Below are 243,793 nucleotides of genomic sequence, written 5' to 3' on the forward strand. Positions count from 1 at the left end.
ATTGGGCTGAAAGACAATGAGAAAAAATATGACTTATACAAAATACAAATACTATGAATGAACAGAACCGAAAGGGAAGAAAAGATCAATTACAATATGTTTAACAATTAAAACATTTATGAAAATTAAATCTTTGCAGCCACGCCAATTATCACATCCTCGAGGCAGTGTTGACAAACGAAGTTTAGCTGGATCTTCAGAAGTGTTAGAAGATTCTTTATAAGTTATTTTGAAGAAACATGAGTGAACAATACCGTATCTAATGTTCATGGCTTTTAATTGTGGATGAAGATCCAAGAGGTGTTTTCTTCTTGCAACCGTTGCATTAGAGACATCCTGCGAGAAATACACCTTATTACCAGACCAATAGAGTGGGCCCGCTCATTTGTCAGCAGACAGAATATGCATCAAGTCAGTGTAATGTAGAAAACGAATACTGATGCCCCTTCTGTGGTGTAGTTCCCACTACTCTGTAAGACCTGCGCGATTGTTGGACAACCTAAACTTTGGGTGAGGTGCCTAGACGGATTCCGGGCACCACCGTAGTATATGTTGGTCTAGAGGCCAGCTAGTGCACAGTGCCACCATAAGTCCCCCTAACATTACCAGGGAGTGCATGGTTTCTGGAAACCACTGAACATGACAACCCTTACCTGTCATTGATCGTGGAAACAGATCAGAACCTTTCGCTCAGTCACTCATGCTTACTTGTGCTCAGATAAATACACATAATACACAGTGGGATGTTTTCAATATATTTATTGAGCCAATGTTATTCTTGTATAGAATACATGTCCTGCAATGATCAGTAGACAGAAGCAGATGAAAGTGATTACAAGCACCTAAAGAGTGAATAGTAGATATAGATCTACCATGATACTAAAACAGTGTCTCTATGTATGCATATAAACAAGGCAGTAATCAGGCTTACGCCTACTATGCAACCCTACTCTTAATATACTTAGAGTGTGTGTAGGTGTGAAGCCAAGAATCTTCCAAAGGGACGATCCAACCCCGTTACCTGGCTGGAGAGAATGTAGCAGTCAGCCTTGGTCATGAACTGGACACCCCCTCATGGAGATGTCAGACCGCTGCGTGGTGAAGTCTTAGCATCTAGGGACCCTCGGTGTCAGCCGAAGTGCCTCCTCTGCTAATCTCTTAGGATGCTCAGTATTTGTAATAGAAAGCATCCTTGTGATGTACGTATAGATTAGCGAAGTTATGGATATGTAGATAGCGCTGTTGCCCTGTGGATAAAGATAGAACGACATTTGTACATAGTGCGTCAAGAGGCCTTGTATATGGTGTCCGAGCCATCATGATAATGTTATGTGAAGCTAGCTGTGCAAATAAAGTAGTTTCAGAGGGACAAATCCAACATTGTTACGCATGCAATATGTGCAAATGGTCACCGCAGAAATGTTATGGGGCAAAATTTGGACAATGTAAGAAAAAAGTGTCGCTCCGTTACTTGGGCCTAACCCGGGCACAGAACACTAGGTATGTACTGAGAAGAACTTGCAGATGGTTTAGGACCAAGACGGTGGGCTCTTTGAATATTGATCAGGTAAATGCACAATAGTAGGAATGATTTTTTGCCAAAAGGTAATCATGTTAGGATCATTCTGAATATTCCAGAATTCCATAAAGCCATACGTTGTTTCTTTTATTTCTATTTTCCAAATCTTCAATTGATCATTTGAGCAGCACTATTTCCTTTGTTAACTGGGTGATCACCGGAACGGAGTCCCCCACATCACTGATCCTTTGTTCAATAGCCGTAATGCACTGGTCGTGTGTGGACCATTTCTCCTCAATGTGGATAAGGGAGTCATTATAGTATCAAGGAAAAAGGGCTTCAGAGCCCCTATTTTCTCCATGACATCATTAAGGGTGAATTGAGGAAGTGTTTTAGAAGGCGATTCTGGATCCTTCTTTGGTATTTTCACTGAAGAGGAGGGCTTCTTAGACAGAGATCTAGATGAAGAAGAGGAGCACCCAAACCGAGGTCAGTAGAATTCTATATAATTGCTGTGAAAGACCCAGGGGCTAAATACCGTTGTCGAGATTTAAGACAAGTGATGAGTTTAGTATAAGATAGAATGGATGGCAATTTATCCCTCTGTTTCTGACCCCTACCAATAAAACAGAATTAATAGCACGGAGACCTCCTATATGGCGAGGAAGTGAGGCAGTGCATTGTCACTATTTAAAATTTGTACAATTAGACTCCCTTTGCACAATATGATGCAGGTAATAGGAGGGAGTGTGCAGATAACCCTTTTCAGGCAAACATAGCCCCCCAGTGGTCCAAAACATCCCCCCACCCAGGCCGGCCCCACCAAAGACCCATATGTCGAAGTTTGTTCTAGACTTTTGTGCTATCCAAAGAACTTTGTGTCACAGTATTACACATGTGTTTGACCCCATAGATCCATGTGCTGCAGACTGTTTACCATATGTGTGAGCCCCTAAAGGCCCATAGTAGCCTACTCTGTTTTCCCACCATGCACCTGATAACAGTGAAATCTGCCAAACGTGCAATAATGGGAGCAAGCGTCTTAAATGTGTCTCTTTTTTCAGATCACCGCTCTGGAATTACAAGAGCCATAACTCCTAGGAAGAAAATTTAAATATTTCGAATTCCAAATTCTTTTCAAAACTTTGCCTAGATAAAATGTTTTTCAAACCTGCGAAATTCGTTAAATTCACACATTTTGTCTTACAGGTGTGAAATTTCGCACAATTGTCCTCTGAAGAGTGGTTTGCACAGAAAATGTCTCAAGGAGACATTTCATTTTTGACCCAGCCTCCTGTCAACATTTTGCATCACTTTTGAACATGAGGTATACCTTCGCATTCATTATTCATGCGAGATGAAAGTGACTTATGTGAAATTTCATGTAATTTCGCATGCCCCTACTAAAAATCTTTTTTGCCTTTCGGCGCTACCACAAAACTGAGCAGAGAGACCGAGACCGTTGATTCACTGCAAATATCGGCGATTAGATCTATGAAGTGAGTTACAGATCCTCGAGTCAATTAATATATATCCGTTTAAATCCACTCTGTCTCAAAAGCCGCAACCAGTTGAGAGCCGTCATTTTGAACTTCTAAGGGCTCACAAACAAGACAGTCATCTTTTAAATACTTGAGGTGCACATAGAGCTTGCCGTCTTACACCTGAAATACCACTGTAAGCGACAGGTGTGGTCATTACCACAACTCAGTGGTACAAGTTTTCTTAACATCAACCTGAATCAATGTGACATACTAGGTTTTGGATATATAGCTGAGTGGGTTACGGTATCTGATGCAGAGATTCATTTGCTAACCACTTATGACATATCAGTATTGAATCTGCGCATGGGGCAACTCTGCCTCATATATTAATGTTCCCAATATAGAGATACTTGAGGACCCTGTAAGTCATGAGTACTCACAAACTTTCTCTTGGGGGCCGAATTTACAGTGTGGTTTGTGGCCAAAGGCAGCACCTCTGAAGGGCTGAGTCAGCGGAAAGGGGCAAGAGAAAAAAAAACCTTTAACCATGAGGTTGAACACATGCCCCTGCAGTGGATGCCTTTGTCCACTGAGCCAACAAACCCGGCATACACACATCTCTCCCTCTCTCTCTCTCTTACACACACCTCTCTCTCTCTCTCTCTCTCTCTCTCTCTCTCTCTCTCTCTCTCTCTCTCTCTCTCTCTCTCTCTCTCTCTCTCCCTCTCTCTTTCTCTCCCTCTCTCCCTCTCTCTGTCTCTCCTTCCCACTCTCTGGGTCCCTCCTTCTCTGTACCCTTCCCTCTCTCTCTGCCTCTCTCTGTCTCCCTCTGTCTCACTCAGTCTGTCTCCCTCTCTCTCTCTCTGTCGCCCTTCCTCTCTTTCCTTCCCTCTCTGTCTCCCTCTGTCCGTCTCCCTCTGTCCGTCTCCCTCTGTCTGTCTCCCTCCCTCTGTGTCCCTCCCTCTGTCTGTCTCCCTCCCGCTGTCTGTCTCCCTCTGTCTGTCTCCTTCTGTATGCCTCCCTCCCTCTGTCTGTCTCCCTCTGTCTGTCACCCTCTGTCTCCCTCTCTCCCCCTCCCTCTGTATCCCTCCCTCTGTCTCCCTCTCTCGCTCCCTCTGTCTGTCTCCCTCTCTGTCTCCCTCTGTCTGTCTCCCACTATCTGTCACCCTCTGTCTGTCACCCTCTGTCTGTCACCCTCTCTGTCTCCCTCTGTCTGTCTCCCTCTGTCTGTCTCCCTCTGTCTGTCTCCCTCTGTCTCCCTCTCTCTGTCTCCCTCTCTCTCTGTCTCCCTCTCTCTATCTCCCTTTCTCTCTCTATCTCCCTCCCACCTTCTATCTCCCTCCCTATGTCTCCCTCCCTCCCTCTGTCTGTCTCCCTCCCCCTGTCTGTCTCCCTCCCTCTGTCTGTCTCCCTCTGTCTCTCTCTCCCTCCCCCTGTCTCTCCCTAACTCACTCCCTCTGCCTCCCTGCCTCCGAATCCCCCTCTCTCTGTCTCCCTCGGCCTCCCTCCTTCGGGCTCCCTCCCTCTGTCTCCCTCCCTCTGACTCCCTCTCTCTCTGTCTCCCTTTCTATCTCTGTCTCTCTCTGTCTCTGACCTTATCTAGCTCTGTCTGCCCCTGTCTCTGCCTCTATTTGTCTCGGTCTCTATATGTCTCTATCTCTATCTGTCTCACATCACCCGGCTCTCACTCCCTGCTGCCCTCTGTCACCTCACCCGTCTCTCACTCCCTGCTGCCCTCCGTCACCTCACCGGGCTCTCACTCCCTGCTGACCTCCCATCTCACCCGAGCTCTCCCTCCCTGCTGCCCTCCCATCTCACTGAGGTCTCAGTCCCTGCTGTCCTCTGTCACCATACCTGTTGTGTGCCCGGGCTGACACAGTTTCCCGGGCACACACACAGCCGCACCCCAGTACTTCACAGGTCTTTAAAAGACCATTTCAATGTTAATGAGGCTTTGTTCACCTCTTCTTAGTGCCTCTGCAGCTCCACTTTGACTGTGGCTGGAATCGCCCGGCCCCCACAGAGAAGTACCTGCGGTGTATGCTGACACTGAAAACAAAACAAAAAAAAACACAGCTATGATGTCTGTAAGGCCCGCGGGGCGCCAAGGAAGGCTTGTCGGGCCCCTGGCGGTCCACGGGCCGTACTTTGAGTACCCGTGCTGTAAGTCGTTAATTTAAATAACAGAGCAACCAAATGATCTTTTCGCCCACTAATGTCGATATAAGCAGGACTTGCATTTCAGCTTTGATGTGTCCCTGCGTGTACACCACCCCTGCTGGGGATCCAATGCTGCAAACTCATCTAGGCTGAAACATCCCATGATGGCGACTATGACAGCCCCGGGGAGAAAAGCTGAGACCTAGCTACTTTTGTATGATGCCCGGTGGAGCTACCTCGCTAGCTATGGGGGAGATTGACTTAGGGCTCCCTCCTTTGACTATTAACCTACCCAGCGGGACTTCGGGCTAACGCTCCCGCATCTCTCCTGACCTTACCTTCCCCCTCTTCCTTCCCCCAAAACTCCCCCCTCTCCGCTCCTACTCTTTCCAGCTTTTGTCCTCTGCCCTCACATGCCCTTGCCCTTTGTCCCCACCCAGTTTTTCTGTGAACCTCTTCCCTCGCCACCTGAGACTGAACTATTGTGTCTGATGCCCGATGGAGCTACTTGTTTTAGCTATAGGGGAGATGGGCCATGGATTCCCTCCTTGGTCGTCACCTACCCAGTCGGTCTTTAGACAGACTTCCTTTCGTCTCTACGGTTGTCTCTTCCCTTATCCTCACTTTCCCTCCTCCCCTACACCCCACTACTTTCTTGCTCCTCTTTCTCCTCCCCTAATGTATTGCTGATTGTTTGATATAATGTTTACTTGTTCGATCTTTTCCTGATATATTGTTGAAGCACATTGTTGCACTTCCTTTCGTCTCTCCTGCCGTCTCCTACTGCATCCGCCCTCTATGTATGTCTCTCCTTCCCTCCTCTCTCAATGTATTGAGACTGAACTATTTTGTCTGAGGCCCAATGGAGCTACTTGGTTTAGCTATAGGGGAGATGGGCCGTGGATTCCCTCCTTGGTTGTCACCTACCCAGTCGGTCTTTAGACAGACTTCTTTTTGTCTCTCCTTATTGTCTCGTCCCTAGCTCCTATTCCCTCTTCCCCAAATCTCTCCCCTTGCCTGCTACTTTGCCTAACCCCCTGTCGTTTGTGCCCTTTGACTAAGCACTCCTTCTCCCCTTGTTGGGGAAAGATCCAATATTTATACTCTGGAGTCTCAGCGAACACGCTGAGTGAGTCCTCTGCGCCAAGGGAGCCACTCACACTTGAGGTTTGGTGTGGCACCCCTTGCCAAAGCACTCCCTCTCCCCTTTCTGGTGAAGGATCCAGTATGTAGGCCTTGGAGTCTCAGAGACCCCTCTGAGAGAGTCCACTGCGCAAAGGGAGCCTCTCGCAACAGAGATAGGGAAGTGATACCACTTCCCCTGGGATCACAGCTTACTGGACTTTGGACGTTTGCCTTGACTCGTCTACCGGTTTGTGTCCCCGTCACCCTTCCCCTCCTCTTCCCATGCTGTGTCTCTCACCCTATCCTCCTCTTTCCCACCTTGATTATCTGTCTACTTCCCCTGCTCCAACCACCCCTCCCCTGAATCTCTCAGCTTGCCTGCTTTTCCCCTTACTTATTTGTGCTTATTGTTTATCTTGACCTTACAAGTAACTATGTGGCCATACTCTACGAACTATGTAACCTTTGTAACGATGTAACCTGTAACTATGATCTGATGCTCATGTAAAACGCTCTGATACCTCCGGGTCTAGCTAGCGCTATATAAAACGTTTGAAATTTTTTTTTTTTATTCTCTTTGTTGTTTGCAAAAAAAATAAATACAAAGATCATTGGCAGAATGTGCTTCATAAAAACACAAGTTATTGCTGTTGAAAAAAACATCAAGAGACTATTTTTGTTCATGATTTGGTCAAGAGCAATCAAAATAGTAGCATCATACACCTAGCCCCGCGCTTTACAAAGGCATTGGTGATAGAGCGCACAGGTCACCCGGCTATAATTTTTACCATATGCACATTTGGGCCCATAAAATCAATTTATCATTTATTAGTCGGGTAACCTACACTCAATTCAATTCAATTCAAATAACTTTATTTCGATTCCACAAAGAAATCATAAAAGTATACATCACGTTAAAAGCACTTAGACTACCATACAATCACAGTAGATATTTACATGATTCTATAATAAAACCACAATACATAATTACATAAATCTGATTTTTGAAAACATTCAATATCGGCTTCTGATCACAAGAGCTGATCTAATAAAATTCAATACAGCATTACAGATATTTGCAGTTGACAGAGATAACAAGAATTCATAACCTTCTTTATAATAACACGTTCCAAGAGATAATAATAATGGTCTAATAAAGGTATTTCTTGGGACCTTATACAAAGTACAAAAAAGAATAAGGTGCAGAGTATTTTGCGAACCCTTATTATTACAGGGGCAACAAGGTAACTTCTCCCACCAACCCCCCTGCTTTGGAAAAGCAAAGAGGAAGTGTAAAGTGCCAAGGTGAAACCTTGTGAGATAAAAGCGCCATTGCGTGTTCATAATATATGATAAATAGAAGGGTCGTACTAGCCTTCCCTGAACATGTGATACATACTCATTCTCCTTTAAGGAACCCAGATTAACACTATAGGCATTTTTGATGATTTCCTTAGTATCCTTACTAAACATGTCAGGATTTGTAAACATGTTGCCTAACCCTATCTTATAGAAGGTATCCCTGACATATCGGAGCCATGGGATTTCCTTGTAATGCTCGAGTTTAAGGCAATCTTGAAGGATATCTTTTGTCAATTTCAATTCATCAGATTGCCAAACTTTAGACCATAATACTAAAGGTGCAACATGAATAATATCACTTACAAACTCAATTCCAACCTCTCCGTGGCAGAATATATTTGATGTGCCCGAAGGGACAGATAGTAAACGTTTTAAAAACTTGTTCTCCATAATCTGTATATTTTCACAGTTTTGTGACCCCCAAACACCAGCACCATAGGTCAAAGCAGAAACACATTTAGCTTTGTAGAGAGATGTTATTTCAGCTATACGTCGTTGTCCTAATTTACTTGCAAAGCGAAAGAGAGCTTCAATTGACTGTGTAACCTTTTGAACCCGGGCTGACATCAAAGGTTCCCAGTTCAATTTTTTATTAAAAAGGTTTCCCAGATAATTGAAGTTATCAATTTTCTCTATATTAGAATCCCTTACCCTGTATTTGCGGGTTTTAACACTTTTTGAACCGCAGGTCATGGCAAAGGATTTGGTAAAGTTGACCCCGAGATCTAATTTTCCCATAAACATGTCAAAAGCATTCAAGCAAATCTGCATGCTATTGGGAGTAAGGGCCATTAGGACAGTGTCATCTGCATATGACAACATTGGAATTCTTTTACCATTAATCTTCGGAAAATCAGCACCAGTTTCTAAAAGAAAACCCTCTAAACCATTTGTGTAAACCAAAAATAAAAAAGGGGCTAAAATACATCCCTGACGGACGCCTTCAGTGGATAATATAGGTCTAGTTTTCTCTCCTCCAGGGCCATATCTAATTCTGACCATTGTGCCAGTGTGCAACCTGCGGAGCAGAGTGACCAAAGGCTCCTCGAACCCCATAGACTCCATCATACGCCACAATTTATCCCTACATACCGTATCAAAGGCACTGGACAAGTCCATGAATGCCAAGTGAATAGAACTATTCTTGGCATTCATGTACTAGCCCATGATCAGTGCTAGATTCAAGCACTGCTCAGTAGTTCCTTTCCCTCTTCTGAAACCATATTGGGATTCTACAATAACCCCAGCTGACTCTGCCCATGTTTCAAGACGAGCCAATATTACCCTCCCCATTAATTTGCATGACGCGTCTATTAATGATATTGGCCTATAGCAACGTGGGTCAGACTTGTCCCCCTTTTTAAAAATAGGCACCACAACTGCCTCTTTCCAGCAGGTCGGAATGGACCCCAGCACTAGTGCCTTAAAAACTTTCAAAAGTAATGGGGACCAGACCTCCAGATTATGTTTAAAAAGGTCTAATGGCACTGCATCCGGGCCAGGGGCCTTTAGAGCAGCCCCCTTAGTTAAAGCTAACTCCATTTCCGAAAGAGTTAATGAATCACTAAGTATTTTTGATGATTCCATGTTAACGTTACTATATTCATCCTCTCCCATGGTAGCAGAGTGGAGTTTCTCATTGGGATTGAAGATTTTACTGTAATGGGCTACCCAGGAGTCTTCAGGTATATGCACTCGGATGGTATTATCTTCACCTGTTTTTAGAAAAGGCCTATTTATTATTTCCCAAAAAAGTCTATTATCCCTTAAATCAACCGCTTTATCCAGGTCTTCCCATGCTTTGGTCCTCAAATAATTTTTCCTCTTTCTAACTGCCTCACTATATCTTTTCCTGGCCAATCTAACCATTTCTCTATCTCGTGGGTCTTGGCGTAATGCCTTTGTTAAGTGTGTGTGGGCAGAAGAACATTCAGCATCAAACCATTTAGGCCCTCGATGTTGATTCCTTCCCCCTATCTTTACAAGATGTGTAGCAACATTTCCCAGTAATTTTTCGAAACTCTTAATTAAATAATCTGGATCGGATATAGGTGTCAAACAAGTTTCTATCTGATCCGCATTTTCCTTAAAAATATCCCTTTCCAGTTGCCTCACATGTACTTTATTCCACCTTAAGGTAACACCCTGATTATGACTATATACTATAGGTTGTTCCGGACACAGTTTTCTTTCAAGAGCCATGTTAAAACTCAGGATTAGTGGATTATGGTCGCTAGCTGGGTTCACCTCAATTTTAAAATCTTTCAAGAAATGAAAGAAACCCTTAGATACCATGGCAAAATCAATTGTGCTCATTCTGCCCCCTGAACCTTGAAAGGTAGGTATATTCGCTGCACCTGAAAAACTGGACATATCCAAGATACATAAATCATTATTCATGACGATACTATTTAGAGCCTCCCCTTGTTTAGTATGGATAAAATGGGCCATCGGTTGGTCAGTTAGATCCATCAGACCACACACCCTAGACCCATTAAATTTACATAGCTCGCAATTAAAATCGCCTAACCATAAGAAGGAAAGAGGGAAGACCCTATTTGTCACCTTAACAATCTCTTCCTTTAGGTTATCAATAATTACGGTTTCATGGGGGTCAAATACATTATAGTACCAATTTATGAGGAGAAGAGTTTCTGGAAATAAATCCTTAATCATGAGTAGTTGGTACCAAGGTGATTCCACCACTCTGCTCACATGACTTAAGTTATGCTTTACAGAGATCGCAGTCATAAGCCCACCCTTAGCTCTCCCTGATTGCGATGGTATTGCAGGAACATTAAACATTTGAAAACCATCCAAGCTCTGATCCACAGTGCTCCATGTCTCCTGTAAGCAGGCTATTTCAAAAGAGTCAACATAGTCTAACCAAACTGGATCCTCTAATCTTTGCCCAAGGCCCGCTATATTCCAAGAAATTAAACGGAAAGAGCTAGCCTCCCCTCGGTTACCTTCTTTTACCAGTTGTGTTTTCTTTATAGGTTGGGCTGGGTCACACCCCTCTACCGTATTTCTTATACCATTAATTCCCACATCAACATTATCATGAGTGTTTATGTCACTATTTCCCACATCAACATCATCGTAAATATTTATATCTCTAAAAGTACACATGTTATCCCCACACCATTGGTCTGAATGAGAATTGAGATTTGATTTATGCAAAGATCCCATATTCCCTTGAACAATGATATTTCCATCACAACCATAGTTTACAAGATGATTTTTTACATCAAAATGGGTATGGAAACTTTCACTGGCCCAAAAATTCTCTACATGATTTATATTATCATTAGTTATTGCTTTCATATCACTACAGAGGATAAAATGGTGGTGGGACACCGACATAGGCATAACATCCTCAGACAGAGTAGAAAAGGTAGACTTATTGACCCAGGCTGATATTTTTTGTTGTAAAGTTGGATTCAGTCAGTCATTTAAATTCATAGGAGTCAGCGGATGGAACATGTTTGATAAAGGGATATTCCAAAAGTCCTTTGGGTTTGTAGGAATGTAATTATTTGGCCTAGGGTACATCATAGGGTGATTTAGCGAAGGGAAGAAGTTAACATTTCTGTTGGGGTAGGTAGAAATAGATTGGTTCCTAAGTTGTTTCCGTTGGTAAGGGGAATCCAACCCATATCTATTCCGAGGTTTATTCGAAGGGAGCATCATGTTTTCCGGATAAAAATATGTCAGATTCCGAGTTGACACTCCTCCATCATTACTACCCAAAAACCAATCACTTATATAAGATGCCACCCTATGGTCCCAGAAATTGACTATGATCAAGTCACCCTCTATATCCTTAGGTCGTATACCCACCCATTGACACCTTCTAACTGAGACAATGTCTCCATTCAGGTGTACAGGTAGTGGTCTATTCAAACGTAACCAGTGAATCACTTTATTTTTTAAACTAATATTCGATTCCACAGTTTCCTCTGGGACAACAGGAACACCTGTTAAAATAATGACAAAATTAAAGGACTCCGGCGGTAAATCAACTATATCTTTGTAATTTAATTTACCTCTATTAGAGTAATTTGTTTGGGAAGAAGATATTTTATTGGTATGACCAGACTTCGAACCCACTGAAAGAATCTTTTCTTTACTTGTGGTTTTCGAAGCTGTAGTCACAGATAAGCCTGCTGCGGTAGTGGGGTTTTTATTAACAGGTACATTATTAAATTTCTTAGAGGGATTGTGTTGTCTGATTTGATTATTTTCAGATTGTTTAGTTGTGGTTTTATTTTCAATTGAGGTGGCTGGGGTGGTTAAAGTTGGGTTCTCTGGGGACGTAGGCTCTGGTAGAAGGGAATCCAATTTTTTATCCAGCCTTTTAAGCCTTTCGACAAGAGGAAGAATAAGAGCCTTTAAGAGTTTTTCAACAGCCTCCAGAAGCCCATCATTGGGAATGGTTTTATGTCCCATGTCTACGTTCGTTTGTTTTACTTCTGTCACCTCTGTAAGTTTTTCCCCCACACCCTCTGGCAAAATTTCTTTAGGGGCTGCTACCTGTGGCGGCTTCCACGGGTTGCCAGACCCACTTTTATTTTTCCCTCCCTTCCTCCGTCTCTTCCTAACTGGAGAGGATACACTACCTTTAATCTTTTGGTTATCATGTGCTCTAGTTGTTTTAGAAATAGGCTGAGAAGCAAGCAACGTGACGACCTCAGTTTGTATCTTCAGGGGGGGAGGTAAGATGGTACTATTAGAATGGGGAGCAGTCTCCAGGGGGAGAGGGGTATTAAGATCTATAAGGTTATTGGACATTACCGTGGGCAAGTCACTTGGACCTTCCACAGCTATATCCGAAACCTCCAGTGATAACGGGCTTTCCTGGAAGATTAAGGGTATACTATCTGTGTTAAATAACTCCACATCCGTCTCAACATGTTCTGAGGTGCATACAGGAGATTTCACATTACTAGAAGGAGGAACCTGCCTCTTAAGGAGCTCGATTGAGAGACGTAGTTCGGCTCTCCTTTCTGCTAGAGCTAACTCTCGGTCAATATCTTTAGTTGCTTTAGCAAAAAATTTATCAAGGGGGCCGAGTATGGATATACTCACACAATCAGGAAGGGGGTTAGGAGTAGAGCTAGACATTCTTAAAACAATATATATTAAAATTATAATAATTGTTAGTGCCTAAGCAACAGTAACCAGTAGGGTGACAAGCAAACTACCTCATGAAGTATTATCGAATAAGCTTGAGGTTAAGTGAGGGTATCAACCCAATATTAAGTCAAAACAACAAGACCACACCAGATGTCAATCAGAGGGGGGGCCCAGCCCGGCCTCCTTCGGCCCCTGATGGCCCCTGACGGTCCCGCCCTTGTCCCGGGCTTCTCCCGGGACGCTCCCGCGCGCTCCCGCGCCACGGGAGGAGACCTTCTCTTAAATACGTGGACCAATAGAGTGCTGGCGGGGCGTGGTGGACAGGGAGAGCGGCCAGGTAATGGGAGGCGCGGGTTGCCGAGGCTTCAGGTCCTTGAAGTCCGGCCCCACTCGCTCGCAGCCCTGGCCAACACACGCTTTACCAAAGTACACAGTCCAGGCTTTCCAGGTGGCGGTCTAACGCAGCGGGACCCGCAAAGCGGGTACCGCAAGTTGTAAATGAAGATAAGGGTCTATGAGCGCCCTCGGCAGCAGCAATTCCGATTAGCAAAATGTCCCAAGGCGTTTCCTCCTTACACGCCTTTTAAATGTGCTGGCGGGGCGTGGTGGACAGGGAGAGCGGCCAGGTAGCGGGAGGCGCGGGTTGCCGAGGCTTCTGGTCCTTGAAGTCCGGCCCCACTCGCTCGCAGCCCTGGCCAACACACGCTTTACCAAAGTATACAGTCCAGGCTTTCCAGGTGGCGGTCTAACGCAGCGGGACCCGCGAAGCGGGTACCGCAAGTTGTAAATGAAGATAAGGGACAATGAGCGCCCTCGGCAGCAGCAATTCCGATTAGCAAAATGTCCCAAGGCGTTTCCTCCTTACACGCCTTTTAAATGTGCTGGCGGGGCGTGGTGGACAGGGAGAGCAGCCAGGTAACGGGAGGCGTGGGTTGCCTAGGCTTCTGGTCCTTGAAGTCCGGCCCCACTCGCTCGCAGCCCTGGCCAACACACGCTTTACCAAAGTACACAGTCCAGGCTTTCCAGGTGGCGGTCTAACGCAGCGGGACCCACGAAGCGGGTACCGCAAGTTGTAAATGAAGATAAGGGTCTATGAGCGCCCTCGGCAGCAGCTATTCTGATTAGCAAAATGTCCCAAGGTGTTTCCTCCTTACACGCCTTTTAAATGTGCTGGCGGGGCGTGGTGGACAGGGAGAGCGGCCAGGTAACGGGAGGCGCGGGTTGCCGAGGCTTCTGGTCCTTGAAGTCCGGCCCCACTCGCTCGCAGCCCTGGCCAACACACGCTTTACCAAAGTACACAGTCCAGGCTTTCCAGGTGGCAGTCTAACGCAGCGGGACCCGCGAAGCGGGTACCGCAAGTTGTAAATGAAGATAAGGGAGAGCGGCCAGGTAATGGGAGGCGCGGGTTGCCGAGGCTTCAGGTCCTTGAAGTCCGGCCCTACTCGCTCGCAGCCCTGGCCAACACACGCTTTACCAAAGTATACAGTCCAGGCTTTCCAGGTGGCGGTCTAACGCAGCGGGACCCGCGAAGCGGGTACCGCAAGTTGTAAATGAAGATAAGGGACAATGAGCGCCCTCGGCAGCAGCAATTCCGATTAGCAAAATGTCCCAAGGCGTTTCCTCCTTACACGCCTTTTAAATGTGCTGGCGGGGCGTGGTGGACAGGGAGAGCAGCCAGGTAACGGGAGGCGTGGGTTGCCTAGGCTTCTGGTCCTTGAAGTCCGGCCCCACTCGCTCGCAGCCCTGGCCAACACACGCTTTACCAAAGTACACAGTCCAGGCTTTCCAGGTGGCGGTCTAACGCAGCGGGACCCACGAAGCGGGTACCGCAAGTTGTAAATGAAGATAAGGGTCTATGAGCGCCCTCGGCAGCAGCTATTCTGATTAGCAAAATGTCCCAAGGTGTTTCCTCCTTACACGCCTTTTAAATGTGCTGGCGGGGCGTGGTGGACAGGGAGAGCGGCCAGGTAACGGGAGGCGCGGGTTGCCGAGGCTTCTGGTCCTTGAAGTCCGGCCCCACTCGCTCGCAGCCCTGGCCAACACACGCTTTACCAAAGTACACAGTCCAGGCTTTCCAGGTGGCAGTCTAACGCAGCGGGACCCGCGAAGCGGGTACCGCAAGTTGTAAATGAAGATAAGGGTCTATGAGCGCCCTCGGCAGCAGCAATTCCAATTAGCAAAATGTCACCTACACTCTACTACCAGTAACCCAGTTCATTTCTATTTATTTCCAATGTACCTGACTTACCAATCCTTGTCACAGGTACCTAAGATCAAAATGGATCAGGGAGCTAGCTGAAAAGATAAGCAGTCATCACAATACAACAATCATTTATAATATTTGCACTCGTTATAATAATCACAGTCTCAGGAAGTTTTGAAAACCTTTATCTGATCATCATCATCATCATATGTCATGAGCATAAGATTGACACAAATAAGACTATCTATAACTAGAATTAGAAATCGCGTATAGCTATGAATAAGACAGAGAGTGACAATCATTTAGAAACATAAGTAATAAGGGAAGGTAAAATAAGGAACATGCTAATTCAGATCATAGACTTTCCCAACCTTGATTAAAGGCGGGTAAAGAAAGGGAACATGCTATATCAAAGTAGACTTTCGCAATTCACTAGCAGTTTGAAAGGAAATGAAACTTATGCAATACAATTCTTCCGATTTAGCTTAATCATTATGGGAAGGTAAGATTGGAACATACTATAAAATTCAGCTTATCTCCTAGAAGGAAGGTAAGATAAGGAACATCTACTAAAATAAAAAATGATTTAGCATTAACTAAAGGTAGGTCAAAAGCGGAACATGCTAATAGACGAGAGATGCATGAAAATCTCATTTATCAAGGTGCAGGGGAGAAAAAAGAACATATGCAATTTAAGCAGCTTTGCAAAATTAGGGTAGGCAAAGAGAACGGAAAATACACAATAATATATCAACACCCACACAGATTTATATTTATCTAGGAAAGTGTGAAGACCAACCCTGGCCACAGGTCAGTTGGAAAGACGGGAAGGAACCCTGAAGGACTTAGGTGCCAGTAGGCGAGCAGGTACAGCTCATGGATAGTCAGGACAGGATAACCCCAGAATTTGGATCCGGACCGGGTTCAACAAAGGGTACGACCAACACCTGCAGCTTCGGTTGCAACGCCTGCGCTACTCCCTCTCTGCAAGGAATCTGCCAATAAACCCGATTGGGTTCTCGAATTTCCCAGCAAAGTGCTTCGCCAGCACTTTCAAGTCTGCAAAACCCTGAATGGGTTTCTCGAACCTCCCAACAGAGTGCTTTGCAGCTCTCTGAGTTCAGTCACCTATAGAGTGAGCTGGGCCAGTGACAGATCAGCTATTCGGATAAGTTGGACAATTTTTCCAGCTAAACCTACGCTAGTTATACTGTTTTTCGGGTCAATGTACCACCCCCCAATGTTGCAAGTGTAAGGATCCCCCAATTTTGATTGGACAAGGGAGGAGGACAGGTCATCATACCACCTAAAATGTAACTTTCTCAGGCTTCTAATTTGAATTTTCTACCCGCCCCTCGAATTTTAATTTCCCATGACATATGCTTTACACATAACAATGGTAAATATAACTTTGTATACAATTGTTACAAATGCAGTACAGTTCAGCTTCTTCGACTAGGTTAGAGTTGTCTTCCCAGGCACATCTTGGCTGGTGTTGCCATCTGGCAACTTTTCAAAGGTCATCTGCTGTGGGGACTCGCAGATCTCACGCAGACTCAGTTTCAAGCAAGATGGAGTATATCACGTTAGAACAGGCCAAGTTTCGTAGTGTTACATGAAATGGAAAAGAAACAGTTTTAGAACACAGAATAAATGATTTCACTGTATACCATGAAGTTCTACACTACACCCCTTATTTTATAATAACTATAGCATTATTGGTTATGCAGTACAGACAGCTTTGCGAAAGCGGCAATGCAAGCTTAAAGCATGTGAGAACATAGAGCAGCCATATTTATCTGTATTGCGCATGAGCAAACACTTTCCCACCAGAACTGCGAGTACGTCACGTCACATGGGTATGACCGTCGCATGCGCAGTCTAATTTCCCACGTAGCAGCGGCCATTTTAAGTGGCAAGCGTATTACTGTTAATTGACACATAAGCACGCTTCACTAGGACACCCCGTGTAATGTAAAATGTGCAATATTAGTAACACGAACATGTTGGTTATTTTTATTAACTTTTATTTGAGGTTCATGATACAAGCAAGTCGCTTAGCGTGTGAATCCTTGCTCCATCAATCCCCTCTTTGATGATATTTACTATAATCACTATTAATTGAACCAGATGCCAACTTTTCACATCTCACCCAATTAGATTTCTTCAAACTTTTTATTCAGCCTTTTTTCTGCATCTTTATTCGGATGAGAATTTTTCACTCTTTTATAAATCTGGTTATTCAGCTCTTCTTATTCGAGTTCAACAACATTCAGTTTCATTCATCTCCTATTGACAGTATATTTCTTCTTGTGTTTTTGACATTTACAACAAATTATTATAGTGAACACTAATAAACCTATTCCTGCTATTGGCATCAATATTTTACTCACAAGACTTTTACCTAGATTAGAAAACCAACTACCTACATAGGAGAGACCATCAGTTAGTCTCTTCCAGGCACTATCAACCTCCAGTGGTTTGAGCTATTTTTCCAAATTAGTGATGTTTTTCACATATTTCTTAATTTCAACACTTTTGTCTGGAATGTAAGTGCAACAATGTTGCGCTTTCAGCATTCTACAGACTCCACCCTCTTTTGCCAATAAAGTTTCAAGAGCAAGACGATTTTGTAAAACCATAGATCTGATCGCAACCAATTTGGTATTGACCATCAGGAAACCTCCAGCAGTGTCAGTTGATAACCGATCTACTACTGTTGACAATTTGCATATTCTGTGTGTATTCAGAGTCACTCCCACTGTTGGTATCAATGCACTAAATATATCACCTATTATTTCTCCAACACTTTCTCTTTTACTACGTATTAATCCATTAGTGTTTTCATTGCTTTCAGCAATTTCATGTACATGGTATATCTTTGGAAAGACAATACCAAAATAACAGCTTCCGTACCAATGGTCCGGCAATTTGAAATAAGCCTTGTTTCCACATATATAATAAATTCCGGGAAACACAGGTTCTGACCCATTTTTGAAACCCCAACCTCCAATTACCTTGTAATTGTGTTCGCATTCACTGAACCAATGAATATGTTATTATAGTAACTAGTCTTTTCTCTGTGAAGACAAAGTTTCCCCTTCTTTTCGAAATCCAGTAACAAAGCAGCATTAGCTCCACCATTTGAGGTGCTCCCTATACTTTCAGCCCACTTAGGAGTTTTCTGCCTTTTATCATTCGCTTTTCTTTGGAAACTTTCTCTTCTTTTCTCTGCCATATTTAGAAACATTTGTTCTTGTTCGTGTAAGGAACATGTCAAGTTATCTCTATGTGCTTCACCTAAATCTATTGTACCTACGGTTAGAAAATATTCTCCCATATAACGTGTTACATCACTCTTAGTATGTACAGGATTCAGATTTCCACGTATAGGAAGTTCAGAAAATATCACGTCTGAATTAGAGTAATAATACTGTAAAGGTCCTCTCTTATAGAATAAACTAGCTAAAATACTACAGGAAATTCCATATGTTAGTGGTAAGTGATGGTAGGTCACACCCTCAGCTACTGAAGTAGGTAGGCTCTTTTATTCTCACTCAGTTGTGGCACATCTGCTTCTGTGTCTTCTTCTTCCCTTCCTGTCTGACTAGTTCCAGGTCTTATTTCAGTTTCTTCTGCCTGGTTACTAAACTGGCCTTGTTCAGGTGTATGCTGATTTTGACTTTGATTGGTTTCAGTTTCTTCTTCCTGAACACCTTTGTCTAGTTCTATCTGATCCTGTTCAAGCACTTTGAACTTTTGATCTTCTTCCGCTTGAACTTCCGCCCTAATTTCTACCTGTCCCTTTTCAGGCTCAGGAGTTCTTGGAGGTGTGTTGATAACTTGTTCTGTCCCTATCTGGCCTTCTTCATCATCAGATTTGATTTGGATTACGATGATCTGATTATCTTCTTCTATTCCTGTCTTGTCCTCACTATCCCACTCTCTAAAGTAGGTTTGTCTTCTTGTTCTTATTGGATCTAGAGTGAGGTCGATTATTGGGACCCAATCATCTTGAATAGTGCTCGGTTGTTCTTCTTCAGCTACTTCAGGACCAATTTCAAGTGACCCCTCAGCTGGACAACCTTCAGCCTCAGTTTCTTCTGGTTCTGTCACTTTCTTCGTATGGCTGGCATGGATCCACCGTGGCACACCTGCATGCTTCACAGCTGTGGTGGTAACCAGAATCACCTGTCTTCGTTTTCCCCACTTCGGTGAAAGGCAACTCTTCCGAGTATGTTTCTTAATTACAACCCAATCACCTGGGTTCAAGTCATGGGCTGGAGTTGCTGGTCTGGGGACGGCGTCTTCCCCAATCTGGTGAGAGATAGAACTCTCTTGGTCACCCAGTTGCTTGCAGTACTCTAGCACCAAAACATCAGATATGTTTATCAGTTTGTGTCCTGGCACCCATGCTTGCCGCATTGCTCTTCCTATCAGAATCTCATGGGGACTCAGGCCTGTCTTCCGATCTGGAATACTTCTAAGTCCCAGCAAGACAAGGGGCAAAGCATCAGGCCATTCCATTTGAGTAGATTCACACATTTTTCCCAATCTTGAATTGATAGTGCCATTCAGTTGTTCTACCACACCAGAAGCCTCTGGGCGATATGCACAGTTTTTGCGTAATTTTGAATGCTTCACAGATTTGTCTTATTATTATTATTTCGCTATGGAAATGCCCACCTCTGTCTGATTCAATTGTGACTGGAAAACTGTACCTAGGTATCAGTTCCCTAAGTAATAGTTTGGCTACAGTGATGCTATCTTTCCTGCGAGCAGGGTAAGCTTCCACCCATTTTGAAAACAGACAGACAATGACAAGGACGTACTTCATTCCTCGACAAGGGGGTAACTGAATACAATCAAGTTGTAATCTTATGAAAGGGCCTTCTACCTTTCCAATTGAACCTGGTAAAACTACTGTTTTCTTTCCGGGATTAAATTGTTGGCAGACCAGGCACCTTTGGCAAAGTGCTTCTGCAATGTTTCTGTATTTCGAATTGAACCATGTCTGCCTAAAGATGCGGATCATGGCATCTCTTCCCAAATGTGTGTCTCCATGTATCAATATAGCCATAGGAGCAAGCAGACAGTCTGGCAACACAGGCATATCATCAAGGTAAACAATGACGCCATCCTCATTCCTTCTCTTACAACCAAATTTTCTCCATCTTTCCTTTTCCTTTGGTTCTGCTGCATTCTGTAGATTTCTCACTTCTTCCCATGTTTTTATTTCCTCAATAACCATAAGTTGGCAGCTGTTTCCGCCTACCCCAATCTTTTTAATAATAGCCATTTTGTACTTTGCACAATGTTGGGCCAATTGGTCAGCATATCTATTACCTGCTGTCACTTTGTCATTGCCAGATTTATGAGCAGCACACTTGACCACTGCCAATTCTTTTGGTAACTGGATTGCTTCCAGTAATTCTTGCACAAAATTTCCATTTCTGATAGGAGTACCTGAAGACGTCAGAAACTCCCTTTGCAGCCACAATTGGCCGAAGTCATGCACAACCCCATAACCATACTGGCTATCAGTGTATATGGTTATTTTCATGTTCCTCCCAAATTTACAGGCTCTTGCCAATGCAACCAATTCAGCTATTTGTGCAGACTTGACTCCATGTAAATAAGATGCTTCAACTGGACCTCCCAACATACACACTGCATAGGCAGCGCTTAGGCCTCCGTCCTCATGTCTCATGCATGAGCGGTCTACAAACAGCTCGTAATCTTCATCAGTTAGGGGTACTTCTTTTATGTCTGGGCATGGTTTTGTACTAAATTCAGTAATACACAATGAGACCCAATCCAAATGGCAAGCAAATGTAACAGTGACACAAGGGGGGTCATCTACATCCTACTCCCCACTACTCTCTTATCCACATTATAATGAGATACTGCACTGTGCTATGCCTTGTTTAAAATATCTGTTCTCCAAGACAACACAACAGAGCGAAACGCTCAAAGTGACTCAGATCTTAATGGTTCACAACAGTCCACACCACACATTGGACCTTACTCTAAATAGAGGAAAAATGTGCGAGAAGCAAGTGACCCCTCACGGAAACACCACCAAGCGGGGTAACTGGTATGCAATTTCCAGACAGGCCCCTGTCTCATCATCGGTGGTCACTCGCTCCTCGGGAAAATAAAGATGAAAGGAAAGAAGACGTGTCCAAAACAAACAACGTATAAAGTGCTGAAGTGAAGTGCAGAAAACTCTGCTAGTGACAAACACACACAAACATAATGGTAGAGTGCCTAAAAACACACACAACACACCAATCCCTTATCCACTTTTATTCGTAGGGTGGTGATCGCGTGCTCTTTGTTATTAAAAAGGCTGGTAGCTAGTCATGCATACCAATACCTACAGTGCCGACATGTTTCACTGCTGTATAGCGTAGAGCAGTTTCATCAGGGCTGCACTCAAGTGCTGCCACTTCACTCTTTTTGGACACTCAGCTCTGTAACGTGCTGTCAAAGGAGAACAGGTACGTAATTAAAAACATGTAGACTCCGGCTGGCTAAAGGTTTACTATGAGGGTATGTACAAAGTGGTAGTGTGAGGAATATTTACCCAGGAGCAGCAAAGCTTTGCATACCAGCCACTCCGGTATCAAATGGGGAACCTAGACACTTCAAACGTAAGTGTGACCCCCTTGATTTGTAATCAAAAATGTTTTATCTGCAGATGGAGAAAACAAATACATAATTGTAGTTTCTCATGTGCTGTTGTACATACCCTCAGCAGTGAAACATGTCGGCACTGTAGGTATTGGTATGCATGACTAGCTACCAGCCTTTTTAATAACAAAGAGCACGCGATCACCACCCTACGAATAAAAGTGGATAAGGGATTGGTGTGTTGTGTGTGTTTTTAGGCACTCTACCATTATGTTTGTGTGTGTTTGTCACTAGCAGAGTTTTCTGCACTTCACTTCAGCACTTTATACTTTCTTTGTTTTGGACACGTCTTCTTTCCTTTCATCTTTATTTTCCCGAGGAGCGAGTGACCACCGATGATGAGACAGGGGCCTGTCTGGAAATTGCATACCAGTTACCCCGCTTGGTGGTGTTTCCGTGAGGGGTCACTTGCTTCTCGCACATTTTTCCTCTATTTAGAGTAAGGTCCAATGTGTGGTGTGGACTGTTGTGAACCATTAAGATCTGGGTCACTTTGAGCGTTTCGCTCTGTTGTGTTGTCTTGGAAAACAGATATTTTAAACAAGGCATAGCACAGTGCAGTATCTCATTATAATGTGGATAAGAGAGTAGTGGGGAGTAGGATGTAGATGACCCCCCTTGTGTCACTGTTACATTTGCTTGCCATTTGGATTGGGTCTCATTGTGTATTACTGATTGTGAGTGGAGGGCGACCCTTTCCGTATTCCCTCTTAGCTCCTTTATTGTTTTTGTACTAAATTCAGTCAGATCAAGGCAGTCATGCTCAACTTCTCCCTTCACTTCTGCTGTGAGCGAATTTGGCAATAGGGTGGCTGGATTCAAAATATTACATCGGGCAATGGTTACACTTCCTGCACCTACAAGGATTCTCTCATACTTAGTCAGCCGACTAGGTGTGAGATACTGTGTTTTCGTTCTGGTCAGCAAAATTACAACTGCATGTGGAACATACACAGTTACAGGATGTCTCATAATAATGGATTCACTTTGCTCCAGACTCATGCATGTTGCAGCTACTGCTTTCAGGAATCCAGGTAATCCAGCAGCCACTGGAACCAAAGTAGAGGAAAAATATGCTACAGGACGTCTAGTTAAACCATGAATTTGGGTCAGAACTGAAAGTGCACAATTGTCTCGTGTGTCACAAAACAGTGCAAACTCTTTCGAGTAATCAGGCATTCCTAATGCAGGAGCTGTACACAGACATTCCCGTAATTTTGTAAAAGCTGGCATGCTCTCATCATCCCACTCCACTGGGTCCTTTGCTCCTTTCTTTGTCATTTTTATCAATAGTTTTGCTAGGACTGCAAATCCCACAATCCGCTGCCTGCAATATCCTACAATTCCAAGAAACATTCTTAGTTCTTTCTGGGTATTGGGTAGTTCCATGTTTCGAATTATTCTAATTCTGTCTGTGGTAACCTTCCTGATACCTCTCTCTATCTGGTGCCCCAGATATTTCACTGAGGAGGTACAGAACTGTAATTTGTCTGGCGACACTTTATGTCCTCCTTCACCTAAATGGTTCAGTAAGGCAATGGTGTCAACAACACAGTCTTTCCGACTTTTAGATGCCACCAAGAGGTCGTCTATGTATTGCACCAGGACTGATTCTCTAGGTAAAACCAGAGATTCAAGGCACTTTTTCAGAATCTGATTAAAGATCGAAGGACTCTCTGTGTACCCCTGAGGGACACAATTCCAGACATAAACATGACTGTCAAATTCAAATGAGAAAAGAAATTTGCTGTCTGGATGCAATGGAATTAAAAAGAATGCATGACATAGATCAATGACGGTAAACCATGCAGCATTCCATGGTATTTGGTACGAAATCACTGCAGGGTTTGGCACAACAGGACAGCAAGGAATAACAATTTTATTAACCTTGCGCAGGTCTTCTTGATTCCAATTATGGGTGAATTACAAGGACTGCTCAACACCTCTTGTATGATATTTGCTTCTAACAATCTTTTTATTTTAATAGCAACTCCTGCTTTTACTTCTGCACTCATTTTATACTGTTGAGTTTCTGGGTAAATTGCATCTTCTTTTATGGATATTTTAATTGGGTCAACATTTGCCATTAATCCTACATCTTTTCTAGTAAAATCCCATACCTCTGGTTTCATTGTCTGTTGTAATTCTTCAGGTAAGTCTTGTATTGTTAGTCTTTTAATTTCTGAGTCAGGTCTTATTAACATTAATTTGTATGTTCCGTCTTCATCTAGGGTCTGAATTTCGACTCCATTTCGAGTGCAAAAGATAGTGCAGTTCATTTTGCACAGCAAATCTTGTCCTAATAAGTTCACAGGACTTGAATCACAGACAACAAATCTATGCATCTCTTTGACATTCCCTATTTTAATATCCATTGGTTCTGTAACTGGGGTACTAATTAATTTATTAGAAACGCCCACTACTTGGACTGCTTCTCCCGGGAGGAGTAGGTTTGGAACGTCTGCTGTTCTCACAGTAGAGCGGGTAGCACTGGTGTCCAACAGAAAGGTGACATCATTTCCTTCAACATTTCCTTCAATGTATGGCCCTGACTGGTCTACCGGCAAGGAGGCGCCAAGCATGCACTCCTCGTCCTACCCCCTCAGGCACCGTCAGTAAGGTTCGTCACAGAGGAATGTATCATTTAACAGATATTGCGAAGTTGCTGCATTTCTATCCTCTCTTCCTTCCCAAACTTCGGTGTCTTCGCCCTGTTGTGCTTTGCTCCTATAATTTGGCCTAGGTGCACGAGGCAACTGATTCTGTTTTACCTGCTGCTGTGTCTTCCGTGGTCCCTCATTCTGCGCCTGTGGATTTAAATAATTAATTTGCACATTATCATTCTGCACAGCCTTACACTCGTCCCTCCAGTGCCCCATTTTTCCGCACCCGTGACAGGGGAATTTCTTTCTGGCCTCTTCTCGACTCATTTTTACTCTTGGTTTTCCTCAACCCCCAGGGCTCTGATTCTGAGTGTTTGTCATTTTGCTTAACTGCTGTTCCTGGTGCTCCGCTAATTTTACCTGTGCCCACATGACTTTTTCTTTTAACTCTTTTTTCTTATTTTCTAGCTCATCCTCACAGTACTTTGCATATTTCAGGACCTCATCTTTGGGCTTAGCTTGCCAACAGATTTTATTGTCTTTGATCCACTGTGAAATTTCAGGCCTTAACCCTAACACAAATCGATAAAAGAAATGAGTCATATCCTTCATTTCAATATTATCCAGCCCACTGTACGTTTTGAACACTTGTAACAGCCGCTCATAATATGAATGTACAGTTTCATCATGATTCTGAGTAGTTCTATCTATGTGGGTCCAGTCTGTTTCTTTTGCAGGCACCTTTCCTTTCAGGTACAACATTACCTGATTGTACTTCCGCATAACATCTTCGGAAGGAGCACCTGTCTTCGGGTCTCTACGGTATTCCTCATTTGGCCAATCAACAGCAATTTTACATTCTGTCCACAGATCTACGGGGACTACAATGTCAAAGAAACCATCTAGATCTTTCAGGAGGCATTTGAGACTTTTACAAATCTCTCAACCTGTCTGTACCACTCTACAGGTTTCTCTCGTAATTTTGGGAAGTCATTTGTAAATGATACAATATCTTGTCTGGACCATGGCACATGTACATATCCTCCACCTGGTACTTCTCGCATGGGACATAATTTCTCTTCCTTGTCTGCTTCTTTTAGGACAAATTCTGCAGCCAATTGCCTTGACCGCACCTCTTCCTTTTTCTTCGCCCACCTTGCTTTCCATTTTTCTAGTTCTCCCCATTTTTGCATTAAATTCATCAACTCTCTGATCTGGACCTTTTTCCCTGACACATTCATGTTTTCTAAATCTTTGTCAGAAAACTCTACTCGATAGGGTTTTTGCAACACTTTTGATTTGCCAATGTCAATTCCCATGCTAGCTGCCATATCCATTAATTTTTCATGAAACTCCCTTGTATTTCTAGTGATGCTTTTGCAGACAAACTGCAATTCGTCTTCACTGAGGGTATTCAATCTTTCCAGTCCAACATTCCCATTCATCAATTCTTCTATTTCAATTCTTAATTTAAATATGTCTAATGGCTTGGGCTGCGATTTCGGTCTCTCTATTTCTTGGGTCCATCTATCTATTTCTTCTGGAGTCACTACAGTGGCACTTCTCGTACCTGATGAAGTCTCTATCTGTACTTCCCTTGCGGTTACAGGTGTAGGTTTTCTCATGGGCCCACCTTCAGGCTCTTGTATGGGTAAATCCATCAAGGAAATTACAGATTCACATTCGCTTGCCTGATCATCTACTATCAGGGTTTCTTTCCTTGGCTGCACTACTGATGTTGTTATAACTGGAGTTTTCGAACTAGCTTGTTTGTCTCCATACAAAGGAACAACTGGGCCAATGGTTACTGGAATTGTCAAAGCCTCAGGACTTGTATTTAACTGGGATATTTTCTGAATTAATTTGCTTCTCTGTTTATTTAAAGCTTCCTTTTCTCTTTCTTGTAATACCCTCTCAAGGGAGGTTCTCGTGAATCACTTGTGGAACTAAAGGTGGATTAAAGCACAGACCAGACGGATTTGAAATGCTTGACCCCTCATTACAGGAAGGCCTATAGAACGGACCGGTCCCCTCAGATGTACCTGACCCCTCATTACAGGAAGGCTTAAAGAACGGATTTTTCGGGTTTACTATTCTTGTTTCTTCACTATATGGTGGAGAATTTTTCAATAATAAATCCTCCAGGTATTCATCATCATAATCACCAGAAGTCATTAAATGTCTAGTTTTCTCAGTCATTTTACCTCCCATAGGCTCATCTACGGTTAGTACTGGGTAAAGTCCTTCTACCATCATGTTCTGTCTCCATTCTTTCATTCTCTTCTCTCGGGTCTCTTTCTGTACTTTCGGATAAAATTTGGCTAACCCTTTGTCAATTCTGGGTCTGTCTTGCTCAAAAGCCTCTATTTCCCATTCTTCTAAGGCCTCATATTGTGTTAGTCTGGGTCTGGGATGTAAATCATTCATTCGAGTCCTCAAATTAAACAAAATCCTACCATTAAAGGTACCTTCTAAGGGAAATGCTAAAATTCCGTCATCTTTAGTGTATTCCACCCAATTTTCCAACCATACGCAAGCATGGTAGCCTCTATCAAACTACACAAAAATGTCAGAGGGTCTAAAAAGAAACTGGTGTGTACGCAAAGTGTAAATTAACAAGAACACCTAAACATCCCTACCACATGTATCTCTATCAAGGGTCATCCCTTCGACAGACCAAAGTAATGGTCAGGCAAGGATGGCCATCAGTCACCACACGGAACCGCCCTTCATCATTTGGGATTCCTTCAAGACCACCACTAGGAGAGCCCCTAGCTTTCACGGAGGAGGGCCCAGATGGTTTGAAAAGCCTTCATCCGGTCAGACAGGTCTCACTATGGTCTTGCTGCTCGGTTGTGAGGGTGTTAATACAACTGAGTGACTGATGTCGCAGTGCAGAAAAAGTGTGTGTAAAACAAGAAAAAAAGTGTCATAAAATTGGATGAGGGGGTACTGAAAGTGATATTTATTCTGGTGCTACCCACTCTTCCAACATTAAAATGTAGTCAGTGACAGTTTAAAAAATTAACTGCCCAGATGTACTATGAGGTCAACATGTTTCAGCAATTGTCGACATATTATGTCTTTGCTTTCTTCAGGACCCAATCAACTGATAGCTACTGCAACATGGTGATATTGAACATAAGTAAAGTGATCAGAATAACAATAAAGAAGCGAATACAGAGATCACCTGAATCCACTAGGTGTCCATATCGTTTCTCGTCTCTTGAGTCGTGTGTATCCACAGACTCGTAAGAGGTACAGACCTCACCCTACCCGGCCACGGCTCAGGAAAAGAGGGAAGCACCGCTCTGTCCGTCGGTACTCCAAAACCGTCATCCGAGCCCCAAGATCCGGCCTGCAGTGATTTATGGAATAGGTCTCCAGCGGCGAGTCGGTGTGCACAAAATGGAGCGCATTGTGAAGATAGTGCCCCACTGACAGCCCATGTGGCACATGTGATTTTCATGTGATATTCTGGCTCCTGGTGATTTCTGGGAGTAAACATTACGGGTAACACCGTGAGTTAAAAGGAATATGTTTTTTACCTTTTTTACATTTGTGTTCTCACGGAGTGGGCGCGCCTTAGCGCGCGCGGACCCCCCGGGGGATCTCATGCACTGGTCCTGATGAAAGCTGAGCACAATATTGCATAGAACGGCAGAAACATGTTGACCTCTTTGACCTGGAAACTGTGGTTCTAATACAAACCACTACGTTGTCCGCACTTGTTTTTAACGTGAACAGGTGGCCCATTAATAAAGCTTTTTTTAGGCTCAGCTGGGATCTTTTAATCTTGCACTCAAATCACTGAGCACACACAAAAAAACTTTCAAAAAAACCCAGCTCTGCTGCAATTGCAGGCGTCGCAGCACACAGGGGGGACATTCGGTCTCCCCTGTGGGAACCCCATGATGAAGCATGTCACCACTAGGGTGAGTGAGGGTTCTTTTAAGAAATAAGGTTTCTTTTTCAGTTCCTTTTCCTTATGATATTTTTTTTCTTCCTCATTTTGAACACTGTGTAGACCGCTGGGTAGGGATAAATTGTCACGTATGGTTTCACAGGTATAGTCACTCTTTTGTTGTTGTATTATTGTTCTACACTACACCCCTTATTTTATAATAACTATAGCATTATTGGTTATGCAGTACAGACAGCTTTGCGAAAGCGGCAATGGAAGCTTAAAGCATGTGATAACACAGAGCAGCCATCTTTAGCTGTATTGCGCATGAGCAAACACTTTCCCACCAGAACTGCGAGTACGTCACGTCACATGGGTATGACCGACGCATGCGCAGTCTAATTTCCCGCGTAGCAGCGACCATTTTAAGTGGCAAGCGTATTACTGTTAATAGACACATAAGCAAGCTTCACTAGGACACCCCGTGTAATGTAAAATGTGCAATATTAGTAACACGAACATGTTGGTTATTTTTATTAACTTTATTTGAGGTTCATGATACAAACAAGTCGCTTAACGTGCGAATCCTTGCTCCATCATTGACACCTCCTGCAAAAAATATACACTTTAAAGAAAGCTTATTTGTTTAATAATAAAGAGCCAGCTATACGTGGCATCCCCACTAGATGGCAATCTATTCTAGCGCTGCCTTTTTTTTCTTTCTTTGAGAATAGTTTTATTCTGTACTTAAAAGCAAGTCCCTCTTGGTAAGATCTACCCTAAGGGCAGAATCTGTATTCTTTCATGCAATGCAACAAGACAACTTCCTGCGCTGCTTTGCATGAAAGGGAGAAAGCAGAAATGCACCAAACATATGCCACATCTTCAGTCTCCTAGTGAAAGCCCACTTGTGGCTCCTGGAGTAGCATCATTTTAGCCCACCCCTTTATAGGTCACAGAAGTGCAAGAGTTAATGCACATATGATAGACCCATATATTCGATGTGCTTAACGTTATTAATAACAAGTGAAGTATTTAAAAGTACTACCGAAGTTCATTCACTGTAGTACCTATGAATTCATAAACGTGTGCACATTTTTAGCTTAACCATGATGAAGAAATGTAGTTCTCAGATATGTTTACGCTTGTCTCAAGTAATGTTGCATATATTTGGAAGTGCTTTACTCAATGTAAGCATGAACTTTAGTTGTCTTCACACTGTTGCATTTATTTTGAAGTTATATCTGCAGATGTAATCATTTCATCGAAGTGCACATTTTAGTGTTCAACCATGCTAATTTAACTAGGTCTGAATTTGAAACGCATTTGGTTAGCTTGTATGTTCTTTTCATTTAAAAGTTTTAAATAGAGCTGGCAAGACCCGAGGGTATCAGAGCACTTTACATCAATACATATTCATAACAGATCACTCATATTATCAGGACAGCAGAATTAAATCTAAGCATAGTGTAGAAGCACGAGTTAGGAAGAACATTAACAGTGGAGGGTAATAGGTCTTGTGGTGGATGTCCTGCTAGTTGTGATGTTGGTTGAGAATGTGATCATTTAGCTTCTGCTTGAGGCTCAAGAAGGAGGGGGTTGTCATGATATGTACTGGAATGGAGTTCCAGATTTTAGGGGCATTGTTCAAAAGGATCTTCAGGGTTTTTGGTTTGTGGGTTTTAGGCAAAATGAGGAGTAGGGTATTTGAGCTTCTTAATTTTCTTGTCTGGCCTGCCTTTTTGAGTTTAGGGACATGGTAGGCTGGTTTCCCATTGTGAAGAGCTTTATGAGTTATACCAGCAGTTCTGACGCTACAGCAAGCTTCAGTTGGGAGCCAATTCAGTTATTTTAGGGCAGGGGAGATGTGGTCATATTTTTTGATTCATGTGACCATTCTGGCTGCTGCTTTGAGAGTGGATCTCAGGGGTGACAGATGGACGTTCTCCGTACCTGTGAGGGTGGTGTTACAATAGTCTGGACAGCACCAGTGCTTGTATTGTAGTTTTAAGATCATTCGGCTGCAGGTAGGGTTTAATTTTGTTCAGACATTTCAGGTTGTAGAGCGGCTTTCTTCGCCATGTTCTTTATACCATCTTTCATGATCAGTTTGGGGTACAGTGTGATTCCCAAAGATTTGATGGAAGCAGCTAGGATTGAATTGCAGTTAAGAGTGTCTATGGAATTTATCCATTTTTGCATCTGGGGTACAGCTCTGTCTTTGATATGAGAAGAATTTCTGTCTTATCTTGGTTGAGTTTAAGTAGCTGTGGGATGGCCATTATTGTACTTCTTTAAGGGTGGCATTTAGCCGGTGTGCATACTCTAGTGAGGAGATTTCCATGTCATCTGTGTATAGATGGAAAGGGATGTTTGCTTGGTTAAGAAAGACGGTGAGGAGCTACTTTTAGATATTGAGCAGTGTATGTGAGAGGACGGAGCTTTGGGGGGACACTCCAGGTAACTGCTGTTGTGTCAGAAGTTAGATTGCTTATTTTTATTTGTTGAGAGTGGTTCTGATGAAATGATGTGAACTAATGAAGGACCACCCTTTCCGCGCCAATCCTTTTTTGGAGATAATCCAGGAGCAGCTTGTGGTTTATCATATTGAAGGCTTCCAATAGGGCTAGTAGTATGAGCAGGAACCATCAGTTTATATCTAGGGATTTGTGAAGGTCATCTACTATGTTCAGAATAGCTGTTTCATGCTGCATCCTTCTCTAAAGCTCTATTGATGAGAGTACAGGAGATTGTTGTTGTCTATGTGTTGGTTTAGTTTTGGAGATGCCTTCATGCACCAAGGTATCATACGGAAGTGGTAGAGGGACCTTTTTCACGTTGGAAGCGTGCACCAGTTCTTCTGTCCTTCTAGCTTGACGGCTGTATGGGTAACAAGCAACAGCTTGCCAGGTCCCTTCCACCTCAGCTCCAAACTGTTATGTCGAGGAAAATTCTTTATCATCAACCAGCATCGGGGCTGCTGCTGGTGCCAGGGCCTCTCTGGTACTGGGTGCGGTGTGGCTTGAATCTGTTGGGGAACAGAACGGAGATCTTTAGTCAACTCATACAAGTAATCGATCAACAGGGGGTATTCTATCTCGGAGAAGCGCTTGGGTCTTGGGATACCCCAGACATTAGCAGGGCACCCAAAGACCACCTCGTAGGGGGATAATCCTGTTCTAGGATGTGCTGTCACTCTCGTAGAAAACAAAGCCAAAGGCAACGCATCTGGCCATCACAACCCTGTGCTCTTTTGGATTTTCACTAATTTTAGCTTGAAAGTACCATTGTACTTCTCAACCAGGCCTGCTGACTGGGTTTAGTTTGCAGCATTAAACTTTTGCTTAATTTGTAAGCCCTTGCAGACCATGACTTTTGCATTAAAGTGACTTCCATTGTCACTTCAGATCACATGTGGCAATCCATAGCAGGGGAAGTACTCCTTCTTGAGTGCCTTTGCTGGTCCGGGCCGGCGTTGGGTGGGTAGGTGCTAACCAGTACCTCTGCTACTACAGAACCGCCGGGAAATGACAGTGAGACCAATGCCGCCACCCATGGGGTACTACTCCATGACTATTTAGGGTGCACTGGAGAGAAGACTAATTGTCTGATCACTGCGGCGCTCTATTAGGGCGCTCAGCACCGCATGTACCTCCAGTATCACACAGGGGTCTACAATAACCCCTTAAACCTTCACTTACACAAATTTGTATTATCACCACTTTCTTTGCATTTGTCCTGATGAAGCGCAATGGATCGGTTTGACCATAATAGCGCGAAACATGTCGACCTGACCACACCTTACCCGGGCTACATTAATACCCACATTGTAACATATAACCTTCCGTTTTTTTAATATGACAGGGGTACCCCTATTTAACCAATAAAACTACTGCTCTTTGGTATCCCCTAGCCATTTTTACTTACCCCACACTCTACACTGCCACTACACAGTAGGACCCTCTCCACATACCCGCACTCATCAAACGGCATTTCTCTTAAAAAGATCTCCGGGGGGACCCGTAGGGCATTGCAGTGCCAGCCCGACGTGGAGCACCGCTCAATGATGAAGCATGACATCCTTCGGGGTGTGTGAGGGCAACAAGATACAAGGAATGTCTCCCACCGTCCCTTCTTGCTTCACTTTAGAGGGTCCTAGATCTTACCTAGCTTTCCTCTCCTTCTTTAGGATTCTTAACCTTTTCCTCTCTCTTTATCTGATGTGGGCGTGAAAAGTGCACAGCACACACTCAGATGGAACAGTGACCCCTTACTTAGTTGTAATACTAGTATCTGGAGCACGGGCACTGGACCTTAACCAGCTTCTGCCCCCCCCCCCCCCCTCCTTTTTGATTTTGCCTTTGCTGTCGCCATGGGCGTATTCTTTTTAGTGGGGAAAGCCTCAATCCATTTACTGGATGCACAAACTACCACTAGTACAAATTTCATGTTATTTACTCGTTCCATTTTGATCAAATCCATCTGGAGATCTTCAAAGGTAAAGAAGTCAGTGTGAAGTTACCTGCCTCTGTAGGGGTGCCCTTTCCAGGATTATATTTCAAACAGAAAATAGTGTTTTACTGAATGTGTGGCTACCTTAGAGATATTGTCATTCTGCCATACTGGATCCAGTGGCTTACATATCCCTTTAGCACTAATGTGAGCCGGGTTGTGAGCCACAGTAACAACAGGGAGAACATAGGCATTAGGCAGCAGCCATTTCTATTTCACTGACAAGTCAGTCCAACACCCATCTTCGTCCTGACGTCCCGTCCTTTCCTCCCATATTGCCAGTTCATCTATAGTTGCCTCTCTCTGAATCACCCTAACGTTTCCAATGTGTTCTCAAACATCCCATTGTCTGGAAACCAACTAACGGGATCTACCACAAACATCTTTTTCATCTTTGATTGAGCTGTCTCCTTAGCCGTCTGGTCTGCAAAAGCATTTCCTCTCCCAACATCATCTGTTATGACTTTATGAGCACTACCTTTCACTATTGCTAACTTATCAGGAAGTGTTAATGCAGACAGCGATCTATGTATCAATGGGCAGTTCTGTATTCGCAGTCCGTGCTAAGTTAAAAACCCTCACTCTGCCCAGAGGCACCAAAAATTGTGGGCCACCCCAAAAGCGTACTGGTTGTCAGTGTAGACATTAACAGCCAGTCCCTCACTCAACTCACAGGCCCTAAGGAGGGCAACTAACTCTGCAGCTTGGGCCGAATGATATGGAGTAGCAGATGTCTCACCTACAGTGTATAATGCGGTGATTGCATAGGCTGAAGTAGTGGTGCCATCCGGCAGTTTGAAACAAGAGCCACCGACATAAAAATCCCTTTGGGGTCAGATAAGGGAACATCAGTCAGGTATACCCGTCCCTTCATTTCTTCCTCAGCCTGAAATAAACAATCATGGTCATTGTTAGACTTGGCATCATTGGCGTGAGTCTCTCTTCCATTTTTGATGGATTGCCTCCTCTGTTTTGATATGTTTTCGCTGGATTTATGCTTTGGGCACTGTGCCACTGCTAATCAGTGCCACAGTGCAAGTGCTCCCCATGTTAAATTGATGTACTAATTTGTTATTCCATGATTGGGTTATTTGATTTATCTGTCAGCCCCTAGAACAGTATACCATATGTGCCCAGGGCTTGTAAATCAAATGCTGCTGGTGGGCTTACTGCACTGCTTGTGCCACCCACAGAAGCAGCTTATAAAGTGTGTCTCAGGCCTGCCATTACAAGGCCTGTGTGCAGTCTAGCACTGCCATGTCGACTTGGCCAAGTGCACCCACATGCCAGTCCCTAAACCTTCCCTTTGCTTCATATTAGACACCCCTATGCTAGGCCCAAGGGCAGGGTGCATGGTAAGTATAAGGTAGGACATGCTCTAATGTGTGTAGCATGTTCTAATAGTGAATTACAGCCATTTTCATTTTTCACTATTGAAGGCTACCTGTTCTCATAGGCCAGAATGGGCAGTTAGATTATTACATTCCTATAATCCTAACTGACTCAGGGAACACATTAGAAATTCGAATTTAGTATGCCTGAACTCAGAATAATAAAATACCTCTTTTAGTGAAGGTTATTTTAATATTCTGTGTTTGCAAATACCACTTTTAGAAAGTAGGTATTTGCTTGACTTACCATTTGAGCCTGCCTCTGCTAGGTTGTGTATTCCTTGTCTGGGTTTGTGAGTGACAGTGCTGGGGGATTCCAGGAGACAGGCTGGGGCAGCCCGGTGGTGAATAGAGAGATCTGCATCTGGATGGGAGGGAGGAGTTACATCTTGGGACCTGAATAGGGCAGGTCCTTCCCTCTACAATGCTGGCTCCACCTCCTGTGGCTTGTCTGATGTCTCTGCCCTGCACTGTGAAAGGAGAGGAGGAATCATCTCAACAGAGTGCTCCAGAACTGTATCTTCCCTCACCTGTGCTGGCTCCACCTCCTGTGGGGCGTCTGGTGTCTCTGCCCTGCACAGTGAAAGGAAGAAGAGAGTCATGTAAACAAAGTGCTCAGGAACTGGTTTGGACTAGGCAGAGGCCTCTCTGCCTTCAGAGAACAAAGGATTTGGGGTATAAGTACTCGGACCCTGATCCCAAGAAATTAGATCACTTCTGGGCAAGAAAACTTTCTGCAAAGGAGAAGAACCAAGGAAGTTGCAGGAGTTGTACTGCACCTCTGCCAGTGTGTTGTTGCTGGGTTGGCCTGCAGTGGTTGCTTCATTGCCAAGGGAAAGGAGAAGGAACTTTGTAAGGACTTTCATCTACAGAATATTCTCCAAGGGCTTCAACTGTGCTTGCCTCCTGCTGAAGTCTCAGGGACAAAAGACTTCACCTCCAGCTCCCTTCCAAATTTCCTTGCTGGGAATTCTGACTCCAGTCACTTTCATGCCGCTGGGAGCTGGAAGCACAACGCATCGAGAAGAAGCGTTTCGCAGCCACAGCTAAAATCATTGCAACACCGGAGAAGCGAGCCTTCGTCGCATCTCCCTAGAAGCGTGAGTTCATCAAAGCTGCCTGCCGTCGCATCACCGGAGAAGCGTGGCGCCATCGTGAGAGTCGCCATCGCATCACCGGAGAAGCGTGTCGCAGGGCCTGTCGGGCTCCAAAATACAGAGTTGTCGCAAGGCTGCGAGGGCGTCATCGCATCATCATCGCATCGCCACATCAAGTGCGCCATCTTCTCGCATCGCAACCGGATCATCGCATCAAGGCGCCATCTTGCGCAATGCAATGGGCCCGCAAGCCGAGAATCTACGCATCACCTCCACACCGGTATGGCTCACGATGAGTCCCATACTCTGCGCAAGCATTGAGGCAGGACGCAACCGTACCCCTGGATCACCGAACCGACGCATCTTCCCTTTTGCTAGCCTTTTGTTTACTTTGCGTTACGCATCCAGGTACTTTCTTGAGAACTTTGTCGCATTTACCAACAACTTGAACTAAGCAACTTGAATCATCTTTTAAGTAATCTTAAGTGTGGTATTGTGGATTTTTGTCGTTTGTGGTCTTGTGTTTAAGTCTATATAAAGAATACTTATTTTTATAAAACCTGTGTTGTGTCCATCTGTAGTGTTTTCACTGTATTACTGTGTATATTCACAAATGCTTAACACACTACCTCTGAGATAAGCCCTTCTGCTCGTGCCAAGCTACCAAGGGGGTGAGCAGGGGTTATTAAGGAGTGTAATCCTCTTATCCTGACTTAGAAGTAAGGGTCCCTATTTGGACAAAGGTGAATACCATTGCCAACTAGAGACCCCCAGATCTAACAGACATAACTGTCCTTTTCCTTCAAAGGGAGGGGTAGTAACATGGCTGGGTTCAAAGTAGTACATCATTTAATGGTAATGTGCGGAGCGAATAAGGTTAGCTCATATCCAGTGAGACGTGCACTGGTAAGGTGCTTTGTCTTGTTCAAAAGCGTATCCACAGCGTGAGGTACCATCACTGTGAGATCAGTATCAAGGAAGAGCCCTGCCGATTGTCAGATAGGAACCGCCACCACCGCAGCAGCTCTCAGGCAGCTCAGAAGGGATCTGGCGACATTGTCCAGAATAGCAGAGATGTAAGTGCAGGGACTCTGCTAACCACTCAAAACCTGTGTTAGAACAGAAAGCGTGCAACCGTCCGCCTCATGCACGTAGAGCACAAAAGGCTTCTGGTAATAAGGAGTACCTAGCACAGGAACAGAGCAAAGCGCAACATTTAATTTCTCAAAAGCTTGCTGGCATGCAGGTGTCGAAGGCCGAGGTTCATGCACATCTTTGGTGGTCAGGTAAAGAAGGGGTTTTGTTAGTAGGGAGTAATTAGGTATCCAATGCCTACAATATGAAGTTATCCCAATAAACGCGCGTACCTCACATTGGGTCTTAGGAACAGGCACATTGGTAATAGCAGCTATGTGTTCAGGTGTTAGGCTACGACCCTCCTTCGACAGTAGGTGACCTAAGTAGGTGACCTCCTGTCGACAATATTGACATTTTGAAAGTGACAGCTTGTGTCCATGATGAGCCCAATGCAACAATATTTTAACTGTGGCATCTTTGCAGTCATCCTCAGTGTCCGAAGCCACATGGAGGTTGTCAACATACTGCAACAGCACATTACCAGTGGGAAGCTCCAAGGAATCCAAATGAGCTTTCAAAGCTCAGCTATAAATACTAGGGATTTCTGTATATCCTTGTGGAGCATCGCAGAATCTAAAGCTCTGACTGGCTATTGCAAAACCGAACAGATATCAGCTAATTGTGGGGATCGGTATGCTGAAGAAAGCATTTTTCAAGTCAATCATGGAAAAGAATTTGTCTGATGGGGGAATCATTGTCAAGATCGTGGTAATGTCTGGGACCACAGAGTACTGGGGAACCACTATTTTATTGACCTCTCTGAGGTCGAATACAAAACGGAAAACGTCAGGGTGAGCATCAGATGAATCTAAGGGCGTCTTTTTAAGAATAGGAATTACAGGGCTATTTCACACATTTGCCGCTGTCTCTTCAACTACACCAGACTTAATCAAATCCTAAATTATTTGTAATAAAGCCTTTTCTCCTGCCTGCGACCTCTCATATTGGGGAATGTGTGGCAATTTGGCATTGTCCTTTATCTGGATGGAGACCGGTGGGAACTGAAGCAACCCCACATCCGTGTCCGCTGTAGCCTACAATGTGACTGGCACATCTGTAAACTCTGTAGGGAAGGGAGCATATTTTGCAAAGCATTGTTTTGCATGAGCCACTTGCGGGTCAACAGTCATGTAAACATTGTCTGGGGAGCAATGAATTGTCGCATGCAGCCTTTTTAACAGATCCAGTCCTAGTAAGTTTTCCCCACAATTTGATGTCAGTAAAAATGGTGAGTCAACCGTAAAGGGGCCAATAGTCAAAGCAAGCGGCTTGGAAATGGGGCTAACAACCGGCACACCTGCGAAACCCACAGAGACATTATTTTGGCCAGACAGAGCAGCCCCCGGGACCAATGAACGGGAAACAGAGCTATTCATAGCCCCTGTATCAACTAGAAATGTATTTGTGGTGCCCTGTAAATCAGCAGTGACGTAGGGTCCGCCCTGATCTAGAGGCACTGGAACTGGTCCCTTGCCCTGTCCCTGGCTGTCCTAGCTGTGAGACAGCCCCATCACTTTGTCCATGTTATAGTCGTCATGATAGTACTGTCTTCCTCGAGGGTCATCAAAATAGTTCAAGCTCTGCCTATTGTACGATGAGTTCTCTGACTGCATCCCCCCTCGGCCTCCTCCTCGTCCCCATTCTCCAAAACCCCCACCTCTCTGGGACCCTCCTTTCTGCAACAATTTCGGACACACATTCCGCCAATGTCCCTCTTTCTTACAGTACACACATTGATTGGGTCCCACAGGTGCACTTGAAGCACCACCCTGTTAGATCGAGATGGCCATTGGCCCGAACCCGATCCTCATCCTCTTCCACCTCCCTTCGCAACTTGCTGCATCAACACCCTTGTCTTCAAATCTTTGGACTTCTTCTCTACCTTTTCCTTGTCCTCATTCTCTCTATGCTCATGTTACTGTGCCATACTCAAAATCACAGACGGGGATGATGTCGTCCAAGTACTTTCTGAAGCCTGCAACCTGGTCGCAATATCAGGATGCAAATTAGTGACAAATCTGTTAACAAACAAACAAACACCACCTTCCAGCGACAGGCCCTGACCACAAAAGTCGAGAAACACCCCTTCAAATATAGTAAAGAAAGCTGACACACTTTAATCCATCTTCTGATGACACGCAGTTAACTTATCCCAATCCACTCTTTTTGGCAGGATAAGGAGTGCATGTAAGTGAAAATACGCCCCGGTAAAGTTAGGAGCTTACGATCCTTATGCCTTGATCTCATCCCAAGTGCCACCCAACTCAGTGGCATAACAAAATTTGAAGGGGCCCCCCTGCAAGGTACGTGGACTCAATCAAGAGCTCTGAGTGCTGTGCTGAGGGGGCCCCCTGGAGCTTGGGGGCTCCCCATCACCATAGGGGCTGCAGGGGCCTATGTTACACCCATGCAATGAGGTGCAAAATACCATTTGATACAACATAAACAGGAGTAGTGTGGCAATAGTGTAAAATGAAATGAAGTTGTCAAATAGCTCAAAAAAGCTAGAAACTGCCGTAGAAAGTTGTCACATGAGTGTTCATGAACGTGATAGGATGGCAGCTCATTTATGTGAAAAATCACCATTGGTGCAACAATAACATAGGTTTGCAAAACGTTTATAAACACAAACGTGCAGTATCACATTTATGAGTAAATTCACTCTGTAAATGATGCAGGGTGCACTATCACCTTTTGGATCTAAATCTTATGGGTGCAAAAATACACGGAGTGCAAATTTAGCAGGCGTGTGGAAACACATTTAGGAGTAAAAATCTCTTTTAGGAGGAAAAACCACATGTCAACAAAATTTAATTTAGTTGCAAAATCAGAGTTAAATAAAAAAGAGCTTGGTCTGAGGGGACGCTTTCAGGTGGAAAAATAAAATTAAGACAAAAAGTTGTTTTGGGGGTAGAAACCATTTAGGTGCAATATCACTTTAGGCACAAAGTCAGCAGGAGGGTGGTACCATTTTGAGGTGAATACACAGAGAAAATACGGTTATAAGATGTTACATTAACTGTACATATGAGATGGTGGAGATGGACTATTTTCCAATCACCACTCCAAAATGTAAAGCAACGCGATACACATATGGCTTTATAGAAATTGGAAATACTCTTCAAGTAAGCAATGCTGAAGGGGACCGACCCAAACAATTCAGTGGCTGGAGGCGGCTGACCCAAAGCTCATTCTGTGGATTTTTTTTTTCATCGGTGACGCGAACCTTAACAATCAGCAACGACTCTCTCTAGCAAGGCCTAAAATTAATGGAATGGCATGTGCCACAACTGAATGCACCCAGTGTGCTTCTTGCCCGAGCTAGTGACGACTCTGAATAGGTCATTGTTTGCCAGTGGGACTGGGAGAAGGAAGGATGAGGTGAAAGTGAAGAGAGGCATCACAGAGGCTGGAAATTAAAGTGCAAAACTTGTTTCCACAATGTGTGCTACAGACGCTTTGTAGGATACCCCCTCCCTTCTACGCAGCCCACCTCCAGAAAGACTAAAAAAATGATCCACCTCATGGGCAGTGCTTATGTCTCACTGTGTGACTGACCTCTCGGTTACAGAGGTATCAGATGAGTGTCCTCTACATCTAAATATCGCTGCTACCCATCTACCTCAGTCACCATAGCCCCCAATGGCACCACCCCACACTCAACCACAGCTCCACCCTGCACTTTCATCTTCCTAAAGCTGCCTCTTCTGCATTGACCCCTACTTTCCTCGATGTTATGTGTTCCGTTGATGTGTTGGTCGATATAAGTCAGAATGCATACACACAATGAAAACATGCCCCTGAGCCCACGTGTGCAACGCCCATTGGGCTGAAAGGGATTCAGCCCCCCGTCGTGTGTGTCAGCCCGGGCTGAGACAGCTTCCCTGGGCACACACACAGCCACATCCGAGTACTTCAGAGGTCTTTAAAAGACCATTTACTTATTAACGAGGCTTTGTTGTTCTTTCACCCCTTCTTAGAGCCCCTGCATCTCCACTCTGGCTATAACTGGAAGAATTAGCCCCCCAAAAAATGTTTGTGCCCCCCCCCCCCGAAATGTGGCTCTAGTTACGCCTTTGCCTGAGCCTATAATGGGTTCTCTCATCTGTGTGGCACCTGCCGCCATGTTAATGAGCTTGTACTATTCCAGAAATCGGCAGATGCCCGCGCATTCCATTTTACAAGAGCGAGATAGCGGCCCCTTCCATAATAGGAAATACAACGGAAGTACAAGAAACGCAAGATCCTTTGTCTATGCTACCAGTGCACTCATCAATATGGCCCAGTCCATCCACACGCAATTCCCTAGAACAGTAATTGGGTACGTTTACTTACCATTGTGGAGCAGGGTTCCTCTTGCAGAGAAGATGGGGTAGTTGACTTCACATCGGCAAGGCAGCATATTCAAGTGCCGGGCTTTCCTTTTACTATTGAAGGTTTTCAGGTGCGTTAGTCCAATTGTTTAGGTTGAAATGAACCAGTGCTACAGTTCTACAATGCATGATGGCCTGCAGCTTCAGTGGCAGGCGCGAGCGGGCGGCAGAAGGCCGAGGAAAGTTAGCATTGGCAATAATTAAATTAATGCTGCACCAGTCGGTCCTGGACCGCACAGTCCCTCTCAGCCGCCTCACCTCACGCGCACTTTTAATTGTGCAAAATGGCATGAGAATGACCAGCTGTGTAACATTTAATTTATGATGATGCGGCCACATGTGCAGAGCGAGCGTAACATGTTACGTAACTCCCAGCATCCAGGATGGATCAGATGTGGGGTTGCAAATGAGAGCCATGACAACCCTTTCACTCACTTTAGAATGCCGTTCAGCAGCATTTGTAGAATAATTGGAACAAACAAAAGGCTCTGCCAAACTATTTCAGGTGAATGAGGTACGCTGTTTGTATTTGTGGGCTTTGGGGGCCCTTCACTGTTGAGGGGAGGGGAGCCATCATTTTACGTTAGGCCGCCGCCTTGCTGGCGACACCCTCCTTCCAAATGCACCAGGTTGCATGAGCTTGTGATTCTGCGCACTGGGTCGCGTGAGGTGAGTATTCTTTGAAGTTTTTCTGCATTGAGAGCTGCGCACAGCGAAGTTGGTTTTCGGTGATGTTGTGAAATCTCAAGCTCCCCATACTCAGCCTGGTAGCCGAGTGCAAATATGAACAGCGCGGCTGAGTGCAGAGCCGGCTGGTACTTACAGATTAAAGGGAGGGGAGTTTTGCATGTACTGAGAGAGGAGTGCAGCGGTGAAGGCGTATAAAGCCCAACAAAGAGCCCCACAGGCTCACGAGCACCACATATGTGGAGGGTGCTCTGCTGGAGACTGCAGTCTGCAGCCGGGTGGATATGTGCGTCCTGGAAAAAATGAGATGACCGAGCGCCCTACTTATCGGCAATATAGTTTTTGCTTGTTTCGTAAAGGTGAGCCACGCTAAAGGTAGGGGGCCATGGCAAAAATAAGTATTGGAGCAAAAAAGGATGGCAACCCGTACACAGTTCCCGATTTAAGGGACAGGAACGTAAACCTGATTTCCTTTCAGAAGCCTCAAGTTTTGGACAAGGTAAAGTGGTTGCTGGCTGCACGGCCATGGAGGGGGCCCCTGGAGCGTGTGGGCCCCCCCCGCACCACGGGGGCTGCGGGGGCCTGTGTTACGCCCCTGACCCAACTCCAATGCATGATCCTGCGTATGCACTTGCCTCCATATATCCACTGGTACCAGCAGACCAAAGAACAATTCCATATAAGCTAACGTCATCACTGTGGAGGAGGCTGCCTCTGTCAATTCCTTATAATATGCAGTTGGGTTTTTCAGGGGTCTGGCAGCTGACTCTTTAGGGATAGGATCTCACTCCTCTTTCAAGGAGTATAAATCCACTGCTCCTGGAACCGAGCATCAACCTGTGGTCTAATTACAGTGTCTGCTGAGTTCTGCTATTTCAGGAAGGTAAATGGGATGAACCCCCCTCATAGGGTGCTGTGCCCCTATTGTCGGAACCTTTTTGAACAGTCTGCCACCAGTGTCGTTACTTTGGCAAAAACCTCATTAGGAGCCCTACCTGCAGCATATACCCTATCCTGTATGTCGTAGATGATCTGCGGTGCAACACCCTGAAAACACTGTTCCCACAGTCCTATTAACATGGCCGACATGTGCTTAAGAGCATACTGCTGTACGAAAGGCTCATAATCTTTCATCACACTCCACAGGTCTTCCACACTACAGATCGGGTTTCGAGCCCACTGAGCTGCTTGATTCACTACCATTCTCTTTTCTTCATCACCCACTGCAGAATGCACCAACACTCTCTCCATGCAGTCTCGCGCTGCTGTCCAGTTCGTTTCATGCATCCCACACACAGGGGTCTCAGCATTTGAGATTATTTGAGGGGTCACACCCAAAGGGGAAAGAGCGGATGCAGAGACAGGTACCATCCTGTAGGGGAACAAGGTTATAGGGGTGAAAGGGGGTGTAGCAGTAGAAACGGAACTAATAGAAGGGACTAGAGAGCTAATGGCTCCCGCCTCTGTGGCTGGCGTGGGTGGAGGAGAAGTGAGTGGGGCAGGGGCTGCAGCAGTAGTGTCAGAAACGGAAACACTAGAAAGAGCGGCACTAGTGGGTGAAGACTGAGACGTTGGGACTGTCAGGTGGCGGTCTAACGCTAATCGAAGCATTCCCACACCTGCTGGTTTAATTCTGCACTATACAATCTCCTGTATTGGCACCCACACCGTGGGCACTGAAAAGCTCCAGCTTCCTAAACCCCTGTGCCGCCGACGTCTATCGCACTCACGGAACAGCAACACAGAGGTGGTCAGTCCTGACCCTGTGTCTCCCCCAAGGACTTTGGATATCCGTCTGAGCCTCCACAAAATCAACCACTCAATACCTCCTTTCCCTTCGGATTGATCCTTCCTGCCAGACTGTGGACACGGATCCGTGCCCCTTCCAGGTTTTCCAGCCTCTGGCTCCACCATACGCAGACCTTGCTCACTGCACCTCCCTTGTACCTTCGAATTGATCTTTCCTGCCAGACTGTGGACACAGGACCGTGCCCCGTCCAGTCTCTGGCTCCGCAAGACGCAGGCCTTGCTCGCTGCGTGACCCTACACACATCACCTGACCAGAGCCCCAGCACTGCTCATCCTGCAACCCAGTTCTGAAGATGATCCTGATTTAGTAGGATCGAAATGTCTTCAACTTCTCAGTGCAACTGACGACGCATAACCTTGTGTGGTTCAATCAAATTACTCAGTCATTTCCGATCTAATCATTGTAAATCATTGCTTTGAGCCACTGATTTCACTGTACATATTCCCCCTATTTTTCACTGTGTGCCTTTTGCGGATCTCAGATTGTCACTTGCGTCTCCACTTTTTTGTGTCACAAGCACAATTGTGCACCAAGTCTAATTTGGGATACCTATGCATTCCTTGCCTACAGTGCTGTTACAACTGTACTTTTTTATTTTGTGCCTTTAATTATATGATGCCATGTGCACATTTCAAAAACTAATCCTGAGCCTCCCTTCGTCCTTCCCTGTAATGTATTGTACATTCTTGTCTAATTGACTCCCTTAATGATACCAGTTGAGATATTGTAGCTTCTTCTTCCGCACCTACCCAGATCTCAACCTGGTTTATGGGATACACTCCTGTTGTTTTCACATGATATAAGTCAGACCACAGGCAATCAGTTGGCGTAGCATTCCAACCCATTGTTCTTTTGCTCTCCATGTCACCTCAGTTTGGACCCAGCCACACAAATCAGTCTCGACCCTTCTCCAATAGAAACAGTCCAGCCCGAACTGCCAAACAGATACTCCTTGCGAACCCAGACCTTTATCACTCTGGCTGTGAGTCTTCAGTCAGATGTAGCTTAGCTCCAATGGCACAATGAGCATAGGACCCACATCTGGGTATAGGTTAGGCCACATACAGCAAGGGACAGGTCTATGAAATCCACGGGAAAGACCTAACCCAAAGACATGCACTGAAGCGGAACGCAGCAAAACTGTCTCACAATATCCCTACTCGACTTAGGTCACGAGGGCTCACATACAATGAATCACTCCCCACTTACCCCTGAAAACCCGATTGTCTTTGTTTTGGCCACAAGGAAGATAGTGGAATGGAGAAGGGGGTTTGGGTAAAGCCCAACCCAGTTTACACAGGCAACACGTACTCCCCTTGTCCAAACAACTCAGATTCATCATGGTTATTTAACAAGATTTTGGAGACGATGTAAACTGATGTAAACTGCACATTGTGATGTGGACATCAACGTCGGACCAGTAGTTTCAAATGGGCCACCGAAGTTTCCATATAAGGTAGAGACCCAGATTTACCAATGAATGGATGATGTTCAAAATGGCGACCATGAGATGAAAACAGTTTTCTTTAGCATCATTCTCTTGTAATCAACTATCGTGCTCAATTTTTTTTGCCACATTTTCAAGCCCTTTGGCGTATTTCGAGCATCAGGTCCATTCCATCACTACTTCATCCTTCAATGTGGCCAGTGCTTCAGTTGCCATAGTGATGTGTTCCTTTGCGATGGTCTCGCGCTCCTTGAGGCCTTTACACACCTCAATGGATCCAACCTCTTCACATTGTAAACACGCCCCACCCCCACATAAACGTGGGTGGCCTCACCGCCCTGTCTAAACCATATACTATAGGTATCTTGACACATCTGTTCGACTCTTTCTCCAACCTCTCAAGCGCCTGGGCTCCAAGCTGGACAGGGTGTGTCAGTCTTCAAAAGTCGACATGAAATGTATCTTTTTTTCAAACAGTTGTCTCGATAACCCTATTTATTAGAGAAGAGCTATTTATTAATGGCACGGTATGCATTCCTTGTCTCACCGCGGCGCTCGCTCGCTTGAATGTATTACTTGCACCAGAAGACGTCATTACACCGATAGGTTTCTGTATGACGCATTCCTCGCGGTGGGATAGCTGTCAGGGACTGGCGTTCTTTGCGGAAGGTTTGTTGTGACCTCTTTTCAGTCTTTTCCCTTTAAGCTAACATCCCCTTCCTGTGTAGCCCCCGTCCCTCGGGACCAGGCCGGCGATAAGGCCGGGTTCCTGTTCTCAGACAAGTTTAAGAGGCTGCCAGGGCCCTGGGCTTCCTTGAATAAACCACCCCTGCCCTTTTGCGGCAGGGTCTTTCCCTGCAGGAACAGGCTTCATATTGTTTGTTGACCTTTCACATTTCCACACTGCCTGGGAGGGGACTGACGTTTTTTTTCCGCCCTTTGTTGCTGAAAGCGGGTTTCCTCCGTGTTAATTAATATTACGTTTTCGGCAGGGGAGAAAAGTCCCTCAGTGAGTGAAGGGCCTTTGAAGGACAAACATCGACGAGGGTCTGTGCGGCTGGACCACCGCAATGTTGGGTTATTTCATCCTTCTTTGCTGCTCAGTTGGGCCGGTGGAGCTGGTTGGGCCTTCACGACAAGGGTACAAAGCTGGGGGGTCGCCGCTCCGCGCCAGCCTCGAGGTGCATGGCATATCCAGGCACCCCAACGGCTACCCGTCGCAGGAAGCAGAAACGGTCCAAGAAGAGCTGCAGGCACGCGGGCCGAGCCCCATCGCTTCGAGTCCGGAGGCGAGGGAGGACCCAGACACGGACAAACCCAACCAAAGGAGAGGGTAAGTCATAGCCTCCTAGATAAGGGCACACAGATGCCTTCTGCTGGGCCTTACAGGACCCCTGCTATTATGCGGCAAGGGAGGACAAAATTATGAGGTCGAGTTTCCGAAATTATGTGGCAAAGACATGCAAATTATGAGGCATAATGCGCCACATTTTGTGATAGTATCCGTTTATTATTTTGTTATTTTTACACCTATTAACAGTCTGGAAAAAAAGGTTTCATCTTCTTAGTACACGTTTTACACACAAACACAGCAATATGCATCTGAAAGGTGAACAGTCAACCTTTATGAAGTGCCTTCTGTTGCACACCAATACACATCCCTGCTCTTTTAGCATTTTTTGACCCGTTTGAGCCGGAAACAATCTATTTTTTGTTAAAATCTTTACGTTATGCAACAGATAACGGATTATGTTGCAAATGTTGTAAATCCATAACTATGCGAAGAACGCTACAGCAACAAAATCACAAAATTCCAGTGGCCCTGGTCAGAGCAATCTGACTGCTCGCCCCCGAGAAAAATGAGAGTGTGGGAATATAAATTTACACGAGAACGAGTAGTCTTTTTGGCTCCAGAAAAAACCCCCAAAATCATCTTTTTGTGGCAAGGAGGTGTATTTAAAGGTAACATTATGGGACTTGAGACCGGCATCTCTCAGAGATGTTCAACAATCACAATGTTAATTCATACACCCAGGGCTTTAAGTGGGCCGGGTCTCAACGGGTCTGAGCACCGGCAGTTTTTTAAAGGGGGCCTCGAAACGGGTCTCTATCGGGCTCTGTTTTGAGCCCTGGCACACTGCAGTCCTGAAAAAAGTGCCAGGGCGCCCAACAGCCCGATAGAGACCCGTTTCGAGACAGCAAGCACATCGATGTGCACTGCTCACTTCTCACTAGTGGAGAAGTTAGGGCTTGATATCATGCCAGGTGAGCATTGTGGGAGAAGGGAAATCCTTTAAAGAGTCATTTTCTTTCTGGATTTCCTTTCTCTTTCTGAAATATTAATATAATATATAATATATAATATAATTCACGTCTTAATATCTAAAGCCACTAAACAACTTTCGCTATGGAGTGAATTATGAGATTCTGCGGCAGTAGTGTTTTCCTTATAATTGTGAATTAACAGCATTTGCCACATAATCCATAATTAGTTGTATAATTTACAAATTTCAACAAAAAATGTGTCTGGCTTAAACGGATCAAAATCAACTAAAAAAGACAAGTGCCTCGAGGCAGGCCCTTGCAAAGGGTAACTGGTCATTTACCAGTGATGATTTCTGTACTCAGATATGAAATGGGTACAAGTGAGGTGCAACTTTTGTCCAGGCTGTATGCTATAATGAAAAAATGCCAAAATACTGCCAATGAGTGCGCTTCATTGTGCTGCATAACTAGCCTTTTCATGCCAAATAATTTAGTCAACGTTGTTGCATAATTGCGTCCTCCATTTCCATAAACCTTCAGAGGTTCAGCTTATAAAGAATCTTAAACAGAGTGAGGTTGGTCACCGTCCATCTATGTCCCTAAAATGCATATCTAAATATGCTGCATGGGAACCCCTAAAAAGATCTCTGGTTTATATATGCAGCCGTTTCTGGTCTTGCAGAAAGGGAGGCAGGGAGAAGGCCTTTCTCCAATCTTTTAAACACTGATGCCTTGGCTTAAATGTGTTAATTCCTGGGAGCGATCCCTACCAGTCACTGTTATGGATTACCTGAAGGGATCAAATTCTTTACCCTCCTTCAGTCTGCTGAAAAGCTCTGACATCACCTTCCTCTTACCGGTGGCCCTCAGGTTTCGCAAGATCATTGCCTCTCCTTAACATCACAGCTGACTGCTCAGAGCTCCCGAACTGCTATTCATCCTGTCCAACATCAACAGTCGCTCTAGCCAGTCATCTTTTTAGCAGCCTGAATGACCCAGTTCAATCACAGTTGATGGTCAATAAACAGCCCTTGTGTACCAATTCAATTTACACTCCGAGTTACCTCACAATTTTCACCCAATCATCAATACATTTCATTCTTTCACAGCACAACTCATTGTTGTTTAAATAACCTCAGCACTTGCTTGTAGTGCATTTTTAGGTCGAGCTCTCGACCTATTGTTACCGAGTTCCTTGTGAAGCGACCTAGATCTGGCCACGAGCGCCGATTACACCTCGTGGACGCGCCCCCTGGCCCCGCCCCCCAGCCGTGCACATCTCTTGCTCCAACTGTGCACAGCAAGGCAGCCTCTCGCCTCTCAATCACGCGCACACACACACAGAGGAGCGCACAGAACCCCCCCCCCCCCACACACAACTAAGCGGCTCACTCAGACACATGCACACACACATTCCCCCACCAATACCACACACCCCCACTCACCTGGCTCTTTCCGCGTGTCAGTCTCGGCATCAGGCTTCATGTCTTCTCCGGCGATCCTCCCCTGCTTACGTGCACCGTCACTCAAGATCAACGTGAGTGCCTGCTGTACAGTAGTACTTACTGTTGTGAACTTCTTCTGTACTGGCCGTGTCCGATTTAGGCAATTCATAATGAATAATGTATTAAATAAATGCAGCTGCTGCTGCAGATCCATGACGCACGCAGCGCGTAGATGTCTCCTCTGCCCGGCCCCTGCGTCTGCGCGCGGCCGACAATCCGAGGTGTAGTTCACCTCTTAGGGTAGGGTCTGGGTGTTGATCATGCGCATTGGGGCTGGGCTCGCGCAAAATGCGCGTGATGGTGAGGCGAGGTCAAGGAGGCAGGCATCTCGTGATGTCAAAGGCCAGAGAGAGACGAGTCGACGATGGAGAAAGAGAGCGAGGCACAACATTTAATTATTTCCAGCCCCCCGGCCCCCTGTCTGCAGGTGAGTGTAGTCAGGACCGTCATCTCTGTTCAGTTTTGCACGGCTCTGTCTGGGGCGTGGCACCGTCACAACTGGGCCGGATTCGAAATTAAAAGTGAAAGGCCTGGTGACACACAAACACGCGGAGATTGCATGCAGGACACAGCGCAGATTCAAGTGTAATTTGGAGGTGGTGGGGTGAAGGTCACACACATACCAGCGGGAGTGCGCAGGAAGGCTTGGGTGCAGAGGGATAAAAATGGCTTTGAGAGGTTGTGTGATCGCATTTAAGCCCAATTTTAAGTTAAAAACATTCCCCAGGGCCTGGCACAGCGCGCAGGAGAGTTATTTCTCCACAGCGACAAACTCACAAAGATGCTCGTTAGAAATGAGCTTGCTGCCCCGGGGTCTTTTTCTCAACCCCTGCTATGGGAATTTGTCATCCTAGCAACCCTGAAGCTAGGCCCTAGTCCCAGCCCGCTGGTCTACCGGTGTCCAGTAACTTCCCCCACCTCCGTAATAAACATGACCTATGCCAGAGGCGCAACTAGAGCCAAATTTCGGGGGGGGGAGGGGGGCTAAGAAAAAATTTAGGGGGGGGCTGAACCTTTAATCAGTAGGCAGAGTGGAGCTGCAGGGGCTCTACTCCACGCTCTCCCTGGGCCTGGCGCTGCTAGGAGGGGAGATGTTCAGAGCGCGCTGCCCAGGTTCAGCACCACCCCCCCTCCCCCCCCCCCCCAGTCACTCGAGGGGTCCCTGAAGGGATTCTGGACCTGGGACTAGCCTGAGCTCTGGAGAAGTTCACTTTGGATGTGGTGTGAAAAGATGGGGTTGGTTCTATTAACATGAGTCCCAGGCGCATCGATGTCTCTCCAAACGGCCCGTAGGCCCGGGCCTTCCATTTCTGAAGGTTTCCTGCGGGCCGGAGCAGCCAGGGGTCCACAGGAATCACCCAGACCCCTGGAACCCTTCAGGAGGCCCCATTTGCGCCCGAGGCCCTTGAAGTTTAGTGAGGACACATTCTGGTGAGGGTGGGGCATATGTTTGTTTTACAGCGCTTAAATAACCTGGCCGTCTACTCTGGCTGCACCCTGAACAGGGGAGTGGGGCGATCAGCAGACCCACGTGGACTCTGTCTGTGACCCTCTGCCCCCTAGCCCTGTCTCTGCGAAAGTTTCAGGGGATGGAAGCGGTCTGAGCTGTGGAGAAGGCATAGAGCGGATATGCTTTGAGAGGGGAGGGACGGGCCCCAGTTGGAATCACCAGTTCATGGGTGGCGTTCCCAGTGACAGGCAGACCTCCAGCCCTCCTATGGGGGCTTTCTGTGGGCTGGAGGTGGGAGCAGACGGGCTGTGTGAGTCTGCCCTGAATTGGGTCTATTGTCATGTCTGGTTGGTGCTATTGTGACCAGCGCCACCCCGAGCGCACCGTGCCATTTCCCTCTGCCGAGCAATGGTCCTCCTGCCCAGCTCATGTGGTTTCTAGTTCTGAGGCTCCAGAGCAACCATCCTGTGAATCTAACTGCTCCGAGGGTCTTTGGGGGCTCCGTCTGTGCCCTGTTATCTAAAAGTCTTTGGGGAGAGTGGTTGCACTCTGTATGTTCGCTCTTCATTGTAAATTTGTATTTTTTTCTGTGCATTTCTCACCCCTGCGTTCTGTGTTGCAATTTGTGCTTGTGTACCCTTCATTCTCAGGCCCCTCTTGGAAGTTCGCTCTTCATTGTAAATTTGTATTTTTTCCTGTGCATTCCTCACCCCTGCGTGCTGTGGTGGATTTTGTGTTTGTATACCCTTAATTTTTAGTCTTTGTAATCTTCTATTTTGTACCACTTTTCTCTTGTAACATAACTAGCTCTACTGTACAGCGCTCTGACACCTTCGGGTAATGTCCACGCTTTATAAAAATGCACTAAATAAAATTAAAATGAAAGCGGGGGCTAAGGGGGAGAGGAAGAAAGCGGACCGGCGGTAGGCCCCCTGCCCAGTTCCGCAGCGCAGAGTGTTTACATTATGGTAGTAAAGTATGCAGTGGTGTGTTTTACACACTGAGGGGGCAAAGAGAGGGGAGCAGGAGAGGAGCTGTTATGTTTCCAGATGCCAAAGGAGCAGTCAGTCATATGTTTTTGCCCCTTGGTTTGATAGTCGTGTGTTTTAACTTACCGAGAGAACAGCCGTGCATTAAATTCATCTTCAGCTTAGAATGATGACACTGACACATGATGGTTGAGGGATGAGGGAGGACGGATGGCTAATGAGGGTGATCGAAGAGGAGTGATGATTCAGGAAATAATAAATGAGGAATAGCGGATAATTGATGAGGATATCTTAAAAATTATGCTGTACAATTCTGTCTTTTTTTTGTTGCTGACGGGCAGTCCTTTGCAACCTTTAGATGTGCAGTCATAGGTTTAAACCTGCAGGGGATGCAGTCACATGGTTGCCCCCTGCCTGGCATTTGTATGTTATATGTACTCGCAGTATGGATACATGTGTACATGGTTTGTAGGCAGTTGTATGTTTCCACGCATCACAGCTGCCAGACTGATATTTGGCATGCAGAGATTTGATAGTGCCTATGTGCAACTGGTAATGTTGGCTCCCAGTTAAGAAAAGATGTTGGTTGAAGGCTCTCTGCATCTGCCACAAAGCAATTTATCCAGCACCTCGAACCAATTCCATCTCTGGCATGCTTAAAAGGCACCCCTCGTCTAGACGGCTGTGCTCGGCCTCCGCCAGAAGATGACAACACACAACTGCCCACAAGAGTGAAGAAAACACACAACTTTCTCAGCAAACGAAAATAATTCTTCCTTTTGTGGAAAAAAACATAAATATCTCCTGAGCAGGTAAAAGCAAGACTGCCTGCTCAGCAGGTGAGAGTACATAAATGCGCTCTCATCAGGTTAAAAACACAAAGGCCTACTCAGCAGCAGAAAACACCCAACAGTCCCAGTAACAAGTAAAAGAATATGATTACCTCCTCAAAAGGAGAGAACATATATCTGCCTTGCCAGCATGACAAACCCACCGACATGCCCACCAGTACCAGCATGTGGATAGCCATAAACAGACTATAGAGGAGACTTCTGTCTTAGCAAGTAAAAACATCGCTAAGCCTTCACTAAAAGAGAAATAACCTCCAGCTCAGGAAGTGAAATGGCATTAATTTCTTCTCAGCAGGTGATACATGCTGCTAGTCTACAGCAAGTAAAACTCAAAACTGCCTCCCCAGTCTCCGCATAAGATAGGCAGGGAGACCAACATACAATGCATTGCAATAGTCCAACCTGCTGAGAATCAAGGCTTGTATTAACAGCTGCTGGAGTATTGAGGAATGAATGGATGAATCTATAATTTTTTTATGATTAAAAAAACAAGTGGCCATTAGCTTTTTATATGGTATACATATTAAAGTTTCCAGGTAGTAGTTGCCAATTTAGGGCACTCCCCTTATGCCTGGGGCCACCGCACAGGGCACCAATTTTAAGGATTACCGAAAATCAGCACCTCTGTCTTGTCTGAGATCTGCGTGCCATCAGCATAGCCATAAAATTAGAACCCAGAATAGGTGATCCGATACGCTTATGGAGCAACATATATATTAAAGAGAGTTGGACTGAGAACAGATCCCTGAGAGATTCCACAGGGCGTACCTTTAAAATATGCACGGAATAAAGCCCTCTGAACAGCCTGTGTTCAATTTTACAATAAAGGATTCAAACCATCTTAGAGCGTTGTCCCCCCAAACCAATAACGTTTAATCGTTCTAGCAGGTCAGCATGTGAGATCTTGTCAAAGGCTGATGACAGATCAAGGACACGTAGAGACTCAGGGCTCCCTGCTTCAAGATCATACAGATGTCATTGACTGCAGCCACTAGCACTGTTTCTGGGCTAAATGAGGGTCTGAAACTGGACTGAAATGCATTAAGGACACTGTTTTCCTCAATATAAGAAATGATCTGTGTATTCATCCAAATATTTAAAATATTAGTACAAAAATGAAGAATGGAAATAGGATAGTTGGAAGAGATATTAGGTTCTTAAGTATCCTTTTTGAAGAGAGGGTGACTAAAGTTGTTTTACAAAAGGAGGGAACAATACCATTCGCCAGGGAGTTATTACAGATTGTGATCTCACATGGCAGTTATTATAGAGTGTGACCCATTTCACCTTTTCAGAAGTCAGTCGTGTTTTGTCTGAAAAGGAAATTGAAAGCCTTTTAGCCTGTTGAGGAGGTGATTTGGTATTTTCACTTACTGATGAGGAAGTTGTGTGTTCCTTTCGAAGGCAGCGGTTATATTGTTATCCCTCAACATCTAAGTCGTCCTGTGTTTTTCTTGCTAAGGTGGCAGTCATGTTCAACCTGCTTCATGGCAGCTAGGACTTCACTCTTGCAGAGGAAGCATTCTGGGGTTTTTCATGCTAAAGAAAATGGGATTACAGGGCAATTACTTTTCACCTAGTAAAAATCAGGCCTGTATTGATCACCTGTGTAGGTGGCAGTGTTTTCACCTAATGTGGGAGGAAGAGTTATAATTTGCCAAATAATTGGCATTTGTGTGTTTTTTGTATTGAGGGGGTAATATTGTATTTGGCAATACTGTGGAGGCAGACGTCAATTTTCAGCTGTTGAGGGAGCAGATGTTGTTTTTAGGTCTCGCCCTCGAGACCTATTGTTGCCGAGATGCCTCTCAAGGGAGACAAACCGGGGCACGCGCAGCGATTCGGGTTTGTGGACGCGCAAGTCCAGCCCGGCGCCGTGCACATCTCCTGTCCCACATTCACACAGCGCCTCTCGCCTCTCTCAAACACGCGCGCAGCCACACTCACGCATGCACATACTCCCCTCCTTACCTCACCTCACTTCTAAAGTTCCCTTCTATACCCCCTTCCGTTGAATTAAGACAACTTTTCATCTCTTCCAAAGAGCTCTACTGTGAACTTAATAGTGCCCTCCCATCTGCCCTTGCAAAGTGCCCTGCCTGCTCAAGTCCCAAGCGTTGGTTGTCTTCCTCAGGGTGAAGCAGTGCAATAGTTTAATTGGTCCTGAAAATGAGCCAAGAAATAGGATTTTTCCTATGTCCTACCTCAGCGCTGGGCACCGCGTGTGTGCGTGCGCTCCGCACCTCCTGGTGTTGGGTTCCTTTCTGTGCGTGCGCCGCCCACGCGGTGGGGGCTGCCTCCGAGTGTGCGCGCCGCTGCTCTCTCGCTCAGTGTCTCGCGGTGGTTCGGTCCACTCTGTACCCTCTATTCTCCACTCCCCTGAAGGAATAGAAGTGCAGGAGGTAGAGCTTCCTAGATGCCTGCTCAGCAGCTATATAAGACCATCGATATGGCGCCCCAAAGCATCCCCAAAAGGCACTCCGATAGCTTCCATCTTCCCTACAAGAATTCCCCTGTTCACACGCACACACACCGGTGCTGGTGGCGCTTACCTGAGCATGGCCTCTTCTTTCTCCTCCTCCTACTTCTGCCGGTCCATGACTGCCATGATGCTGCTGCGCTCCTCCTTGGTCAGGTGGCTCAGGTCAGGGATCTCGGGGGCCGGGCGTGGGCCCTAAACCAGGGGGCCCCCAGCGACGAAGACATACTGAGCGCGGCTGCCTCCGCCCTCCCCCGGTGGGAGCTCTGCTCAGGAGGCTGGGCTCCCGCTGTGTGGCATCTCTGCCGGGCTGCCTGTCGCCCCTATGCTCCTACAGGCCCTCCGAGCACAGCCTCTAGGAACGGTAGCCCCTGAAAGTGGGGCACTGGTATAGCCCAGTTCGAGGCCGCGGTGACTATCCCTTGGCATTTAGGGTGCGAGCGGCGGGTTGTGATACTGTGCGGGGATACTGGGCTATGCCGCTTTTCGCTTGGGCACCGCCTCCAGCCGCTGCCTCTCAATGGCATCCACCAGCAGCAGCAGTCCATCCATCCGCCCGCTCTGACTCAAGCCCGAGCACGCGGCTTTACCGCGCGTGCCAGTTGAACGTTGTCACCCTCACAGAGACCTCGCGCCGTGTAAGGCAGCCACGGAACGCGAGTTCACGCGCCTTGAATTACAACTGTTCCCGGGCGTAGCAGTGACGTTGCTGCTTTTGTTTATTATTATCACCAAGCATTATGGGGAACCCTGTGTACTTTGTTGAACCCTGTGTAGTACAAGGAGTGTGAGGCTGTGTTTCTGCAGGCCACCATCCACTTCAAACCTTCTCTTAAACTCTGCAAACCCAGGGGAGCGCTTCTCCACTTCACAAACATCAAGTCACCAACCAAAACAAGAGACATAGCTTCCAATTCCAGGTATGGACAGTCATGCAAAAAAGTCCAGAAATCACCATTGCCTGACCCACTAAGCATCTCACCATCAAATCACACCTGCTCAATTCCCATGCGCCCATGGCATATTCTCGCTGCAGCCACGCGCACCTCCCTTCCCCCATACGCTCATACGTCTCACTCTTTACCAGTAGATAGCACAAGAAAACCTGACAAGTGCCTAATCAAAAGGGTTGTGACCTATTTACCATGAGGGAAATTGCGCTCCTATTTCCACAAGTGGTCACAAAGCTTGGAGTAGGCACAACAATCCCAGCAGAAGCCTCATTTGTTCGACCCACAGTCTCGCATGCTTCTGCTCAATGTTTGCTGAATCTACCATTGACAGCGCTTATCACATGCAATTCGGGGCTTTTCATCAGAGGTGGACTCTTCACTGTATGGGTATTGCCAACATGTCACAAGGATTCACAACCTTAACTATGATAGCAGCTTTAGCTATTTACTCCTCAGTGACTCCTGGTTAACCACATCTGGTTCTATACTCTCAGCGCTACCACTTTTTAACTAGAATATCCTAAAAAATATAGAAAAAAAGCTTAATCTTACGCAGTTCGGCTGAAAGATGATGCACAGTTTACATGACGCCTTCTGGTAAAATCTGTCACCTGTAAGTCAGTCTATAAACCTTCAACGAAAACGCATTAACCTTTTACCTCTAACCCTAGCAGCCTAGGAGATGATCTCATTCTGCTGTCCCTGCTCAGCAAACTCGTCACCTGACCTGACACACAAGAGGCAAACAAAGATATGACAGCACCTTTAGATTTACTCAAGTGGTCAATACGTTCACCAGTGAAGTGGAAGGGCTCTGACATCTCAGAATTCAAGATACCCAATCTACGCCTCTGGGACTGGCAGCTCTTCGCATGGTCTGTCCATGTCCTCGTTTTCAACATTCATGGTGCACGTGGCAATGAGGCCAACCCTAACTCTGTGAGGCCCGCCTCACTGTGGGCCAAGAGGAAAATACCATCAGTGCTGATGCTCTCGTGCAAAACATCTCCAGCCTTAAATTTCACCACATCCCAAGTGCACACCTTTGCATCTCCTAGACCAAATATAAAATGGTACACACGCAGCGTTGCCCACATTGTTCATTTAATGATACAGAAGGTCAAATTGTCCAATACTCTCAAAAATAGGTCATTAAAAATTGCAACTTACAGAACGATCTCAGTGGCAATACTGGAATTAAAGCAGTTTGGATGGTGTAAAAAACACAAATTACCTCACCCACTGCAGTAGCTGTATGCTTACACTCAGTCCTTCATCTCTGACACTAGCGATCCCTCCCAAAATATGCAGAAAAATAATTTTATTTCTCACAACAATTATCCTCTTCAGTACCCCAACAGTACCAATAAATTCCGCTTGAGCCATTCTTCAGCCTCATGTTTGTCATATTCTTAACCAGTCTTGGGTCAATCTGCCTCGGGCTCTGAAGCTTTTAGGGAGGGTTCCAGAAACAAAGCCCTGGTACGGGAGGCAACTAGTAGATTGCACAAGACCACACCTAAGCTATAAGATGGATACTGCTTCATTAGCCCTGGTTCAGTGGTCCAAAGAAAGAGGTCCTATTCCTAGGCCCTGCTTCTAATTGAGATCCTTCTCCTGGGTCCTGATGACTCTTCCTTCCAATTTTATCCATTGACTTTGGATTGGCTTCATCCCACTCCATCAAAAAAACAACTCAATCTCTGAGTCTTGTTCTAACCGTAGGATTTACAAAAGCGCCAGTTCATTGCTAGTGACTCTATTTCATTGCCGACTTTGTGTTTACTCTTTTCGGGATTTTCGACTCCGGTTCCTCTTTAAACCTGCATACTAATAAAGCAAAATATTTCCTTTTTTTACCTTTTGATGAGATTGGTTTTACAAAAGCGACTGTTCATTGCTGGTGACTCAGGTAAGGGCCATTTTCGGTGATAACAAAGATGTCAAATTTTACACTATAGTATGTTTAAAAAATACTTGTAAGCGCGATTTAAAATTTCTTGGTGTACGCCGCTGCTCGTCGCTCACAGACATGTGCTGCAGTACCTCCTGCTTACTCTGCTTATTAATCTACTAGGTCTGTACTTTTCACTGTAAATAGCTAGTATTTTTCTTGTCTCTCTCACTACCTTATAATTGTTGCTCCGTACAAACATTGTCACTCAGCACCACCACATTATCACTCAGCGCTACCCCAGCATCACTAAGAACCACTACATTTTCACTCAGCACCACCACAGCATCACTCAGCACCACCACAGCATCACTCAGCACCACCACAGCATCACTCAGCACCACCACAGCATCACTCAGCACCACCACATTATCACTCAGCACCACCACAGCACCACCACATCATCACTCAGCACGACCACAGCATCACTCAGCACCACCACAGCACCACCACAACATCACTCAGCACCATCACAACATCCCTCAGCACCATCACAGCACCACTCAGCACCACCACAGCATCACTCAGGGGCCCACAACATCACTATGCTCTACCACAGCATCACTGAACGCCACAGCATCACTCGTCGCCACCACAACATCACTACACCATCACAGCATCAATCTGTGCAACCATTCAACAACAACTGGTACAAATATGTTCTCTCAATGTTTCAAGCTTTATTACAAATGTCACAGAAAGATGTTAAAATTTCACTTCTGTCCTTGGATTTTCGTCACAATAAAATACACTGAACACAATCTTCACAAACGTTATTTACAAAAGTTTAAGCTATTGCTATTATAAATTACAATAACTTATATTTAAGTATTAATTATTTAAAAAAATTAAAAGCCATTGTTATTTGTAATAGCAATACATCTAAGTCACGTAAATACAACACATATTGCATCACAAATGCTATAGGTGTCACATTTGCGAAAGTTAAAATTATTGGCATTGTAAATGACAAAGCTATTAATTTAGTTATTTTCAAAACCAACACATAAATAAAAAAAATTGCCATTTACAATACCAATAGCTCAAAATTTCCTAATGCGAGACCTATTGCATTGCAAATGCTTGTTTCTGATTGGTCCTGTTGGAGAGCTCTGTTGCTCCACACATGATACGCCCCCACATTCTGTTTGACCCTATAGGAGCTTAGTGCCTTTCTCAATACCAGAATGCACACAATTCCCACAAGCCCAGTAGGTGGTGACTCGGAGGCCAATTTATCGATATATGACCATGTCTTCCCCAAGTCTGATGTCCAAAATGAGTCATACATTGCTAGTCTCTTGTTATGCCCTGTGCACAGTTGATATGTTCTATGCGCAGGGAGTAATAGAAGACTCAGAGGCCAATATGTGGGCTAAATTAATTCTTTATTTCGACTTCCCGCAGTACCATATTTGTTGCTCCATTTCTGCGGTAACTTGTCTCCACCCATGCTGTCCCTGTTCTGTCCTGGTCTGGAATGCTGTGCTCCTCCCCATATTTCTGTCTACTTCCAGGGGCAGGAAGAGATGCCCACTGTCCCTGTTCTGTCCTGGTCTGGAATGCTGTGCTCCTCCCCATATTTCTGTCTACTTCCAGGGGCAGGAAGAGATGCCCACTGTCCCTGTTCTGTCCTGGTCTGGAATGCTCTGCTCCTCCCCATATTTCTGTCGACTTCCAGGGGCAGGAAGAGATGCCCACTGTCCCTGTTCTGTCCTGGTCTGGAATGCTGTGCTCCTCCCCATATTTCTGTCGACTTCCAGGGGCAGGAAGAGGTGCCCAGTGTCCTGGCTTTGCACCTCTGAGTTCTAGTGTGCATACAACATGACATCTACCCCTCTGTAGCGGAAACTGACACATCTTGGGCATGGCATCTCCCTACTCTTAGAGAAGGATGTCACAGTGTTCCCCGCACCCCCGCTTGAGTAGTCACCAGTGTCTGTCTGTGCATCTGGTCTTGCTAACTCAGAGTTTGTTGAGCCAGTCAGGCTGTTCTGTTGCTGGTACTGGTGTGTTCATATTTCTGTGTGGCTCCAGCTGGTGCTAGTTGCAGCTATTGATTCTGATGATCTGATGGAATGTGATGCCATGCTGTCTGAATGGGTCAGGGTTTCAAGTGTTTTCCTGTGTCTTCTGGCAGTTTCATGTGAGAACGTTCTCTTGACTGTGGTGAAATTGTTGATTTCATTGACTTGCCTGACTGTGATGAGATGCTACTAGAGTTTTTAGGTGTTTTTTCTAACTGTCACCCATCGATTATTCTCAGATGATTCCCCGCCTTGGGTAGTACTTGGAACTAGGGGATCATGCTCAGCTCTGACAGATTCACGTTATTTCCTATCCATGGTTTACTAATTCGGTTGAAGTAATTAATGGCAGTTTTCTACTTTGTGCCCTTAGGTCATTTAGGTCTTGTCTTCATTCCTCCCTTGTGAGACTGACCGCTGTCTCTCAGTTTTCCACACCTTGTTGTTGTCTTTCTCCTGTGTATTTGTATTATTTCTGGGTATGGTTGCATAGACTAATTTACAGCGGTTTGTGTACTGCACTCTCCTCTTGGGACCTCTATTGTCTGTGCCACTTTTATGGGCTGTAACACTGCAAGACAGCTTCGCAGAGGTGTCTATGAGGCTTTGCAAACCATGTGCCACACGGGGAACGTCGTTTACAACGCGGTGTTTACACCGCACAACCTTTTCCCCGCAGCATTTACAACGCAAGTCGTTACTACGACTTGCGCTGGATGGCGCTGTGGGATAAGGAATGTTTTAATTTTATAGTCCAACACCTTCCCTACTGTTACGGGGACTGGTGTTGGAATATAAAATTTAAAAATTCCGAAATCCGCGCCCTCCAACGCAAGTCGTTGTAACGACTTGCGTTGTAAAACCTGCGATGTCAAGTACCGCGATCTAAAAGATCGCGTTGTACTGACATACATCCGTGTCACACAGCTCATTTGTGTTTCTGTGACTGGATTGGCCTGGTCTCTGGACAACCAGCTTGGGGGGGAGGGGTGTAATTTCATATCTCCCAGCTGTGAATTCCACGTGTGAACCACAGTACACAAATTCCAGAGAGAGCCTATTTCCTTTCTGCAGGTTCTTTAATAATTCCATCTTCTACCAAAGATGTTCTTCCCACCAGGGTTCCCACTGTTGAGTCAATCTCCTTGGGACATTAGGGACATTGCATACATGTAGACAAATTAATTTTGTCTGGGTCTTCCCATACTAAAGAGGATGACCGAAATGTGGATGAATTGATACACCTGATTGCCGGGAACATTGAAACTGGTGCAGCAGTGTGTCTAAAAATACCAGGAAGCAAATCTCACCAATTACTTTTTCTTTTTGCTCCCCAGGAGCAGCATTTAGATCATCACTCTCCTCTTCTGAAGCCTCTAAATCCATGCTGTTAACATTTTATTCTCCTTCTTGAATAGAATGAAATGAATGAGGTGGTATGCACACCATGTTTTTCACTTTTTTTCCTCAATCAGTCTTTCACAAACTTAACTTGTCGCGTGCTGAATGAGCTGTGCTATGCCCTGAATGCACCAAGTAAATACAAACATATGGGGAGAGCCTCATCGACTCTCCACACCCAGACGCACTGCGTTATATGGATGCCAGATCCAGTCGTTTTTTTCTCCGTTTTACCATTGTTCAAATTTAATCCGATTTAAATCCAAATTTTTATCAAATTTTTATCAAACTTTAGTCAGTTCTTCTCCTCCACGTTATGCCATATTATGTTTTAGGAAAACTTCTCATATTTTCGTATGTCCATCCGGACCTTTTCGGAAATACGATCCCAAACCAAACAAGTGTTCAAAGCAGCATTTCTTTATTTTGAAAAACCCAATGCATTTCGGGCTTATTACGAGCCCTTCGTCAGGGGTAACTGTAAGGCAACAATTTCAAAAGAATACATTATTACTGGGTTTGTTGGGTGCGTGGTTAAATCAATAATTCATTATGCGCATGCAACATTATTAAAAAACACATATATATTAGGAATAACATTTTATAACAATTAGGTTGGACGTGATTTGAAATCCCTATAACCCGTAGAAAATTATTTGTCACCACCCTTTTTTTTAAAATATAAACAGCGGCAGATAATATCGAATATTTATCAGACTTTCTTTCCTTTCCCGCCCGTTTACTTCATCCTATTAAATTGTGCAATCGTGCTGTGTTGACAAACCTTTAAAGCAAAGTGCATGTTCTTTAAATTTTTCAAAATATAAAATGCTTCAACGCTTTCTGTTTCATACTTGCATAAAATTCAAGTATATTTAACATGCCCACATTAAACATCAAGTATATTTAACATGCCCTAATCAAAGGAACACCCCACTGCACGCGTACCTGCTCGATACTTTATCTCCTAGCAGTCAAAAAACGCTTTCATCTCCAGTAAACCGGAGCCTTTTTTGTGGCGCGCATTTAAACTACCGGAGCTCCACCCTCTACCCATTACAAGGTAATTCATTACCTAGTCACCTGTGTAAACTAAAAAACTTCAATCCCCATAATCCATTGTGTCAAATTTAGAATAAAACATGTATTCCATTAACTCTAAAACGTTGCAAGCTCATATTTATAACGCAACCAAAGTCCTGTTGCCATCGTCCTTGAATGTTGCTGAGAACCGAAGTACGTGGAGTTTTCAAACGTGTATCTATTTTGCTTAAATCTTCTTCTACTTAACGGGTGCAAAAACCAACGGGGGGCATGAAAGTTACAAAATGAATGAGGTGGTATGCACACCATGTTTTTCACTTTTTTTCTCAGCAACATTCAAGGACGATGGCAACAGGACTTTGGTTGCGTTATAATAAGCCCGAAATGCATTGGGTTTTTCAAAATAAAGAAATGCTGCTTTGAACACTTGTTTGGTTTGGGATCGTATTTCCGAAAAGGTCCGGATGGACATACGAAAATATGAGAAGTTTTCCTAAAACATAATATGGCATAACGTGGAGGAGAAGAACTGACTAAAGTTTGATAAAAATTTGATAAAAATTTGGATTTAAATCGGATTAAATTTGAACAATGGTAAAATGGAGAAAAAACGACTGGATCTGGCATCCATATAACGCAGTGTGTCTGGGTGTGGAGAGTCGATGAGGCTCTCCCCATATGTTTGTACCTTCTTGAATAGAGCCATGATGATTGAGGTTTTTTCTTCAAAGCAACTATTGTTTTCACCATGGTATGCTATAGGCTTTCATCATCATGGTCTCTTGTATTGGTTTACGTCTTACTCTTAGCAAGTGAAGGATTCTTTGATCTAGCACTGGAAAATGAGGAGAGGAAATTATGATGCAACTCTTCCTCTCATGCTTTTCCAGACTGGTGTTTCAGTAGAAATAGCTCTTTAAATGCAAGTACTAACAAGAATTGAAATCAGAGGCACAACTTCCCCTTCCTTTGAGCCCTTAAGTAAGGAAAGGCTTTCTTCTGCTTCGTATTTTCTGGCCTCAAATGAAAATGCCCACATGCGTAGACCTCAGGACCCACTCTATATGTGGGATGGGGTGACATTACCATTCCCTAGGCTTTTTTTTTCTCTAGCGGCTTTTAACATAACAGTGATTAGAAAGAATGCCACCTCCAACCGTGTTGATTTCACGGTGGAAGAAACAATGAACAAACTGAAAAATTGTCCGCAATCCTTCCTAAGGATAAGTTTTTGGAACCAGCAGTGTCTGGTTGGCTCTACGGATGCCCCCAGCCAGCCAGAACCACCGCTCCTGTCAAGGACAGGTGATTACACTTGCTGTATAACCCGTGCTCATTCTTGGGTAGCTTAGCACTGAGCAATCAGGCTCACCACAGAGGTAATGTGTAAACCAAAGGCACAGCAGCCACTCATGATAATTGCACTGAATGTCACAAAAGAGAATTCACACAGGATGTATGCAACAATGTTTATATTCAGCACACATATTCAATCATTATAACATGAACATCATATACTTTTGGGCATAAAACACAATCAGCAATATTACTATCAGTACAAGGCCCGCTCGAATTGTTATGATTTCACAAGTATGCACACTGTGGGCAATTGAGAGAGAGCACCCTTATGGGGTGCACCATATCAAAATTATGTACATATACAAAAATAAAACACTTTTTAGCAGCACCGCTGGCCAAAGCAATGAGGGAGAAATCCAATGGAAAACAGTACTGTGCTTTTGGCATCAATCAACATATAAGGTGGTACTGCCAGCCAGTGTAATGAATCACTGGCGGTCTGCACACACTCACTTCGCACCACTATGTGGTGCGACAGGTATCAGCCAGTCAATGCCGCATACTCTTATACATATATATATATGCACTCTGTACCCTAATGCGGTGCCACTGGAACCCAGCAGGTAAATGGTTCACCCTCTGCAGACTCCGTTGCCCGAGCCTCCGTCCACCCTCTAGTTTACCCTGGTTTTAATATACCCCTGGATGGAAGATAACCAGCCCCGCCTCCCGGACACTGGGCTGCACATGTCCAAAGTCGCCCTTAGTCTTGGGCCTCGGGAAGCAGGTGGGAATATGTAACAGTTTTACGTAAACAAGGGAGAGGTTAGCAGCAACTTAGGAAGTTCACCCACAGGTCTCAAAACTCAAAGGAGTATTGCAGTCTCTAGACCCACTTCAGAACTGTCTCTGAAGCGTTTCTTCAACCCTGTCAATGTCTCTCGCTACTTCCTCTTGCCAAGATGTCTTCGGGAGGGGCCAGGTGTGGACAGGGCAGTTGGTCCGCCTTGATGAGGGTCAACAAGGGAACAACCGATGAATGGGGGGTAATACAGTGAGCCTCTCGATAGGATGAGAAACCCCAATCAGTACACAATGATCCAGGTCATACCCTGGTGATCCGGGCACAGCGATTGGTGTCTGTAGGGATGAATTGCACAAGGCACTTCAGATTTCAAACAAGATGAGTAGCAAATTCTGCACCTCACTGGTAAGGCGGCACAAGGACTGATGCACGTTGAGTTGGGTTGCACCAGGCAATTCCGGTCACACTCACACAGTGAAGAGTTGCAATTTCGTACCTCTCTGGAAATGAGACACAATGACTGCTACACGATGATATAGGTTGCACCAGATCATTCTGGTTACACACAAACAGACTCAAGTTCAGGAGAGCCACATGAGGCAGAATGAGGCATTACTCCGGGTACACCCCCACCTCTGAGGGTCGCACTCAGTCGGAGTGTTGCACAAGAGAAATGCAGCACTATCGATGAAACTGGCAACATGGGTTCCCGCAACCGGTGAATCCGCTCACCATCACTAGCTGCTTACGAGTGTCACGGTCCCCACCATTTGGTAGCCACATGCCTTAGATGCCAGCAAGATTTCTGGGGCTCCACACAAGGCAATCCGGTCTCTAGAAACAAGTCTTAGGTCCACGCTCACACTATGCCACCAGTTTGGATTTAGTAGCTGAGATGGGCACTGCTCTCCAGATGTCACATGTAGATGGTGTAGATCCCTTGGGGGAAATGTTAGAAGTCCTTGAGATCTCCTGGACAACAGGAGGCCCCGGGTCCGGCCCTTAGATAGCACAGTTCAGGGCCCCACGCTTCAGGAGGCCCTCGACCCAGGCCAGTCTCGATTCGGACATTTATCCTCCATGTGCACAACGGAGCCTCTGAGAATGTGCACCACGCAGTCCGGCTTCTCCGGCCCCACGTCCACACAAGCGTATCTCACTTTTGCTGAAGGATGGCACCCATAGTTATACTGTTGTGTCTTAGAACTTGAGGTGGTTTAGGGGATTTTACCTTTGAACCACAGATGAACCTAAACTGTAGGCCTGTCTGCCATGGGGCCTTGGAATGCTGATCTTAAACTTTAATGGGGCCATAATCAGGCCTTTAGAGGCATGGGGTCATACACAGATGACACCCAAATAGTGGTGTCTCTGCTACCAGGTCAGAAGGTGGGATTGGACAAATGTTTCCAAGACTGTATGGAGTCAGTCGGGAGAAGGCTGTCTAAAAATTGCCTAAAACTTAATTCAGGCAAAATGGAATTCATGCTGTTTGGTAATGATACCAACTTTTGGACCCCAAATTGGTGGCCGGACACTATGGGCGCTCTCCCTATGCCTTAAAAAAAAATTGAAACCCAGGAGTAATAGTGGATGAGAGACTTACCTTTGGTGACCAAGTAAATGCAGTGGCTTCGACGACAGCATATATTCTTAGAACAGTGAAGAAAATATTGCAGTTTCTCCCAACTATTAGCATGCAAACAGTGGTCACAGCACTGGTTATGTCAAGGCTGGATTATTGTGACAGTCTTAAACATCCAAGAAAGATTGATGAATAAACTCCAGCTGCTGCAAAATGGAGCCGTCCGACTACTCACTGGTACTCCAAGTTCTCCTCAATTTCTAAAGAAATAAAAAAATTGCATTGGCTCCCGGTGAGGAATCAAGTGCGTTTCAAATCTCTCTGCACGGTTTTTAAGGCTCTACAAGGCATAGGACCCGAACATCTAAAACACCAGTTTCAATGGTATACACCGAAAAGAACGCTTTGCTCGATGGGAGCCAAGTTGGTCACATTGCCATGCAAAAAAAAAGTATTGTGGGGTGGGGGAGCTTTGCTTTCTGTGCGGCAAAAGCCTGGAATTACCTTCCATTTCATCTGAGAAATGCCACTGATCAGTTGACATTCAGAAAGGGGCTAAAAACCTGGCTTTTTGATAAGTAAAACTCCTCTTATCCATTTTTTTCATCTTTGCTTAAAGGATTAGTGACTTGTGCCAGTACACCCTCGGGTAACCGTTGCACTTTAAAAATATCCATAACATACGACCATTCAATTTTGCGAGTTGCAAATTGCGTAGAATTGCGTTTCGCAATTTGCGACTTGCAAAATGAATGTACAACAGTGTCTGAGACACTGTTTACTATTCCTATGGGTCGTAAATTTCATGCCTCATTTATATTCATGAGGCTGTTGCAATTTGCGTCCCCATTGGGAATGGCTTGCACTCAAAGGGATGGTGGCCTGCTGGGGTCAGCAGACCACCATGTCTGTGACTGCTTTATTAAATAAAGCAGTTTTTTTTAATGCAGTCCAATTTTCTTAAAGAAAAATGAGATGCATGTGTCTCTGGGGACCCCTTCCCGTTTGCGAGTGGCTTACCACCCTTTTGAGAAGGGGGATAAACTGTGCGTCTTTTGCGACTGCAGTTGCGATAGCAAGACAATCATACATAGGTGATGGACTCGCTATTAGGAAGGGATGCCCTTGGTACGCCCCTTCCTAATAGCGATTATAAGAGACAGCGGTCCCTTTAATTTTGATAATCAGAACATTGGTGGCCAATTTATCACAATAGAGAATGGCTCTGTTTCTGTCTTAATAGACAATGTCAAGATATTTATTTACTTATAATTAAACACACAACAAAATATACAATGTGAGTGAGCTTAACGTGACAGAGTTATTGGAAATCAGCTGATTTCCGTACCACAGGCAAGTGACAAAGTCACATTTAAAGTCACTTGCCTGTGGTATGGAAATCGGCTGATTTCCAATTACCCTGCCACGTGAAGCTCACTCACCTTGTACATTTTGTTGTGTGTTTAATTATATATAAAGAAATAGCTTGATATTGTCTATTGAGACAAAAACAGAGCCATTCTGTATTGTGATAAATTGGCCACTAATGTTATGATTGTCAAAATTAAAGGTGCCGCTGTCTCATACTTGCTAATACCCTTGGTCCCTTTTCGACCCTAAGGGTTTTCCTTATTTCTACATCTCTGCCTTCCTAATAGCGAGTCACAAACCATATTTTGCAAGTCGCTAATAGGTTGGCGACTCGCAAAATATGGTTTGTACATGGGGCTGACCTATTTTGCGGTTGCAAACGGGCCAAATTCCCATTTGCGACTGTCACAAACGGTATCTTCAATTTATCCCATTTGACCCTCAAATGGAAGAGCACTGGCCTTCCCGTGGGATGCCCATGTTTTATGGTTTTCGATTGGGGAATGCACAGATCTGCTCCTCTAACCCCTAGTGTCCACTGGAGCCAGACACCATGGTCCCCAAGACTCTTGAAGCATAGAAATGTCCATATTCTATGAGTGGCATTTCTAAGCGAGTTATGCCAAAACCCCCTTTACCAATTAAAAACATTTGCCACTGCAAATCCATTGATATGAAAAATCATGAGGATGCTCCTTCGCAATCCACCATTGCAGTGTGAAGTATTGCCAATCACTTCCCCATATTAACTTATGGACAGAGCAGGCCTCATAGGTAGTGAAAACACATAGACAATCCTCACTACCTGGGCGCACGTGCACTATTGCGCACTCCGACCTGCGATGGCAGGAGGGACACTTACGTCCCAGCACCAGTGGTGCCAGTGCACCTGCCCTAGTCTGTACAACAGACTGGACATGGGTTTAACCAATACATGCTTCTGTGCACACGCACTAACCTGCATTGGCAGGTGGCACAAGCAATCATGAAGACCATAGGTGTGGGTATGCACTCACAGTTGCCTTCACTGTTAAACTGCTCATGAGTTTACTCACGATCGATGTCAGTGCGCACCCACCTTTTTGCAATGACAGATCGGCTGTGTTTCAGAACATGGAATCAGCACCATTCCCCAACACAGATGTGAAGGGCGCACACACTTTCACGTGGCAAGAACAGGCCGGGCAACATATTGAGGTAAGCCCTGAACTTGTTATCACGGGAAGAGCAGATTTACAAGGTAGGGGCTTGGAAGATAAAGTAAAGTTGGTGTTCTATGCTATATTGTTGGCCCGAAGGGAAATTTGCAAGTTGTGGGTCTCTGCTGATCCTCCGACAAGTTTGGCTTGGATAAGAGTTATGAGTGCTGTAGCAAAGCTGGATATGGTCGGCCAGCATGAGAAGAGATACAGATTTTGGACTCCTTTCTTAAACTGTTATGGGTGAAGGGTCTGGGTGAAACGTTGAAGGCAAGGGTGGAAGAAAGTCCTATGATTAAGTCACTCTGAAATCTCGGTGGAAATATGCTTTACGTAGGCCGGTTAAGGGAGAGTACTCCCTCCTAAGAGAGTAAAAATGTCCTATTATATGAGATGAAAACACCCTGGGGCGCTATCGTAAGAGAAAAGGGTGAAGAGGTGCAAACGAGGACAAAAAAAAAAGAACAGGCCGGGCATATGGTTTACCAAGGCCCTAGAATCTTTGGTGCCAGTGCGCACACACCTCCTTGCTTGGCCCAGCTGGACATGAGTTGGCCCCCTCACCGGTATGGTTGCACACTCCCAACCAGCAAATGCGGACCAGGCACCTTGCCGCTAGCACCAAGGATGCAAGCGCACGAACACAGGACTGCACCGGCAGGCCTGACCTGGAGGTTAGAGCACCGGGGTTGCAGGTATACACTCATCAGCCCGCAGTGGCAGGGCAGGCATCTATCCAATGTGCCATAGGTGCAGGGGTGCATCCTCCTGCCTGCCACAGCTTGCGGCACACATATCCAAAGCAGCTTCAGGGCCAGTGGGCTCACCACGGTCTACATTGGCAGACCAGCCCATGTTCCAGAACAGGGCGTCAGTGCCTTGCACTAACCTGTGTAGGAAGGCGCATGCACTTCCCCACGACTTTGACAGAGAGAGCAGGTGAAGCCTCAATGGGAGTTTTATCACGACCCGGCAAGGAACATACATCCTGATGTGCCTGCCCCGCCTTCAACCTACCACCCCCCAGTGCTCTCGGGGGTTGGTAAGCAGGGTGCCCTCATGATATGGGACAGCCAACTATAGGTTGGCCGAGGCGCAAGTGATGCCAATCTAGGCAGGGGTGCAACAGCATCCCACAGGCTTGCCATGCCAGACCCAATATAGGGTGTTGGCTATTCAGTGGGTGGCAGACGCAGTGTTAGGTCCCACTTCTTAGCCTCTTGCGGTATCCGCCCCAGGTATGTGGTTTACCTGTTTAGAGGGCGCAGGGAAGTGCGGAACCGAAACCCTATCATATTCGCACCCCAGCCCAATATGGGAGAGAAAGGAATGCGCACCTTCCTTCTGCCTTACAGGGGGAAGGTGCCCAATTTCCTAAGGTAATGCAAAGAGAGTCAGCAAAGAGTAGGAGGATACAACAAAACGTTTTGAGGTAATTTCCCCCAAGGAGGCCATGTCCAAAAGAAAGTAACAGAATATAATAGAAAATAATTGTACCATAGTCAGCATGTGCGTGTAGGGGTCAATGGTAAGTATAACCCTAGCAAAATCCCATGATGCCCTCTAGTGATGGAAGCTATTATGGAGGTCGAAACCCAGCTAGGCCTCTCCATAACTTCCCTGAAGTCCTCATCTGAGTCCAAGACAGGGAAAAGCAGTATGATGCTGGGATTGCCAGATTCTCTATGGAATCCACTAGGGATGGTTGCAGCTTTCATTCTTAATAATTACTGGAGTTTCTTCTCATTAAGAGGTGGAACTTTCCTCACATGGGCCAGGCTTCAGCATGGTAAAGCCAAGAAGATGGGAAGACTCGTGGCAATATGCAGATTTGGGCTAATGCATGCCTAATGTACAATTGTTATTACTGCCTTACTCCATGGTGACAATTTGACAAATTCTCTGAATATGATGGTGGTGCGCCACAACAATTTTTATTGAACTATTAACTTTGAAGAGAAACATTAGTCTCTCAGTATTCTCATTATCGCCACCATTTTGGAAGAAGCGGTGAGTTGGTGTTCTATTCCCTAGTCTGGCGGTCCATGAAATGGAAGCAGATATGGAAGCGTCTTGCATCCCTTTATCAGTGTACCGTGACTAGAGGTAGTCATCTTACCCACTCAGGATCTTACACCACTCAGGGAGCACTCCAAGACTCCTAATTGCTGCTTCGACTCTCTCCCTTATCAGCTACAGCTGTTGGAGTATTTTTCTGCAGTTCCATTTTCTTCTTTTACCTGACCACATAGCCTACAGACAGTTGTCTACACCGTCATGGAATCTATAAGACTCAGCATTTGGTTACCTTCATCTCAAGTATATTCTTTGCAATATTTTGTTACTTGGTTCAGGTAACCTCTAGTTCAAAGGAATAGGTTAGCCTTTGAGTTGTGTGGATTTTAAACTCTGTCTCGGAAGGAAGACCTCCTGCTACATTTGTTTGAGGAACTTTTCTCAAGTTCTAGAGACAAAGTTATTTCCTGTGAATTCCTTTCAAGTACTTTTATCTTATGGATTTTAACTGTCACCAACTATGAAGTAATAGCAAGGAACAGCGTTCTCTTTTCTTATTTGAGCACTGCTATTGAACCCATAGTAGGTATTTATGAATGTCTATTTCTATTGCAATTTTTTATACAGGAAGTGGTTGTTTTGGACCAACCTACTTTATTTCTTTCTATAGTTGTATTTAGATAAAATAATTAGTTGGTAGAGCATCACCAGTTCTAAGGAAATATATGCCTTTGGGTGGGTGCTTTTATAGCTCATCAGTCATACTTACATTATGCTCAAGCATCTATAGTCCCTTTTGGTGTAGGTCAAGAAATAATCCAGACATTCATCAAATTGGTACCAGCTGCTGTCACTTTCACCTTTCCCCTTTTCCTCCATTGTATACTTTCCTAAAAATTACTATTGGTCCCAGGTTTAGAGTCAAGGAGTACAAGTGTAAGTTATCATCAGCTAGTATCCTTCATGGCATAGAGAGTAAGCTGACACATTTGAAGGTTTGGCTCGGTACTATTTGAGTATCACTGATTTAAAAGTGATCAGTGGCTCGGGTTGTATATGAGCAACTTGGAGGAAGGAGTGAGGAAGTGCTCTGGTTGTTTAGATGGGAAAAAGGAAGCTTGGAGTCTGAGAGATTATGTTGACAGAGGATTATTTGAAGATAAGGACAGTCTGCGTTATTCAGGAGAAGGCAAACTCATTTGTCTGGAAAATATTTCCAGATCTAGATTAAGAGGGCAATTTAGCAAATTAACTTAAAAATTATGGGAGACTCCTGAATGGTCCAAATTAAAGAAATTGCCTATTAGATTAGAATTGGATTGAATTATAATGATAAGTTGTTGAAATATGATGGTGATGAACGATATGTGGAATGGGTGTATCAATTTAGTTATGGGTGTTTTTTGACACATCTGTGCCACACTTGTAGGGAAGCGATACCAGGTTATATATCTATCAGCCTGATGAAGGTGACATAAATAATCCAAAACTATGACATCATAGTCGATTGTTAGATAAGGAGTGGGATTTTAGGAAACATCGAAGAATACATAGTGAAGTCCCACAGATGGCAGAATAGATGTTACTGGGCTCTAATTTTGATTCCCTAGTTCACCCATTCTCATTCATATTTTCTTATTAATTTGTGTTCGATGTTGAAAGAATAATGAATTTGTCAACACAGGTTTTTAATGTGGGGAAGTATTGTAGGAGTGTTCAGATGTGTCACAACTATATATACATGTGATAAAAATAAGCTTGGTATTTTAGGCTATAGTCCCAAGCCAGTTGTTTATTACATAATAATAGATTCCATACCACCACTGTAATTAAAATTATCATCAGCTACAGACACCATTGTGGAAACAGATTAGTGAGATTAGTATACATTCTGATACAAGAAATTACTTTGAAGAGGATGAGTACTGTGGAGGTAATGCACAAGATCTGTGCTCATCTTTTTGTAGCAAGGTGCAGGGTCATCAGCATGGTTTAGAGGTTCAGTTTTAGAAATGGAGCAGAGAAGTTCTGACTGGGAGAACTCTGTGAAGTGAGACCAATTATTTGGTGTTTTTCGGTACAATATGTTACTGAGAGAGCTGGGATGGCATAAAAGGATGTTTACAATACTATTCATGAGGGTGGGCCTGCACACCTGAATTTTTTAATTCTAATCAAATCTTAAAATCTAATGTATTCTATTTATAACACTGTTTGGCCTGCTATTCACGATGTGGGGTTAGCCAAAATCCCCATTTAGGTAAAATTGCATGTGAACAAGGCCGAGGGAAACCCAGGGCTTGCGTGAAGCACAGCTAAAGACCTGACAGTCTCTCCTAATTCTCGATATTTTCAATACAAGCTTAAATCAAAACCATTTCGAACCATTTCGAAAAAACAAACTCAAAAACATTTGAATTAGAGTTATTACCATTCTCTTGTATTCAACAAGCTGTCATTGGTAAACTTTCTCAATACATTATAAATGTTTATGATCATGTGTGTAAAATGAAAAGAAGAAACATATTTTCAATCTTGACAAACAATATTACAGTAGGACCCAATGCATTTCGGGTTTTCAAAAAACCCTTCTTCAGGGGTAATCTGATCCAAGAATTTACAACTTATTTCACGATCTGTCCTCCGTTCAGAGCTACAACAGAAATCAAATGAGTATACAATGAGCCACTGTCATATCACGATGTTAGCAAATGACTAAGGGTGCAAAGTGACTGAAATATAGTGTACTAGAAAACACTGTGATGTTTGCAATAGATGAAAAAAGTTATTAAAGTTGCTCGTGAATGAGAGAAACTGACTGCTCTCCATCAACAATGCCCCACGTTAACTATTGTGCTGGATTAAAATATCAAGAGGCAAATTGCAGCTTACCCGCCAATTCAACTTTGTGCTCTGATAACTGAGGATCTGAGCACGGCGGAACACTGTGAAAACAACACCACCACAATGTATATTGAGCGTATGCACAGCGAACAAGTTATATCAAGAGGTTACGGTATGGCAGACTCCGCCGCCTAAGTGTGAGAGCGCTTACCGATACAGATGACAGGACCTCAAGTATTGCTCCGTAGTGCACTTGAAGAAATGGAATTTATATTCTAAAACAAACAAAAAAGGAAACATGTGGTCAGGTTTCCCCACAAACCCTAATACTCGTCACAAAACTTTGCATGGCAGAAAACTCACCAGAAGAAGCGCCGTGAAATAGACCACAGTGCTCGAATGTCGACGCCTGCAGCGTGCGCGATGACGTGTATAACGTAACAACCATTTTTTAAAGAGCCAGACCGGGAAAAAAAGGTTCACTTGCTTGAAAACTTTATAGTGCCACGTCTCCACGGACAGAGAAACACCATATGGTGAATGCAACATGTATACCACATACTCAAAGCCTTGAATCCCGGAGAGTATTTCATTACTTATATGAGACTACTCAACAAAACAGTTTCACGAACGTGATCTCCAAAAAGCCTCCTGTGAATCCCATACCTAGTACCACTGCCGATTATACAAGCGCGATCTCTGCAAAACTTCTTGTGCGACCCAAGCCCAGTAACATGTGTACCAAATGCTCAACACCATGAATCCCGGAAAGTATGAACATTTCTTATGTAAGACTTCTCAACAAACCAATTTCACGAACACGATCTCCATAAAGCCTCATATGAGTCCCATACCTAGTCACCACTGCCATTTATGCCAACATAATCTCCACAAAGCTTCTTGAGAGTCCCATAAACACTGCTGAAACTCATGCTGTTACGCCTATGCATCATGTGATCCCTAACTGCTGTGTGACACTAAACAGTCTAAATAATATGTCAGAGAGGAAAAGGAACGTAAATGAGTACAAATCCTGTACAATGTAGGTGTCTACTAACACATTTTCATCTGAATAAGACATGTATGTATTTGATTAGACTAATTTCTTCAGTGAAAACATAATAATTCATAGTGATCATTAAGACCCCGAGGGATGATGGTGCCTAAATGCTTAATCCAGTAGGTCTCCCTACGTGCTAAAACTGTATTTATTTCAATTACAGGGATCATATGAATTTTTTCAAGAATAGTATATATACCTCAACTGGGGGATTGTGTGTGGGGTGTTCACCCAATGTGCTGCCAGAGATGAGTTTAAGTTCTTATTCCGGATTCTACTTTTATGTTGATTCATTCCTGTGGGCCTAAGGCCCAAAGGTATGAATGGTTTTGCATTACCTAATTTGCGGTTTCCTAATAGGTAGTTACAAATTTGGGAATGCAAAAGCATTCCTACCTATGGTTTTAAGTCCCCACTAAATCAAAGGGGAAAAAAGAAAGGTGCTTTTGTAGATCACTCAGTTGCCCTCTGAGCAAGTGGGCGCTCTATGGCACAGGAAAAATTGCATTTTAGGTGCATTTTCAAAATTGCACCTGGTTACTATTGACTTGGAGTTGATGGTAATAGCATTTCCTAAATGCCCATTTTGCATATAGGAAATGCTTTGTACTTGTGCTTAAGAAAATGCATTTAGGTAGTCCCTATTTGCGATTTCCTATGTAGGGAATCGCAAAATGCGATTTCTACTGGGTAGGCGTGGCATTTTGTGACTGCCTTTAGGCCTTTGTACAGGCCAAAAGGCTACTTAGCATTTCTTAACTGCCCCAAATAGCAATTTGGTCTGTTAAGAAATGCTAAATAGCTTTGTACATCTGGTCCCAAATAGGTATTAAGCTTGCCCCTGGCAAGAATTAGCACAGTGTGAAAAGGACCACAGTTTTGGAACTTTACTGGAAACGTTGACATAAAGTCTTCCTAATGAGGCACAATATCAAGAATGCAAACACATTTTAAAAAGAGGGAAGACAAGACAACCAAAATGTCAAATACAATCAAATTTTACATCAGGGACACTGAGTTACAGAATCACTGAATTAAAGAAACTTACATCAGCTAGCATAGAGAGTTCAGAACAGCACATGGATGCACAATGAGAGCAAAAGACCAGGCCACTCAACATCCAATGTTAGAGATAACCACACAGATGCACCACAGCAGCAGACCATGGGAAATTCTGAGACGTACGAAAAATAGAAATCTCGTCACCTTCCATTTACAACGTTAATGTAGGAGACAACAGGTCAATATTAAAGGGAACAGGTAAACAGCAGGAGGACAAAACAAAAAGGTACAGACACTACAGGACATACTGAGGACAGACGGACAAGACATTGACGGCTACCAATTTGAACAAGCATTGGAATATTCAATAGGTCTTGCCTTTGGGGCCTATAAGTGTTTAGCCATGCAGCATATTATCCTGGGTGGTTCAATTTTAGCTTAGTTTCTGAATACGTGTTAGGTGATATCAAGCCAAAATCGGAATGTGTGGAAGCTTGCGGCATTGAGAACAGCGTTGGGTAGCTTGCAGTGGTGTAGGAACAGCTATGGGAAGCATGCAGAAATAAGGAACATGTGGAAGCTCACGGCATTGGCAGCATTGTCGGGTGGCTTGCAAAGGTGTAGGTACAGCTGAGGAAAGCATGCAGAAGTGAGGAAAGTGTGGAAGCTTGCGGCATTGGGAGCAGTGTCAGGTGGTTTGCAGTGGTGTATGAACAGCTAAGGAAAGTTTGCAGAAGTGAGTCCCCATAAACAAAAATAGAAAATCATTCCCGAAAAGAAAACGAAAAATACAGAATACGGCAGCACAGTCCCCTTGTGTTCCTCTGATTAAGTGTTCTCCTTCTCTCATGTTTCCAAGACAGAGGTCGGCACAAAGGAGTTGCCTTCTCCTGCAAGGGAGCTATATTGACACCCCATTGATCGGAGAGCAGCCCCCAAGAGCTATGCCGAAGAAGCATTTTTAGGTCTTGCCTACGTAGAGCGCAAGCGCTGCTTTGAAGTGACCTCTTGAAATCATTCCAGGCTTTTGTGGAAACTTGTGCATGTTCTGCACTGTTTCCAATGGGCACTCGTGCATGTATGATGTTTACCTTGCAGGAGCGAGCAGCGGCGCCATCTGTTTGCAATTATCGCACCCGCCGCTGCTCGCTCCCGTAAGGTAAACGCTGCACATGCATGAGTATACGCAGATGGCTCCCCAACAACTCTACTTTTGAATATTAAGATGCAAACTGCTCTGAGATTAGGCTGCGGAAGGAGACAACGAGACAAAGGCGAATCTTCCCCCTTCTTCCTGCACTGTCAGCTCATTCCCGATCTTGTTTTGCCTTTTTGTTTTCTAATTTATTGTTTTGTTCTGAACTCTTGTTTTTTTTTTTTTAACAATGGCAGGCCCTCATCCCAATAGCTCATTAAAATCATTTGGCGCTTGAAATATTTAGCTTCCCCTCTTTTCTTCTTTGGTGTCGATTTGCCACAGAGGCGCCGTTATCCAACCTCCCCGGGCCAAAAAGTCCCTGTGTTATTTTGAATTGCTTTATTAGAGTGAGACTCAAGGTTCCTGGGCGCTCCTCGAATCACACATATGCATACACAAAGGCGATCAATTATGCATCAAATGACTTTTTGATTCTTTACTTTTTGTGAGGCATTTTCATGCTGTTGCACCTTAAAAGGCCGTGCCTGCCGGCGGAGGATGACTCCGTACCGAATAACCTACTTTAATTGGCAACTAGAAAACAAGCGTGGCGGCCCCTGTGAATAGCCATAAACCGCTCAGATGGATGGGGGGGCTTAGCGCTGTGAGGAATGGGGGAGGGCGCTTCAGAGCAGGCTTACCTGCCAACTGGCCTCATGTCATGAAGGGGACATTCGTTTATGCACGTTTGACGAGCCCATGACTGCAACAGGAAACAGACTTCGGGGCAATTCACACCTATGTCAAGTGCTCAATTTGTAAAATAAGAAGTGCGGGTGCACAAAGCTTCCTCAAAGCCCCCGAATACCAAGGCTGCATAGCAGTGGTTTATTTGTAAAAAAAGAAAAAAAGAAAAATAAGTGACTGGGCTCTCCTCCGGAGATGGCTTGCACCAGCCCATTTCTCCTGTTCGCTCCACCTAAAACAGAACTAACTGCTATAACCATGAAAGTGGGTAGAGGATGTGGTGTAATGCAGCTGGAGGAGAAGGTTCAAGGCTCGACATTGGCTCAACAGCCTGTGATTTTTGGCAAATCACTTAATCTCTCTGGGGCATACCATAAATGAATGTGCAGTCCTTAACTGGCGCTCCCTCACTGAAACAAGCATTAGCATAGCCAATATGTCTCACCTTTGGTACCTTATAAGTGTTTAGCCATGCAACAGTTGATGTTTTTTCACCAAGGATATTGCGCTGGATAACTAAACATTTATAAGGTCCCAAAGGCGAGACCTATTGGCTATGTCAATGCTTGTTTTTTTTGGAAGCTGTTCGGATCCTCAGCTTGGGAATGTTGTAATCAGCAGGGCAGTATAAGAAGATCACCCCCAGTCGCCCAACTTGAATTTCATTATACGGATGCTGAGGACAAAGGGGGTGTTGAGTGAATATTCTTTTTTTAGTTCTATTTCCCCAAAACAACCACACGAAAACTTGCATGTGTAACAGTTGTCCTTCCATCACTTCCTTTAGCGAACGAAAGCAGTTCACCATTTTTTTTTGCTTTCAATTGCGCTACATTGAGAACGTGGTTGGGGAGCTCAGGGAAACAAAAGGGGAAAAGGGGCTATGGTTGGACGCATGGAGGCAGGGTAACTAAATGAGAGAAATTAATACAACAATTCACAAAAAATCTGAGTGTTTGTGAGAAATGGTGTGGTATAATAGCATGACCTGAGGACTTTGGAACTGAGGAAGCAGGTTTGACTCTTGCGTTATTCATTTCATGTACAATAACTCCTCGGGTGCCTCCTGCAAAGTAACGCAGACTTGCATGCAGCAGCATCAACATGTGAAATCTATTTGTATTTGATTGCATATCATAACATTGGGAAGTATTTGTTCACGCCTGCCCGTACATCTTAACCGCACAGGAAACCATGTACAAAAAGGCAAACTGTGTAATTCAAGAAAAATGGGTCACACATACAAAAGACATAAACATTGAAAGAACCAGCTCTCACAGTTATAAAGTCTTCTTATGGGAAGACTACAACAGTAACTCGAACGGCGAATTGCATTAGCCAAAAACGGGGCACAAGGACCAAACGATCTTCCAGTCGCCATATTTAAATCTGATATAGACTTTTGAATTAGCACCTACTTGCGTTGTTCCAAGCTTTCTTTATGTACACACAGGTCCCACAATCATGGCGTGGATCCATACTACAGTTAATACACAAAAAAAGGGAACACACAGTATCCGTCAAATTACCAGCTGATAGCCTTATTAGACATGGGGGCCAAAGCATACGCAAATATTCTCTTAAAAGACTTAGAAAAGTGGATGGAAAAGAACCATTTAATTAATACCTCATTATCAGACTGTATTCCGACAAAAGGCATCAACCATAGACAACATTGTTGCACTTTCATACCTGGCCCACTGAGTGAGTTGTCCTATCCAGCCGCTGATCTTTGCCTGCTTCGTAGAACACCCCACGGCTTTCAATGTCATGGACTGGCACATACTTTGCCAGAAATTAGCCAATTGGGATATGAGGCAAACACTACTGAAAGCAATAGTGGCACTCTATTCAGATTCACAAGTGCAAGTCATACTGGGACATGGTGAAAGGGTGTCCGAAAATATATACACAAATAGGGGCATTAAACAAGGCTTTGCACTGCCCCCGATGTTTTTTAATCTGTACACTGCCGATTCGTGGACGGCAATAAGAAAGGCAAAATCATTCCCGCCAAAAATAGGGCACCATAAACTTCCAACGACCTGGTCATATTGGATCCAATAAATAGGATACATAAGCTGTTGAATGAGCTCCACAAATACAACCTGAACGACAAACTGGTGGACAATTCTAAAAAAACAAATGTAATGGTATTCTGGGCGAAGACAAGATTGATTGCTCAACAACATATAATTATCTGGAGATTTGGCTATCGTACACAAGTAAAGCACTAACTCAGTTGAAGATCAATGGAGAGAAAAAAGCACAGCACTGAATATTTGTATTGTGCAGACTAAATGGCAAGTAAAATAGCCTATCTTCAGAACCCATTATAAAAGTATTAAAGTTCAAACTAATTCCCGCAATATGGTAGGGACAACAACCCTTCCCGGCCCAAAATGGATCCTATGTCGGACAAATTACAATGTATCACCTACAGACGCATATTCCATCTTCCAGGGTATACCAGACGTACTCAGATCCAACTGGAATTTAGATTATCAAAACAAGATCTAGTTCTTAAGTCCCAATTTCTGAAATACCACTATCAGATAGTATTGCTGCTGCTATTATTTTTAAAATATTACTGGTATTTGGGAAGCTGATTGTTTCACATTGTTTTTTTTTTAAACGGACCGCTTACCTGCACTCTGCTCCACGCACACATTAGAATCTTGGAGGGACACTTCCTGCTTGGGCGCCCTCTTGGGAAGGGCTTGCTCTAGCAGCTGGGGGGAACTCAATATAAAGCATGCGTGCTGTGCGGACGCACCGCTGGCGTGAAGAAGGCGTGCCTAAGGCAAGCCCGTCTGCGCCATCAGCATCCCGGAAGCGGCCAGCGCCAGCTACGCTGCCCATTTCCCATCCAATGTGCATTCTGAACGCGGGTCATGGAGCAGGGAGAAACTGGGATCAATTGGTGAGTCCCTGAGCAGGTGCGCTCGCGTTTGGACCGCGCTCGAAAATATAAATATCATTTGTCCGAACTGTAATTTTAATTTTTTTCACTCGGGGGCTCTACTCCCTTACCCAACCATATTCCTCCTTCCCCTTTGGCCGGGCAAAATATTAAAGCAGCCCTGATTAATGCGCTGTCTATGGCAAAGCATGTGTCAGATATTTTTGAGCTTCTGGTTGATAACCAGCTCGATCTTTTATTTATAACCGAGACCTGGTTAAAGGATTGCTCCACCACGGGTTTTACATTGGCCATCCCTATAGGGTTTAAAATTGCCAGGGTTGACCGTGAAACAGGGAGAGGTGGAGGAGTTGCAGTAGTTTATAGGGAAAGTTGGATCTTTACACAGGGGAATTCCCATGATTTTATGGAGGGCGAAGCATTGGATTTCTTCCTCACTATTTCTACTCATTTTTTGATGCGAGGTACACTTTTATATCGGCCCCCTGGGTCCCCTAGTTCTTTTCTCAAAGCGCTGGATGAAGCCCATTGTGCATAGAGCTTTAAAATACTCCAATTATTTATTGCTTGGCCTTTTTAATATTCATTTTGATTGTAGAGAAGCTCCTGATACACATACTCTTAATGAGTCTCTGGATCTTGCCCAACTGACACAGATCAACTCCCCCACCCATAGAGGCGGTCATACTATTGATGGGGTCTGCTCTAATTTTCCGCTAACTGTACTTGACCCTGTCCCGGTCACTTGGTCGGATCATTTTTTAATTCAATTTTCATGGCCCATTCAGCCATCCGCCTCTGCTACGAATATTCCAGTGGTTAGCCCTCCCCCTCACATTGAGCTGGCTGCTTTTGGTATGGTCGTGGCCGACTCTCGTCTAGGCACGTCAGAGGATTTGCTGGAAGCAGTTGGCAGACTTAAGACATGGTTGGCCGATGCGTTGGAGAATTTCTCTGTTCCACTAGGTCACAAAAGAGCAAGAAAATCCCCGTCCCAACCTTGGTTCTAAGGAGTTAAAAGAACAAAAATCTGCATGTAAGAAGTTAGAATGGGACTGGAGACAGGCTTACTGTCCTCTAGCCAAAACAGCCCTTAGGAAAGCTCAGAATAACTATTACTCTAAGGTGAAGGTGGCCAAAGGCCACTTTTTCGCAGAGCGCATTGCCCAATCCAAAAATAATTCAAAAGACATATACTCAATCGTTCAACGCTTCCTAGATCCCTGGGCTGAACAGAGGACTTCTCCTGGTTCTAATGATTGGTGTGAACAGCTTTAACGTTTTTTATTGATAAAATTAAAGCCATACAGGAAAGCTTTGGGTCCGTCAAACAGTCTCAGGAGATTCAGCTCCATCTTAAAACTGCAATGCCTGGTTTAGTGTGCCCTTGTTTGGCTACATTTTCTTCTATCCCCCTGTCCGACACCCTGACTATTCTTAAATCACTTAAATCAGGCTCTCATACTGACCCCTGTCGACAAGGTTATTGGCGGCAGTTGCAGATATAGTTAACCTGGAAGTTAACAAAATTGTTAATATGTCCCTTCTGACCCCCACTATTCCACCTGAGTGGAAACAGGCAAAACTTCTCCCTTTGCTGAAAAACACCCTCACTTAATCCCGCCATCCTAGCTACTGCCCAATCTCACTTCTCCCAGCTGTGGCGAAGGTGTGTGAGAAGGCTGTCCATAAGCAGCTCTCTGAGTTTGTCGAGACCTCGGGCACCCTCTACACCACCCAGTCGGGCTTCAGGGCCTCCCACAGTAACGAGACAGCCTTGGTTGAGATGGCCGAGGCTATTAGAGAATGCCTGGATGCAGGCGGCAGAGCAGCGTTAGTGCTCTTAGATCTCTCTGCCGCGTTTGACACCGTGCCTCACCAACAACTTCTGGCACGGTTGTCTCACATCGGTATTGTGGGGCAGGTTTGGAAGTGGATCGAATCCTTCTTAGCCAACAGATCACAGCATGTATGGCTGCCTCCTTTTTCTTTTACTCCTAGAAGTCTGAATACGAGCATCCCCCAGGGCTCTACATTGAGCCCTCTTCTGTTTAATGTTTATATGACGCCCCTGGTTTACTTGGCAGAGGAGCTGGGTGCTAAGATCATAGTTTATGCTGACGATACCCAGCTCCTCTTCACATGGAACAAAACCAACTCCTCTCCGACCATTGCTAAAAATTGTCCCGCTGAGGTCTTTAAGCGGCTAGCAAAGACCCAACTAAAGTGCAATGAGGAGAAATCAGAAATGCTCCTCTAAGGTTCCTTCCCCCCGCATTTCAAAGAGGACATTTGGCCTTGGGCTACCCCATGCCCATCTCCTCCGGGTGTCCAGCGAATAATCTGGGGGCCTGGTTTCGTGAGGATTTGAAATTTCTGCTCCAGATTAATAAGCTGCGGGTGCGTGCTTTGGCACACTGAAACGCCCAAAAAGAAGTTTTAGCCTCTTTTACCAAAAAGGGCTAAGGAAATGGTGACCCGCGCACTCATCCTGTCAAGGTTTGATTATGCCAACGCCCTATACATTGGTCTCCAGGCATATCAGCTAAAAAAGCTACAGATTATTCAGAATGTGAAGGCTAGAGCCTTGTTGGGTATGCCAGGTAGATCCAGTGCTAGTCAGAACCTTCGAGATCTGCATTTTCTCCCGGTTATACAGCGGGGTACGGTACAAGGCTCTTACATTAGCTCATGGTGCCCTCTACAAGGTAGGGCCTCAATACCTTAGGAGACATTTTTCGTTGTATGAGCAGCCTCGACATCTTCGCTCTAAAAGCCAATGCCTTGCTGTTGTTCCTAGGTACGGCCTGACTAGGTTAGGCGGTAGCTCCCTTTCCGTTAAAGCGGCCATGTCTTGGAATGCCCTGCCCTTTGAATTACGAAACATTGAGAGCCTCAGGGTGTTTAAAAAACAATTAAAACCCTACTATTTAAGTAATCTCATGTTAGGCCATCCCTTTTCATTCTCTACCATTTGCCTTTCGCGCCGGTACACTTCCGAGTAGCCCTGCGCGTTATAAATGGAGGCTAACATAACATAAGATAACAGATAATCCATGCCGAGATGGGGTAATTGAAAACAGTACAGCAAGTCATTGTTCTCGGACCTGACAACGCATGGACCAGATATCTAAACATGACAAGTTCTGACTTGGATATGAATCTCAATACCTTAAGATCAAACACCCTCTTTCTCAACCCTGAAACAGATCATGAAAAAACAGGTAATGGGGAAATCAATAGAAACAGATTTAGAAACCTTGCAGTCACAGACATCACCATTCCAAAATGCAGATTCTCTAATTACAGCTTCATCCATCTGCTTCTTGCTGTCCCGAATTCAGGACTGCTTGCTGGACCCTGTTCAACCAAATATTTTTACTGCTAGGAATAGGTTCCTGCAAGGAAGCTCTGCTACTGTGTTTTAACTCAGCTGACATTACAGTCCTGGCTCGATAATTATTTCAGAACTATGTTGAACAGATTTAACCATGGAACTAACCCGACATTGGAGGCTTTAGGGCTTGCTGTAACACTATTTTTCACTGGACAAACTCTGGAAGGCTATACATTTCACAAACCAAAGATCAGTCAAAGACTGAGCCATGGAAGGACGGTCCCAGTGGCGTCACAAAGGCCCCTGCAGCCCCCGCAGTGTGGGCAGGGCCAGACTGGCCGTTGCGGGTACCGGGCAATCCCCCGGTGCGCCGGACGGGTGGGGGACGGTTTTTGGCCCTTGGGGGCCATTTTTGTTACAGGACGGTTAATGCAGATTAGCTGCAAAATCGGCCCTGTAATTAAATCGGCCAAAAACCGGCCCTGGCAAAGAGCTCAGTCGCACCCCCAACCTCCCCCCCCGGGGGGCTGGCCGAACACTTTGGCGGGGCCGGTTTTGGTTCCCAGTCCAGCCCTGAATGTGGGCGCCTGGACTCCAAAACTCCCCCCCCATCACAGTACTGTGGCCGAAGAACTTCCTAATGAGTCCGGAGGGGCCGATCCATGCAATTGAGAGAGGAGCCCCCTTAGGTTTGTTAGGCCACTGGGCGGTCCGGATCCCCCTGCGTAAGCATCAACTGGGTCTGAACACAACTCACATGTTGACTGAAAGAGCTAACTGTATGTCATGAAAATAAATTTTAACCAATGATTAAAGGAATGTTAACTGTTACCTAACTTGTGTAAGGATTTTCTAATGTATATTTTGTAATGACCCTAATAGCTAGTAGTGTGCTTTTGAAAACGTATTTCTAACTATAGAAATATTGTGGTGTTAACCTTTTTAGCTTGTGGTAGGATATTTTAATGTTTGTTTTGTAAAGATTATCATTAATAAGGAGGAGTTGGCCTAACGGCTAGGGCGATCATCCTCGAATCTGGAGAACTGGGTTTGAGTCTCGGCAATGACGCTGAACAACTGGTGAATCTGGGCAAATCACTTAATCTTCCTGTGCCTAACAGAAATGAATGTGTGTCCTCATGTAACGTAACTGGTGCTTTGTAAACGTTTCGGGTCAAGTGTGCGCTATATAAAACTCTGCAAAAAAAATAAAAATGATATACAATAAATGTATTCATCATCATCAATCAATCAATTCAATTCTTTATTCAGACAAATACATATCCATAAAAGCCCAAATCTCATTACAGCACATAAAATAAGCAATAATATCATGATAAAATATGTCAAATTAAATAAGTTAAGACATTATTCATAAAGTGCACATAGTTTTGCCGGGTTGCACAGCAATTTTCAAAAAGGCACCTTCTTGAATAACCAATTCATCATCTTCCAAAAGGAGGATGGATCTGTATGCAGTTTCAAGGTGAATAGGTGAGTTATTTTTAAAGTATGGTATTAAAAGGCATTTAGCATATTTATTATAAAACTTCCAGAAAAATCAAAAAAAGTCATATAGATTGCCTGCTCTGGCCATTGCACGGGCATGGCAGGAGATCGAGATTGATATGGAAGCCGAGTAAAAATTTCACGGTGCATACTCTTAAGCAGAAACGGAGTCCCCTTTCCCACCTGCCGATAGGTTTTGTAAGATAACTGGCCAGCTGGTAAGAGTTGTTCTCAATTGACGAAAAAGCAACTACCGTTGGTTTCTTCGCTTCCCTGTCTAGTCTTACCTTGCTATAATTTGTGTAAAGTGCTGTGCGTAAGTCTCTTTTGCTAACAGTGTCTGCCTCATTTGGTTTTGCGACAAAATATTCATAATTAACCCGGCTTAGGCTTGAGCGCACCTCTGCTAGCCTTGGGATATCCATTCCCTTTTCACATTTGAAGCAATCTCCTATAATCCCCCGTGTGAGGATTGCCGCTTGATTTTTCCAGATAGCTATCAAAAATAGGGCTGTGCGTGCCTGTGTATAATCTTTGATGTAATAAAGATTCAATTCGCTGTGGCAGACATATTGTGACGTGGAGATTGGGGCAGACAGAGGGAATAACATAATGAGGAAACAGTGGCATTGAAGTGAGGAGAATATTAGAAAAGCAAAAATGATGAGAAGATGATGCCAAGATGATGCCAGAAAAAAGTAAAAGTTAGAGGAGGCTATACAGTGACAGGAACATAGTACTGGGATATAAGTGCAGGGTGCAGATCATTCCTGTATCTGTGTCAGTTCACACATATTGGTATATGGTACAGGTCACAATACTATTGTTCTGTATGAACTCTTCATATGTGAGTAGTGGGGTAGCAGTGTGGGTTTTAGGTAAGAATACATGTGCTTTATGACAACCGTGCTAGTAAAAATGAAAGTGAAAATGGAGGGACACTGTGAAAGCACTACAGACGTATCAGGAGTAGGATAGTGGTGCCTGACACAAGTGACTGTAGATGTGCATTGTGAGAACCATGCAAATGTGTTAGTAATATTGGTGCATGGTTCAAGTCCAGGTGACAGCAGGTTCAGTGTATCATTATTGGAACATTAGTGCAGGACAAAAGTCAACTCAGTGATTTGGAAAGATCTCACAGCGCTGGGGTTCTAGTGCATATAGCACTGCACTTGGCGAGCTTTGTGGATGCTTCATTACTTGAAATACAGTGACATAGTAGGGGTGTTTGGAAATTTGTCAATACTGGTTATAGTAATGAATGACATATCTGGGTAAATTAGTATGTTCGGAATACTCCGGCCTTAGGATAGCAGCGCATGATGCAAGCTACCACGTAAATATGTCAGTGTATGGTTCAGGGCAGTAAAGAGGTAGATCATGACAGCCCTGTGAATGTCTCCGGGTTCTGTCAGCTGGTGGATCAGAATGTGATCCATGTTGACTTCCGATTTTCTCTCCATCTGTGGTGTCAGTACAAAGTTTCCCATTACTTCCTGACAACTTGCCTGGAGCCTGACCTTAAGTATCAGGGCATCGTCCTGGAACTCACACTTACAGCTCTGCTAGATGAATGCAGCTGAAATGGGACAAGCAGGGGCGGCTTCTCCACTAGGGCGGAGGAGCATTGCCCCACTGCTTTCTTGCAGTGCAAGAAGCAGAAACATAAAATGGTAAATCGACAATTTTATGATTCTGCTTCTCGCACTGCTAGAAAGCAGAAGTGTTTGGTTGGGGGTGGGCTGTGTGCTCTAGGGCAGAAGAGGAGTGGCTTGCCCACTGCTGAGGGCGCTGACTGTTTGGTCAGCCCCAGGGCCAATCAAACCAGTCATGCACACACTGCCCTTTCTCCATGTAGGCTGCATGGAGCCTACATGGAGAAAATGGCCTCCCTTTAGGCGCCTGGCTGGACTGCGTCCCGACCAACCAGAACGCAGCAATTGCAGCATTATGATTGGCTTAGGGGAGAGAAGGGAGGCTGCATGCCTCCTGTTCCTGCCAGCGGCAGGAAAGCAGGAGCAGACCGAGCAGTGAAGATGCAGGACCCAGGAAAGGTAAATTTTAATTATATTTTTGTATTATTTAGACCCCTCTCCAGGCGCGACTACCCCCTTCCCTCGCGGTCATTCGCCCGTCCCACCGACCCCACATCCACCCGTGAGCCATGCCGGCCGCGACAAGGGACAGGCGATGGCCCTTGCTATTCTGCTATTTAGATGCATGCACTTTCACCGAGGAATACTTGATTTGAAATCCTGGAGCTCTTGCTACACCTGTGCAACCAAAGGGTGAGAAATGGACAAGAGAGAGAGTAATGGTCAAGAAGGGCTATTTCCAGAAATATATTGCTCCGGGTGAAAAGCACCTCTCCCCGTATCGCTCCGCTTTTTCTCTCTGTCTCCACCTCCCTTTCTCTCCGTTCCTCCCCTCTTCCTCCTATTTTTCACACATATTTTATCTGTCATCCACCTCTATCATTCACTATCTTTTCTATTCTTATTTTCCACTTCTGTCTCCTGGAGTCAGTGCAAAGATTGTTGTCCAACCCAGGTGAAGGCACTTTTTTGTACAACTCTCACACACTGGGAATGTAGTTATTTTTGCTACTTTTACAGTCACTGTGGCATTCCCTGCTGGGAGTAATCTAGACACCACCTAGTATCATCTTACCAAAGAACTGGCCCTACCTGCTCCTCTGTCACGCACAAACCATCCCATTTGTCACACTCCCTTTCTCGTTAAGCCTTGTGTATCACTCAGCCTTCTTCCTCTTATCACACACATGCACCCACACCTTTCCATGCCTCACCCCTTTCTTCCAGATCACATACTTACTTTTCTCACCCTCCTATTCAGGGCTCGAGTCGGGGTACCACGCAGGTGGACGGCGTCCCCCCACTTTTTTTAATTTATTTTACCAGGTGGACTCCGTCCCCCCTGCAAAGATGCCCTTGCTAAGGAATCGTATATTCTTGCCATTAACTGCATGCAAAAACACAACAAATATAAAGACGGAGAGGGAACGCCCCGATAGAAGCTGTAGTTACAAGCATAGTAAGCACATGGGAAGCTATTCACAAAAAAACGTTACATCCCCTCCCCACCCTCCGCCTGTGAAGGACTCTTTGAACAGCCTACAGGTACAGCTTTTTACGTTTTTATCTAACTCACTAATGTGACGTGCGTAGGTGAAGTATGTAATGCTAACAGATGTATATAGGACTGCTCAAATAACATTGCAAGAGTTGATTCTACACCCTGTGAAAGGAGTGCTCTAATTGTTATCTTTCGTGACGTCACTTCCGGCCGTGACGTCACGACATGCCTTTGAGCATCCCCCCACTTCTATGTTTTTACCTTTCGTGACGTCACTTCCTGTATTTGAGCGTCCCCCACTTCTTTATTTAGGACTTGTGCCCTGCTCCTATTCCAAGCCCTGCTTTTTCACACATCTCTTTTCTGTCTATCCTTTCACACTCTTCTGTGTGCTCGACACTTCCCTCTAGCTTAACTGTTGCCATTTACGCGTCTTTCTCATGCTCACTCTCCTCTCACCGCCCTCTCTCATAACTTCAGTTCTCACAACTTCCTTTCACACATGTATCCTCATCTTCTTCCTATAATCATCTCTCATTAACACCCCTCTTCTCTCTTCTGCATTCTTATCTCACAACACATGCATCCCCATCTCTCGAGCATGGCCTCTGATGCTCCTGCCTCACTGAATCTCCCCGTTCAATCACCCTAGCATCTCACATGTCACCTCCTAATTCCCCAGTGAACCCCTTCCCCATGTTTACCCTTCTTTTACACACCCTAATCTCAGTGGCGTAACGCTCCTCGTAGACACGCACTCTCAAACGCGCGCGCGCGCCGTCCTTCAGGCAGACCTAACCCCGGTGTTGCAAGAAAGATGTTCGGTTTGGGACTTGCCCTGGTGCTCGAGTCAGGACGTGTCTGGGCGGGATCCACGCCCCATAGATTACACCTAGCTAATGAGCGGGACATGGCGTGATAAACAAACCAACCCTGCTGCCTGCAGGTGCACCGAGGCACCGCCCTAAGCTTAAGCGTGGCGCCTCACACCCAGCTGCAACGCACAGCCCTTTTGTTGTAAAAGGCGTTTCGAAACTTGCACGCCACCTGCATTTCAATAATATACGTGTTTTTTTACTCGTTGACCAGACACGAAAACGCGATTCATTGCATCACTTAGGCAAACATGTTACTTTTTGCTAAAAGAAAATGTTTACAACGTGCCGCCTCAATTTACACTGTCCTGTAGCAGAACATTTATACATTGACTGTTGTCCGACACGATGCATGCCTTTTGGTTGTGTTGGTCTCAATTACACAGTTGAGGCATGTTCATAGTTTAGTGCAACCGGATGTAGAAACAATTAACTCCACAGACCAGAGAGACCGTCCCTAATTGGCCAGCTCTTCTCGTACTTTGAACAGTTGAGTTCCCCCAAATTTCGATAAACTCGTTAATAATATACATGGATACAACCCTTTCTCTGTTGAATCTCTGTTTCTCTTCATGCTGAAGCAGAGCAACGAATCACGGCAACATATTTGGAGCACTCCTCCTAACCTCTCACGGTGAATCGTGCTTTTCCTTGTAGGACTCTGTAAACCTGCAATCCACAAAGGTATCATCTTACGCTGCCACCCTTAAGCGCATTAAGTAAGGTATTAGGTGATATAAAAATGCTACAATACAAAAGGATTCAAGCCTCCTTGACATGCATGATACACATTCATAAACACGGGTACTGACAACACACACGGCCCTCCTGGTTCAACTAGTGTGGACATGGCTTCATTATATCTTCCCTTCACTTTACCTCATGCAACCAATGCTGCTTTAGACCTTTGCTTCACTCTTGATAAGATTTATGTGATGCAAATATGTCAAACTTCCGGGACACCAGAACAATTCCCAGTAGTCTAATTATGTCCAGTGTTGCCGAATTTATTTTGAAGTAATGGTGACCAGTGACCCACCAGATCGGCAACCTTTATTTTGATTTTTACTGAGTGATTCATTCAATCAATCAGGATTTATAAAGTGCGGCTAATCACCCAATAGGGTATCCGGGCGCTTGCAGGCCCTGGAGGCTTATTCGAACAGCCCGTCTTGAGGGCCAGTCGGAATTCCGGAAGTGAGGTGATGGTCCGGAGGTACATGGGGAGGCTGTTCCATGTCTTTGTGATTCAATAAACTGAAACCTGTTTGTCTTTTTCACATGGTCTTTGGAAAAAAAGAAAATGGCTTGACTCCGATATCCTATCATACATGAACTACCCATAACTCTTAAAGGCCACAATCACCTTGATCTTGTTACACCTGTCCTAGGCTCATGCACAATTCCTAGACCTTTTCTGAAGTCTACAAAGAGAATTCCAACAGATATAAACCATGTCAAAAAGAATACTGTTAAAACACCCATCCATGACTCCCAACCCAGGCCCATGTCCTCAATTTCCCCTTCACCTAACCTATTCCTGTCCTGTCATCCTCTCATCACCATTCTCTGTACATGTTCTTATTTACCATTCTTTCTCTCTGTTACTACATTCTCTCCGCCCCTCATTCCAAGCCCCTTACACACTCTTCTCTCTGCTCCACCCATCTCCCTTCCTTGCACCTCTCCCACCTCTTCTGCACCCACTTTCACTGTTCTTATCACAGCATTCACTCCGCTGTCCATTCAATGCCCATTACACCCCATTCCCCCACCTAACCGTCCTTCTCTTCTCTGTCCTCCTGCATCCTTCCTTTATCCTCTGTGACCCCTGCAGTACCTCCTCAGCCACTCCTGCTAAACTCTCTCCATCTCCGATCCCTCATATCTGCACTCCATTCCCAATCTTCTTGATTTCGGGTACACCGAGCCCTAGCATTTGGTTGCTCGCCTATTTCCCCTGTTTTCGCCAAATTATCACATCCCTTTCATCAACATCCTTTTCACTCCTACAAACTGCTATCTCCATTCCCCTTACTGATTTCACTTTCCCTGCTTATTTACAGTTGTACTCATTCAATTTTTACTCCATCTTCTCAACGCCCTTTTCCAACCTATCTCCCTTTTTATGTTCCTTCACCTAAGACCTTCCTCGCCCTTTCTCCATGATGTCCTCTCCTTACTGGGTGCTTATTCAAAGCGCTCCATTTTAACACATTTCTGATCACACCCCACCATTACATCTCAGGGTCCAGAGAACTTCATACCACTTTACCAGAGACTGGAAAATTGCTATTTCAGATTGGGAAGATCATTAAAGGCTCATGTTTTCTCACTTGCATTTGGACAATCGACTCCGCCTTAAGGCATTTCTTTTCATTTGGACCTCGAAGTCTGGCTGGTAAAACACTAAAACGTGCATGCCTTGCCTATTCTTGGAATACAGGACTCTTATTCTTACATGTTTTGTCATCTTTTTGAAAAATAATCAAAGGTGAGCATCGTTAGCACCATCTGCTTGCCAGATAATTCTGGATACTTGGAAATGAACTATCCTGCAACCCGCTCTCTATTTCGAAACCATACACAAAGTGCTCTGAAACAACTATATGCTAGTAAATAGTTCTTTACGTGCTCTTGTGGGTGTAGTTTGGGCTATAAAACATAAATATATAAAACATACACTGTCATTTCCAAAAATGTATCTCACCTTCCATCCTAAGTCATCTTTCACTTCCCATAATTCCCCCTTCAAATCCTCTGCCCATGCCTCTGTGCTGCCAATGTCTTAGCCCATTCTACCGAACGCCAAACTTTTTGCTCTGCTTCCTCTCCTCGGTTCCACAATCTCCACCATCACTTTCTAAAACACTTCTTATGTCTCTCATCCTAAGCCCTCCTGTTGCCACTGCTCCTGCACTCTCGAACCTTCTCTTATTAATTTCCTCTCCATTCCAAGAGCTTGTCAGATATTTTCACAAAGTCTGGTCCAAAACTTATGTAAGCCTGTAGGAAGCTGGCTCTCTATATAGTGTACTAAAACGAAATTCACTATTCATAGAGTCCATTGGGTCCCCAGTCAGTTTACAGAGGCTAAAGTAGATAATACTAAGGCTCTCTTTTGTGGTAGTGTGGGCGAGCAGTTAGGCTTATCAGAGGGTCGTGCTAAGTATTTGTTTTACTCACAGAGGCAATAAATAAGACACACACTCAAAGACTACATCTGAGACCAATTTAGAAAAATAACACACATATATATATGTTCGAGGCATATGGGCTGCAGATGGTACATTATGAATAGATCGCCATCTGGTGTTGGGCTCGGATGATTGCACTTTGTTTTTCTCTTGGAGAGTCTTTTGTATCTTGGTGACTCCTCCCTTGGTTGGTAGTGCGCATGGGCATCGGCTCCATCCTTAGATTGTTTTTTTCCGCCATCGGGTTCGGATGAGGATCGAGACGCTCCAGATCAACTTCAGAAGAAAGTGATTTATCGGCGCGTATTCCCTTTCCAATTCGACGGTATTGTTATCGAACGCGTTCATTTCCATTCCGACGCGTTGCAAATAAAAAATCGAAGAGAAAAACTTGGATCTACGTCGAAGAACAGGAGGCCTTTCTCGAAGAACAGGAGGCCTTTCTCGACGTAGTCAAGCCCGGAGTCCATGGAAAGGACTCCATTCAAAAAATGTCCAACGTGTGGTGCTAAGTTCCCACACAAGGACCTACACGAGGTGTGCAACCTCTGTCTATCGCCTGAACACGAATCCAGGGACTGCGAAGCCTGTGCAGCATTCTCCTCCAAGCTAACGATTAGAAATCGTCGAGCTAGAAGACACGAGGTTTCCAGAATGCAGGCGGAAGCGATCCCAGAGTTGTTCGGAGACGAGCAAATCGAGGAAGAAGAAGAACAGTCGGGGTCGGAAGGGGACCAGTCGGAGACCGAAGAACTCATCGATCAACAAACCGTGAGTGACGACGTCCCCTTACCGAAAAAACGACCCCGTGCGGTAACGACCCCGCCCTTGGGCCCGGTCAAACCGCTGAAAAAAGTTTCCGACGCCCCGCCCTCGGGCCCGGCAACGAAACCGAAACTGAAACCGAAACACTCGGACTCCCACCATGTCGGATCCGAGAAAAGGGCGAAATCGACTTCGGCACCGAGGCTACATGCAAAAGAGAGCTCGGTATCGAAACATTCCATGTCGAAACATAAATATGACTTATCGCCCAAGAGACACTCGATACCAAGAAAGTCGGAATCGAGCAGGCATTCGGTGTCGAAAACAACAGGATCTGACGATCGAAAACAAAAGCACCTCTCGGAACCAGGACCTTCGGTACCGATTCAGGAGCAACAGACAGATCCCAAACAAAAGATCTTGTTTATTGATCCACAAACTGGGAAAGTGGTCACAAAGAAGAGAAAAAGTGAACAGTCAGAAGATAAACCTCTTCCTTCAAAAAAGAGAACAATGGGGACGAATATAACTCCTCCTGCTTCTCCTCGTCCTAGAGTCACACCCTCTTCTCCTATTCCTCACAATAGGCCAAATATTCCTACAGCCTCCACACCAAGACCAGCTACACCTCAGTCAGATGTAGACAGTGATCTAGGGGAGGGAGAACCTCAGGGGGATGACGAAACTATCCCAGATGAGGAGGACCCATGGGAAAATTATGATGTAGGGTCAGATGAGGGCAACGACCCAGAGCTATATCCCTCAAAGCCTTCACCACCTGATGATAACACAGGGTTTGTGCAGCTCATTAATAGGGCAGCAAAATATCACAAACTAGATATGCACACAGAACCTCAAATAGAGGATTTCTTGTTAGAGACTTTACCTAATGCACAGAGAACATCAGGTACTCTTCCTATGTTAAAGGGTCTTCTTAGTCACACAGAGGAAATATTCCAAAACCCAGTGAGAGCCAGGGTGTTAAACCCGAGAATTGATAAAAAATACAAAGCGGCTCCAAAGGACCCAATATTTATTAGAGGACATGTACCTCTAGACTCGCTGGTGGTCTCAAACGCTCGCAAAAGAGCAAACTAATTATCTACAGGAGAGGCTCCTCCACCAGATAAAGAGTCGAAGTTAATAGATGCATCAGGCAAGAGAGTAGCATCTCAGGCAGCGAATAGCTGGCGTATAGCCAATACACAAGCACTACTCGCACGTTACGACAGGGCACATTACGATGAGTTAGAAAAACTTCTCATACATCTCCCAAAAGAACACCAGAAAAAGGCAGATCAATTAATACAGGAAGGTAAAATAATAACCAATACTTCCATTAAGTGTGCATTAGACGCAGCAGACACTGCAGCAAGGTCTATTAACACCAGTGTCATGCTAAGAAGGCATGCATGGCTTAGAATCTCAGGATTCAAACAAGAAGTACAAACAGCCCTATTGAACAAACCATTTGATCAGAAAACATTGTTTGGTTCAAGCACAGACGAGACATTAGAAAAAATGAAGAAAGATACAGAAACGGCTAAGTCAATGGGAGCATTGCAACAGCCAACACACAGAGGTTCCTTTCGTAGATCCACCTATAGAGGGGGCTCAAAGAACACAGGAACGAATCAGCAATCCACATCTTTCACACCAACATCACCCAGAGGTAATTCAAGAGGCAGTTACAGAGGTAACAACAATAAGGGTAGAGGCTGCGGAAATAATAACAACCGCAACGCCTCAACACCAAAACAGTGACTTCATAGAACTCCCCCCAGACCACATAACACCGGTCGGGGAACGTCTATCACAGTTCCTACCTGTCTGGGAAAACATCACGTCAGACAAGTGGGTGAGACAAATTATCCAACATGGTTATTGCCTAGAACTCACAGCTACCCCACCAAACATCCCCCCCAAACAGCGTCCAATGAGTCAAGATCATCTGACATTGTTAAGAGAAGAAGTGCTAGCACTCCTACAAAAGCATGCAATAGAGAAGGTCCCAAAGGATCAACAAGGAACAGGAGTATACTCTCTATACTTCCTGATCCCCAAAAAGGACGGGTCCCTAAGACCAATATTAGACCTCAGACCTCTCAATGCTTACATAAATTCGGAGCATTTCCACATGGTCACGCTCCAACAAGTACTTCCTTTACTGAAGAAAGGGGACTTTCTTTCTACACTGGATCTAAAATACGCTTACTTTCATATCCCAATTCACAAAGCCCACAGAAAATACCTAAGGTTTGTGTTAGAAGGACAACACTATCAGTTCAAAGTCCTTCCGTTCGGTGTCACAACAGCACCAAGAGTTTTCACAAAATGTCTAGCTGTGGTGGCAGCACACCTAAGAAGACAACAAATACATGTCTTCCCATACTTGGACGATTGGCTAATAAAGGCCAAGTCAAAGGAAGAATGTCTTCACAACACACAGAAGACAATTCAATTGCTGCACCACCTAGGGTTCACGGTGAACTACAAAAAATCACACCTGCAACCAAACCAGATTCAGCAATACCTGGGGGCTACAGTAGACACAGAGAAGGCAATAGCATACCCCAACCCAATCAGAGTACAGACAATGGTCGGGTTAATACAAAGATTTCAACCACAACACTTACTACCAGCACGAGTGTTTATGCAACTATTAGGCATGATGTCCTCCTGCATACTGCTAATACCACATGCCAGACTGCAAATGCGCCCACTACAAGAGTGTCTAGCGACACAGTGGAATCAGGCTCAAGGTCAGATTACAGATCTGGTGTTGGTAAACGACCGGACGTATCGCTCTCTGAAGTGGTGGAACACAGAAAACATTTCCAAGGGACGGTCGTTCCTAGAGCCAATTCCACACGTGATAATAACAGCGGACGCATCGCTCTCCGGATGGGGAGCGCATATGGACAAATACACAGTACAGGGGAAGTGGAGTGTGCAGCAAAAGAAACTGCACATCAACTACCTAGAACTATTAGCAATATTTCTAGCACTAAAAGCTTTCCAAATGCAAATAGCAGGAAAAGCAGTCCTGATCAGAACAGACAACATGACTGCAATGTATTACATTCAAAAACAAGGGGGGACACACTCTCTCCAACTGTCCAGACTAGCACAGGACATATGGAGATGGGCCATTCCTCAAAACATCTACCTGTTAGCGGAACACCTACCAGGAGTTCAAAATCAAATAGCAGACATCCTAAGCAGACAGTCAGAACAAGTACACGAATGGGAGCTGCACGACCAAATACTACAGCCATTCTTCCAAAAATGGGGGCAACCAGAGATAGATCTGTTTGCCAATCATCAGAACGCAAAATGCAAAGAATTCGCATCCAGGTACCCACACCAAAGGTCCCAGGGCAATGCACTGTGGATAAATTGGTCCAACAAATTTGCTTACGCGTTCCCTCCTCTACCACTAATTCCATTACTGGTTCGGAAACTACAGCAGCACTCAATGACAATGATACTAATGGCACCCACGTGGGCAAGACAGCCGTGGTTCACCACGCTGCTACAACTATCACAAGTACCACATCAAAAGCTAAGGTTATTACCCATGCATCTTACACAGAACCATGGAGAAATAATGCACCCAGATCCCAAACAACTGAACCTAGCGATCTGGCTCCTGAGGTCATAGAGTTTGGGTATTTAGATTTACCACCAGAATGCATGGAAATCATTAAGCAAGCAAGACGTCCTACCACCAGAGCATGCTATGCAGCAAAATGGAAGAGGTTTGCTATACACTGTAACAGTAAGAACATCAACCCTTTGGACGCATCCACTAAACAAATCATTTGCTATTTATTACACTTGCAGCAATGTAACCTAGCATATACCTCTATCAGAGTTCATCTCGCAGCTATAGCGGCGTATCTACAAAACAGGCAACATCTGTCACTGTTTAAGGTACCAGCAATTAAAGCTTTCATGGAAGGACTCAAAAGAGTCATTCCACCAAGAAGAACACCTTCCCCAGTCTGGAATCTCAACATAGTGCTTACCAGACTAATGGGGCCACCCTTTGAACCTATGCATAGGTGTGAAATACAATTCCTCACATGGAAGGTGGCCTTCCTCATAGCTATCACATCACTTAGAAGAGTAAGTGAACTGCAGGCTTTTACGATTCAAGAACCATTTATGCAGCTACACCAAAATAAAGTGGTTCTTAGAACAAACCCAAAATTCTTACCGAAGGTTATTTCAGCATTCCACATCAATCAGTCAGTGGAATTACCGGTTTTCTTTCCAAAACCACAAACAGTAGCTGAGAGAGCCCTACATACACTGGACGTTAGAAGGGCCATATTGTACTATATAGAAAGAACACAAACTTTCAGAAAGACAAAACAGCTATTTGTTGCGTTTTCTCCTACACATAAAGGCAATCCCATCTCCAAAGCGGGCATTGCCAGATGGATTGTAAAATGCATTCAAATATGCTACTTAAAGGCAAAGAGAACATTAACTGTTCCTCCTAGAGCTCACTCTACACGTAAACTAGGAGCATCTATGGCATTTCTGGGAAACATTCCACTAGATGACATATGCAAAGCGGCTACCTGGGTTACACCGCACACCTTCACAAAACACTATTGTGTAGATGTGCACACAACACAACAAGCTAGAGTGGGGCAAGCAGTATTAAAAACATTGTTTCAGACAGTTGCAACAGACACGGGCGACCACCGCTAGGGAGAGAACTGCTGTATAGTCTATTCATAATGTACCATCTGCAGCCCATATGCCTCGAACGGAATATGCTACTTACCAGTATGCATCTGTTCTTGGCATAGAGGGCTGCAGAGTGGTACATGCCCTCCCAGCCTCCCCGGAAACCTGTGTCTGTTCCAACATTATCTTATTTAGATACACTTACATGGGCACTCTTATCTGTATTCTACTATACTACTCCATCTAACCCTACTATGGCAAAACAATCTAAGGATGGAGCCGATGCCCATGCGCACTACCAACCAAGGGAGGAGTCACCAAGATACAAAAGACTCTCCAAGAGAAAAACAAAGTGCAATCATCCGAGCCCAACACCAGATGGCGATCTATTCATAATGTACCACTCTGCAGCCCTCTATGCCAAGAACAGATGCATACTGGTAAGTAGCATATTCCATATAATTCAAACTCAAGAACTTAGTTTCAAGGTAAGTACAGTTTTTGATAAAATAATCACAGATAAGTAAACTTTTCAAACTTGTGCGCTTTTACGCACAATGCAATCCTATGGGAGGAAAATTCAAAGATACATGAAGATAGGTACAGTTGGTTTCAGGGGTTCACCTTCTGGGATTAAAGTAGTTGTGGCCAAGGTTCAAAGTACCACCAGCGCTAGGGAGAAAGGAGGCCACCTGAAAAGAGGCTGCTCAGGGGACTTGCGGACAAGTGTGAGGGATGCCAAACAGGGGCATAGGAACACAGCTGGTTTGTCGAGACCTTGGGTCTCGGGAGCAGGGTGGTTTGGACGGCTGGGCTGGGTGCGCAAAGATGCACCTCACAGTCACGGACAAACAGCTGGCAGAGGCAAAATCAAGGCAGCTGCACCTCTCTCAAAGTGGGTCTCAGTGATGCTGATGTCCTTCAACAGCTGCTTAGTCCTGGTGCAGTGAGGATGTTTGGTACAGCATGGCTCTGATTGGTCCTGGTGTTGTCATACTCGGTGGGGAGACAGATCTGACCTTCCAGAGTATGAGTACCTTCTCCTGGTCATCTGTGGCATCAGTTGTGCCAGGGAGCTGCATGTCAGTGGACCAGACTCTCTTTGTCGTTGCCTGCAGACTACAAGGGAGTAGCTCCTCTAATTCCAAGAGAGACGTTCGATGTTTGTTGAAGTGCTGGCAGACTACCCAAGGCTTTGGTAGTTCCCCAGATTGCTGGACAAGCCGCTCTGTCACGATTGCCGAGAGAGGGCTGAGGATGGGAGGGTTTTGCGCTAAAGTCCAAAGTTCTGCTGCAGTTCTTGCCAGACAGTAACTCATCTTCATCCTTCTTCTGCTGATCCTTAAAATCTGAGTTCTTGGCTCAAGCGGGCCACCTAAACACTCAATTTAGGGCAGTTATGGGGAGTGACAGTTAGTAGTCAATGGGCTACCAACCTTTATGGTGTCTGCACCCTCTATATGACCACTTACTGTGGGAAGTGGGTATAACCCTGACCCTAGAAGGCTAATTCCATCCAAAACAACATGGAGAAATCTGAAAAGTGGGACTCACATCAGCTGGCCCGCTCCAGGGGTGGTGATGGCTGAATGTGGGCACACCTCCTAAACGTACCAATTTTCCTGCCTGTCTTCTCACCAAAAAGTGGGGTCAGGACAGGGGGGTGGGCACCTGCACTATCTGGAGAGGCCCGGTGTCGCATAGCAGAGAGGGCAGGGCCTTTGATGTTTCCTGCTGTGGAATGCACATCCTGCTTGGAGGAGATGTGAAGACCTCCGCTCAGAGCAGGCTGTGTTCCTGTCCTCCAAGAGCGAAGGCTCTCACCTCAGGAGATTTGAAACCTATCTATGGTGGCTGGCTGGTTGAGACCAGCCAAAACACAAGTAGTCAGTAGGTTTTCAGGAGACACCTCTAAGGTGCCTTCTGTATGGATTTATTGATAAATTCAGCACTGGCATCAGTGTGGGTTTATTAAGACGAGGTGTTTGGTACCAAACAACTTGGGGTACAATTAAGTCATCATGTAGCTGGGGTACTCATAATGATAAGTGTCCCACCCATGTACTCATTATGGCTTCCCTGTGCACTGGTATGAATCATTCTTTATTGTTTAAGTTAGTTAAAACCATAATAATATACCAATAAAACTATATATGTTACAACAAATGTGGTTTACATCTTAAAAGTTTGATTTACCAATATTATAGTAAAAGAAGAGAAAATACTACGGAATCAATTATGCAGCATTTGTCGTAAAGTGCTATTGTGCACTTGTAATATGTAAGGGTGAACTTAGGTATCACCGGAACATATCCACTCTCTCAGGTATGCCCGCCCTCACATGGGTATAGTGCACACTGCCTTAGGGCTGTAAGGCCTGCCATAGGAGTGGCTTACCTATGCCACATGTAGTGCTGGAAGGCATGACACACAGAGCTGTGTGCCATGTCGACTATTTGGTTTCCAGTGCACCGTTACGCAGACTGCAATGGCAGTTTGCATGAGCTTGGTGCGTCAGGGGTCCCTTAGGGGGCACAATTCGTGCTGCAGCCCATAGGGACCCCTTTAGTTCCAATGCCCAAGGTACCAGGGGTACCACTTCCTAGGGAATTACAGAGATCCTAAAGGGGTGCCAATTGTGGTACAATTATACAGTTTAAGGAAAGATCACTGGTTCTGGGGACCCAGTAAGCAGGAACCCAGCACACTCTCAGTGAGAGTTGCACCAGAAACCAGGCAAAAAAAGTGAGGGTTAAACCCATGTCAAACAGGGCACTTTCCTACAGGGCCCCTCTGGATGCCTTTTCCATTTTCCTCAAGTGCCCTAGACACCTGTTTTTAAGTTTAGAAAAATAATGTTCAAGGGAAAAAAGGCATGGTGTCTGGCACCATCCTTTGTTCTGGCCATGTACGCTGCCTTTTCCCCATTGAAGAATACACCCCTGCTTGCAATTACATTTTATAAATGGATGCTGGAGACGGAGAGCAGGACCATGCAAAAAGCATATGGTCTTGGGGATAATGCTTCTATTGCCCTGTCCCCTTGTGACGTGCCCAGCACCTCCACTTTATTGTACCACCTAAGGAACTACTGAGGCTCTTTATTCTTCTTCACATAGCAGAACGTCAGTGCAATGTACTGTGAATACCCCTCCTATAACTGGACGATGACAGATAAACTTGATTAGATGGACATCAGAACAAGAACTGGTTAGCTAACAAGTCAGACACAAGACAAAAACTCGGATAGCAAAGAGGGACTCGCACTCTGTTTCAGGAAGACCAGTAAAAGGGTGCAGGCAAACACTCACAGTGACAAGAAGACACAAACGAAATCAGCGAGAAGCACTCTGGAGGTCAAGGAATCACATGCAAGGGAATAAGAGGACAAAGAGAATTTCAGGGATGCAATCTTGGAAGAAGTTATTAAATTAAACATAATACTATTCTCACCACATAACTTACAGACTCCCTTTGCAAAACCTTTGCATTACGTGAGTCATGAAATGTTAATCAAAAACTATATTACAACAGTGGATTTAAGGGCATACGACCCACATCAGTTTACAGCTAGTACAGTAGTTTGTCTGGTGTTGGTGGGGCCTGTCCTATTTAGTAGGAAGAATGGCAGACTGAAATCCTCAGCCCTAACTGAGACCCACTGTGACTGACAACAGATAAGATGCAAGTTGTTGGGAAAGTGTATTGGAGTTTTCGTTATAATTGTGTTCTTCAGAAGTAAATATGCTGTCAATCCCACCCACGCGGACTGGCATAAAAGGTAACTGAGAAATGTCCTACTAGGCCGAGCATCTGAAAGGACGGCAGGGTTGAGAGAGTCAGTTGTGTGATAGTATTAAGTGTAACATGATTGCCTCTGGCTAGCCATAACAAGATGTATTAGTCATTTCCCTCTGGGGTCACTGCCCACTATTCCCATATGTTAGCCTGGCCACATGTGGCATCATTACACTTCCTTCACAATTCTTTCTAAAAGGTGGCTCTCTGAGAAGTCGAATCTTAAAGGCTTTGCACTGAAACAAATTTGACATGCGGTAAAGTGAGCTTATTAACAAAAGTAGTTTGTGTTCTCAACTGTGGGACTGGAAGCTCATGGCCTAAGCAGTTTCTGTGGTTGAAACAGAGAGGTGTGCGGGGACAGAGACAGCAGTCAAGCTGCATGGCAGATTTGTTGGGGTATGCCCAGTTTGCCAATCCTACCTTTCTTAAAATTCTGGCACAGATACTTACGGCCTCCTGTAGGGTTCTGTGCCACTTCCACGGCAATAGGAGGCTAAATAACAGAGTCTGCATGTGAATACAGGGGATTCGATGTGTCCTGTTTTTATTTAACCCCTTCGCTGCTGATGACGAGCTCAGCTTGTCATCAGCCACGGTGGTCGTGTGCGGATGACGAGCTGAGCTCGTCATCTAACGTAGCTTTTTAAAAATTGCTGCACACAGCGGGAAAAGCCGCCGCAGCGATGCGGTTAAGAGACTAACGGAAGTGCTTCCGGTTCATGAATCTATTCTGTCCCATAACGAGGGAGTAAGGCATGCTTCTGCAGACACTGCATTTAAGAAGACCCATTTTAAAGGGAGAGCGGCTCCTCTGTCCTTTATCAAAGGCCTCACAACTGACTGCCTTTAAAACCATAGTTCAAGGATACTGGCTGCAGACCATAACTCTACTACTCATTAAACTGGAGAGCTCTTTCTTGAAGACAAGGGAGGAGATCAGGATTTCACTCCGCTGGCAGGAATTTCAGATGCCTCTCAACATATTTTGCTATGGCGGTCCATACGTTTGTGTTTGGCTGGCTCATAGTGTGCTACTTTGTAAAAACAATGCTATTCTATGATGAGGCCCTGATATTGAAGACAATGAAACTACAAAGATGGCCTCAGCATGGAATATCATTGGTTCTCAAAGGAGGCACTGTCAGCGTTTACTGGATACAAGAGATTTTATGGTGAAACTTAGTCGATGACTGTACATAGCGATTACTCAAAGGCCATGACTGGGTAGAAGGAATAAAAATATTGACCAATATTTGACTCACTTCACACAGATGACATTACTTGAAACTTTAATTGTAGGTATTAATCCTTCCAATCGCAACACCACTCAGTTTATCGATCTCAGTACTTCAGTAGCCCGAATACGGAGACCCAACTGGTGACACAACCTGTGCCTTACAGGTTTAACGCAAACGCAGTGGATGGTCAACTTACTGAACCACAGTGGCTAGAAGAGAAGGAGGCAGGCATCTCCGTCACCCTGCATTACAAGTAGCACACCATAAGCAACAACCTGTATGGGCTCTTGAGCCATGCGCCTCACCAAGAACAATGCGGCCAGAGCCACACATGCCATATCCCCACAAGCGTAACCTCTCTCGCCTGAACCATGAATCTGCCGTAACCATGCATATCTGAACTAGCCATGCGTGCCTCTGTCATACAACTCTTTCATGCTGTTTAGCCATGCTCCGTGTTCTGTGAGCCTCGGAAGAGGGGACTGAACACCTGAAGAAGACACAGGAAACCCTTTTTATCCACAGACCAATGTTGCCTGCTATTTGAAAGACTGACTGTAGGTGTTTAATAGGGTGATTAGGAGGACTAAAGGCTATTTGAGGAGTCAGAAAGGCATTAATGGCTGCAACTGCAAGCAATTCCTTGCTGTTATTCAATAATTACATCCAAAGCAATACTTACAAATCAGAACATGAGTGCTCCGCATTGAAAATGGGTTCTTTTGAAAACCACCATTTTTGTTTCAAAGTGTTCTCATTTTGAATACATTATAAACGCAGTTACCTATTAGCAGGCATGGCGGGTGCATGCAGAGATACAACATGTAAAAATACCTTCAAAAGTACTTTTAACATTTCTTTTTGTGACAATATATATATATTTTAAATATTTTGTTTATATAGTGCTTATAAAGTCGGGTAGTTGCATCAGAGAGCAGCATCAAACCTTAATGGGCTTGTCATTGTGATCAGGGCTGGACCCCACCAGTCACTGGGCGGGCCTGGCTCCCATTCCTCATTCGACTCTCGCATGTCTCTTTTCATGCGTGGTCTTGGGACTTTGTTTTTTCCTCTGGTGAACTACAGGGATTCTTCCGAGATAGTGGTTCAAAACCAAAGTGACCGCCTTGCCTTCGCTCTTCCTGGTTTCGCCTCCCATCATCACCTCGACAGAGCAGGGTAATTCCGAGCTCCGCCAGGATGCTCTGTACCGGATACGTCAGTGGCACTGGTATTCCAACAAAAAAGGAAGCGCGCGCCATTCTAAATATAAGCGGGGGAAGGAAGGGTCAGGCGCTGCTGGCTCGAACGCAAATACTACTATTCGCCAGTGCTTAGTTTGTAAAAAAAAAATTATGCATGGAATCAAAGCTTTTCTCAGAAGCGCGCCACGTTGCTGCCCAACACTGTGTGTGCAGAATAACATGACTGCCGGCTCTTGTTTCCTGCTCTTTACTCTTTCTTTCAGCATCCTACAGTTCATTTCTTCGTATGTTACTTTTCCATATCCCTTTCTCCATTGTCACTGTTCTGTTTCTCTCTTCCTCCACCTTTTTCCCCTTTCTGCATTCTCCCTCTCTTGCTCTTTGTCGCAGTCTGATGATGAAAATACAGGGGCAGATTTATGAGTTCTGGCGTATCTCTGCAAATCAGCAGGGATGCGCCAGAACTGATGTGTCACGCAATTCCCTCCTTGCGGCACCACAGATGCGCTGCATTTACAATGCGGCGCACCATGGTGCAAGGAAGGGCAGATGCGTGACGCATCTTGTGGTGTACGGGTGGCGCATTGCTGGAGTAGCGTCGCAAGTGCGACGCAACTCCTGCAATGTACAGAGGCCACCCATACATAACGTGGTGCGTCACTCCTTACGCCTGCATCAAGCAGGCGTAAGGATTTGACGCAGCAGCCTCGTAAAACGGACTCAGTGAAATCTTGTAGATTTCACTGCGTCAGTTTTACGGAGCTTTCCTACGAGGGAACGCCCACCCTGCGACAGAACGCCCACATGAAACCTGACGCAGGTTTCATGTGGCGCAGGGCTTCACAACGTGACGCATCTGCCTAGATGCGTCACGTTGTAAATAGGTAGCAGGGATGCACCACGTTTCCGCGCCGTTGCGTCACGCAAAGGCGGCATAAACATGGCGCAAGTCCGTCATAGATCTGCCCCTTAAGTCCCAACCCCCAAAAATGTCTGCTGGCGCTCACCACCTGCAACGATTTGAACAGTGGCTGCTCCTCCTCTAAGGCGTAGGACGTCACCCCACTGCTCTGTGAGCTGTAGTTAAAGAAGATTAAATTGATAATAACTAGAGTTATTATCATTTTAGTTTTCCTTTCCTGGTGCGGAGCGGGTGGGGCTGGACTGCCAGAGCAGGGCAGGGGGGGGGAGTGGTTTGCCCACTCCAAGGCGCTCATGACGCGTTTACCGTCCCTCTCAGGCCGGCCTAACTGTCATGTGCACTTTGCATGTTCTGCACCCAGGCTGCATTACAGCCTGGGTGTAGAACATGTCCCAGGCTCCCATTCCCTCGGGGAGTGCCGATCCACCGTGCTCAGACCTATCACAGCGCTGCATAGCAGGGGAGCCTGGGTGTTTCCTGTTCCTGCTTCCAGGAGTGAGAGTCAGCCGCAGCTAGCTAACCGAGAGGCGGCGGGCGGCCAGGTTGCCAGCCTGGAGGTAAGTGGCTTTTTTTTTTTTTTTTTTTTCCATTTACAACCCTCCCCATCACACCACCCAGGTAAATAGTACCCCCCACTGGATTTGAACAAATGAAGCAGCTCCTTTCCCGCCTTGGGAGCGCAAGATTTCTTAACTTCTACTGATGTAGAAATACTGCTCTATGCCCTTTGGTGGCACACACTGTCTGCGGTTCTCACTACAATGGCCCCTTTTTGGAGCCGAAGAACTGTGCATCTTTCTCTTTGAAGACATGGGATGGCCTTCATGCTTCCCGTCCATGAGCTTGAGTGCTCAGTTGGTACGTACTTCGCTGAGAGATGACCGTCTGCAGCACAGCTGCTTTCAAGACATACAATGGTTGCTTTGACTATGCAGATACTTTTAATCTGTTTTCCAGGCTGAGGTTCAAATATGGAAGCTTTTTGCCTGGAAAATGACATTTGATAGCCAAATGTATATTCATTCTCGGCAGCACTTAAGCGGTATTCCTTGTACTTGTTCTCTTGCAGGACTGAAAGGTGGCAGGATGGAGCTGATGGACTCCAATGCAGAGAGGTAGAGGGAGTCCCCATTATCCTCCACCCATTGGACCCCTAGATAGAAGGAGGCTACCTCCTCACGGGGTAGCTTTGAAGGTATCTTTAATCGACCTGCCACAACATGACATTCTTCCCTGCCAGCCTAACACCAACTGACACAGGAATTCAACTGACAACATTCCCACAGAACCCTGGAACACAAGCTCCACTACCATCACAAGAGAGAACCTTGGAACAATAGATCCGCAGATATCATAAATGCGGCAGATGCCCATGGAGCAAATCCCATTTCCCTATCCCCATGGGGAGACAGAAAGTGACGGCGGTACGGGATGCCTAATTTGTTTTTCTCTCCCCAATAGTCAAATCTTCATTCTGACACCTACATTTTAATTTAGCTTTCACTGGAAATATCTAACTTTCCCTCTCTCATTGCTTGTGGGTGTATAACTCATAGGAGCTAATCTCTTTTTGAGGAGTTGCACAAGTGGGTCTATGTTGCTCTCCCAGGAGGTGACACTTTTCAGAGCATGAGGCACATGCAGGCCTTCTGGAACCATTCTGTGGTCTCAAAACGTATAGGCATCTATACAGGAAATACACACCCACAAGGGAGTAGCCAGACATTAAAATACCCCCCCTCCCACACTGTGAATAAACGCTCTGAAGGCACCAAGCAGGCAAAGCAAGTGAGCCAATCCTCCCCAGAAGAGCTCCCTTGTCTCTTCCATTCAAGCATCTATCCATCCCTCCTTTCATCTCTCCATCCACCTGCTGGTTTCCACCACTTCACCTTTATTTCTGTCATGCATTAATTCTTTTATCCATCATTCAGTCTTGCTCCATTCATCCATCCACCCTTTCACCCATCCATCCGTTCAACCTTGCTTTCACTCATCCTTTCACATACCCAGACATCCTTTTAGCAATTCACCCACAGAGGCATCCTTCCATCCACCTATTTATCCTTTTTATCCATCCACCCATTTACCTATCCTTTCACCCACCCACGCATTTTTTCACAATTCACTTTTTCATTCATCCTTTCACTCATCCATACTTCCTTTCACCGATCATTACAACCTCTCATCCTTTAACCCATGCATTGATTTTTCCACTCACCCATGCATCCTTTCACCTACCCACGCATTCTTTCACCCATTCACGCATCTTTTCACCCACCCATGCATCCTTTCACCCACCCATGCACCTTTCACTCATCCACACTTTCACAGATCCATTCACCCACCAACGCAACCTCTGGTTGCAACTTAAACACAGTCAAGTTTCTTTGGGGTACAGGGGCCATATCCAATCAGACACACAGATATCTAGCACCATGGCAACCAGTCAGTGCTTTGTCAAAAACAACCTCTAGGCAGCAGCTTTGTACCTAGGAGCAGTGTTGTCTGTAGGGGTTCACTCTGGGGTGCAGGCTAGCCACTCATGCTTGATGGCACCTCAGATTAATATTCTTTTTCCTCTTTGGACAGCAGAGACCACTTGGGCACAGGGTCAGAAGTGGGTCAGACACAATCACAGGCACACAGTGGGTGTTATGGAACTATGTTATTCCTTCTTTGGTCAGGCAGACCCATCAGGAACACTTAGGCAGGTGCCGCAGCAGCGAGAACTGGGACTACAATGGAGCTCCTTCAGCACGCTTCAGAAGAAGGAATTCAGTGACCAACTCTTAGACACTAGGACTTCGGTCACACAGGTTGTGAGTCTCTGGTGGATGAACCACAGCACTAGAGTCAATTCCTTCTGCCCACACCAACAATCACATCCTCCTGCACAGTCAGCTCACTCCTTTCCCCTCGCTTATGCAGGACTTCACATGTTTCCAGGACAAGACAGGCAATTTTTCCTCCAGATCAGACTCCTGGTGATATCTCCTCAGTTCTCTAAAATGGGGGGTCAGACAGACCCCTGCTCTGGTTATGAAGTAGTCCTTTGGGTAGTTGGTGGAGTAGCCCCTCCTTGGTAAGAAAGAACTTGGGACTGCAGCAAAAAGTGGGTCTATAGCTCCCACTCTTGTACTGACATAGCAGAAATAAATACAGATTTTCTACTTGATCCTTCTGAACTGGTTAGGGTCATATCTCTTTTCATTTGTCATCCTTAGGCAGGCCTCCAGACTTTGTTTTGAGTGATGGTCCTCACAGCAAGGTCACCTCCAGGCTGGGGTACCCACAACAGAGGTACGAGGAGGTGTGACCTGACTATTTGGAGCCACACCTCACAGTAGTCAGGAAGGAGGTAACGTCTGACCCATTTCTTAAAGGACCTGTCGCATACTGACAGAAGGCAGTTGCCGTTCCAACCTTCACCACTACCATCCTCCAAATGGTAGTCTCAGGAAGATCAATCAGCAGCCCTCTGTATCAGAAAGAATTTAATGTAATTTAAAAGGGGACATCTGTCTCCCCTTTCCCCTCTTCAATATCTTGGTTCCATCTCTTCAGTCTCAGGAATGTCAGTAATACCCCAGTGTGGGAAAGCAACCTCATCTCCATCTTGTGGACATACACAGGCGAGGGGTGAAGGACTGGGCTATTCTAAGGCCCAGCGGTGCCAGGGACAACACCTGAAACCTTCGTGGGTTACCTGTTCCGGCGTACAAATCACAGAGACACGGGACACTTCCTTCGGCGTCAAAGATCAGGGTTAATTTACTGCAGGGAATACAGAGATCGCAAGAAGTACACCACGTGTAGGTTCTGAGAGACTGCTTCGAATTGCAACAGTGGATCGCTCCTTTTATACATATTTTAGTCATAGCACAACATGGCGAACAAAAGGTTACAACTCAGTTCCCACAGTAAACTTCAAAAGGGTTGCTTTCATGTATTTAGGAGCCCAGAACATAATTACAGTAGCATCGCCGGTTCCCAACTGTAAAAGTACGTTATCCCATCATTAAGTACATTCCATTCTAGCTGTAAACGAGTTAGGAAAAGAGACAGAAACATGTGCAAGGAAAAGACAACAGATTGAAAAAGAGTGTAGGGGTAATATCGGAAGCACAATTGCAGGATCAAAGGATTCGTGCCTAATGCATGCACGGCTGAAACAATAGACCGGCACGACAAGATGAGCCTCAAGCGGAGCCATCTGCCTTTGCAGTGTCATCCCCCTCGTCATAAAGACGTCCTCAAAGGAACACGTGTCTTTCGCAAGAGCTTGGGAATCCCAGGTTCACGAAGCGGACAGTGTCCGTTCGCTGGCTACTTGAGGGCAAGAGACAAAATGGATGCCGTATCTAAAATGGAGCCCGTGGGTTCAGATGGAGAAACCCACGAATAAGACGAACGGTTCAGGCCAGCGTAGCGAAAACGCGTACACCCACTAAACTCGTCATTTGCGGTTCATAGATACCAAACTCGTCCATATGCGAACGAGTCAAAAACATCGTTATGATCGTCACAGAACCTCAGATGCTCTTTTTGCCCTCATGTAGGCAAGCACTAGTCGATATCAGAATCGATCTCGATATTCATCAGGTCATTCAGATGTTGCTGCAACATTATTCTATCCATCAATGCTTCCTTGGTAACAGATGGCCGTCTTATACACGACGTAGCACAGAGGCCACATAAGGCAGGACCACACTGTACACAAAGACAACACGTGAACAGGAACTTTACAACAACTCCAATGATCATCAGAATCTTCCAACCCCACGTCGACATTAGGCCCCAAAACCAGCCGAGTAGCGTCCAATCACCTACGTCCACGTGTATGGACTCGGAGATCTTATGCAACTTCGAGATAGCTTGATATACAGTTGGAGCGTTGTCAGGGATGAAAATACAGCAACTCGAATGGATCACCTTGCACACACCACCTCTATCTGCAAGTACACCGTCTAAAACCATACGGTTCTGCAACGTCATAAGTCTATCCGCCTGAAGCTCTGCTGTCAAATTACCAAGGGCACTTGCAGTTATATTAGCAGTCGATTCTACCACACGAGTCAACTGTCTCAGGTTCCTACTGTTAACCATAGGTCCCCAAAACGGCAGGAAACCCTTAAAGAAGTCTCCTGCTTCTTGACATGCAGTGTCCTCTTTGCTAATAACGCCTCTCACAACTCTAGTCTTGTGATAGTCTGAGGCAACTGTGAAAGTCGGTGGCAACAAATTCGCAATATAACAGGTGCCCGAGAAGTCACGGGGCAACCATGTATATGCGCGATCGTAACATACAAAGTATGTACCCTTGGCAGTCAGGAAAACAGGGGAAGAGAGCATTGGTAAAACGTACGTTTCAGTGCAAGCACTCTTCCCAAGCTGGGCTCCCGGATTTCGACCAAGGCCTTGCAAGCAGAAATTACCAAGATGGGGTACGATCCAGATCGGAGACGAGCTTTTAAGCTGTCTATCACCCACTGACATGCTATACTCAGCCTCACTCAGATCCTTATATGCTCGCACCTCTTCCTCTGGTATAAGCGATGCATCAAAAATATCTCTATCTAAGTCAACAATCGCTCTTGCCAAAGGCTTGTGGTATGGGCCGGGACCAGGATCTGCAGAGCGTGGCTCTTGATGGGGGTAGGAATCTAGTGCGCTACGAAACATAGTTTGGAATGCTCGAGCTGACCCCTGGGAGCTGTAAGGAAGAACCAAATACGGAATACCCCTATCCATGGTATGTGGCATTAACCCACACACCCAACAGTTAGTAGTATTCATCACCAACTGATGCTGATGTAGGAGCTGGACAAAGGAGTTGTTCATGAATTCCGCACGTCTAACCTGTTCATGTTGGGGCAGAGGATGAAAGGAATGTGGAGAAACAGTGGGAATAGATTTCGGTTCAGAAGAAGAAGTAGGTGAAGCAGAAGGCAATAACGACTGTATTCCAAAATACACTCCACCCACCAATAGCATGGAAACAGTCAGAAACAGCAGGAATACTTGAAACAGAAAGCATTTTGTTCGTACAACCCTATGGAATTTTGATCTTTGCGCTAACATCCTCTCTACTTCCGACAGCTTAGACAACTCCATCCTCTAAAAACCGTCCGCAACGTTCTTGACGCACTTCGTTCTGAGTAGCGATTATCAATTCCCAGGAGTTCCCAGGAATCGACAAAAGTACAGACCTAGTGTCAGGAACCTGCTAAACAGAAGGAAGTACCCGCACGGCCCTACGGTCAACCCGGATGAAAGGTTTTCTTAAACAAACATTAAATTTTAATACCAATCTCCTAGCTGTGGAAAAAGGAACACACATGAAAAAGAACTCAAGAATTAATAGAGGATGTAATTGTTCATAATGTTCGTGGTAACAATAAGGGGGTAATGTGAATTCAAAAGGTAAAAAAAACAAAAAGGGATTTCCTTTATTAGTCTTTGTTATGAGAACGAAGAAAATATCTGCTTCTCCCAGGTCGAGTCTGTTCTTCAAATAATTGTTCTGATTGTGAAACAGCGTCCAATCGATCAGACGACAGTTCAAGCCTCTAATTCTCCAATGCTGATGGTTCAACAGATGTATCTGACTGCAATGAAGTGTCTCCTACAGGTTGAGCATCACTAAACGGCACAAAACTTGTTGGGGTCTCTGTTTCCGTTGCGGCAATCCCAGTCCTCACCCAAGAATCTGCTGGCAAAGGGATCGGAACTTTTTTGGTGTGGGTGGCATGCACCCAATTCTTTCTGCCTTCCAACCGAACTGCAGTCCTTGTGGCCAGCAGGACTTGGAAGGGACCCACAAATCTCGGCTCAAAGTTGCGTTTTCTGCCAAAGTTGCGGGTGACAACCCAGTCACCCGGTTGGAGCCGATGTCCAGGACCCTCTGTCTGCGCCGGTAGAGCTTCAAAAACCTGTTGATGAATTAACCTCAGTTTAGCAGTCAGATCATGAAGATAATCAATTAACATTGGATACTCGAGACTATCAAAGGCCTTAGGCCTCGGGACTCCCCAAATGTTCGCAGGACGGCCAAACACAATCTCATATGGGCTAAGCCCTACTCAAGAGTGTACAGTCGCCCTGGTCGACAAGAGAGCCAGAGGCATGGCATCAGGCCATGACAGACCAGTCGTAGTTTGAATCTTAGCAAGTTTTAGTTTCAGAGTGCCATTGTACCCTTCCACTAAACCTGCTGACTGGGGATGATTGGCGCTATGGAATTTTTGTCGAATTCCAAGGCCCTTACACACACTCTTCATCACACTCCCCACAAACTCTACTTCCGTTATCCGACCATACAATCCGTGGCATTCCATACCGAGGAAAGTATTCCTTCAGTAGGACTTTCGCGGTGGACAGGGCAGTATTATCTTTCAGAGGATAGGCCTCAATCCATCTGGAGAACGCGCAAACCACAACTAAAACGTACTTCAGGTTATTGCATCTCTCCATACGGATGAAGTCCAGTTGAATAACCTCAAAGGGACATGTAGGAGGAGCAAAATGGCCAGGTGGAGTGGGGGTTCCCTTGCCGGGATTGTACATCATACATACCATACAATTTTTGACCACTCTCTCAGCACACTTAGCAATACCATCATTCTTCCATACAGGGGACAGCAACTTACATATACCTTTCGCGCTAATATGTGACAAGCCGTGAGCCATAGTCACAACGGCTAGCACATATGCATCCGGTAACATCCACCTCTGACACTCCGACAAATCAATCCAACATCCATGCGCATCCAAATTTCCCGTGCTTTCTTTCCACTTAGTCTTTTCAGTTTCAGTGGCCTCATTCTGAATCGCTTTCACACTCTCAACAGTGTCCTCACACATACCAGTCTCCGCAGGCCACCTTACTGAACTCGTAACGTACATTCGGGTTGCAAGATTCTTAGCCGTTTCCTTAGCAATCTCATCCGCAAACGCATTACCACGACCAACATCATCCGTAACCTTTCGGTGCGCGCTGCATTTAATGATTGCCACCTGCTTGGGCAATGTAAGTGCGTCCAAAAGATCGTTCATGAGCTGTCCGCGTTGGATCTTCGTGCCATGCGATGTCATAAATCCTCTTTCTCTCCACAGACGACCAAAGCTATGTGCAACGCCAAATGCATATTGACTATCAGTAAACACATTCACTCGCTTCCCTTTAGACAAAACACACACTCTCGTCAAAGCAATCAACTCTGCCGCTTGCGCGGAATTCTGACTCAATCTCGCAGTTTCCACAACCGTACTCAATGTCACCACAGCATACGCAGTCGTCACATCACCATTCGGCAACTTGAAACACGAACCATCAACATACAAAGTACCATCGGGGTCTGCCAATGGAGTGTTTTTAGGTCAACACGACCCTTCGTTTCTTCCTCAGTTCGTAAATAGCAATCATGTGGTGGTACATCATCTGATTCCATATTAGTCGGCAACAATGTCGCTGGGTTCAGTACATTACAGCGCTTTATTTGTATATGACTTGCCAAAAGCGTCAACTCATAACCGGACAACCTTGCGCTCGTCAAGTGTTGAGTTTTTGTACGATTCAAGAGAGTGTCAACTGCATGCGGAACCATCACCGTAAGCATATTATCCATAACCAGTCCTGCAGATTGCCAGATGGACACCGCAGCTGCCACTGTCGCTCTCAGACAACTCGGCAATGCTCTAGCTACTGGGTGCAGGGTTGAGGAAAAATATGCACATGGACGCTGCTTACCGCCAAATTGTTGCGTCAAAACACTCAACGCACAACCCTCTCTCTCGTGAACGTATAGTGTAAACGGCTTACTGTAGTCAGGAGTACCTAACACAGGGGCCGAACACAACGCATCACGCAATTCAGAAAAACTTTTCTGACACTCTTCAGTCCATGGCAAAGGAGTCGGAACATCCTTGCACGTGAGGGCTACCAATGGCTTCGCTAGCAATGAAAAATTTGGAATCCATTGCCTGCAGTATGACGTAATACCTAGAAAGGCACGCACATCTCTCTGAGTTGTTGGCACAGCAATTCTTCTGGGCTCAACCTTCTTCCCTCCTTTGACAATAAGTGACCTAGATAGGTTACTTCTTTGCAACAATATTGTAGCTTAGAAGGTGACACCTTGTGATGTAAGTCACATAGATGCTGTAACAGCGATACTGTAGCAGTTTTGCAAATCTCTTTAGTGTCAGCGGCCACTAGTAAGTCATCAACATACTGAATCAAGGCCGCACCAGTTGGTAACACAAACGCGTCAAGTTGACTCTTAAGAGCTTGGCTGTAGATCGATGGACTCTCACAGTAGCCCTGAGGAGCGCGTTTAAATCTAAAGCTGCGACCTCCTAATGAGAAACCGAATAGATCTCTGCTTTCCTCAGCAATCGGAATGCTAAAGAAAGCATTCTTCAGATCGATTACCGAGAACCAGGAGGCAGAGGCTGGAATCAGAGTCAGTAAAGCCGAAATATCAGGCACCACAGGAAATTGTGGAATCACAATTTTATTTACCTCTCTTAAATCAATAACAAAACGGTACACAGGAGGCTTGGATGGATCAGTTCGTTTTAGAATAGGTAACACAGGACTATTACACACATTTCCCCGAGTTTCCTCAATGACATCCTTCTTGATCAAGTCATATATGATCGCTAATAGCGCTCGTTCACCATTGAGAGAGATACGATACTGGGGAATACGTGGTAATCGCACATTCGATTTCAATTGGACAATATAAGGTGATATCTCCAGCAGGCCCACATCATTGGGACCTGTTGCCCACAAAGACTCAGGAAGAGAACTCAATTCCGTTGGGAGCTTATCAGTTGACAAATACATAGGAGAGATCACTCTCTGACCAATTGTAAGCTCCACTCCCGCAGGAGAACAGTACAGAGTCGCATATAACCGTTTCAGCAAATCCAGGCCCAAGAGATTCTCACCACAACCAGTAGTTAAAATCAAGGGAGCCTCTAGCTCACGAGGCCCAATTGTAAGGGGCAAAGGGCTAGAAACCGGATTGCTAACGGGGGCGCCAGAGAATCCAACGGAAACATTCGTTAAGCCAGACAAAGGTGCGCCAGGGAGTTTCGAATGCATGATGGAACTTTTCGCTGCACCAGTGTCCAACAGAAAAGGCTCAACTACGCCCGATGTGGCAACTGCGACGTAAGGCCCTCTCTGATCAACCGGAACTGATACTACTCCCTCTCTTTGTCTGCGGCTGTCCTAGTAATTACCATCAGCATCGATATCATGCTCGACGTAATAGTCGTCCACATGATACTGTGCAGATCTACCAGATGATGAATTGCGCTGATCAAAGCAATTGTTCGAGCCTGATGAAGTGGTAGAACGCTCATTCTGATTTTGAGTGGCACCGCGACCTCTACCACGTGATGCCTGTTGAGGACCACTACGACCTCCTCGAGCCGAAACACCATTATTTCGGTCACGTAAAACCGGACAATTAAACTTCAAATGGCCCTCACCCCTACAATATGCACATTGATTATATCCAAGCATAGATATCGGTGTAGAGGAGTCAGTACGCGACTGCGTCCTAGAAGACTGTGATTGCGATCTATTTTGTTGCTGTGCATCGTTTTGATTCGAGCGCGGAGGATACGCTTGCTGCAACAGAACTTTAGTTTTAAGATCCTTTGTTTTCTTATCCGCATGATCATTTTCCTCCTTCTCCCTATTTTCGTAATATTGAGCCGTGGCCAATATTTGAGCAGAAGTAGAAACAGCCCACGAACTTTCAGAATTTTTCAACTTGTTGCTGAGTTCAGGCAACAAATTCAATACAAATTTGTCTACAAATAATCGCTGACCTCCCTCAGTGCTCATATCCTGACCACTGTGATCGATGAATGCCTCCTCAAATCTGGTAAAGAAATCGGAGACACTCTCGTCCTTCTTTTGCTTGCCCGCGGACAGTTTATCCCAATTAACTCTCATTGCTGGCATAAGTGTCTTCATAAGTGTAATTATCCTCTGGGGCAGATCAGTAATGAGCTGTTCAGGCTTAGCCCCACCAACTTGTCGTCCATCAGCCGCCGCAAGAGCAGCCCAATCACCGCCTAACTCGGATACGTGATTCTCTTGACGGATTTTTGCCCAAATTGGTTGAGGTACTACGTTACCGAACAACATGTCTATATCGGCGAGGTTCATAATAGTAGCATCCACAAGTTGGGATAACTCCTTATAATAACCTGCCGGATTTTTGCGGGGGTCAGGCAAAGTTTGCTTCACCTGCAAAACTTCCGATCGCTTCCATGGGAGGTGTATCCAAACTCTCTGGAAGTGTGGCGGAATAATAGGAACGGCATTAGCATCACCTGGCATCCAAACTGGAGGAACTTCTCGCATGGGATACTGTCCAGGTTGTGCCATCCACTCCTCAGTTTCGTCCTTAAACAATGCTCGAGGTTGTACTATAGATCGAAAGGATAGGAGGCGCTCTAAAGCACGTCGAACATTACTACCCACAATCATACCGTTCGAAAACTGATTCTGGAGTTCAGTCATTTCGGATGGCACATTATCTACCTCATCATTATCCCACTCCTCTCGTAAGGATTTACACATTTCCTCAAACACAAATCTCTGCGTGGGCTCATTAAATTGAGAGAACGTCTCACAAACCATGCGCGGGGTGTATTTAACGGGATACCTAATCCATTTACGCGTCATTTTCACTAACGTATCACTCTCCCTACCACCAGGAATTTGACTTCGTCTTTGAGGGACATCAGAAACATCGGACCCAAGAATCGGTCCAAATGGAGAGTAAAGATTAGCAACAGCATTAGGTATGCGACTACGGACAGAAGGAGAAGAGGAGAGAAGCCCAGGGGCAACAACATGGGGACTAAACACAGGAGCAGTAGGAGCAGTAGGAGTAGCCAAGAGAGCAGAAGTAGCGGGAACAGCAGACTGAGAAGGTATAGGCAGTGGAGCAGTAGGAAGAAGGGTAGGCAAGGGAGCAGGGACAACTTGAGGAACAAGAGGATTCGGAGGAACAGGACCAACGGCAGGCTGACCAGCAGCTGCCGGAACGACAGGTTGAGGAACAGGGGGAACCACAGGGGCTGTAGTATCCTGTGCATATGGAGGTGGTGATTTCAGTAGATAGGACAACAAAGGGTCCTCTACCGCTTCTTCTCCCTTCTTATCAGAACTCAACGGTAAAACCGGATAACACTTATCCACCGCCATATGTTGCAGTCTAGCAAAAACTTCCTTTTCCTTCTCTTCTTTATCTCGCTGAAACTGCTCTGCATTTCTCATCACCGTAACAATACCTTCTCTCTTATTTTTCTTAATCTGCTTGATTTCTTTCTGCTTGGCCTCTTTGTGCCATAACCGAAAGGAATCAAACATGGCCGGCCTAGATTTCTTTTTAAACAATTTTGCTTCGAGATTGTCCAAAATTGCAGTTTCGAAACTACCATGGGGTGGCCAACTAAGGACACCATCGTCTTTAGTGTAGCGGATCCAATAATCATTATACACGATGGGACCCACTCCATGGCGACTATAGAGCTCATAGATCGGAGTTCCAACTGGAGGTATCGGACATGAGTCCTCCAATCGGGAATCCGCACCACAACGTTTAAAGCAACCAAACAAAGTACTACGGCCAGGCATCGTGCACACTAACTTCAAGGGTTATCGAATTACGATGTCCTCGCAAAAATGCAAGACCCTCGGTTTTTGGCAATTGCAATCGTCAAATAAAACCCAACAACTAAGAACCAACAACTAAGAACCACAAATGCAATGAAACCATGCAAATAACCAAGTTTCAACAACAACAACCAAGGACTATGGGAGCGACCCACAAATACTTAACTGAAAGAACAATGGCGTCACCAGGAAGGCCCGTCTATCGTCTTGCTGTACAAAGGACTACGCCAGGCGCCAAAACAGGTCGACAGTCAGGGCATCAGTTTGTCGCAGCCGTCAGGAGGCGGGAATCTTCGCGGGAAAAGTCTTCGGACCACTTATTTCGACAACAGGATCGATGAAGCGGGGTGCACCTTTCCTCGGAGATTTCACACGAAATTCCTCACGATCGTCGGGCTTTGGACCGGTACCGCTGATGTCGCCCCACGTTGGGCGCCAACTGAAGGACTGGGCTATTCTAAGGCCCAGCGGTGCCAGGGACAACACATGAAACCTTCGTGGGTTACCTGTTCCGGCGTACAAATCACAGAGACACGGGACACTTCCTTCGGCGTCAAAGATCAGGGTTTATTTACTGCAGGGAATACAGAGATCGCAAGAAGTACACCACGTGTAGGTTCTGAGAGACTGCTTCGAATTGCAACAGTGGATCGCTCCTTTTATACATATTTTAGTCATAGCACAACATGGCGAACAAAAGGTTACAACTCAGTTCCCACAGTAAACTTCAAAAGGGTTGCTTTCATGTATTCAGGAGCCCGGAACATAATTACAGTAGCATCGCCGGTTCCCAACTGTAAAAGTACGTTATCCCATCATTAAGTACATTCGATTCTAGCTGTAAACGAGTTAAGAAAAGAGACAGAAACAGGTGCAAGGAAAAGACAACAGATTGAAAAAGAGTGTAGGGGGTAATATCGGAAGCAGGATTGCAGGATCAAAGGATTCGTGGCTAATGCATGCACGGCTGAAACAATAGACCGGCACGGCAAGATGAGCCTCAAGCGGAGCCATCTGCCTTTGCAGTGTCATCCCCCTCGTCATAAAGACGTCCTCAAAGGAACACGTGCCTTCCGCAAGAGCTTGGGAATCCCAGGTTCACGAAGCGGACAGTGTCCATTCGCTGGCTACTTGAGGGCAAGAGACAAAATGGATGCCGTATCTAAAATGGAATCCGTGGGTTCAGATGGAGAAACCCACGAATAAGACGAACGGTTCAGGCCAGCGTAGCGAAAACGCGTACACCCACTAAACTCGTCATGTGCGGTTCATAGATACCAAACTCGTCCATATGCGAACGAGTCAAAAACATCGTTATGATTGTCACAGAACCTCAGGGGTTCCAAAATGGAACTCACAGGCCTCCGTCACTCTGGTTCACTCAGACATTTTTGCATTGTGTAACACTATTATCACATACAATGCACATTCATCCATGCATTTGGGATCTCTGTGCTAGGATTCCTACTTCACCTTTTTCTACCTCCTACCCTTTCTCTTTGTTACTCTCGACACGCAGTATTTTCGTACTATGTGTTCTCTTGATTCCAACTGTTTTAATTTCCCTTCCCATAAAACTCATTTTTCATACTACCTATATTACCAACACCTTGGTTCACTCATTTCCTACCCCAGATGACTGTCCCCGTGTTTTAGTCTTTTATCCTTCCCACTCACTGTTTTTTATAATGACACGATGTTTCTCATAAGTGTTATTATCTCCATCCTATTTATATTACTTGCATGTCTTTGGCTGTATCTCTGTCTGTTGTATTGATTTTACCCACTCACTTTTTCCCCTTCATCATCTTATTCTGTATTCCTCACCTAAGATGGCCGCCCTTCTGCGTCTGTCTTTTATGTTTCCACCTATGGTTTTTTGCATTGGATATGATTATCCTTTATAAGTATTATTACTTTTATCCACTCCAAGTGTATGTGTTCCAGGTTGTATTTGTACCATATTGTTATGATTGTACTGTGTTCTCGTTTTCCTCACTCGTTCTTTTTCTCGAGTCCCTTGTTTGTTTCCACCGCATACGTCACACCGTCGTCACATTGTCCGCTGCCATTATTTACTTCCGCGTTCACTCCTGCTACTCTTACCCGCCTCACTGACACAATATGCGTCTTTCCCGTTCACTATCCGGTAAGCTCCAACCACACGGTTTCTTCCAACTTACGCCACTTGGGTGACTAACGCTTGCATTTTAGACATTTCACGTTACCTTTTAGTTAACCTACACATGCTATTTTTTTTTCCGACCAGCATTTTCTTTGATACTGCTCCACTCTCTGGGATTTTCAACTGTGTTCTAGCACCACTTCCACCACGTTTTCTGCCTTCTTCGTTTAAATTTTAGTCACCCCGTATTATACACGTACTTTTTTGTATACAGTCCATGCCACACATATTCGTTTTATACTTGTTCCACCGCCCGTGATATTTTCTAAACTCCCGCACATCTAGGCACGTTTCAGGTTTAGTTACACTCTCGTTTGTTTCGATGTACTTGTACCTTGGAGGTGTATTCTCTCCCTGAACCCTCGCACTCTTCTTTTCAGATTGCGAATTGTCCTCTGATGAAGGGCCACAGTCCCGAAATGCATAGATACATCATCAATGCAATTGGATACTTCTGAACTTCAAATTGTGTACATATTTCTTCAATGAAGTTGCTGAGATTTAAATATGTGACTTCCCAAATAAATTCACCAGCTATGGATTACTGATGAACAGTATATTTTCATTTACGACTTCGTTTACACTTTATTAAACGCTCTCTGAAGAAGAATCCTTCCCCACTCGGAGTGCCATAGGAAGTAGTGCAGGTGACTTCTGCACTCCCCCAGTACTCTAGGATTCTAGGTTCACCATTAGCAGCTGAAATATATACAAGAGGGCTAGTAACCTTTCTCTCTTGTGACATAGGCAAAAGCCCTACCACACATGGATGGCTTCAAAATATGGCATGCTGTCATCACCATACTACAAGTTGGTACCTGTGACTTGGACAGTGGTCCCCTGTCACTACCAAGGGCTTGTTTGGTGTGCCCCTCCAGCTCCAAGGCAGGTCCATGCCCAATCACAAGTCAAAGACAAGCCTAGCCTTCCCACACACACTAGTTCAACATGAGGCTGAGGCCAAAAAATAGAAAACAGAACTCCAGATACAGGCAGTTGGGCATATTGTGCTAGAGGTGCAACTGTACCATGATACAAGTGATAGTTTCATCTCAATGTTCCCCTCCCCGCTCTTTGCTAACTGCTATGAACCACAAGGAGCTGGATACAATGCATTAGCTCGGAGACGTCAAATACTGACCTCAATGGCTCAATCCCCCTGGGGAAATGGCCAAAGGGATGAATGGCCAATCTGGCCCTGCTCCACCCACATCAATACTCCTTTATCAGACTGAGTGTCATTATCATCCTCCCTGTGACAACATGACCTTCACTGAGGAGGTTATGGAGCACATGACCAATTAATCGATTTGCTGCGAGGGTAACATTTTATTTTTGATCTAAGCCTCCACTGGGGTGAGTCCAGGGATACTGCAGCTAATCTCTTTTCATCATGTAAACCTGCATATGACCTCATATAACACTTCTTGAGACCCGCACACCCTATAAAGGTACTACACAGGAACTGACTATTGTTAAGCAAACCTGATTGCCTCTGAAGAACCTATAACTGTGGACTAGTCCACTCATTATCTGAAACGTATCACAATTACACTGTTTTACATGGTTACATGTGGAAACTCAAAAATTAATTATCTAGGTAATCTCAATAACTTTTGCCCTAAATATATACCCCACTTTCAGTACTGTTGATGATATCAAGGTCTCCACTTGCGCCAAGATACCCCGGCTGGGGTGATTCGTGCACGTTATGAAATTAAACCATTCATTCATTGATAACAAGTGTATTTTTAGTTCAGTAAGATTTTATTGAATTTTAAGAAAGGAGAAGTACATTGATTGAGGACTCAGACCTACTCAAAGGGACATGAAAAAGGTCAAAAGGTTATGCCCCTTGGTTTTACAAAGATCTGAACGAGGAAAGGAAATCTTTAAGAATGCTGGAGAAGATGTGGAGACAGGCGCCTTCTGTTCCCTGGTTCTGCTTAGAGAAGCCAGAATACTCTACAAAATAAACATATTTAATGTTAAGGCCACATATTTCTAATCTCTTATTAACACGAGTAAAACCTGCCTCTAAGCATCTTGTTGAATAAGTCAAAACCCCAATATCACCCTCCCTCTACATTATTTAATGGCCCTTCTGCTAAATTGTAAAACTTTGCCAAGTTCATTGATCTAGGAGTATACTCTATTGATCAATCGCCCGACCCCCGGATATGCAGCTGGAAAGGGATTCTACCTGCAAATCCCTTGTTACATGGTTACATTTTGACTTAATCTTGATGGACGAAGTTTACAAAACTATCACAAAGACTAAGGGCCAGATGTAGGTAATTCATATTTACCGACTCTTAAATGCAGAATTTTACCGATTCGGTATTTAAGAGTCGGTAAATATGAAGGGGGAGATGTAGGTAATTCCAAATTGAGAATTACCGAATCGGTAGGATTCGGTATTTACTGATTCGGTATATACCGAATCGGTATTGCCCATTGATTCCTATGGGCCATGAAGCCCACAAATATTCTAGACAAATACATAACACATACAAGTGGTAGGGAAGTGAAAAGGTATGTGCAAAAAAATGTACAGGTATGTGAAAAAAGGGTTTGTTGAAAAGAATGCTATTTAATATATACAACTAGGATAAGCCTAGAGAACTTGATTCTCAAAGAGTAGGATTAAACACAAATTCAATGAATCAAATGCACAACATGCGATCATTTAGTTGCAATTCAATAAATCAGATGACACACAGTCATCAAATACAAATGAAACATGTACAGATATTTCAATGTAAATGGGTCGACGCGTTTCGAATTCCATGAATCCGTGGGATTCTCCTCAGGACCAAAAACAGATACAATCTGAAAAACATAGAATTGACACAAAGAACTCAGTCAGATCTCAACACACAAAAGAGACTCTCAACTTAACATTCGGCGCAACATTCACTCACGTAGTACCTGTAGGGGTTTCTTCTAGGTTTCTTTGGTGAAAACTGTGAAACAGAGAAAGATCAGTCTATGAATTGCTAATCCAAGGAAGGGATGGAGCCTCTATCCGCAATTATCAAAACTACTTACTGAGGTCTGTTCGTACAATCCTCTGTAACAATGGCGTCTATGAATCGGCCTCAGTAAATGAAAATAGATGCATACATTCTGAATTTATCTGTTGGGAAAACAAAGCAAAGAGAATTCTCAGCGGTGGGTTATGTTTTTCTGTGAACTCGTAATAAAAATCGCCATGGTTTATAACAGTTTGACAATAATACTCGAACAAGAAACGTGGCCGCTTTTACTGTGGCGTTGTCTATTTCTTATTTTCTTAATTGTTTACCGGCGGCTATGTTGCCGTCTTCGAGCTTATGGGATCTAAGGTTTTGAACATTTGAGAAGAGCATGTCGACAGCGACATCTTTTTGTAGAACAGGTTTTGCAAGTACATGTACATGTAAGTTCTGTGTTTAGAGACTTTAGAATTTTGTATCATCCCAACCAAATTCAAACAGATCTTTCTCTACATGTACATGATCCAAAACATTTACACAACTTCTGATCAAGTAGAATGCTCCTTTATTAAGCTCATGCATAGAATGCTTTTTGAGGTTGCCCCTGATTTACAAGGATATGTAATCTGAGGCAGTGCCAAATGAAGAAGCATTAGAGTGGCGAAACGAGGAGAAATACTTATATACATTTTTGCTTTTTCTATGTGTGAACACATAGAAAGAGCAAAACGCCATTAATGATTGTTTATGTGCAGGAAGGGACACCTTTCTCCACATAAACAATCATAAAATAATGATGATTTGCTACTTCTATATGTGCTACAGAATGCAGCACACATAGAAGTAACAAATTGCCATTTTGGACTGTTTATGTGTAGGAAGGGATATCTTCCTCCACATAAATAAGCTTTCCCTGCAATACAGGCGCCCTTGTACTATGGTATAAATGTGTCAGTGTTTCAGCTAGGCTGCTAATTTTAGTACTACTGCTAGGGAAAACACTGGGGTGGGCCATGTTGTTGTAAATATGGCGCATATCTGCGTTTTGGAAATGTTGGAGTAGGCGCTGTCAAATTTGGCACAGCTCAGTGCAGACACATTTCGTTGTAAATAAGCCCCTTGATTTTCATGTTTTCTGATTTTGAACTGCGTGTATTGAACATTGCCTGGCTTTGCATTATGTCTTTTGAATGAATTGCACACTGTGCCTTTTTCACTTCTGAGGTAAGATATGCAAAACCTAATTTGTCATTCTTGTTACAGAAAGCATTCCTTTGAAAAAAAAACGTTTAGGTGATCATAGAGAGACTGTACAGATGCATACCAAATACATTATACGTTAAACATTATACAAAAATACTGATAATACCATGTTGATCGTGTTACACAGTTAGGGGTTACCTAGATTACAGTTCAAAGGTGAGAGCCATTACCCTTCCTATATTCAAGATACATTATTATTGTAATTTATTATAATGATCATCCCCTTTCTTATATTCAAGCTCCAATACTGCCTTCCCTATCTAGCCATTTTGATATTGTAAGCCAAACCTTTTCCCCTATTTCCTAGCTTGACGTCCGTTATAATAGGATTATAAGGGACATTCCAGAAGTCATTCCAATGCAATGTTTCTATAGCCTCGAATTTGATGAGCATACCTAGAAATGAACTAACATAAAGAGTTCCGCTCAATACTGACTGGACAGCTTTGCTTCTAAAGATTTCAGGCTTAATAAGTGCATTGTCTATCCCACATCCACAGAGACAACTTCCTGGATATGGTAACACAACTTTTGTCATGTGGAAAATGCCCATCATTGGATAAAGATCATCACATTTTACTAGATTGCTTATAAAAATGTAAGCTACAATACCGAAAACACATTTTTCACAGAAAATTGGCAGGATAGGCTGGTCTTCAAGCTGAGCATGCACATTTAGGATTTTTTTAGAGCTGTGCACACTGTTAGGTAGTTTGTGACTGGAAATGGTATTACTGGTAAAAACCCAACCTTCTTCAGTGGGATGGTATTCTGGGACATCAAAGCAAGAATTCCAGCCCATGGAGAAACTGCCTTTTCTTCATCCTTCAGCCCGCACCGAATAAGCAATATGATAAATTCAGTTAAATCGGCTTTGCGGACCCCAGCATCAGGTGGAAGAAGATCCATGTCCTCAGCCACTTTGAAACGTTCTGGTAGAGAGGAATGTGTTGATGGCTTGTATTGATTTTGCACACATTGGCAAGGCAGTTGGGCTTTTCATTTGCAGCTTCATTTGTTTATGCCTACAGCTGACACAGCTGGTTTTCCAGCAGCTGTTTCATTTGTACAGTTTTGAAAAAATCACCATGGCAGTATCATGTGTGCTGGATGTTCCAGACAAAGAAGAGCTGTCTTCAAAATCAAAATTATCAAGAGCAGTAATTGTAAATCATTTCCTGGTAAAGTGACTTTGAAGTGGTGGGCTGTGAGATTCACAGCATGAGCTGCTAAGTGCTAAGAAGTTCCGGCTCGGTACCATGTTGTTAGAACTTGTTGATACACCAATCCTGTTAATTGAAGTGGTTAACTCTCTACTTTTGCACTTGTCATAGATTGCATGGCCTGTCATCATGTGAACCGGAGTTTTCTTTTTGCCGTGAGTTAATTACTAAAACATGATTTGGAAAAGAGAGTACATTTGCACAGCATAAGCCTGTCGATTCATAGGATTGTCTTCCATTTCTTCTCTTATATCTTCAAAGCCATCATCAATGTTGTCGGCTTCTGCCCCGAACTCAAGAACTTTAGTTTGTAACAGTTTAACTTTGCTGATATTAAATAACGAATTTAAAAATGTTAAGATAACATCAAGCATTCTTGTTAACTCCCATGATTTGCGGAGCTGTGGGGCATCACAAAATTTGTCATTAAGTGTAAATACGAAATCTTTCAGGGTGTTTCTTAAAATGGTTCCTATTGATTTTACTGCATCCTGCAATCTTATTTTGACAGCAAGAACATCAGGAGTCAAATCAGCTGAGAACACCATAAGTGGCTGATTCTTTTTGTTAGACTTAAAAAAACAAATTCTGTCATTGTACATTCTGACCAGAAAAATCTTTATTTCTTTAAGGATCAGAACAGTTTCATCAATGTTGACCATTATTTCTCTGATCTCACTGATTGTGAACCCATAGCCAGCACTCGAGTGGCTTTAAAACTTAATTTGCTTTTTCAAAGAGTGCAAACTCAACTGTAGAATGGCGGGTACGTTGCTGCAGAGGGCTCATTGTACGTTTATATTTTCAAATGTATGCACACATGTAGTTCGGGTAGGCATACAAATCCGCTGCAAATACATTCACCTCGCTGTTTAGATCAGCTACTCGGCTGAAAACTTCATCTTCGGAGAAACCAGCAGCAGATAAAAACATGTTTGCCCTTTGAGACTCACATACTCTGTGCTTTGTTCTTTCATCAATCTCTTTACCCCTTGTTCTGACTAAACCACAGACACATTGAAGATCCTCTGCTTTGTAGTCAGTAGTTGGAGGTGGACGAGGGGTAGCCATCGATCTTCTAAGTGGAAGGGTTTGGTTGTCTTCGCTTTCTCAGAAGACTCAGATTCTAATTGTGATTCACTGGTTTCTGCTATTGTTTACAACTTTTTTCCAGGCTTTTTTCCATTGTATATGACTTGTGGCACTTCTTGTTACAATAGTAAAATAGTTGATCCTCTTCACCCATCAGTTTCAATCTTTTGTGAACTTTATCTTGTTGTATTGTAGCACCATATCAAACTCTCCTCTGTCCAGCCGCAGTTAGTTTTTCTTTCGGATTAGTTTGGCATATGACACATTTTTCTTTGTTGAAGGAGTACCCAGATTTTGTAGTTGCAACACTCTGTCAGGAGGGAAAGACCATCTGCATCCACCTGCTTTGCTTATGTTTACAAATTTGAATGAACTGAAAACCTCAAAGAAAAACAATATAATAGAATACATTACCAATGTGATGGCTAAAACACATAATTATAGAACTGCTATTTTGGAGAATGGCAGAAGGGTTGCTCTGAGGAGTAGATTTTTGTCTCTGTAAGACTGCTTGACCCACAAACCTATCTTTGGACACCAAAATGAAATATATACGTTTCAAGGTTCCTGAAATATTACATCATCACTGAAACACATCTGCTGTTTTTAAAAATGCCGTCCCGAAAAATTTGCCCAGATCAGCAATGGCTACCCAAACTGAGGGGCTAATTAGGATGGTGAAAGCGTCTGGACTGGCACTCTCGTGGGAAATGACCGTCCGACCGCACCGTGGGGAAACCGGCGGTGCTGTTAGGATTCCCCTCCAGCAAAAACCGGCCGCGGTGGACGGATGTCTCCAAAGACGGAACCATGAGGAAACCGACCGCCGCGGACGGAGTGGCCGCGGTAACAGGCCCAACAACCGACAGTGCATCTGAGTCCGTCCATGGGCTGGCTGTGGTGTTGCGTGGGTGGCGTGTGCCTGATGCGGTGGGTGATTGTGCTGAGGTGGGACTGGTGTGGGTGCACTTGTGTGTTCCTGTCCCCACCAGGGTGTCTGGTGTGGACAGGTACCAGTGTTCATGCATGCTGTGGCGTGGTATGTGTGTGTGTTTTGCATGCTTGCGTACCTGCGGCGGTGTCCACGACGGTGCATGACTTGCTGGTAGTGAAGTAGGAACAGGGCCGGGAAGGCATGTAGGGCTGGGTCCATGGCGGTGGGGTCCGTGCAGTGGGTCTCGTGGCAATGATTTCCCTCTCCGTTGTGGTTCTTCCGTCGTCTATGAGATGGAGGTGTTTCCGCTGCGGTGTTCTGGTTTGTTTGCGACATCGTAATATTGCGGACGGTCGGGACGTCATTCCGCACAACGGTGAGCCTGGATTGGCTCCGTCTGCCGTGGTGTGTGGTGTGTTCCCGCGGCGGTTCACGTTTTTACGCGGCAGACGGTAAAGGTGCTCAGTTCCCCTTCCTAATGTGGCGGACGGAAGACCCGCTGCTGGCCGACGATGAGGTGCATTTTCCGCCGCCTCCAACCCAGAGGTCATGCATCCGTCCGCCATCCTAATCGGCCCCTAAATTACTTCTCTAATGATACAAAAACACAAAAACACAAATCAAAAATGAAAAACTCTGGACAAACTTTTTTTATGGAGGTATTTCAAGGGGCCAGGATTAAAAGGGGAAGCAGAATTTCTGGTGAGGGAGACTTTATAGGGTGTGAGCCTCATTCATTCTCCTAACCTCCCTCACATGTGCTGTCTTTTTTGCATGAAAACGTACAACATTACACAAGGTGCTTATTTTCTTGATCTTTTAATGATGAAAGGCTATGTCAGACCTGCAGGTACACTAACCATTGACCTGCAGATGGTACATAGAACTCTTTTGCCGTCTGAGTCTCCCAGTCCGTCTTAATCTTTCCAACTCTCCAACTTTTACTGTCACGTCAGTCTACTGTCCATCGGAGTTCTGGGAAAAACAAATTGTTTCACTATGGTTTTGAGGTGTTTCCCCACCAGTAATATGATTATAGGGATGTGTCCATTTTATTATACCACACCACTAGGAGTTGTGTAAGATGAGTCTGCATCCCCTTCTTAAAGGGCAAAGATTTTAGTATGTGAATAAGGCAAAGTTGCTTAAATAACCTATAAATTGTTTCCTATACATGAAATGGGACAAGCATACTCTAGTTAAGTGGTAGTCAAGGCTAAATAGTCTCTGGCCACCAGGTGGCACTCATCCAGAAGTATGTAACCCCTTCCATTGGTTTTAAATGCTGACTTAACCTACATTTGTAAGTGTGTGTGGGAGTGCTGTACGAGTGTGTGCGAGGCTGTGTGAGTGGTTTTGTGGGTTTGAGTGGGTGTGTGAGTGGCTGTATGGGTGTGTGAATGGCTCTGTGAGTGGTTGTGTGGGTAAGTGGGTGTGTAAGTGACTGTAGGGGTCTGTGAGTGGTTGTGTGAATGGTTTTGTGGGTCTATTAGTCAGGGTGTGGGTGATTGTGTGGGTGTGTAAATGGTTGTGTGAGTGGCTGTATGGGTCTATGAGTGTGTGTGTGTGTGATTATTTGGGTTTGTGAGTGGGTGTGAGAATGGCTCTACGAATGTGTGAGTGGGTGTGTGGTAAGTGAGTGGGTGTATGTGTGGCTGTGTGGATTTTGAGTGGGTATGTGAGTCATTTTGTGGGAGTGTACGTGGGTGTGTGGGTGGGTATCGAAATGAGTGTGGGAGTGGCTGTGTTGGTCTGTGAGTGGGTGTGTGAGTGGTTTTGTAGGTCTGTTAATGGGTGATTGAGTAGATTTATGGGTGTGTGAATGGACGTGTAAGTGGGAATGTGAGTGGGTGTGTGAGTGGATGTGTGGATCTGTGAATAGGTATGTGAGTGGCTGTATTGGTGTGTGTGAAAGTTGTGTGGGTGTGTGAATGGGTGTGTTAGTGACTGTGAGGGGATGTACGAGCAGCTCACCACCTCCCTCAGCCAGAACCCGCCCGCAACCACAAGGACCCCAACGAAGCAGCCCGCAACTTCACACAGTGGCTGACCGACTGCGCAGAGGACCTCGCGCCACTGAAGAACCCTCCCAGCAGACCCAGAAGCAAGAAAGCCACCTGGTTCACCGACGAACTATAGGACTCCAAGAAGAACTGCCGCACCCTCGAGAAAGCCTCAACCAGACCGCAGACAACATGACCACCTTCAAACAAGCCACCCGCAAGCACCACCAGCTCATCCGCACTACCAAGAAGAAAACCCTGAAGGAACGACTAGACAACAACGCCCACGACAGCAAGGAACTTTTCAGCATCGTCAAGGAGTTCTCCAACCCCAGCACAGGCAACAACGACATCACTCCTTCTCAAGACCTCTGCGACTCTCTTGCCTCGTTCTTCCACCGCAAGATCGCCGACATCCACAACAGCTTCGGCGCACCATCCACGCACCCTACCGTCGAACCATCGCCCCCCACACCACCCTCAGCACCTGGACCACGGTGACCACCGAAGACACAGCCCGCACGATGAACACCATCCACTCCGGATCTCCGACCGACCCCTGCCCCACCACGTCTTCAACAAGGCCGACGCCATCATCGCACCCCAACTTCGGGACATCATCAACATCTTCTTCGACACCGTTACCTTCCCGGAGAGCTGGAAGCATGCCGAGCTCAGCGCCCTACTGAAGAAACCAACAGCGGACCCCACCAACCTCAAGAATTTCCGCCCCATCTCGCTCCTCCCTTTTCCTGCCAAAGTCATCGAGAAGACTGTCAACAGCCAGATTGCCACCTTCCTCGAGACAAACGGATCCCTTGACCCTTCGCAGTCCGGTTTCAGAGCCAACCAAAGCACCGAGACCGCCCTCATTGCTGCCACCAACGACATCAGAACCCTGCTCAACAACGGGGAAACAGCGGCCCTCATCCTCCTGGATCTCTCCGCAGCGTTCGACACGGTCTGCCACCGCACCCTAGTCCAACGCCTGAGCAACACAGGTGTCCTAGAGAAGGCTCTGGAGTGGATCATGTCGTTCCTCGCCGGAAGAACACAGAGAGTCCGCCTCCCCCCGTTTTGATCCGAGGCCACCGAAGTCATCTGCGGCGTACCTCAAGGATCATCACTCAGCCCCACCCTCTTCAACGTCTACATGAGACCCCTTGCAGCCATCGCACGCCAACACAACCTCAACATCATCTCCTATGCTGACGACACCCAACTGATCCTCTCCCTCACCAGTGACCCCGCCAACGCCAGAACTAGCCTACACAAAGGGATGAAAGATGTCGCGGAATGGATGAAGAACAGCCGCCAGAAACTGAACTCTGACAAGACTGAAGTCCTCATCCTGGGACCATCACCCTCCGCCTGGGACGACACCTGGTGGCCCCCGGCAGCGCACCCAAGCCAACTGAACAGACCACGCACGCAACCTGGGCTTCATCCTGGACTCCTCCCTCTCGATGACTAGACAAGTCAACGCCGTCTCCTCATCATGCTTCAACACCCTACGCACGCTCCGTAAGATCTTTCGATGGATCCCGACCGAAACCAGGAACACGGTCACCCAGGCACTCGTCACAAGCCGACTGGACTACGGAAACACCCTCTACGTCGAAACCACAGCCAAGCTACAGAAAAGACTCCAACGCATCCAGGACGCCTCCGCCCGACTCATCCTGGACATCCCCCGACGCACCCACATCTCCGGACACCTGAGGAACCTGCACTGGCTCCCCGTCAGCAAGAGAATCAAGTTCAGACTCCTGACCAACGCACACAAGTCCCTCCACGACCTGGGCCCCAAGTACCTCAACGACCGCTTGACCTTCTACACGCCCACCCGCCAGCTGCGCTCGACAAGCCTCGCCCTCACCGCCGTACCACGCATCCGAAGAGCCACCGCTGGAGGAAGATTCTTCTCCTACCTGGCGGCCAAGACATGGAACTCCCTCCCCACCCACCTCCGGCTGACCCAGGACCATCTCGCCTTCAGGAGACAACTCAAGACCTGGCTGTTCGAGCAATAGCAGACCCCCCTTTCCCCAAGTGCCTTGAGACCCTCCGGGTGAGTAGTACACTATACAAATGCTATGATTGATTGATTGATTGATATGAGTGGTTTTGTAGGTTTGTGAGCGGTGTGAATGGCTTTATGGGTGTGTGAGTGGTTGTGTTGGTGTGAAAGTGGGAGTGTGAATGGGCTTGTGAGTGCATGTGTGAGTGACGGTGTGGGTCTGTGAAGGGGTGTGTGAGTGGTGTTGTAGGTCTGTGAGTGGATATGTGAGTGGCTGTAATGGTGTGCGAGTTATAGTGTAAGTACACAGAACATCATGCTGAGAACTGTGGTGTATCCACAGACCCTAGCACGCAAAAAAAGACGTTTTTTGACAAATTCTTGACCATTAGGGGTCCTTCACAGACCCCTCCATCAGTCCCATGGGGTTAGGGTACCTCTAGACAGACCCTTCTATCACTTTTAAAAGTATTTCCCCCCCTAGTAACTGAGTCTCAATGCAAAAAATGGCAGCCACAACTTTCCTCTCAAATTGGGGCCAGCCAATCATGACATTGCTGTTGGAGCAAGGATCTGCATCTCTAGAAATATATGAAGCTTTTTACTTTAATAACTCCTAAACTACTGAACAGATTTAAACCAAGATCTAGCTTTCTCCTGCTATAAGGATCTAGTGAAAGGTCGTAGTCCATGACCTATGATCTTAATAATTTTAGAAGAGCCATGTGCACAGGCTGGCAATTCAGGGCAGTGTCTTTGGTATTCCTACCAGACAACTGTAAACGAGAATACTGTTTTTTTTAAGGGTTTAGTTTGTGGTTAATCCATATAACTCAGAATATAGTGATGTTTAGATAATCAAGGTCTTGTGGAGTGTGGGCAGCTGATGCAAACTTTTATGTGGTTGTCATTCAGGTAGTTTTATCATGTAAGGTTGGTAATGGAGCAGAGGGTCAGCTCTTTCATGTGTGTGCTGAAGAGCGAGGGAGGTGGATGGAGACATCGAGGAATCGCATGCTTTCTGACTGTTCCTAGAAGAGAAACAAGCCACAGGTAAAATTATTGATCTGACAGTTGCTATAACCATTATGAGTTGTGCATATTTAGTTCCAGTTTGGCTCCTGGATTGTACAGTGTGCGGCTCATGTAGCTGAGAAGCAGTGGATCTGGCAGGCAACTCTGACCTGTTTCAACTCACAGAACGGGATGTAGCAAGAGTCACAAGTCTCTGATAAAATGATGCATGAACCTTTTCTCATATTTGACTGGAATGGAGAGAGCACTGACACATAGCTTTATAGACAAGCATTTGCAATGCAATAGGTCTCGCATTTGCAAAATTTTAAGCTTTTGGCATTGTAAATGACAATACCGTTTATTTATCTGTTTTGATAATCTATATATATAAAAACGAAAGTATGTCTGTGTGGACGTGGGTGAAGGGACGACCGTGACACCAACTGTAGGATTTAACGAAGGTTTTATTTTTATAGATCTTAAGGGTTTGTTAACAAACGTCTTTCGTGTCCTTAACGTCAGTCTCTCCCGTGCAAAGGTACTGGGGTCCGTGGCGCTGCTCTTCTACTGGTTTCCTTCCCCAGAATATGGATCTTCACTCCAGGTACCGAGGGACTCGCCACATGTAAGAGAAAGACCAACAAGACGGAAGGCCGTTAGGACACAGTCCTCCAATAGGGTTGCACCAAGGGGCCCAGGGAGTGTGAGGTTTACACCTGGTGTTTCTCTATAATGATTGCCGTGCTCCGTGTAGGAGGGGTTGGGATAGAGAAGGTAAAAGAGGGGAGGGTTTGGGGGGTGGAAGTAGGACAGGGGAGGAAGGGGTCAATGCAACGGGAGCGGAAAGTATTCTGACGCTCTAAGCACTAGCGTTACGCTTGCCCACCCAAGCCGCCAAACGCCGCCGTACCTGTGTCAGCCACACTCCTCCCTCGGGAGTGTGGCACGGCGGTCCGCAGGGTCATTGGCCTCCTGGCTCGCCTCGTGGTTCGGTTTCTCCTTCGGCTCTTTTGAAGTCTCCCGCTTCGTTTCTTCGGTTTCCGTCTTCTGCTGTACTTCGGTTCTCCGTCTCTCCAGTTTCCGCCTTCCTCTCCGTGGTGTTTCCACACCCGGCATACAGGATTTCCTCCTTTTTGACCAATGTGGTCTCAGTGACGTCACGTAGGGCCGGGGCATCCTCCGCGTATGTCGACGCCCACTTAAAGGGGCCGTTCTCCTCGGACTCGCTGGTAGTCTTGTTTCCGTGCTCCCACTCGTAATTCTGTGGAGAAGCCGGAAATGACAAGTCAGTAGGGTTCGGGCTCCACCATTCCCGACGGGTAAGGTCTCCGTTTTTACAGTCTGTCTGTTTGTCCTTGATGCATTACTCACCATTCATCGGATCAGCATGAAACTTTGGGAAGTTATTGAGTACACTCCCGCGAGGGTTTCTGGCAAAAAAAATTAAACAAAATGTTAAAAGTTGTTGAGTACACTCCCGCGAAGGTTTCTGGCAAAAAAAAAATTGTTAAATATCGGCCCCCGGCCCCTCAGGGCCCTCATAATCTTTCCAATACTGAACGTTTACAGTTTCCAGTGAGACTCGCTTTTGCAATGACTATCAACAAAGCACAAGGACAATCGCTGCAAGTGTGTGGACTAGATTTGGAGAATCCGTTCTTCTCACATGGACAACTGTATGTGGCCAGCTCATTGGAAAACCTTCTGATTTATTCATGTAAGCACCAGATGGAAAACCAAAAAATACAGTGTATCCACAAACACTCGAATAAATAAACAGAATTAAAACACTTTCAAATGTTTCCCATATTAAAATGAATAGGTTTCAATAAAAATGACAGAATGCAAATTGAATGTTATCATAACAAGTTTCCTTAAATTTCCTTTCTTCTGAGATCGCAGCAACAAATGACGGGTAAGCTAGTTAACACATAAATAAAAGGCATTGCCATTTACAATGCCAATAGCTCAAACTCTTGTAAATGCGAGACCTATTTCCCTGCAAAGAAGGAGCATGGCACACTGAATGTTGCAGGAAAGCATGTTGTGCCTGCAGTGCTAGCAACTCATTAAAGAAAATTGTTCTTACAGCATCAATAAGACATACCGAGTAACAACTGAAGTAAAAGGGCCAGTCCTCATGAAAGGTGACAAATGAAGAAAAGGCGGCCCTAAGGAGGGACTGACAAGGCTATTAACGAATCAGAAGCCAGCATTTACGTAAGATAATGGCACAAGCCAATGTCAAACATAGGTGGTGAATGGGTGGGGTTTCAAGTCCATACTCCAATACAGCATGCCTCGCAGAGCAGTGCATGCGCTGCTCAGGCTGGACCTAACAATTGTAAAAAAATATGTTTTTGAGGTAAGTCTTGCCTGACCAGCACACTTTAAAACCCTTTGTGTTGCAGTGTTAAAGGTTGAAGCGTTGCAGCGAGGAAACACAGCCAATCTGGCTCACAGCAACAAAACCAGCCAAACTAGCAGAAAAAACGCCCGCACCCTGCCAGCCCACCAGGAAAACACCCAATGCCCAGTGCGGCCAGTCCAGGCCTGCGTACATACACTAATCTCTAGATGATTCTCAGCAAAATATTCACCCACACATTTTACTATGAGAAAATGAGCTGCGCTGGCACAAATGCACCCGCTGACTTCTTTGATTTTTTAACACATTCCTAGTACAGAAGGGGGTAATGGGTTGGAGGGGAATTTGATAATACCCACAAATGTGACATTTTGAGTGTTTCTAAATGTTACAACACTCTTCCACTTAAGGATTTACTAACACAAAAATATGAGTGTGTAATCATTTGTACAAGTGAAAACTGACTTTTGGGAAAAGAAAAAAATAATTTCTCAGTCGTAAAAAACGCTTTTGTTTAACATAAACATATAAAGGAGATCGTTCTTCTCTGCGTCTCTGTTACAAATTATTAATATTATTTACATTAAAAAAACACCAAAATGTGCCCATCACTGCATGGTAAATCTGACTTCTTGCAGAATACCAAAAGCAAACAATTGAAGCTGGCACGGGTTCTTTTGATCTGAGCCGCCCATAGGGCAAAAATGGACTGATTCTGTATCAAGTTAGCCAGTTGTATTTTCTCGCAATCTTGTCTGGAAATCGTCTGGTGTGAAGAGCCAATAAATTTTATGTGAAAGTGCTTTTGCACTGTAGACAAGCACACAATCATAACAGGACCAGCTGGCTTCTTGTATTAATAAAGAATTTAACACAATGAAATGTATTCTAGATAGCATATTGAGGCCCAGATTATAATCCCCTCGCAAATTCCATTTTGGCTGAAACCTTTAGTTTGTGCCCCAAAAGTTATAAAGCCATGTAGGTAGCTTGCAAGTACTTGCTCCTGCGAATTGCGGCTGGTAAAAACTGGTGCAATATTGCATGAGCAATAGCGGATGTGTGAGCTTTGCTGAAGCTGAAATAGGGAACAAAACACACTAATATTGTGTGTGCATTTGCTCGTTCATGCACAATTGTGCACAAATGGTGCATCGGTCAGTTTCAAACCCCACACAATCGGAGGTTGGCGGGAGTGTCATTGATACCCACTGATGACAGCCCCCAGGGTGGATATCTGGTGTTTGATTCTGAATGAGCCATCAATGGGCATCTCTGGTAAAAAAACAAATGAAAGATATATGAGAGGTGCAAGAGAATTCAAAGAGTTGGAAGAGAGGTGACAGTGTGGTGAAAAGGGCATCCAGACTGGCTAGGATTGGGCACAGTCATCTGGGGATGGTGGCAATAGTGGATGGTGGCTGTGTTAATAATTAAAATCAAATTAGACAGAGAGTTTCTGTGACTATCAAATTAAAATACATAACCGTTGCCAAGCGATGTGGCAAGGCTGAAGATGTCCAGTTTGGCTCTGAAAGGTTTGAAAAGCATAAAGGGTCAGTTACCAGTTGTCTGGTGGCTCTGGGTGGAAGCACCGGTCTGAAGTAATCAGTGCCAGAAAGTATCTCCAAATCTTTCTCCAGCCATCACGAGGGTCCGGATTTGGGACAAAAACATGCAGCCCACAGTATTCCAAGGTCTATCACCCTATTCAGCTCCCCGATTCTGGGCCCTTTACCAAGTACATTTCTGCCTTATTAATGCAGCTGGATAAGGTAGAGTGAAACAGTTTTTGCTGAGTGCGTTACCACACCTAGCATAGGCCTGGTACAAATAATTGGTGAGAGATCACCCGAAGTGAAGAACCAAATTCATGCACCCATTATTCCAAAGGAGTGAACATCAAAAAGGGTAGAGGAGAGATAGCAAGACAGTTCAGTGTCTGTGCCAGAGAGATGCAAGGACTAAACATGTCCACTGTATAAGAGAGGTGATGCTCGGGGCATTAACACAGCATTGAGGGATGAAAGTAGTCAACGCTTCGAGTGCATGGTCCCCCCTCAAGAAGCAGTCAAGAGATAAGACTCATGGTGAGGCGGCTCAGGAGTGACTCAATCTACTGTACAGAAGGTGTGAGTGGAGCTGTTTGTACCAATGAAAGTATCAAAGCGATCAGTGACAGAGAATGAGGCCCAGGGAAGAGCTATATAAAACGAGACCTATTGGTTGTGCCAATGCTTGTTTTCTCTTACAACTGGTCAGCAGCAGGTAATGACAGCGTGTAGGTGAAAAGATTGTAATTTACAGTGTATTCTGGGGTGAAGAGGGGTGCATTTTGGTCTGTGGTATGTATGGACAGTCACCTCACTGCCACTGTCCGAAGTATCTCACAGGGTTGAGCTCTTCCGTCGAAGTCACCTTCATGCTCCACGCAAAAATGTTCTGTGATATTGATAGAGCGAGGCTTGTCCATTGTCCACACCGAAAGTTTTTGCTCTCCACTTATTCGGTAAAGCTCCCTGACTCCGAGACTCCGGCGCTCTCTTTCGCCAGCCTGTCCAAAGGCACTGCTAGCCACAGGTGCACAACGCACCGCACAAGAGCCTGAAACAGGTCTCCATCCTCAGGTCTCCTCCTCCCGACCTCGGACCGGTCAGTAGGGACCGACAACGACCGCCTCCAACTCCTTAGACAGCCGCCGGTCCTTCACTAGAAAGCTTATCATTCCCTCAAACTTGATGAGGACTTTCTTGTTGCCTGCAGATTTTTTTGGGGCGGCTGAGGTGGCAATGGGCTGTGGTGACTGTTGGCGTGCAGTGTGTCTGCAGAGTGTTGTCACTCGCCTTGCTTTTGGCTGCGTGCTGGGGATAAGTCGTCGCTGGTGGTGCCTGGCGGTTTGCGGCTCGAAATTGCACCAAAGGAGAGATGCCGCCGAAAACAAGCCTCTCAGCTAGGTCCAGGAACTGCGAGCTCAATGTTACAGCTGAGACTCCAGCATCACCTAGCAAAACAAACTTGCGCAGCAGCAGTGGGAGGTGCGCGCAGCAGGAGGAGGCACGGCAGCAGGGGAGAGGAGGGGGGCTTGCACTTGCGGGAGAGATAATTGCTGCCATTTGGTGGTGCGCACTCCCGCAAGTATATCGCCTCATGTGTATACTTTCCCATTGATGGCAATGGAAGGCATGCACGTTTTTGGCTAAAAAGCCAAAGCTATCCGAAAAGGTCTTTTTGCCTATGCAGCGCATGCGCCCTACGTAGGCGAGACCTAAAAAAGGTGCTGTAGGAAAAAGGCATATATAGAGCACAATGTCCCAATAGGTATCAATAAATAAGGCAATTTCAAATGTGCATGCATCAAGCATTACAGGCAAAGGACAACAAGGAGGCTCAATTCATTCGTGAAAGGCTTATAAATCACCGTTTTTGTTTCAAATGGGCATACAGTTAAAAAGCAGCACTGTACATGAAAGCATTCATGAGACAACCCAAATGGCACTTGGTGACAAGGTGATAATAAAGTGAAAGTGACGACGCAAGTGAACGTGGAGAACAGCGTGATCGGCGCAAAGTGACAAGGAATATTCAGTGAAGGCTCAAAAATAAATTCACATTATTTCAATATTTCAATTAGAACACAGTTATGAGCCTAGAGGTAATGCGCCAGAGAATTGCGCTGCGATTGTCGACGGCGTTTCGATCCTCAGTGATTTGGGATCCTCTTCAGGACAGGGTTGACAATTGATGGAGTGCTGCAAGGGGACAAAATTCAATTCAGAGATCGGGTGTAGGGCAGCCTAACTCTAAGGACGGTAGTGTGAGCCGGGTGGAAGGGCAATTCACACAAAGGCGGAAGAGCCAAGTTATTAAAGAGCAGACCTATGTGGTGATGATGGTGATTGGTCTCATGCAATTGCTCAGCGCGTGAGTAAGGAACAGGGGGCCTAAGGTGGAAGAAGGGGAGTGGCATGGTTGAGACACAGGCATGTGACAATGGCATACCTGAAGTTGAAGAAAAACGCTGGCACTGGGTAGTTCTCATAAATTGAAGCCGGTGCAGCGCCTGAAAAGAGAGAGCCTGATTCAGAGCGGGCGGGAAACCGCGGGAGTTACCAATGGTTAAGAGCCTCGGGGCCCTAGGGCGATCACTAGGTAATGCATGCGAGGATTTACCTGAGTGAATCTTGCGCTGGGGCAGACTTAATCAGTAGTGCGAGTACCTACTCGCACGGAGGTTTAGTGACTGCTCGGGACTGCTGGATCTAACCAGGAAGTAACTGGGGAAGGGGGCGGATGACGTGTTGGAAAGGGGCGTGGAGGGAGGGAGGGAGAAAGGAAAGAGAGGAGGTGACTGCGTGTGAATGAAGTGTATCTCGAGGCAATACATAATAACAAACTTGATTGGTATATCAAAAGTATAATAATTACACCACAGGAGGGAATTGGAAAACATAAATATTTAGATAAACAATTAAAATTAGAAACACAGTTAACCAATTGGTTCCTAATACATGATGTATAGATATACACATTAATCAGGGGTGACTGTGCAAAAATTGGAGCACGGCTAGAGTCAATGCTAGAAAACAACCCTGTTTGATGTAGCAATAGTAGTAGTAAATGTTGCATTAAAGGGTTTATACCAATGTTGAAACACATAGTAAAGCAAAGGGCTCATGTAGCATGATGTAAGCATTGATCATGTTCAAAGAGATTAGGGGAAATTGAGGGTGCCGGAATAGATACTCACGTGGTTACAGTACTATTCCACTCATCTAGAGTATTAAGGCCCCGGTTTACAGAGTCTGCCAATGAAATCCATTTACATTCAGCCCGGTTCAGAAGCATTGTTATGCTGCCACCTCTACTTGGGAGTCTGAGGTGTTCAATCACCTGCCACTGCAGGTCAATGTCTCAATGTCCTTTCTCAATGAAATGAGGTACAAGGGGGGCTGAAAGAACCTGGCAATTTATTCTACTTTTATGTTGAATAATGCGCTGTTTCACCATTTGGGTGGTCTGGCCAATGTATAACAGATCGCATGGACAGCGAATGGCGTAGATCACGTTAGTAGTTTTACAGTTGGTATGGCAGTTTAGTTTGTGGCTTATTCCATTGTATATCAACTCTTTGGTGTTGAGGGTGAGTTCACATACACTACAACTCTGGCATTTGTATTGTCCACGAATAGGTGCAAGGCCCCAAGCGGATGTGATGGTGTGTTTTTCTTTGGAGGTCTCTGGCCATGTGATCGCATGCACCAAATGATTCGCAATGTTATTGCCACGTTGATATGAAAAAAGAGGTGGATCCTGGAATTGCTTATCAGATCGTAGCACTCCCCAGTTCTTTTTAATGATGGCACTTATTTTGTTACCGTCTGGACCAAAGGTGGAGACGAACGGGATCCTCGTCGTCGTTTTCTTGGTGTTTGGAATCAGTAGATTTTCCCGGTGGTTGTACCAGGCACGCTTCTTGGCTCTGGTAACCAATCTACGGGGGTAACCTCTGTGTATTAATTTATTCACAAGAATGTCTGCTTCGCGGAAGTAGTCCTGCCTCCACTTACAATTACGTCTGATACGTAAAAATTGTCCATATGGCAACCCATCTCTTAAGCCTCTAGGGTAGTGACTTGAATAATGCAGCAAGGTGTTGCGTTTTGTGGGCTTACGATAAAGTATAGTTCCCAAGGTGCCGTCCTCCGCATGTATGGTTAAATCCAGGAAAGGTAAGTCATTCGTTTTGCACTCACTAGTGAATCTGAGATGTTCTTGGGTGTTGTTGAGGAAAAAGGCAGCCTTCAAGATGCAACTCCAGCAAATGGGCCAGAAATTTAGCTAAGAAAGGCACAAAGAGGGTGGCGAGGAAAGGGATGGTGGCAATGGGAGGTTGGTGGCCGGGAGCCCAATAGACTGATTGAAACAGGGAAGAATAGGACAGAAATTAGGAGCTGACAGAGCTAAACGGTGTATGAATCTGAAAGCACATTGAATCAGGATAACAACTAATCACCACCTTCAAGCTAGCCCTAGGCACAGAGCACAAAGCTTAAGCTTCCCAGATCGACAGCATCGATTCTGGTAGCCAGGAACTTGGAAAGCCATATTCTTCCATGTATGATGAGAGACATGGTGGCCTGATGTATGTAAAGGAGAAGTTTTGAGAGAAAACTCTCTTGTGCATACAACTCATCCACCGGCTATACATGGCTCCTATTTTTGATGCACTGTGGCGTGTGCTAAAATGAAATAAAAATAACCCTGTTATTTTTAACTCTGTGGTGGTGCCGTGTTTTATCATTGAAGATCGACAAAGTGTGTTTCATATACATATATATATATATATATATATATATATATATATATATATATATATATATATATATATATATATTACCTACTGGCAGTCGCCAGTAGGTAGTTATAGTTAGGACCTAGTTTCCATAGGAAATCCTCAACATTCTATTTGGAATAACTTTGGCCCTGGTGGATGAGTCTTTGCGAATTTCTCAAAGAAGATGGCTCGGTCCGCTGCGCTCCTTCCCTGAAAGTTTGGGGGGGATTGGTCAAGTGGGGGCTGAGATATAAGGGGGGTCCCAAAACGTGTTTTCTCCATGTTATTTTCCATAGGACCTTTAGACTCGGCTACAGGTCGAACGGCTGAATGGATTTATAAGAAATTTGGCAAAACTGTAGAGTCTTGTTCGCAGATTACGCTTTTTTTGGAATGGTGTAAATCCGTTCAGTAGTTGTTGAGAAAATTAAAGTTAAAGTCAATTATATATCTATAGGCGCGCACACGTGCGCGCACCCAAGCGGCTGCGCGTGAGCGGAATTTTTTTTTGCTGCGTGACGTCTGTTAACGTTCGATTCGAAGGAAATCAGGAAGTTTTGTCCGCCATTTTGTCACTGCGAGTAAATATATTGTTCATTTCAAAGCGTTGAAACATGGAAAGCGGCTACGCGTGAGCGGAATTTTTTTTTGCTGCGTGACGTCTGTTAACGTTCGATTCGAAGGAAATCAGGAAGTTTTGTCCGCCATTTTGTCACTGCGAGTAAATATATTGTTCATTTCAAAGCATTGAAACACGGAAAGGGGAGAAGGTAGAGATTGTCTTGCTGCGTAGGTTTTCTCGGGGTGTGTAGTAAGGCCCTTAAACGCGAAAAGATATATTTTTTTTCGGGAAAAAAATAACGGGGTGCGCGCACCCGGTCGCGCACACCTATTCACAAGAGTGTGAAAATGGAGATAAATCAGAAGTTTGAGTGCTTAGATATAAGGTGGCTCTGAAAAGAGCCCTTGTGTTAATTGAGTGTTTTCTGCATTTATAAGTAAGTACCGATGCAGAGCCTGATGTTGCAAAGGAAGATTCTGTTTCCCTCATTCGTGAAATGAACACCGTCTCTCCTATAGACGTCTTGCATGTGGTATCGCAAGTTGTTGTGGTAAATAGAACCCATGCTATAATCTCTGAGGAACGCAGAAACAGATTTATTTACATGTCTCCTTGCTTTCTCAAATTGTGCACAATGTTGATTGGACCAATTCCATTTCTGTCTTTGGCATATATTGGAATATACCAAGGCAGATCGAGGAAAAAGTGTCATCAATTGTCGAAAGGTGTCTTTCAGAAGCATTTCCAGACCTACCCCAGTGATTGTGCCTAGATCGTTCCCACCACAGTGCACAATTATAAGGTCTGGTTCTGGGAGATGCATAAAAGTTTTCACCAATGGAATCAGTTGGTGACATTTCAATCCTCTTTTGGCAATCCATGTTATGTGTACATTTGGTAAGCCGAGGTTGCAAATTCGTCTGCTTACTGCATATTTTTCACTCCAGTGAATATAACTGTGTCCTATTAGCCAGACCTTCATTTTCAAGGGATTTGTAGTCGTCCTCCGATCGGTTCTGGAAGTGGAATGGTAGTTAGAAGTTGAATTTTTAAATAAAGAAAAAGGAAGAGGCTGGGTGTGGTTTAAAAAATAAAAATGATTGGTTGATTGTAACAAGGGGAGATTGAACAGTACGTTCCATGTTAATGTTTATGTTAAACGAAAAGTACTATTGGGTGTGAAAAAAAAGACATGTAACAGAGTTTTGGATTGGCAGGTGTTTCTGGAGGGAAAACAGTCTTCTTAGTTTGTTGTAGAACGTTAAGACATGAACTTTTGACCTGTGCCTTCAGCAAGGTGCAGAATGAGGTGTAACCATGGAAACAGCCGGAGATGGCAGTTGGTGATGGGTTCACTCTTTGGTGCCTCTGCATCTGAGTCTGTTCTCTGGTGGCAGGCGGAGAACTGTTTGTTATTGTGGAGATGAAAGGGTGATAAGGAGAGAAATACGACATAGCGTCTGGCCTGTAGAAGCGTGGGAGTAGTGATTAACTCTGAGTGAAGCGGAAATGTGTCGGTGCTTAGTAACAGTAAAAAAAAAATGTTAACAGTGGTATAACTGTCTTTACGGTGCGCGACCTACTAAGAAAGAGTTCACGGGCCGTAATTGGCTTGCAGGTTCTAGTATCAGTAAGTGAGGTCGAGAAAAGAAAACATTCAGGACTTTATTTATGAAGGCCTTGCGCCACCGGTGCGTTACTTTTTCCCATTTTAAAAAATGAGGCACTGGCGGCGGAAGGTCTTTATAAATAAGGTCTTCAGTGTCTGCAGTTAAGGTTATGTGGAGCCCATGAATAGTTTTTTGAATATGAAATCATTTCAGTTGAGGTTATGGATTAAAAGAGAAACCGTGAATATTTGAAATGTTTATTTAGAAATGTACTATTTTAAAGGCAAATCATTATGTAATATGAGTACAGAAATTGCAAAAAACACAGTAATTGGTATTGTCAGAAGTACATGGAATACAAACGCTATAGTTGAAGAAAAATGAATATAGTTGGAAAAAAACATTGTACACTCTTATAAGGAAGTATATTATATTTTAATAAATGGAAGAAGGTCTCTGGCCTTTCAGTTTAGGAACGATATATGAAAATGCAAGTGGTTATACATCATTACTTTATGAATCAGCTGTCAAACAACACGAAATCATAATGTCCACTGTTAGTAAAGCAAATAGGTTTGTTCTTCAAAAGAAAATATGGAAAAGAACGTGAAGAATATAGAAAACCAAAAGGAAATGAGGACGTCAATGGCTTGTATGAGCGTTATTGAAGCATTGTTTAGGCAAAATAGGTAGCTTCTGCTTGTAACAGGAAATCAGTTTTATCATTTGAAAGTATGTCAGCTATCCAATGGAAAAGAGTAAAGCAGTACTGATAATCTGTTATAATCGGAGCCTCTTTTACCATCAGAGTGCAGGTCGGTGGGTTTTCGATGTAGCTCGCTGTTAGGAAAGAGTTAACCGTCCATTGTGTAGGCAAAGTATGCAGCAAGTGCCTCTAACATGAAATCATTGTTATCATCTGAAAACATGTCAGCCATCCAATTGAGAAGATGAAAGGAGCATTCATGATCTGTCATTATTGGAGCGTCTTTTACCATCATTAGGCAGCTCAGTGGGTTTTCGATGTAGCTCTCTGTTAGGAAATCTTGCGCCGCTGCGAATATATTCCAATGACCCAGAACTCCTTGTATCGCTGCAAAGGCCATAAACCCTCTGTTGTAACAAAGCTGTTCATGATCAAGTAACGGATTAATGAGGTGATTGTAATTCGGTTCAGGAGGTACCAAATTGCAGACACATAAATCCAGGGCCCACGTGAAATCACAGCTCAGGCAATGAAATACAGGCTGCACACAGGTGAAATACGAATATCGAAATGATAATCGATATGAAGTATTCAAAGTTGAGAGTGGTAAGGTGCCGTAGTACAGAAGCATTCTCTGTCGAAATAGTTCTAAGTGGCCAGGCTCGTTTGCGAAGGCAGGAGGGACATCCATTTTAAATTTCCCAAGATGGTAAAGGAAACGGCGCAGCACCGCTGGTTGTATAGCAACTCCACAGAATTAGGTCGCCGGCTATGCGGTTGAGAGGAGCAGAATGAGTTGATACATTTTCTAGGAGTCTAGTCACTTATATATTGCTTAGTAGTTATCAAAAAAGTAGCTTTTTTTGAACTGGAGGATGCGTTAAAAAATAAGGGAGTGATTTGAGGGAGTTGTAAAGCAAGGTCAATTTTTTTTACATCAATGCTGTTTTCTGTGAATGTTAGCTTAGTGAAAGATATGTGTGTGAGCAGATGCAACGTTCAGTTTTAAATGTGACAATGGCGGTCTTGTTCATGTCTTCCGATTCAAGGTCGGTATTTGCTGCCAAATACAAAGATCAAGAAACGCATGCGTGGGGTACATAGTCTGCATTCTTAAAGGAAAGCAAATGAAGGGTTATTTTTACCGCGTTAGGATTGTCGTTTAAAAAGTTACAGTGATTTCTATTATATGTTAAGAAAGTGTCACTGATGAAGACTGAAAATAAATCCTTATAAATGATAGGGACTGGTGTATTTTAGAAAAGGTGTGTAACATTACATGAATTGTGAAAAAAAAATAATGTAATTGAAAGTGTATGGTTTGAAAATGAAAAGTATAGGTTTATAGTTCACGTTTTGAAAGCAGTTCTAGAGGGTCAGATGAAAGTGTATGGTTTGAAAATGAAAAGTAGAGGTTTATAGTTCACGTTTTGAAAGCAGTTCTAGAGGGTCAGATGCATGATACATTTATAAAAAATAGAACATGTTTTTAAATAGTATTATGGAAAAAATATGTGCCTTTATGTACTATTTACATTATCTGCCTGTTGCGTATTCTTTGAGTTTTAGTAATCCTGTGTCTTATAAGTTTTCTAGGGGCGGTTTGAGGTTCATGGTGGGTTTGGGCAGGGAGGGTAGGTTGGGGGTTTGTAATAGGGGGTCCGGGTGGGGTGGAGTGAGGAGTTTAGTGAAAAGTGAGGGGGGCGGGGAGTTACGGTGTTTGGTAATGGAGCAGAGTCAGAGGACGCCACATTTGTGTTATGGGGTGCCACGGAAATATGTATTTATTCTCAGAGGTTTATTATATTAAGGATATATATCAACATGGTGGCTCTTGTCGTTTTGTGGTTCTGTGCATGTTTATAATGCTGGCCCTGTAGTTTTTGTTTATGGACCTTATTACGACACACAGGGGAGCTACGTTGCACAGTTGGAGATCAGAGACTTAGGAAATAAAACTTTATAATTGTAAGGGCTCTAAGCGATACAAATCGCCCGTTCTCGGTGTAAAAAATATCACCGCTATTGGTGGTATTTTCTACGGTGTTAGTGCTCGAAGGAGAATAGTAACATATATGTGAAAGCAAATTGTGTAACAGGCTCAGCATTTCACATTATCGCGTGAAAACAAAAGTTGCTTTCACATAGCAATAAGTCTCTTATAATTAAGGGACGGAGTGTATATAGTGCTATTTAGTACTCTGCTATGTGATTGATGTCGAATATTTCATAAGAGGAGGCTTTAAAAGTTTTTCGATAAACTGGTTTTCTAGGGAAGTGGGTGGAGTGTTCCGTGTAAATTGCAGAATAGAAACTAGTAAGAACCAATTGGAAGTGTTGTTTTAAAGTCACATGACTGCACATGCGTGTCTCGACGCCTGTACGCGATAGGTGGGTGCGCGCACCCGGTCGCGCACTATAAGCAAGCGGCGAAAAAATATCTCATAATATGCTCTTGGAGCTCGTTTTGGTAGAAAGAGTTAGTTCTGAAAAGAACTTTTTTTTTTTTTTTTTCTTGGAAACAAGTGTTATGATGCTTTTGATTTCTTAAAGTTGCTACGACATTTTTCAGAATGTCATACTATCCAAATAAAGTGAAGAAATTTAAATTTTTTGGAGCATTTATGACTCTCAATTGTGTGTTTAATTAGAGTATAGCTTTGCTCTCCGTAATTAATTAATTAATTGTGTGCTTATATAGCGCTGGAATCACTCCCGAAGGGGTACCTCCGTGCTTCGACCGCTGCGAAACCCTTCCTGGCTTCCCTGAGAGATGGTCCCTTAATGGGTATCTCCAGGGTGAGACCAGGCATCCCCGGCGGTCTGGTGGGGCCGTTAGTGAAGATGAGGCAAGCTAGTGCCCAGAGTTGCCGAGTGTGATCGCTGTGATTCCGTATACAAGAAGTTCTCCACAGTTCGTGCATTTCATGTGCACGTTCGCAAGATATGGTCTCAAGTTCATTTCAGCACTCGATGGAGATACAGGTCGTCCACCGGAAGATGTGCTGATTACTTCTGATGGTAATAGCGTGGCCTCCGTTTTTCTTGTCAAAGGTGGTCGCTCATTTCCTTCAGATTCGGAAGATGAATGCAGAACGGTAGCCATTGCAGCGAAGTCTTCGGGAAGATGTTCGACGTTGTTCTCTCTTGAGAGTACAAAAGAAAGTGATGGAAGTGGGTGGAGTGCTGCGTGTAAATTCCAGAATAGAAACTACCAAGAACCAATTAGAAGTGTTGTTTTGAAGTCACATGACTTCACATGCAAGTCTCAGGTCCTGTACGTGATAGGAGGGTGCGCGCTCCCGGTCTCGCACTAAAATAAAGCGGCGAAAAAACATCTCATAATATGCTCTTGGAGAACGTTTTGGTAGAAAGAGTTAGTTCTGAAAATAACTTTTTTTTTTTTTTTTTTCGAAAGAAGTGTTATGATGCTTTCAATTTCTTAAAGTTGGTACTACATTTTTCAGTATGTAATACTATGAAAATGAAGTGAAGAAATTTATCTTTTCTTGGGGCATTTGTGACTTTCAATTTTGAGTTTAATAAGAACGAGGCTCTGCTCTCCATACAAAAGAATTTCTCCACACTCGTTGCATTTCATATGCACCTTCGCAAGATATGGTCTCAAGTCCATCTCAGCACTCGATGGAGATACAGGTCGTCCACCAGAAGATGTGCTGGCCACCTCTGATGGTAATAGTGTGGCTAGGGCTCTTGTCGATGCTTTTGCATAATGCTCAGGATGCCTTTGTTTAACATGCCGCTGCATGGTGTGTATAGAAAAGGAATATTTTTTATTTGGATTTCCCCTTGAGAGCTCCGAATTGCATATCGTGCAGGTTACTTTTGGCGCATTCACTTTCTTTTGATCTTCAGGATAAGTGAAAAATTGCCAAATGAAAGATTCCTTTTTTCTTCTTAACGGTGGTCGCTCATTTCCTTCAGATTCGGAAGATGAATGCGGAAGGGCAGCCATTTCAGCAAAGTTTTCTGGAAGATGCTCGACGTTGTTGTCTCTTCAGAGTAGAAAAGATTGTGAGGAAAGTGGGTGGAGTGCTTCGTGTAAATTCCAGAACAGAAACGACTAAGAACCAATTGCAAGTGTTGTTTTCAAGTCACATGACTTTACATGCGCTTCTTAGGACGTGTAGGCGGTGACACTATCTAGTTACGAACGTGATTTCATACTTAGGAACTAGCATTCAAAAAACCTAAGAAATTCACTGAAAAAACCATAGGTTTTACACAGGTTATAGTTAGGAAGTAGCATTTAAAAAACCTATGAAATTCACTGAAAAAACCATAGGTTTGATACCAGTTATAGTTAGCTGGAAATTTTACTGACATAAAACCAATGAAATTCCACGTTATAGTTAGTTGGACTCACTATAACTTGCGCGTGTAATGCACTGCTGATGACATTACATATTAAATCACTCATGACATGGTCAGTGACATCACTTATGACACCATCCAGTGAATGTGTATCTTTCTAAAAAATAAATGTTTTATATATGTATATGTAAAGGTGGAGGGAAGAATAAATGTTTAAATTATTGTCTTAATGAATGTTTTTTTTTAAAGAAATGATTGGATAACTGGCTTATTAAGTGTATCTTACTGAATACATATATTAGCGAGTAATGTTTAAATATTTCAATATATGTATCAGTGTTTCACTTTGTGAATAAGTGGCTGCATGGGTTGATGAGTACCTACATGTGTGTGTATAAGGGTTATTAGATGTTTTTTTAGTATCAGTATGAGTGTCTCTATGGTTTGGTGGGGGTGTTACTTATGATATAGATCCATCAATGACTGACTCACTGTTTCTATGTTTTTTAAAGACAACATATGTGCAGGACTGTATGGGTGGATGAGTGTGTATATGTTTGTGTTAGTAAGTAAATGACTGTCTTATTATTGTGTTTATCAGTAACTACATATGTTTTAATCTAGTATATGTGATTATTGATGTATATAAGTGAGTATATGTGAGAGTGAGAGATTGAAAGAGTTTCTGTTTAAATAAGTATGTGTTTCTATAAGTGATTGTTTAAGAGAGTAAGTATGTATAAGTTTCCTTAGAAGTAACGTGGTAGTGTGTGTATAGTTGTATATGCAAATAAATGGATGTTCAATAGTTTATTTGCATGTGTGAGTATGTGTGTGAGTAACTTTTCGATGACTGTTGGTGTGTAACAGAATGTATAGGTGTATCACTACATATGATGAGTGAGTATATGTATGAGTGACTATATAGAACTGTTAGAATGTGTATATAGATGGTGGAATTACTGAATTGGTTGCTGTAACTGGTATGGGTATCTCCATTTTTTGGAAAATGTTAAATTCTATTTTCCAATATGTGTTTTAAGGGTTACATTACACTTAAAGGAGGTCTGTCATCAGTGATGTCATAAGTGATGTCACTGACCATGTCATGAGTGATGTAATATGTAATGTCATCAGCAGTGCATTACACGTGCAAGTTATAGTGAGTCCAACTAACTATAACGTGGAATTTCATTGGTTTTATGTCAGTAAAATTTCCAGCTAACTATAACTGGTATCAAACCTAAGGTTTTTTCAGTGAATTTCATAGGTTTTTTAAATGCTACTTCCTAACTATAACCTGTGTAAAACCTATGGTTTTTTCAGTGAATATATATATATATATATTCTCTCCTCTTTGCCTCGGAAATTTGTCACCGCCTCCAGACCAACGGGTGTCTCGCCTGAATCAAAGACCTCCGATGCCGGGTCTTTTTAACATTTCCACAAAACGAGTAGAAAAACCACACGCTGGCGAGATCATGTACCAGACAAATGAGTTTATTTGTCAACCCTCGGACGCGTTTCGCCTGACCAGCAGGCTTGTTCACCAAAGTTACAATACAAACAATCGCCATTTTAAAGTGCAAAAGTGCTGGGTCACGTGAACGGAAACAACTATTCAGGTAAGGTAATGGAAGAAAGACTTATAGTTCATTCCGTTACACAAATAAAAGAAAACAATTATCTATAGAACATTGTCAATGCACAGCAAATTTGAGAAACATTTTACTGGATCAAATGACATATTTACATTAATCTCGAATAGCGATTCAATGTGACATACCGGGGAGCAATCCCACTAATATACATCAGTGGTCTAATTAATTTTGTTTTCTGCTCTTCTAAAATTGAATCAGAGCGCTGGTAACCCCAGTAAAACCTAAAGTGTAGTTTAACTCGGACTGTAACATATTGTCGTTTTCAGCCCATTGAATTACGCCCAAGTGGGCAAATGCCATCGACAGATCTTATTACAATAATACCTCTTCATAGTGCAATTGACTTGACAGACAATACCGCCCCAGTGGGCAAGTACAAAAAGTTTCCACAGTGTACCCATAAAAAATGTGTGCCACCCTTAAATCATTGTGTGCATTGCCGGATGTTGGGGAACTGTTTTGCCTATGATGGGATCCTGCTTAACCATATATATATAAATATATATATATAGCAAAACATAATCATACACTGGGGGAAACGGCCATTACAACGAAGCCTTTACAACGAAATCGATAACCACGCATGCAGTACAACGCATGCGTGGTTAACACGAAAACCTTTACCACGCATACCTTTACTACGAGGTTTGTAGTAAAGGTATATGTGGTAAAGGTAAAAAGTAAAAAAGGGGGGCTTGGGGGGGTCTCCCCCCCAAAAAAATAACTCACCTGAAGTCACGTCGGGAATCAGCGTCGTTAAAGAGAAAACGGAAAATAAGCTTCCGCTTTCTCTTAACGACGTATGACGTCACCACGCTAGTAATTGTGGTAAATGTTATGCGTGGTAAACGAATTCCGTTGTAACGCATGCGTGGTAAAGGCATGCGTTGCAACGGAATTCGTTGTAACGTCATATATTCCATACACTGCTGCAAGCCACATCCAATGCAGCAGATCTCTGCGACCCTTTTCATCAGTCCCAATCCACCCCCACCACGAATATGGATGTAATTTTGGCGCACACCAGGCTTTGCAGCTGCAACTCCTGGCTTGCGACCCCCCCTGGCACTGCCTTAGCGACCACTGGCCTCAGACGTGGCAAAATCAGTGCCAGGAATGCCAGGGCAGCTTGTTGTTACGGACATCGGTGCGGCTTCATTATCCTTGTTTTCTGTACATTTTGTATTAATGTAATAGTGAATAATATTTTACTATTCACTATTACTGTAACAAAAGAATGGATTACAATTAGCTGGAATATGACCCTCCCGGGCAGCTAAGGTAAGTTAAACAAATTGCTTTTAAATCGAGTTGTTTGCATGCTTGCCGGTGAGAGGGTGTTTAAGCGAGAGTGAGTATGTGTATGTGAGAATGTGTGTAAGCATGCATGTAAAGCCTAAATCGCACATGATGTCACTTCCGCTGCCCCTTGCATTTTGGTGAATTGACATTCATGACTACCCTCAACTAACAGGCAAATGCAAGACTGGTAAATCACACACCCATTCTGACAGCAAAGCACCTTTTCGCCAAGGGTTCCCACCAATCCCTGATGACGAAATAGTGGAGATCTCAGGTTCACAACATGTGACTGCCCAGGACAAAAGCTGAAAGCCACAGTCACGCTCCAAAATCTGCCCAGGCATATCAAGTGAATTCAATTGGACCATGGCTTGGCAGTGGCGTCACTATGATCTGATCTTTTTCTTATTATTTTTAAAACAAAGAATTCCCATGCTTGAGCAGAAACACGAATAGTTCTGTAATTCAACAACGAGTATACTTAAACGAGCTGTTAAACACAGTTCATAGAATCGTTTCATAATACATTTTCCTCAGTTAGAAAACTAATACGTCTCAAATACTCACAGGTGACTTTGATGCGCCCTGTCCATTAATCACTAGAAATAAGGAATGTCCGACACTCCAGAGGAAGGTCAGTTGGCCTCTTTCCGATTTCTAGGAAGAGCTACGCCTATGGTACTTGAGGCCAAGAAATCAAAATTCATTCTGATTCGTTTGATGGGGCATTTTTTCCCAAGACCAAGTTCATCACATCAATCTGAACAAAATTCTGATTGGATGCCTGAAATCCTTGTGAAACCTAAGGACCAAAATGATTCAGTATGTGTTCATACCGCCAGCATATATACAAAACAAATGTTCCAATTTGGACTCAATAGCTGCAGTCGGTGGCAGCTGTTCTCTAAATAGCGATAAATGAGGGAAATAATAAATAATAAAGTATTACATTAATAAAAACAATTAGAAAGTAAGAAGCAGTAATTGGCAATTTATTTGACTGCAAAATAGCTTGATTATGTTTTTGTTCTTGGAATCCCTCTATATCTGTAACACATCTAGTTACTATATCATTTTCATTGGCCCATCAAATAAACATGTCAGCCATTTTGAATGCAAGACGACAGGTAACTACATGGCAGACCTTAGTGGTGCTTTCTTGGTTTTCTATTTCTAAAGGCATATCATGGAGACCACTATGACCAAATGGTATCAGATGTGGTTGACATTTTTATTTATCCCGAGGTAGGCTTAGAAATGGCATGCCGCGTATAAATACTTTTAGTTCTCTAAATGTTTTCCTCTTTCTATGCTTATTGCAATCTGCAGCAAATATAGAAAGAGGAAAATGCCATTAATTATTGTTTTTGTGCAGGAAAGTGTATCTTCCTGCACAATCATAATCATTCCCGCAGTGCAGGCACCCTTGCAAAATGGCGCATGGGTGCATGTGCTGGCACACGGCAGCCAATTGTGTGCCAGCACAGAGATGCGTTGTATTGTTGTTAATACGCAGCATCCATGTGCTTTGAAGCTGATGCGGCACGATGCAGCTGAATGGATTGCAGCACATCGCTGCATCATTTTCTTGTAGATGAGGCCCAAAGTTTCTCATTCTGAATGCAACACTCTTCATAACAGACTTAACCCACCAGATAATATGGCAAATGGGTGTCCAAGAGTTGCGTAACAAATAAGATTTCAGCCGTCCCCACAAGATGGAAGGTACGGTACTCCCCTCAGGGCCAATTATCTCAATATAGAGGGTTGTGATATTGCGCAGTACTTCTACTGTTGATACGTAAACGACACAAATTAACCTAGTCATTTAAATATAATAATTAGGTGAACTAAGTATTACACTATGCTTCTTATGCTTTTACTACAGGTGGGTTGGGGTGGTGAATTACAATATGTGTGGCAACTCCTCTTACAAAAATGACGGCATATTTCAGAATTTTGGGTCCGCTGTATTCACACTACTTCACATAACCGTTCCCTGGTAAATGTTGGTAGATCAAGTCTACTGAAAATGTTCAGTAGGTACCAATGCATGCAGAATTAGGTGTCATAACTAATTCTGCATGTCATACACATTTCCTAATAGAAAACACTCAATAGGAAGTGTGTTTGCTACCTGTTCCAGACCTCTCTCCTGTATTTACCTGGTGCCCATCCTGCCCACCTTCTACAGTCCACGCCTTACGGTCGTAATTAGGAATTTAAGTCAGATGATGCCACCTTAACCAGCCGCGACCCATGCAGGTAAGAGCAGTGGGGCTGGGTGGGGTGGGTTATTTCGACACACGACAACGAGGGGAAATGAATTATTTATTTAATTTTCCTTGTACTAATCTGTCGAACCTTCACCCCCCCCCCCCCCCCCCCCAACTTGGCCCCACCATTCTTCCCTGCACGGGCCACAGCTGACCTTAACCCCAGCTATTCTCCACATAGTAATAGGGCTTCTGGTATTAAAATAGAGATTGCATGTGCTTGATGTTTTGGTGCCAGGTGCTGCTGTATTGAGACAATGGAGGCCAGGAATGTGCCAGGTCACTCCCTCCCAGCACAGTAACAGCTTCTAACAGACACAACCCCGCCTTCAAGATTTAATGCAAACAAACCCTCGAGCAGTGAAACAATCGGAATCACTTATTACACAAGCCAGACAAAATACTGTTGTATAAACTACTTGTGGGAAAGGTTAAAAAATCACCCTATCTGTTTTCCTTCTTATGCTCTATTTTGATGACATATACAGGGGTCCTGTGGTTTGTCTGAAACAGGAAAAGTTGATAGGAGCAGGCAGCCAAGCCTGCGTCTGTTTCCAAAGTGTACAAAACTGATTAAACGAGGAAGAGAAATGACATTCATATCCCGGGCTGTGAAGGGAAGTGAGAACAATGGCGGCTTGTGGAAGGCTTGGCTTGATCCACCCTGAGATCTAATCGAGCTCTGCTTCTTGTAATGGCCAGTGCCGGGTGACTCAGGAGTTCCAGGTCATCATTATTTTTTATGTTTGGGTACATGAACTTCAGGGACCTTCTTGCATTCTCCCCAGCCATGTCTGATCAATGAAAGGTGAATACCAAGGCCCCTACATTAACTCCTCTGTTGGTGAATCCCTTTAAAAAAAATGTACCCCTTCCCAAGCCCACCAGTAGACCTCTACTAGGACAACCTACCCAGAAGACATCTTGTTTTGCCTTTTTTTCAGGCAAGGCAACCGTGGTCCTGTTGTAGCAGGGCTTTTCTACACTCTGTTGTTATTTTTATCCTTTTTTGTTCTATTTAAAATTTTCAAATTGGAGCACCTGGTAGGATTTCCAGGTCCTCAACTCCTGCAGGGCTTGGACCATGAACGCTGGTTCGCCAAAAGGTTAGTGGTCGTGATATCATGTGCCTTTTGACCTGTAACGACATCATAGGAAGTTACATCACACAATGACATGTGACCTTTCTCTCTAGTCACAGCACAGTAACTGACTACTGAAGTAAAATAAGTGCAAAATGGAATAGGTTCAATAATATTAACATAACAGAAAAGTTACCAAACCAGACATTTACATTTTTGTCGCAACGCATATACTAATTAGACTACTACCATATGTCAGAGATGCAGATCACATATCCAGCACCAACCATTATATGCAGTGGTGGCTCCCCCATTAGGGCTTGGGGGCGTCGCCCCACTGATTTCTTGCCGTGCAAGAAGGCAGAAACATAAATAGTAATAGCCACCATTGTTTCTGCCTTCTCGCACAGCGAGAATGCAGAAGTGCCTGGTTGGGAGTGGGCGATCCTGATAGAGGGCAGGGGGGAGTTGCTTGCCCACTGTGGTGCATACTGACTGTTTGGTCAGCCCTAGGGCCAACCAAACAGTCAGTATGCACAACAGTGGGCAAGCCACTCCCCCCCTGCCCTTGAGCAGGACCGCCCACTCTCCCTTTTTCTCTATGTATGATGCTGCATGCAGCAGTATACATAGGGAAAATGACCCGGGTGGGGCGCGCTCCGCTGCGCCTCACCAATCACAACGCTGCCATTGCAGTGTTGTGATTGGCGGGAGTGAGGGAGGCTGCCTTTCCTTTATGACGAGAGCTGCAGGTCGGAATTGAAAAATGGTGGACGGCAGGAGCGGGAGTCGAACTCAGGACCCATCCAGAAGCGGGACGGTAAGTTTTATTTTATAGTTTTCTTTAAATAAACCCCTCCTGCCTCCCCCCATCTCCCCCGCGATGACCCAAGTTCCAACCCCCCCCCCCCACCCGCCCGTCATGCCGGCTGCAACTGATTATATGCCAGCCATTATATAACCAAAAACTACCCCAGATGGCACGCACAGCACCAAATTCAATGCCAAAGCACATATTCAATTGGAAAGTGACAATGAAAACCAAAACGAAGACAATATTACTGATAAGGACAAGGTCTGCAATAGCTCGAAGTATTGGGCCAAGATTCAAGCTTTTAATCCTGTCTAAGTGGTAGCCCACTCCCTATCATGTTAGATAGTAGGAAGTAATTTCCAGCCCTGTCAGCTGATAAAGCTGACATATATATCCACCATCTTAAAACTGATTTTGTTTATGACACACCTGGCTCTTACTAATAACGTTTGCAGTAGATGGAGAGATATTCGATGTCATTTTGAATACATTCTTTAAGAAATCCTAATCTGAACAACTAGTCCACAAATTCGCAGATTTTCTCCAAATCCATTTCAAACTGAACCAGTGGTTTGTAAAATTATCTTAACAAAGTCTTAGATATGGACCTCAGCCAGCGGTGACATAATACCAGCAATGAGCAGCTTATAGAGAGACCCTTTCTCCATCTCTCTCCACTATCAGACACTGGGTAGGAGAAGTACCACAAAATAAACACCCTCTGGCCCTCATTACGAGTGACCCGTTAAATTGCCATCTATTCGTAAACATTTGTTTGTCCGGCAGCCTCAATACTAGACTTCCTGCCACTTTGAAGGCAACCTTCCAGTTCAGGAAACCTCCTTAATCGAATGAAAGTACTTCTAGCACACAGCCGCCTCATAAATATCTATCTATAGGAATGCCTTAGTGAGCAAGAACTTCTCCATCACTGCTGTCACACAACACGCTTGCACAAGCCTACCAGAAGGAGAGGAAGAATGGCATCAAGGAGGGGTGATATAAGTAAAGGTTTTATTGGATGACCATCTGTCTCCCAGATAGCGTGGATCACAAGTGGTGTGATGTTTATGGCGCCCAGTATGGCGTGCTAACGATTTACCATTCATTACATTTCACCAAATCAACCCTGCCGGAATAAAAAATAAAAAGTCTTGGTTTTCACCAGTACCTATGGATTTTGGTTCGGTAAGCACCAACATTTGCATGTTACTTCCCGAAAAGTTGGATAGTGCGATAAAGATCACATCCAATACCATCCAAATGCTGGATTTTATTCATGCAATAATTATCTCATCAAAATACTGGGCGAATCGCAATTGGGTCCTCTGCTGCTAAGACTAGCTAAACACCTTCACGTTTACTTCAAACTCCTATTGCATCAGGTGCCTGTGCCCCTGCAGTTTACTCACACCAGACTCACAATCCCAGTAAATGCTGCACCACTCGTTGAGAGGCACAGGATGTCCAAACAAATAAAGACAACTCAAATGTCACTCTTTCCACCCAGCCAGTGTCCTTGGATGGTAGAGCTGGCCCAATAGATGGTGGAGACAGCAGTATCTGGGCACTAGTGATGGGCACAGCAGCCACGGCCAGGGTGCATGGGATTAATTCATCGAAGGCTCGATACTCAAAGTGCGTTCGCATAATGTAGAACAGCATACACACCATGCACTCATTGACTGAATGTAAAGTGGAGTTCTGGACTTTTTGGTTCCGTCCAGAGGTGCCAGGGAACAACACCCAAAGACCCCGGAGTTCCACCTGCCTTGGTGCGCAAATGAACAGAAACACGGGCTTCTCGATGGTGGCGTCAAAGACCAAAGGTTTATTACTGCAGGGACACAGAAGTCACAGAAACTACGCATGGGCAGTAACTAGGAGCCTGTTCAAATTGTACAAAGAGGGTTGCTCCTTATATACTAAATGTTGGCCTTCAGGCGAATTCTTCACATGTTGGTACATTCCCAAAACCTTTGTGTCATAAACAATAAATATTTGGCGTACACAGGAACCGTTGATAAAATCTGATACAAAACATCTACGGAGAGGGGTTCCCACTAGTTCATCACAATCCCTTGTCAATATTGCATTCAAGAGCCGGACCGCCTCATCGTAAATTTCGTTACCTCCCCCTAATAAAGATTCAGAAAGAAAGAAACGGAGCCAGGTGTGGAAGATAGAAAAGCGGGATAAGAGATGTTTGTGGGTCGTAAATGGGCAAGGCTACCGGCTTCGGCCACCTAATCGTGATCAGGACAATGGACACGAGAACCAGTTCAGTTGGGCTGGCCTCGGGCAGAGGAGGCAGCCTTTGTCGAGTCATGTAGCTACAGCGTGATCTGGTTTAAGGTGCACGTGTCATGAGAGAGGTGAATCTCCGGCTAAGGCTACGTGTCCTTAATCGAAATGAAGTGATCAGAGGTTATTGCGTATGTGAGGGCAAGAAACACAAAATGGTGGCCATGATCTAAGATGGATGCCGTGGGTAGATCAGAAATGTGTTTATAAAAGGAGTGCTCTTGTTCGTAGCGTAGCGAAAACACCAGGATATGCTAAATGGATCATTCGCGGTTCACTGATACCAATATTATGTATTTCCGACAATATTGAAAACATGGGTTCAAATCGTCACGGAACCTCAGACCCTCCTTTTGCCCTTACATAGGCAATTACTCAGTCTAAGTCAGAATCTAATTCTATGCTCATCAGGTCAGTGACATGCTGTTGTATCATCATCCTTTCTCGTGCCTTTTCTCCAAACGCAGGTGGTTTCCTAAAACAGGTTGCAGCACAAAGACTACACAGAGCAGGACCACACTGGATAATCAAGCAACATGAGAATAGGAATACTAAGATGACACCGATGACCATTAGAACCTTCCATCCCCACGCTGAGATCAGAGTCCAAAACCACTCCATGAAGGACCAGTTTCCCTTGTCTACGTGTATAGAGTCGGAAATCTTGTGTAGCTTAGAGATCGCCTCATAGACTGTTGGAGCATTATTAGGAATAAAGACACAGCAGCTCGATTGGATCATTCTGCATACCCCACCTCGGTCTGCAAGGATAACGTCTAGAACCATACGGTTCTGTAACGTCATGAGTCTATCCGCCTGAAGCTCAGCGGTCAGATTGCTAAGGGCACCAGCAGTTTCGGTAATAGTAGATTCAACTACCCGTGTTAGCTGACGTATGTTTCTACTATTGGCCATAGGCCCCCAGAACGGAAGGAAGCCTTTGAAAAAGTCTCCAGCTTCCTGACCAGCGGTATCTTCCTTGCTGAAGACACCTCTCGCTACCCTGGTCCTGTGGTAGTCAGATGAAGCAGTGTATGTTGGAGGCAACAATCGAGCAATATAACATGAACCTGAAAAGTCAGCAGGTAACCATGTATATGCTCGGTCTCGACAGATGAAGTAGGTACCCCTAGCAGTAAGGAAGGCAGGGGAAGAGTTAGCCGGAAACACATAAGTCTCAACGCACTCACTCCTCCCTAGCTGAGCTCTTGGATTTCTCCCATTACCTTGCAAACAGACCTGACCTCGGTGAGGTACGACCCAGATTGGAGTTGAGCTTTTACACTTGCTTTCTCCTAAACTAAGGCGATACTCTGAAGTATTCCAAGTTAAATACACTCGCAGTTCGTCTCTAGGGTATGATGGAGTATTATTGACGTCCTTGATCATGTCAATAATTCCCTGGACTAAAGCTTTGTTGGCAGAGTTATATTTAGTGGAACGTGGGGGGCGCGGAGGATAGGTTTCAAGGGCATAAGCAAAGATGGTTTGAAGGGCCTGAAATGATCCATTGTAGCTGAAAGGCAAAACCAGATAAGGAATACCTTTATCCATAGTGTGGGGTATCAAGCCACACACCCAGCAGTCTGTAGTGTTAACTACCAGTTGGTGTTGGTGCAAGAGCTGTACAAAAGTGTTGTTAATGAACTCTGAGCGTCGGGCTTGCTCATGTTCGGGAAACGAATGAAAAGAGTGTATTGAGGAAACAGTAGAAGTAACAGGATTAAGGGGAGGTACTGTAGTTACTGGTACATAAATCAAACTTATACCAAAAACGATTCCACCCACCAACGTTATCAAAACAATTAGAAATGTAATGGCACATTGCGTCAAAAAGCATTTGCTATGAAGAATTCTGTAAAGTCTGTTTCTGCGAACGTAAATCACATTTTCTCGTTGCAGCGCAGGAAGCTCCATCTTCTACAATCCGCTCGCGACCACTGATGATGTGTACGTAGATGAAAATGCCTCTATCAGCCCTGGGAGTTCCCAGAACCAACAGAAAGATCGACCTTGTGTCAGACCCCTGCAGATTCAACTAGGCACACAGCCACGACCCTACGGCTACCCAGACGGCAAGGCAATTTTAAAACAATAAAACAATAGCAAACTTCCTGGCTGAAGGCAAAAGTTAAATATTTCAAGATATCACAATATGCAGTTGCCTGCTTTATTTGTCCATTTTACGGTTTCGTAAATTATATCTTTGCTTCGCAGGTACTGTCTGATCGGCAAATAGCGTTTCACTGGTAGCTGTTGCAGTGTTCAAGTTCGCAGATGGCAGAGTTTCTTCTGATGCAGGAGACAAATGTTCAGTGTTCGAAGGAGTCTTTTCTGAAGGAGAGTCAGAGCTTGGAGTGTCAGTGATTAATTCGGCATCGCTGAAAGGGATGAATTTTGGCGTGCTTTCAAATTCGGAGGAACCAATTCCCTTCTTCACCCAGTCGTCGTAAGGAAGCGGCAAAGGGACACGCTTAACATGGGATGCGTGCACCCAATGCTTGCGACCAGCTACACGAACTGCTGTTCTTGTTGCAAGCAGGACTTGGAAGGGGCCGACGAATCTCGGCTGAAGGTTCTTCGTCCTCGCGAAGTTCCTGATGACTACTAGGTCTCCTGGTTTCAGCTGATGCCCTGGACTCTCCGGAGGCTTTGGTAAAGCATCGAAAACCTGTTGGTGAATAAGACTCAATTTAGCAGTCAAGTCGTAAAGATAAACTATCAACATAGGATACTCTAGAGAGCAAAATTCCTTAGGCCTTGGCACACCCCAGATATTTGCCGGGCGGCCAAAGACTATCTCGTAAGAGCTAAGCCCTACTCTAGAATGTACAGTTGCTCTCGTTGATAACAAAGCCAAAGGAAGTGCGTCTGGCCAGGCTAAACCTGTGGATGCTTGTATTTTAGCTAATTTCAGCTTGAGAGTGCCGTTGTAACCCTCCACTAAACCAGCAGACTGGGGATGATTTGCACTGTGAAACTTCTGTTTTAAACCTAGGCCGGCACACACACTCTGCATAACTTTCCCTATAAACTCACTTCCGTTATCTGACCATACAATCCGTGGCATTCCATACCTAGGGAAATATTCTTTGAGAAGGATCTTGGCAGTTGATAGGGCAGTATTGTCCTTTAGTGGGTATGCTTCGATCCATCTGGAAAAGGCACAGACTACCACTAGGACATATTTCAAATTATTACAGCGATCCATGTGAATGAAGTCTAACTGAATCACTTCAAAGGGGCAGGAAGGAGGAGCGAAGTGACCAGCAGGAGTTGGAGTTCCCTTGCCAGGATTATGCATCAGGCATACCATACAATTTTTCACCACTCTCTCTGCACACTTACTGATCCCATCATTCTTCCAGACTGGAGCCAACATCTTACAGATTCCTTTAGAACTTATATGCGCTACTCCATGCGCCATCGTCACCACTGCAAGCACATACGCATCAGGCAACATCCAACGCTGCTGTTCTGTCAAATCAATCCAACACCCATTCGAATCCAACTTGCCCGTACTCTCTCTCCATACACGTTTCTCTTCCTCAGTTGCTTCTTTCTGAATTTCTTTCACACTTTCCATTGTATCCTCACACATTCCAGATTCAGCAATCCATCTTGCAGACGTAACAACATACATTCTGCTCATTATGTCTCTAGCTGTCTGTTTAGCGATTTCATCAGCAAAAGCATTCCCACGACCAACATAATCCGTGATTGCTTTATGAGCACTGCACTTTACAATCGCAACTTCAGTCGGCAAGGTTAGAGATTCCAGCAAGTCGTTAACTAGCTGACCATGTTGAATCTTAGTCCCATGGGACGTAATGAAACCTCTTTCTCTCCACAAACGGCCAAAACTATGGGCCACGCCAAATGCGTACTGACTATCTGTAAAAACATTCACTCTCTTTCCCTTAGCTAAAACACACGCTCTCGTTAAAGCTATTAATTCTGCAGCTTGGGCAGAATTCTGACTCACTCTTGCAGTCTCCACAATCGTCTTCAAAGTCGTTACTGCGTAAGCAGCAGTCACATCACCATTCTCCAATTTAAAACATGACCCATCCACATACAATGTACCATCTGGATCTGATAATGGAGTATCCTTTAAGTCAATTCGTCCTTTTGTCTCTACCTCCGTTCTAAAGCAACAATCATGTGGCTCGGAATCACTCGACTCTTGATTAGCCGGCAACAATGTTGCTGGATTCAATACATTACATCTTTTGATCTGAATATGACTCGCTAGTAATGTCAGCTCGTAACCAGATAGTCTTGCACTGGTAAGGTGTTGTGTCTTGGTTCGGTTCATGAGTGTGTCCACTGCATGAGGAACCATGACCACTAGCATATTGTTCATCACCAAACCAGCAGATTGTCGAATGGAAGCCGCAGCTGCCGCTGTAGCTCTCAAACAACTAGGTAACGCTCTAACTACCGGATCCAATGTTGATGAAAAATACGCACAAGGGCGTTGTTTATCACCAAATTTCTGTGTCAGAACACTCAACGCGCAACCTTCTCTCTCGTGAACGTAGAGCGTGAATGGCTTACTGTAATCAGGTGTACCCAATACAGGAGCTGAACACAATGCTTTTCGTAACTCAGAAAAACTCTCTTGACATTCAACAGACCATGGCACCGGACTCGGAACGTTTTTCCCAGTCAAAGCTACCAATGGTTTCGCTAAAAGAGAAAAATTTGGGATCCACTGCCTACAATAAGAGGTAATACCTAGAAAGGCACGTACTTCTCTTTGTGTGCGTGGAACACTCATTTGCGTGATTGCTTTTATTCTCTCTGGGGTCAACTTCCTTCCCTCCTTTGACAAGAGATGACCTAGGTAGGTCACTTCTTGGCAGCAGTATTGCATCTTAGAAGGTGATACCTTGTGATTCAAATTAGACAAGTGATGTAATAACGAAACTGTAGCTGCTTTGCAAGTTTCCTTGTCATCGGCAGCCACTAGAAGATCATCTACATACTGTACTAGAGCAGAACCTGGAGGAAGGACAAAGGAATCTAACTGGCTTTTTAATGCTTGACTGTAAATAGATGGGCTCTCACAGTAGCCCTGTGGAGCGCGTTTAAATCTGAAACTGCAACCTCCTAGACAGAAGCCAAAAATATCTCTGCTTTCCTCGGCTATCGGAATGCTGAAAAAGGCATTCTTCAAGTCGATGACTGAAAACCAAGTGGCTGTAACAGGAATCAATGTTAACAAGGCAGTAATGTCTGGAACCACAGGAAACTGTGGGACCACAATCTTATTAACTTCTCTAAGGTCAATAACAAACCTATATACTGGAGGCTTTGTAGGATCAGTTCGTTTCAAAATCGGTAATACAGGACTATTACAAACATTTCCTCTAGTCTCTTCAACCACACCTTTCTTAATCAAATCTTGCACAATTAATAAAAGTGCACGCTCACCTTCACTAGATATTTTGTATTGCGGAATTCTTGGAAACTTTACATTGGCTTTCAAAGTTACTACATATGGTGGTATTTCTAAAAGGCCTACATCATTAGGACCAGTCGCCCAAAGAGAATCAGGGAGTGAACGCAGCTCTGGTGGAAGTGCATTCATTGACAAGTACATCGGAGAGGTGATTCTTTTACCCAACGTAAGCTGTACTCCTTCCGGAGAACAGTACAATGTCGCATATAGTCGTTTTAACAAGTCTAAACCAAGCAGGTTTTCATTACAACCCGTCGTCAAAATCAAAGGTGCTTTCAATTGACACGGTCCAACAGAAATAGACAAAGGACCAGATATAGGGTTGTAAACAGGGGCGCCTGAAAAACCTACAGAAACATTTGTTGAGCCAGACAAAGGTGCGCCAGGGAGTTTCGCATGAGTGATAGAACTTTTTGCGGCACCAGTATCCAACAGAAACGGTTCGACTACACCTGATGTTGCTACTGCGACATAAGGCCCACTCTGATCTACTGGAACTGATACTACTCCCTCTCTCTGTCCATGGCTGTCCTAGTACCCATTTTGCTGAAATCCTTCATCCACTTCACAATAGTTTCAACAAGATATTGTTGAGATCTATTTTGCTGGGCTGACTGTCCATTTCTTTGATCAAAGTGATTGGAAGGACGATCATTCGTCTGTGGAGGCATAGCACCTCGCCCTCGTCCTCTAGAATTCTGCACAAAACCACCACGACCTCTCTGAGCTGCTGCTGCATTATTTTGCGCTAAGACCGGACATTCATTCTTGTAGTGACCCTCTTTCTTACAGTACGCACACTGGTTCCACTGATATTGAGGCCTCGGTGAACTATAATCTGTCCTCTGATACGAACCCTGTTGCATATTAGACTGATTTGTGCGAGGCGGATACGCCTGTTGCAAAAGAACTTTAGTCTTTAAATCTTTCGTTTTCTTGTCTGATTTCTCTTTTTCCTCTTTATCCCTATTTTCGTAATATTGTGCAGTTGCAAGTATTTGCGCAGTTGTAGAAACAGCCCACGCACTCTCTGAATCCTTTAATTTATTGCATAATTCAGGTAGCAAATTATGCACAAATTTATCGACAAACAGTCTCTGTCCTCCTTCTGTGCTCATATCCTGACCACTATGATCTACAAAAGTCTCTTCGAACCTCGTGAAAAAGTCGGAGACACTTTCGTCTTTCTTTTGCTTGCATGCGGATAATTTGTCCCAATTAACACGCAATGCGGGCATCAGAGTCTTCATTAAGTCAATTATCCTACCCGGAAGATTAGCAATTAGGGGTTCAGGTTTTGCACCACCCGTTTGCTGACCATCCGCTGCAGTGATAGCTGCCCAATCACCACCTAAAGCAACCTGATGATCTTCCCTACGAATTTTAGCCCAGACTGGTTGCGGAACTACATTTCCAAATAACATATCAATGTCTGCTAAGTTCATTATACAAGCCTCAACCGTCTGTGTTAATTCCTTGTAATATCCAGCAGGATTCTTACGCGGATCTGGCAAGGCCTGTTTCACTGCTAGCACTTCGGCTCGCTTCCACGGAATGTGTATCCATACTCTCTGGAATTGTGCCGGAGCGGCAGCAATACCATTAATAGCATCAGCTTGCACAGCATCGCGCCAAATCGGAGGAACCTCCCTCATTGGATATTGGCGACTCAGCTTCGTCTTACCTTTCTCTAAATCTCTCGGTGAACGAAGAGATGGATCATTCCTAAAACTTAAGATCAGTTCCATTGCTTCTTCTATATTTTCACCTACTATCATTCCAGCAGCAAACTCTTTCTGAACCTTAATTAAGTCTTCTAAATTCGATTCAATATCATCTTCCTCTATTTCCTCACGCAACAACGAGCACATCTCATCAAAGACGTACCGTTGCGTTGGTTCCTTCCACTGCATAAATGTTTCTAGCACATCTCTCGTACTATATCTCCTACTCTTCGAAATCCATCTGAGAGCCGTGGAATCTAAAATTCCCCGTTCCTCAGTGCTTGGATGCTGACTACGTCTCTGAACAGAGTCAGAAGTAGGAGTCTTGATTAAGGTTTTATAGAAAGGAGACAGCATATTAGACACAGAATCAGTGATTCTTCGACGAACAGAAAGTGGAGTCAACACACTCGCAGACGTAGAAAACACAGTGGAAGTAGGAACAGATAGCGAGGCAGTAGGAGTATCGAGAAAAATAGTTTGTGAGGCAGTAGGTGTAAGCGAGACAGATACAGGTATAGAAGTCGGCAATCCAGGAAGAGGAGGAGCCGTAGGAACATTCACATTAACCACAGGAGGTACAGGAACTTGATTCTGAGGGGCAGGAGCAGGAATACCAGGTTGTCCAGCAACCGGCAATTGAACATTTGGTACAAGTGGAGCCGTAGCACCTTGTGCATACGGTGGAGGTGACCGTAACAGATAAGACAACAGAGGATCGTTTTCCGAATCCTCCAGTATCTTAGCCGTTTTCGATGGCAAGGCAGGGTAGCACTTGTCGATCGCTAAATTATGCTCTCTAATGGCCACCTCTATGGCCTTCTCACACTCGTTATCTTGCAGCTGTCTAGTTGCTTGCTCTAGAGTCAACTCTTCTTTCTCTTTCTGTTCTTTCTTTAATCTCTTCATTTCTCTCTGTTTGGATTCTTTTCGCCAGTAACGGAAAGAATCAAACATTGCCGGCCGGGCTTTCTTCCTAAACAATTTCGCTTCTAAATTATCAAGAATTTCGGGTTCAAAACTACCATGCAGTGGCCAACTAAGGACACCATCTTTCTCGGTGTAGCGGACCCACACCTCATTATAGGATATAGGACCCACACCATGTTTACAATATAAGTCATATAGGGGAGTCCCAATCGGAGGAACCAGACATGAGTCCTCCAATCGTGAGTCACTGTTGCAACCAAAGCACGACAACATACAATTTCTCCGACTTACCATTTTTCAGTCCGGAACACAAAACAAACAAAACACAAAACAAATATGTGCACTTGAACCAAGAACTTTTAAGGCCTACCAAAACGAACTGATGTATCGATACCCAAACTAAACCAAATAGATTATCGTGACCAGAACAACCAGTGATAATCTTACGAAACCAAACCAAACCAAGAACCGAAAAGGATTTTAACAACCCTCACGAAGTAACCAACTAGCAACCACTAAATACTTAACTGAGGCACTGAAGACGTCACCAAGGAGAAACCCGTCACGTTTCGCTGTACTAAGGACTGCACCTCGGGTCCAAGACAGGGCGACGGTCAAGGCAACGGCCCACTGCAGCCGTCCTGAACGGGAACCCTCGTGGAAGAGAACTTCGGGCCACTTTTGCGATATGCCGGGATCGATGAAGTGGGGCGCCTCCCTCAGGAATCTTCACACGAAGCTTCTCGAACTCTTCAGGCTTTGGGACCGGTACCGAATGACGTCGCCCCACGTTGGGCGCCAATTGGAGTTCTGGACTTTTTGGTTCCGTCCAGAGGTGCCAGGGAACAACACCCAAAGACCCCAGAGTTCCACCTGCCTTGGTGCGCAAATGAACAGAAACACGGGCTTCTCGATGGTGGCGTCAAAGACCAAAGGTTTATTACTGCAGGGACACAGAAGTCACAGAAACTACGCATGGGCAGTAACTAGGAGCCTGTTCAAATTGTACAAAGAGGGTTGCTCCTTATATACTAAATGTTGGCCTTCAGGCGAATTCTTCACATGTTGGTACATTCCCAAAACCTTTGTGTCATAAACAATAAATATTTGGCGTACACAGGAACCGTTGATAAAATCTGATACAAAACATCTACGGAGAGGGGTTCCCACTAGTTCATCACAATCCCTTGTCAATATTGCATTCAAGAGCCGGACCGCCTCATCGTAAATTTCGTTACCTCCCCCTAATAAAGATTCAGAAAGAAAGAAACGGAGCCAGGTGTGGAAGATAGAAAAGCGGGATAAGAGATGTTTGTGGGTCGTAAATGGGCAAGGCTACCGGCTTCGGCCACCTAATCGTGATCAGGACAATGGACACGAGAACCAGTTCAGTTGGGCTGGCCTCGGGCAGAGGAGGCAGCCTTTGTCGAGTCATGTAGCTACAGCGTGATCTGGTTTAAGGTGCACGTGTCATGAGAGAGGTGAATCTCCGGCTAAGGCTACGTGTCCTTAATCGAAATGAAGTGATCAGAGGTTATTGCGTATGTGAGGGCAAGAAACACAAAATGGTGGCCATGATCTAAGATGGATGCCGTGGGTAGATCAGAAATGTGTTTATAAAAGGAGTGCTCTTGTTCGTAGCGTAGCGAAAACACCAGGATATGCTAAATGGATCATTCGCGGTTCACTGATACCAATATTATGTATTTCCGACAATATTGAAAACATGGGTTCAAATCGTCACGGAACCTCAAAAGGATAAGCCTTCTTCAAGATTTATTTATTTATTTATGCGTTTTTATATACCGCGGAATTTACCCAAAGGCGTCACAATAGGAACAGTAACGATACATGAGGAGAAAATTACAAGTGAACAAATTACAAAAGCAAACGTTAAGTTACATGAGGCAAAAGTGAACATTGTGAGCAAACAAAATACATGAGGTAGCAAACGGTGCATTACAGGAGGAAAAAGTTACATGTGTGCAGTTTACAAGAGAAAACAAGGTACAATTAGAGGTATAATACTGCAATATATGGCAGACACTCAAGCACAAGAACAAACGTTGCTTAGCCAATGGTGGCACTTGTGCAAGTATCTAAAGCAAACAAAATTTGAGAGGTAGCAAACAGTGTGTTAGAAAAGTGCCGGGTGCATGTTACAAAGGAGTACCAAACACAGGTACAAGGATAATACTGCAATAAATGGCAACACTCCAACCACAAGAACACACTGGGAAGGCCCTTCCATAGTCATGGGGAATAGAATTTTCAATAATGAGATTTCCAAGGTGTGCTTCACTGCATGCTCTGAGTGCATCCCAAAGTCCAGACTTGAAGCATCAGTGAGGTCTTGTAATAATTTAAAAACACAGATATTGCAGCTGTGCATTACTAGGTGAGTACACCCCATAGCGCATCTACCCCGTACTGCCACCGAGTCACGGTGCCCCTTTTAGCCACAAAGGTGACATAAGATACATCCTGTAGAAAAGAGGTATTGCAACAAGCACAATTATTTTGCCAAACTTTGTTAGCTTCACAAATTGACAATAGAGCCTGGTTCTGTAGGTCTGGTTATAAATACTCAAGTTGCATCAGAAGCTGTTGTGCGCTTTTGTAGTTGTGCCATCGTCACCCGGATGTTGTTCTGTTTTTGTGAAGTTTGCTTGCGCTCAGTTAGACTTTGCCTTTCATCTGTTTGTATTATATTTATAAGTGCGTTTTGTATCTTGGCAATAGTTTTGAAAAGTTCATCTTTACAATATCTGTATATTTGTGGACGCTGCTGACGACTCTTCCTCAATCAGAGCCATTATTTTTAGGTCTAACACATGAGTGCGCTTCAAAACATCCTCAGGATCTAAACATTACTTTGATCTATTGTTAGAACGAGGAGCATTCAACAGGAAGAAAATACAGTGGACGAGCTCCTACGAAGTAAACACGTCACACATTCTAAATGACCTCTTAAGTTTCGAATCGCACTAAATGTTTCATCAAATCCACACAAAATTGGGGATTTTAGCATTTTATTAGTTAAAATTTCGGATCCCACTTGCTTACTTAGAACATTGTCAATGGCCAAATCATGTCAGAGCAATTTTCTGGGTAGATAAAGCCATCCGGGTTTAAGTGGTTGTGGGTGAAGTAGTGTGGCTCACTGGTTAGAGGCGGCAGACCCGAGAGCAGAGGACGGCCCGGGACCAGGATTCGATTCCCGGCGCGGCAGGTTTCTGGACCAGGGTCAGCGGACTCGATAATTCTCTCGCCTCGGTGCCCACTCTGATCAGCGATCACACTCGGCAACTCTGGGCATTAGCTTGCCTCATCTTCACTAACGGCCCCACCAGACCGCCGGGGATGCCTGGTCTCACCCTGGAGATACCCATTAAAAAGGGACCATCTCTCAGGGAAGCCAGGAAGGGTTTCGCAGCGGTCGAAGCGCTTTGGGACCCTACGGGTAATTAGTGCGCTATATAAATGCCTATACATTTACAGTGTAACAAAAATTAGACCAGACATGTCTGATCACAATTGCTAAATTAATAAATCCACATACATATTGATTAAAATGCTAAATGATGTGAACTGTATTTGACCATCTTTACTTAGAGATTTCACTCCCTCTATTTTTAAGGCCGAGGCACAGCACAGCTGCCTTGTGTCTTGAAAGTGGCCATGGCAAGAATCTGTTTTTCCAAGCACTGATATCCAGACTACCATAATGTACTGCCGTTTGGAAGTAGGTGATATGCACATTAGAGAGGTAGAAGAATATTTCGTTAATTTACAAAGGGTTTTCAGTGACTAGTGTGTCACTACTGAATTTCAAGTAGCAAGAAAGACTTTCTCATAGAAAAATGTTTGTGGATTAGGTCTTATGTGAATTATATATTATCAAGTAGACTAATGACTAGTGTTATATTCTGTACCTGATTAGAAAGCGCGGTAGGTCTAATACATACTAACCGTATCCAAATATTGATACTTTCTGAGTGCATTTTAGGAGCATAGTGTCCGTAAAATGTCTGAGTAGATTACTAGAGCTTGAACACCCTAATTAAACAATCACATTTTTCTCTAAACTGACCATTATGGGTGCATCATATAGGAAAATAAACTACAGAGACAATTTTGACAAACTACATTGACTTTCAACAAATACAAAATCTCAAGGTATATAACAAGAGCCCAAAGCACAAGGAAAATTGAGCACTTAAAATTAATTCATCATTTACATGAATAATGCGTAGAAAAATTATTTTAAATTATTGCCATAACCAGATGGAGCCCTAAAGATCCTGTGCTTTAAACATATAAAATCCTTTTGCCAAGAATAGGAAGAGCAGATTAGCTTTCCAACTTCCAATTCATTATGAAAACAGGCAAGGCTTTAGCAAAATCTGTGTTTTTCAACACTGGGCAGACTTTCCAGGAGGATTCTGATCTCTCCAAACAGACTGCTCGTATATTTTATTAAAGACTGTCCCCTCCACCGAGCATTATCTTTGTTGGATAATCAACGATCAACACATATTCTACTGATACACTTCCGGCTAGGTTCAGTGCATTTTTTGTAAGATTTCCCTGATAGTTGGGCCATTTTGAATGAGTTGGAACCCTGTCCTTTTGACTCCATGTCAGCTCAGTCCGCTTAGCATTCTATTTTGTTTTGTGAGTTCTATCACACTCCGCGGCAACACTTTTGGTGCCTCTCCTCCAATCATTGAATGTTACACAAAAAGGCCTGCGACACTACATCTTTAATTGTTGCCCAATAACATTGCCTGTTTGTCAGTTATCAGTTTTTTAAGCATTGCCAACACAATATAAAATAACTAGAACTTTTAGTGTTTATGACTTTCTGAAGTGTTTTTATATTTGTGATTTATACACAGTCATATAACTTAGGTTATTCCTTATTATTAGGTTTGTTTGATCTCTTCACCTTGTATTCATGATTTGTATTTTCTATTTATTGTGATTTGAAGTATTTCTAATGTGCGAACTGATTACCCAGATTGGCTGTCCTGGCACTGATCTAACTGACCTAAGTTATGTTTGCTGCAACAGCCATGTTTTCAAGTTCTTACAGAACTTGCAATATTTTTGTCAGCCCTAAGGGAAGCAGGGAGTCTGATCCACAGCTCACCTTCTTTTTAAATTGAGGGGTGGTTAGGGGAGCTTCATCCGATCTTAGAACCCTCCTTGGTATGTATCGCTTTAGCTTCTCAGCAATACTCACTGGTCCCATTTCATGGAATGCTCGGTGTGCCAAATAGGCCATCTTAGAACTTCTGTCCCTGATGAAAAGAGGGCCGGTGAAATCGTGAGCATAAACTGACATGTACAAACTGCCAAATCATCACCAAAAACTACGACGTGTATTTACATCACAAAAAAATCACTGTCCGGGAAGATCTGGGTGGTCTAATCACCCTACAATGGTGAAATGCAGAGGCTGAACAAGGTAGTGCTTAAATAGAGCCCTGGGGAACTTCATGTGTCAGGACTCTCTGATTAGATGAGGCGGGTATTCTGATGGTTTGTGTGCAATTATTTAGGAAAGATGAGAGCCACTCTACCTCGAAGCTGGATGGGAAGCTGTATCAAATGTAGCATTAAGATCCAATAGTACTAGTGCTGCACTATACCCTTTGCCAAAAAGATTCCTGATGAAGTCTAGGACTGTTACTAGAGCAGTCTCTGTGTAATTTGGGAACCTAAATCCAGCAAATTATTGATCTCAATATGTTCAAAATATTGTCTATTGATTCCTTTCTCCATTATTTTCGCAGGAAGAAGTATCAAGGAAATGTACCTGTAGTTAGGGAGTTGATTTGGATCTGCAGTTGGGTTTTTAAAACAGGAAGTATATGAGCTTATTTCTATAACTGTGGACAAATTGCAGAGGCAATTAATAAAACTTAATTCCATCTTTGTAATCACCTGTATGGTTTTAATGAACCAAATAAAGATATACTGACTAAATGATTGTCCATAACTATTTTCAGTTAATATTTGACTTTATTAAGCATGGCTAATGCAAGTGATTTGAAGAGTAACACACGAAACAGGGAAATACATTTATGCTTCTGCAAACTAAAAATAAATATCTCCAAATCAGGAAATTCGGGGCAAGAAGTGTGAGAGAATAAACTTAATGTATGTAGTAATGTACAACTACATTTACAGTATACATGGAAGCTGTAACTGTCAGACGCTTTAAAGTTCTCAAAGAATGTGCAAGATTAGGAATAGGTGAACCTAGCAACTCCTTTATTTTCAATAAGCCCTTTTGTAGCTAATTTACAAGCTAAGAGCAATATTGTTCTTTAAGTAGCAATATTGTTCTTTAAGTAGCCATATTCTCTTCATGCTAATTATGTCCACGTTCAATTATAGCAACATACTATAAGAACATTTTCATGCCCTGTTCTCAAACCTCGCCAACTGTGTCTCACTTTGCAGGTGTTTTTTCCCAACATAGAGTTGCAAATCATGTGATTGTTGAGTGTACATGTTACTCCCCAACATTCAAAGTTCAAGCTCATTCAGTAAAATGCCAATCTGTGTGAAGTATGTCTGTTGTGTTCGGTAGCCTTTGGAAATGACATGAGTGATCTTTCTAATATTCCTACCTCATCTAATGCAAATGAAAGTTTGTGTACTCTACACCACTTTTTACTAATTAAATATCTTTGTTTTCAAATATTAGATTTCTATATTGTTGTTCAAAGGGCAGAAGGCACAATTCAGTTAAGTACACAATTTGGACTGTGGATTGTGTTCTCTTTTTAAGGGTCAAAAGAAACCCTCTATAATAACAATTTTAGTAATATGTGTCAATTTCCTTGCCCTGCCTGTGAAGATCATTGCTTATTATTATAATCAGTGAGGGTGCATAAATTGTTCATCAGCCTCAAAGGGTAGATTTTCTCTCATACTTGAAGGATGATAACTGCTGAAGTGAAGTAAAGATAATGATATGTTTTACCATATTTACCATATTTTTGAAAACCGCGCCTACCTGGAGTGCAATGATCTCTTGTGGTTGATTTTATGATTGCATTTTTCCAGCTGAAAAATGTTAAAATAAAAAATAAAGATATGTTAGTTTTATGTAAAATAAAATAAAATAAAAAGTCTATGTTTTTTTAAAAACATTTTTCAACTCAAAAAATGCAAACTTAAAAAGTAATGTTAAACGAAAGACTCACAGGCATGTTTTCATTTTTTTTAAATAAAACTTTATTAAAAGTTTTAACAATGATCACTTTTAATAAACATTGTTTTGCGTGAATTCCTAAAATATACATTTGATAAAAAATATTGCTGATTTTTGGACTAGGTTAATAGATTTTCTTGATATATATTGATATGTTCACCCCTTGATAAAGACAAGAAGCCCACTTTTGATATTTTGGTGTTGCGACTCTTTGACAAAGTCATTAAAGCTGCCTGAGTGTGGCCAGGACCTGAACTTTCATGGTACCTGTACATGAACATGTCATGCCTCCAAAGTCAGAATGATATTCATTAATAACACATACACGTGTACAACCTCCAATTGCTAACTTCTCTGTGTTAACATACACTAGTAAAAGTCCTCGACCCAACTTTGGCACACTACAAACATGCTGAACATTCCATCATCCAGAAACAAATCACCTGTGCACATGACAGCATGGAACCCCAAAACTCCAAACAAATTAAGGGCCTGATTTAGATGTAGCCGCATGGCTTGGCGTTTCGCCATGGGAATGAAGTAATTTACTCCGTCCCCATGATGATAGACCGCCTGCGTATTTTATAAATTACAGCCAAGCAGGCAGTCATTTATGAAAGCATTGGCAGGCACCACTGTTACAGTGTTCTAGTTCCTGCTAATGCATTTTATTCTGTGGTACGAGACTGCATCAGCAGGATGCAGCCTTGTAACGCAGAGTATTTTTTTTTCTTTACAAAAAGGAATTCTCAAAATGGGATTTTCTTTTCATAAAGAAAAAACAATGCTCCCCACACCATGAAGTCGTCTCCCAGGGTGGGGGGAGCATTGTTACAATTGTACTGTTCCTTAACGCTAGGTAAAAACAGTAAGCATGTCCACCCATCTAAATTTAAAAGCAGTGGTGGCTGGTGACATTTGAAAGTGGTGAGGCATAAATGTTGGGGACGAGTGGCCTGTGGCGAGCGTGCGTAGCGTGCGAGCCCTACTGGCATAAGGGATTCCACCTTATAAAAATTTTGAAAAAACAGTTGGGAAATGGTACATTTTTAAGCAAATCTGAGAAAGCAAGAAGGTTACTAAAGCACCTCAGCGTTTCTCTCCTCCACCTTAAAGTCTTGGCTATCCCTCAGCATCTCTCTCTTCTACATCCAAGCCTCTGCTCTCTCTCCTCTACCTCCAAATTTCAGCTATCCCTTGGCCGCTTTCTCCTGCACCACTAAGGCTCTGCATTTTCTCAGTCTCTCTTTCCTACTCAAAGTCTCTCCTCACTCTCATTCTCTCCCTTTAAGTTTCTGCTCCTTCACCTCCGAGTTTCTGCTCAGCCTTTCTCTCCTCCAACTCCAAGCCCCCACTCTACCTCAGTCTCTCGTGCCCAGGACCCTGCTGTGCAACATACCAGGCAAGAAAATGTATACTGTAGTGTACGCATGCCCTTTACACACAAACAAATTCCTCTTGTTCTTAGCCCTTCATAACAGGCAACCAGGAACAATGCGTGATGAGGGGGCACTTCTATTGTGCTTAAGTAACTTGTTCTGAAGTGCACCTTGCCTTGCCTGCGAGCCTCAGCTTTGTGCTTAAAATCAAGGGTGTGTGTGTGAGAAAGATTGGTGCTGTTTTGTGTGTGGCTGCAGCTTATAATCAAGGGTGTGCGGGTGTGTGTGCGTGTGTGTGTGAGAGAGAGAGATTGGTGCTGTTTTGTGTGTGGCTGCAGCCGATGGGGGTGTGCGGTGCGCTGATTGGAACTTGTGTATGTAACCAGAGCTGAAGTAATGATGATCTTAAATAATGCGAACCCCATTCCAAAGCAACACTCCTCAGTTTGTGGAAATTCATTTTGATATTTTTAAAAGAGGACGTGCCCATATAGACAACATGCATGCACTGTGTGTTTTTTTTTAGTGTGGTTGTATTTTTGTTAGTCACTTCGAGTAGGAAATTTACTCTGAAGCCTAAAATAACATCCAAGTGACTTGTTTGCTCTTTAAGCCATGCAGCACGTTGAAGAACTAGGCCCTCTGAGGCAGAGCAGTTGTCATGACACAGATACCCGATGAAACAGTGTTTTCAACTCGGCAATGAGACCGATGGTTGGTATCTTTTTCAAAGTGTCTACTTACTACAAAGGAGTGGGACTTCAGGCAGCCAATGTAAAGTGTCTACGACACCAGTGTCACCAGTGTAGTTGTTGATGTCTTGTCTAGGGGGAGGCCCTCTCAACCTCCTGCTTTTTAAAGCAGCCGCGACCCTTCCCCGGCACCACCTGCTGCGCACCATCTAATGATGGAGCCCTGGCCCTTCCTGCCAGAGCCCCTGGTGTGTTGACACACTCTGCCCCAGGCCCTGTGCGTGGTGAGAGGATGTGGCCCATCGGCTTAAGCTGCCGACTCTGGTGCTGAAACCAGGGTTCGAGCCTCGAGGTCACGTCCACATGCATCCTGTGATTCTGGGCAAATCACTTAATCTCCCCGTCCGTCCCTGAACGTGTAATGTAAATACAGGCTCGAGTTCGCGCTATATAAATTATGCACAAAAAACAGTAATCGAGCTAGCCGCAAATTTGTTTGAGAGTTAATGCACCTGCTGCTGCAGCTCAGGTGACATTCAGTATTCCTTGTTGGTGATTGGGTGCAGACACATTGATTGTTTTCCTTTTACTTTATGCTAGGCCCTTAATGACATCATAGGTTAAAAAATCTTGCCGCGCCCCAGTCCAGCATCGCGACATGGTATGGAACCAGCGCTTTCCTCCAGTGCAGCATTTAGCTAACATTGCATACCCATGGGAACTGATAGCTCACCCCGCCTCTCACGTGAACTGTTATTAGCAGTAGCTATTGAAAGAAAAGAACATTTCATAAACTGTAGGGCACGTCCGTTCTGTTAGGAAGGGCTGGGCTTGGCTACTGCGGTGTACCCGCACAGATGAGGCTACTGAGGGCGAAATGGAGTGCGCTGGAGCTAGCGTGAGAACTTGAAGTATGGGAGATCTTTGTAGTGTTACAGAAGTGGGGTGGGAGTGTGGGCGAGGACCTGGTAGAGCAAGGGCCAGTCGCGGCCAGCATTACGGGCGGGTGGGTGGAGGGGGGTTTGGAAATGGGGTCCCACTCGCGACGACCTGAGGGGATGAGGGGGAGGCGGGAGGGGTTTGGAAACGAAACAAAAACAAATATGAATAAAATAAAATAAAATAAACGTACCGTCCATAGAGACTCCGTCCCGACTCCCGCCGTCCTGGTTCAAGTCCTGCAGGCAGCACGTCATCAGGAAGGCGGCGCGGCAGGCAGCCTCCCTCCCCTCCACCGCCGCGCCGCGTTTTTGATTGGTGCGGCCGGCTGCCCCAGGCTACGTCATTTTCTCTCTGTATGCTGCAGCATACAGAGAGAACAGGGAGAGTTACTCGAGGGCATGGGGAGTGGCTTGGGGAAGTGGCTTTCCCACTGTTGGTAATACTGTCTGTTTGGGCGGCCTCAGGCTGCCCAAACAGTCAGTATTAACAACAGTGGGCAAGCCACTCCCCCAAACCACTCCCCCCTGCCCTCGAGTAACTCTAAACCAGGAAATTCTGCTTTCTCGCCGTGCGAGAAGGCAGAAACAAATGGTAGTTATAAATAACTACCATTTGTTTCTGCCTTATCGCACGGCGAGAAAGCAGGGGGGGGCGGCACCCAAACGCCCCCATGGAGGAATCGCCACTGTTTAAAGGGCAAATATGTAGCCATTTCTACACTGGCACTTACTCCAAAGGCACTTGGAGAAGTTTGGACACGGTGGAGACAGAGTATTCTTTGCTGGGACCAAATTGAAGGTCCGCCCACATATAGATTGGGTGGGCAGACCACCATGTTGGTGGGGAAGAAACTCTGTCACCACGGTGATGGAGTTCCTTTCCCTCCAACATATAAATCGGGCCCTAAGTCATCTACTGCAAGAGAATGACATTGTCATGCTGTCCCTGAAACATAGAATTGAGAGTACCAACAAAGGTCTACTTAGAACAGGCGTGATTTACTTCACCCATAACAGTTGGCATATTGGTAACAATGTACATATGTCTCAAAGAGACATACACATTTTTGACATGCAAATATATCACATCATAATGTGCAGAAGGGTTAACTCACTCATATTGACATTAACAAATGTGTGAAAAAATCATATATTGTTGTACAATCAGAATAGCAATATAACCATTAGTGAAGGCACCATCCTCGCTGTTCTTCAGTGCAACTACATTTTTGCAGGAGATTGTGCCAAAAAAGAGTGGGCTGATTTGACTTACTTACAATTCCATTTTCTGTCAATTACAAAGTGCCTTCATGAGATGGGTTTAGGAACGCATATAATTCCCAATGGTCAATGAATTCATAATGAGATGAGGACAGTCATTGAAAATACACAAGTGGCAATGGCTCCACCAAAACAAGAGTAGGTGTACAACAACGGCAAACAGCTTTAGTCCATCAACCTCCAGGTAATGTTTGTTGTTAATCATTTCATCACAAAAGTCTGTGCAAATCACAGAGTTACACACATGATTGAAGGATGCAGAGGAAGATATTAGAATGACGATGCTTCCAATAGATATGTCCATGGCAGTAAAAGCATTGGATGGGTAATGACATGACATTATATCTGGCATTCATAAGAAGATAGCATCTGCCAAATGCAGTGACAACTGTGCTCATAGAACTATCCATCCACACATCACAAAGGACCACCTGACAGTGGGCATAAGAAGACATCTTCTCAGTGGTATTCACACATCGCAAGCATGAACAGTGGTATACATTCCTTTTATCAACATCCCAGAAGAATTCTGTCATAAATTCACTAAGAAGTCTAGACACACACAGAAAAGAAAATGTGTTCATGAACACATTCCATTATGTCAAAGGGGTTTACCCAATGCACTCAGATAGTTACAAACTTGTTAAGTAACTAGAAAAATAATTCAATACAATAAGAACAAAGCAACATAGGATGTTTAGGAATCTCCAGAGGGGGATTTGTCCATTGGAGTCCTTTATTGTTTCAAACAGCCAGCCGACACGTGTTTCATCGCTATTGCGAATCCTCAGGGCTGATGGGGCTGTAGACAAACTGGTAGGTCGCACAGCTGGTGATACTTCCGACCCATCAATAAGAATAGAATTAAGAACTGGTCTCCACACACATATTGTGATTAGCGTATGTGTAAGCTTCAAACGTCTTTTTGCATAACTGTAGTCTGAGAGGTTCCAAGTAAAAGTTCTGGAACCAGTGAAGCGAGTGTAACTTCCAACACTCGAGAGTCTTACGACTGTTGATGGTATTGAGGACGCCGACATCTAATTTCGTGAGACAGTGTAGAACGAAACGTGTCCTCCTTCCGGGCCGTGTTCCTGTTTGGACTCTTACACATACGCTAATCACAATACGTGTGTGGAGACCAGTTCTTAATTCTATTCCTATTGATGGTCCCGGGCCCGGCTGGGTCGGAAGTATCACCAGCTGTGCGACCTACCAGTTTTTCTACAGCCCCATCAGCCCTGAGGATTCGCAATAGCGATGAAACACATGTCGGCTGGCTATTTGAAACAATAAAGGACTCCAATGGACAACTCCCCCTCTGGAGATTCCTAAACATCCTATATTGCTTTGTTCTTATTGTATTGAATTATTTTTCTTGTTACTTAACAAGTTTGTAACTATCTGAGTGCATTGGGTAAACCCCTTTTCCTGCAGTTGGTAGTTCCACTACTCACTTTGAGTGGTTCCAAGGGCTTTCCACTCACCCTTTGCACCACCAAAACACTTACTGACTAGTTATCCGGTGTGGCAATTTTTTGGCAGTGCACCTCTTCTTGTGACTACAAGCCCTTTTGGTATTCTTACATTCCATTATGGCCCTATGGCCGTGGGAAAATATAACAGGAAAGATGCGCAGCAGCTGGGTGCAGGGCCTGGGTGCAGGGCCTGGCAGCTGTGGTACGTTGGGTCGCAAGCATAGCCAGAGGAGAAGAGGGGACTATGAGGTTCCTCTTAAAGTCTGAACTACTGGGAAGTCTAGGGGAACACTCGCTAATTGTTAACAACTTTAGAAAAGCTGTATCCTTTTTGCAGCTGGAAGAGAGTACTCTCTTTTCTCTTCCTGCATCCCAGATAAAGTCTGTCCTGAAAGAAGCTACTTGGGATCTTAGCTTTAGGCTAGACTTTACTTCAATTTTTGCTAAAAAGGGTGTCAATTTCCTTACTAATACATTCGCAAGAAAATCCATACAACCCTATGTTACTTGGAACCTACCTCATGGTATTCGGAGATTTTGGTTTTTATTGAGACAAGATTTGTTACCCCTGAATAATCTTTTGTTTAAATGGTATGGTGTATCTGCAATTTGCAATTTCTGTCATCAATCTATTCAAGATCGTACACATGTACTTTTCATATGCCCAGCGCTGCGTTCTTATCGCAGCAAATGGTTAAGACAAATATGTCTGCAAATGGGTATTGTAGATGTGAACTCTTTTTTGAATGCTTTACATAATCCCCCTAATGAGAGATTTTGCTCTCATATATATAACTTTTTTAAATGTTTTTTAGAAATGTTTTGAATACCGGCATGCCTATTAATGTGTCACTTTGTGTTCTAACAATGGCTATGATTTGTCTACTTTCATTTTCAATGATACTTTTGTGTTGTACTTTTTCTTATGTGGACCTCCAAGGAGTTCCAAAACATAATAAAGATTGAATTGAAGAGGAACAGGAAAGATCTGGTAGACTTCCGTGTTGTGTGGGGTCTACTGTTGACAATGTTGACAAAAAACAGAATGTGGTCTGCTGATGTGTCTGGAAGAGAACATGTGACATACTGTCCACACATGCACTGCCTTCACACAGTGGACAACAAAAAACTCCACTAGGTTTGGGCTCCCAACAGTAAGGCCAAGCCACTAACCAATATTCAATTGAACAACCGCCAATACTGTTATCTTAACTTCATCTAAATTCGCACAACCATATTGGAATTCAGTACAACATGGGCCCATGACTAATAATTCTGTCTGAATTAATCTTTTTGTTTTATTTATATTTTCACCACATTTTCATTTTTACACATCTAAAGCACAAATACAAAATAATATATTAATAAAACAATCCACTGACGTATTCAAAAATGATTCCATCCACACTGTCAATCACCCTTGTCTCACATTCACACGCATTACTTATACACTCACAGCCTCACAATTTATGTACAATACATTTCTGATTTGTCTTTTTACAAATTTACAAAAACCATAGCACCCAATTGTACAATATTATTATCTCCTTTACATCAATTTGGAGCTTTGTTTGTATATTTAATATTCTTATGGTTCAACAAAAATTGGTCACTTGGTTATGGTTTTCTATATTTTCATGAGGATTTGTAAATACCTAAGTGACATCACTGCCACTTTTCCACTTTTCACACTTATTTATAATTTCACATAATTAATGTATGTATATAAATGTGTTTATGTTAATCTTTAACAGGTCCATGGTCTGTTGTGAAAGTTAAGAACAAAGGAGGCAGTTAGTGGTTTACAAACAGCATTATTAGCGCTAATGGTGCACAAAGAGTGTTATTAGAGCAATTACACACAGATAGAATAGGATCTGAAACTTCTGGCTATGTAGCGTTTTAGAGCCATGTATCTGAATAGTGTGCTCGTCTAACATCTGAGCCCTGATGCCACGTGATGTGCTGCACATATGTTAGAAATGGGCCATCCTAAACTACTGCCGGTGCTGTGCCTCTTCAGTGTGAGTGAAGGAAACATCACAAAAAAATGTACAGTACAACCTGTTTCAATTCAAGTGTGCCTGAAGGACAGGATGGTAGCATATGCTTACTCAGAGAACCTCTTTGATCCTAAAACCTCACAAGGTTATATTATGTTGTGTTATGTTATGTGAATTTGTAGAGCACAGGTAATCAATTACATGTGAGGGTATCCAGCTAGCAATGCCTCTACAGGGGCCGTTGACCGTTCCTTGATGTCTGATATTCGGCAATGCCTCCCAACTCTGAAGCATTTGAAACATCTGTTGGGCACATCGAGGAGCAGATTCCAACCAATCAGAGTCACAACTTTTACGGTGGTCTCCATGTTGCTATGCAACATCTTGTGCTTCTAGAGGGACTGTATGTGGAACTCACGCTTACTGTCCTTGATTTCACATTCCCTCACATATAGGTCTGTATGGCCCTCCAGCTGCTCTCTGACACCCTCAATCAGTCAAGCCCTCAGATAATGTGTGCCTATGCTCAGATAGTATATGATCTTCCTTAACTGAGGCCATGCTTTTCCCCCGCTATTCACCTGGCCTCGGCCCACCCGACATACCCTCTAACTGCGGATCCTTAAATGACCCATGACAGCTTTAGGGATGTCTACACCAGTCTTGACTCATCTTCTCTGGCCATCACAGATGACCTGATAGTCAATGCACAGACTTCTATCCCGCCCACCAGTAACTGGTAACCAAAACAAATTAGAGAGAGTACCACAGGCCTCTATCTCAACTTGTTACCTAGTAATATCCTTGCGTATGCATTAATACAACTGCATCACAGGTGTTTCAAAGGCACACAGCAATGTCTTGACAAACGTGGGCAAGGTTTATTTAGCAAGTAAATCTTTAAACAGGAGGAATGGGCTTCAGCAGCTGGGTATGCTGAAGGCACGGATATGGTTACTGACCTTACATCGTGTACCCTCAATGACATAGTTTCATGGCCCCCATTGCGACCTTGCTGCAGACTTGGAAACCTTCATATGTGGATATTGAAGGAAATGTTTACTTCATTTGTGTTTGTTGCTGTGCGACTTGTGATCACTTTATGCATCCTCCACCCACAGAGGGGAGAATTAATAGGCGAGAGCTGTTAGGTGGTCATACTATGATCCATGTTCAACTGGTTCATTGTAAGAGTGTTTTTAATTTTATTATACACTGGTATGTATTTCTCTGCCTACTTCTGGTCTATGCCTGTGGCACTACTGCTACGATGCATCCTCTTGGTACTCTGCACCTCCGAAGTACAAGATTGCACATTTCTTTTATATCCTGACTTGAAGCTTCAAATAGGATGACACACTATTTCCTCCCACTTTCCAGCTTCTGACAAACACTGGGCCTCATTTATGAAAAGTGACGCATCGCTGCGTGAAAACAGCGATGCGTCACTTTTCATTGCGCACTCCTTGCGACACCAATGATGCGTCATATTTAATGTATGACGCATCATGTCGCAAGGACTTACAGATACGTGAGTATTTCTGACGCATCTGTAAGCGCAAAAGTGACGCATTGCTGGAGTGTGTCACAAAAGTGACGCAACTCCAGCAATGCGTCCTTTCACCTGGGGAAAGCCCCATGTGAAAGGGCTTGCATCAGTCTTACGCCTGCTGTGAGGCAGGCGCAAGATTTTGACGCAACAGCATCCTAAAAGTGACGCAGTGAAATCTCACTGCATACATTATAGCTGACGCAGGTATAATGTGGCACAGGGGTCTAAAAAGTGACGCATCTACCTAGATGCGCCACTTTTTAAATATGGCGCAACAAGACGCATTTTGTACGCCGCTGGTGCGTCACAAAAAGTGACGCACCGGCGGCGCAAAACTGACGCAAGGCCTCATAAATAAGGGCCACTGTCTCTAGACCAGGCCAGGGTTTTCAATATGGTCACATTGGTTAGTCTATCCGTTTGAGCCTCCCCTTTTGGCCACAGTCACATGCTAAGTTGTTTTGTGATGTTGTGACTGGGAAGGTAGTCAGCTCACTCCAAGTCTTTTTGAACACATTTTCTAATTTTAGGATTACATACGACCCCCACGTGTAATCTGAGTGTTGTATTTTTCATTTGGTTAAATTGCTTTGACTACACTAACACACTAGATGGTGGCTTCCCAACCACAAAAAGTCACCAAATTAACCTGTGCTTAACCCTCGGGTAGCTTGGCAGAAAAGCAGTCAGGTTTAACTTAGAGGCAATGTGTAAAGTATTTATGTAGCACTCAAAGAGTAATAAAGTGACAACCCAGCACAAGAAAAATCCCACACCAATTTAACACAGTAGAGTAAATTATGATAAATTATTTGACATCAAAACAATAAAAATCCAAAGAATAGAACCGAAGAAACGCAACTTCAAAGATTTAAGGTAAGTATACCTCCTAAAAGCACAAATGCCACTCGTGGGTTTCTGATCGTGCGAGACCAGGAGAAAGTCACAAGTTCAAGCCAACCATGATGGAGCACGTGCTGGATACAGAGACTAGGTCAGTCCCGCAAAAAAAGTTACCTTCTAAGTTTCAGTGTGAAGAGTCTAGTTCAAGTGGAGGAGGCCGTGAGGAGCAGGAAGACTGTCATGGATGGTTGTTGCTGTAGCACAAAGAGCAGGTCGGCCTTCGCGGATAGTCGTCGCTGTGGTGTGAAGATTCTGTTAGGCATAGCGGATAGTCATTGTTTGAGGTTCATATTGGTGGTCGCCGTGAACTGTCAATGCTGTACAGCGAAGTGAAGATTGGTAATGCCAGTCATCATTGTAGTATGAAGATTCAGGTTCACTGGAGCTTTGCGCTGGCAGTCAGCATGGATGGTAGATCTTTGTGCGAACGGGGCCTGTTCTTTGCCACTAGGAGCCTAAATCTTTAGGATTTCTCCTTTTCTTCTTGGAAGCGCTCAACTGATGCCACAGCAAAGGTCTACGACTTGGGAGACATCTAATGGGAGTCAGAATCCAGTTGTAGGTCCAGTGCTGCAGGTCAGCTGGGCAGTTGCACAGAGACTTCTAGAGCTTGTTGCGTCCCTATAGTTCAGAACAAGAGGGCAGTCAACTGACCCTTGGAGTCCCATCAGCCTGGGATGAAGAGTGCATGCCCAGTCTTCATTCTCAGATAGCAGTGCGGGACTCAAGTAGCATGGTAGTCCTCTGGCAGCAGGGCAGTCCTACCACGGATCCAGGAGTGTACTGAAGAGTGGGTCTGAAACCCCTTTATATACCTGGTGCCCCCTTTGAAGTGAAAGAAAGTTCTGGAGCCATATTCTTACAGAGTTGTCTGGAATTTCCTTCCTCCCTTCTCAGGTCCCAGTCTTTCGTCAGGCATAATAGGATGGCGTGAAATCCTCTGTGTGTGAGCTAAGGCATTGTCTCTGAAGTGCAAGTGTGACAGGTGACAGCTCTACTGTTCTCATTAAATCAGTATGCTCATCCTTCCAACACATAGACCCTCTATTGTGTGGCTGTCTGGGAGGAATGCACAATGCCAACTACCAATTACACCTAGTCATATGGCTTACAAAACTGGCTGCAGGCACTAAATGGTTAAGGCAGAAAAAGCCAACTTTCTAAAACTGTTTTTTTCAGAATTGTGACTTAAAATCCAACTTTACCATTAAAGACGGCTTTACATTACAATTCCTCAGGCCCCACACATGGAATTCCAACTTGCTCCAAAACAACATTTCTAAATTATTAAATGAAGTAAGGCAACCCATAGTTATACTAGAGGAGAGGTAGGCCTTTCAATTAGCTTAAAATAAGAAATAAACATACAAGTACTTGTCCAACTTTTTAAATACTATGTATCCTGCCCTATGGGCTGTTTAGGACCTATACTAGGGGTGACATATGTATTTAAAAGGAAGGCTGAGGCTGTGTCAGAGGATGGAACCGCTTAAAATAGAATAGCATAGAGTGGAGTGGAGTGCAATAGACTAGTGTAGAGTCAAGTGGCGTAGAATATAATAGTGTAGAGTTGAGTGACATAGAGTTGAGTTGCATAGAGTAGAGTGGCGTACAGTGGAGTAGCGTACACTTGTGGCGTAGAACGGAAAAGCATTGAGGGAAGTGGTGTAGAGAATAATAGCATAGAGTGCAGTGGTGTAGAGTGGACTGGCATAGAATAGAGTACAGTTTGGTGGCATACAGTGGACTGCCGTACAGTGGAGAGTTGTAGAGTCGAGTGGCATATATGTCGCTGGTTGGCAATCACAAAAGTATAATTTCCTATCTCCTGATCAAAAGGGGAAAATAGTCAGTCACACAGAAAAGCATCACTGAGTGGATAGCGTAGAGTGGATTGAAGTTGGGTAGAGTGGGGTAGCATAGAGTTGAGTGGTATACAGTGGAGTGACGTAAAGTGAAGTGTCAAGAGTACAATAGCATAGAGTGGAGTGGCATTGAGTGGAGCGGTGTAGAGTGCAGTGGTATAGAGTGGAGTAGCATAGAGTGAATTGGGGTAGAGTGAAGTGGCATAGAGTAGAATAGTGCATACTGGAGTGGCATGGAGTGTTGTAGAGTGGAGTGGCATAGATTGGAATAGCGTAGAGTGGATCAGTGTAGAGTGGTGTAGTCTAGAGTGGAATGGCAAAGAGCGTAGTGGCATTAGTGGCATAAGGTGCAGTGGTATATAGTGGAGTGACCTAGAGTGAATTAAGGTAGAGTGAAGTGGCTTACAGTGGAAAAGCATAGACTGGAGTGCCGTGGAGTGGAGTGCTGTAGAGTAGAGTGGCATAGAATGGATCAGCATAAAGTGGAGTGCAGTGCCGTATAATTGGTTGGCATAGAGTAGAGTGAAATACAGTGAAATGCCTTAGAATACAATACTGTAGAGTGGAGAGGTGTAGAGTGGAGTGACTTAGAGTGGAATAGCGTAGAGTGCAGGGGCATAAAGAGGACTAGCTTAGAGTTGAGTTCCATAAAGCGCAGTGGCTTAGTGTGGAATAGCGTAGAGTGAATGGACATACAAGGCATACAGTCAAGTGACACAAAATGGAATAGCATAGAGTGGAGTGGCGTAGAGTGGAGTGGCATACAGTGGAGTGGTGTAAAGTGGAGTAGCGCAAAGTGGAGTAGCGCAGAGTGGAATAGCGTACAGTGGAGAACAGGAGAATGGAGTGGAGTGCCATAGACTAGCATAGTCAAGTGCCATAGAGTAGAATAGTGTAGAGTAGAGTGACAACAGTGGAGTAGCATACAGTGTAGTGGCATGGAGCAGAGTGGCATAGAGTGGAAAAGCATAGGGTGAAGTGGTGTAGAGAAGCATAGAGTCAAGAGGCATAGAGTATAATGGAGTGGAGCGGAGTGGAGTACAGTTGAGTAGTGTACAGTGGACTACTGTACAGCGGGGTGTTGTAGAGTTGAGTGGTGTAGAGTGGAATAGTGCAGCGGAGAGTGGAGTTGGGTAGACTGGAGTGTTATATACAGCTGAGTGAAGTAAAGTGGAGTAGTGTAGAGTACAAAAGCATAGAGAATAATGCTATAGGGTGGAGTGGTGTAGAGTGCAGTGGTATGGAGTGGAGTGGCATAGAGTGAAGTAGGGTCAAATGAAGTGGCCTAGAGTGGAATACCATAGACTGGAGTGGCATGAAGTGGAGTGGCATAGAGTGGAATAACATAGACTGGAGTGGCGTGAAGTGGAGTGGCATAGAGTGGAATAACGTAGAGTGGATTGGCGTAGAGTGGTGTAGCAATGAGTGGAGTAGCAAAGTGTGTAATAGAGTAATAGAGTTCAGTGGTATAGACTGGAGAGACATAGAGTGAAGTAGAGTAGAGTGACGTGGCCTATAGTGGAATAGTGTAGACTGGATCTGCTGTACAGTGGAGTGCCATAAAGTGGAATAGCATAGAGTGGATCATTGTAGAGTGGAGTGGAATGGAGTGGGGTGGCATAGAGTTGAGTAGCATAAAGTAGTGTGGCGTACAGTGGAATGGCATAGATTACAATAGCATAGATTGGAGTGACCTAGATTGGAGTGGTGAAGAGTGGAATAGTGTAGAAGAGGGCAGTGGTGTAGAGTGGTGTACAGTCGAGTGGCGTAGAGGGGAATAGCATAGAGTTGAGTTCTGTAAAGTGGAGTAGATTAGAGTCAAGTAACGTAGCGTGAATGGGCATACAATGGGGTACAGTCAAGTGGCGCTGAATAGAAAAGCATAGAGAGGAGTGGCGTAGAGTGGAGTGGCATAGAGTGGAATAGCGTGGAGTGAAGTGGCATACAGTGAAATAGTATAGATTGAAGTGGCATACAGTGGAGTGGCACTCTGTACAGTGGCATATAGTGGAGTGGTGTAGAGTGCAGTGGCGTACAAAAGAATAGAATAGACTAGAGTGGCATAGAGTGGAATAGTGTGGAGTGGCATAGTGTGGAGTGGCATAGAGTGGAGTGGCAAATAGTGGAGTTGTGTAGAGTGGAGTAGCATATAGTTGAGCGGCATAGAATGGAGGCGTGTAGAGTGCAATATCTTACAGTCGAGTGGCATATATTGTAGCGACATACTGTGGAGTGGCGTAGAGTGGAGTGGTGTATAGTGCAGTGGCATACAGTGGAATACAGTGGGTTGGCGTGGAGTGGAGTGGAATTGTGTAGAGTGTAGTGTGATAGAGTTTAGTGGCGTGCAGTGAAATGGCGTAAAGTGCAATGGCATTCAGTAGAGTGGCATATAGTGGAGGGTTGTAGAGCAGAGTGGTGTACAGTGGAGTTGTATAGAGCAGAGTTTTGTAGAGTGAAGTGGTGTAAAGTGTAAAGGTGTAGAGTGAAGTGGCTATAGTGGCATAGAGTCAAGTGTCATACAGTGGAATGGTGCAGAGTGCAGTGGTGTACAGTGGAGTGGCACACAGCAGAATAACATTGAGTGGAGTGGTTCAGTGTGAAGTGACATTACGTCTAGTGGCGTAGAGTGGTGTACAGTGGAGTGGCGTAGAGTGGACTAGCCAACAGTGGAGTGGCATCGTATGATATTGTTCCTAATTCTGGAGTTGCTAGCACTGACTCCATAATACGTGTATGTGCATGCATACGTGCGTGTGGTTTTCAATTAACTTTAAGAAGAGCAAAACAAGAGTGTTGAATTGCCCTATCTCGCATGTGCTGATTATATTTTCTATGGATCGTTACTTGCTGAAGTCATTTTCTGCCTCGGTGTAAAAAATATTTTAATAGTTTGTGTCCCTAAGATTCAGAAAGAAGACTTTTGAACTGCCTAATCAAAATATTGTTGGCCGATTCTTGAATTCATTTTGATTTATAGTGATTGTTTTTCATCTAAATTGGGAATATTCATAAGTTTCTTCTTTGTTTTGTAAATTGGCAGTATGTTGCTCAGCATCTACCAAAGACAGTTTGACATCATCAAGGTGACTTTGGTCTTATCTTTGCTAAGGGGGAGTTAGATGGATGTTATTTAATTTATTTTACTTGATGAACGAATGAACGGGGCTGTATTTGTTAAGCAAGACAAAAAGAATGAGTTTTCTGCATTGAATTGACAAAGGGAACTCCTTGATCTGATCATTATAGCTAGCAGTAAAGATCACTGAATAAAACAGGCCTAAGGGTCGTGTTTAGTGGAACCTGTAACTGGACCATTTCTTTGACTCTATTGTAATAAAGGGATGCACTGTATGCAGTTTCCTAATTCTCATGCAACAAGCTGAAGCCTTTCAAAACCCACATTGCCGTCCAAGGATGCAGAGAAGTCAAACAGCATCAGGACCAGCTGCAAATGCAGGTCCACCAGTATCCATCATTTGTCCCTTTGACTTTCTATTGCAGAGTTCACCCACCATGGCTGAGATAGAAGGAAGACTGCAAAGATCCCAGAGTATCTAAGATGACCGATATGTTCAGCACTCTTGCAGATGATTAGCCACTTCCTCCATAACCTCCAAAAGAAAAAGCCATCTTGAAGTTGATCAGATTGATAGGATTAGGAGAGATTGTCGTGAGATGTGAAGAAACTATCGCTGTTTTTAATTATGAAGTTGGGAGAGCTTTCATGGAGGCCTGCATTCATGTCCGTTCTCATTTCAAGAAGCATTGTATGCATGGATTGATACCAAGGCCGCGGTTGAACAATGACACTAGCCCCACTGGCCTTTCAGAAGCCATAAACGTTAGTATATCTGACCATTCGTGTTGGCATCTGATCTTCATGGAACAAATGTTTGCTTTTTTAAGAACTGTTCGTCGAGCCTACTTGATTTCAAATACCAGTGGAGGGAGAGGGTCTCACTGCCCTAATACGACACAATGCCATTTGAATGTCACATTGCATTGTCCTTTGGCTAAGTATGCTAAAGGTCACCTGGCAGTGCCAAATCCACCCCATGCCCCACACCCCAATGTCATTTTTATTTTGGAGCGAGTCTGGCTCTTGTGGGAAAGAGCTTTCGCTATGATGTCATGCTGGCTGTGTTTATTTTCTCTGGAGAGGCAGTGGCCATTTGGGAAATAGTGATAAGTAAGAGCACAAGTGTAAACATTCAGTTAAGTACAAAGGGTTCTTGTTTCCTAATATTGTTCCTATAATACAACTGGAAGTTTAACTAAGAGACCAGAATCGGACAGGCCTTTTACTAGTGTCCAGTTCATGAGGGAGGGATGTAGGCTTCCAGATGCTTAGAAACATGGAGGCATATTCACAACAGAGTGGCGGAGTGCTGTGTTATGCCACAATTGGTAACTCTGTTCTCTGATATTCTGAAAATGCTGGAATGTGCCATATTTATAATAATACGGCACACCCCTGCATTTCCCCTAGCGCTGATGTTAAATTTAGCTGCCTAGCGCAAACTCAGGTACCCCTACACCATAGTGCAAGGGTGCCTGCGTTGCAGGGAAGGATTGTTCATGTGCAGGAAGGTGTCCCTTCCTGCACATACACAATAGCTAATGGTGATTTGTAACTTCTAGTTGTGCTGCAGAATGCAGCACAAATAGAAGTAGCAAATCATCAATATTTAATGATTATTTATGTACAAGAAGGGACACCTTCCGACACATGAACAATCACAAATGGCGATTTGCTCTTTCTATGGGTGATGCACAATACAGCACACATAGAAACAGCAAAAACAAGAAGAAAATAATAATTTCTCCTTGTTGTGCCAGTTTAAGACCATGTTTTGGCACTGGCCCTTATTTGCGCCAGTCTTGTAAACAGAGGGCATCGTCAATAAGCAATGACTGTTGCGGCGGAACACCCACTGCAACACCCATTGCCCGCCCCTTTCACTCTAAGTGCTGTGTGAATAGGGGCATTATTTACAAGGCAGCGTTAAGCCACATTAAATGGCTTAACACCACCTTGTAAATACGGTGAAGGGGATATTCCTTTGAAAATATGCCCCATGGTCTAATGATGTCTCCTTGCATCCCTCTCTGTACTCACTCATCATGCTCCGTCAATCCCCGTGGTGGACACTAGCAGCACCCCCTTCTTGGTTTGCACTTACAACATTGTACTGCTTGGTGGTAGGAGTCGACACCTGCAGAAAGAGTCTGGTAGAAATGTATCTGGCATTTCATGTTGTTCTTATTGTACATTTTTTTCCCAAGCCAATTAACAAATATACAGAGTGACTTCTTGTCAATAATAGCCAATCTCTAACGAGGGATCTATGCAATAAATGTATGCTTTCCTCTTCCCCTTCTGCAGACTTTCGAGGCAGTTATGACAGAGAAAATAAGGGCCAAATTACCTGGCGTATGTATAGGCAGGAACAGGTCCTGGGCCAAAACAATGTTATGTTAAGCTTGTGGATGAGACAGTGAAAAAACTAATGCTAAATATTGTCTTGTGTGAAAAAATGGAGTCAATTATCTAAATAAATATTACCCATCCTTGCTCTCCATTGCTGACTTTGGGTTGTACAAGTTTGACGGACAGAGGTGTTGGTGTTGTAGTGATTGTGACTAGTTGCAATATTTTTGCTCTGCCATCATCTTGAAGGGAATGGTTCCCAAAGTAGGGATGGGAAGGCACCTTCATCTGTCAGTTATGGAAGCTAGCTCTTCTAGATGTGATGATGATGATTACTATTTTGCTGTAGTATGGTCATTATTAGTTTGAGTCTTAATGATAGTAGGATTGGCGTTTAGTAGGTACCTAGCATGCCTATGTTGTCCCTAATAGCCTGTTGTAAGGGAGGAGTCAAAATGAATGGTTCTTCAGTCATTTTCCTAAATGTCTTCAGGTCTGTTTCTACCCTAATACAGTCTGGTATTCACCCGCAAGAGACAACTCAGTTTATTGTGAAGCTATACAAATGGTTAACATTCGTCTTACCGGGAATTATTAAGGCTCTGATACCTTTTCCTTAGGTTTGTGCTATAGGAATGTCAGATATGTACATACAATTATATGGGAACACTGGTACTGGTTTGTCCTTCTCCACCAAGTGAATCCATTGCACCTGGTAAAATATTGTAAGATTGCCTTCGAGGCATCCATCCTGTCACATCTAGACTGAAACAATGCTCTACTGGTCAGTGCCCTTAAGAAATGTCAAATTCACTTTTAGAGCATCCTATATGCAGCGCTCATCTTATTAAAAGCCTTGAAAAGGGTGGTGGTATTACACCAATCCTTAGAGCACATCACTTGCTCCCTCTGGAGCGTGAAACACATTCATGAAGTGCTACATCATCTGTACGGGAGATCCACTGTGGCACCCTAATGTACCTAGCAATCATGATCAAGACTTAGGAAGAAATATGCAAGCAATGCTGCAGCAGGAGCACTGCCCGATCCAAGGAATGCAAGAAAGAAAAGCCTATATACAATGCCTTCTACATCTACATCCCAAAGATCTGGAAATCCATCCATTTTCAGATGCACCTGCTTCATCCCCCTTCCTCAACACAAAAAAGAACTTTACACCCTACTCTTCGAGCAGCACCTCACCACAAAGTAACCTTCAGTTCCAAGTCACACGGAAAATAGTGTGCCTCTTACATCCACCATATTGCTTCTTCTCTAAGCCTGGCAGCTTTGTTGCCTGTGCTCCTGCACTGCCTTTCTGTAATGTTTTATGTGTGCTTCATTAGTAAAATCTAACTCTATCCATTCCATATCATAGCAATGCCCTGCTGGGCACATCCCTTAACCCTACCACTCTCTGTTGTAAATCTCCTTCCATTTGAACAGTTCCTAATAACTAGAGACCATATTATCAAGCAAGGGCGATACAATATCGCCGCATTTATAGGCAGGAAACTGCCGCTGAAGCAGCGATAATGGGCTTGATAATATGCCCTTGTGAATTCCCATAGAAGCCCAGGTTCTGGTGTTAACCTGGGCTGCTATGGGAATTCACAAGGACATATTATCAAGCCCATTATCGCTGCTTTAGCAGCAATTTCCTGCCAATAAAACCGGTGATAATGTATCGCCCTTGCTTGACAATATGGCCATAGGTTTGTGGCATTTGTCTCACACATACCCTCAAACATAGCTCACTGAATCTCGCATAGTAACACCCCATGTATCCATTTTGTTCTCTGATCCACCAGGTAAAAGAAAATCCAAATGACTGTACTGAATAAACCCAAATAGTTTTTGTCCTCATCCACAAGTATTCATCCTAACTGCAGAACCTATCCTGGATACCAAATATGGCCTGGAATGCTTTACCCAGCAATGATCTACCTAGTTTTGCTGAATGATGTGCCAAGTCCCTTTGAGTCAATAGTGACTCCTAGATCTCTTTTGAAAGTCCTGTGAGCAGGATTTTAGGATTGGCTTGGTACAGCCTGAGTCTACTCCACAAGACCAAGCAAGCAGGCTGCTCTGTCAATATTTGTTCCACCATATGGGCCCTGATCCTTTCCTACATTTATGGGTACAACACACTTCCCACCAGATTGCAGGTAGTAGCTTAACTAAAGCAATATTTCCCTGCTGTACCGGTTGGTAGGTGGCTAAAGAAAGATAAAGCACATCTGCCCCATTCTAAGGGGACACCAAAGCCTCCACTACCAACTCGCATTGAGGGTAGAATGTAATGCCTCATCTACAAGGCAATCTACTTCAAAAACTGATTGGTGTTTGAAGTCTGTCTGTTAGATGAGTCTGCTAGCATGTGAGGGGAGTACGGATGCTTAAAGACGGATGTGACTGTGGCTGTGTAAGGTATGTGAAAATTATTTTGATAGTATGTTACTGCTAGTCGGTGATGGGTTTGAAAGTACTGTTAGTCGTTAAGGTGTTTTGCTTTTCCACCAGATAGTATGTAATATCTTCCCATAGGTTTTAATGTAAGCCATAGCTGAAGACACGCTGTGCACTTATTTAATGATGGATGAGTCAATGTGGAAATTAAGATGCAGAAATTCTTCCTACGTGGAGTCCTCTTCCTCCGCTTGTGAGCCTTGACAGTATATTTTCCTTAAAGATGTTACTCAGTAATTGAGTGTTGCAATAATGACCCGGGCTTTCAATTTTTACTTTTTAAAACCTATGCCCAGTGGCCTCTGGGAGGCCTTTGCCGCCCACCAACCTCAACTAACGATCACTGACCCCCACTTCAACTGTACAACCATGTGTATACTATTATAAATAGGCATTGGTTAAATAGGGTACAGAGTCTCAGAGACCCTCTTCATGGTCCCATTGGCTCCCAGACACTCACCATCTCTTCAGGACGTTGCCTCTGGCCTCACCTGGAAAGATCTGCAGCAGTTTCAAGGAGCTGCTCTCCCTGGACAGTGTCAGTTATATTTCACCACCAACCCCCATTCCTCTGATGTGCACATGTTCTTTACAGTGATCAGCTTGTTCACTACCAGGCAGGATCTCTATAGTGTGTGTGGGCTGAAGAACAGGTTCTTGCGCATGCATCAAAGAGTGCCATGCTAACACGCAAGATAATCCTTCATGGTATTCCACAATATTGTGGACAGGATATACTGGTCCAAAATATCTACACAATCAGTATGCACAGGAAAGCATAGGTTTACTTTACTTAATTCTGCATCTGTTTACCCCGACAATATACATATGATCAAGGTACATTAATGTGGAGTTAAGAGTAGTAAATCTATACTTAACAATATGCACTTATCTTCTCGATTTTTTGGTCTTCAATATTCCAGTCGTGATATTTTGGAAGCATGCTCTTTCTGTAGACAGTTTTTAGACTTACAACTACCAGAATAACGCCGCACAGACCCAACCCGCCACTGTCATCGCCCACTGAGACGGAGAAGCAGTGCTCTGTGGGAAGGCCAACACCAAACAAATCAAGTCAGGAAGCACATCACATCGCCTCATGCAGTTTATTGTTAGTGCAACCTGCACTGTGCACGTCATATGCCATCACGTTATCACATTTGGACGTGACCTCTCTCTCAGGAGTAGGAAATCCACAGCACATAATGCCAAGTTGTACCAGTCCTGCACATGCACATGCTGAGCAATTGTTTAACTCAGGTCTAGTTTCTTCTGAGGCAGTTGGCAATATAATGCACCTCCGCTGCAGTACATGTGGGAATGTGGCACCTGGTTTGCAGAGTACCAGGTAAATCAGGGCTTACCACCACCAGTTGTGGCAGTTGAAGTCTTTTTTTTTACCGCTGAAGTTGTCAAGCCACCTTACCAGGGGTCCAAACTGACCACCAAGTGCACTTCATTAGCACATGGCCCTCACGTTAGCGAAGTACAGCAGCAGTCCAAGGCTTACTCAGGGAGGTGGTGTAGGTTCCATGTAGCACACAATAACTCTAAATGAAAGAACAGCCAGTGCTTTCACTTTTAAAAAGAAAAAAATATTTAAATGTATATTCAACTAAATGCTAAACATAGAATTAAATATGTACACAGGCAAAACAGGAGCTCTAGCCTCTGCTGAATTGAAGATCTTCATAAGAAGGTCTCTCAATGTAAACATCTGAAGCCCCTTCCTATGAAGCCTTTCTCCAGTTTCACAATGTAAAACATCTTCCTATTGCATTTGTCACAAAGTTCACAACTCCTTCCTATGTTGTCATATGGGCACCCTATGCAAAGTTTCTTATGACTCTACTTGACACAGAGTGCCCGTTGATACATTTCTATCTGATATGAGCAAAGAAGCTACTTCATAAACGGACTGACATCATTGATGCAAATTAAAAAGCCGTAAAAACACACCTTTAATATCTTAATTTTTTGGCCAATTTACCAATTTGAAGCGCACCCTTTGCAGCCAGAGCTCTCCTTGTCGCCTAAATACACAATTAGTCACATGGTTGTTAGTGAAGAGCACGCCCATGGTAAAGCTCCTACCAAGGACTGTGATTTCACTTCGATGTGTGAGCTTTTTTCTTATCCTCAAATGATAGGTCAATTTCAATGTTCTTGGAATAAATGTGGATAACTCCCACCCCACTTTAATGTCTTCCGTCATCATAAAATGGAACAATGCAGCACTCCATAGCGGATGTCCCAGGACATTCATCAAAAGACTAAGCATTTCCTGTGTAATAATGAGTACAGAAGACACAAGAATAGGAAACACACTGCAGTCTCTATGCCGACAGAATCCGAAATGCAAATAGATATTACAGTACCATTTTTCCTTATTCGTTGTAAAGGGCAGACTATGAAATCTGGATCTCACTAGGCAATTTCTTAAAGTGGGTGTTGAACATGAAGATCACAGGGCTGCATTCCTTGGCCCAGAAGAGAAGATAGAACTCCCGAGCTATGATTGGAATTAGCCTCTGCCCTCTTGCTACAAATCACACATTTAAGAAGCTTACTGTGGCCAACCATGTTTTCCACACTTGAACAGAATTGAGAAGCACGTTTTCCTTTCAACTGGGGATGTAAAATAATTACATTAAATGATAAAAAAAATGATGACTGTCCACCTCTTATTCAAGTTGATATTTTCTTTCTCAAACACCTTTAAATCCTTTGGATAAATCAGAAATAGGGCGCTTACCTTCATAGTCCCAAGAAGCTGCGGGTCAGATGAGGGATATTTTAAAATATTTAAAAGTATTCCTACGTAATCTCAGTTTCCCCATTGGTGAACTGTAAAGGTGCTTCTTCTGCTTAGAGGTAGGCCTCGGCTCACTGGGTTTGCCGAGTTTTTCCCACATTGCGCGGCTTGCGGCGTTCTAAAATCACGCGAGTGAGGAAAATCTTACTCCAGGCCACCTCCTGCGAGATTTCTCAATGTAGGTGGTCGTGGATGGCTGTTACTGCTCACGTTGGGAAACCTTCTATTCGCCTTGAGGAAGCTGCCCCTCAGATCTACTCTAGTGGCAGAAAGAAGCAGCATACTCTGGCGTCGATCATGGTGCCGTTCGGGCTGATTTTCCAGAGTGGTACAAACACCTGACACTAAAGATCACCATGAATGGTGGGACCTAACGTACTGCCCCACTTTTGGAACCCCGCGTAGCACAGCAGAGGTTTTTGTTTACTTTGCAGAGTTCTGCATTGCCAAACTCTGTCCAGGCCTACTCAGGGGTTCGGTTGGTGTCAAAACTGCATAGAGGGGCACATTTCCAAATGTACCTGTTAGATGTCTGTTACAGAGGTGTCTCTTTTATCCATCCTGGGAAGGGGCGACTCATTCCTACCTGATGATAAAATTCCCGGAACTGTATAGGTGGAAGCTCAAAAAGCAGAGAAGTAACAATTAATCTTGCAAGAAGGTGTGCGGCCAGTAATCTATGTCCCTTGGTGGTCTACCCAACTATCGGACTCCGCCTGTAATATCTGTGTGAAATACAATGACTTTGGGCCAGTTCTGTGCTTTCCTTCCAAGCCAATTAAGGGGCATATTTATTGCAGAGTTGCATCACCACTGCGCCACGCAATTGGGCTCAAGATCAACACAACTCTTAAGTTGCATTTATCAAGCCAAGCAAGGCTACCATGTATTTATTTATAAAATGGTTTGATAAATCCAAAGTAACACAACCCAGCACAAATCTCTGCATTGCGTTACCCTGCACCCAGGGAGGCGTTCCATGGGTGGAGAGCATGGGTGTTCTCATGTACCCACCCATAGATGTTGGCGCGTTCCCAGATTTACAATCAGTGGTAGACCTGGGAATAAATCAACATGCTACAGCTTACCAGGTGAGGCATAACAAGGAGAAATATCTTTATTTCTCCTTGCTGGTTCCTCTTTCTATGCCTGCAGCACTCTGCAGCACACATAGAAACAGGAAAATGCCTTAGGGGATGGTTTTTGTGCAGGAAGGTGCCCCCTCCTGCACAAAAACAATCATGGTCACTGTTGGAATCTCTTACACCCTCTTGTAAATAGTGGTACATTCTGCACACCCCCCTGTACCCTTACCTGGTGGTGTGCTCCACTGGAGTCTGCTTTGGAATGTTCAGACCCTTCAGGCAGTCTGGAGAGTGGGTGACAGAATAAAGACTACTACTACTTACTTCAGCCTCAAGAGACTTCTTTACAGCAGAACAGCTAATTTACAACACTCACAATGCCGGCACACCCGCACCATGGTGCAAGGGTGCCTGCGTTGGTGCTAGGCAGCACATTGTGTGCCAGTACTGGGAAATTACATGAATTCGCTGTATATTAAGTACAGCACAATCCTGCCTTTTCCCTATCACGCAGCGCAGCAAGGTTACATTTGCTGTGCTGTGATGCATGATTACTTCATAAATATGCCCCTGAGACTTCCCAGCCTTATTCACTGCTGATGCAACATATTAACAACTCCCATCTAACCACTGAGCCTTGGTGTACCTAACAGGGATGAGCTGCTCAACACAGGATCCTCTGGGAATCTGCCTACCAGTGACTTTACAAAGCCTAGTTCGTGGTATTCCAACCCTTGGTTCTCTTCATAAGGTCTGGTCTTTACTTTCAAGTGAGGGCCCTGATCTACTATGGTCCTTGCAATTTTGAGTGATTTCAGCATCATACCAAACTTGCAGGGATTGGCGGGACGAAAACCCATAGAGATGCTCCTTGGGCACCACCGTTGAGCATGAACTACTCAGTGAATTGAATAAAGAGTTCTGGGGAATTCCACAAATGTGCACAGATAGCTAGCCTATCAGACAACCAGAAACTAATGACAGCATCACATTTTGCATCATCCTTTTTTCCTGTAGGGTATTTAAAGTAAGTTCCTCAGTGTTTTCAAACTTCTGTGTCTCACCAAGTTGAGAGCCATGGCACCAGGAGGCTATTCTGCCTATAATTCTCACGAGGCCCACTTATTTAAACACTAGCAGCCCGTCCCGACGTTGTCCGGGAGCAATCATGGCTCAGGGCCCCCGCCCACCCTGACGTTGTGTAACCTGCCCACGTCACTGCTCACGTCACTTTTTCCTGCTGTAATGCCCCGTTTGGTACCTGCCCACGTCACTGGCCATGTCACTTTTTCGTCCTGTAATGCCCCGTTTGCTACCCGCTCCACTTTGTACGCTTTTGTCACCTGCAAACGTTTCTTTTTCCTCCTGTTAATCTGCCCACGTCACTGCCCATGTCACTGTTTGCTCCCTGTAATGCCCCGTTTCACTTTTTCATCCTGTAATGGCCCATTTGCTCCCCGCTCTACTTTGTACGCTTTTGTCACCTGCACACGTTTCTTTTTCCTCCTGTTAACCTGCCCACGTTACTTTTTCCTGCACATGTTTGTTTTTCCTCCGGTACCTGTGGCTCGCTCACCGCTCCTCCCCGCCGCCGCTCCTTCCTCACGTTTGCTTTGCTGACTAGTAACTTGGCGCCCTACCTCATCCGCCGCTGACCGCTCCTCCCCACCGCCGCTCCTCACTGTCTGCCCGCCAATCGTCACCGCCGGTCATGTCCGCTGCTCCCCTGATCTCCGCCGCTCCTCGTCACTGCTCCTCCCCGCGCTGATCTCCGCCGCTCCTCCCTGCGCTGTTCTCCGCCGCTCCTCGCGTGTACGCCGCTCCTGATGTCAGCACGCTACTTTGACTTATATTTTTTAATAACGTATTTATTTGTAATTTATATAGCCTATGTCCATCTGCACACCCTGAGGATTACAACAATGTATCGGGTGTGTGGATTGGCGCTGTGGTTCCCGAGTTTACCCGCCTCAAAGCCTCAAAGTTCTTCCTTTATAATAGTAGTATAGATTTGACTGTGAGGTGTTAGAAACCTAGACATCCTGCATTATAGACAATTAAAGTGCAAATGCAATAAACGCCCAATTACCCCATCTTGCCACGATAAACTAAAAGCAGCTAAGATGAGGACAAGCACATCAAGAACAATTGGGCACAGGTGCTTGAAATACCAATAGAACCAATTTCTGGACAGCAGGAACAACCGGGAAAGATGGCATAAAAATGTGTTCTTTATTTAGAGCTCAAATGTGTTATAGCTAGGTGATAAAAGTGCGAGCATCCCACATTACAGGCAGTTAAAGTGCAATTGTGATAAACAGCCAATAGCCCCATCACCTCAATTTCCGCTAAAAACTGCTGAATTAGAACCAGTCACATCAGGAATCATTGCACGACCAAATGCTAAAAATAGTAGGAACCTCAGTTTCATCAAATTTTATTAAAGGTCAGTTGTACATACCTATCTAGCTAAGGAATACAAAGCCTGAAGGCAAAGTGCTATAATGCCCTGGCATTCAGCATCTGTGGCAGCCTGCAAACATTTTTTAAATATTGCAGATAACTGGCACAAGTCCCTCTTTAAGCATTCATCTACGGCCACTTTGCAAGATCTGATGTTGGACCATCTGAAAATTGGCACTAGCCAAAAGTGTCTGGGGCCTGTGAGATATGTGCACACACAAATAATATCCGTCGAGGTGCGACAACCCCTACATAGGGCATCATGATCAGCAGCCAAGGGTCCGCTTTCAGTGGAATAAGGCCAAGTTCAAACGAAGTAGTTGAGTTATTGCAAACAATTCTGACGGGTGGAATAAATCTGATGGCACCGCTAATGGTTGATAAAGAGCAATAACTAATGTTGCATGAGCCCTAGAACGGATGACTTCTATTTCATCATGGGCTGATAGCGTCCTTGCCTGTTTAGAGTACCCTATTAGGGATCCAGTCTCCTTTCAGAACTTTCAGAAGACCCCTTAAGAACCAGACTTTTTTCAGATTCTCTCTTGGAGCCTTCCTGACCACTATTTGCAGCCCCTGAACTATATAAGGTTTAGACCTCAATGCCTATCTAATCCCTTCCTAAGTGTGACTTAGGCTAACACTTTCTGACCCATAGAAGAAGCTTGACCCATCTTCTTTGATGCTGAGACTTTCTAAAGTAAGGGCCTGATTTAGATCTTGACGGGCAGGTTACTCCATCACAATTGTGAAGGATATCCCATCTGTCGAAATATAAAACCTATGGGCTGTAATGGGATTTATGTTTCGGCGGACGGGATATCCGCCACCATTGTGACAGAGTAACACGTCCACCAAGACCTAAGTCAGGCCCTTAATTTTCAGATTTTTGAGTCTCTTTTGGTTAGTATAACTATCCTCTTGGTTTGGACCTTGATTTTAGTGACTCTGGATCTACCTTTGTATAGACAACAAAACCTGAGACTTTTCTCTGAGCATCAGCTGCTTTTATTACTGTTTTGCACAGTGGCAGCAGAATTTCTTGTTTGTTTAATACTGGTATGCCTAAACTTCTTTAGGAGGTTGGGGTCTCCCAGTTGTTAATTTGTATCTTTATAGCATGGTGTAAAGAGGTGTGTATTTGAACTTAATTTTGAGTTTGTAATAAACCCTCTTGACCCAAGCTACTGATTCCTGGTCCTCATTTTGTAGCCAAATGGGTTGCAGTGGTAATTGAATTTAAATGACGTAAATGCTAACTCCTATCACCTCTTAGTTGGATAGAAAGGTCTATCAGAAGACCCGTGGTAAGCAAGTGCGCCCAGAAAATGCTGTTTCAGCTGTCTGGTAAAAGGTATGTATTTCTGATTTCTTGTCTTGTGCAATAGACCATAGAAGATGCCTGAAAGACATTCAGGCCATGTTAGATGTCTTCACATCTAACATGGGCTTCGATTGGAATTCTATAGAGCATATTATCAAGCCCATTATCGCCGCTTTATCTGCAGTTTTCTGCCGATAAAGCGGCGATAATTTTATCGCCTGTCTTGATAATATGCCCCTAAGATCCATGACTAAAATGTAACCACTGGACCAGGGCTGTGGCAATGCATAGTTACTCTGCAGTGTGTGTGGTAGATTCTGGTATTTACTGAAGGTGTTTCAAAGCTTAATACAATTTCATTCCATTTGGTTATAGTTATTCATTTTCTAAACCTTTTTTTCACGATATGCAATAGGGGAAGTCAAGGATTCCTCCAGGACAATTTGAATAGTAATCACATCTGATAAACTCAAGGGCCAGCCTACCTATCTTTTAAGATGGCCTGATTTAGAAGAGTGGTATTTTGGAATGAAACCCCAAAAATGCACTTTGTGACTCTAAACCTCTCTGCTCCCTAGGAAACATATTTTGAACTTTCCACATGTAGCACGTTACTCCACATGGCTAATGTCTCTACACACACAAAGTGTCCTGTTAAGTGATAATGGAAACTTGGCCACCCTCCCTGGGCCTTGCAGAGCTAGACCGTGGCTGCGAGACCAAGGGAAGGTCCCCTTGAGTGCTGGGTCCCAGCTTAGAGGCCCAGGGACAGGGACTCTCCTCACCTGGTCCTTACCATGGTTCTCAGGGCCCCTTCCAGGAGCCTTGTAGTACTAGACCATGGCTGTGAGGTCCAGGGATGAAACCGCACTCTCTAGGGCTCGCAGTGCTAGACCGCAGATGTGAGGCCCAGGGAAAAACATCCTGTTCTTGTGGGTATTGCAGCTCTGGATCATGGTGGTGAGGCCCAGTGAAGGGAAACCCACCCCAGCTTGCTTCACTAGACCATTGCCTATGGAAGAGAGCTCCTCTTCCCAGAACTTCCTTCTTCTTGGCTTCACAGTGCTAGACCATGCTTGCGAGGTGTAGGCAGTTGGCTTCCTTCCTCAGGCCTCATAGCTAAGGCTTAGCACTACACGGTCTAGGTGAGGGCATCTCCTCCCGTGGGCTAAATTGCCCTACAGTGCTTTACAACGCTGTACAATGGTTATGCTATGTGCATGGATCCATGTGCAGCAGTTACTGTGGCACCGGGCCTCAGAGATATTATGTGCTGAAAATACCCACATTATCTATGTATTTTAATTTGCAGGCAGTGGATGGGTGAGGGTATGCTTTTACTTTGCACCAGGCCCATGTTACCTTAGCTATGCTACAGCCCTCTCTTTCATGAGCACTGTAGACATGTGTACCACTGTGAGGCCCACGAGAAGCCCTCCACTCCCCTGTGCCTCGCAGCCAAGGTTAGATACTCACAGGGGGAGGCATGTGCTAGGCTATCAGGTGTAGGATGCTTGTCTGCCTGGATGTTGTAATGTAGTACTTTAATCTTGTTGAAGAAGAATTGAAAAATGAGCAAGAGTATTATGTCTTAAATAGATGGTGATAGATGACAAGATACTTCTAGTTGATTACATGTAGATTTATTCCAAGACGGGCTGATGACATATTACAAGAAGAATCAATATACAACATATTACATTGTTGTTTAGAGTGTAATAAGGTCACTGAGGAAGCTGAAGTTCTGCGACAATATGGAATAATTCTTTGGACAGGGTCGATGCTTTGGAAATACAATCAGAGAAGTAGCTTTTCTTGATATCCCTGATTTTAAATTGTTGGTGACAGCTATGTTAATGCAGACTAATATTTTATTCACACGACAGTCTCTGCACTACTGTCTTTATTTATACTCTGCTCACTTAGCCCAATTTGAGTGTTTTTACTTTGTCTGCTAACCAAGGAGTTTTTGTACCGTATAGTTGGAAGCTCCGCTGAGATTTTTTGCTCCACTTTTGCTCTACTGAGGAAAAAAAGTATTGGGTGAATGCTTGAATGTAATCTTGACCTTGGTCATTAATTGGCAAGAATTCCAGTCAGTTTTTAGGTCTCCTGGCGTTTAACAGCGCGTCAGCGCTGTGTCCGCCAGGAGATCTTTTGTCAGCGACTATCATTCCCAGGAGACAGTCCTGGCCACGCGCATCCTTCCAGGCGATTTGTAACTGGAACGCGCGCTGTGGCCAGGCGCTGTCTCCTGGGAAGCGCAAGCACCACACACGCATGCGCATACACACACACACGCGCCCATGCACGCACGCACATACATACATACAGAGACACCACCCCTGACTCATACACACACGCGCGCACACACACAAGTGCACCGAGGCCCCCCCTCCCCCTCCCCCGCCGTCACCGTCGCACACATACGTACACACACACACACGAGCATACACACACACAAGTGCACCAATCGCGCTCCAGAACTTACCTTACCTCAGCACGCGGCGCCCAACCTCCTGCTGGCGCGGCCCCGGGGCTCTACACCGCTCACAGGAGCCCCGGGACGCGAGACGCTACGACTCCGCCTGCCTCCTCTTCCGGTGTGAACGTGGCCCCGCCCCCGTCACAGGCGACCGTGCCTGACTTCCGGGGCGGCCGCGAGTTCAAAGCTGCGCTGCTGATGTCCGGTCCCAGGGGCCTGTAGCAGGTCCTTATTTCGTGCCACCACTCGCCATGCCCAACCCACTCGCGGTAGCTTGCCTCGCTTTATGGCTCTCTCCACACGCCTAGCGGCCGCCACTTCTCACCTCCTTTGCAGAGTAGGCCTCAGCTAGCTTCGTGCTCCATCTACCAGTTCGGGCCGAATTTGCAATCGGCACCCTGGGCAGTTCTTTCAGGGCTTGCGGGTAGGTCTCTGTGCCCCACGGGGGGGTGGGGGGGAGAAACACCAACCTCAGCGAGCAGCTCCGACTTCACCCGATGGGCACACCAGGCCGCAGGTTGCCTCGTGGCACGGCCAACACCTCCTCGGGCTCGCGTGATGTTCCCAGGCGGGCGCTCCAGTCAATCCTCCCCTCACCTCGCCACCAGACTCCGCTGCTCGTCGCTTTCCTCCGCTATCTTTGATCGGCGTCAATGTCGGGGGACAGATGCAGCCCAGTATCCTGCTTCGATCGGTGATGTCGGGGGTCCAAGTTTTGCTGCCGGGATGGGGTTTATGATGCGTGTTTCTGGGAGTACAGCGGGAGCCTCACTACAGTGCGGCCATCACCTAGCGCCCCTCACTTCACGGAAGGTTGAAAGATGACACTTAGTATCACCGGTTCGTGCAACAGAAAGAGAAAAGACCATAGAAATCACTTAATTCGGTAGTTGAAAGTGATACACACCATGCCGATTTATCAGCCAACAGTGTCTATAAGTTTACGCTGTGTGCTGTCTGAGAGGGAGTACAAACTTCCACAGAGACCAAGCAGAGTGGTGAGTGCAGAGTGGTGAGTGCAGAGTGGTGAGTGGTGCAGAGTGGTGAGTGGTGCAGAGTGGTGAGTGGTGCTGAGTGGTGCAGAGTGGTGAGTGGTGCAGAGTGGTGAGTGGTGCAGAGTGGTGGGTGAGTGCAGAGTGGTGGGTGAGTGCAGAGTGGTGGGTGAGTGCAGAGTGGTGGGTGAGTGCAGAGTGGTGGTGAGTGCAGAGTGGTGGTGAGTGCAGAGTGGTGGTGAGTGCAGAGTGGTGGTGAGTGCAGAGTGGTGGTGAGTGCAGAGTGGTGAGTGCAGAGTGGTGAGGGCAGAGTTTTATTTTTGATTTAAAGAAAAAAAATGTCATGAGCAATGCCAATAGCTCTACCTTTAATGATGCCGAGACCATTGCATTGCAAATGCTTGTGTTGCTGACTATGCTTCCCGGGAGACAGCACAGGCCGCGCGCAAAGGCGATCGGCGTAGGCCACGCGCACGAACACGCTCAGCTGCCGTCTCCTGGGAAGCTCCAACACCCTACATGCATGCGCATACGCAGAGACACACACACACACACGAGCGCCCATGCACGCATGCACCCCCACATAAAGAGAACTCACCCCTGCTGTCGCATACACACACACACACACGTGCACCAAGCGCCCCCCCCCCCCACTTACCGCTACTCCGGTCTTCAGCTGCCACCGCGGGGCTCTCTCTAGGGCATGGGCTTCTCTCCGTGGGCGGGGCTTCTCTCCGTGGGCGCGGCTTCTCTCCGTGGGCGCGTGCGCCCGCGGTTCGATCCCCGGCCGCTCCTCCTCACACGTGGGTGTCCTCCCTGACGGTTGCATGCGTCAGCACCCGCGTAGCTAGGGGGGGGCGAGGGCGTGGTGAGGTGCCCTCGGGGGAGGAGGAGGCCGTTGTTTTGGGTTTGTGGACAGTCGCAGAATCGAAAGCAGACTTTCAGTGAGTGTTTTTTTCATTTATTTTTTAAATCGATTGTTATGACTATGCTTTTGTCCCTGCCTGTTCAGCTTCATTACAATAGCGATTGCGAAAGCTATCAATTTCAGTGCTGCTTTTTCTTGCAGCATTTACCATCTTTATACAACAATTCAGAGTTTGATAACAAATTAATGTAACACATTGTAATATACAATGCCAATAGCTCAAACTTTAAAGCTGGGAGACCTATTGCATTGTAAATGCTTGTTTTATTCAGTGTTACTATTGTGAGGGGCCTACCTTATACAAATCAGTCCTGGTCTGCTCAGATAGGAGCAGTACAGCTATGTCATGTGCTGCCCTTCTCAAAGGAAACACAAGAACACTAAACTCGTCTCAGCTTTGTTTTGACACCTCAGTGATGTGCAGATTGTGTTACATGGCCCAGCGAGCTATGGAGCCAACATCTGTGCATCCCTATTGTTCATGGAGAGTTTCATTAAGAAGTAAGAAAAGATGAATGGTAGAATACTTGAATTAATTTCACTACTTATAATTATTGTAGCAAGTATTACTGGGCTATCCTTGTTTTACTAGTGCACTACAGATGAGGACCAACTATATGCAAATTAGCCTTTGACCTCCTGCAGAAAATATAGAAAAATACCAGCTTGTGTTCTTTTATTTACCTTTTTGTCTATTTAGACATGAAATTACTGTTCATGCCAGTAAAATATTGGCCGGGTGGCAACCATAAATGCATGGCCTTTATCCTCTGAGCCATAGTCCAGCACTGTAAGGAGACTATCATGTTTTAGATTTAAACCAATAATAACTGATGAACCCCCATCCACAGGTGAAAAGCTCCATTAGCGTAAACATATAAACACCGATAAACACTTGCACATCCACAAACTAAAATTCCACTCAAAGGAAGGAAAGTGAAAGTAAAGGAGTCCTGTTTATTTCTTCCTTAAAGGGCCTAAACAATGTAACTTTGGTATATAAGGTAGCAGCATGAAAGGCTGGTGTCAGATTATTCTGCTTGATGTTTATTGTTTAGAGATGTCACAAAAACAGTTTTTATTCTATTTATTTCCTCCAGTTTTGTGTCTTTGAATTGAAGGGGCAGGGTTTAAAAGCAAGCTTTAGGTATGATCTCATTATTTTATACATTGCTGAGTCTCTGAATATTAAATCATGTATGATCTTTTGAGTTTAATTCTCTAATTGATTGGTGAAATGGCTGTCTCATAAGAATCTTGACCAATTTGCATTACCACATTTACCCACAGACACAAAATTGGCAAAACCTTTGATACATCAGCCCCCCTTTTTACCACAATATTATTGATAGCAAGATTACATTCCAAATACCCCGGGCTTTAAACATTCAATGCAAGGTGTAGTAACAGGTACCTTTGAAGAGTGCTGTCGCCATTCAGATGGGATATTGGTGAAACATAACACAAGATTGTCCACATTCCAAAAAAAAATCATAGTTGCAAGGTGTCCCTTAGGTAATCCTGTTTTTTTTTTACCCAACTGCACTTTACTGTTTGGGTTTTTGAGCCCATAGTTATAATGTAAACAGGAAAGTTTCAGGTCCCAGAATACAATGTGATGTCTGTTAGAACTTAAGGACTGACTTTAAGTGAGACATTTGACTTGGGGGCACGTGTCAGCTATTGATATCCATAAAACAGCAGCACAGACTTAATGAATCAGATGGCAAAGGTGCAGAAGAGTAGTGGTGAGCATGCTTAAAACATCATATTTTAGTTGCCTTAGAATGCAGGGCTACACATTAATATAGTGTTATTCAAAATTACAAAGGTTTCACAAAGTATTGTGCTGCTGCCAGAGTTGGACACCCCTACGATGTCATATTCTTCAGTAAGGAGTAGGTGGATGGCCCTCAAGTGTGTTCAGGAATTTGTTTATTAAAATATTTGAAGATAGCACTCCTACTTTTTTAATCCAATAATATTCCTATAAACCAGACAAAGAAAGGCCTTACTGAGTGTGACAGGACATGAGATGTGAGAGAGGGTAATGAAGTGTGAGCATGAGCGCAAGAGTAATACACAGCCTTCCTATGCTTAGTTAATATAAGTAAATTGGACAGACTACCAATGGGACTATACCACATACCTAGCAGTACTTCTTTGAATTTAAAATGTGCTTCATAACAATCACTGCAAAACACAGCACGTTTTTCAAACATTGAATAAACACCTTTTTTTTTTTACTATTTTGGGTGTTAGGTAGTTGAAGAAACACTGATAAGTACTGATAACAGAAGGTTTGTCAAACATTGGGAAAGGCACCTCTGAAATCCACCAAAAAATAAACACTGATAACAGGACAGCATAACTAACTGCAAGGCACATGGAAATGGGTCGATTAGTAAGCAAAGGTTACAGCATCTTTCAATTACATTTGCGTGCTGCAAAATTTGGAAATTCACCATATGCAGGTGAAAGGAGATATATCTCAAAACTGTTAGCTGAATCTTCATAATGTTAATTTACAAAATGAAATGTCCTCAGGAAACTCTGGCATAATTAAGGTCAGTACTGCAGAGTGCATTGATAAGGGTCTTGTGATTATTCTGGGCACATGCCAATAAAACCTTTTAGCCTAGATATCATTGTATTTTGTTATTTTATAGTGACTTGAATGATGCCTTTAAAAGGTGTTAAGCTATTTGCAATTTTGTTTGCTTGGATATCTTTCTTGCTCAAGAAACTTCTGTGCCACACACCTTATCTTGCACTAGGTATCTGGAAAAACCATCTCAAGGTCATCGTACTTAAAAGCACACTGTTTAGTAGGAAGGAATACAGTCACATAACCCCCAACCCTGATGGAACTCAATAGGCTCCTCTTGCTACCTCACATCATTTTCAAATCGAACTGTATCATCTAAAAAGCCATTATGACTGGCACACCTGCATGCAGGATGACATGCCCACCATCTCTGCTTGCTCTCCGCAACCCTGTAATGAGAACACCTTCAGACAAGAGACGAAATGCAAAAAAGCCACACAAAAGGCTTTTTCTACCTGAAACAATAATCTACATCTGCCCAGACAACTCCAATCCAGCTCAAAATTAGGGACCAGATGAATGATCATTACATCATGATGCAGTAACAGTCCACAACAGCTACTCCTCCTAACACATGGTGACATAGGAACATATTTACTGACATTTGGCACAACGCAGCAAGACAACTTGCTTCGCTTCTCTGCGATGCGCCAGATGGAGACAGCAGAAATGCACCACATTTTCTAAGATATGGAGCATTCCTGCTCTCTGCTCTGGTGCACTGAGTGCTACATAGCGCCAACACAGTCCCCCTTGCACCATCCTGCAAGAGTGCCTGTGTTTCAGGCGGGATTGATTTTGAGCAGGAAGGAACACCTTCCTGCACAGAAACAATTCTCAACTGCATTTTCCTCTTTCTATGTGTGCTGCACAATGCTGTACACATAGGAAGATAAAATACCAAGGAGAAACAAACACATTTCTCCTCATTACGCCTCTGTTGGGATGACGTACCATTTTGACGCATTCCCAGTTTTGCTGTTCTTAGTAAATCTGGGAATGGACTGAAATCCTTGGTGGGCTCGTGAGGAATGCTTGCGCTCCACCAATGGAACTCCCCCCCGACACAGTGTAACGCAGGGCTGCAACTTGCGCTGCCTTGCATTGCTCTAGATTTACCAAGCCACACAGAGCCTTGAAAGGTAGATTAGCAGGGTTTAGTAACTCTGACTTTAAGGGCTTGCGTTGCTTAGTAAATCTGGGTGTCAGTTTTTGACTTTGACTCTATACAGCTTTGTGCTGCCATCTGGCTAGGTCTGCTCTAAGTAATTAGCATACATAGAATGCATATTTATGCATTAATATAGAAACAACTTTTATCATTTGATTAAGGATATACTTTTGGGATAGACCTAAGGCAAACATTTCCACCCAGTAGTACTAATATAATGCATTTCCACTTAGTAGAATTTTAAAATACTTGCACGTATTTTATTAATGTTGTTATGAATGATTTTTGATTGTTTTAGCAATACCCTTTCAATGAAAGTTCCTTCTTGCAAAGTCGTTTCAACGATGCCAGAGGACTAATGGTCAATTGATGAGACTAATTGTGGTGTCATTCTCTGTAATGCCACAGTGTATGCAAAAGGTCTCACACATTCTCTTTTTAATGTGGGCCCACAAATTCCTAAAGCTGTCCCTGATATTAAACATTTACTTTTGCCGGGTAAAATGTATGCTTTATATGTTTAAAGGTTTGATTTCTGACCACATACTACTTTTTAAATATGTCTATGGCGGTTTGAATCATTTTGGGGTGAACAGAACAAAACAATCAACAGATCCGTTGTAGAACAGATCATTTCGAGAAAATTGAAAATATCTCTGTGCTCCCCTGAACAGCAGTGCGATTTCTGGTTTATTAGAAACGTACTACTCCTCAAATGAAATAAAGCACTTTAAAGCAGGAACCTGCCAAAGGAACCCAAAGACTGCAGCAAAACAATGGTAAACCGCAGATTCTTTACTTCCAACACAAGAGACCGTGATCAAGCGCTATATACAACTGCAGCGCTCATACTGTCTGCTAGAACACACAAGATCAGTGACTGTAGGTCTGCTTTCAGACTGTGTCCATGCTGATGTAATTATATGTCCTGTGGAGTACTGTGAAGTATATTGAAACTTGAATAAATTACTAACACAGTTTGCTTTCTGAATGCTAAACAATACATCCGTATACACAGAGAAATTGTACCCTACAAGAGGAGTTGCTGTCATTATTCATATTACCCCCCAATTTACAATAATGACGAATACTATAAGATAATCCTTTCTATTTTGATCAAACTGAAACCTATTTGTAGACATAATTTTATTGTAATGGGTGCTTCTGATTAAATCTAGGAATAAAGCAAAACCAAAGGGGATGATGGACGGAGTGTTGAACATTGCAAGCACTCACCCCCAGTCAGTTGATCTGTCATTATTCTTCAGCTCACTCCACCACCCCAGTTCAGACATGGCCATGGGAGGACCTAGCTTGGCAGTTCAGGCTGGACTGTTCCCATGAGGCACAGGGTCAAGACTGATTTGCATATGGCCAGGTCTAAACTGGGGTGCATGGTGAGCAAATGAATGATGGATTTAACCCAGATCTCTTGACTGGGGGTGAATGTTTTGATTTGGTCTGCATTCTGTCCATCAATTGTGTGTCTTTTGCTTTCTCGCCCTAAGTGCCCTAGGTCTGCCCTGACGTGGGTCCTGGGCTCACTGTGCCACTGTAATCACGCTATACTGGCTAATGAGGGGTGAAACCCCAAAACCAGTCCTAGGATGCTTGGTCCAGGGAGGGTCTGGCTTGGCAGTTCGGGCTGGACTGTTCCCATGAGGCACAGGGTCAAGACTTATTTGCATATGGCCTGGTCTAAACTGAGGTGGCATGGTGAGCAAAAGAATGATGGATTTTACCCAGATCTCCTGACTGGGGGTGAATGTTTTGATTTGTTCTGCATTCCATCCATCAATTGTGTGTCTTTTGCTAACTCTAGGAATATGCACTCTCCCATAACATTGATCAGGAACAGTTTTGTTGCAGGGATTCTGCTCAGGTATCGACTGGGTGGAACAAAACAAGCGTGTTACTGCGTAACATGTGCAAAGCATGAGCGGCCTATTATGTGTGTACTTGGGTTAACATAAGGCAAAACTACAGGGCATGTTCAAGAAAGAGATGATGTCAAATGAGCAATATGATGCCAAATGGACAACAATAAGAGATCGTGGCTTAGCCATGCACTTTTGTTTCGGAGGCAGTGATAATGTGCTGGAGAAATACACCTCATGAGCGAGGAAAGAAGTAGAAGAGCAATTAATGCTAGGGACCTGAGCAGTAAATAAAAGTCTTTAAAAGATCCAGATTGCACCTCCTGCTTCTAGGCCAAATGAGGTTGAAATTGTGAGAAGAGGTTCATGCTACAAGCCTCTCCCATGTCCCTGAACGCTCTCAAAGGTGGATTAACCCCAGTCAGGTGAGCCCATGTCAGGTCATGGCTCAGACGCTATCCTGACTAGCATCCTGCGCATGTATGAGAGATCAAGTGCTAAATATTTTGCTGTCCTGACTGTGAATGACTAAACTGGCCTACCATATGTTACCCTTCTGTCTTCAGTCTCCCTTGAGAGCCTAAAACCTTTCTTCAACCAGAGATACCTTGCTCTTTCTACTTTAAGTGAGGAGGCATTATCCTTCTCCCTTCTGAAGTTTCCTCCGAGACATCTTCCACTTCCATTATAATTAGTGAATGACATGTCAGGGTAGAAGAAGGATATATGTTGACAGGAAACGTCTACTGTGGATGTACGTCATTACCACGCACACTTTTACAACGCGTCCCATTACAACGCGGTTGTAACAACGCAAGTCGTTACAACCACTTGCGTTGGGGGGGCGCAAATTAAAAAAATGTAATTTACTATTCCAACACCAGTCCCCGTGGATAGTAGGGAAGGTGTTGGGATAGTAAATTAAATGATTTACTATCCTTGAGCGCCCCCCATCGCAATTCGTTGTAACAACTTTCGTTGTTATGACCGCGTCGTAATGTAACGGCGTTGTAACGGTTGCGTTGTAAACGTCGCATACCGTCTACTGTTTCTGCTAGGACAGCAGCAGAATGCACAGATTTGATAGTTGTCAGTTTGTTCAATCTTCTCCCAACTCTACTCTGACCTGCAAGTCTTATAAGAAACACCTTTTATAAATGTCTCCATAAGCTAACTTCCATTCCGGTCTTCTCTGCCTGGTCCATTCTGACTGACTCTTGACTCTCCTTAACTTTGCTCTCATCTCTTATAAGTTCCCTTTCATCTAAAACAATGGTAGCCAACAGGTCTTGTTTCAAACTCCTAAGTCAACCTCCCTGATTGCTGGTTCCAGCAAGTAAAGTTTGTTGACTGAGCCTCCTTGTAACTGTAACTAACGTCTGCCCTCGGAAAGCAGCGCTTTTGCCTGCCTCTTTCTGGTCTTAGACCATGTAAGTACATTTTAGTTTAGAATTAAGCTACCCTGTATTAATATAAGACTGGTAGAAATGTCTCAGGCTACCATTCTAGGGTGCCTATTTACAAGTCCATTGTGCCTCTGGGGCATAAGAATGGCGCAACAAAGAGAAATACTTTCATTTCTCCTTATTGTTTCCTCTTTCTTTGTGTGCTGCATTCTGCATCATTCATAGAAAGAGGAAAATGCCATTAATTATTGTTTTTGTGCAGGCCGCCAATTGTGCGCCAGTGCAGGGGAAAGGACAGGGATGAGTCGTATTGTTGTTAATAGGACGCATTCCTATGACGCAGCACGGCTCAGCTAAATGGCTTGCGGTGCCGTGCTGTGTCAGTTTCTTATAGATGAGGTCCATGATTCCTAGGAACGTACAGCCAGATTCATCAAAGTAAATTCGGCTTTGCGAGCACTATTTTTGCATTTGGGATTCATCATCCCAAATGCAAAAATCGCAATTATGGAAATCGCTAAATTGCGATGAATTGCATTTAAGGAATCTCAATTTGAGATTCCTTAAATGCAATTCATGAACCATTTAAAAATTGCGAATTCGCAATCTGGGGCCGCTATGTACCGCAAAGTTAAACTCCGTGGTAAATAGCAAAAACTTTGAAAAATGCACTAAAGTGCATTTTTCAAAGTTTCTTGTTGCGCACACACATGTGTGTGCTCAACATATGTGCACACATCAATTTCAGGGGTGCAACAGGGTGTCCTTTGGACACTCCTGCACCCTTGAAATCGCAATCTCAATTTGCGAATCGCTAATTGCGCCCCATTCATTCCTTTGGGCCTCTAGGCCCATAGGAATGAATGGGGAGATATTCCTTAATTGCGACTCGCAATTTGCGAATCGCAATTAAGGACTTATTAGAAATCACTATTTTTGAATGGATTTCTTGATGAATAGCATTTTGCTATTCCTTAATAGCGAATCAGTATTTTTCGCTATTAAGGAATCGCAAAATGTGTTCTTCATGAATCTGGGGGTTAGACCTATACTGCTGACCCTTTCCATTGTGAAGGCATGCACTGCAACCTGTGTTTATCGACATTAAAACATAAAATGATTCATCTATTATGGTAGATCATCACTTTCTGGAGAGTAGGGCTTTTTGATGAAGGATCTTCAAGTTTTGATTGGATTTGCTTCTGTAATGCTAATGACATTCAATTGCTGAGGTTTGTTGCCTTTCTCTGAATTTATTTTCCATTTTTCCCCCTAGAAACTGGTGCAGTGTTGTGGATTCCAGAATTGTCACTTTCATCGCCTCCTGCAAAACAGAAAAATATGTAATAAAGTCCCAGCAGCCATGTCCCTACGGATCGCCAGAGTGCCAGAAGGTCATGTGAGTACAACTGGCATCACGTTGTTTGTGAACTGTTTATTTCAAACCTTTACGTTACAGTTGAATTACTCCTTGGCCTTTGCTGAACTAACTAATAAGAGAGGCATGATTCCAAATGAAGATGCAAGTGTGTCCAGTTTTAGATCCACCACACCTAGGTATTCAAATCACTTCCATTCGTATTTTGGTAGGAGTTGTAGTGTCCTGCGGGACACGGTCTAGTTGTTGTAATTGATGTAACCTACACTGTACACCCACCCACCACTGATGTCACGAGTCACGTGACACAGTCAATAAATAGGGCACAGTCAAAAAAATAGTATATAATTGAAGGGGCATTACTAAACCTGCAGGAAAATGGAGTGATTGATGTGAACAAGAGAAACCACAAAATATGATCCAAATCTAAAAATTAGTCTTGCACAGATCTAGGAAGCATGTCTGATGGATGTTTGGTCTGCAGATCACAGGGTTAGTAGTGTAGTTTGCAGGACAGATGCTTGTACAATCTGGAGATCTCAACTTGTTCGAACATGTAGCTTGTAGACTCATAGAAAACCAATATAACCGTAACCCCCTCTGCTGAGCAACCAATTAATTTTAAAAAACGATTTCGAAGGAAAAGGTATTAATAGAAATACAGCGAGTTTCAAAATAGTGAAAAAGGCCACAAAAATTAAGAAATAATATTGATCCACACGAGATGCCATTCCTTTATGAGTGGAAGGTGAGGATGGATTTATATATGGCCGCTGGGAAAGTTACTTATAAAAGCAGGGGGTGGCTGCGTATGTTCTATAAGATCCGGGGCGGCTGGATAAAATATTATCACCGTGATTTGATAGAAGATGGAAATGTGACCTCATCTGCTCAGTCCTAATGCTCTGAGCTGTGCAATTACTTGTATTTGTATGAATCTTTGTTGCCTGTCTGGCTGCTCTTCAGTCAGTCCCTGTGAAATTTGTGAAGGCTACCACTATGCTGCAGCTCTCCCACTCTGGTTATTTTATTGTTGTGGGTGCACGGTCGCCTCCTTTTGTTGTTCTTAAAAAAATTTACATTTAAAAAAAGAAAGAAATAATATTGATTTGCTAACAGAAAAATAAAAAATATATATCTGTTTTTAAATGTAAAGGGTGCTGGGTAGCGAATGGTTTCCAACGAGGAATGAGAATACAGAAGCTCACGAGGTCATTTAACGGAAGTAATCTTTCCTTCCTTCCAAAAAAAAGTGTAAGGAGGACCAGAAAGGATAAAAAGAATGTAGGAGAGAAAAAAAAAGCAGTGGAAAGGGGTACGGTGATTCAGGGGCCGGGGGAACCCCACCAGAACAGCAATTTGTGGAAAAGTGCAGAGCCATCTACCAAAATGATATGGGAAGAGTAGGGGGCAAATGTAAACCATGTAAAAAAAATAACAAAGTACACATTTTCAAGGCAAATATTGTTTGCTCCTCAAAAATATTTCAAAAACATTTTCTGTGGAATGTTTATCCAAATTGAATATAACGTTCATCTTGAAAAACACTATTAAACAGTTTAAGTGAAGTGGTTTGTCAGAATTGGCATTCTATGTAACCGCCATATATAATCACATGGAACCTTAAAAACATGTGCAGTGCGAGGCAAACACAAACGTTACTAGTAACCGAAAAGTGCAGTGAGTGATCACACAATAAGGGCAACAAACTCAGGGTACAGTGAACAGGTGAAATAGTCCTGGAATCTGGCATTGAAAAAAGGAGTGGACACTTAAAGCACCAACTGAAGTCCTTGTACCAGTCTCACCAGCCTGCAAAGGCTAGTGTGACTCTACAGCCAAGTCGATTGAAGGGAGGGCAAACTTAAAAATATTTCAGGAAAGTAAAAATCCCTTCAAATACACAGGAACAGTCTATGTACATATACATCTTCAGTCAAACAATGTCCTGTGTACATTGCAACTTTCCACACAAAAAAAATTGTAAGCTGGTATTTAATGTGGCTGTATCAAGGCCTTCAAAGGCATGAATCTGCTTAATCTTCAACACACCCCACACCAGTCTTGTAGGATTTGTGTAGGGCAGTTGGTACTCTACTGCAGCAGGTAATGTTGCTGAATACAGAGTTAATGTGCCACATACAAAAATCTTTGTGTGAACAAGTTGTCACATGTCTCTGTGTCTGAAACCCATTCATTCCCCATGCCTCGAGGAAAACTCTACCATCCTGTCTGTGTTACATTTGTTTGGGTGACACTGTACTTTGTATGGGTTATTGGATGTGGGATTCCTGCTTGTTTGGGTGTCTGTGGACAGTTGTCCTGGAGCCTTTAGCTCCTATACGTGGTTTCACTTGCATAGAATGTGCATGTCTTTTGTTCTAGTTGTCTTTGACGCCTGCTTCTCCTGGGTACCTTGGCGTTCATGCCAGTGTCTCTTTATCCTCAACTAATGGCTCAACTTCTGTCATAAAGCCCTTCTGGACCCACCATGACATCTTTTCTAGGGTGTATAATTAAATGGATTTGGCTGCTTAGCTGACTGTTGGTCCTTCACAGTTGGACCATGCTTCTGCTTGCTATGGGTTGTTCTTTCCCATGGGTTTCTGGTTTGCACTTTTTTATGGATTATTGGGTGCCTGGATTTCTAGACATCACCCTGTCTTCAATTTTCACTCTCCATTTTATCGAGGCCATGGTTGCCCAGGGGGCTGATTCCATGTCACATTTACAGGATAATCATTCACTAAACGAGTCCCGCCCTTTCAGGTTAATTGAACACTGGCTCCGGGGGTGCCCAATGCCACCTTATGTCACTTTCTTAAATTAGAGGTTTAAAGTGCGTGTGATGTTGTTACTACCACCATTCAATATTCAGGAAATGGCATCAGTGGCTGGAGTGGTGGATAGAAACAGAAGCCAATTTGTTCTCTTTCCTTTTCAAGGCACTTTACAAATAGCGTCTCATTTAGAACAAAAAAAAAACACTTTTTTTTTGCTGGGACAAAGATAAAATTCAGTCCAAAGGAAAATATGCCTCAGTTTCAATTACCCCACTTCGTCAACCCGGCTGTAATGCATTCCTTGCTTGTTAGGAAAACTGAGATCCAAGTGAAAAGTTGAATCTTAAGTCCTGCGTCATTATATGAAATCTCTTTATTGATTTCGTACCTACACTTACACAGTCGCTTTATTAACATTCCTGCTTTCTCAAATATGCTTGAAAATGCACCATTTGCCCACTCTTTTTTCTAAAAAAAAAAATTCTAAATTTTCCTGGAGGAGACCCCGCCCGAACCCACCTTATAACATTAGGACTTGCTCGATACGCTCGCTCAACATCGGGCACTCAACCCGAACATTTACACCTTACCACTTTCAAATGTCAGCCGCCACCACTGGGGCATTTATAAGCATCCTCAAAGTCTTTTTATGCACAATATACACACTAAACTTAAATGCAAAAAAAATGTTAGTGTAGGTTTGCAAATATAGGTCCAGATTTACTAAACTTTTACTCAACGTAACACAGCAGGGGAACTTGCTGTCATGCATTGCATCAAAAGGGGAGAGAGCAGAAAATATGCCATATTTACAAAGATATGGCACAGTTCTGCTCTCTGTTAATGAAAGCGCAATTCTGACTGCCTAGGCCCTTGTGCCAAAGCAGGCACCTTTGCTGTAAGGGGCAAGGGTGCCTGCTTTGTGGTCAAAATCGTTTTGTGGAGTAAGGTGTGCCTTCCTGCACAAAAACACATTTTGTGGAGGTTTCATCTCTTTGTATGTGTGCTGCAGAATGCCCACGCTCTACCCATGTAACACCTCAGTAATGCAAGGTAACTCAAGGATGCGCTGTGCTCTACCTTGTGGTACTTTATTTTTTATTTTTTTAATATAAATCAAGCAAGCTATGCAAAACAGATTGTGTGGCTTCGTAAATCGCAAAATAGACGATGCACCTGGGTTGCGTCACTCTTTTGACTGGGTCAGAATCTTAGAAAACGCTGAACACCCATAAACTCACTGGGTAGAGGTAAAGGATTTCTTTCTCCACGTGGGAATATATTTGTCAAAGAAAAATAGAATTAGATATAATGTATAAATCACATTTTGCTTTGCTTTCCTCAATTGTCTGCATTACAGATGATCCTTATGACTAATCGTAGATGAACGTAAGTATGACAGGATGTTCAAGGTCACCTTCTTGGCATTTTGTGGATAACAAAAAATGCTGCAATGTTTGGAAATCCTAGTTGGACACCTGCAAGGCGTAGGTTTCCGCATGAATTCTTGGCTTCAGCTTGGAATTCTTCCTATTTATGGTCCTTTCATTGTTCTACTGCATGCCTTCTCTGGATGTCAGAAATGCTATGACTGGTAACATCCGGTTCTTGATTTCCAGGTACCGGGTGGCTGTGAAGCCAGTGTATCAAGTGAAGCAGAAAGTGTTGACATCTGTCAAATGGAAATGCTGCCCTGGATACTGGGGAAGTGACTGCCAACAAAATGGTAAGGCAATTCAAGGCTGCAGTTGCTGTCTCTTTGATGTTCCTATATATTCATATGCATTATACTGTCAGGGGGAATACATTTATTAAACATGTGAATGTGATTATTTTCACCCAAGAGGCCACAAAGAGAATGCATAGGCCTGATACTATAACAAATAGTGGTATATGACAGAGCTATTCAGCAGTGCAATTCATACTGCAGAGTTGTGTTTAACCTGTGAAGAGCCACTGCAAATCCTGATAGAACAAATTTAGCAGCTCATCTGTCCTATGACAACCTAATTTGTAGGACTGAAAATTTGTATATTGTTAAAAAACACAATTTATTTAATTGTTAATAGATATTTTGTGATTACTGCCATATAAATGTTTGCAATCAGGAAGGCAGGGACCTCCAATCACCAGAGAAATGTGTTTGTGTAAATAGAAGCAGTCCAATAGCAATGTATCGCAAGGCGTTTTGTTGCGATGTATTTGCGTTTGTTGGCTGTATTGTCTCCATCACATGCTGCATGTGTTCATCAGTGTGTAATTTGTCAACTGTAAAATCTATCAGTTGTATTTGTGTGCAAAATAAAGTTGCCTGTACTGCAGGCATTAAGGTGGCAAGGTGCTAGCACCAGTCCTTGCTTGTTATAAACCTTTACACTAAGGGCCTCATTACGAGTCTGGCAGTCCACGGACTGCCAGACTCATGGGGCGCAGAGGTGGCGGTCTTCCTACCACCGCAACCCCCAAGAATCAGAGATCCCTGGTGGTGGCACAGCTGGCAGATTTTGGCCCACGGGAACCCCAATCCAAGTGCAATTTTACAGGGGGAGGGGAGCGCACAGCCCCCTCCATTGATGATTTAGGCCACGGGGACCCTATCCCCTAGGGCTTGGTGCAATTTTTATGGGGAGGGGCACAAGGCCCCCGTCCCCATGCCATTTTGGTACTAGAGACCCCCTCCCCCAGGGTTCGGAGCAATTTTGAAGGAGGAGGGGGGCAAGAAGTTTGCCTCCCTGGGCAGCCACCAAGGACCTCAACCTCTGATGCCTGGCAATACATTCACGGGGGAAGGGGGCACATAGCCCCCTCCTGGGACGATTTCAGCTTTGGGCAACCCATCCTCTGAGGCCCAGCAACATATTCAATCTCATGCCGATTTCGGACCCGGGGACCCTATTTCCTGGGGCCTGGCAGAATTGTAATGGAGACGGGGGAACCCAGGATCTCTCCCGTGCCTAATTCTGGCCCCTGGGACCCCATCCCCATGGGCCCAGCAGTATATTCAAGAGGGAGGGGGCATGCATCCCCCTCGTCTGGGGCCTGGAACCAATAAGGGTGGGTTCCCTGGTGTCCACCCAGGGCACCCACTGCACTGTTGTTGGGGGCCATGGTCAGAGCCCCAAGGCCCCTGCACCCTGAGGTGGCTCCCCGCATCGAACAGGAGCCGGAATTGCTCCCGCTGCAGGGAGAAGCTCATAATGCTGCTCCCTGCGGGTAGGAGCAATATCATGATCTGTGAAGTAATACACATTCAGCAAGGATCATTGTTTTTTGTAGTGAAATATGCTTATTTTACATATAACAGTCCACTGGTGAAGAGTTGTGTGGCACAGCCTTCAGCTACCAGTTTAAACACTGTTAAACACAAACAGCATTCAACATGCTCTCTTACATCATAAAAGGCATTATTACATCATATGAAACCTAGCAGCAAAACGGGATGATGTAATAACCTAATTGCACAATATGCTTCTTTAAAAAAAAAAAAAAAAAAAATATATATATATATATATATATATATATATATATATATATATATAGTTGCACTAACTATATATCGCGCACCCGCAATCCACTGCTGATGATGTCACATATTACATCATTCATGACATGGTCAGTGACATCACTGATGACATCACTGATGACATCTCAAATGACATCACTGATGACATCTCAAATGACATCACTGATGACATCACTGATGACATCTCATTTGACATTACTGATCACATCACTGATGATATCATTCATGTGATAATACGATGAACCTCTTCAGACTCTAATATAACCTTAGATACAATCAGTGTAAACAGACACTCACAGACTGTCACTCATCCATGGAGTTACTCACACACCTAGTCAGTCATGCAAAGAATCAATCACACCTCCATTTCCTCAACTATACAGTTATACAAACTTTACTTATTCAAACATATACTAACACATATTTACTCTCTTATACAATCCCTGATACAAGTTCACAATGATCCATACAGCCACTCACACATTCACTGGCTCTTATGCACAGTTATTTATATATGTCAACTCTCACATGTACTGTGTTTTACATATGTACTTACTTTGACATGTAGCACTGAGATATCCATTCACTCACCAATACACTCATGCACACAGTCAACCGCCCATACAGCTGTTTCCACATGCACTTTTGAAACCATGCATCTAGTGAATCAACTGCTCACACATCTATGTACAGAGTCATACACCTCCCAGCCACCCACACACACACTCAGTCTCCCATACAAATACTTGGGCAACCAATCAATAACCCATATAGTTACTCATATAGCTACTTATCAACACATGCAACAGTTTACAGAACAACAGACATAATGATGCACAAATTAAGACAGTTTAGTCACTAACCCATGCACTCAGTGAGACACATTTAATCACTCACTCATACAGTCAGTCATGCACCTACTAAATCCTTCATCCAGACACTTATACATCCACTCATTCTTCAATATGTAAGACATATTTTAACTTTACAGAAACATACAGTCACTGGATGTTGTCATCAGTGATGTCATTTGAGATGTCATCAGTGATGTCATCAGTGATGTCACTGACCATGTCATGAATGATGTAATATGTGACATCATCAGCAGTGGATTGCGGGTGCGCGATATATAGTTAGTGCAACTAACTATATATGGAATTTCAATGGTTTTGTGTGAGTAAAATAAGGTTTTGTAAATGCGAATTCCTAACTATATATGGTCTATAACCTATGGTTTTTTCAGTGAATTTTCAAGGTTTTGTAAATGCTAATTCCTAACTATATATGGTCTATAACCTATGGTTTTTTCAGTGAATTTTCAAGGTTTTGTAAATGCTAATTCCTAACTATATATGGTCTATAGCCTATGGTTTTTTCAGTGAATATATATATATACATACATATATAAACATATATCATCTGTATATCTATATAAATAGAAACATAAATGCATGCATACATATACTTATATGCATACAGATGCATGTTATTTACATGAAAGTTGTAAAAACACTAATAAAAGCAAAGCTAAAAAGCCACCTCATTACAAACAGAATGGCTTTAACTTAAACGAGGGCGAGATCTATTGCATTTTCAATGCTTGTTTACTTTGGTTCCATCAAGAAGGCATTCAGATGTGTCACACATTTGCCATAAATTCTGAATGTTAGCACTCTAGTTGCACATTAGATCACTGTAGTAAAGCTCCTGCTCACCAGGGACGTCTGCTGCTGGTATTCAAAGTGCATGTTTCAGTCTGCATGTCAGAATTGTTTTAATGAAATAGAAGAGGATTTGAGAAGTCACTCAAAATGATCCCTAATTTTTCTTTCTGAAGCACTAATCATACTTTCTATGGCAAAATTAACCCCCTCATGATGTTCCTTTTTAATTTGAGTGTTTTCAGACTTACCACTTCATTCCAATCAAGATGGCTTCTGGTGTGCCATACTTTTGTCATAAGTAAGACTGTTAGCGCTCTAGTTGTTCTTTAGAACACTCTGGGACATTCTGTCATTGGGCTATACTTGGGGTACATCTGGGTGATATTTGGGCTACATTTAGGCTCTTTTGTCTCTGGTGGCCATCTTGGGAGACTGTATGTCAGAATTTTTTAATGAAATTGAAGAGGGTTTGAGAAGTCACTCAAAATGTGCCCTAATTTTTCTTTCTGCAGCACTAATCATACTTTCTATGGCAAAATATACCCCCTCATGTTGTTTCTTTTTAAATTAAATGTTTTAAGAGTTACAACTTTATTCCAATCAAGATGGCTTCAGGTGTGCCATACCTTTGTAATAAGTAGGACTGTTAGCGCTCTAGTTGTTCTTTAGAACACTCTGGGACATTCTGTCATTGGGCTATACTTGGGCTACATCTGGGTGATATTTGGGCTACATTTGGGCTCTTTTGTCTCTGGTGGCCATTTTGGGAGACTGCATGTCAGAATTTTTTAATGAAATAGAAGAGGATTTGAAAAGTCACTCAAAATGTGCCCTAATTTTTCTTTCTGCAGTACTAATAATACCTTCTATTGCATAATATACCCCCTCATTTTGTTCCTTTTTAAATTAAATGTTTTAAGAGTTACCACTTTATTCCAATCAAGATGGCTTCAGGTGTGCCATACCTTTGTAATAAGTAGGACTGTTAGCGCTCTAGTTGTTCTTTAGAACACTCTGGGACATTCTGTCATTGGGCTATACTTGGGCTACATCTGGGTGATATTTGGGCTACATTTGGGCTCTTTTGTCTCTGGTGGCCATTTTGGGAGACTGCATGTCAGAATTTTTTAATGAAATAGAAGAGGATTTGAAAAGTCACTCAAAATGTGCCCTAATTTTTCTTTCTGCAGTACTAATAATACCTTCTATTGCATAATGTACCCCCTCATTTTGTTCCTTTTTAAATAAAATGTTTTAAGAGTTACCACTTTATTCCCATCACGATGGCTCCAGGTGTGCTATACCTTTGTAATAAGTAGGACTGTTAGCGCTCTAGTTGTTCTTTAGAACACTCTGGGACATTCTGTCATTGGGCTATACTTGGGCTACATCTGGGTGATATTTGGGCTACATTTGGGCTCTTTTGTCTCTGGTGGCCATTTTGGGAGACTGCATGTCAGAATGTTTTAATGAAATAGAAAAGGATTTGAGAAGTCACTCAAAATGTGCCCTAATTTTTCATTCTGCAGCACTAATCATACTTTCTATGGCAAAATATACCCCCTCATGTTGTTTCTTTTTAAATTAAATGTTTTAAGAGTTACAACTTTATTCCAATCAAGATGGCTTCAGGTGTGCCATACCTTTGTAATAAGTAGGACTGTTAGCGCTCTAGTTGTTCTTTAGAACACTCTGGGACATTCTGTCATTGGGCTATACTTGGGCTACATCTGGGTGATATTTGGGCTACATTTGGGCTCTTTTGTCTCTGGTGGCCATTTTGGGAGACTGCATGTCAGAATTTTTTAATGAAATAGAAGAGGATTTGAAAAGTCACTCAAAATGTGCCCTAATTTTTCTTTCTGCAGTACTAATAATACCTTCTATTGCATAATATACCCCCTCATTTTGTTCCTTTTTAAATTAAATGTTTTAAGAGTTACCACTTTATTCCCATCACGATGGCTCCAGGTGTGCTATACCTTTGTAATAAGTAGGACTGTTAGCGCTCTAGTTGTTCTTTAGAACACTCTGGGACATTCTGTCATTGGGCTATACTTGGGCTACATCTGGGTGATATTTGGGCTACATTTGGGCTCTTTTGTCTCTGGTGGCCATTTTGGGAGACTGCATGTCAGAATGTTGTAATGAAATAGAAAAGGATTTGAGAAGTCACTCAAAATGTGCCCTAATTTTTCATTCTGCAGCACTAATCATACTTTCTATGGCAAAATATACCCCCTCATGTTGTTTCTTTTTAAATTAAATGTTTTAAGAGTTACCACTTTATTCCAATCAAGATGGCTTCAGGTGTGCCATACCTTTGTAATAAGTAGGACTGTTAGCGCTCTAGTTGTTCTTTAGAACACTCTGGGACATTCTGTCATTGGGCTATACTTGGGCTACATCTGGGTGATATTTGGGCTACATTTGGGCTCTTTTGTCTCTGGTGGCCATTTTGGGAGACTGCATGTCAGAATGTTTTAATGAAATAGAAAAGGATTTGAGAAGTCACTCAAAATGTGCCCTAATTTTTCATTCTGCAGCACTAATCATACTTTCTATGGCAAAATATACCCCCTCATGTTGTTTCTTTTTAAATTAAATGTTTTAAGAGTTACCACTTTATTCCAATCAAGATGGCTTCAGGTGTGCCATACCTTTGTAATAAGTAGGACTGTTAGCTCTCTAGTTGTTCTTTAGAACACTCTAGGAGGCTGCAGTAGAACACAAAGGAATCAACTGACAGTCTCTGTCCTTGTTGGATGTACATGTTTTACTGAGAATGTCAGACTTCATTTTCACATGACTGAGAAAGATAATGTGAATTTACAGAAAATATGCTTTCAGTTTAGCTTATAGATCCCCTTCCAAACCACTGTGGGAAAATCATGAGATATTAGTTTTCTTTCAAACAATATTCATGATATCACAGCAGAAGGTTTTTTCACATGGTAAAATCACCTTAGAACCCACCACAATTCCTAAAACGAGTATGGTACCATCAACAAATGATTTATAATGTAACTAAAGTCCTAAAACCCTCTATTAACTACAATGCTTTTTAAATAGGTGCTATCATGTATATTGGTCCCAAGATGGCTGCCAACACTTCTTGGATGAAGTGCTGACAGCCAATCAGATCAGATGTGTGGTTAGGCTCCGCCCAGATATATATCTTTTTTTGAACCTAAATTACTCAAAATCCACTGGAGCACATATATTGAGACCTAGCAAAGGCACATCGGGCTAACAGTCCCTACAATTTTGCCAAGTTTCGTGCAAATCCATTCAGCTGTTCGAGCTAAAAGTGAGGCCAACCGCCCTATGGAAATTAACATGGGAAAAACGCGTTTTGGGACCCCCCTTTTTTCTCGGCCCCCCCTTGATGAAACCTCCCCAAATTGTCAGGGGCTGCTCAGAAACAAAATGTTCCATTTTCCTGAAAATTTCAGCCAATTCCGTCCACAAACGCCAACGTTATTAGACATAGAATTTTCAAAAATCCCATAGAGAAAAAATCCTAACTATATATACCTACTGGCGACCGCCAGTAGGTAATATATATATATATATATATATATATATATATATATATATATATATATATATATATATATATATATATATATATATATATATGTATATATCCAAAGCTAGTTTTTGTGAAGAAACCCAAGCCCTTTGCAGAGGTGGGCTGTGACGGGGTTCCGAGCCCCCAATATCCAATCCAATTGTTAAAAAAACAATCCTTGAAACAACGAAGCCACGGCCACTTCTTATCCACGTGTGTTTATTTTACTTCAATTCAGCCTAAACACTTGACGCGTTTCGGAGTAACAACTCCTTTGCCTCGTGACAAAGGAGTTGTTACTTCGAAACACGTCGAGTGATTTGGCTGAATTGAACTAAAATAAACACACGTGGATAAGAAGTGGCTGTGGCTTCGTTGTTTCAAGAATTGTTTTTTCAACAATTGGATTGGATATATGTGTATATATACAGTCCCTCCGTTTTCCGGCTCAGCCTCTCATCAAGCCTCTACCCTGGAACAATGGCTGACGGCGGCCTCCAACTCTGTAGCACCCTTAAAAACTATAAAAGCTGTGCGTCCCCACGACGCCCAGCGATGGTTTACTGACCAGTTAAAACTAGACAAACTGGCCCTCCGCCAAGCCGAACGCCGCTGGCGTTACAAGTATGATCCCCTGCTCAAAATTGAATTCACGACCCTATTGAAAAAATATAAATCCTCTATTTTAGAGGCAAAATCATCCTACTTCTCCCGTAAAATCTTGGAGTCGGCCTCCAAAGCAAAAGACATCTTCTCGATTGCCAATGAGCTCTCCCTCCTCGACCGCGTCACTCTCCCCCCCATGCCTACTCAGGCTCTGTGTGACGAGCTCAATGCCTTCTTCCAGGACAAAATCTCCACGATCAAAAACAATATCCCTCCACCCTCCTCGTCCCATTCATTCTCACTCCCCCCCCGAAAACTCCCAGCAATTTAACACATTCCCTCCCATTTCCATCACCGAGTTCCACAGCCTTCTGCACAAAGTCAGTTCCGGGTCTCCCAACGACTGCTGCCCCCCCCCCACATCCTTAAAGCAATTTTCCTGACCTGCCCTGACCCTGCCCTGGCCCTTCTTAACACCTCTTTAGTCACTGGAGTAGTCCCAGATTCCTTCAAGCAGGCTGTAGTGCTACCCATTCTAAAAAAGGCCAACACAGACCCCCTAGTCTTGAGTAACTACAGACCCATCTCTCTTCTTCCCTATCTGGGAAAGATCTTAGAGACTTATGTAACTCGGTGTCTGAGTACCTTCATTGAGAGCTCATCTTTTCTGGACCCCCAACATTCGGAATTATCAAGAACATTAGTTCATGACTTGAAAAAGGAGGAGGGGCAAATTGCTGAGTATTTCTTTCAGTAGAGTTACGTTCGAACCTAAATAACAGGAGAAACTACCCCATCAAAGAAAATATTGGTATTAAATGCCTGGGCTGAAATTTATCCAATGGAGCATGCTTGCCCGAGTGTATATGTGCATAGGCACAAGGATTGCCCTGTGTGCACACTGGTGCATTTTTGGTCGGGGACCTTCTGCACAGCAAGTTTTGGTGTGGGACATTCTGCACAGCACTCTTGGGTCCTTATGCGCACCTGGCAATATGAGCATGTGCACAGGCAGGAGTCATTATCTTATTTAGATGGGGCAAATCAGTGTTTAATTTGTATTGCAGTTACTGGTGGTGGGCATTGGCACACAAGTTTTTCTTCATCAAACTTTTACCCAGTGCAAGAGAGAGAAAAGCATACAATGGAAAAGAAGGAATTAGGAGATAGAGAGGAATACACTTACCAGGGGATAGAGCAGGGATGAAAAATAACCTGCTAGAGTGTGATAAAAACCACAAATTGTAGGGGATCAAAGAAAGAGGCATAATATGGAATCAAGACTAGGCAGCCTTCATAGTCATCAACTCCGGCATTCAGAGGCGCCAGCAGTGGAGCCATAAGAGCAACTCTGGGCATTGTCCTAATGTGTTATGTAAATTAAGCATCATACAAATGAGGAGACACCCATATCTGAATGCTTAGCCTCTGCAGAAGGGGTATTATAGAAAGTCCCTTGCACGCTCTCCATGAACAGTAAATTGCTTCCCTAAAGCTCGTATGGACCAGATGGCAAAGATTGTCTAAGCTGCCTCTTGGGCATTAGGGAGACATTGAACGTTGATGTTTAGTAATACTCAGGTTATCTCCTCTTTATTGCAGATCCGAATGCTATTTTGATTCCCCCCAGTCACATCACAGGGATCAAGGGTGAGACGGAAAGCCCATTTCCGGAAGGAGGTATGAAGCTCAACTGTTCTTCTTTAAAATCTTTTTGCATTTTGACCTATGATTTTTTCTGTATTTCAAAACAATAAAAAACGTTCGAAATATGTTCTCTAAACAATAATATGTAGAAGGACGTGGTATCAAATGCAAAAACAACAGTTGATGGACAGAATGCAGAACAATGTCATACATTCACCCCAGTACAGAGATCTGGGCCTAAATCCATCGTTTTTTTGCACTCCACACCACCCCAGTTCAGACATGGCCATATGCAAATCAGCCTTGACCCTGTGCTTTATGGGAACAGTCCAGACCGAACTGCCAAGCCATGTCTTCCCTGGACCGAAATCAAGCATCCTAAGACCGGTTTCTGCCTATCAGCCGTCTTCAGCCAGGATAGCTTGACTCCAGTGGTGTGGAGGACGTGGTATGCCATCGTTGGCGACAAACAAACATAGGTAAAGAGACACGATTTGACACAAATTTTGTATATTATCTCATTGAGCAGAAGAGTTGAGGATATACTCTTCTGGACTACAGCCCCTAAAATGATTATTCACAGCTGTTCGAAACAAAGTAACTCTGCTAATGTATTTAACCTTATTGCTCGCACCTGCAGGCAGTAACAGGTGTTCATTACCCTATGGTAATGGTTATGGGTCCAAGCCACAGAAGGAGGGGGGCACTAAAAGATGGTGGGGTAATTAATGGTAATTATTGTCCTGATGCTGGGGAAAATAAGGCTATCAGCACCCCCTCGAAAAAGCGAGCACTGCCAGGGCAGAAGCTTCCTCTTAACGGAAAAAATATTTTTTTAAACAAAAAACGTTTATTTACATCATGAAAACTGGTGTGGAGCTGGGGTTTTAAGTGTGTCATCCTTCTTCGGCTGTAACCAACAATTGCCTTTTCAGTCAGACTGCTGAGTTGACCCCGGGAAGGACGAAAAGTGATAGATGGACTGCTCAAATTAATGCCAGCCAAGGTAATATCCTTTGGACTTGGACTTGGCACTGTCCATCGTCCTAGTTGTATTGACTTTTTATGGGTGAAAGGCGGCATAGACGCTGCGGGTTTCAGACCTGTGAACACACCATCAGACTGCAGGGATGAACTAGCCAACTCAGCCACTAGAGACAGATCTTTCCTCAATCCTTTCTTGCCAAAGCCCTTCTTAGGGCTGTTTGCCCAGACTCATTCAGAGACTGCTTTTTGTTTATAATTTTCATTTTTGCCAATCAATCTACACAGACCTTTTCTCCCAACATTCTCCCTCATTGAGAGGGGCCTACTTCTCCCTCCCCTTGCCCCTGAGGATACTAGGGATTACAAGGGGCACCCTGAAAGTATGGTCATAAACAAAAAATAATTTGGGTTAGAGAATTCTCCATTTTCCCAGGAGTTTCACCCAGATGTTTAGACAGCTGCAGAAATGTTCACATCAAAAACTCCTCATCTGCGCAATGACTGCAGATTTTATAATTCTGAGTACTTTTTGAAGATTTGTGTGCTTAAATTCCCCATCTTCCTGATCTATACCTAAACCTGCAATATTTCCATAAATGTTTGCCCCACTGTGCCACCCCAGCTAATCATGCTTGTTCACCTCATCCATGTTTTAACCCTGACATCAGAAGTCCTGCTGTTTCACCACCTTCATTTCTAGCATTGACAATTCACTGTCCCCTCCTTTGCTCTTCTCTGGATTATGCCCCAGGGGCACTAGTTTGGGCATTGTGTCTACTCCAAAATATATGGTCCTTAAGATAAGCATTCTATGACTCTTCATTTCTCTCATACAAACAGGCACAGCACCTACAGCAGAGCCAGTAAAATTTATTAGAACAATACATGACCAGGAATCTACTTTGGAGGCTCTGCAAAATGATGTTCATCAAGCAACCAGCAGCTTGAGGGATTTACAGAGTATTCTGGAATTTAACCTCACCACCAGCCATGACATTAACCAAACCAGCTCAGGTAAGGGGAGTTCTTTTAATATCTGACTTGGATAAGACGTTTCCGTCATATCACAAGGAGAGGTTTTCTACGATAATATCCTGTATTTTGTAAGTTGCACATCTTGTTAGTATTCTATTTACCGTACTTACGTTTTTTGCCATTTTCCCAGTCCTGTTAGTCGGTTTTTGTTAAGAAGATTACTTGTAACTGTAAATTTGTATTAAGTACTTAAAAGGAAAACAATATCAACAATTAATTGTCGATGTTCACATTTCAATTACTTAATAACAATTAATAAAGTAAAATAAATCACAAAGAGAGTAGGGGCTGTGCCTTGATAAATCCTAAGCAGAGTCGCCCTGACCCAAAAGCACATCTAGATATTTAACAACAGAGAAGACATCGCGTCTGAGAGTAGAGTAAGGGCCTTATTTAGGTCTCAGCGGAAGGAATACTCTGTCACAAACGTTACGGATATCCCATCCGCGACATTATGATCTCCATAGGATATAATGGGATCATAATCTGGCGGACGGGATATTTGTCACATTTGTGACGCAGTATTCCCCTCCGTCCAAAATCTATATCATGCGCTAAGTCTTGATACAAGTTATTCATATGTTAAATCTCCTAGCTATGTGGTTGACTTTGCTGCAGCACCAATCAATGGCAACTGCCTGTCTAGTCTTCGCTAAATTAATGTGTTGGTCGTTCCACATTTACACGAGTCATTGTCTAATAGAAACATTTTGCATGTATGTATGTTTGTAGATCACAACCTACTTAAATGTGGGTAGTTTATTTATTTTCAATGAAGCAACAGACATTGTATTGTATTGTATTGTAATTGCATTTATATAGCGCTTACTACCCCATACGAGGCGTCGAAGCGCATTTTTAGCGAGTAGCACGCTACTCCGGGACCCAAAGAGGATTAGTGTTGAATTAGTATAGTGAAACATGCAAGTACATTTTAAGTGGTGGATAGGTTAGTCAGTTAATTGGATTCAGAATGATAGCAGAAGGATAGAGGAGGAAAAAGGTTTGTATTTATATAGCACTTGTTGATGCACGCTATTCAGGAAGCCTACAAAGGATTAGTGGTGAATTGATCTGGTGAAATATGAAGTAATTCCAGTGGTAGATATTAGACAGTTACTTGGAGTGAGAAGGATAGCGGAGGGATAAAAGGGGAAGAAAGATTTGCATTTATATAGCACTTGTTACCACTGATGGGTGTTGAATCGCTTTTCTGGCGTGTAGCACACCACTCCGGGACCCATAAAGGATTACTGTTGAAAATTAGTATATTAAAAAAATATGAAGTAATTTGTGTAGTGGATATGTGATTCAGTTATTTGGGTAGTATATTAGTATAGTTTAATATGGAATCTGAGAAGTGAACATGTTAGTCTGTTAATTTCGATTGAAAAGGATAGTGGAGGGATAAAAGAGAGAAATATTTTCTTTATTTTTTATTTTTTTAAGGTCTTAGCAATAGTAGTCTTTTGGATGAGTAAAAGGAGTTTTGGAGGGAAGGACTCAGAGGAAAGAGTTTAGAAAGGTTTGTTTTAGGGGATCGGTATAGTAAAAGAGGTGTCAGATGATGCAAGGAGGAGTAGAGTAGGAGAGAGTCTAGAAAGGATTATTTTGGCAATCATAGTAGTGGCATGGGGTTTGGGATAAATGAGAGAGTTGATGTAGAGAATATATTGATAGATGTATAGGATGAGGGATAGGTTACTGCATTGGAAGGACTTGTAGAAGAAGTTTGAGATGCATCAGAAGGTTGGGCTAGAAGATATATTGAGTGAAGTTTAGGCTGAAAAACAATGTAGTGCATTGGAAATGCTAAATTAGAAGAAAGTGATAAATATATAGATCCATAATTACATTGAAAGTATGTAGATACATAAAGGAGGTAAGTATATGTAGATTAACGATATTGATAGAGGCACAGGATGAGAAATAGGGTAGTGCATTGGATATGATTTTTCAGGAGAAAAAAGTAACAGACACACAGATCCAAGTACATGGAAGGTGCATAGATGCCCAATGGAAGTATGTACATGTAGACCAAAGATGATTTTATTTATTTATTTATTATTATTTTTTCTCTCAACAACATAATTATTTTACATGTTTATACAAAGCAATACACAAATATAGGTACATATCTATAGTGAAAAAAATAAATGAATCTATACAGAGGGATATGCTGTAAATTTCTGTTTGCGTATGGTGCTTATGTGGAGAAGAGCCAAATCTTGAGTAGTTTTCTGAAGATAAGGAGGTTGTCTGTGGACCTTATGTTGGGGGTAAAGAGTTCCATAGTTTGGCTGCTTGAACAGAGAAGGATGTGCCACCCATGTTTTTTTCTTGTATGGTGGGATTTGAGGCGAGATGCTCCTTTAGACCGGAGGTTCCTTTGTTGAACATGTTTGGTGATTTTATTCTTGATGAAGAGCAGTCCCATTCCATGTATTGCTTTGTGGGTGATACAAAGCAGCTTAAACGTGGATCTTCTGGCAACCAGTAACCAATGCAGGTCTTTCAAGGCAGGCGAGATGTGGTCTCGCGGTTTGATATACAAGAGTAGTCTGGCAGCAGAGTTCTGAATCCGTTGTAGTCTTTTCATGGTTGTTAAAAGTGATCCGTGGTAGAGGCTAGTGGCGTAATCGAGTTTGGACAGAACAAGTGAAATGGTAGCTTGGACTTTGTGTGGAAATCCCAAATGAGGGACAATTCATTGCAGCGTCTTTATAGTAGCAAAGCTTGATCTTGCTAGTTTATCCACTTGGGTATTCATCAACAGCTTGAAGTCCATGGTAATTCCGAGGTTTCTTACTTCCAATGATACTTTAGGCAGTGATCCAAGTTCATCAGGCCATGCAGCAAGCGGGTTGTAATGTTTCCAATCGCCACACATGAGTATTTCAGTTTTTGAAGCATTCAATTTGAGATGGCTCCAGGTCATCCACTGATCCACGGCTCTGAGACAGCTGAAAATTGGTGATATTCCAATGTCGTTGGGGCATTCCAGTTGAAGGAGTATTTCCCCGTCATCTGCATAGTTATAGCACGTGAGGTGAAATTTATTGATCAGTACTGGTAATGACTACATGTAGATGTTGAAAAGAATGGGGGAGGTAGCAATAAAAAAAGATTAATTAGCAGTGACATGCTCAGAGGATGCTAGGTGCAGTGAATGAAAAGGAGAGCGTGTGGACTTTGTTGTGTGTATTACAGTTGGACTAGCAGCGTGGAAAACACGAGTTAGGTGATGGCTTATTTTACATTGTGTATCACTTTGAACCACTTGGACTCTATCACAGACCCCTCACCTGAGAGAGTCAAGGCCAACAAAGTGGGGGGGGGGGTGAACCATATAAAATATGAACATTATAGAAAGATGGCCCTCCTACCAACATAAATATCTAATAATTTCTATTATCCTTCATCCCTTTTTCCATTGACAGGAAACAGAAAAACAGGCCTGCACTTAATATGGCTTTGTGCCAGCACTAGCATGACACAAAGCAGTGCAACATACAGCTGTGTGTTACCCAAAGCAGCCCAGCAGCAGGACATCCTCCTCCCTTGCGAAACACAGCATACCAAATGTGGGTCCTTCACTGCATTGCTTGGAAAATTTGTAAATCTGGACCACATTATCTTTCTTGCTGTCCAAACTTAGTAATGTGTCTATAGTGCCCTATTGATATCAGTCTGCACCAATGGAAAACAAAGTTTAGATGATCTTGCATATCAATTGGCAGTCTGACCACTTCCTAACCTACACTATGCTAGTATAGTATACCGTTTGTAATTTTCCTACACTGACTCCTAAATGTATGATAGATGTTTCATGTCCTTTATCATTTATATTACAGAATTTGAAGAACAGCTCTTGCAGAAAATGCTTTTGCCATACGTTGAAAAGTTCTTGAGGGAACATTTTAACCCAGTCTTGACAAGCTTCAATAAAAGTCTCCAACTTCTCTCCAACAAGATGCAAAACCTCTCAGAAAATGTTGAACTCAATCAAAAAAATATTGAGAAATTCCACTTCAACACAGCACCAAAGAAAGAGCTCCAGGAACTCGGAACCAAGTTTGAATCTAAGATTCAAGAGAACGTCGATCAACTTGACCAGTTAAAGCGGGACATGGATAACAATTACCAAGTACAGCAGGCTTCACTCAACTATAATCTCACCATGGTGAAGGCTGACACTGACTTCAAAGTGAAGAGGAATCTCAAAATTCAACAAGCCCAAATTTCAGTTTTGAACATCAGTATTGACGACGTGAGGCGAGGACAAGAAATTCTGCAAGATGAGATTCAAAGATTGAATCGCAACATAACAGCACTTTGGATAAATTGTGGAACTAAGGAAGTCCGCAGTACTCCAGACATGATACGTGAGTTGAATAAGTCCCTTGGGGAGCACTTGCGACACATAAAAGACCTAGAGCTAGAGTCAGATGCAGCGTTTGAAAATATCAACACTCTAGAGAAGTGGGTGAAGGATCTAAGAACTCAATTCAGGAACACAGCCAGTGAACTTCAAGTGTCATTAATAGAAAAAGGTCTTATCATGGAGGAGAACAAGGTGGCTCTTCAAAGGCAAATAATGGAACTTAATTACACTATCATAAATCTACAGGAAAGTAATGATGATTTACTTTCATATATAAAGAACTGTGATTGCCAAAGGCTTACTGCAGACTTAGAAACTCTTGAAGAAGACCAAAGGAATCTTAGCAGCATTCATAAGGATGTTTTTCAAACTTTGACAGAACTTAGGAGAAAAGAAAGCAATTCTCAAAATACCCTACAAAATTCTATAGAAGATCTTTCAATGGCCCTCCATCCCATCCAGCAGTCTCTGGTATCACAACAGGAGCAGAACAGGAATATAATGCAAAGTGTCACTCAGCTATCATCCAAAGCAAAAGAAATTTTAGCTGACGTAAATTTGCTGAAAACAACAGACGAGGCTGTTCATGGTCACATCAAAAACCTTGATAGCTCATTCAGCTCCCTCTTAGAGGATGCGATGCGTCATGACAGGGCTCTGGAGGCCTTACTAGGAGAAGAAATTATGGAGGTTTTATCAGAGGAACAACCAGAGGCCCTAAAGATGTCCATTTTCCAGGTGTATGAGGTTATCGATACAACATCCAAAAAGCTTGAGAAGCAACAAGCAAGTATAGAATCCATGAAAAAACGAATTGAGCTTCTGGAGACACAAAACGAGGCCCACAGTGACTCACCAGAATCACACAGGTTATCTGACGCTGGTAAGCCAACAGAGAGCACTGCAGACAAATTCAACAACAAACGCACTACAGTAGAACGTATGGAACCAAGCCATGAGGCTGCTAGAGATGATCAACTGGATTATCCATCATACAATGATATTATGTCCATAAAAAAAGAAGTTAGGCACTTAGGCACAGAGTTGAAAAAGTTGGAATCACACTGGACTAAAAGCAGTTTTGGGTTTAATGAATCTTTTTCACACCTTGCAGGATCTCTTAATAGTTCCATTGATATGTTGAAGCTAGACATGGCCTCCCTAAAACAGCATTTTGGAGGCCATGTCAATCTCTTTGAGAAGCTGTTCAAGAATGCACACGAATGGGCAGCCTCAAATAGAAGCGTGGATGTTGCAAAGATTCACTCTGCTATGGCCAAGAAAACAAGAAAGCAACATATAATTGAAGAGATGCAGGATAAAAGAGACTCACAACAGACTAAGGCACAAATACAAACGATTGGTGATTTTACAGAGAACATACTAGATGTGAAACTTCATGAGAAAGGTAGGATATTTGATCACTCATCAATTTATCATTTATATTGTGCCATGCTTCATATGAGCAGAAAATCTGTTGTAATGGCTAGGAGACTTAAACATGAGTCAAGTATTGTGCAAGAACTTCCCTAGTGTGTGTGCTGAGTCCCTTGTGACTTACATGTACATATCAGACTTAATGCTGAGTATTAACTGATTAATTTTGAAAGGACTATTTACCACATAACAAAAATCCACCAAACCATTTGTATCAGGCAAATATGCTCATTAACAAGAGAACAATTAGCAAGCATGCTAACAGATTCAAAAATATGCAATGTTTGTAATGAGAAGTAGTTGAGAGACAAAGTTAATCATAATAGAAAATGGCTGCCTTAGAGGTAAGCTCCAGCTGATATAATATTCAGATAATTTGAAAAGACATATGTTTGGCATAGATAATTGTATGTATTCCCACAATGGAGAAGGGCAAAAAATGTAATGATAATTCCCTAAAGGTTACCTTGATAGGTGTTTGTTTATTAAAGCTCCACAGGAAACATTGCGGCATATTCTCAAGCCCCTATCGCAATGGGAACGTCACTTTCTCTGACGTTGCTGTGGCGATAGCGTCAGCACCTTATTCATAAGGCCCCTTTCACGCTAAACTTAGCTCGAAAGGGGCATGCAGTGGGTGCTGCGGTGGGCGTGTCACTGCAACACCCATTGTACACGACGCTGCCACCTATTCCCAAGGGCGGCGTTAATTGGTGGCAGCACCGAACTTAAGACCAAAAAAACCCTGGTCTTAAGTAGGAGAAACGAGGAGAAATGCTTTATTTCTCCTCGTTTTGCTTTTTCCATGTGTGCTGCCTTGTGCAGCACATACAAGAAAAGCAAAATGGTATTTCAGGAATGTTCATGTGCAGGAAGGGGCACCTTCCTGTACATGAACAACCCTCCCCTGCAAACAGACATACTTGCACTCTGGTGCAAGGGTTCCTGCGTGGCACTAAGTCGTGAAACTTAGTGCAATCGCAGGGGGAAAGGCCAGACTGCACCACATTCTTGAGAATAGAGTGCAGCCTCGTGTTTCCGAAGTGGCGATGAGAGGTGTTAAGCCAAGGAGGCTAATACCTCTCACCGCCACTTCATTGAGAATATTCCCCATTGTGTGCTAACGAGACAGTGAATTGTTTAACAGTTTTCAGCTTTACCCTTGGGCATGAACAGCAATCCCTCAACAACACTTCTTGACCGCTTTGCTGTGGCCGGAATTCGCCCGCGGTGCTGAGGAATTCCACGCGTGTGCGGTTCCGACAACCCCCGACCCTCCTCTGCACACGTCCACCGTGACGTCAGACGGCTGGGGGCCGTCCGACGCACGGATGAGGTTATGCCACCTTACAAGTGGTTTTTGATTAGTTATGTTAGTAATTTGCTAAAGCATCAAAAGCACAAACCTGAGGCCATATTATCAAGAAAGGGCGATACATTATCACTGCTTTTATCGGCAGGAAACTGCCGCTAAAGCGGCGATAATGGGCTTGTGAATTCCCATAGAAGCCCAGGTTAACACAAGAACCTGGGCTTCTGTGGGAATTCACAAGGGCATATTATCAAGCCCATTATCGCCTTTTTAGCGGCAGTTTACTGCCGATAAAAGCGGCGATAATGTATTGCCCTTTCTTGATAATATGGCCCCTAGATTCCCTGGTGCTCTTTGAGACCTTCATACACGCTAATGTGGCGGTTGTAGCTTCATCACACTCACTCACCCTCTGAGGCATAAAGATAATGAGAGATATAGTATTAGAGATAGAAGGAGAAAACAGAGACTGAATAGTTGTGAAATAATCATAGTTCGGAGAGAAAGACTAGCAGATGATTGATGCATGTGGGTGAATCTACACATAATTCCTTGCAAGGGGCAGGCTCAGAAACAAGGAAGATAAATGGACCAGAGAGAATGTCATTTCATCTGAAAGATCACAGCTGGCAGTTCGGGCACAGATGAAAGGTCAATTTACCTTTAGTCATTTTGGGAAAGTACACTGGATAGTCAACAAGAGTAACAATTCATAATATGCAAGCAGTCTGTCGAAGTTAGGTTCACAGGGCTGTAAAAGAACAAGTTATGAGGACGGCAGAATATTGGCCTCAGTGATGTGAGTTCCTTGCTAAATAACGAAAAAGACAACAGAGAACTGCAGAAAGTGATGAAAAATTGGAGTTAATCTTAACTATTGAAAGTTGATCAGAGTGCATTCCATTCCATCCTTGCTCACCATACCATTACAGACAAGTACAAGTCACAGTCACTCATTTATGGGTGACACTGCTTCAATTATTCTTTTTCACATCATTTATATTACATTTAAAATACATACAAGATACAGTAACACTTCAAATGTAAACGAAGACTAAGCACAATGACCACTTACTTCGGTGTAGGGCTTATTTAGGTCTATTTTCTGAGGAGTTGGTCTAATAAAAAATTCATATAAAATCAAAATATTACAAGCAGTCTTCTGTGTGTACTATTTTCACAGAACAGACACCCAATCATGAAAGATAGTACAGATTTGATAAAAGACCTCTATAAAAAAAGCATTAAATAAATATAAAAATGAAAAATTATGAAAGATTTAAGGATTCAAATGCACCTCAAATCGAGTTGTTAATTGGTAAGCAAACCCTAAGCACTACTGCGAAATAAAGATTCTTCATAGTATGCAAACCTTTTATTTCTGAAACATAATTGTAACCTCTTCATATTTGGAAATACTGATATTTTCTGAAGCAAGTGGCTATATAACCAGAAATCGCAAAGCATCTCAGTCCCCCCTATTTCAGCACTTGCTTAACAAAAGACTAAGGTTTATAGATGCAAACAAATGGGAAACTAAAAGAGAAAAGGATTAGCAGGAGAGCTAGGATAACACAAACACGAAGAAATCAGATATGTTAAGTCCCTTTCGGTAACGGGCTTCCTTATTTTGATCCAGGTATCAAATATAAGAATCTCAGTCTGAAAATAGGATGTAAAGAAACGATGAAAACAATGTAAAGAATGAAAATCTGCAAACGATGTTGTTTTTTGTTTATAGTCTTAAATGCAGTTCTGGTCCATATAGCAATCCCAACACAATTTCTTTAAAATGTTAACGCTTATTGGACATTATTACAAATATAACATAATATTTGGAGAATGGCAGGATAATATATAATTAACTATCTGTATGGTTCACCCTCTAAATGTTCGCTATATATTATGCATAAACTATGCTACACCTCCTGAGATACACTGATTTGAAGGATGGTGGTGAAAGTGCAAGCAGAATCTAAGGGGAGCTAGTTTAACTGAGGCTCCACCTTTTATCTGTTTTTCACTATCAGACATGCACTATTGTGACTATTGCTCAGATGTAGTTACGTTTCACATTCATGTATTGGATGGGTTACGTCCAAGGAGAAGGTGGGCTTTCCCAGTACAAATAATTAGAACTGTTTAATTATTTAACCCAGTACAAGAGGTTTGTCAAGGGTAACTCTACAAAGCACTTCTAGAGACTCTACATTGGTGCTGAGCTGATTTATACATTGTGCATCACTGAATTATAATGCTTTCCTGATGCAATTTGTACATAGTCTCTTATATTTTAGGCACACATAAGGACTGGAACTCAGCCTAGACCATGAATAGGACAGTAATATAGAAATTGGATCACAACATGACAACAAGGCTTTACTGGTACCTCATGTTACACTCAATAGATAGCTTTAATTTCCAAAACTGTTGTACTAAGTGTATAAAGCAGGCTGCTCAATGGCATATGCCATGAAACTGCTGCAAGCCTTCGCAAGGAAAGTCAAGTTATTATTTTTTAAAGTGAAGACTCTTTCCTTCTAGCTCCTGAGGTACTTTAAAGTGTCTTTGCTTTTTGTAGCTAGAGAAGAGGTAGGGAAGTTTGTAAAAACTGGAAGGGATTATTGAGGATGGGATCTCAGCATCGATGTGCATTGAGATATTCAGCCGCTCACAAAACTCTCCTTTTATCACTGAAGATGGTTGTTGATGGGATTCAGTAATGACTTGACATTTCAGGACCTTCAGAAGTGCTGCCAAGCTCTGGGGGTTGAAATTGATAGTTTTCTTGTGTTTTATCATGTTTCTGCAGTTTCCTCTGTGGCTTTCTACGCTGGATTTTCAGAAGGAGACAATGAAACCGGAGTCCTACATTTCAATGAGTTATACCTCAATTATGGGAATGCGTATCTCCTGGAAGAAGGATATTTCAAAGCCCCTCATCAGGGTGTCTACCTCTTCATCATCAGCGTGGAGTTTGGCCCAGGACCTGCAATGGGGCAGCTGGTTTTTGGTACTCGGAGCAACATTCCTCTTCACAAAGGAAAAGGGAAGGAGTCAGATGAAAGCCCAACTACTAGTTTTGCCATGGTAGAACTTAAAAAGGGGGAGATGGTGTGGTTTGAATTGGTGCAGGGCTCTTTGGTTAAAAGAAGCCCACCTGGGACTCTCATTGGTGGATACTTGATATTTAAAACCTGAAAAATTGCATTCATTGGACAAAGAAAGACTTGTCAGTAATATTTTTAAATTTTGGTGATGGCTTCTACTGTTCTATAAGCATCTAATGTTGTAGATTTTATATATTTATCTTTGCCGCCATTGCCTTACACCTCTTCGTCATAAGAACTACATGTTGATTGTGTAGTCTAACAGCTGTGGTGTACCTCTATTTTAAGAAGATATTAAGAGGCGTAAGAACTGTCTGCGTTCTTCTGGTGCTTTCACATTGACATCATATTATGTTGGGAAATATTGAATTTGCACACACCTTATGTGCACAACTTTTCTAACTTTGCAGGAGGAAACAGAGTCTGCATTTTACAACCCTCCCCCACACCCGAGATTCTACCTTGGAAACAATTTATCCAAAAGAGTCCCAAGAATATAAACATTCTAAAAGAACTGTAGGCAAATGGGCTCCTGCTGTTAATCACTCAACATTATACTAATCTTTCAGTAGTGGACTGGTGCAGTTGAATAATCAGTTGAGTGGTGTTCTGGTCACTGCATTGTTTCTACAAATGAAAGAATCTGCAGTTAGAGGGGGAGCCCTTGTCTGATACAACTTTTATATATGTGTGTGGCAGCATTATTTTATCTACCTAAGGGGACACTTTGCAAAGATGTGCAAGGGGAGGCCTTAAATGTTCAGTATGCCATTAACTTGGTACCATATTTGTGTCCCTGGCTGACTTCAGAAAGTAATGGCCGTTCCTCAGGCAAAAATGTTTCTCACTGTGGGCCTCAATTACAATATTTTGATGTAGGGTAGTGGCTGCAAGCCCTCCTGCTGCACTGCCCTATGTCAGAAGAAAAGGACAGGAATCCGCCATATCTATCAGATAAGGAACATTCCTGTCCTTCGTCCCCCCTGAGCTGGTGCACAAACGGTTGCCAATGCAGGCACCCTTGCGCCATGGTAGAAAGGTGTCTGCATTTTAGGGGTGATTGTTTTTGTGCGGGAAAGGACACCTTTCAGCACAAAAACAATCAGTAGAGGTGATGTCCTCTTTCTATGTTTGCAGCAGAATGCAGCACACATAGAAGGTGGAAAAAGCTAGGAGAAATAATGTTATTTCCCCCTCGTTGGGCCTCCCCTACGCCACCCGTGAGGAGGCGTAGACGTTTGATGCATTCCCAGGTTTACGAACTCTTGTAAATCTGGGGATGCAATAAATGCCATGGGTGTTACGTGGGAATGCCCACCACAGCGCCCATGGTACGCCTCCCTATCTGAGGGTGAGGCAACGCAGTGACTTGCACTGTGTTGCATCAGTTCATATCTACAAGGCCAAGAAAAGCCCCATAGGGTGGCTTTACGTGGCCTTGTAGATATGGTTTTGCAGTGTGTGCCACCGGACTGTCACTAAAAGTGATGTTCCAGCAGCACAGGAGCCTTTTAAATGAGGCCCTTCATTTGTATCTTAAAATTTCCTTCAGCCAATGCAATTGCCACCATGCCTACGACACATCACGTGAGAAAGGCAAATCAGGAAAGGGAGGAAACAAGATTCAAGATCCTTCGAAGAGATTCTGTTCTCATTTACTAAGACTCATAAAGATGCATCTCCTGAGACTCCCTATCATCAAGAGCATTCCTTCTTAAATAAATCCTTTCATAGTCCGTGAGACTTAAGAAACATTAGAAGTCAATAATCAACTCTTTCTATGATTGAGGGCCTCATTGTGAGTGGGCTGGTGATACTGGGTCCCGCATTGCCATTACCAGGTGGTATTGCCATCCATTTACCTCCAGTTATAAGTATGAAGCGTGTAATGAGGAATAACTTGCAGGACCCAGAATTACTGGGCCATTTAACCCATGTTTTTTACAAAGTCCAAGGGGCCTCATTTATGAAAAGTGACGCATCGCTGTGTGAAAACAGCGATGCGTCACTTTTCACTGCACACTCATTACGACATTCCTGATGCGTCATATTTAATGTATGACGCATCATGTCGCAAGGAGTTACAGATACGTCAGTATCTGTAAGCGCAAAAGTGACGCATAGCTGGAGTGTGTCACAAAAGTGACGCAACTCCAGCAATGCGGCCTTTTACATGGGGAAAGCCCCATGTGAAAGGGCTTGCGTCAGTCTTACGCCTGCTGTGAGGCAGGCGCAAGATTTTGACGCAACAGCATCCTAAAAGTGACGCAGTGAAATCTCATAGAATTCACTGCGTCACTATTACGAGGCTTTTTGCGGGGGAACGCCCCCTCTGCATACATTATACCTGACGCAGGTATAATGTGGCGCAGGGGTTTAAAAAGTGACGCATCTACCTAGATGCGTCACTTTTTAAATATGGCGCAACGAGGCACATTTTTTACACCGGTGGTGCGTCAAAAAAAGTGACGCACCGGCGGCGCAAAACTGACGCAAGGCCTTCATAAATAAGGCCCAAGGTCTTTAATTCTTACAAAGCCAATCTGCAATGAGCAGGTGGAATTTATGACTGGAAAACAGTAGTAATAGCATGTGTGGTATGGGTGCAGTACTTGCACCTATTAATACCATGCCAAGTGACACCTGCAATCATGGAATTGTATTACTACTGAAAACCATGCAGTAATATCACCCCACACTTGGACCTTGGTAACCCACTGCATTTGTGACGGAATTGAGAGAGAGAAGTACACATAATATAAAATTCATATGTCAGGCCTAAACCGTTTAGCGAGCCATTTCCTCATCTCAGTCACCACCCTGGAACTTTTCCTTTCCCAAACCTCCATCCATTCCCATGATTAATTCAATATGCCTGATTACCGGTGTATGTATTTAACTACTGCCAGACACTGGTAATGCTTCTGCAAAGGCCGAAATCTAAATATGGCATTGAAATGTCATGTATTTAACTCACCTGTGTCCAAATTACCTAAACTTCCCACCGCGTGTAGTTATCATTGCTACACTCCGATTTGGACAGTGGTGCTGTTTAGCGATACATAACATTTTGAGAAATAATTGGCAATATTAACCTTGCATATAGGAAGACGGAAGCTGTCAAGGAAAATCACGAATATGTGAATCGTGAAGCTGCAAAGACCAGTAGACTAAGATCGTCATGTTTTAGTCTCACAGTCAACTGTATTTTTGAAAAATAAAAATAGAATACAGTTGCCAAAACGGTTTCATCAGAAGAATAACCGTGTGTAAAAAAAAAAAAGTTATTTGTGTGTCTATTGTCTTTGTGTTTTTGTCCTGTCTAACTATTCTTTGTGTTTACAAACATTACTGTTGACTGCCCAGTTTAATAAAGTCATTCAAGCCTTGAGCTGTTTGTCTAGGACCCACATTTAACAATGCCAAGTTTCAAAACAAACTCCTTTTGAAATTACTGCACAAAACGTCCCTGTTTTTCCCCAAGCAGGATGTTTTTTGAAGGTCGTTGTTTTGCTACCATATCCTAAATAAGCATTGGCAAATCCAATAGAATTGTCTTTAATGGTCTCAAGCATCACGCAAACAAAGGCATGCACAAATGCTGCTTGATTGCTTTAAATAACTCTAGAAATCTTCCAAAATTGACTAAAATAGAACGTTCTAATAATTTGCTCATATTGTCTGCAGAGCAATTATGAGTGACTGTGCCAGAAGCTCTGCCCTGAAGCCTCTGGGCAGTGCAATAAAATGTGAGCGCGCCGAATAACAAGCCTGAGCAGACTTAAATCAAGCTCATGCCTCTTTAATTCACTACCCTGCACTGGCTGCCCCTTTATCTTACTCTTGTAGGTTCCGGCTTTCTCCTTTTGTGGAGGTTCTTCCGTCTTTCTTTTGCTTCGTCCTTCTACTTTCTGTGTTTTCCATCTCTTTTTCTCGGGAAATGTCTGATGGAAAAATAGGTGCCGGTCCCCAAAGATGTGTGGCGCTGACACCCACCTGCAACCACTGACTCAAATTAAGCACTGGAATAATGTTCTGAGAAGAAAGACGTTACTAATAATTTTACTCATTAAAGTTTAAATCATCATTATTTTGAAAAAGTTCAGAAAAGTGATGAAAAAATGTATTGTGACTTGTACTAGATATTACACATCGTGACCTTTGTATTGCCTTATAGGCACGTTCTTACTAACTAAGCTAGTTAGCCATTTATGACAAAAAGTAGTAGCAGTGGTACTTATTCTAGCACCACCCTGTTATATCTTAAACAAGTTTCAGACAGTAATTTAGTGACACCGAATATTTTGGAATGTGACACCTGTAGTCAGTAATAGAGGAAATGCAAAGAATAGATTAGCAATTCATATATGTAGATTAGTTTCTTGACTTCATGTTCCAAGACTGCACACTGCCTTCTCATATGTATGCAAATGTATCTCCTAAATACCAGTGTGTAAACAGGACCCTTAACATGACAGTGTTCAGCTACCTGCTTCTGTGTAGAGTGGAACCTTCCACCATTACAAGATGGCCTCCGCTGTGGTTTATAGGGATACAAAAGCAGAAACCACAGAAGCAGATGGTGCTCCGAATTCACTTTGCTGGTGTTATTGTTGCTGGTACCCCTGCTAAAAGAAAAAAATGGACACGCCTATTTGTTACTGCAACTGCTGCTGTCATATGAACTTGATGCTGGCATCAGAAAGCAGCAAAAGGAGTAAACTACTTTACCCCATCACAAACACAACTGCTGAAAATATAAGCATCCACAAATGCTGTGTATGGGCTCAAAACGTGACAAACAAACCAACAGACAAATGCCTGTAAGGGGCTTCCTGAAACAAGTCTGTGGCCAAAGGGGACT

General features: G+C 43.9%; 1 protein-coding gene across 1 annotated transcript; it reads left to right on the top strand.

The window, feature by feature from the left end:
* The first annotated feature begins 45,627 nt into the window (after positions 1-45,627).
* Positions 45,628-243,539, top strand: MMRN2 (multimerin 2). Its single transcript, XM_086922022.1, has 7 exons — positions 45,628-45,982; positions 212,766-212,888; positions 217,270-217,376; positions 226,620-226,697; positions 228,492-228,665; positions 232,541-234,478; positions 238,632-243,539. Exons 1-7 carry the CDS (start codon positions 45,720-45,722, stop codon positions 239,018-239,020), a joined length of 3,072 nt encoding a protein of 1,023 aa, XP_086778148.1. The 5' UTR covers positions 45,628-45,719; the 3' UTR covers positions 239,021-243,539.
* The last annotated feature ends 254 nt before the right edge of the window (positions 243,540-243,793 follow it).

Source organism: Lissotriton vulgaris, chromosome 5, assembly GCF_964263255.1.
Source record: "Lissotriton vulgaris chromosome 5, aLisVul1.2, whole genome shotgun sequence".
NCBI lineage: Eukaryota > Metazoa > Chordata > Amphibia > Caudata > Salamandridae > Lissotriton > Lissotriton vulgaris.

What these genes read in the sequence shown, in the direction of transcription:
- MMRN2 (XM_086922022.1), top strand. Translation starts at nt 45,720, where the DNA reads ATGTTGGGTTATTTCATCCTTCTTTGCTGCTCAGTTGGGCCGGTGGAG. An exon ending in CCAGAGTGCCAGAAGGTCAT is followed by an intron (nt 212,889 to 217,269) that starts GTGAGTACAACT and finishes CTTGATTTCCAG; the next exon opens with GTACCGGGTGGCTGTGAAGC. An exon ending in AAGTGACTGCCAACAAAATG is followed by an intron (nt 217,377 to 226,619) that starts GTAAGGCAATTC and finishes TCTTTATTGCAG; the next exon opens with ATCCGAATGCTATTTTGATT.